This window comes from Gigantopelta aegis, chromosome 3, assembly GCF_016097555.1.
Source record: "Gigantopelta aegis isolate Gae_Host chromosome 3, Gae_host_genome, whole genome shotgun sequence".
Lineage (NCBI taxonomy): Eukaryota > Metazoa > Mollusca > Gastropoda > Neomphalida > Peltospiridae > Gigantopelta > Gigantopelta aegis.
This window is the reverse complement of record NC_054701.1, coordinates 75,738,579-75,998,379: the sequence shown is the minus strand read 5'-3', so window position 1 is coordinate 75,998,379 and position 259,801 is coordinate 75,738,579. Positions and strand designations below refer to the sequence as shown.

Below are 259,801 nucleotides of genomic sequence, written 5' to 3'. Positions count from 1 at the left end.
TGAATTTCGTTACATATATTTCAGAAAAATATCAAGGGATTTTAGAATTTAAAGCTATATATCCAGAAGATGCAGTTCCTTTTCTTGGAAATGAAGCAACCTTCTATGCTTGTGAATGTATAATATGTAGGTCAAAATTCAAAGAATATCATGACTTTCTCGAAATGGGTGCCGACTACAGATAACAATTCTGCAGAAAAAACAGTGATTGCATTTCACATAGATACTAAGACAGCTTACATAGTTAAACCAATGCCCTATTAAAAATATTGCAGAAAATGTAACTTTAAAACAAAGAATACAGTTTTAACAACTGCAGTACATGTATGAAGTAAATCACTAAAGAGGTAAACACCGACCTGTGTGTTAGGTGACGTATAACATTTGAAATTTTGTTTGGTATCCTCATATCAAAATAAATTTTAAAAATAGTAAAACATTCATTAGGCCCTAGCCAAATGACTTCCACCCACTCCTACCAAATAGTTTTACAAGCAACAAATATATATATATATGGGTACTTGTTTTTTGGCTAAAAACCCTCCCCTAAAATAAAACAAATTAAATCCCCATGTCCAAATAGCACGATCCTGTAGCGTAAAACATAAAATACATTGTATTTTCGCAAAAGGGAAAATTTCTGACATCCTACAAGATTGTGGAAAAACTACATTTCTTCTTTTTTTTTTATAGAAATACGATAATTTACTGCAACAAAATATACATGACATACATGGCCTTGTAGAAATAAGTAGTTAATTAGAACGGCATTAAAAAAAATAATAATAATAATTCCTACCAGTTTATGTTTCCAACACGGTTTTCCATACCGTCGTTGGTTTCGTGCTCGCTATCACTTTCATCTTGCAATGCAATCCTTTAAGGTATTGGTAACCGTTGCAAATGGAAACATTGTCTTGTATCAATGTAGTCAACTTTGCTCGCTGGGGGCTCAAGTCTGCTAGAATCTGGCTGTTGGTTAATTTGATCTCTGCAGTCTTGACGTCATCACAGGAAATTGAGTGACTCTCAATTTGGACCAGTAACTCTGGAACTATCGGCAGTCTGTCAAAATAACCTTTTAGCAAATTGATGTGACAATACCTACTTTTCCTAACCCTATTAGGAGTGTTTATCACATACCCTGTCTCATTAACCCGTTTGTGCACAACATAGGGCCCGAAATACCTGTTCTGCAATGAACCCCATTTAATGGGAAGGTACAGCAGCACCTTATCCCCTGGTTTAAATTCCCGACTCCTAGTCTTCCTATCAAACACTGATTTTATTTTGATTTGAGCATGGCTCAGTCGCTTCCTAGCTAGTCCTGACGCCTGCCACCTCCTATCTCTAACTCTCTTATTCATTAATACTCACTTGTCCATATCATAACCTGACCTCTGATCCTCCATCTCACCCTCAGTTAACAAGGTAGTGCGAGCTGCCAACAAATTTGGATCAGCCCCCTGCTCTAGAATTAACTCTCGTCTAATGCAAGGTAAGGCCCCTCTATCAAACACAACTGGTTCATTTCCCCTCTGCGGGAGATCAACAGGTTTCACCACATTTAGTTCCTCAGTTGACTTATCTACCATTTTACTGATAACCTCATCCACTCCAATTTCATGGCTCACACACGTATCAGACAAATCACAAATATCCTCTAGGTCTCGTGGTACCCTTCTGGCCATAGCCCTAGTCTTTACACACGCAGGATATCTAATCTCATCAACCTCACTCTCTTCTATTGGTAAAGGGCTGTCTTTAATTAACAATTGGTCACATTTCGGCTGACAACACTGACTAGTCAAATCAGTACCCATCAAAACTCCTATCTTTTCAATAGGCAAGTCCTTCACAACACCCATAATGACTGGTCCCGTCACAAACTTCGAACACAAGAAAACGTTATGTAACCGGACAACCATATTTTCTCCAGTAACTGAGGTTAACGCAAAACTACGTCCTGTATCTGAATTCTCTATACCAGCTAAACACTCTGACGTTATCAGAGACTGACTACACCCGGTATCTTGATAGATTGATATTGCCTTAGGACTCAATTCTTGTTTCACATCACAAACCATACTAGTGGACACATACGGGTTTACTTTCTCTGCCATGGGACTAACCATTAACTCTCTCGCTAACGGAGCTGACCTCACTAAACCGACCACTTGCGCATTATCGCGTTTCCTTTTAAAACAGTCCCCGACAAGATGGTTATCCTTTTTACAGTAACTGCAATGTGGACGAAAAGTTCGTGCATTGGCTGATAATGCAGGCTTATCCTTACTTTGCCCACCAGGTGTATTTCTTGCCTGACTAGCTGACCAACTAGATGACTCTCCCCGATAGTTACTTTCCCGGGAAAAACCTGGCTGAAATTTCTTCTTATCACCCTGTTGTATAGAGCTACCCTGTACTGCCTGAGCTTTGTGTATTAACACGTAATCATCTGCCACTATGTCTGCCTCCTCTATTTATTTGATATCACGATCCTCTAAATGAATACGTAAGCTAACTGGTAATCCATTTTTAATGTCCTGTAAGATCAACAACTCCCGTAACTCGGTATATGACTGACTTGCTCGCTCATCACTCATTGAATTATAAGCTACACTAGCCTTCCCCTTAAACTTAGACACGGCTAACAATGTCCACTTAAAAGGCGGGCAATTTAGCTGCTTGGCGGCCCGTTCAAAAAGTTAGAAGAACATATCTACCTCCTGGTCGTCAAATACAGGCACTGATCTATAAGCCTCCGACATGTTAAACCCATTTCCGGCCTCCCGTCTAACTTCTTCAGTATTCAACTTTAACTCATGTTCCACTTTTAATTTTGCTAACTGGAATTCTCTATCCCTATCTCTCTCTTCTCTACCCCTCTCTTCTCTTTCTCTCTCTCTCTGTCCCTCTTCTCTATCTCTATCTTCTTTTTCTCTCTCCCTCTCTCTATCTTCTGTCTCTATCTTCTCTATCCCTTTCTTCTCTCTCTCTCTCTCTCTCTCATGCACGTTCTTCTCTTTCGTACTCAAGCTTTTTAAAAGCTAATTGTTGTTCCACACTTAAAGTGCTGTGCCAGATGTATGATGTATTGAGCTATATCAATCAAGATATTATTTAATATGATTAGAAAATTTTTAAAAAAAATGTAAAAAAATTATATACCGGTATATTTTCCATTTAAAAATATTCCCCTGAAAAACAGAACCAGCTGAATTCGTTTCGGGAATTTCCGTAAGATTTGATCCGTGACGTCACGAATGGAACTCCTTTCGATAGTCAGCGCCATTGTTCATTGCTTCATTTGTGTTTATTATGGTTAAACGGCGTGTTGTTGGCGGCTGTAGCAATACAAAAGCCGATAAATTTAGTCTTCACGCATTTCCTAGTAATGTTGCTGTGAGAAAGCTGTGTGTGAATTTGATTAAAACAACGTGGAAATACTGGACTGGAAGAAAATGCCGGAGACCGTTGCGACAGCAAACACTTTAGTTTCGATTCGTCCAAACTGGCTTGTCGGCTTTAGCGAGATATGGGAATACCATGTGTTATGGCTTTTAAAAAAGATTCTGTACCAACAAATTTTCTGCGACACAAAACAAATGACAACAAGCCGACGCCATCCACACCGAAACGACCTTGAGGTGCATATCGTCAATGTCCCAAATTGCGTTATGCTTTCAACTCCGATCAGTTTGTTTTCTCATGCACGGTTCGTGCAATCATCGAAATCCAATTTGTTGTCGTTTGCATCTCGTTCATTTGTGAGATTTTTCTTTATAGTTCGAGAACATTAAAACAATAAAGTACAGACAAGTAAGTATCTATAGCCTAGTCCGTCCCAGCCTACAAAAATGTAGGGTTTTTTTGTAAAAAAGAAAAGAAAAAAAAGAAGCTAATTTTGTATGCATCTTAGAAAACAATCGGCTCAGAAATAAACGACTTGTAAATTCCATAGCATGAAAAAAGGCGTTCCGTGTAAAACAGACTATAAATACATTAAATTAATTTTACTATACCTCCCACAGAGAAAACATTTTTTCATACTATGGAATGTGCTATAAGTTATTTATTTCTGAGATGACTGTTTTCACAACTGCACACAAAAAGATAGTATTGTTTTGTTATTTCCAAAACACTTTTACTTTTTTTTTTACGTCAAACTAAACTGAAATTATTCACACAAAAAAACATCTTCCTAGATGGATGGGACGGACTAAAAGTCGTTTTTGTTTATTTTTTAAAATTAAAATAAGTTTTTTATTTCTGAGCAGATTGTTTTCACAACTGCACACGAAAAATAGTATTGTTTTGTTATTCCCAAAACACTTTTACTTCTCTGTTTTTTTACGTCAAACTAAACTGAAATTATTCACACAAAAAACCCCATCTTCATGCATGGGACGGACTAAAAGTCGTTTGTTTATTTCTTAAAATTACCGATATCGGGTCCACTTGACTCGTAGAATTCAAGAATTATTTATCGTCTTTTCTACTACATCACAAGTATTAGAACATACAGTGTAGCAAAATAATTCGCACGAAAAGCTAAAGAACAAAACAAGAATAAAAGTTGTAAATTAGTGGTAAGCTGTCTCCACGACCATTGTCATCATCATCTGTCAGGCCGGTGGTTCGTCGGAAGATGTTCCAGGTTCAAACTGATAAGGCATTATTTGTTGTGTTGCACAAATATTAGTCCAGTCGTCATTACTACACTATTCATCATCGAAAGAAGAATCGCATGATCAAGTTTGGCAGTCGCTGTCGGTCCCACTTTCGCTGGCGCTGAAAGTCATATCGTGGTAGGTTTCTGTGAAGCGCGTTCCCTTCGTGACGTCACGGCTATTTCCAGGCAAATGTTTTTACCGAGAATTTTACTCGGTCGTTTCCGGCAGTGTTCTACGGGAGTGATGTTTTAATACTTTTATGGGGCATTTTCGTAATTATTGATTTACATATCGGTGTAAAATATTATTGCAATGAATTAAGAAAGCATTTAATTGTGGAATTTGAAATTTTAGTGTATGGTCTGGCACAGCACTTTAACTCATTTATCTCTATCTCTGGAACAATCTCACTGTCTTCCATAACAGGACTATCACCAAAAACATCCTGGATAATAATTGCCTTATATCTCCTAATGTTTTAGCTGATGTTAAATCAATTTCCCGTTCACTCGCGATTTCAACTAACTCGGCCTTACGTGCTCGCTTAATCTCCATTACACTGAGCGTATGCCTATCCAGCACATTCTTATCCATGTTTAGATATGACGCACTTATATTAATTAATTTTCTAGTACAACGTTGCTACTTTTAGTCACAAGATACAATATTCTTCTGCGATAACCCATAGCTGATCTGACATGCATATTATTTACCAGATGTTATATGCGCGTTCTAGTGCGCTTTTCAATAACATCAAACAAAATTATTTTTTGATATTTTAATCAATCAGTTCCTGCTCCATTAGTAGGTATGAATATAATAGTAGTTATACGTTCATTTCAAACATTATTGGACAAAAACTTACACTGACCTGTTGTGGTTTTTACGTTCCCCGCTGTAAATGTCACGTGACAGATCACCAACAGAAGACTTCTTCGCGTACACATTACACCCAGTGGATACTGTATTCTAAGATTAAACTCAAAGCTGTATTCAAACATATACATGGCTATTGGTCCGATCATGCGGCATTATACTGCAGATGTACAGAAATGAGACCCGACAATCGGACGTAGTGTTCACATGTGTACGAGTATAAATGCAATACACGTATGGCAATAAGTGTTCTAAAGGAAGAAATAAACTTTATTCTGCATAACACCACCACTAGGGCACACTGGTTTATTAATCATCGATTGGATGTCAACCATTTGGTAATGTTGATATATAGTCTAAGACAGAACACCTGCTAAAGTGTTTCTATTAGTAGTATGGGCTCTTTTATAAGCACCATCCAACAGACAGGATGCACCCACCGCGGCCTTTCATACACCAGTCGTGGTGCACTGGCGACAACAGAAATAGTCCAATGGGCCCACCAATAAACTTTTTTCCCAACGAAACTAGCATGGGAAGTTATTTTTGTCAACTTTCGGCATGCCGATACGAGTTCAATCGCTACATGGAGCGATCGAAATTATTATACCGTATCGGGACATTTGTAAACACATGCAGTGCAAACAATAGTTAGCGATTTTTGCCGTGTATGTGTGAACACAGCTTTAGATATATTCTTACAATGACTTATCACAATCAGAAAAATATATTTGATATGTAATTACAATCGTTAAAAAGTCTCTGTTAGTCGATAACATCTTAAAAATTGCAGCAAACTCAGGAATGTCCCTTTAAGGGATATTCCTGATTTTTCTGCATAAACATATTACATATTAAATATATTTTCTGGTTTAGAATATCAGTGTCTGTATATTAAACGTGTTTTTGATCGTTCTAATATTTGTACTAGGTTAAATTTCATTTTATTTCCTAAAATATTACTTTTTCGTACGTACGAAATTATTTGAAGACAAAATCCAGTTTGGGCTTCTTACAAATATTAAGACGACCGGAAACACATTGAATATACAGACACTGATATTCTAAACCAGAAAATATATTTAATATGTAAGTTTAATCGTAGACATAGTTTATTAGTCGGAAACATCTTAGAATGCCGCAAACTCAGGAATGTCCCTTTAAACTTATTTTTTGCTGCTATAAAATCCAGTTTGGGCTTCTTACAGATATTAAGACGACCAGAAACACATTGAATATACAGACACTGATGTTGTAACAAGAAAATATATTTAATATGTAAGTTTAATCGTAGAAATATTTTATTAGTCGGAAACATATTACAATGCAGCAAAGTCAGGAATGTCCCTTTAAAAGATTCCAAAACATTTCTGTTGCCAAATATATCATTTCTCGCCGGCATGAGATGATCACACCACAATCAAAATGTGTCGCACAGTCAGTGTACACTGACAATGTTCACTTTGAGGAGGAGGGTTGTCCTTTAAAATAAATGAATGCGTCAAATATGTATGGCCGATGCGGACACGGCACAAGACTACTTCATCCTTCCTGCACCGCCTGTAGGATGACTGCCACTCTCCCAGGATGAAGCTTGTTTGCAACCGCACCGTCCCAAACATCTTGCCAAGTCGAAAAGATATATACTAGTAGGTTAATACGAAATTTAAAATCACTGTCGGGGACACCAACATGGACACGGGGCAAGTTCAAATCAGACTTGGCAGCAACATCTGCCTTTTTGTTGCCCTTAATGCCAACATGGCTGGGTACCCAACAAAATATAACATATTTATTGGCAATTGATAAAAGGACACATTTTTGTGTCGCCATTCCAACTAACAGGTGCTCCAATTTCATGTACTGTAGAACTTGGAGACACGAAAGTGAGTCTAAAAATTATATATTTGGATGTGCATGAATCCTTAATCTGTTCCAGGGCTTTAATGATTGCCCAGGTTTCAGAAGTAAAGATTGATGCTGAATCGGGCAATCTCATGGTAATTATTGCGTCTGATGGAAAAATTGTAGCACAAGCCACAGAATTCCCATCCTGTGATCCGTCTGTGTAAACAGGAATGTAATCACAGTACCTCTCTTGGATTTCCATGAAATGTTGTTTATAAATAACTGCATCTGTGCGATCCTTTTTTAGATGCACAAGATCGAATACAATTGTTGGTGGTTTGATACACCAAGGTGGCAAAATAAAATATGAAGGCGTTTCCAAAATGTCTGTTAAATCAATGTTGGAAACTGATAAAAACTGCTTAAAGGGACGTTCCCGAGTTTGCTGCCATTTTAAAGATGTTATCGATTAACGGAGACTTTTTAACGATTGTAGTTACATATCAAATATATTTTCCTGCATAATATATTAATGGCTGTATATTAAACGTGTTTCTGATCGTTCTAATATTTGTATTAGGTTAAATTTCATTTAAACATCTTACAATGCAGCAAAGTCAGGAATGTCCCTTTAATGTTATAGTAAAAAAAAAAGGATTATATTTAATTAGCTTATATTATGTGACAAAATCAAAATCTGTCTTGTATGTAGTTCGAACTCACACTAACGTGAGCGCTACGCGCCTATAAAAATAATTGAATTTTCCATTAATACAGGACTTATTCCAAAGGCCAGTTAATTGATTGTCGTTGTCGGTATCGTGCACGAACACACACATTCACACATACACACGCGTGCGCACACATACACTATTACATTTTACTAAGGCAGAAAATATAAATTTTAGGCCATTGTCCGTTTGCGTCAAAAGGGAACCGATAAATTGGCATGTAACTTCCAAGGGGGTGAGGGGGAGTTCAGGGTAAGTTAAAATATATATTTATAAATTACCATCAAACTGCATAGATTAAATGTTCTTTTCTGATATAGGTTTAAATCAATTCATGGAACATCCAAGGATACTGGACGACATAACCGTAATACATGATCAGGGCCATATTTCTACACAATGCAGTCGAATGGGTATTTGGCAAAATAGTGAATGATTTCTTTTTTTTATATGAATTTTAACTTTATTCATTATGAAGTTAAACGCCAATTCATCGGTATTCCTTTGTACGGTGAGCACATGGTTGTTATTAAAATAACACATTCTAGTTTTGATTTTGGCTCTTCATTTAAATTTCAATGTGATAATTGGAGGGCTAATTGAATTTGAGAAGGGCCAGTAAGATTTGTCTTCAATTGGCCCTGCTGGCGACCATGGTTTTCATGTTAGTTTTCAACCCTGCTATTATATAGTTCGTTTGAAGGAACCAGATACACATCATCAGGGTTATCTGCTGAGACTGCAACAATTAAAGAATACACTTAGAAGAAAGCTCAAGACGGCGATCCAGTGAACATAGAGCCACAAGGATTGTGTATTCATCCAATCCATTCCCCCCTAGCAGCAAGTACTGATGGTTCGGTGACAACCGGTTGATCAGTGACTATTGGAGGTGAAATACGTGTTGCAAAAGAAGTCAATTACTTTGAAGATAGTTGTGGAAAAGGACAGGAATTTCAGCATCCTTCTGCAAAACGGACCACAGCGCAGCGTACCAGGCCTTCAACCCAGCCCATTCCATCAACGTCGGCTACTACTGCCCAGCACACCAGGCCTTCAAACCGGCCCATTCCATCAATGTCGTTTACTCCCGCCTCGGTCCCATCAAGAAGACGAAGAAAGGTCCAATTCCTTGGTAGACGCATTAGTCATCGGTGGATTGTAAATGAAAACAAAGGTATGTTGAAGTTGTACATATTGTAAACAAATTTACAACTTACTATGTATATGTACGAGAAATATGTTGGCGTAACACAATATACAACAATGCATTATATGTGATCATGTTAATTGTTATTCATATTATTCGTATAGACAATTCTGTACTAATTTAATGAAAGAAAACAAACAAAGCCAGTTTGTTTTGTTTAACGACACCGCTAGAGCACATCGATTTATTAATCATCGACTATCGGATGTAAAACATTTGGTAATTTTTACATATAGTATCAGTACGGACACCCGCTAAATTTTTTTCCATTAGTAGCAAGGGCTCTTTTTTTTATGCATCATCCAAACAGGATAGCACTAATTTCATTAATTACATGCAACATATTAATGGTATCATGTCATTTCATTGTTATAGGTATTTCAAAATGGTATGATGGATTTGTTACTGACTTGATACGTGGAACAGATGGAGAGATGGATGCAGTGTATGAAACCACTTATGCCTCTGATGCTGATGATATTTATGAAGTGGGTCATTTTGGTAGAGGACTATCATCAGCAGTGTGAAGTTTACAAATATATAAGTGTGAGTTTGTTGTACATAATTGTTAGTGCAAAAGTATGTGTAGTTTAGCAATTATTTAGTTTTATTGCCCTTTCAGTACATTAAGTCTTATTGTGACTAATATATAAATTGTGAAAAAACATTATACAATGTTCAAATATGCATGTATTTCAGTAAACACATAATTCTATATACTAACGCTATTGATAAAGTTCTTCTCTGAAAATGTTTAAAATCGGAGGATTCCCGTGGACTGCTTCCATGGGAATCCATATGGATTCTCGTGAAAAAAGACGATTTTTTAGCTGAATTAGTCGACGTCAATTCAAAGCATGCGCACATCGCCTCAGGTAAGTGGGCTTTGCTCGACCCGGGTCGAAACCACCTCTTCCAACCGGGCTTGGCCCACCAAGAAAAAGAACCGGGCCAGGGCCCATATTTTAAAGCAAACTTAGCCTACGAAATCGTAAAACTATCGTAAGCTATGACGTCACTGTCGATACCATCATCAGTCGAAACTGTGTCTCCAGTAGCAACGATACCAACATTTGTTGAAACTGTGTCTCCAGTAGCAACGATACCATTATTAGTTGAAACTGTCTCTAGTAGCAACACCACCACCATGAGTTGAAACTGTGTCTCCAGTAGTAACAGTACTATTATGAGATGATACTATCTCCAGTAGCAACAGTACCATCATAAGTTGACACTATCTCCAGTAGCAACGGTACCATCATGAGTTGAAACTGTGTCTCCAGTAGCAACGGTACCTTCATGAGTTGAAGCTGTCTCCAGTAGCAACGGCACCATCATGAGTTGAAACTGTCTCCAGTAGCAACGGTACCATCATGAGTTAACACTGTCTCCAGTAGCAACGGTACCTTCGTGAGTTGAAGCTGTCTCCAGTAGCAACGGTACCATCATGAGTTAACACTGTGTCTCCAGTAGCAACAGTAGCATAATTAGTTGAAACTGTTACCATTGCAAACCTAACTATATCGTTTTTATACAAACAAAAAGGGCGCTTGAACATTTTGAGGGCACTGTTTAAAAATGGGGGTAGGGGGCGCTTCCGTGACGTACGGCTGGGTTTCCATAGAAATTCACTTTTCAAGTGTCATGATTAACGTTTCACAATTTACTTTCATGACGGTTTCCACCATGTTCACGTAGACGGAGTTCATTTGTTACATCACACCATACCATACCATATCATACCATAACAAATCATATCACATCACATCATGTGCACCCAGTTAGCAACCAAAAATCAATAAAACCCAGCCTAAGAGACGCTTTAGTTTAAATGATAAACCGTGCACAAAGAGAGTGTAAGTAAACACGACATGATCACATATATACGGATCCGATCATGTGGCATATGCTTACGGAAATGAGATCCAACAATATGGAGTAGTGTTCACAATAGTGTGTACGGTTATAAATGAAATACACCTACAGAAACAGCTGTTCGAAATGAAGACAATAATTACTTTTTTTTCTTCTTCTTTGTGTTCCATATCTAATTGAAACAAAACTTTTCCCTTAAAGGGACATACCCTAGAGTTTAAACACTACAGCATATTTCTCACTATTAGAGTCGTTTTTGATCGCTAAAATCAAACATTACTTACATTTTATTGTTTAAAAGGACATTCCTGAGTTAGCTACACTTTTTAAGATGTTATTGACTAAAAGAAACTTTTTTACCGATTGTAATAACATATCAAATATAAAATATTAGTGGCTGTATATTAAACGTCTTTCTGATCGTTCAAATATTTGTCACTAGGTTAAATTTCATTTTATTTCCTAAAATATAATGTTTTCGTACGTACGAAATTATTTGAAGACAAAATCCAGTTTGGGCTTCTTACAAATATTAAGACCGACCAGAAACACATTGAATATACAGACACTGATATTCTAAACCAGAAAATATATTTAATATGTAAGTTTAATCGTAGAAATATTTTATTAGTGGGAAACGTCTTACAATGCAGCAAACTGAGGGATGTCCCTTTAAATTATCCATTTCCGTAGAACCGAAGTGTTTCTGATCATCCTGCTGTATATCACAAAATGCATTTTTCATACTTTAAAACGCACGTGCGTCTGAGAAGTAGCGGTTATTGATTTGAGTTCTAGTCTGTTTTTTAAGGATATTTTCCGGTTTTAACATCACAGACTCTTGTTTCATTCTATTGTAAATTTATCCAAGTGTAGATTAACTAAAATTAGTGTCCATTTTTACGAGTTGAAACTGTTGTTTGCGCCTTTAATTAGTAAATAACGTATGGTCGTTTTTGTATAGCCTTTAAGTGACCAGATTACGATGCCTTTTTGTATTTTGATTGCGACAAATGTGGGAGGGGTAGAGTTGAAAATAGCAATTAGTAAAGAAGTTAATAGAATTTTATTTTTTTTAAAAGAAAAAAGAAATTTACAAGCCAAAAATAAAAAGAATTGACACACAGTAAGTTTTTTTTTAATTTAAGGCATTCGTAATTCACACGAAACATGTCGTATACCCTCAGGATAATTCGGAATGTTTTCAAATTATTTTTAAATCACTGGCATGATTCTGCAAGTAAGGTTTTGATTGGTGGACACGAGCTCCAACTGGCTGCTGTTAGATCCACATGTAATAGTGGATCAAATTTTAATTAGATTGAAAATAAATGTTTTCTCTTATAATCTGTTGCAATATTGTTTGTTTTTTTAGAAAATATTCGGGCAAGTGAAAATGCCCGGATGGCAACTCAAAAAAAGTTAAGCGCAGACACTGAGATTGACAGTCAATAGACGTTGAAGGTGTAGTGCTGTGCTGAAATACCGATCTTGAGAAGCCGGATCCGTTTGAATGAGAGAGAGAATCAGACTAGGGTGTAGTACAGTCGTCATAGGTTGGTATAGTGGTGCGGACGGGCCCGACTCCGGAGGATACGAGATGGTATCACAATAAAACAAAGTATAGTCTAGAAAAGAGTATCACTTCGCTGATAAAAACAACAAAAGTGAAGGATCCCCAAGTCGAGCCGCGAAAGCACGTGCAGTGTGCACAAACACTTGTTACTGCGACGAGCTCCAGACTGGGAATGAGTTGTGATGCACTGGTTGCAGCAAACCTGCTGTCAGATTATCGAACACGTGGAGAACGTCTATTACTACTTTTCTCTTCAGGCGCGTGTACAGGAGGTCGGGGAAGAGTACAAAGCTTCCTGCTCCAAAGACCTTTTTAAATGTTCAATGTCTGTTGTTTTTATATTGTAATAATTCCTTTCGAGGATTATAATTATAGAAAGTCTATATAAAGTTAGGAAGTTTCCACTAATTAAACAATTTCAAAGTGCAGATAAATCAAATTTTGTTTTTATATAAAAAAAAAAATAATAATAAACTAAATGAATTACTGTCTGCAGAGTGTTTATTTTTTTTAAATGTGGATCAGACACGTGCATGATTTTTTTTTGTAATCGTCTTACATTTGTGTTAGCATATTGAAATAGGATAATTATATCTTGCTTTTTTTCAAAAGTATATACAGATATAAAGTAGGCTATATGTTAATGGGTTATTAAACTCGAAGAAACATGAAACAAACCTCACACAGAGCCCTACAAACACACCATTTGGCGAATAGCAAAATCCAATTTCTAAATACACTAACATAAAAAATTTTTTATAATTAATATGTTTATAAATTTATGTTTTGACTGTTATTCACAATCCGAATAACTTGTGATTTTCGTAATCTTTGTGCGATTGGACTTCCATTTCTCGGAATCCTAGTCTGTGGGACGTGTATTCCTAGGAATTGTATGTACGTGGGACGTGTATTCCTAGGAATTGTACGTACGTGGGACGGGTATTCCTAGGAATTGTACGTACGTGGGACGTGTATTACCAGGAATTTAAGTTCGTGGGACTTTCATTCCTGGTACTTTTAGTTCACAGAACTTTCAATCATAGTATTTCTAGTCCGCTGGAATTTTATTCCCAATGTTTTACTTATTACATATATGATTCATGAAAATCCCTGAAATGAAACCTTGAAAACTGTACTTAGTGCTAAGGTACTAATCAAAATTATACCCAGATGATTTTACAGTCTTATAAATGTGTCAGTATTATCATGACCTGTTACGGTATTCAAACAACCGGTACAAAACACGACAATAAATGAACTGTTATAGATAGAAATGTGAGATTTATTTAAAATTTTACTGCAAAACGTATGCAATTTGAAATAGACTATAACATCCAGGTCGATATTGTTTACACTTGACAGGTGAAATCACAAGTACTAAGTGTAAGAATACATAGCAGTCCAGCATATTAAATCAAATAACTAAAATAATTATATAAATTTGCTAACAACAAAATTACTGATGTTGTATCCATAATCAATAAAAAAAATTAATCTTAAAGGGACATTCCTGAGTTTGCTGCATTGTAAGATGTTTCCGACTAATAAAATATTTCTACGATTAAACTTACATATTAAATATATTTTTTTGTTTAGAATATCAGTGTCTGTATATTCAATGTGTTTCTGGTCGTTTTAATATTTTATATATAGGAAATAAAATGAAAATTAACCTAGTACAAATATTAGAACGATCAGAAACACGTTTAATATACAGCCACTAATATTCTAAACAAGAATATATATTTAATATGTAAGTTTAATCGTAGACATATTTTATTAGTCGATAATATCTTAAAACATTGCAGCAAACTCGGGAATGTCCCTTTAATCTAACAAAGCAGTTTATTGAACTTCATTGTATTGGAAAGGACAGGTGTATTATTTCTGGTATCAATATGGTATGAGGACCTGTAGTCCTTAAACAAGCTTAGTACTTGTGATTTCACCTGTCAGGTTTAATCAATATCAACCTGGATGTTATAGTCTGTTTCAAATTACATACGTTTTGCAGTAAAGCTGTAAATACATCTCACATTTCTATCTATAACAGGTCATTTATTGTCGTTTTTTTGACCGGTTGTTTGAATACCATAACAGGTCATAATAATACTGACACATTTTTATGGTTTATATTCCAGAGATTTTCATAAATAATATATAAGACTGGAAAATCACCTGGGTATAATTTTGATTAGTACTTTAGTAACTAGTACTATGATGACCAGTAATTATAATACAAAAATAACAGGAATAATAAATATGATAAATTGTCCCTTTTTTTAACGACACCACTAGAGCACATTGATTTATTAATCATCGGCTGTTGGATGTCAAACACTTGGTAATTCTGACATATAGTCATGGAGAGGAAACCTGCTACATTTTTCCATTGCAGTTGCAAGGGATATTTTGTGTGCACCATCTCACAGACAGGATAGACATACCACGGCCTCGGACCAATCGCATATCAAGCGAACGCTTTACAATTGGGGTACGTCCCGCCGTTATAGATGAACCATGACAAATAGCATCTTGAAATTAATCATCACTGACAGTTTTGCCCCATCATAAACTTAAAGGGACATTCCTGAGTTTGCTGTAATTTTTAAAGATGTTATCGACTAATAAAATGTTTCTACGATTAAACATATATTAAATATATTTTCTTGTTTAGAATATTAGTGGCTGTGGCTGTATATTAAACATGTTTCTGGTCGTTCTAATATTTGTATTAGGTTAATTTTCATTTTATTTCCTAAAAAAAGATTTCCAGTTTGGGCTTCTTACACATATTAAGACGACCAGAAACACATTGAATATACAGACACTGATATTCTAAACAAGAAAATCTATTTAACATGTAAATTTAATCATCCTACAATGCAGAAAACACAGGAATGTCCCTTTAAGACACAAGGTGGGGGGAACACAATACACGTATGAGACGGGTGGGGTGGATGTTGGGGGGGGGGGGGTAATCCCCCCCCCCCCAGTGCTGGGAGGAGGGAAAACGATGGACACGTTCGGACAAAATAAACTGTTATAAAAACTTCGTGTAAAATCCATGTAAAATGCAGACTGATTTGTTTCCTATATAGCTTCTTGGTAGTTGTTATCCAGATTCGGACATTTTCGTTTCATTCAGGCAAAACAAATCGGCCTTATATGTATCACTACTCGAATTATATGCAATTATCAACCCCAAGTTCGTTTTGTATATACATAATCGTTCCAGCCAATGCACCACGATTAGTATATCAAATTCCATGGTATATGCTGTCCTATTTGTAGGATGGTGCATATAGAAGATCCCTTTCTACCAATGTAACAAGTAACATGTTTGACATCTAATAGCCGATTATTAATAAATCAATGTGCTCTTCAATAGAGGGCGGTTTAGCAACCAACTAGGCTTAGCAAGGTTTTATGAAATTGCACCCAGCTCTGTGTAGACCATGCACCTAACGGTGAATCATGGTTGGATACCCTCACGACTCGCACATTATTTTAAAGTCAGTCTCATGCAAAAATATGGTAATGAATGTGGTGGAGACAAAATGCCAGCTACCGAAATGTAAACGGACAAACATACCAATAATGTGGTATCTCGGTCAAGATGTCAACCGGTATAGTAATGCATACCTAGTAACCTAGGGAACTTTTGGCATGTTGTTCCTAATGACATTCTGCAACTATCTTTAAAAATTCAGCTATGTACTGTTTATTTCCTTGTTGGATCTTAGTTTGACACCCAATAGCCGATGTATTTTTCGTGCTGGGGTGTCGTTAAACATTCATTCATTCATTCATTGTTGGACTCTTTGTTTTATATATGATGCTCCTGGACAAGTGTTAAAAAGAATAACGCAAATAAGCATAGCCCGTCGTCAATAGCTCAGTCTATATGGACATTTTACGAACTCTTCGAATAGTCGCACTTGAATAAAAAGTCTACACAGGATGATGCAAAATGTTCATTCTTGTCAGCGGCTTAGAAACAAATAAACGTTATTATTGTAAGAATGGTTTGTTTAAAAGTTTGTTTTGTTTAACGACACTGCTAGAACACATTGAATTTATTAATCATCGGTTATTGGGTGTCAAAACATTTGGTAATTTCGACAGTCTTGGAGGAAACCCCCTTTATTTTGCCATTAGTAGCAAGGGATATTGTATTTATGCCATCTCACAAACAGGATAACACATACCACGACCTTTGATATACCAGTCGTACTGGCTGGAACGATAAATAGCGCAATGTGTCCACCGACGGAGATCAATCCCAAACCGCATCAAGCGAGCGCTTTACCACTGGGCCCGCCTTTTTACTGTAAGAAAGGAAATGTTTTATTTAACGACGCACTCAACACATTCTATTTATGGTTATATGGTTAAGGACCACACAGATATATAGAGAGGAAACCCGCTGTCGCCACTTCATGGGCTACTCTTTTTCCATTAGCAGCAAGGGATCTTTTATATGCACCATCCCACAGACGGGATAACACATACCACGGCCTTTGATATACCAGTCGTGGTGCACTGGCTGGAGCGAGAAGTAGCCCACTAACGGGGATCGATCCCAAACCGACCGCGGATCAAGCGAACGCTTTACCACTGGGCTACGCCCCCCCCCCCCCCCTCTTTACTGTAAATACTAATTGTAATGAATTCTTGTTCAAGTTGTTGGTTTGTTTTGTTTTGGGGGGGGGGGGTTGTGGGTAAAATACAAAACAAATTTTTTAGTGAAATTTTTTATTATTATTTTGTTGTTGTTTTTTTGGTTGGGGCTTTTTCTTTATTTACTTATTTTTATTTCTTCTCTGTTTTTTTCTCTTTTTTTTTTTATTTTTTTTTTTTTTTTTTTTTTTTTTTTTTTGCTTTTATTTTTTAAAAACTGTTGCCTAAATCAGTAATCGCCGAAGAATAATTGTCATCTAATTGTGGTCACGTATATATACAAACAAAAGAAATATCTTTTATTTTGACAATTAAAAACTCATGACGGTGACATCAGAGTCGTTTTCAGAAAACCCTTGTCATCCATTCAATATATTTACTGGTTTTAAAGTAGAAAGATCTAACGAAAACCTATTTAAAAAAAATTAAAGATGTTTTCAAATATCAGAGTAGTAGTTGCTTTGTTAATACAGACTTGTGATGAATATGAAACAGTGTCCTAAAGAGTATTTGAGTTTCAAGGTTCCCAACTAATTAACATATGATGCATTTGCAAATGACTATACAAATAACAAAGCTAATTACTTTTTATGAATGTACATATTCTTTTATGTCCTAAAAATCAAATATGCTATATAAAAGCCTTCTACACGAATATACGTTCTTCGGTTCATGCATGACTAAAATGTTCAATAAAAGCCTATTCGAGTTACAAACTGTTTTAGTTGGGATTTTATTGGCTAGGGAGGGGATACTCTGTTTAAAATGTCTGACCATGTTGCATTTTGCATTAGACGACATTTTGCATAATGGTCATGAATAAACTTTAAAACCTTTACGTGTTGCCAGATGAATTGTATACAAACTTCGTTTGTGTTAACCTTTACAGATATCGTATTAAACTCATACGTCTCTGGGTGAGTTTCAGAATGGAGGCAGAGACCATTGGCCCCTTTGTAATTAATACAGCATTCGTTACAAACAAACAGATTTAAAAGTAAACATCTATCCCAACACAACATACCAACAATAAAATCTTCGAAAAGATAAAAATAAACGCTGTGGTCAACAAACCAATTATCAACACAAAACAAAAAACATTTGAAACTATTTTCACAGATGCTTAATAGAACTCGTTTTAAAATGTCCCAGAAATACGGAATGTGTGCTGTATTCACCACTTTAAAGGGACATCCCTGAGTTTGTTGCAATGGTTAAGATGCCATCGACTAACATTCTGATATTTTTACTAGCGTAAATTTCATTTTATTTCCTAAAAAATATTTTTTACGAACGTACAAAATTATTTGAAGACAAAATCCAGTTTGGGCTTCTTACAAGTACAGTGTAAAAATCAAGGTAAGTATATTTTATAACTTTATATAATGGGATTTGCAAAACTGGTAAGGAGGTAAAAGTCCAAAGAATCATCTACTTTTCTCACATTAGCTACTAAACAAATATTTGTTCTGGACACGTGGTACAGATGGATAAGGTATGCGCCCAGCACCGTGTGCTTGAATGGACCTTAATTAGATAAATAGATTTAAATATATAACGCAAAGTATTTCTAAGTTATTTACAACCAGTGCACCACAACTGGTATATCAAAGGTCGTGGTATGTGTTATCCTGTCTGTGGGATGGTTCATATAAAAGATCCCTTGCAGCTAATCGAAAATAAAATGTTTTGAGTGTGTCATTAAATAAAACATTTCCTTCCTTCCTTCTAAGGTATTTAGCATTAATAGTAAGGAGCAGTAGTTATAGTATTTCAAATCACAGAACAAGCACAGTGACAAGGAAGCAAAAATAGACTACATGTACTACAAAACAGTGAGGGTTTCTTTTTTTCACAAGATGTGGTGGAATCAACGTAAAATCGAATTTAAAACTAAATGCAAGCCCTGCTAAATGCGGTGAACAGGATTGTCGATTCATGTGACGAAATGGTGGATCTTCAAGCTGGAAGACTAGGAGAAAATCAAAGAGAATTAACATTTGAATTCGGAGGACGGCGCGTTCTTCAATACAATTACCAACACCAACTCGTCGGCTTGGACGAAGACCGCCGTAAAAAGGTCAACTGAATAAATAGGGTAGACATTTGTAGCTGCTGTCAAATAAATAAAACATTAGGAAGTTGTAAAGTCATTGATCTACAAATAAGAGATAGTTGTTTCATATCTTTGCTGGTTATAGTTCGCTTTTCCAGTGTATGTTAGTTTCTGTAGTGTCCATTTGTGAAAGCAGAATTATACCAATGAAAACCTAGTTTTCTTTGTGAATAGGACAAAGTGTCAACGGTCAAAGCGGCGTCAAGCTTCCGATATCAAACTATATACACATCGGAAAAGGATCATACACAATGAACATGGATGTGTTGTAGATCTAACCACATGTCCAAATGACCTTTTAGTTGACCGATCAAAACACTGCTTGTATACATTTAACATCAAATATAGTGGATTTCCTCTCTAAAACTATATGTCAAAATTGTCAAATGTTCGACACCCAATAGTCGATGATTACTAAATCAATGTGCTCTAATGGTGTCGTTAAACAAAACAAACTGACATTTAATATTATTAAACCGTATATGGCCAAGTTATGGGTAATTCACACATTTCGACATTTCCAGATTTATGCACACTCCTACCTCAGTCAAAAACATACGTTTAAAGGGACATTCCTGGATTTGCTGCATTGTAAGATGTTTCCGACTAATATTTCTACGATTAAACTTACATATTGAATATATTTTCTGGTTTAGAATATCAGTGTCTGTATATTCAATGTGTTTCTGGTCGTCTTAATATTTGTAAGAAGCCCAAATTGGATTTTGTCTTCAAATAATTTCGTATTAAAAATTATTTTAGGAAATAAAATGAAATTTAACCTAGTGTAAATATTGGAACGATCAGAAAGACGTTTAATATACAGCCACTAATATTTTATGCAGAAAAATATATTTGATATGTAATTACATGTACAATCGTTAAAAAGTCTTTGTTAGTCGATAACATCTTAAATATTGCAGCAAACTCAGGTGTGTTTGTTTCTTGTTGTTGTTTTAATTTCAACTCTTGACATTTTCATGCTTAATATTTTGTTTGCACCCTGTCTACAGGGAAACCTGATTTTGACATCGATATATGAATGGTTCAACGAAGGAATGGTTCATTTAACGACGCACTCAACACATTTTATTTACTGTTATATCGTGTTGGAACCACACAAATAGTAGGAAACCCGCTGTAGCCACTTCATGGGCTACTCTTTTTGATTAGTAGCAAGGGATCTTTTATATGAACCATCCCATAGAAAGGATAGCACATACCACGACCTTTGATGTATCAGTCGTGGTGCACTGGCCTGAGCGACAAATTGAATGGTTCAAAGTCAGTCAGGGGAATTGCCATTTAATAGCGCGCCAAAAACGTATTCTACGTCTGTAAATGAAGTGACATCTAAATGCGCTCACGGAATGCATAGAGTACTGTTTCAAGCAGGCTATATTTATTTATTTTACAGTATTACTGCTCAAATTTATCTGAGGACGAAGTACAATAAAACTTTGAGGGAGAAGTATCTGTGGAATTAAGTACCCAAGTTTAATGCTATTCTTCTGTGTTGTAAATTGAGTACCTGAGGTTATTGCTATGTTTTAAATTGATTACCCAAGGTTATTGCTATTTTGCTGTGTTTTAAATTGATTACCCAAGGTTATTGCTATTTTGCTGTGTTTTAAATTGAGTACCCAAGGTTATTGCTATTCCGCTGTGTTTTAAATTGAGTACCCAAGGTTATTGCTATTTTGCAGTGTTCTAAATTGAGTACCCAAGGTTATTGTTATTCTGCTGTGTTTTAAATTGAACATTCAAGGTTGTTGCTATTCTGCTGTTTTAAATTGAGTACCCACGGTTACTGCATTTATGCTGTATTTTACATTGAGTACCCAAGTTTATTGCCATTATGCTGTGTTTTAAATTGAGTACCCAAGGTTATTGCAGTTATGCTATGTTTTAAATTGAGTACCCAAGGTTATTGCAATTATGCTGTGTTTTAAATTGAGTACCCAAGGTTATTGCTATCATGCTGTTTTAAATTGAGTACCCAATGTTATTGCTTTTATGCTGTATTTTAAATTGTGTACCTAATGTTAATGCTATTATGCTGTATTTTAAATTGAGTACTCAAGGTTTTTGCTATTCTGCTGTTTTAATCGGCGAATCCGAAAAACACCTCTGTATTCAAACTTGTATTTCAAGGGAACCTGAGATAAATATAAATCGGTATTAAAATCGTTATGGTACCATGTTGACCCATATAAATCGGTATTAAAATCGTTATGGTACCATGTTGACCCATATAAATCGGTATTAAAATCGTTATGGTACCATGTTGACCCATTCCTAATTCACCGTCGAGACGATATGCATTTTATACGGCATTCGTCTGACGTAATATGTGTGAAACGTGGGTACAGTTTGTTTGTTTGTTTAACGACACAACTAGAGCACATTTATTTATTAATCGGCTATTGGGTGTCAAACATTTGGTAATTTCGACATATAGACTTAGAGAGGAAACGCGCTTTTTACCATTAGTAACGAGCGATCTTTTATATCAACGATCCCACAGCGTTTGATATACCAGTCCTGGTGCACTGGCGGGAATGAGATATAGCCCACTGAGCGGGTACAGGAAGGAAATGTTTTATTTAACGACGCACTCAACACATTTTTTATACAGTTACATGGCGTAAGACATATGGTTAAAGACCACACAAATATTGAGATAGGAAACCCGCTGTCGCCACTTCATGGGCTACTCTTTTTCGATTAGCGGCAAGTTTTATATGCACCATCCCACAGACAGGATAGTACATACCACGACATTGTTACACCAGTTGTGGAGTACTGGCTGGAACGAGAAATAGCCCAATGGGGCCACCGACGGGGATCGAACCTAGACTGACCGCGCATGACGCGAACGCTTTACAACTGGGCGACGTCCCGCCCCACCCACCGACGGGAGTACATATACCGTGTGCCATATCATCACTTGTAATGGTAGACATTACTATATACGAGAAAAATTCCGAGAAAATCTTTTCTTGTCTTAGTCTAGATTAACGGCAGCGCCGCCTCCCTTGGGGCTTTTGGATTGGCAAAAGTGGCAAAGTTCAAATAACGCATTCTTATCGTCGACCAAATCTTAACTGAAAGCTTTTCTGGTATTAACCCCGCCGTTGTTGATACAGCGTCGCATCCGATAGCGGGTCGACGTTTTCCTGTACGTCTGCTTTTCTTTTCATCAATCGTTTCCTCACAAACACCATATTGGCTTTCAGCTGCCTGCCGTGACGTCACACAGATCTACGAAGTGGAATATTGAGTGATTAGTTACACGAAGTCAAATGTGTTCAGCAAGACTTCAACTTCAATCCATTTTAGTAGCCGAGCGTCTGGATTGCAGCCTGTTCCATTTATCACAACAGGGAAGGAAAAGTTTAAACATTAAAGTTTGTTTTGTTTAACGACACCACTAGAGCACGTTGATTTATTAATCATCGGCTACTGGATGTCAAACTGTGTGTAAGTTTGACATATAGTCTTAGAGAGGAAAGCCAGAGTTTGTTTTGTTTAACGACACCACTAGAGCACGTTGATTTATTAATCATCGGCTATTGGATGTCAAACAGTGTGTAAGTTTGACATATAGTCTTAGAGAGGAAAGCCAGTGTTTGTTTTGTTTAACGACACCACTAGAGCACGTTGATTTATTAATCATCGGCTATTGGATGTCAAACAGTGTGTAAGTTTCACATATAGTCTTAGAGAGGAAAGCTAAAGTTTGTTTTGTTTAACGACACCACTAGAGCGCGTTGATTTATTAATCATCGGCTATTGGATGTCAAACAGTGTGTAAGTTTGACATATAGTCTTAGAGAGGAAAGCCAAAGTTTGTTTTGTGTAACGACACCACTAGAGCACGTTGATTTATTAATCATCGGCTATTGGATGTCAAACAGTGTAAGTTTCACATATAGTCTTAGAGAGGAAAGCGAAATTTTGTTTTGTTTAACGACACCACTAGAGCACGTTGATTTATTAATCATCGGCTATTGGATGTCAAACTGTGTGTAAGTTTGACATATAGTCTTAAAGAGGAAAGCCAAAGTTTGTTTTGTTTAATGACACCACTAGAGCACGTTGATTTATTAATCATTGGATGTCAAACAGTGTGTAAGTTTGACATATACATGTAGTCTTAGAGAGGAAAGCCAAAGTTTGTTTTGTTTAACGACACCACTAGAGCACGTTGATTTATTAATCATCGGCTATTGGATGTCAAACAGTGTGTAATTTTGACATATAGTCTTAGAGAGGAAAGCCAAAGTTTGTTTTGTTTAACGACACCACTAGAGCACGTTGATTTATTAATCATCGGCTACTGGATGTCAAACTGTGTGTAAGTTTTACATATAGTCTTAGAGAGGAAAGCCAAAGTTTGTTTTGTTTAACGACACCACTAGAGCACGTTGATTTATTAATCACCGGCTATTGGATGTCAAACAGTGTGTAAGTTTGACATATAGTCTTAGAGAGGAAAGCCAAAGTTTGTTTTGTTTAACGACACCACTAGAGCACGTTGATTTATTAATCATCGGCTACTGGATGTCAAACTGTGTGTAAGTTTTACATATAGTCTTAGAGAGGAAAGCCAAAGTTTGTTTTGTTTAACGACACCACTAGAGCACGTTGATTTATTAATCACCGGCTATTGGATGTCAAACAGTGTGTAAGTTTGACATATAGTCTTAGAGAGGAAAGCCAAAGTTTGTTTTGTTTAACGACACCACTAGATCTTATTGATTTATTAATCATCGACTACTTGATATCAAACAATATGTAAGTTTGACATATAGTCTTAGAGTTAAAAGTTAAAGTTTGTTTTGTTTAACGACACCACTAGATAACATTGATTTATTAACCATTGGCTATTGGATGTCAAACATTCGGTAATGTTGACCAAGTCGAAGGGAGAAAACTCTCTACATTTTTCCATTAGGAAAGGGATCTTTTACATGCACCATCCCAGACAGAATAGCACATACCACGGCCTTTGATATACCAGTCGTGATCTACTAGCTGGAACGAGAAATAGCCCAATGTGCACACCAGCGGTGATCGATCCCAAATCGACCGCGCGTCAGGAGAGCGCTTTACCACTGGGCTACGTCCCGCCCCCTCGACTACTGGGTATCAAACAATACGTAGGTTTGACAGAGAGAAAAGCCGCTACATTTGTTTTATTAGTAACAAGGGATCTTCTATATACACTATCCCACATACAGGGCGAGACATAGCCCAGTGGTAAAGTGCTCGCTTGGTGCGCGGTCGGTTTGAGATCGATCCCCGTCGGTGGGCCCATTGGGCTATTTCTCGCTCCAGCCAGTGCACCTCGAATTGTACATTAAAGGCCGTGGTATGTGCTATCCTGTCTATGGGATGGTGCATATAAAAGATCCCTTGCTGCTAATCGAAAAGAGTAGCCCATAAAGTGGCGACAGCGGGTTTCCTACCTCAATATCTGTGTGGTCCTTAACCATATGTCCGACGCCATATAACCGTAAATAAAATGTGTTGAGTACGTCATTAAATAAACAGTTTCCTTCCTTCCATCTCACATACACGTTGTTTCATCGTCCAGGGTCGTACCTATCATGAACTAAATGGGGAGTGGGGTGGGTGATCGGCGTACACTACTACCATGGGGTTTTCTTCCGCTAGACTAATGTGTACCATTTCGTATCCGCTATGTGAAGACCGAGTGTTGCCTAGACTCGTTATATTACAGAGAAGGCCTAAAATGTCCGGTAAAGTTCTATTTTTGGCAAGTAATTGGTAGAAAGGACCTGACGGGACTAAAACTGGTGTCAAATTACCAGTCTATCCATCTCAGCCAATCACATACTTGCAGTTTGTGCGTCTTTGACACAAATTCCATTTCTCCGTAATCCGTAACAATAACATTCTATACAAAATGTTGAGTAGATTCCATATCAGTGGCGGATCCAGAAAATCCATTTTGAGGGGCCCCAGTGACATGAGGTGGAATGTCAAGGGAACTTTGTGGAGGTTTGGAGGGGGATCGTAAACAAAAAGAAAATTAATATATAATAAAATTATAACTATCGCAAAATTTAGGGGTCGGGCCCCTGCCCCCTCCTAGATCCGCCTCTACATATATATTCGTTTTCGTGCGCGTGTGCATATTCGTTTGCGTATCGATCACTCTACCCATTATGAATTACGTATTTACGCATACAGATTGCGGACAAATAAAACGTGCGCCTTAACCATAAAGAACACATTGAAAAGCCGTCTTAATGGTGACAAAATATTCTACAGCGGATTACCCTGTCAAATATGCAAATGTTATGTAAATGTAACTTGCGCCATTAAAACGACTTTTAAGTTGTTAAATCATTTTAGTTAACAATAGCACGGACATAGCTATAAAAGTAACCGGGTGATGTACAAATGCATTAAAAAAAATTGTGTCTACGATTTAAGGTTGTAGTTTCATTCTCAGGCATTAAATAATGAAGCAATAAAATTCGAAATGGAATAGGTTATTTACTTCGTTTCACATACACCAAATAGTTTCAATGACCCATATATAAAACCCACCATGATATCGCCATCAAATAGCGGGTGTCATCAGGTTTTGTGTTTGGGTGTTGTTAAAGGAACAGACCCTAGTTTCAACCCGTAAAACTAAACACTAAGTTTAATTAATCTACAAACCTGTAACACATTTGGATAAAGTTACAGTTGAGTAAAACATGAGTCTTGTGACTTTGAAATGGTGAAATACCCACTTAAAATAGACTAAAACTCGACTCCATAACTCATACTTCTCAGACGCACGTGCGTTTTTAGAAATACGAGAAATGCATTTTGTAATATTAAAAACACCAGGAAGACCAAAAACACTGATAATCTAAACCATAACATCTAAGTAAAGTATAATTTCAGTTATCAAAAACGGCTATATTAGTAAAAAAAAAATATATATATACCTTAGTGTTTAAAAACTAGGGTATGACCCTTTAAATAGTCACCTATTTGTCAGATGCAATGAAGGGAACGCTCATTTTAGAGCAAAAGTCAATTATTTGGTTTATTGAACTGCATCACCTTGATTGAGATTGACCCACGTTTATCAACGTCAAATAAAACCAGAGACTGTATTGTCGATCGATTCCAGATCATTCTGCCGACATTATTGGAAAGCAAAATCGTTTGATCCGATACAGATTTATCACTTGTGAACGAGTAGCTAACGAAGCGATGCACATTAGGCTGCGGTTCTGTACGAATATTAGCCCATTCCAGACTAAATATGACAATCGATATATGCAAACAAATAAAAAACACACTTACAAACAAAACCTGTCAGACCAGACGACCATCTTGCCTTATTTGTATTTTCAAAAGCTGTCATTGTAAAGCCGATGGCTGCATTATTTATATTTTCAAAAGCCGTCATCGCGAAACTGATGGCTGCCTGTATTTTCAAAAGCTGTCATTGCTAACCCAATAGCTGCATTATTTGTATTTTCAAAAGCTGTCATTGCGAAACCGATGTCTGCCTTATTTGTATTTTCAAAAGCCGTCATTGCGAAACCGATGGCTGCCTTATTTGTATTTTCAAAAGCCGCCATTGTAAAACCGATGGCGTGTCAACGGATTAAACTAAAATTGGCAAAAGCTACTCGGCGTTCAGGAAAGACCTTTCGTGAAATGTCCAACACATCCTTTGCATTTGTCACGTTACATTGCTAATCGATGAATCGTATCGAAACCCTGGCAGGACTTATATTTAGTCGCAAAATCGCTGATCACGTCTCCAGTATACATCAATCTAGTGAGTTTTATAGAGAAACGTCATGTATGAGGGTGTACGATTGGATTGATGTCACACGTGATTAATATAACCATACGAGATGGGGGTCAGCTGTACCCTCACCCTCCCCCTCACCGTGCTGGAGAAAATCTTCGTATTCTGGAAAAAAAGATAAAAAGTTTCTTTTGTCTAACGACACCACTAGAGCACATTGATTTATTCATCATCGGCTATTGGATGTCAAACATTTGGTAATTTTGACATAGTCTTAGAGAGGAAACCCGCTACATTTTTCCATTTGTAGCAAGGGATCTTTTATATGCACATCCCACAGACAGGATAGCACATACTACGGCCTTCGATATACTAGTCGCGGTGCACTGGCTGGGGCGAGAAATAACTCAATGGGCCCACAGACGTGGATTGACCCTAAACCGACCGCGCATCAGGTGAGCACATTACCACTGGGCTATGTCCCGCCCCTGAAAACATCGATGAAGACACCCGGATGAAACGAACCTGAAAACTGTTAATCATGTATTTTACCATCATTTTACTCACCATATTAGGTATTCCGTGTAACAAAAACAAATGCCTAGTGATTCGTTTGGAACCTTTTTGTGGGGGAGAAAGGAAATTGTTTATTTAACGACGCACTCATTTTCATTTATGGTTATATGGTGTCGGACATATGGTTAAGGACCACACATATATTGAGGGAGGAAACCCGCTGTCGCCTCTCATTTTTATTAGCAGCAAGGGATCTTTTATATGCACCATCCCATAGACAGAATAGCACATACATGTACGGCCTTTGATGTATCAGTCGGTGTGCATTGGCTGGCGGAGAAATAGCCAACTGACGAGGATCGATCCCAAACCGACCGCGCATCAAGTGATCGCTTTACCACTGGACTACGTCTCAGTTTCATCGCTAAAAACGTCAAGTCACCAGTTAGTATGATCTACCAACTGAAAGCATTACAGTAAGATAAAAAAAAAGAATGTTTCTTTCGTTTATGCCTGAACCTTGAAAGGATGTGGGCTGGTAAAACGATGTTTAAAAGTTCAAGATCGTTTCTTTAATGACGAGATTGACTGATTAATAAATTATTGGTTCCTGGATATCAAACTTTTGATAACTCGGATACGTGTCTTCGACACGTTACACTAAACAAATAACATCCGGCTGTGTCAAAGTTCGAGGTGCACATTTGATAGCAGTTAATACCACTAGTCCTGTCATTGGGGATAAATGTGTGTGTGTTTTTATTTGCAAAAACAAAATACACTTTCATCTGGGCAAATAATGTATGCAATTGTATTTCATCTAGTACCACTGTGTCAAGTAGCCTTTTGCTTAAAACATGTATGGGCTACCTGTAAAAATTTTGTGCGGAACTAGCGCAGTCATACACGCTATCCGTTATCTCTAAAATGATCAGCTCAACCCAATATTTTCTGATTCACTTTAAGGGTGAGGCGTGGTAGTATTTATATCCGTGGCGTTTATGTCGATTGATACGCTGCAGGTAGGACTTTTAGCCACATATGTTACTATTGTTGTCTATGGGATTTGATTTGGTGGTATACACCTATTAACAAGGGGTCGTCTTTTTGCATTTTCGTCCTTAACCATATGTCTGACACCATATAGCCGTAAATAAAATGTGTTGAGTGTGTCGTTAAATAAAACATTTCTTTCTTTCTTTTTTGCATTTTCGCATAGGCAGGACAATACACCATGATCTTTGATATACCAGTCCTACGACACTGACTGGGACGGGGAAAATTCTATCTGATAATGGGTCAGCCCCTTATGAGATTCGATCATTCGACCAAGTGCCTCAGGCGAGCGCTCTGCCGATTAAGCTAGATGGTGCCGCCGCACTCCCATGCATTATACATAAAAAACGAAGTGTAGTTCTTTCAGAAACCTCGCACCTCTTCCATTACTGAGGACAGCGCTAACTCATAACCAGCACTGGTATGACCCATACTGATAATTGACAAATAACATAATAAATTAATATTTCATGGCATTCTACAGTTGGAACAAAAAGCAGCTGCTGCTGCGTAATAAATGAATTAAAATCATAATGGGCTAAGCCAATATGGTTAAATATTACAGTGTGTTGGGGCGGAGTTTATGTATGCACGGTCCACAATTCATTATTCCCTGGCTATTCAGCGCCACTTTCTGTCTCTGTTTACAAAAATTCAAATCGATGACAATGTGTGCATTAATATATTTTTTGTTCCTCTCACTCACTCTCTCTTTCACTCTCTATATATATGTGAATACGTCAAATATTCCATGGTGTATACATCTCTCTCTCTCTCTCTCTCTCTCTCTCTCTCTCTCTCTCTCTCTCTCTCTCTCTCTCTCTCTCTCTCTCTCTCTCTCTCTCTCTCTCTCTCTCTCTCTCTGTCTCTCTCTCTCGCTCTCTCTCTCTCTCTCTCTCTCTCTCTCTCTCTCTCTCTCTCTCTCTCTCTCTCTCTCTCTCTCTCTCTCTCTCTCTCTCTCTCTCTCTATATATATATATATATATATATATATGTATATGCGTGTGTGTTTCTATATATATATATATATATATATATGTGTGTGTCTCTCTCTCTCTCTCTCTCTCTCTCTCTCTCTCTCTCTCTCTCTCTCTCTCTCTCTCTCTCTGCGCACGCGCGCGCGCGCGCGCGCGCGTGTGTGTGTGTGTGTGTGTGTGTGTGTGTGTGTGTGTGTGTGTGTGTTTCTCTCCCTCTCTCTCTATCTCTCTACATGTGACAGGAGTAATACAAAGCATATAATTTGAATGTTAGAATAATTTTGTTTTCCGGAGGGTTTTTCCCCCTGAATTTTGTGAACGTTAACATTGTTTTTTCTTCCGAAAACCATAACTTTTGGACAAAGATAGTGGTCAGTCCTCGATATGGAATTGATGGAACACTTGTTTCCAATTTTAATGATAATGTTATATTTTCATTTAACACTGGTCCAGACGTTGTATTTTTAGCGTTTAACTGCAAAATTTGCTCACACGTCTTTCGTACACTCTAACCATTTTACTTTGTGACAATCTCTCCCGCCATTGCACCACGACTGGTATATCAAAGGCCGTGGTATGTGATATCCTGTCTATGGGATGGTGCACTTAAAATATCCTTTGCTACTAATGGAAAAATGTAGCGGGTTTCCTCTCTGAGACTATGTCAAAATTACGAAATGTTTGACATCCAGTAGTAAATGATTGATATGCCAATGTTCTCTAGTGGTGTTTAAAACGTTTGTTTCGTTTAACGACACCAGTCGGTGGAAAAATACAGAGCTGCATGTCATAGCCTAGTAGTATATTTAGCGCTAGCGGTCGGTCTAAGATCGATCACCGTTGGTGGGCCCATTGGGTTATTTCTCGTTTCAGCTGGTGCAACAAGACTGGTATTTTAAAGTCCGTGATATGTGCTATCCTATCTGTAGGATGTTTCTTATAAAAGATCCTTTGCTACTAATGGAAATATGTAGCTGTTTCCTCTCTAAGACTATATGTCAAAATTACAATATGTTTGACATCCAATAGCCGATTATTAATATACCAATGTGCTCTAGTGGTGTTGTTAAACAAAACAAAACTTTTTTACTTCACCGATACATATCCCTGAAGTTCACACCGAAAAAAACCTGTGACGAAATTGCTGCTAACATTGTAAATCGATACATCACGCATTATGATTAGGTTAGTGCAACTATATTATCTCGATGCAGTCGAAAAGTTGCCCAGAGTTGTCTTTCTTATGCTAGAGAAAGAGAAGATGCGACTATAACAGGCCTTGGTGGCGCAGTGGTTAAGCCATCGGTCTACAGGCTGGTAGGTACAGGGTTCGCAACCCGATACCGGCTCCCACCCAGAGCGAGTTTTAACAGCTCAGTGGGTAGGTATAAGCTCACTAACCACTAACAACTAACCTAAACTCAAGATAGCTGAGGTGTGTGCTCAGGACACCGTGCCTGAACCTTAATTGGATATAAGCACGAACATAAGTTGAAATGAAATGAAATGAAATTAACGAATCACCAGCACGAAAAATACATCGATTATTAGGTGTCAAACTGAGGTAAACGCGTAAACAAAGTAATGATCAACATCAATACAAAAATCGAAAAGTTGAATTTGAACACAGTGTAAACAGCTGTGCAACAGAATATATAAATAACACAGGTGAGTACATTTAAAATTTGAAACAAAATTCCCTTTTCCCTTAAGAAATTTTCGCAAAAAACGTTAAGAATGATCCCATCACATTTCTTCTACCAAATAATTATATCATCCCTCGTCTGCTTAAGACAATTAATTGATTTAAATGTACTTGCATGACTTGAATTTAAATATGATTCCTCTCTCTCAAATAACATTGATTCATTAAATGTCAAAATTGCGATTTTGCGAAATGTATATTCGCCTACATCTTCACCCAAAGGAAGGAAGAAAACCTTTTATATTTAACGGCGCACTCAGCACATTTTATTTACGGTTATATGGAAGGAAATGTTTTATTTAACGACGCACTCAACACATTTCATTATGGTTATTGGCGTCAGACATAGGGTTAAGCGAGAGAGGAAACCCGCTGTCGCCATTTCATGGGCTACTCTTTTCGATTAGCAGCAAGGGATCTTTTATATGCACCATCCTACAAGGCAGGATAGTACATACTACGGCCTTTGTTACACCAGTCGTGGTGCACTGGGTGAAACGAGAAATAGCCCAAATGGATCCACCGACCGGGATCGATCCCAGACCGACAGCGCATCAAGCGAACGCTTTACCACTGAACTACGTCCCGCCCCCTTACCCAAAAGTTGACAACTCATAAAAGGATTATTCTGATTTTGCTACATTGTAAGATCCTTTCGACTAATAACATTGTGTGACAACTAGTATTACATATTAAATTCATTCTCTTTGTTCAGAATATCAGTGTCTGTATATTCAATATGTTTCTGGTCGTCCTAAAATTTGTAAGTAGCCCAATCTGGATTTGGTGTCCCAATAATTTCGTACGTAAAAAAAACAAAAAACAAAATTTGAGAAATAAAATTAAGTTTGATCTAAAACTAGGACGATCAGAAACACTTTTAATATACAACCACAAATATTTTATTTATGCAAATAAATTATATTTAATATGTAATTACAGCCGTTAAAAAGTCTGTTGGTCGACATCATCTTAACAATCGCCAAAAACTCGGGATAGTCTCTTTAACCATAAAATGTACTAGTTCATTATCATGAACATATTATGTTATGATGAAAAGGGCCCAATGTGACTATGGCCAATGACCTTCAATATACCCGTTTATTTTGCATTTGACAAAATCTATATTGCATTCACTCTTTCTATTTAACTACTAGTGACTTAGTTTTCATGAGCCATTTAGTTGATGTATATATATATATATATATATATATATATATATACATAGGTGGTTGATTTTCTTTTCTTTTTTTCTTTCTTTTTTTGTGAGGGTGGGGTTGGTGTTCGTGCGAATTCCTTTTCTCTCAGAAAATTGTGTATCCCCTTTTGTATATGGCAACATCTTAACATTATAAGTACTCTATTGCTAAAAACAAAAAATGTTGCCGAGGTGATAAAATAATACGTCACTCTTTGATTAATGACGTTTACCTCTGACGCAAAACAAACAATAAAAACCCCTGGTCAAGTTAAACATGGGGCACACGGTTTGGAATGCTAACAAGTGGCGGAAAATGGTCCGGTCTGGGATCTATTTCTGATAGGAAATGATCTATTACCGAAGCAGCGATTCCTTGCCTCATCTAATATTTTGTTGACGCTTTGAGTCGAGCTGGATTTATTGGAAAATCAAAGAAACGGAATGCCAATTTATTATGGGCAATGGAAAGAGAACATACTAAATGCCGAGCAAAATACGCGTATGCAAGTATCCGTAACGATTGCAGGAGTATGTCCAATACAATATCGATAGAGCAAATATGATATTAAAAGATTTTCAATTTATAGCTGATACAAAAGCAATTTATTCTTATTTACTCAAATGCTGTTTATGATAAACGAACTTCCGTGTGTTTGCTTACCTTTTTAACCATCGGTAATATGTACTCACCGGTAGATTTTGTCGTTAAATAAACAGTATTGGGATTCTTTTAGAACATGTTAGAAAAAAAGAAAGAACAAAAACAACAAACACTAAAGGGTGAGGCGATATTATATTAATTTAGGACATTTTTTTTTTAATGAGTGTAGAAGACGCCCAAAATTAGTATGCTACGTTAAAATGGTCTAGGATTTCGTCAAACACACGTCCCCCTACTTAAATGAACATAACTGTTTTGTTAACTGCCATAACCAGGTAAAATAGGTTACACTGGCACAAGTCTATAGTCCGTCCCATCCTCCTACAAACATGTTTTTTTATAAATAATTTCAGTTTGGTTTGACTTAAGAAGAAAAAGTAAAAGTGTTTTGGAAATTAAAAAAAAAATATATATATATATATTTTTGTGTGCTGTGTAGAAATCAATCGGCTGAGAAATAAATAACTTGTAGTAAATTCCATAGTATGAAAAAAAGCGTTCCCTGTGGGAAGGACTATAGACATAATTCAGTGTTATAGATGTAACCAGTTACGATGAAATATACTGATATATCATTATTACTCTATAACAACAGCAGAAATTTGAAAAGGAAATGCAACACATGGTCGGCATTGACAAGAATTCTGTGTTATCGCATAGGCTGCTCATATTGAACAGCAGGCATTGCACTACGAACTTTAATATATCACAACGTACCGGTTATAGTGCACTGATTGGGAAGAGGCATAGTTTTTTACACTGTGTTTTTATTTACCTGTCGAATTTTTATGTTGATGTTGCTCATCACTTTGGTTTTGCATTTACCATAGTTTGACACCCAATAGCCGATGTATTTTTCGTGCTGGGGTGTCGTTAAACATTCATTCATTCATTTGATTGGGAAGAGAAAAGCTATGGCAAGTGCATGTACAATATCCATTGATGTTACTGGTTCTGTCTGTCTGTCTGTCTGTATGTATGTGTGTCTGAATCGCGTTATGACATCTACTCTTCAGCGAGCAGACTACAAACAGAAGCCTATTTAAGAAACCAAATATCGCGAAGTATTTACTTATGATTACTGTCTATGAATATAAACGATCAATGTAAATAGTATTTACACACCGGCAAACGTTCCGGTTTCGTATGAGCGTTAATGCGCAGTGAAACTCGAGTCGCTGTATTGATGCGTGCATCAAGCAGTGCAATTCCATTCACGTAACCACAGAATCCATATTAAATATTAGCGTGAGGGCGAATGGCGATGTTGGTGGGTTTTTCGGTCGGTGGTGGCAGACGAAAAGAAAAACAAACTAGAACACGTTGATTTATTGGATGTCAAACATTTGGTAATTTTGACATATAGTCTTAGAGAGGAAACTCGCTACATGTTTCCATTAGCAGCAAGGGATCTTTTATCAAACATCACGGTCTTTGATATACCAGTCGTGGTGCACTGGCTGTAACAAGAAATGGGTCACCGATGGGGATCGATCTCAGACCGACCGCGCATCAAGCAGACTAAGCAAAGTGATATGTATGAAACATGTATAGTAAAGTAAAGTTTGTTTTATTTAACGACGCCAGTAGAGCACATTGATTTTTTTTATCTTATCATCGGCTATTGGACGTCAAACATATGGTCATTCTGACACTGTTTTTTTAGAGGTTGAATGAGGCTTATCGGCATTGCGAGCTGGACGAAGGCTAGAGGTAAAAAGAAAGAAAGAAATGTTTTATTTAACGACGCACTCAACACATTTTATTTACGGTTATATGGCGTCAGACATATGGTTAAGGACCACACAGATTTTGAGAGGAAACCCGCTGTCGCCACTACATGGGCTACTCTTCCGATTAGCAGCAAGGGATCTATTATTTGCGCTTCCCACAGGCAGGATAGCAAACCATGGCATTTGTTAAACCAGTTATGGATCACTGGTCGGTGCAAATGGTTTACACCTACCCACTGAGCCTTGCGGAACACTCACTCAGGGTTTGGAATCGGTATCTGGACCCAGTACCTACCAGCCTGTAGACCGATGGCCTGCCACGACGCCACCGAGGCCGGTCGCTAGAGGTAAAGTGCGGTCGATTTATTCCCGTCGGCGGGCCCGTTGTGCTATTTCTCGTTCTAGCCAATGTTCTACTACTGGTGTAGCAAAGGTCGTGGTATATGCTATCTCGTCTGTGGGCTGGTGCATATTATAAAAGATCATTTGTTGCTAATCGTAAATAGTAGGAGTGGCGGCAGAGGGTTTCCTCTTTAATTATACCTGTGGTCCTTAACCATATATATATATATATATATATATATATATATATATATATATAACCGTAAATAAAGATGTGAGCATATTTATTAATTAATCACCATCTGTTGGATGTCAAACATTTGATAATTCCGACACGTAGTCTTCGGGGGATATCCGCAACATTTCCCCCACAACATTCGATACACCGGTAAAAAAACAACCCAAAACATTAGATCTGCCCAGGAGGTTTGATCCCCTATCCCAAGTACCTCTATTTTTATATAACCACTAGGATTCACTAGAATACTTAATACACACTACAGGGGTTAAATGTATAAATTTACATTCCTATAATCAAATTGTTAAAGGGACATTCCTGAGTTAGCTGCATTGTAAGATTTGTCTGACTAATAAAATAGTTCTACGATTAAACTTAGAAATTAAATATATTATCTTGTTTAGAATATCAGTGTCTGTATATTCAATGTGTTTCTGGTCGTCTTAATATTTGTAAGAATCCCAAACTGGATTTTGTCTTCAAATAATGTTGTACGTACGAAATTTTTTTATTTTAGGAAATAAAATGAAATTTAACGCAGTACAAATATTAGAAGATCAGAAACATGTTTAATTTACAGCCACTAATATTTTATGCAGAAAAATATATTTGATATGTAATTACAAATGTTAACAAGTCTCTGTTAGTCGATAACATCTTTAAAAATGCAGCAAACTCAGTAATGTCCCTTTAAAGGTAGCACACTAGCATTCACTTCTGCGTGCATTTCAATTCAATTTCTATTTCGGAGTAAACTAGTATTCTGTCAAATGCATCATGATATCAAGAGGGACACGTGACTGCTTGTTGTATGGAGTACCCTCCGTTAATAACTACTTTGCAAACATCAACACAGGATTACCACGGAATTTTTCAGTTATCCATCCTTTTGCCAGAACACCGAAACATTTAGATTGTATACAAGTAGCAGCATGCCACTTAACAGATAATCAATATAATTACCTTTTAATTACGTTTTCAAAGTGCAGTATGTTTGGGCAAATATGATATTTTTTAAAATGTTAGGGATTTTTTTTTTTCAACAAATAAAGCATAAGAAGCCACTCCTGGACCAAGAAGTACAAATGTCTTTGATGTTCTTATAAATGTTCAAAAAAAAGAGTACAACATACTTTCACAGCCAAGGATTGTGTTATGCTTTTATTATAACATTTTCCCGACTAGTAGAGTATTTTTAACTACTATATATTATATATGTATATAGGTTTAAATACCAGTAACATTTATTTCTCGTTTACCTTTTAAAAATATTATAGGTCGAAATTCGTTGTTGCAGGGGCGCTGCAATTAATGGGTTCTTGGGATCGAGAGAGTACAGCGGCAATTTTAAGGAAACACCAGCAGCACAACTATGGCACATTTTCCATGTTTGCGTTAAATTAAATTAACTCTTGTTGTTATGTTAACATAATGTGCTTGGCTCCAGACTCACGTAGAACTTGCATGTGTATAGGAGGGGTAACGGTGACTGCAGCGTCTCCTGGTCAGGTTATAGGGCTTACTGTGCACAAGCAGAGCAAGCTGGTGTAGCGCACGCACGTCTTGCGGTTGTAGACTCCTTTATTTCAGATACCCACACACCCGAGTCGACCAGTTGACGTGCTATTGGCATTCTCAATGCTTTCTCCCGTCCTACATCTTTATAAAACTCCCAGTCTCTTTTGCGGACAAATACCCAAAAACTAAATACTTGTCATTCTTTTTTTTTCTTTTTTTTTTTCTTTTTGTTGTTGTTGTTTAGTTGTTTGTTTGTTTGTTTGGTGGGTTTTTTTTTTTTTTTTTTTTTTTTTTTTTTTTTTTTTTGGGGGGGGGGGTTGTTGTTTTTTATGTAAAAAAAAAATGTTTGGTTTGCGGGTTATATAAACTTGTTGACGTAATTCTTTTGTGACATTAAGTTACCTCCCTTTATGATTTTGGAAAGTTCTGTTAGGCTGCGTCCGGTTCCTCAATTCATTTAATTACAGTAAATAACAAACAGCATGGCAGAAAAAAATACAGCAAATAATTCACTTAATTTATATCAAACCGTTTTACAGAAATATATTATACAAAAATATGCCGTTATACGTGTATATTGACACCAGCTTAAGGTCATCATTACTATCAGCCTAAAATGATATACCTTATATAATGTCATTGTGTTAACTGCGAATCTTATCTCGAGAAAGAGATAAAACCTGCAATCACCACAGTGGTTGTAAATTGTGTTATTAAGAGTGGTCAAAGTGTTTTTTGTTTTTGTTTAAATATCTGACAACACGTAACTCGGACTGGCATGTATACAAATCTTATACCACTGGTTGGATGACGAGAAAGCAAGGGCACCACTAAAAGGGATCGACCCTGATACTCCAGGCTTATAAAGAGACTACAACTGAGCTATTCATTTACGAAAGATAGATGTTGCTGTTTTGAGGGACGGCGGTTTGGTGGGTTTTTTTAGCTATTCATTTACGAAAGGGTTGATTTTCGTGGTGTTTTTGTTTTGGGTATTTTAGGGGGGGGGGGGGGGGGGGTAGTGAGTGGGGGGTCTTTTTTCTTTATGTGTTTTGGGGGGTTGTTCTTTGTTTTTTATATATTGTTTGTTTTTGTTTGGGGTTTTTTGTTTGGTTTTTGGGGGGAGGTTGGGTTTTGTTTTTTGGGGGTGGGGGTTACTACTACAAACATACTTAGCATTTTTACTATTTCGTACTATTCGGTGAAACCTGGGCTCCTTTAGAACTGAACATTCTATATAAAGCTTTTAGCGTACTTTCCGTATTTCTTTGAATGCTCATCTGTCATGCTGCCTCCTTTGGGGAAATAAGCCAAACAAAAATGCATGCCGGCCATTATACTCAAGACAGATTAAAGGAGCTTTATCATTAATGTCTTCTAAAAATTTGAATAAACTTTTATAGCTGGAATTGGAAGTGCTGTCATAATGCCCTAGGGTTGCCCATTTATACGGCGTGCCATCTTAATGTTTGACTAGGCATCAGAGACTCCGGCAGACATCAAAGTTGTGTCATAAATCTGCATTCCATCTATAAAAAAAAATTCAAAAAAAAAGAGTACGCATGTTGAGAATCGATGTTTCTTCTTAGCGCAAACCTGAATCAAATGTGCCTTGCTCTGAGACAGCCGTAGAACAGGCAGACATATTAATTGATCGACGTTACTGGATACGGAAACACTGCAAGAAGAACCTGATGAACAGATGCGAGAGAATCTGCCAACTGCGTCTATTTGCCAACAGCTATTGACATCACCTGCAAATAACCTCAAATGATCTGGTCATATTTAGAATCTGCACTCGGGTTGTCTCAAGTCTGCAGCTGGCTGTGCTTCCAAGCGGTAGACCTCCGTGCTGAGATGCGAAAGACCGCGAGCTCGGTCCTGGCGCCATTTTCCAGTGCTCCACTATTAGTGTATTAAAATATATTGGGATGTGTTTTATTGTCTGTGGTAAATCGTTGTTGTTTCCACGTTTGTTCATAATAGTTACTCATCAGCTGCCAAATCTACCTTTGGATTTTACCGCCATCTTTCTTTCTTTTGTCGGGTGATAACGTTAGTTTGATACACCACCAGGGCTGAGTTCAACCAGACAGGGCAGAAAACGTCCGCTAGACTGATTTATGCGCATGACGGTAAAACAAATGGCCACGTAGGGTACCAACTAAATAGTTCGCGAAACGTTTGTTGCCTGAACTTGGGGCAGATAAAATCATAACCCTAGTGTGGTTCTCCAAGGCCCGAGCTCGCTCGTTGTGGCTAAACAATTAAACATTTAAAAAACGGATAAGAGTGCTGATCGATGGTCTTGTGGTTAAGCCATCGGAAATAAGGTATGTACTGGGTTCACAGCCCGGTACCGACTCCCACTTAGAGCTAGTTTTAACGACTCAATGGCATATACTACACTGACTCTCTCTCTCTCTCTCTCTCTCTCTCTCTCTCTCTCTCTCTCTCTCTCTCTCTCTCTCTCTCTCTCTCTCTCTCTCTCTCTCTCAAAATTGCACACACAATAACCGTTTGTGATTGTGTTATTACAAATAATATTTCTTCTCAAACATTAAACAGTGAGTCATAATACTCGTGTGATCGAGCCCTAATGGCCGACTGTAAAGCTCGGTGCCCTGGCCACACAACTCAGCTATCTGGGGTGTCTGTCCAGGACAGTTGGTTAGTGGTTAGTGAGAGAAGACCTACCTACTAGCGTTATGTCCGAATTCTTAACAACTACATCACCGAGGACGGTATTTTTAGCACTATTTGGTACAACAGAAGTGCGTACTACTTCTATGCTCAAGGATATACCCTGCCTTTTCATATCAATTTCCGTCTGCAATTGAATCATCTGTTACAAAACTGTAAATAAAGATTGGAAATATAACCGCGTTAGGTTTCTTCATTGTCAAAGGTTAAAGCTGCCAGTCTCGATAATAAGAGTGGCACATCTCCTAATAGATAATAGAGATACGCATAGACCGACGAGATGCAACTCCACGTGAGGCCTAAGAAGCCTGCCGTGTACACAGCAGACGCCGTTTCGTATCGAGATAAACCACTTGCCGACTTGATCTGCATAAATCCAGAATTTTATTACATTTTCGATGCAAATATCTAGTAAGATTAGCAATTATATCTGCAGGCCTCGCTGCACCAGAAGAGAAGGACAACCGGCGATGTATCAGTGAGGCAGGGTACTGAACTCTTGGGGTACTGAACTCTCGGGGTACTGAACTCTCGGGATACTGAACTCTCGGGGTACTGAACTCTCGGGGTACTGAACTTTCGGGGTACTGAACTCTCAGGGTGCTGAACTCTCAGGGTACTGAACTCTTGGGGGTACTGAACTCTCGGAGTACTGAACTCTCAGGGTACTGAACTCTTGGGGTACTGAACTCTCAGGGTACTGAACTCTTGGGGTACTGAACTCTCAGGGTACTGAACTCTTATGTTGAGCACTGGTTCAGATTCCGCCAAATATGTATAAAAATATAATTATTATATTAAAATTATGTAATTGTTGACATTATCTTATATCTTGTGTATATAGGAAAGGACATGGTAAGTTGGCAAATATTTTTGTTGTATATGCAATAAAATAATATGTTTTCAATCAATCACTTCAAATCCTAGTCTGAAGGGACGTAGAAAGTGTGGTTCTTTCTACGTCCGGATATTGTTACATACCCTATATATAGCTGGTATTCAAAACTTGTTGCACCATGTTTCAACTGTTTCTCAACCGAAATAGCGCAATAAATGGACACACAAGCCAAAAATGTATAACCTACCGTACTCACTAAATCCCGATGAAGCATCATTATTAACAAAATAAATCTTCCAACAACATAAAAAATGTCCCCGACATTTTAAATTTAAATAGAGGGAAGCAACTCGCCCTGTACATTAAGGAAAGTATTGACTTTATGTGCGCCCTGCACTATTCAAATCCCTCTTAACTCTAATGACTCGACTACCTTTGAGTCTGATACTCTTAATACTTACTTAAATAATTGCTTATAATTATAAAGAGTAGAATGTGTATGAATTAATAATGATATATTTATTTTTTTGCGTTTTTAGTCTGTACATGTATATATTTGTCATGGTATGTTTTGTATTTGTTACTAAGTTGATATCTGGTGAAACTCACAATAGTTGTTTATCAGATAGTCTCTATAGATTCTGTTCTGTAGGAAAGTTGATCAATGAAATGTCTTCCTGATAATTAATGGGCGGGACGTAGCCCAACGGTAAAGCGTTAACCTTGATGCGCGGTCGGTCTGTGATCGATCCTCTTCGGTGGGCCCATTGGGCTATTTCTCGCCCCTGCCAATGCACCACGACTGGTATATCAAAGGTCATGGTATGTAGTATCCTGTCTGTGGGATAGTGCAAATAAAAGATCCCTTGCTGCTAATCTAAAAAAAGTAGCACATGAAGTTGTGACAGCGGGTTTCCTCTCTCAATATATGTGTGGTCATTAGCTATATGTCCGACGCCATATAACCGTAAATAAAATGTGTTGAGTGCGTCGTTAAATAAAAACATTTCCTTCCTTCCTTCCTGATAATTAATAACGATAATAGGGATTTTTTTTCTTACGTTAACAAGGAAAATGTCCTTTTGAAAAGTTATGATTGATAAATTGCTCTGATTCGCAATCGATATAAACTGACATATTTCTTATAAAGCGCTGTTAAATCGATATAACAAAACGACACAGCATTTTAAAGGGACTGTCCTGCATTGTAAGATGTTTCCGAATAATAAAATCATTTAACGTCTAAAAATACGCATTAAATATATTTTTCTTGTATAGAATATCAGTGTCTGTATATTCAATGTGTTTCTTGTCGTCTTAATATTTGTAAGAAGCCCAAATTGGAAATTGTCTTCAAAATATTTCGTACGTACGAAACAAAATATATATTTTAGGAAATGAAATGAAATTTAACCTAGTGAAAATATTAGAACGATCTGAAACACGTTTAATATACAGCCACTAATATTTTATGCAGAAAAAAATATATTTGATATGTAATTACAATAGTTAAAAAGGCTCTGTTAGTCGATAACATCTTAAAAATGTCCATCTAAAGGAACTATCCTCAGTTTGGTGCAAAGTAAGATATTGCCGACTAATAAATATATACATAAATAAATAAATAAATAATACATGAGTGGCCGTTAGATATCATTTATCTCAAAACGAGTTGTTTTAATACGTATCTAACGAGCGAAAGCGAGATTGATACGTTTTTAAACAACAAGTTGTGAGATAAATAGTATCTAACGGACACGCATGTATTATTTTATTTCTTACATATCATCAAAAACCAAGTTTTAAGCAAATTTTAATATCTTTATTGACTAAAAGATATTTAAAACACTTTGCTGCGTTACGTGTCACAGACACATGATTGCCAGGTTAACTATACGTCACAGTGTAATCGATTTCCACCGTGCTGTTTTTTTATTGCACGTATGGCATTGGTGATCTGGTCATCACCTAGAAGCAGCCAGTCGTATGTCTTGAAATCGTTAACACACGTACGTGTGTAAACAACTATGTGTTATTAAAATTAACGCATGGTGTTCTCATCATTGGGCTATTTCTTGTTTCAGCTAATGCATCAAGAAAGAAAGAAATGTTTTATTTAACGACGCACTCAACACATTTTATTTACGGTTATATGGCGTTAGACATATGGTTAAGGACTGGGATCCGAACCCAGTACCTACCAGCCTGTAGACCGATGGCCTAACCACGACGCCACCGAGGCCGGTGCCAATGCATCACGACTGGTATATCAAATGCCGTGGTATGTGCTATCCTGTCTGTGGGATGGTGCATATAAAAGATCGCCTGCTACTAATGGGAAAATGTAGCGGTTTTCCTCTCTAAGACTATATGTCAGAATTACCAAAAGCTTGGCATCCAATTGCGTATGCTTAATAAATCAATTTGCTCTAGTGGTGTCGTTAAATAAAACAAAATTTTCCTAAAATCATGTCATGGGGTATACGAGATTTTACTTCTGCCGGAAGTTCCGGTATTGTTTTCTATTAAGTCACCTTGGAAAGATTCTCTCGCTTCGTAATTCTCTAAAACACTAAGTTTACTTACTTTTGTAGACTCGTTTAATGAAAAACTATTATTTTTGTTCATTTTCCATAGCACAGAGTATGTACATATTTATGTAGACTATCATGGATTAACACATCTAAACTATATGTCAACTAAACCTTAGTATGTGGTTAGGGGACAGTTAACGGCGCTACGTCTCAGCCATTTATTAGTCAAATGGTCATTTAGCTAGTTACGTCCAGTCGCTTGGGAAATACAAACACCTAGAACGACAATTTTCACGGCGGCTCGGAAATAAGCTCCGAAATTAATACTTTATTACATACGAATGGAGAAAGTAAATTAAAGAGAAACCACCACTGGATGAACCGTTGATAATTACATTCACTGTTATAATGTCAAAGACATAAAGACATACTTGTCTAGATGTTAAACGATAACGCACTCACCGCCTGTTCTCTTAACAATTACCTTGACACGTAATAGTAGTTGATTGTAGTCCGTTTGCGTCAAATAATAATAATATAATAATTTATGTTAAACCTCGTTTAAAAAATAAATTATGACGTTTTTAACCCATACCAACTCCCACCATTTGTTTTTAGTTTTGTTTGTTGTTTTTTTTCACAAAAATATTTCTGTCAATAAAATGTTTCTTAACAAATTATCTTCAAATTGTATAGATTAAATTTAATTTTTAATACAGAGGTGACGACGAAATGCTGGAACAACCGAGGTAGATATTTGCACCTTAATTGTGTTTAGTAACTGAAAATGTAGTACACAAAAACCAATGGTAGAACTGCACACTTTATGGGGGCACCCATATTAGGTTGGGGCCAACCCACACTATGTATGTACATGTATCAACTACGTTAGACAAAAATAGAAGGACCGTTAGTCGACCATATTCGTACCGATCCAACAACCACGCGGTTCTAAGGCCCCGTGGCTTGGCAACGTTTGACTTACATGCAGATGTGGACAGTCCTGGCACTGGCTATATATGTATTTTCATATTTTTATATGTATGTATGTGTGTGTATGTATGTATGTATGTGTGTATGTATGTGTGTGTATGTATGTGTGTATGTGTGTATGTATGTATGTGTGTATGTATGTGTGTGTATATGTGTGTGTATGTATGTATGTATGTATGTATGTATGTATGTGTTTGTATGCATGCATGCATGTATGTATGTATGTATGTGTATGTATGTGTGACGGTACATGCTCTTAATTTCTTTTCGCCTGTGGCGATATTAATTGTTTTAGAAGGCCGTGTGCAGTTCCAAATGCACTTAGCCCAGGTGGGCAACTTGTTACGTGATACCTTTGCGCGATGGTCATCGAGCTTTTCTAATACACACCCAGCGCAAGTGTGGAGGCCATGTGGCTAGTAGTTACATAATATCTCCGGTAGTGCTGTTTATGGCCAGGGGATTGCTCGCGGAATGACGACAGCCAGTCTGACGATCAGAGAAAAATATGCCGGCGTGGTGGTTGTGGAAAATCCACATGATACGTGAGGTACCGCCTTGTACCCCCAGGCGATATTCGGAGTTTTGAATAAATAGCTAGGATTTTAGATATATCGAGGAGAAACATTTGGAAGTATCCAGGGGCACGGTCGTCGTCCACTGAACGATCTATATTAGTTCAGACGGGACTTGGGTAAATATATATTTTCTGCTCTGTGTATAACCTTGATGTGATTGATGTGACTTTAAATATTTTAATACTGTATTATACCAATATTATTTAGACGGTGCTGCCGGTCATCTGACGCAGTAATCTGTAGGCTCACTGTCCTAAATAATTATAAAAAGCTTAACCAGTCATCCTAGAGGACCTAGGTAAACTGTAGGTTATTGTCTTTATTGTGATAGGTACCAGTATTAATTCTGTGTTACAAGGTTATTGAATGAGTAGTTAGGGTTAATTAAAAATTAACCAGTTAGGAATAGAGTTGAAATTCCTTTATTAATTAAGTTCTCCTGGAAGCGTTTCTCCATTATCACACGTGTGTGTGTTAGCGTTTCTCAATTATCACACGTTATTGAACGAGTAGTTAGGGTTAATTAAAAATTAACCAGTTAGGAATAGAGTTGAAATTCCTTTATTAATTAAGTTCTCCTGGAAGCGTTTCTCCATTATCACATGTGTGTGTGTTAGCGTTTCTCAATTATCACACGTTATTGAACGAGTAGTAAGGGTTAATTAAAAATTAACCAGTTAGGAATAGAGTGTAATTCCTTTATTAATTAAGTTCTCCTGGAAGCGTTTCTCAATATCACACGTGTGGGTGTTGTGTTACGGTGAAGTGATTAGCATACTGTGTAAACTAGACACCTAGAGATTAACTAATTGAGTGATCAGTTCTGGGTTGTTATTATTTGCTGTTGTTAATTAACTACTGCGGCAGTACATTTGTCAGCGTAGGTTAATACAGATTCCAAAGTGTAATGTGTTTTTGTTGTGTTTTCTAGTGAACTAAACGTGCTATATTATATATGCTTTATATAAGATCGTATCTCTGATCATACCTAGAGACGAGCCACAGCGGGTATAACTGCCTGTTACAGAGAGATCTAATAGATATACAGTTAGGAGAGATATTTGGACAATCGTGTTTCATTCAGTTATGGGTATTATAGAATCCCCGTGACAGTATATGTATGTATGTATGTATGTATGTATGTATGTATGTAAGTATATATGTATATATGTATGTATATATGTATGTATGTATGTATGTATGCATTGTATGTATGTATGTATGTATGTATGTATGTATGTATGTATGTGTGATTTTATATAATTTAATACAGTAAAAACAAAACAACAAATTTAATTGGGGGGATTTGCCTTGGCTGTTGCATCAGCCTTCATCGCAATATCAACAAGGGAGGTTTAAGCAATGTACTTTGGTGGCAATTTGTTGAGAAACTATTTACACAGATATATATATATATATTGTTTTAATGAAAAATGACGGTTAGTATGGCTGGTGTTTTTAAGTTACTTTTAACGTTATTCGTTATAGTGTTATATACCAGTTCGTCAGTTCCCCCTTGAAGCACAAGCCCTGTGGTAAAACATTCGCTTGATACGCGGTCGGTTTGGAATCGATCCCCGTCTGTAGTCCCATTGGTTTATTTCTCGTTCCAGCCAGTGCACCACGACTGACATATCAAAGGCCGTGGTATGCTTTCCTGTCTGTGGGATGGAGCAAATAAAAGATCCCTTGATACTAATAGACAAAATGTAGCGGGTTTCCTCTCTAAGACTACATGTAAAAATCACCAGTTGTTTGACAATAGCCGATGATTAATAAATCAACGTGCTCTAGTGGTGTCGTTAAAGAAAACAAACTGTTTTGAAATAGATTATAAACAAAGCCATGCCCCCCTCCCCCCAATCCCGGGAAATTAGGGGTGATCAGTGGCAGGGACATTTGTAAGTAGCACGATTACACTTTAAATCTGCGTTGTTTATTGTTTGGAGAACATTTCGCTTATTAATAACATTAAAAAAGGTTCCTGTGTCATATCCCACTACTCGATATCATTGTTTGCTTCTATGTCAGGTGCCCCCTCCCCCAATACAAAATCCTGCCTACGCCACTGCCCATAGAAAGAAGACTTCCTTTTCCGCTATATTGGTTACTTCTGCCGAAAAACAGAGCAGCTAATTGTTTTTATATGTATTTTCCTATAGGCAGAACAGTGCATACCATGGCAGTTTGGTGTGTCAGTCGTGGGACACTGGTTGAGACAGGAAAAATACCCGAATCCACCAAGAGTGATAGGTCCTGCGACCCATCGCATCTCAAACGAGCGACCTACTGCATCTCAAATGAGCGACCTACTGCATCTCAAACGAGCGACCCATTGCATCTCAAACGAGCGACCCATCGCATCTCAAACGAGCGACCTATCGCATCTCAAACGAGCGACCGACCCATCGCATCTCAAACGAGCGACCCATCGCATCTCAAACGAGCGACCTATCTGATCTCAAACGAGCGACCCATTGCATCTCAAACGAGCGTCGACTGCCAACAGAGAATCTCAAGGTTGCATAGTACCAAAGAAGAGAGTTCCGTGTCAAAGTTCAAATATTTACGGAGTAAAAGCAGCTGTAGGTGTGATTGGTAGTAATATGTGACATTGATTATTTGTGCAAATAATCCATCGATAATAAATAAATACACTTTTATTTGTTATACAGTTGTTATGCAGTATATACCAGAGGTTGAAATGACGGTTGCTATTAAAAACATTAATTAAATCTCTTGAATGGTATGTGACCCCCACCCCACCCACCCCACCCCATTTTCTTGCAGGTAGATTAGATGTGAGGTGCCACACTTTTTATTGCTGTACTTCCTGTGTGTGTTGATACGCTGCTTATATCAATTTTATTAGTATACGTTAACATTATCGGCAATAGGAATTGATTTGGTCTATTAGAACCTATAACGACCTTGCGACTGTTGGGTCAGGCTGAACCCCGTACACGACCGCAATCTAGCGATAATCGGCGTCCATTAACCACCGAGTACACGTATTACACAAATTATAAGTATTTGAAAACAAAATTATTGTTCTTCGCTGATGATGGGGAAAACGTCTGCTCCATCGATCTAGAACGATGCTGCTGAAGCTCCGGGTGCACTTTGCATTTCTGTCTAATGTAACCTTACTTATATTTTTGCCGTCTAATCAGAACTCAGCGTCGCTTAAATAACGTGTATTGACGCAGAGTTCACCCAGTGTGCACGTAATCCAAAGTCATTTTTCAATAACACCACAAAGGATTCTCTCCACGACACGATAATGCATTTTATTTGTCGTCATAGTTTGTCGTTTGTTTAATCACGAACAGATAATTAATGGATGGGAGGGAGGGAGAGGGAGAGGGGGAGAGAGAGAGGGAGAGAGAGAGAGAGAGAGAGAGAGAGAGAGAGAGAGAGAGAGAGAGAGAGAGAGAGAGAGAGAGAGAGAGAGAGAGAGAGAGAGAGAGAGAGAGAGAGAGAGAGAGAGAGACGAACCCCGTTTTGCCACACATGCTAATGCTACTGAGAGAAATGTATACGCTTTGGAATATTTGACGTAGTCACAGCTTACGTAGGTGGTGTAATTTGTGTACTATTTTATGGTCATGCGTTTATTACATCTTGTGAATATTGTTTGTAATTACATCACTGTGTCATACGTTTTAAGATTTTATTTCATAAACGACTTTGTCATTGGCTGTTCTTGAAGTTTTGTACACGTCTTATCTTTACACATTAATTCTACGCGCCACAGCAAGTAAACAAGCCGGATATAACTTGAAACCGCGGACGTTGGTGAATAATTTGGAACTGTGGAATGATTTTGCACGTACAGCATCAAACATGCTGAGACCGAACAAGCCTCAAATGGTCAATCTCAATGTATATAGACGAAATCAGGAGTCAACATGGAATTAAAGGCCATTGAACACTAAAACCTCTCTTTCTTTAACCGGTAAATCCAAAATAAGGTCACAATCGTTGTGTTATCCTTTGAAATCCACACCTCTGCCCTTTACCCGTAAAGCAGTTGGCAGCATTACTTTCTTTTCAGTTAAAGGGGCATTCCTGTGTTTGTTGCATTGTAAGCTGTTTCCGACTAATAAACTATTTCTACGATTAAACTTACATATTAAATATGTTTTCTTGTTTAGAATATCAGTGTCTGTATATTCAATGTGTTTCTCGTCGTCTTAATATTTGTAAGGAGCCAAAACTTGATTCTGTTTTCAAATTATTTCGTAAAAATAATATTTTAGGAAATAAAATGAAATTTAACCTAGTAAAAATATTAGAACGATCACAAACACGTTTAATATACAGCCACTAATATTTTATGCAGAAAACAATATATTTGATATGTAATTACAATCGTTAAAAAGGCTCTGTTAGTCGATAACACCTTAAAAGTTGCAGCAAACCCAGGAATGTCCCTTTAATTGTATGCTACACCCAGACCAACGAAGGAACTGGACCCCCCCCCCCCCCCCCAGTCAGTATCTGAAGTCGATAAGAAAACATATATTTGGAAGACGAAATGTGATAGACACTTTTAAATGCCACCCACGTTTAATTTTAAAGGATTTTGAAACATCCTGGTTTATCTCATGTACGTATTTTTCACACCTCTTTAAACTGTATTTATTTTGAAACATTCTGGTTAATCTCATGTACGTATTTTTTCACACCTCTTTAAACTGTATTTACTTTGAAACATTCTGGTTAATCTCGTGTACGTATTTTCACATCTCTGTAGACTGTATTTACATAATTGTCACGGGGATCCTATAATACCCGTAACTGAATGAAACACGATTATCAAAATATCTCTTCTAACTGTATATCTATTAGATCTCTCTGTAACGGGCGGTTATACCATAGTGTGGCTCGTCTAGGTATGATCAGAGATACGATCTATATAAAGTATATGTAATATAGCACGTTTAGTTCACTAGAAAACACAACAAAAACACAATACACTTTGAAATCTGTATTAACCTACGCTGACAAATGTACTGGCGCAGTAGTTAATTAACAACAACAAATAATAACACAGAACTGATCACTTAATTAGTTAATCTCTAGGTGTCTAGTTTACACAATATGCTAGTCACTTCACCGTGACACAACACCCACACGTGTGATAATTAAGAAACGCTTCCAGGGGAACTTAATTAATAAAGGAATTATAACTCTACTCCTAACTGGTTAATTTTTAATTAACCCTTAACTACTCATTCAGTAACCTTGTAACACAGAATTAATACTGGTACCTATCACAATAAAGACAATAACCTACAGTGTACCTAGGTCCTCTAGGATGACTGGCTAAGCTTTAATAATTATTTAGACAGTGAGCCTACAGTTTACTGCGTCAGATGACCGGCAGCACCGTCTAAATAATATTGGTTGTCACGGGGATTCTATAATACCCGTAACTGAATATAACATGATTGTCCAAATATCTCTCCTAACTGTATATCTATTAGATCTCTCTGTAACGGGCAGTTCAAAACCGCTTTGGCTCGTCTAGGTATGATCAGAGATACGATCTTATATAAAGTATATATTATTATAGCACGTTTAGTTCACTAGAAAACACAACAAAAACACAATACACTTTGGAATCTGTATTAACCTACGCTGACAAATATACAGCCGCAGTAGTTAATTAATAACAACAATAATAACAACCCAGAACTGATCACTTAATTGTTAATCTCTAGGTGTCTAGTTTACACAATATGCTAATCACTTCACCGTGACACAACACCCACACGTGTGATAATTGAGAAACGCTTCTAGGGGAACTTAATTAATAAAGGAATTACAACACTATTCCTAACTGGTTAATTTTTAATTAACCCTTACTACTCATTCAGTAACCTTGTAACGCAGAATTAATACTGGTACCTATCACAATAAAGACAATAACCTACAGTTTACCTAGGTCTTCTAGGATAACTGGCTAAGCTTTATATTACCAAATACTCGTATAATGTTAGAACAAAAAGTCTACGATTTACTTCGTTAGATGACCGAAGACACTGTCTAAAGAATATTGGTATAATACAGTATTAAATATTAAAAGTCACATCAATCACATCAAGGTTATACAACAGAGCAGAAATAATATATTTACGTCCGGACGGACAACGTTCCCCCGGGATACCTTCCTTTTTGGTTCTCCCCGATATCTCTAAAAAAAAAAAGCTATTTATTATAAATCAGAATATCGCCTGGGGGTACAAGGCGGCACCGAATCTTATCATCTGATATTCCACCTCTCCCAGAGTCGGTAAAATTTTCTCTGATCGTCAGACTGGCTGTCGCCAATCCGCGACCAATCCCCTGGCCATAAACAGCACTACCGGAGATATTACGTAACTACTAGCCACATGGCCTCTACATCTGCTCTGGGTGTGTATTAGGCGTACCGATCGAGGACCGTCGCGCAGAAGTATTACGTAACAAGTTGCCCACCTGGCTAAGTGCAATGAACTGCACACGGCCCTCTAACACAATTAATATCGCCACAGGCGAAAACAAAATTAAGAGCATGTTCCGTCACATTGGTATAATACAGTATTAAAATATTTAAAGTCACATCAATCACATCAAGGTTATACACAGAGCAGAAAATATATAATTACCAGTCCGGACGGACAGCGATCCCTGGAAGCCTTCCTATGTTTCTCCCCGATATCTCTAAAACCCTAGCTATTTATCATAAAACCGAATATCGCCTGGGGGCACAACGCGGTACCTCACGTATCATGAGATATTTTCTCAACTCCCAGAGACGCATTTTTGTCTTAGAAGACCAGAGTGGCTGTCGCCATTCCGCGAGCAATCCCCTGGTCATAAACAGCACTACCGGAGTTATTACGTAACTACTGGCCACATGGCCTCCACACCTGAACTGGGTGTGTATTAGAAAAAGCTCGACGACCGTCGCGCGGAGGTATTACGTAAAAAGGTGCCCATCTGGGCTTAAGTGCATATTGGAACTGCACACGGCCCTCTAAAACAATTAATATCGCCACAGGCGAAAACAAAATTAAGAGCATGTTCCGTCACAATAATTATATACTGTTTTTAAATTGAAATAATTGTTTTCGTTTACTAGTATACTTATATTTATGTTAATTGGTTTTTGTTTGTTTGTTTTGTTGTTGTTTACGTTCCTGAGGTGTTGTTAGACATTCATTCATCCATCCCATTAAAGGAATATATTTACAGTAGATACAGAGGAAAATTGTCGTTTATTCATCCCGCCCTATCATGGCGTTCAGCAAGGAATGTACCTACCGCCGTGCCTAATTATCTAAGACATTATAGTGTCATGATTTACGCCGCTACACTCGGTGATACAGACATTAACTGTCAATGTTTTCCGTGCTCTCCAATTCGAGGATCACTGGCATGGAGTTCAATTGGGTCAACAGATACAATCCGACTGTGTCGGAAATAAGATGAACTTGCCTGATTCAGTTCATTCATTGTCTTTTGTAGACCCCTACACTGTTGCACTTTATGACGTTGTGCATGGACGAATCAGGTGTATTGTGTTTAAGTTTGGTCTACACGATTCTATAAGTAGGGACACATTTCCCCCACTTGCACATATTTGTATATATTTCTGGCCACACGATGCAACATTCCTGGACTTTTGTAAATATAATGATGGAAAGAAATAAAGGATCACACAGATAGCAACACGAAATAATGACTGCATCAAAAATCAATAGTGGGTTCTTTTTCAAGACTATATGTCAGAATTACCAAATGTTTTAACATCCAATAGGCAATGATTAATAAATCAATGTTATCTAGTGGTGTCGTTAAATAAAACGAAACTTTTGATTCTTTCTGTGTATGTTTGTGGCTAGTTCCGCTAATCGATGCGCCCCACTGCACCGACTAGAAGTCTCAGTGCGCACAGGGCTTGGCTATTCCGTTAATTGTCTTACTACATAGGACGCACCTAAATCAATGTCGCCAGTCGATTAGTAATGACCATTTTGAAATGGTATTGCGATACAACAGGACGCAAAAATATATTATTAATATTCCTTTTAGTTCCAGCATAAGCCGCGAATTAGCTTGCGTTTTCAGATCGATGGAAAATAATTTAATCACAGAAGTAATTAGCTCGAGTGTCCTCTAGTCTTATTCTGTTTATATGCGAGTACGTCTAGTGTTAAAAACGATCTGTTTTCGATATTTCCCACGACCAAATGGCTGTTAAATCTGATGCCGCAGACCTTTTGTTTGATTATGTTAGATTCCACTAATAACATTAACCTAATGTTACCGCCTAGTCATATTCAAATTTAAACTCCACCATAATTTTCTTCTTTACATAAGATTCATGAAAACAGGAAGTTGTACTAGCATTATAATGTCCTAATATTGTACACTAAAAGTGCGCCACATTTTGGTGGAGTGTAACCACCTAAAGTTGACAAGAAAAGATATATTTGGTGACAGAAATATATTAGAATCTTTTAAATTTCCTTCATTCAAACTGCGCACCTTTTTCCCTTTGGCATTAATCCTACGGGACATTCCATAATTTCATGCACCTGTCAGTGCAGACGATCCCTTCTCCCACTCACCCCAACCCTCTCCTGTGGAGTCCGGCACCTGTGACCATGACAAGTGTGCGCTAAAACAGCTTGCTCTGAATGTGCACGTTAAGCCCTATGACCTGACCTGACCTGATCTATCCGAAGCACACAGAGTCAACCGGTTTCAAATAGGGTGTCGGGTTTCGTCTTGTAGCGTCTGTGCCAGTTATTAACGTAACATTTAATGACATCATTAAACTCGATAAAAAAAAAAAAAAGAGATGTTTTGTTTAACAACGCACTCAACACATTTTATTTACGATTATATTGCGTCAAACATATGGTTAAGGACCACACAGATATTGAAAGAGGAAACCCGCTGTCGCCACTTCGTGGCCTACTCTTTTTTCGATTAGCAGCAAGGGATCTTTTATATGCACCATCCCACATACAGGGTAGTACATACCACGGCCTTTGATATACCAGTCGTGGTGCACTGGTTGGAACGATAAACTCGATAAGGACCGAACTAAAGAGTTATGATGTTAAGATTTAGGAAAATGTATATATGTTAGACACAGTACTTGGCAACCGTTTGGTTGCTTAATACTGACGGTCTGTGTGCTCTCTAGACGTATTATCTCCTGTTAATGGAAAGAAAGAAAGAAAGAAAGAAAGAAAGAAATGTTTTATTTAACGACGCAGTCAACACATTTTATTTACGGTTGTATGGCGTCAGACATATGGTTAAGGACCACACAGATGTTGCCATCTACATGGGCTACTCTTTCCGATTAGCAGCAAGGGATCTTTTATTTGCGCTTCCCACAGGCAGGATAGCACAAACCATGGCCTTTGTTGAACCAGTTATGGATCACTGGTCGGTGCAAGTGGTTTACACCTACCCACTGAGCCTTGCGGAGCACTCACTCATGGTTTGGAGTCGGTATCTGGATTAAAAATCCCATGCCTTGACTGGGATCTGAACCCAGTACCTACCAGGCTGTAGACCGATGGCCTAACCACGATGCCACCGAGACCGGTCCCTGTTAATGGAAGACGGCACTATAGGACAATAGAACTAAAAAGTCACGAAAAGCAGAAATGCATGAACTGTACAGCACATTAATAATATACACTCGAACCTCTTTATAAGGTCATCCGTGTATCAACACAATTTAATGTCCTTCATCAGAATGAAATTTTTATGGAAACGTAATTAACGTGCTGAGCCGGTGAGCAACCGTTATTTTCCTTATTCAAAAGTAAATAGACCTACATGGATTTGAAAATGAAAGAAATATTTGTTTAATGAAACATGTTCGGCTGTTTGGCTTTTTTGACATATCGTTGAAACTTAGTGAGGAAATCCGCTGCTGCCACAGAGGCTATCCCTGCCAAAAAAGAAACAAGACACACACACGCACAGCACACACACACACACACACACACACAGACACACACACACGCATACACACACACACACACAAACACACAAGCACACACAAACACACACACACACAGTACACACAAACACACACACACAAACACGATACATAGATTGTATATATTTAAATAAAAAAAAACAAAAAAAACTTCATAGAATGGCCTTACCTGTTTAACACAGTATAGCTGATTATTATTTGCGCTTGGGTGTCATTAAACATTCATTAATGTTTATATATAACAATATCCTGCGGCATACTTTCCTATTATTTCGCGGTTTGAGAGACTGGGATATGGAGGTGGACAGCGAAAGAAGTTGAAAGATAGGTGCTGTTAGACTGGGAAGAAATTAGATGGAATTCAAAGGAGAGAAAGGAATGGGGGCAGCGGGGCGGTTGGTGGGGTTGAGACAGAAAGTTATGTTGAATGCCTTTTTCGTGATTAGAGAAATTATCTCTTTAATTTATATATATGTTTATACATATGGGTTAATGTAACAGAATGAGTACATGTTTCGGCTAATATCCCTATAAACGTATATGGTTTATTACAAGTAATAAACAGTAGGATTTGTCAGTGACATCCATTGATATTCGCCGGTCTTGCGAAATCGAAACCAGCTTACTTACGTCAAATATAATTAAATCGTACGCTAGAACGCAACATTACTTTCAATGTGTAAAGTATATTCACCAGAGAAGATGGGCAGTGAAATTAAAGGGACAGACCCTAGTTTTTTAAACACTAAGACATATATTCCACTATTAGAGCCGTTTTCTGATCATTGAAATCAAAACAAAATTCATATTTTTAAAAATGCACGTGCGTCTGAGAAGTGATGATTATGGAGTCGCGGTTTAGTCTATTTTTAAGAGTATTTCAACAACACAGACTCTTGTTTCACTCTGTTATACCCAAATTTGTTTCAGGTTTGTAAATTAACTAAACTTAGTGTCTATTTTACGGGTTGGGTCTAGGTGGAAAATATGCCTTAGTGTTTAAAAACTAGGGTTTGTCCCTTTAAGCATGATCATTTAAGAGGAATTGCATCTTAAAGGGACACACCCTAGTTACGGCTAGTTGTTAACCATTACGGCGTTGTTTTTCGCTATTAAACCCATTTTTTCACAAATAAAATTGCACTTTACTTACCGTTTATTATTTAGAATATACATTTCCATTCACCTGAAGTGTTTTTTGGTAATCCTGGTTTTTGTAATACCACAAAATGCATTTTTCGTATTTCATAAATCGCACGCACGTCTGAGAAAAAACCGTTGAGCAGACAAGGTCTAATCTATTTTAAGAGGGGATATTTCCATTTCAATGTCACAGACGTTGGTATATCACGTGACCGTTATCATTTTGGTTCGGTTTGTTTTCTCGTGCACGGTTCGCGCAATCAACATCCGATTTGTTGTTGTTCATTTGTGAGATTTTTCTTCACAGTTCGTGAACATTTTCAGTAACAATAAAGTTCAGACAAGTAAGTGTCTCAATACAAAACGTTACAAACCCTTAAAACCAATAATTTTGCTAAGTCTTACGATATCTGGAGAGGGGATACAACCAGGACAGAACAGTTGGAACATGTCCAGGAGAGGTGAAAGAAACGCACCCCAAGTCTGTGAAATTTGTCGTGACGTAGGCATTGTTGTGCTTCGAGCGACATCTACCGGTGACATCAGAATACTAACTTTCAAAATTATTTCAAGCAATTGGGACATGGCGATTCCCATGGTATTTATCGATATAAAACCTGCTTTTTCACTCCATTTGATAAAAACGTGATCTAAGTGTGTTACAGGTTTGTAGATTAACCAAATTATAATTTATTTTCGCTGGATGGAACTAGGGTGTGCGGCTTTAATGAGTTTGGATTACAGGTATTATTACAAATAAGAAATCACCTATATAATCTAATGGAAACAATTTTACAAGATAAGTAGAGTATACTTCATTTCAAATTAGAACAATTATTGACTGAAACAAGAAAAAAAAAATATGTGCACGAGGTATACTATTCCCGCTCAATGCAATTAAAAAATTAAGCCCTTGTTAAGAACGAGAATCGCGTGATGATGTCCGTGCAGTGTATGTCCAGCCCAACAAAAACAGTCTAGACTTTAAGGTTTATAAGCACGGGGCTTGAGGTTCATATCTCGTTGTTAAAATACAATCCACTTATTAATATTTTTAACTGTATAATTTTGTTTTGAAGATATTTAATATAATATATAATATATTCAATGTAGTTTTTATGTAGCACATAAATGATATTAAGTATCACAATAAAGATAAGCTGGAATAGTAATTGGATTGGATAACATATTAACGTGCCTATATCTAATTAAGGTTCAAGCAGGTTTCTCCCGGGCACAATCTCTGACTTAGTGACTGCGTCCAGGACAGAAGGGGGGGGGGGGGGGGCGTAAATTGGAAATGGACAGAATTGTGGAATAGCAATTAGTAAAAAAGATATATATATATATATATATATATATATATATATATATATATATATATATATATATATATATATTCACTAAAACGTTTACTAGCCAAAAATAAAATGGAATTGACTGCTCGGCCGAATATTTCAATAATTTGGAGCATTTTAGAAGGACAGTCCAAAAATAAATGAGAGAAAGAAGAAAGCATCGGACTATTTAATAACATAAAAAGGTAATTTTGACATAAAATTGTGAACGAAGGTCTAAAAGTTTAAAGTCCGATCTATATGTCCACGTGTATGGCCTCATTAACGCCGTTAGGATGCACAGCTTGTAGGAACGAGATGGGTTGCGTCCCGTCACGAAAATCCCTAGAGTGACGGTCATTAGATGTGGAAGGTGTAGTGCTGTGCGGAAATACAGTTCTTGAAAAGCGGATCCATCTGAACGAAACAGTATCAGTCTAGGGTGTAGTCCAGTCGTTATGGTTGGTATAGTGGTGCGGACGGGCCCGGCTACGGGGATTACCAATATGAAACAAAGTAAAGTCCAGAAAAAGTAGTAGGGGGTCGACCCCACTCCCTATTTCTTCTTAGAGTGGTGCGGTCAATCTTCCAGTGCTGCTTGGACAGGCTTGGGCATGTAGAGGCGAAACGCGAAGAATCGTGGCGTTCTAGAATGGCCGTCATATGAGTCACGAAAACACTTGTTGACAAAAGTCATCCGAAAAAAATTACGTGGACGCAAGGAATCCAACATTTTGGTGCAGGCTGTCAAAGCAAGAAGCATTCTAGCTTTCAATCGGTTCCAGTGGCCGCATTCACCCCAGTAGAAAACTCCATTTCGCTTTGAGGGCGGGACGTAGTCAAGTCGTGAAGCGCTCACACGATGCTCGGTCGGTCTGGGATAGATCCCCACGGGTGGGACATTGGGCTATTTCTCGTTCCAGCCAGTGCACCACGACTGGTATATCAAAGGCCGTGGTATGTACTATCCTGGCTGTGGGATGGTGCATATAAAAGATCCTTTGCTGCTAATCGAAAAGAGTAGCCCATGAAGTGTCGACAGCATCTGTGTGGTCCCTAACCATAGTCTGACGCCATATAACCTTAAATAAAAATGTGATGAGTGCGTCGCTAAATAAAACATTTCTTTCCATTTCGCTGACTAAAACAACACCAATGGAGGATTCCCAAGTCGAGCAAGCAGTGTGCACAGGCGAAACAAACACGTCTTACCGCGGCGAACTAGATTGTGAATCGTAATTAACATACAATTCGTTTATTAATTTCTTTAACTGTATAATTTTGTTTTGAATATATTTCAAAGCGAGTAAAAGAGAGTTATAATATCTTTAATGTAGTTTCTATGTAGCATATAAATGCTTTTAAGCAACACAATAAAGATAGCTGAAATAGTAATTAACATACAATTCGTTTATTAATTGTTTTAACTGTATAATTTTGTTTTGAACATGTTTAAAAGCGAATAAAACGGTGATCTTTAATATCTTTAACTATAGTTTCTATATAAGTGATTTTAAGCAACACAATAAAGGTAAGCTGGAATAGAAAATACAATAATAAACGTCATATCAGACATTGTCAGACGTATTTCTCGTAAACATTTCGACTTTTGTTACAATTTCTTCTCTTACGCTTACTCTTAATCCTCTTCGTGTGCGGTCACACATAAGGCTGATACCAACGAACGCCAATGTTGTATATCCGTTGCAAGTTTCGTCACCTGGCCCTTCATCTCCCGCTTGGGGCGGTACAGCGTTCGCTCGATGCGCGGTCGGTGTGGAATCGATCCCCGTCGGTGGGCCCATTTGGCTATTTCTCGTTCCAGCCAGTGCACCACGACTGGTATAGCAAAGGCCGTGGTATGTACTACCCTGTCTGTGGGATAGTGCATATAAAAGATCCCTTGCTGTTAATCCGAAAGAGTAGCCTATGAAGTGGCGACAGCGGGTTTCCTCTCTAATATCTGTGTGGTCCTTAACCATATGTCTGACGCCATATAACCGTATATAAAATGTGTTGAGTGCGTCGTTAAATAAAACAACTTTCTTTCTTTCATCTCCCGCTCCACCGATCTTCTCCAGGTCTCCTTGGGTCTCTCCCTCACTCTCTTGCGACCAGGGGTCCAGCGCATGGCCACTCTTGGGATGGATGTTAGTGACATTCTGCAGACATGGCTATTTCTTCGTGATACTGAATTTTATTCTAAATTTTAATTTTACCAATCTGTGATACATGTATTTGTATTTTTGGCACAGTTCTTTACACTGTGTTTTCAGTTAACTCTTGATTTTTTACATTGATGTTGATCATCACTTAATTTTTGCATTAGCCTTAGTTTGACACCCAGTAGCCGATGTATGAAATCTTCGTGCTGTGATGTCGTTAAACATTCATTAATTCATTCATCCATTCATTCATCATTCATTCATAAACACTTCGACATATTATATAAATAATTTCACTAGGTACACAAATTTAATAGCATCACATAGTTCGGTAATTATCCTCTGTATTTTGCACACATTCGAACACGGTAGTTGTGCTAAAACATACATTTACGAGAAAGCTGCAATTTTGCCGTGTTAATCTAGGAGTCCGCTTGGGTCAGACAGAACGGCCAAGTTGTCTTCTGTCTAATGGTGATGGAAATGTGATAACTATTTACGTTGATGTTCACTGATAGCCTGCGGCAATTTCGATAGACAGTCTAATGGATGCCGAGACATATCGACACTGGGAACACCATTAAAGAAATTGGGTTGAACTGCCCGCAATATTTCAGGAACAAGGATGTAATACAGTATTACGTATTTCCCACAATTACAACGCAAGATGTCAAATTGGCTTACATTGTGGGCTGTCAAAAATCAGGTTTTGTATTTGGTGGCGGCAGCGGGTTCTCTCTCTGATTAACTCTCTGGGCTTTAACCATATAAGGGTAATTACAATGTACTGGGTGCGTCGTTAAATAAAACACCGGCCTCGGTGGTGTCGTGATTAAGCCATCGGACATAAGGCTGATAGGTGCAAAGTTCGCAGCTCGGCACCCGCGCCCACCCAGAGCGAGTTTTAACGACTCAGTGGGTAGGTGTAAGGTCACTACACCCTGTTCTCTCTCGCTAACCACTAACCAATTAACAACTAACACACTGTCCTGGAAAGACAGCCCAGATAGCTGAGGCATGTTTCCAGGACAGCGTGCTTGAACCTTAATTGGATATAAGCACAAAAATAAGTTGAAATGAAATGAAATAAACAAAAATGAAACACTTCTTTCTTTCCATCTTTGTGTTTGGTGAGAGTAGAAGCCGATGGTTCTATGCCTTTCGATTTAAGCAGTAAATATCATAATATGCACCCTTTCTGGTACACTAAAAACCCCCAGCATTTATCTAAATTGTAAAACGTCGTTAAATCAATCAATTTCGTTGGACCAGTTGTTTTAGTTGACTGGAGGTTACGTTCTGCGTTCGTGTCAACTGTTCCATGTCAAACGTATACAAGGCTGTATTTTGCACTATAATTTTTTTTCGTGAGAGAGTGTAAGACAAACTGACACCAAATTAAAATGATAGCATATTGGATATACTTGACGACCGCTCATGGTAATCTAAAATGATAGCATATTGGATATACTTGACGACCGCTCATAGCAATGTAAAATGATAGCATATTGGATATACTTGACGACCGCTCATGGCAATCTAAAATGATAGCATATTGGATATACTTGACGACCGGTCATAGCAATCTAAAATGATAGCATATTGGATATACTTGATGACCGCTCATGGCAATCTAAAATGATAGCATATTGGATATACTTAGACGACCACTCATGACAATCTACCATAACTAATCCCAAACAGAAAAATATTAAACAATATATTTGCATGTTAACTATTCCTCAACTTACCTTGGATGACTGCTTTAACGTCTGCCCAAAATTCAGTAGGGCGCCCTGTCATATTTGACGTATCTTTAAGAATTAATTTGTTACAACATACGCTATTTTAGCGTCTATTAATTTAAAGGGACATTCCTGAGTTTGCTGCATTGTAAAATATTTTTAGGATTAAACTTGTATATTATTTATATTTTCTTGTTTAGAGTATCAGTGTCTGTATATTCAATGTGTTTCTGGTCGTCTTAATATTTGTAAGAAGCCCAAACTGGATTTTGTCTTCAAATAATTTCGTACGTACGAAAAAACTATATTTTAGGAAATAAGATGAAATTTAAGCTAGTACAAATATTAATTAGAACGATCCGAAACACGTTTAATACACAGCCACTAATATTTTATGCAGAAAAATATATTTGATATGTAATTACAATCGTTAAAAAGTCTCTGTTAGTCGATAACATAAAGTGCAGCAAACTCGAGAATGTCCCTTTAAACAAATAAAGGCAACGGATCCACTAACTTATTCTTCATTTCAACCAGTACTCTACGGCTGGTATCTTAAAGGGACATTCCTGAGTTTGCTCCATTGTAAGATGTTTCCGACTAATAAAATATGTCTACGATTAAACTTACATAATAAGTATATTTTCTTGTTTAGAATATCAGTGTCTGTATATTCAATATGTTTCTGGTCGTCTTAATATTTGTAAGAAGCCCAAACTGGATTCTGTCTTCAAATAATTTCGTACGTACGAAAAACATAACATATTTTAGGAAATAAAATGAAATTTAACCCAGTACAAGTATTAAAACTATCGGAAACACATTTAATATACAGCCACTAATATTTTATGCAGAAAAAAATATATTTGATATGTAATTACAATCTTTAAAAAGTCTCTGTTAGTCGATAACATCTTAAACATTGCAGCAAACTCAGAAATGTCCCTTTAAAGGTCTTGGTCATCATTTGCGTTGTAGCCTATTCTGGAAAGAACCACCGCTGCTGCTAGACGATATTATTAGTGTGCTGCTTCTTCTGCTGCTGCTGTTGCTGTTGTTGTTGTTGTTGTTGTTTTAGCACACGCAACCACGTGTCACAATCATCATAACGTATCTGAGTAACCAAAAAGCTGAGTATCGTTAATCAATCATTTATTTCCTTTAATAGATTACAAGGGTCACCAATATGAGTGCATCGTTGTCATATTGGCGGAGATCAGTGACTAGAAAATTGAAATCCATTTTAGATTAGCATTTTAAAATTGCTGTGTTATTAGTACAAGCTTCTATCAGTAGACGTATTTCGTTCAGTAAGAAATGATAAATAATAATTTGTCTAAATGGCATGACATATCTGACATTTCGCATAAACATTCAAATCAGAAGAGATACATTCTGCAATATACAAATAAAATGCTTAAGAACAGACATATTATACAGTCTCTGGAACTATATCACCAAGCAGAGGTACGAATACGTAACGATTAAATCGTGAGTTACTTGTAACTTAATACACATTAACGTATTCATGGCATATTCGTAAAGTTTTAATTTAAAAACGTCGACAATTGTACGCTAATGGATTATAGTCGTTTCGCAGTCTGTAATGTCTTCTTTGTCGTCAGACATAACGAAAAAGCAAGCCCAGGCATATTCGTAAAGTTTTCATTTAAAAACGTCGACAATACGCTAATGGATTATAGTCGTTTCACAGACTATAATGTCTTCTTTGTCGTCGAACACAACGGAAACGCAAGCCCAGGCAGTGTTATTCCCTGGTTCATGTCTTGCTGAAGACGTATCTCGAAGGCGGACCCAGTGGGAGTTCAGGGGTGAACGGCTTTGATCGGAAAACGTAGGCATCTGACAAGTCAAAACCATGTACGCATCCGTTAAAAATCCGATATCCGCCCTTTTGCATTAGATATTAAACCATCACTTGGCCCATTTAACCCTTCAACGGTACATCATTCTGGACAGTTACAGTTCTATAATATAATATTCACGATTTGTTACTGGTAGGTTTTGACAACTGGTTTTTCTGCGTTCTGCGTCAATAACGTAACATTAGAAACAGTATCAGCTATTATATAGCATATTACATTATTCAAATTTAAAGCAAGGATCTCACAACATTTGATGTACAAAATGAGCCAACAAAAATATTTCCTAATAAACTAACCATTATCCAGTGTTCCCGGACAGACATCCCAGATAGTTGAGTTGAATAACCAGGACCGTGTACTTGAATCATAATTGGATATAAGCATGAAAATATGTTTTACAAAAACAAAATTTCCTGGAACTATGTTCATTTATTTTGTCCCTAAACAGTATTTATACCAGCTATATATTCAGATTCGATTTCTTGGTATAGATTTGTTGGTATATTTTGGTATAGAGTTGAATTGTGGCTACGTACACATAAATCGAAAAGCAACGCCAGCTGTTTAAAATATAATCTGCGTGAGTGTGCCTTTAAATGAGCAGCTGCCGAGCGGCCCTCCTGACTTGGACATCATCCACCGGGGAATCTCTGATGATGTGCCCAAGACAGTTGTGCTTGAGCCTGCAGCGGATGTAAGCACTAGTCAAATGTTTGGTTGATCGATTGATCGAGCGGTCCTGCCTTTGAGACTAAATCAAGCTAGAGTTCGGCCAGACTGAGCAGAACTGAACTGAGCAGAGTGAACTATGCACTTCACTATAAACCAAAGGACCACATTCCGGAACAGTCAAATGGTCCGCGAACGTTGGCGTTGATAGCTGTCGCTGAATACGTACCAGATCTAGGCGGGAAGGTTATACGTAGCGTGAAACAAAAGTTGAATATGTGGAATGCAATACAATGGCATGATTTGGCATACATGTTCAGCGCTGGAAATAAGATGCATAACGCTATTTTACTTTATTTCTTAGTCTCATTATTATCTAGTGTAAGTGTCGGATACTCGGGTTCGTGTCGAATTTGACCCTCGAGTACTAGAGTGCAATATTTTGGTCTTATGGAGGCCCTAGTTGTAAAGTAAAGTAAAGTTTGTTTTATTTAACGACGCCGCTAGAGCACATTGATTTTTTATCTTATCATCGGCTATTGGACGTCAAACATATGGTCATTCTGACACTGTTTTTAGAGGAAACCCGCTGTCGCCACATAGGCTACTCTTTTTACGACAGGCAGCAAGGGATCTTTTATTTGCGCTTCCCGCCCTAGTTGTACGTCATGCTATGTTTGTTTCATGAACCTCACAAGGGTCACCTCATTTAATACTATAATAAGTGTCCAGTTCATTCATGTACATATTTGCTATGGTCGAACCAGTTGCCAGGGGAACCTTATATAACAACCACCTGTCTATAAAGATCACTTCTATGAAATTCTGCCTGCATGTTTTGTAAAAGCCAGCAGCTGGTCATGCCTGCTATGACTTTGACAGGCGATTCCTATATAGCAGGGCAGTCTCTCTATAGTATTCAGAAGGACTGCCATATTCATAGACACATGGTTGCCCTCTCCCTGATGTAGGTGCATCCAATATAAAATCTATCTAAGTTAATTGTGTTCGCATAAGATGAGCGTTTTCCTATCTCAACTGACGCACCCGTCATGAGCACAGCTTATATTTTTTTAGGTCCTTTGTAAAAGTCTAAATGATGAAAATTATGTACAAGAATGTCAGCGAAAAGGTGTATGTATATTATGCACTATATTAGATGGGTTTCGGAAAACCGTGAGACGATATCTTAAAGACTGGTGGTTGCTTAACCGAAGTGACCACTGATAATTCTTCCAAGGCACTGTCGTGAGTTTCCTGCCATTGTAAGCATGTTTCCAACTAATAAGGGCCTTTTAACGACAAAAATTAACTTTTAAATAAATTGTCCGAATTATAACACCAATCTCTATATCCAAATTGATTCTGATTGTTCTAATGTGTTTGTAGAAACGTAAACTTCTTAGTACTTCATAATATTTGTTTTTTGTTCTAATATATGTACGAAATATTATTGAGTGATAAACATTTTGTTTGGATTACTGAGGCCTTTAAAAATTGCGAGAACGATCGTTTCATTCGCGCGTTGCTCGTGCGAATCTAATTTTGCATACTTTTTGTGCAAAAAAGAAAATTGAGTTACCTGGATTTTTTTCTGCGTAACCAACAAATCGGTCACGCTGATTTTCAATTTTTCAGAGGCCTGATTACTACAAAAACTGACATATACTACAGATACTGATAACCTGAACAACAAAATGCACAGCATAATTATGTATTGGTAGTCGTTAGATCGATCCCCGTCGTGGGCCATTTGGGCAGTTTCTCATTCTAGCCAGTCCACTACGACTGATATATCAAAGGCATTCGTATAGATGGACTATCCTGTCTTTAGGGTGGAATATATAAAAGATCCCTTGCTACTAATGAGAAACAAAATGTAGCGCAGGGCCGTACCCTCCGGGGGGAAGGCAGTTGCCCTCCTGAGAATCGCAAATTTTTTTACTCCAGAAAATAGCATACACATCTCAGGGTTTAATTTGTATAGTGTTTCATTTGTTTATAAAAAGGGTGACACCACCCTCCCCCCCCCCCCCCCACCCCCCATCCCCAGTAGGATTTTGATCAGGGTACGGCCCTGTAGCGGGCTTCCTCTCTAAGCCTCCCTATACTATAATATTATGTTAAAATTACGAAATGTTTGATATCCATTAGTCGATGATAAATAAACCAATGTGCTCTAGTGGTGTTGTTAAACAAAACAAACTACAACTTCCTCTCTAAGACTATACTATATGTCAAAATTATCAAATGTTTGATATCCATTAGCCGATGATAAATAAACCAATGTGCTCTAGTGGTGTTATTAAACAAAACAATCTTTAACTTTTAGTAGTCGTTAAAAAGGCTCTCCACCAGTCGGGAACATGTTAGAATAGCATCAAACTCATGACAGCCTCTTCAAGGACCAGGTCTCAGAATAAGGTCTCATTTCAGACATTACATTAACATAAAACAGTTCCTGAAATGTTTCTTCTCACAACACATACGATCAGAGTTTACACAATTTTTGGTGTGTTTCATACGCATATAATTTTATATAGTTGGAACCAGTTATAATACATCAATAACTCTATTTAAAGCAAAAATAAATGTGTAGCGATGTTCCCCTTTTCCTTATTATCCCAAGGAGCATGTTCTCTCGTTGTTTTCTGTTCCGAAGTGCATTGGAATAAATTAGGATCGATCAATGAAATATGATTGGTCAATTTCACAGCGAGGCTAGACTGTCTCGATCAGTCTCGGTTTCCGTGGTGGTTCCGGCCCCCACTCTGTGCTGTACGTTGAGTCTGATGTGTTCCGATGGTACTGAAATGAAAGAAAAACAGACAAAATGAATCGCAAACAAAGCGTCTAGTTCCTATGATGACACAGGCAAATCGCAATCGGAAGCTTTCCAGTGCAATTGCCTTGGTGCAGAGCGGAATATTTTATCATAAATACAGTGCTGAATTTTTTTTCACCATTATAGCAGTGGGTTTTCCGTAAGAAGCAGTGCTTCGTGACTGGTAAAAGGTTTACTAACACTCCCGTCGGAATTAGAGAGGCTTAAATTTTAAGTGTCTGCACTTAATAGAAAAGGTCCTAGAATTTTTCTTTTTTAATCGGCCCAGAATAAAAATAAACATTATGAAAAGTTGGGAGCAGATACATTTGCGGATCCAGAAAATCCTCAATTTTTTTTAGGGGGGGGGGGGGGGAAGAGAGGATGACATGAGGTCAAAGGCCACAAATATTCCTGATTTCATTTCATTTCAACTTATTTTCTTAAGGTTCAAGCACGCTGTCCTGGGCACACATCTCAGCTATATTGGCTGTCTGTCCAGGACAGTAGATTAGTTGTTAGTTGGTTAATGGTTAGTGGGAGAGAAGAGGGTGTAGTGGCCTTACACGTACCCATTGATCCCTTAAGAACTCGCTCTGGGTTGGAACCAGTACCGGGCTGCGAACCCTGTACCCAAAAGCCTGTAGTCTGATGGCTTAACCACTGCGCCACCGATGCCGGTTGTTATTGTTATTGTTATCGCATGTTTAAGGTTACTATAAAAGATACAAGAAACCGTAACCCTTGCATACAAGTTTCGGGTTATTCATTGAATATATTCAGTTATACAAAATCAGTTAAATGTATTATTATTTCTTATCGTATCATTTGTTTTACAGCTACAAATCTGATTGGTGCGTTTTCAATGGTGCAAGTGTATTCCCCAGGTACTCCCGAAAGCATACACTTTCTCCTTGGATCTGCCTAGTTTGAAGATATCACTGTGTACACGAAAATAGTTTAATGGTTTTGATAATAATGTATAACTCTTGACCCGGAAGCTCTAACGAGCCGATGGGAAGCATGCGTACAAAGCACTGGAAACGTTTACCACATACGTGCAATTTGGCGCTGCTTTTCGGGAAGGCAAGATGCAATCTCTGCCAATTTAAATTCTTTATATGCTATCAGGGACTGGCAAGCTAAATTGGACGGCAGATTACTGACTTTCTCATCTTGTATTTATACGCTGAATTAAACAAACTAGCAATTGTCACAAGGGAACGGGCATGCAATTTATGACCGTAATAGACGGGGCAAGAGCGATTCCATGTTCCAGTAAACTACTGCAACCATAAAGAGCCTGGACGCCTGCTGGAAACTACTGGTTATCGAACAATGGGACCAGAAGATCAATGGTGGATGTTTGGAATAGGAGCTGGAATGCCCAAGAGACGAGGGATTCTGTGTGTAGCACAGACCCAATGGCTGCACAGCGTCGCATCATTGCCTATTATTGCAATTTCCACTTCTTAAACTTTACTAAACGGGGTTCGACCCTCGGACTAATTTAGTTTCAGCATATGTCCACAGGAAATTGATTATGCGATATTTGATAATAAATAGCTTGCCTCCCGAGACCGCTTACAGAATGTGTTGATGTTTGGGACGGACAATTTGGAAGAGAAATAAATGTTGTTCTTCAATCTTCGTGGGGATGAGCTGCCATTACAAATTGTGAAGTGGCGGTTATTAATCAGAATGGCCGCTATACTCCGAATCTGGATTTTAGGTGTTATCCAAATATGACCTGTGCTGAGTGGGCCGTAGGATCAAAACCCCTTGGTGAACCCATTCTCTGATCCTCCCCACCCTTCCCATCCGAACCAGAAACACATGACTGGCATATCAAGGAAAGTGGTATTTGCTGTATGTGGGGAAAGTGCATTTTAAAAATCTCTTGCTGTTAATGAAATTTGTTTCCTCTCAAGACTAAGGCCGAATTTACTAAGTCTTTTTTTTTCTTAAACGCAGCTGCTTAATATTTGTTAAATGTATGTAGTTTACACGCGCGTAAGACCAGAAAAAATTATTTTTTAAAGTTTGTTTTGCTTAACGATACCACTAGAGCACATTGATTTATTAACCATCCCGTAGTAGATGTCAAGCATTTGATAATTTTGACATATAGTCTTAGAGAGGAAACTTGCTACATTTGTCCATTAGTAGCAAGGGATCTTTTATATGCACCATCCCACAGACAGGATGGCACATACCACGGCCGTTGATGTACCACCGGCTGGAACGGAAAATTGCCCAATGGCCTACCGACGGGGATCGATCCGAAACCGACAGCGCATCAAGCGAGCGCTTTACCACTGGGCTATGTTCCGTCCGCAGAAAACTATGAAAACAAGTGTCTATTTGACTTGAAACGTATCTTTTGTCTACTTTGATTACTGTATAGTGATTCTTCCCCTTTTAATTATAGATTTCAGGATAGGTAGACCCGTGGGTGTAATTCCTTGATAGCTTCTTTACAGATGCATTATTTTAGATTTAAGTGCTGTATTTCGCTGTAACAGTGTAATCCCTTAAGGAAGGAAGGATTTATTTAACGACGCACGCACTCAACACATTTTAATTCCGGTTATAGGATGTCGGACACATGGTTAAGGACCACACTTATAATAAGAGAGGAAACCCGATGGCGTCTCGCAGTGGACTATTCTTTCCGATTAGCAGCAAGGGACCTTCTATATGCTGCATCCCACAGACAGGATAGTACATACCAAGGCCTTTGTTACACCAATTGTGGAGTACTAACTGGAACGAGAAATAGCCCAATGCGCCCATTGACGGGAATCTATCTTAAACAGACAGTGATCGTTTTACCACTGGGCTACGTTCCGCCCTACTACTTATAAGCTAATCAGCAAGAGTGCCTGTAAGGTGCATGGTACGTCAATCAAAAGTAGGCATCGGTGACCTAGTTATGGTACGTAACACACCGCCATCCCAAGTTGTACATGCATACAAGGCTTGATAGTCCTATATGAGTTGATATGCTCCGGAAACGAAACGTTTCAGGACAGACGGATAACGTCCAATCTGATTAAAATTAGCTCTACTGGTCTACCAGTACATCTAACAGCATTGCGTGTACTCCCATGTCCGGGTGACATTTCATCTATAAATAGCAATTTAAATATCGACCAATTACACTTCGCCTTTTATAGCGTTAATTGGGAGCATACATATTCTAAAAATATCGAGCGAGACTATTTATGCAATAGGCGAACTTGTTGGTCTATTTGAACATTAAAAAAACAGTAATAAATTCTGGAATGTATACTAGTATAAACAGATTTTATGGCTATACCATCACGGTGTTGTTGTTTTTTTCGTCTTGAAACGCATTTTATATAAAATTTTATATTGGAATTAGTTTTTGGCATACTTCGTAATTCATCCGAATCATTTCGTATACCCTCGGCATAATCCCGAATGTTTTCAAATTCTTTTCAAATCACTGGCATGATTTTGCAAGTAAGGTTTCGATTGGTCGAATGAATGGTCAACTGGACATGAGCTTCAACGGGTTGCTGTTAGATCCACAGGTAATAGTAATTAACCAATTGAGCTAATTTTAATTAGATTGGATAACGTTATACCATAATACGACCCGTCAAAGAGTGCTGGGGTTTCATCAAATAAACACTATTTTTCTCTCCACTGTTTTGCTTTACACTGTACAACCAACGTTATCCAAGCAAAATTCAGCTACCGTGACACAAAATATAAATATATTTGGCATTATATATTAATTAATTCCTATGATGTTGATTATAATCGTTTTTGCTTCAAAAGGGAACCAATGAATTAGGCATGTTAATAAACACTGAATAAAGCTGAAATGCATATAACAACATTAGTTTGAAACCAATATCGACTCTAGTAACCTTTTATTTTCAAAACATGTCTAGGTACATAAATGACAAGTTTCTTTACGTCAGATTTAAGGCTGATAGGTACTGAGTTCGCATCCTGGTACCGTCTCCCACCCAGAGCGAGTTTAACGACTTAATGAGTAGATGTAAGGCCACCATACCGACTTCTCTCAATAATAATTAACCACTAACACCCTGTCCTGTACAGACAGCCCAGATAGCTGGGGTGTGTGTGCCCAGGACAGCGTGCGTGAACCGTAATTAGATATGAGAAAGAAGAACATGTATAAATGAATGAATGGAATTACGTCAAATTGTATTCATTAAATCTCCTTTTAGTACAGGGGTGAAGACAAAATGCTGGAACACGCAAGGTAGGCAGTTGCACCTGACTTATTACCAGTAATCCATTTGTAATATGTACCAGCCTCGGTGGCGTCGTGGTTAGGCCATCGGTCTACAGGCTGGTAGGTACTGGGTTCGGATCCCAGTCGAGGCATGGGATTTTTAATCCAGATACCGACTCCAAACCCTGAGTGCTCCGCAAGGCTCAATGGGTAGGTGTAAACCACTTGCACCGACCAGTGATCCATAACTTGTTCAACAAAGGCCATGGTTTGTGCTATGCTGCCTGTGGGAAGCGCAAATAAAAGATCCCTTGCTGCTAATCGGAAAGAGTAGCCCATGTAGTGGCGACAGTGGGTTTCCCCTCAAAATCTGTGTGGTCCTGAACCATATGTCTGACGCAATATAACCGTAAATAAAATGTGTTGAGTGCGTCGTTAAATAAAACATTTCTTTCTTTGTAATATGTAGACTGAAAACATAACTGCAGTGCAGTTGTGCGCTTTATCTCGGCAGTTCCGGCAGTTCCGGCAGTTACCATTATCCCTGTATTAAAAAGGAGATTTAAACCAGACGTTTTAATGGTAATTTATAAAACTTGTTTATTAACATCGAAGTCTGCAACAAAAAAATCAAATAATACTAATAATAATCTTCAGATGTTATGGGAGTTTGTATCGCTTTAACCATTAATAATAATGTTTTTATGCGAGTTTTAGCATAATTCATTAAAGAGTTGCAAGACAATTTATCAGACCCCTTTGACACAACGGGATCGTTGACACAGTGGTCGAATGCAATTAGATCTAAAATGCATTACGTTAACACACATTCGTTTTTTGCTTTCTTTTTGTTTTTTGCTTTCTTTTTGTTTTGTTTTGTTTTTTTTTTTGTTTTGTTTTGTTTTTGTTGTTGTTTTTTTGTTTTTTTTAAACGAGCAGGTAATGTCAAGACTGGGATACAATCCCATAACATGTCATCGTGTACCGTTACTTGTTAGAATGAAACGCTATAGACCAATAGCTCATAGATGATGGATTATCGTCAACTGGGGACGGGGTACATAGCTCAGTGGCAGAACGCTCTCTCGCAGTGCGATCGACCGCATAATCAATCGTTCTCCGTGGACTTGCTATCTACATTTGTCTTGCCAGTGCCTCAAAACTGATGCATCAACGGTCGTACATGTAGTGTGTACAATCCTATCTTATTTAAAAGTGCATCGAGACAATCGGATTATATCGTTACGAAATCAAACTAACGTAGTTTATTACCCTGTCGTAGGTAGTACAAATGTTGACAAAATAAAACATAAATAATTAATTAATTTTCCAATAAGAGCCTGTTATTAATATATCCATAATGCTTGCGATTGTGACTGTAACCAATTATTTATTTACATCCTTCTGTTGTTCAATGTTAGGAATTGGATTGAGATATTTGGAACATAAGTGTGGTGCAAAACTGTCGTATTTCGTCCTTACATAAATCAGCTAAATTTTAATAAAATATTGGTCTATAAAACACATCCCAACTGAGAATAGCAAAACAACTGCGTAATATTTTGGCCACCAACTCTTGTTTATCAATGCCGAACAAGCCGGAACTAAAACGAAATTGAGAGTTACACACAAAGCATATATCGACACACTGACACAATGTGTCAATATTGTTGGAAAATATTCTTTACGTTTGTTCTTGTCTTTTTATTTGTCAGCTGTCAATAAAATAATCCATGATGTCTTCAAAGGATGTGATACATAGCAGTTATAGCACAAAGCCTTTGTGTATGTGTATTCATCAGAGGTAAAAAATACGAAATATCGTCATTGGCCTTGAGTACTAAAAACCTGCGAAAATTGCCCCACACTCCAATCGTTGGCTGGATTCAAGTGACTGATAGACATGCAGATGTTTTGGCTTCATCCTAAATAAAACAAATCTTAGTATGACCTAATTATAATTACATTTGGACATACTAGTAGTCTTAACACCATCCCTTAACAGCAAGGCGACGGGAAAGTATAACAGAGCAGGATGTACTAACTAGGTAAACGCTAGGGAAATGCATTGGCAGGCAACTGTGTGTGTCACGGGGATCCTATAACACCCGTAACTGAATGAAACACGATCATCAAAATATCTCTCCTAACTGTATATCTATTAGATCTCGCTGTAACAGGCGGTTATACCCTAGTGGCTCGTCTCTAGGTATGATCAGAGATACGATCTTATATAAAGTATATATTATTATAGCACGTTTAGTTCACTAGAAAACACAACAAAAACACAATACACTTTGGAATCTGTATTAACCTACGCTGACAAATGTACTGCCGCAGTAGTTAATTAACAACAACAACTAATAACAACCCAGAACTGATCACTTATTTAGTTAATCTCTAGGTGTCTAGTTTACACAATATGCTAATCACTTCACCGTGACACAACACCCACACGTGTGATAACTGAGAAACGCCTCCAGGGGAACTTAATTAGTAAAGGAATTACAACTCTATTCCTAACTGGTTAATTTTTAATTAACCCTTAACTACTCATTCCTTGTAATACAGAATTAATACTGGTACCTATCACAATAAAGACAATAACCTACAGTTTACCTAGGTCCTCTAGGATGACTGGTTAAGCTTTATATATATATTAGAACAGTGAGCCTACAGTTTACTGCGTCTGATTACCGGCAGCACCGTCTAAATAATATTGGTATAATACAGTATTAAAATATTTAAAGTCACATCAAACACATCAAGGTTATACAACAAAGCAGAAATAATATATAATTACCACTACCGGAGTTATTACGTAACTACTGGCCACATGGCCTCCACACCTGGGCTGGGTGTGTATTAGAAAGAGCTCGACGACCGTCGCGCAGAGGTATTACGTAACAAGTTGCCCACCTGGGCTTAAGTGCATATTGGAACTGCACACGGCCCTCTAAAACAATTAATATCGCCACAGGCGAAAACAAAATTAAGAGCATGTTCCGTCATAGTGTGTACAGACGTTTTGAAAAATATTTTATAATGAAAAATTGAAGATGAATGTTATGTTTTGTTTCGTTTGGTTGGTTGTGAGGGGCGTTGTTTTGTTTGTTTGTTTGTTTGTTTGTGTTAATTCTTGCTGCATGTGTACAGCATTTGTACATCATCTCAGTTTACTAGAAATTTGTCTACATGTTGTCACATCATTCAAACAGAATAAAACAAAACAAACGCTATGTTGTCATTTCCTGCTTATATTTGCTTGCCTCGAGAACATATATAAGCATTCATCTATACGTACCAGGGGCCTAATTCACAAAGCTCTCTCAGGCTCTGCTAGACAACAAAGCGAGAGTTTAGTAAATTAGGTCCCAGGTCCTTAACCATATGTCTGACGTCATATAACCGTAAATAAAATGTGTTGAGTGCGTCATTAAACAAAACATTTCCTTCCTTCCTTCCTTCTTTCCTTCTATACGTACTAGATGAAGGTTATATATGTTTTTTATGTGTTTTTATATGAGTTTTATCCTATATGAGTTGATTATATATATATATATATATATATATATATATATATATATATATATATATATATATATATTCAAAATCGAATAAATCGATCCTATGTGCATGTAGCTTAACACTGAGAATGTAAGCGCCTTAAATGGATCGCGAATCTTGGTCTACAACTAATTTCTTAACGTTTTTATAAACAGTTTCAACTTGCGTTTGTTATACGAGATGAGGGAACGCCATGAACTAACAACATATTGATGGGTACTCCAATATGTCCATTATACAACCTAATTGGTATTCCAGGGCGAAACATGTTTTTATATTTTTTTTTAAAATAAAAAAAATTCATCGTTAATTTGAGTGCATACCGCTCCTTGCGTTGAGTGATACGCACTCGACATTAGTAGTTACATCGGGTCACAATGTGGTGTTAAATTGCAAATTCCTTTCTCGGCGGCGAGTCGTACGGACGGCGTTGGCAAGCTATAAATAATAGAGTTTTTAGGGGTTACTTGTATCCACGCCACCGCGATATCAACACAGGAGTCTAATTACTGTGTTCCTGAGCCCGTGATCAATACACGGCATGGACATACATATAGCCTTCGGATGATTTCACCACTGCTTAGCATCAGTTCCCTCGCGGGACAATACAGTGTCAAGAAGACACGAGAATAAGAGGTTTCCAATGAAACTGGACCGCGGCCTCGGTGCTGTAGTGGTTTAAGCTATCGACAGGGCGGGATCAAGTTCAGTTCGTAGAGCGCTAGGATGAGGTAGTTTTGGTCGTAGGATCGAATCCCCAAGGTGGACCAATTCTGTGATTGTTTTTCCTCCGTCTCTAACCAGTGCCCAATTACTGATATATGAAATGTCGTAGTATGTGAAGCAGGAAAGTGCATATAACAGACCCTCCCTGTGGGAAGTGCATATAAAAGACCCTCCCTGTGGGAAGTGCATATAAAAGACCCTCTCTGTGGGAAAGTGCATATAAAAGACCCTCCCTGTGGGAAAGTGCATATAAAAGACCCACTCTTTGGGAAAGTGCATATAACAGACCCTCCCTGTGGGAAGTGCATATAAAAGACCATCTCTTTGGGAAAGTGCATATAAAAGACCCTCTCTGTGGGAAAGTGCATATAAAAGACCCTCTCTGTGGGAAAGTCAATATAAAAGACCCTCTCTGTGGGAAAGTGCATATAAAAGACCCACTCTTTGGGAAAGTGCATATAAAAGACCCTCTCTGTGGGAAAGTGCATATAAAAGACCCTCTCTGTGGGAAAGTGCATATAAAAGACCCACTCTTTGGGAAAGTGCATATAAAAGACCCACTCTTTGGGAAAGTGCATATAAAAGACCCTCTCTGTGGGAAAGTGCATATAAAAGACCCTCTCTGTGGGAAAGTGCATATAAAAGACCCACTCTTTGGGAAAGTGCATATAACAGACCCTCCCTGTGGGAAGTGCATATAAAAGACCCTCTCTTTGGGAAAGTGCATATAAAAGACCCTCTCTGTGGGAACGTGCATATAAAAGACCCACTCTTTGGGTGCAAAAAAGACCCTCTATAAAAGACCCTCCCTGTGGGAAGTGCATATAAAAGACCCTCTCTTTGGGAAAGTGCATATAAAAGACCCTCTCTGTGGGAAAGTGCATATAAAAGACCCTCTCTGTGGGAAAGTGCATATAAAAGACCCTCTCCAATATAAAAGACCCTCTCTGTGGGAAAGTGCATATAAAAGACCCTGGGGAATATAAAAGACCCTCTCTGTGGGAAAGTGCATATAAAAGACCCACTCTTTGGGAAAGTGCATATAAAAGACCCTCTCTGTGGGAAAGTGCATATAAAAGACCCTCTTTGTGGGAAAGTGCATATAAAAGACCCACTCTTTGGGAAAGTGCATATAACAGACCCTCCCTGTGGGAAGTGCATATAAAAGACCCTCTCTTTGGGAAAGTGCATATAAAAGACCCTCTCTGTGGGAAAGTGCATATAAAAGACCCACTCTTTGGGAAAGTGCATATAAAAGACCCTCTCTGTGGGAACGTGCATATAAAAGACCCACTCTTTGGGAAAGTGCATATAACAGACCCTCCCTGTGGGAAGTGCATATAAAAGACCCTCTCTTTGGGAAAGTGCATATAAAAGACCCACGCTGTGGAAAAGTGCATATAAAAGACCCTCTCTGTGGGAAAGTGCATATAAAAGACCTTCTCTGTGGGAAAGTCAATATAAAAGATCCTCTCTGTGGGAAAGTGCATATAAAAGACCCTCTCTGTGGGAAAGTGCATATAAAAGACCCTCTCTGTGGGAAAGTGCATATAAAAGACACCTTTCTGATAATAACAAAATGTAGCGGGTTTTGTCTGAGGCTATATGTCAGAATTACGAACTATTTGATAACCAGTAGTTGGTAATTAATAAATTACTGTGATCTAGTGGTGTCCGTAAACAAACATCAATGGGACGGTGTAAGACAACTAACTATACCACTAAACTCCCATGCTCGACAAGGGCGGGATTTAGCTCAGTCGGCTGATAGCTCGCCTGAGGTTCTTGCGTCGCAGGATCGAACCATCTCGGTGGATCCATTGAACTGATTGGTTTTTTCCTCGCTCCAACCAGTGTACCACAACTGGTCAAAGGTCGTGGTATGTGTTTTCCTGTCTGTGGGATGGTGCATATGAAAGATCCTTTGCTACTAATGGAAAAATGTAGCAGGTTTCCTCTTTAAGACTATGTCACAATTACTAAACGGTTGACATCCAATAGCCGATTATTAATAAATCAATGTGTTCTAGTGGTGTCGACAAGCACAACAAACTTTATAAAATATTCCGTGCTACTAATGGACAAATGTAGCGGCTTTCCTCTGATGACTACGAGTCATAATTGCCAAATGTTTTACATCCAATAGTTGATGATTGAGTAATCAATATGCTCTAGTAGTGTCGTTATACACACACAAAACCAAGATGATGTGCGTGACCAGAACAGCTTACTTGAAACTTAATTCAAAATAAGCAAGACAATAAATTAAAGTGACGACATGTATCATATGTATGACAGACACAAGGCCTATACATCATACTGAACAGACCCAAAAGACTTCGTTTTCAGCATAGCATTATTTATAGAAGCAAGCCGCCATGTGCAAACACACAGACAGTGTTACATGGCACAAGGCATTCATCTTACTCTTGACCTATATTTTAGTATCAAAAAGATAAAACAAGACACGTTTTATTCTGATAATAAGACACACACCTTGATATTAGTGACATATATCAAGCCTATCCAAGAAGACGTGAGTGGGTCATGTGTCGTTTATCATGAAAGCGCCACGATTCGCGAATGACTGCTAAACGTTATCTGCCAAACTGATGACCAACGCTATCCAGAACGATAACCGTATTATGTTTAGTTACGTCTTAAATGTGTCTTAGTTGCGAGCTCCTGGCATCTGACAATGCGCTATTCAAATCGTTGAGTGGACGAATCAAACTAGTTCTATTCGTTGAAATCTTGACACCGTACGTGCATCTGGCCTCATATTGAGATTTTCAAGTCAAAGAGGATAATTCGATGGCTTTAGTATCCAAATTAAGGGATCTCCCACGCATTTAAACTAAATAAATGTGGTGGAACAATCCAGAAATAGGTTCTTAGTGGTATATTCGTTTAAGAAAAAAAGAAAGAAAGAAATCTACTTTCTCACCTACATATAAAAGTGGATCAGGACGTACCCTAGTGGTAAAGCGCTCGCCTGATGCGCGGTTGGTCTAGGATCGGTCCCCGTCGGTGGGCTCATTGGGCTATACCTCTTTATTAAACAAAGGTCGGGACGTAGCCTAGTGGTAAAGCGCTAACCTGAAGCACAGTTCGTCTAGGATCGATCCCCGTCGGTGGGCCCTTTGGGTTATTCTTCGTTCCAGCCAGTGCACCAAGACTGGTATATCAATGACATTGGTATGTGCTATCCTGTATGTGGGATGGTGCATATAAAAGATATCTTGCTATTAATGAAAACATTTAGCGGGTTTCCTCTATAAGACTAGGGGCGGGACGTAGCCCAGTGGTACAGCGCTCGCTCGATACGCGGTCGGTGTGGAATCGATCCCCGTCGGTGGACCCATTGGGCTAGTTCTCGTTCCAGCCAGTGCACCACGACTGGTATATCAAAGGCCGTGGTATGTACCACCCTGTCAGTGGGATGGTGCATATAAAAGATCCCATGCTGCTAATCGAAAAGAGTAGCCCATGAAGTGGCGACAGCGGGTTTCCTCTCTCAATATCTATGTGGTCCTTAACCATATGTCTGACGTCATATAACCGTAAATAAAATGTGTTGAGCGCGTCGTTAAATAAAACATTTCTTTCTGTAAGACTGTTAAAATTGCCAAATGTTTGAAATCCAATAGCCGATGATAAATAAAATGAATGTGATCTAGTGGTGTTGTTAAACAAAACAAAATGTAATTTTAACATATATACTACTCAAAAGAATTTAAGGGTCAGACGATATTTTCGACATTATTTTCTGAATGTCAATTATATTAGCTAGACCATAATGTCAGGCATGGTATTGTTCCATTTTGACGAAAGTGGGTCTAAGCAACCCATAAATGAATTAAAATCCACTGTCATTGACACTGTCGACTAGTTCTAATGGCGAAAACATGCTTACATTTGCACGTAAATTAGGGCGAAAGCGAAAGCTCTGCTAAGTGCCCGTAACTTGCTTTTTCACAAAGCGCTTCATTTGCACGCTTTGCATGTGTATTCCATGTTCCTAACGCTGAATTTCTGTATAATTGGAGCTTGCGTTCGTGTACGGTGCACACTCCAAATTCGACAATGGTACGACGTCAACTGACTATCGAAGATCAAGGAAGGGCTATTGCTTGGCTTCAGGATGGCAATACGCAAAGAAATGTTGCTCTGAGACTTGGTGTCAGTCAGAGTGTCGTTGGCCGACTGTGGCAACGGTACCAAGCAACGAATTCTGTTCGAAATCGTCCACGTTCGGGAAGACCCCGAAGCACTACAAATGGAGAGGACCGCTACATCACCAATATGGCTCTACGTCAACGCACAACCACTGTACGTGACAATCTGCGGACTGCGACTGGAACTCGAGTGTCTGATCAAACCATACGCAATCGTCTGAGAGCCAAAAGTCTACGCTGCCGTCGCCAGGCTGTTCGACCACCACTCCTACCACGTCACAGAACGGCCAGACGTCACTGGTGCACACTTCATCTGCGGTGGCAACATGTTCAGTGAGGTCGAGTGATGTTCACTGATGAGTCCAGGTTTAGTCTCCAGTTCAACGACGGTTGGGTTCGTGTTTACAGACGTCCTGGGGAGCGCTTCGCTGACGTTAACGTTAGACAACGTCACCGGTTCGGTGGTGGCAGCATCATGGTGTGGGGCGGCATCTCTATCCACCACAGGACCCCCCTCTATGTGGTGGATGGCAATCTGAATGGAATCCGCTATCTGAATGAGATTATCCGGCCGTTGGTTCTCCCAGGCCTTCAGCAGATTGGCGGCGGGGCAGTTCTGCAGGATGACAATGCCAGACCCCAACGCGCCAGGGTGGTAACGGACTTTCTCAGACAACAAGGTATCGCCAGGATGGATTGGCCAGCATATTCGTGTGACTTGGCCCCAATAGAGTACGCCTGGGACGAATTAGGCAGGAGAGTTCGGGATAACCATGCCCCTCCGGCCAACCTTCATGATCTGGGTCAACTTCTTATGGCACAGTGGCAGGCCATTCCCCAAGAGTTCTTCAGACGTCTGATCAACAGCATGAGGCAACGATGTGTCGAGTGTATTCGCGCCAGGGGTGGATTCACATACTATTAAACGAATGTTCTAATATGTAAAATCCATGTTTGACAACCTTCAACTTTGACAGCATGTCATGTGACTTTCTTGTATACAGTGACGTTTATTTGTGGGGGTTTTGTAAATATGGAACAATAAATTACATTTTTGGTGTAGTTTACATCATCAATCTAATACACTCTGTAACTTATTTGGTTATAAATTTTTGACCCTAAATTCTTTTGAGTAGTATATGTTTTAGGATATTGAACATTCCTCTCATTGAAAAAAAAAAAAAAAAATCAATAAAAATAAAATACAATACAATACAATACAATACAATAAAATAAAAATAATTTTGAAAAACGAGGGCGGGCGTTTATCCTCGGGGCGGGCGGTGATAAAGATCTGGGATGTATTTTATAATGGTCTTCCGTTACAGCCTACCTGTATTGATACACTCGGTAATTTCCGAAATTCAGGTTCGTTGTGTTAAAAAGAAAGGCACGACATTATTAAACAGCAGTGGTAAAGCGCTCGCTTGATACGTGGTCGGTCTAGGATCGACCACCGTCGGTGAGCCCATTAGGCTATGTCTCGCTATAGCCTATACACCATGACTGGTACATCAAAGGCCGTGGTATGTGCTGTCCTATCTATGGGATGGTGCATATAAAAGATCCCTTGCTACTAATAGAAAAATGTAGCGGGTTTCCTCTCTAAGACTATATGTCAAAATGACCATATGACTGACATCCAATAGCCGATGATCAATAAATCAATGTACTCTAGTGGCCCTAGCCTGTGCACCACGACTGGTATATCAAAGGTAAAATATGCTTTTTCTACTAATGGAAAAATGTAGGGTTTTTTTTCTCTAATGCTATATGTCAAAATTACCAAATGTTTGACATCCAATATCCGATGATCAATAAATCAATGTGTCGTTAAACAAAACATTGTTTTATATATTAAATAGCTGTGGTACACGGAAATTATTCAAATATTTCTTGTTCTAGCTAATAAACCTAAACATGTTATCATGTGTTTTCTTTATTTTGTTACAAGGCTTCCTTAAAATGGGTTAACAGTGCTGTAAATAATATACAGGAAACGTATATTCTCATAATACCCGTCCCTATTGTTAGACGAGCATCCATGTTCTTGGTTTCCCTTTAATAAATCTGTGAGTCATCTGTATTGCAACTGCCTTAGCAATTTTATTACCCGCCACCATCACAGTCACAATCACAATTACCATCACCCAACTCACCCCCCAACGATGAATATATCATCTGCGACCGTATTATCTTGGTCATCTGGAACGCTATCCTCTGCCGAACCTGCAATGTATAATGGTGCATGATCCACCAGTATAACAAGCGAAGGTCACGACCCCTTCCGGGCGGCTGACGTCAGATAGAAGATCCGAACTCACAGCATGGTCCCCTTTTAAATAATGTCTCTGGGGAGTGATGCCTGTCAACAGCGCGGAAACTGCGACATTATTGCCGGCACTCAATCTCTAAGTGGTTTATTCCCATTATATGAACCTTTGGCAGGGTCTTCCCGTTCGCTGCTATATTCAGACAATTCTTGTGTCTTTTCCGCCCCAGTGGAAGATTTACACATCCACTTAGCCCGTGATCAATATTGAAAATCCCTCGGATAAAAACTGGTGCACGGGGAAGCAAAACTAAGTCTTTTGTTCATTGGCTAGTTGCGGAGAGCTCAACAGAACTCGCCCCTGTTTACAACATCCGGTTTGCTGAGCTGTGGCCGACACCGAAGCCTTACAACGTATAAGCTGATTAGCCAGGATGTGTTATTACTGATATGAGCTTGTCACAATGTATGGGTTAATGTAGGAAAAAAATAGTGTTTTTTTCTAATACTAGATGTTTGTTAATTACATATAAGAACCAGATAACAATCTAAGGGGCGAGGGTATCACTGCACCAGAAAACATGACGGGTAACTTGCAATAGATGGAGGTCCTTTCATTTTTCTTTCAGTACTATTCTAGAAAGGTTTGTGGGAAAATGTGAAGCAGTCAATTATGGAGGGTAATATGTTCAATAATATGACTTACAATAATATGACTTATATCATTGTAGTTTTGAAAACAAATTCGAGAGATAATTTAATTAATATTTGTAGTAATGTAGGTCTCCGTGTGGTATTTTGTGCAGGGTCTTCTCGAAAACACATTTTCTATTAAAGTTGAAACTCGATGATTGGAACCATAACCTTTGGCCAGTCAGTCCATAGGTTTGACAAGATTATCAAAAACAGTATTTGCCCTGCCCAAAAGACCTGGGACGATGCTGACAATATAAACTAAACTAAACTTAAGAGAAATGCGAATGTCTGAAACAAAATTGTATCATCTATTCAAAACTCCTAAACTGGGAAAAGTTAAATAAGTTATCGCTTTTGTTACAATGTGTACCCAACGTTTCTGTAACACCACGCTGTTTCCATCAGGGGAACGCAAGTCTATTCACTGTCTATGTAATGCCCATCTTTACTTAGGATTTTGACAATTTAGGACAATTGAACATTATTTTAATAGGGACATAAATATGATGCGAATTAGAAGCTTTTTAATAAACCAATAATGATATCACTCAAAACTGTGTTGACATCTGGCTAAAATACACTTATAACATTATTTGATTTTGACCAGTACATAACATTGGTATTGGCTTGGCTTTTAAACATGGGCAACCCAATTCTCTAAGGTACAATTATTCCAGATTCTGTGCATTAGCCGAGGATGTCACACTTGAGCTCAAGGTCATAGTAATACCAAAATGAATTGCTGTGTTGTGTTTATGTTCTCATCAGTGTAAAACTGCATTAAAATACAACCCATTACAAAACGCGTTATTCGCATGGCCTCGTAAAACTACTTCCTTTGATGTATAGCAGATATGTATTCTATATGCTAATGATCTAGGGAAGTAATTACATTTAAGATCTGTTCTGTTAAGTATTCTGGAGTTATTATGATGGTATTAATAATGTGTACTATGGAAGATTGGAAGAGTCTGAGAAGTAACGAAAGTGGATGTTAAGTTTGTAGTTGACCTTCATAAGATACTTAGTAACAGGTCAACACTTTTGTTGTCATATCCTCGACAACACATCGTTTTGTACCGTATCAAGTAGTCCTGCCAACGAGATTACAAATGCATCTCTAAACGGCTCAAGATCATCTGCATTTTTATGAGCATACGAAGAGGACGTGGGGTGGAGGAAAGGGCTCTTTATCAAATTCTATTCATTGAATTCATGTAATGGGCCAACCTATATAGTAAATATCGTGTGCCATGGCCAGTTGCTCGTACTATACTTCACAACAAAAATATGCGTTCATTAACAACTTGTTTTCATTTATTCATTTGCTGTATTTAATGGATAAGAAATATATATTTTAGTATTTTCAACAAAGGGACGGGGTCATAGGATCAAACCCTCTTGGCGGAGCCACTTTTGTTTGTTGCTATCCGAACCAGTGGTATACGAAAGGCTGTGGTATGTGCTGTCCTGTTTGAAAGTGCTCATAAATGATCCCTTATTGCTAATGAAATGAAGACAAATTGTCAGAATTACCAAATGTTTGAAATTCACTATAGCCGATGATTAATAAAACAACGTGCTCTGGTGGTGTTGTTAATATATAAATATAAACTTTATCCTATTGCTCACCTAAAGTCGATTATGGAGATCATTTAAAATATTACCATATTAATACTAATTGTTTTTCACGTTTATATGGGGGTTAAATATTCTTCTCGTCGAACTAGTCTCAGGGAAGTGATGAGGCGCGAGAGTCATGGCTCCCTTTAAACTATTAGGTATAGACTACTGAGCATGATTATTTTTTAAAAACACGCTGGGTAATATAACAGTTATATTAAAACAGAAATACATACCATAATTGTTCGATGTTCCCGTAGAACCAGTGGGCGCCATTTTATAACTAGCAGAATTCATGGTGAGTTTCCTAACATTCTTCTGTGGCTGGAAGACGATAATGTAAACCTTTGGCAAAAACAAACAGAGCAAGGCAACTGTAGCGCTCAGGGAGATGGACACACACAACGTAGTGATCTGTATCTGAAACACAAGGATTAGTGTCAGTAAGGAAGGAAATAGGTTTTTAAACATTATTATTATAATTAACGATGCACCACATTTTAGTTACGGTGCTAAGAACGAGTGCCTGTATCATAGTAGCAATCACACCTTTGACTAACGTTCTTTCTACGATACGCTTTTAATAATGGAATACAGTTTTCTCATTCGGACTATATGGTGTTGGATATGTGGTTAAGGACAATGCAGATAACGAGACAGGAAATCCGCTGCCAACACACAATGGGCTATTCTTTCAGTAAACGCGGTCTTTTATGTGCAACATTCCACTGACAGGATAATGCATACCACGGCCTTTGTTAGTCTAATTGTGGAGCATTGGCTGGAACGACAAACAGCCCAATGACTGTGAAATAGTGTGTTAGTTGGAACACAACAGTTTTGGAGGATAAAACATATAGTACAAAGAAACTGGTACATAGAAATGAGTACAGAGCTGCAACATTTGTAGAAACTGTGAATTGTAATACGTGCATCCACATGAATGACTATGCAGATATATTAGTACATAAACACACACGAGCAAAAAGATACATGCATACTGCATACATGTACATATAAGCACATAAACACGCATACGTACGCATTCACCTTCATAGCAACGTGGTTTAAATGGCAGTTCCCTGGCGATCGTTTTTGCATTGTTATGTAATTGATTCGAAATGTTATGTAACTGATACGAAATGTTATGTAATTGATTCGAAATGTTATGTAATTGATACGAAATGTGACGACAAATCAACAATTGTACGATAATAAATCTTTATCACCTTCATTCTATCATTCTCAATAACTATGCATAATTTTATCATGTGATTGCAGTCTGTTTTTACCTCTACTGGTGTGTCCATGCTATCTTCTGCTTAAGGTCAAGTTCCTCTACGGAAAAAGAAAAGAAAAGCAATTGCCACTACGGACGAAATCTGCGCACCAATAGTCTTTGCATATCCCCTGTCGCTAATAAAATTGGTCTTACCCACGGCACTAACGGTGACCGTCAGTAGCGTATAGTAGGTGGTTGCGTCTACTAAACATTCTGTGAAGTGTTAAAAAAACCTCCACAATAAATGCTTATGAAAAATGGCAACCGGCCTCGGTGGCGCAGTAGTTAAGCCATCGGACTACAGGCTGGTAGTAAGCCATCGGACTACAGGCTGGTAGGTACAGGTTTCGCAGCCCGGTACCGGCTCCAACCCAGAGCGAGTTCTGGGTAGGTATAAGGCCACTACACCCTCTTCTCTCTCACTAACCCACTGTCCTGGACAGACAGCCCAGATAGCTGAGGTATGTGCCCAGGACAGCGTGCTTGAAACGTAATTGGATATAAGCACGAAAACAAGTTGAAATGAAAAATAGCAAGAAAAGACAACCGCATGTCGCGGATGGTAGGTCCTATGATGTGGAGGTATATGGACAGGTGTTGGTGTTGAATGGTAAGGTAGCTGTCAAATTATCACTAATAAGATGGGAGTAACAAAACTATACCTCTTGATCATCTTAAACGACTAACGCTGGGCTAGGCTTAATTTGCGAACGTGTGGTCTGTTGGAAGTATCATTACATAGATATATATTTGTGTATTTAAGATACATTTTTGGATATGCTTCTGGTTTATATTTTGGATATGCTTCTTTCTACGGAGAAAATGGTTTGCGTGTGATTAGTGATTCTGTGGTCCAGCCAAATATTTGCTCAACTGATATGACTTTCGCTGCGATAATCGGATTATAACTTTTAGTTGCAACCTTGTGTAAAACAAAAATAAATAAAATTAATTATTTTAATTAATTACGGCATCGAACGTTCCCAAGGACTCTCTTTTGTGCACCGATAAAATTTATAATGCAATAATGGTTTATCTAAATAAAATACGAATACGCTTTACAAAGATCGCCAGTTTGCTGAGTCATCCGAATAAAGTCATATTGACACGTCGAAACATAAACTGTCTGGCCGTCATGCGTGGATGATATGTTGTTGTATGACATTACAGAATTGTAAGAGAAGCCTCCATCATTCATACACCGTCTTCCCTTCAAAAACCCCGCTGCAGGTTCATTTTGAAAACAGGTATTCCATAAGCGGGATATGATCATGTCCAAATGAGTGCATTCCATTATCTTCATTACTCAAAGTGGAACACTATTATTGTAAGTACGTTCGATACGAAAATCGCCCATTATTGCGTCATTTCTGAATCACTGAGCTACGCCTTCCCGGTAAATTGGGTTTAATAGACGTGCGGTGCCAGTGTACGCGTCCATGAGCACGCATGCGTGTGTTTACGTCAGATTTCTAACTGTCCAAGTGCGCGTGTTTTTTCCCTGACTTAACCACCCTCGTAGCGCTTGATTCTCGCTTAATGACTCGCGGCGCCATCTATCACTGTTTATGACTTCATTGTGAAGACCACTTAACATGGACAAAGTGCCGCACTCTGGGATGTTTTTCGCAAATACGGAAAAATTCCATTATATATTAGCAAATAGCGTGGTAGGCATCAAAGCCGTTCATGGAACACTGGACTGAACGCACCAGGAGCTTAATGAACTACGGGTATCTTTGAAGAAAAAAAACAAAACTGTTAGCTTTATCTTAACTCTGATTTTTAACCATTAACCTCTGTCCTAGTATAGAATTGTCCAGTTTGCCGAGACGTATGTCCAAGGCCTCGTTTTACGAAGCAGAAGGTTGCCATGGAATTAAGGTGATCTTAGCGCCAAGATCGCTACGTAAACGGGACCCAGGACGGCCTGCTTGAATCTTAATTAGATATAAGTATGAAAATAGGACAACATGTTTGAATCTTAATTAGATATAAGTATGAAAATAGGACAACATGCTTGAATCTTACTTAGATATAAGCATAAAAATGGGACAACATGCTTGAATCTTACTTAGATATAAGTACGACAATGGGACAACATGCTTGAATCTTACTTAGATATAAGTATGACAATGGGACAACATGCTTGAATCTTACTTAGATATAAGCATAAAAATGGGACAACATGCTTGAATCTTACTTAGATATAAGTATGACAATGGGACAACATGCTTGAATCTTACTTAGATATAAGCATAAAAATGGGACAACATGCTTGAATCTTAATTAGATATAAGCATAAAAATGGGACAACATGCTTGAATCTTACTTAGATATAAGTATGACAATGGGACAACATGCTTGAATATTACTTAGATATAAGCATAAAAATGGGACAACATGCTTGATCCATAATCAGATGTACATACGAAAATGGTACAGAAATAAATGAATAGTGATGGGTAAGTTGGTACACTAAGGTCTTTGTTATGAATTTTAACGTGGGTGGTCAAATTTACTGAATAAAACTTAGTCCACATAGAGCTCGTGGTAGTTATAATTTAACTATTTTGAGATGAAGGGTAGGGATATATGATTAGCAACATCTTAGTACATTTTAAACTCTATGTGGCTGTTGGTTTCGAGCATAAGGTTATTTCAACACGCAGTTCAGATTCAGAAGACACCTTCCTTCATGGGCTATTCCTGCCCAATAGCAAGGGATCTTTTATATGCGCTTTCCCTAATACATGACCTATATTATAACAGTCCCCACCCATGGGTTGGAACGATAAAAAGGCTCGACAGGTCCATCGGTGGCCATTGCACCTCAATCGTGCGCTCTACACACCACTAAACCGCATCCAAATACTGAATAGCAAGGGATCTTTTATATACGCTTTGCCAAATATATGACAGACCCAATAATACACCTATTGGTTGGAACGAGAAAAAGTCTTGACAGGTCCATCGATCCTATGGCACATTGTACCTCAATCGAGCACTCTACATACCACTAAACCGCATTCAAATCCGTTTAGGGTGGTTGGTCTAATATAGGAGAACGATCGAACCCCAGTGCTTTGCCAAAGAGAAGCCGTTCACCACACATTTTTAGTTGAGATGTTTTTTAGGGGGTATTAACTAGCGTATCGTTTTTATATTCTAGTAAGTTTCAAGCACCCTCATCTGGACATATATGTCAGCTAGGGCAGGGGGTTAGTGGTCGGTGAAAAACAAATTCGATATAATGGCCTTACACCTACTCACTCAGTCATTAAAACTCGCTCTGGACGGGACCTGTGTGCGAACCCAACGCCCACCAATCTTAAGTCCGATGGCTTAACCACTCCACCACCGAAACCTATCTGGGAATTAAGAAAAGCAGAACCAGCAGTAGGGTATTTTAATATTCAGCTGTGTTCTGCGCTGTGGGTGTATTAAGACACAATTATCGGCAAAAAATAATCCCTTAATATTGCATCGTGTGTTTACACAAATTGAACTGTGGCTTATTACACTCACCTTCACGAGGTTTCCTAGTATCGATTTTAATAACTGGTTCCAATAATAGAATACGCATAATGCAACGGCGATTGTACCTAATATCGGTTGACCCTAATCCTGACTTTCTGCGACCCTTAGAAACACTGTAGAAAAAGGATCCACGAAAAATAATATGATAAAGATTCTGTTTTATAATTAAAAGAAAATATGGCGTGGATATGTCTTAAATAGTGTCAGTAATGGCTGATTCAGCGAAGGGTGTATTGTGACATTAGGGGTGGTAGGAAAGACTTTTATGGTCAGTTGAAATTTGTGTAACCTTTAATTCCATGTTAAATGGACAGACCCTAGTTTTTAAACACAAAGGCATATTTTTCACCTAAACCCTAGTTTCAACCAATAACAATGGACACTAAGCTTGGTTAATTTACAAACCTGTAACAAATATGGATACAATAGAGTCTGTGACATTGAAATACCCTTAAAATAGATTAAAATGCGATTCAATAATCATTACTTCTCAGACGCACGTGCGTTTTTAAAAATGTGAAAAATGCATTATGTGGTATTATAAACACCAGGATGACCAGAACCACTTGTACGGAAATGGATAATCTAAAGAATAAAACATAAGTAATATTTGATTTCAGTGATCATAAACGGCTCTAATAGTGACAAATATGTCTTAGTGTTTAAAAACCAGGGTCTGTCCCTTTAAAGCTGCCACATCGCCTACACATCTCAAAATGGTTAAATTATAGAAGTATACTCGAGACTGTATCTGTTTTGAAACTGTTGTAATCATCGACTATTGGATGTCAAACATTTGGTAACTCTGACATAGAGTATTAGAGAGGAAACCCGCTACCTTTTTTTCCATTAGTGGCAAGGGATCTTTTACACGCACTTTCCCATAGTCAGGAAAGCACATACCACGGCCTTTGACCAGTTGTGATGTACGGTTGGAACGAACAAAAATCCATTCAGCTGAATGGATCCACCGAGGTGGTTCGATCCTGCGACATAAGCACCTCAGCCGAGCACACAACCGACTGAGCTAACCCCCTTCCCCTAAAACTGTTGTATAACTGTTTTAAATTTAGACACCAGAAATCTTAATCTAAGGCATATTTTGCAGTCGCTGGGCTGTGTGCCTAATTTATATTTATAACCCACGCATTAAAATAATCTTGTAAATTTAAATACACAAACACCCTTAAAATAAAAATTCTTAACAGTTACACTCATTAGTAAAATGGAGACAAACATATCCGACAGTGTTCTGACGAATACTTTTACAAATGACACATCAAGGCGCTTTGTAACCAAATCACGAACTGAATAAATAAAGGTCACTTACACATGTCACATTCCCGTCGAATTATAGCTTTTATTGTTGGCGCATTGTCAGCGAATATTTGAATTGTTTTAGATGATGCATATCAACACGATATAATTGGGAAAAACAACGAAGATACACAATGGGCGACACCAGTAGGGTTGTAAACTCGGCCTTTTATGCGTTGGCTTGCGAAGGAGAACATACACAAGCAGATTTATACATATAGTATATGATATACACACCAGTTTTCGGCCAGGTCAGGCGAGTGATCACTCCCGCTCGCCTCAACACTCGCCTAGAAAGTTTTAGGAGAAAGGTAAATTGATCGCCTTGCAATAAAGCGTTTATTACATTATATCTGAAACTGCATCTGATTGCTCGCCTAGCACCATATCCTCCGACAGCCTTGACTTTTCTCATGGCGACGAAGAAGCTTGTTTTGTTTAAAAACACCACTAGAGCACATTGATTGATTAATCATCGGCTACTGGATGCCAAACATTGGTAATTCTGACTCGTAGTCATCAGAGGAAACCTGCTACATATTTTTCTAATGCAACAAGGGATATTTTATATGCACTACCCCACAGACAAGATAGTACATACCACGGCCTTTGATATGCCACTCGTGGAACACTGGCTGGAACAAGAAAGAAATAGCTCAGTGGGCTCACCGACTCATGGGGACGAATGCACACCACCATGATGGCATCATCATCTCAACCACCCACACTAACTCACACAGTCCTACATACATGCACGAAAAGGTCGTTCGACATAAGAGAGTTATAGAATGATTAGGAAGGATAGACAAACAACGTGCAGACCCTAGAGGCGCTAAAAGTTCAAGCCCATGACATAACACATATTTATAGAAATTTGTTAATCATAAAAAGGTTCACCTTTTGAAGTTCAATAGCGGGAACGGTGTACACCACAGAACATTCAAATCCTGCACATAAGCTAATTTTGGTAGAAATATCACTTCGATACATATTAACTTTAAAATGGCCCATGATATAAAATGCAGTGTCAACAAATGCTATTTCATTGAGAAGCTACTACTTAACGTATTTAACGCATTGAAAACAACTGTTGATTGACGCACAATCTTTGTCTACGATTGTCCGTAGCCTATTGTTATGATAACATTAAGTTCCGTAAAGTTAAAGTGTTTTTTTAATTAACGACACAACCAGAGCAAATTGATTTATTAATGCACCAGCACACACCAAGGCCTTTGATACACTAATCGTGATGCACTGGCTGGAACGGGAAATAGCCCAGTGGGCCCACCGATAGGGATCGGTGCTAAACTGAACGCGCACCAGGCAACCGCTTTACCACTGGGCTACGTACCACAATATAGTAAACTGATTTTGTGCCAAATTTTAATGTTCTGTGATGCATACCATTCCCGATATTCAGCTTTAAAATGTGGAATCTTTTTATGAATCACTCCATATAAGGGTTAACACGTTTTTCGTTTCATATGCTCATAAAGTGGGAATCTGATGGCAGAGATGCAGTGATTTGTTAATCGCAGCAGTGTTGCCATCAATGTGCGGATATTTGACATCCAATAGCCGGTGATAAATAAATCAATGTGCTCAAGTGGTTTCGTTCACTATGGCTCAGTGTAGAGCTCTCGGCGGAGGTGCAATGGATCACAGGATCGATAACCCTCAGTGGACTTGGGATCTTCTTTTTCTTTTTATTTTTTTATTTGTGTGTGTGTGTGTGTGTGTGTGTGTGTGTGTGTGTGTGTGTGTGTGTGTGTGTTTATCCCCCTTTCCAACTAGTGCCCCACGACTGGCATATGAGAAAGCGCATCTATAAAGGTTGCCTTGCTACTTTTGCAAATTCAATAGCACCAAAACCATCCCTCTCCCCCTACCGATCCTGGTCAGGATGCTTGTGCTCCCTTGCACATGCCAGCTCGAGCGACCCCCTCTCCCACCCACCCTAAACCTGTTCCAGTCCTGGACGGAGGAGTCTGCGAAAGTCGATACCTGCGCCCATGAAAAGTGTGTGCTACAACAACTTGTTCTGAATGTGAATGTTAAACCTATGACCTGGCCTGACCTGACCTGACCTGACTTTATCGTTAGGAGCAGTCTATGTGGCGGCGGCTACAGCTGGTTTCTCCTTTCTCTGTAACGACCAAATGTTTAAATAACCATAATATTAGGTATCAAAGTAGCCGTGGGTTAACATTTGCCGAGTCGTCGATAAGAAAATTATCCCTTTTCTTTACTTTTCTATATACAGTACTATCCTGCTTTCAGTTCTGACTGGAGCCGCTATATCATACCACTGACAACGGGCTCATTATATCTAAACCACGGCATATTAATCTTCGTTCCATTTCAGCCCTTATGACACGGCGATTTATCAAGCAATATGCCGGCCTTATGGGGAATCAAACATGACACGCGCGACATTGAGTTATCTCCCTTCAATACGTGACTCTTTTTAAAGGCTTGTTGCTCAGGGATCATTCGTCGAGTTTTAGCTTGTCTTCGGGCAAATCAAATAATCTGACAGATTTGATTATGACCTCCTTGTTAAGGAGTACCGAGGTACGATGTCCCAGTAAGTCGACATAAATCAAGAGGTGCCTCTCGCCTCTCAGTCGTTCTGCCGCTGATGATGACCGCCGCAGCCGAGATAGAATCAGAGCAATCTGCAAGACCCTGATCCTCCGGAGGAACGAGCAATGGAGACGCCTCGTTTATCGTCTGCTACTGATGGGAGTCAGGACGATGCCAGTGTCCTAATGATACACATGAATAATAAAAAGGACGTCTGGAAGTTAAGTTTATAAATCAGTATTATCGGCAGCTCAACGAAGAACAGGGCCGTAGCTGATTTATATACTGGGGATGAGAGTTACAGAAATCATAAACATACATCTCCGTTAACACTGTCGAAGGAAGCTCGGGGGGGGGGGGGGGGGGGGGGGGGGGCACCAGCAGCGATGGTTTTTATATATTTATACCAGTGTGTGGGGTGTAAAAGAAAGAAAGAAATGTTTTATTTAACGACGCACTCAACACATCTGTTTACGGTATGGCGTCAGACGTATGGTTAAGGACCATACAGATAATTAGCGAGGAAACCCGCTGTCGCCAATTCATTGGCTACTCTTTTCGATTAGCAGCAAGGGATCTTTTATATGCACCATCCCACAGACAGGGTAGTACATACCACGGCCTTTGATATACCAGTCGTGGTGCACTGGAACGAGAAATAGTCCAATGGGCCCACCGACGGGGATCGATCCCAGATCGACCGCGCATCAAGCAAGCGCTTTACCAGTGGGCTACGTCCCGCCCCCGTGTGGGAGTGTATGTTTATATATAAATATTTTGAAAGTCTGACAATTAAGCGTCTGCCCTATAATACCTATAATATATTATTTGAATAAAGCAGGCTCCGTCCGTGTGTTAAAGGTTTTTTGCTTCAAAGTGTGTGATATAATTGTAGTACTCACTGACTATCTCGTAATATTTTACAAGTCTGGCAAATTAGGTGTCTACCCAATAGTACCTATAATATATTATTATTTCAATAAAAGAGGATCCGTGTGTTAAATGCTTTTTGTTTCAAGTTGCGTGCTATAGTCGTGGAACTGACTGCCTGGTATCATGCACAAGTTAGTTACACACTGGGCGGGGTGGGTTGTTTCAATGTTGTTTACCAGCCGTTAGCCTACATGTCGCAACTGGACATTAAGAGTCATGGCTAGTCTATGGCCTGTACGGGTTTCATGAATACAGACAGTGTGACGCCAATCCAATATCTGGCGGGATCAAGTGGAGCTGAAAAGATGGTCCTTACAGTCATTATTTACTTAGAGAAAGCGTAAGGGAATTTTTTAGACAATCACCAAATCAAGAGCGTCAAATACTTTGTGAGGTGGTTTCTTGTATGTGTGTTGAGGGGTGGGGTGGGGTGTATCGGTATGTACTGAGAGACGCTCACACGATCACACGCACACACAGGCATACATTACATGCTCTCTCTCTCTCTCTCTCTCTCTCTCTCTCTCTCTCTCTCTCTCTCTCTCTCTCTCTCTCTCTCTCTCTCTCTCTCTCTCTCTCTCTCTCTCTCTCTCGCAGTCCATACCACAGCTCATATACATACTCGTCATCAAACAAAACAAAAACAAAAACAAACAAAAAAACAAAACTTGGAACTTACCTTAAAGGAATTGAGTGTTCCAAAGTATATAGGAACGAAGGCCAGCCATATAATGCATGTTGTGTACATGGCGAATCCGATAAACTTGGATTCATTGAAGTTTTCGGGTATTTTCCTTGTTTTTATCGCGTACACAGTACATATAATAATCAAAAGCATGTTATATACTAAAGATACTAGAAACGACAGGTCATCACTTTTACACTTTAGAATCACTTGCGCCTTCCGCTCGTCGGGAAAATGTAACCTCATGCCCGGGGGTTCCAACAGGAGCCACACCCCCGTGAACAGTACTTGAATGAACACCAGTATTCCTGCTATGAGAAGCTGGGACTTGGGGCTGATAAAAGGAGGTCTCTTGGCGGACCTCCTAGCACTTTCGAATATCCTTGAGATTCGGTTGGTCTTGGTCAATATGGCAGAATATACAACCGAGAACCCAAAGCCCACCCCAAATCTCTGGACAGCACAGATGATGGGAGACGGTTTGGCCAACAACAAGAAGGTATTCACGTAACAAAACAGACTCCCACTCAGTAGCATGTAGCTGAGCTCGCGGCCAGACGCCCTCACCACCGGAGTGTCGTTGTGGAAGAGGAATATCACAATCGTGAAGCCCGTGCACATGATGCCAACCCCGCTCAGGCACATCGGGATGATGGCGTAGATGCTTCCCCAGGTCATGTACTCGATCTCCAGGCCGAAGCAGCCGCTCTTGTTGGCGTACGGCCATTTCCCCTTGGGACATGGCTCGCAAGTCTTTTCGTCCATGACGAACTCCCAGGGCATGCACTTGGTACAGAGCCAGCAGCAAGGGTCGCCGTCCCGCATGTTCTTGATCTCTCCTTTCTGGCACGGCTCGCTACAGCGCGACTTGGGGATGTCCATGGTTCCGCCGGACCAGATGATCTTCTGCAGGTCAATGTCGAGGGTCGTGGCCCAGCGCCCCACCTCGCGGTACTCGTATTGTCTCGTCGATCGGTTCAGTTGGTAGTTCATGATGGTGTAGCGGCCAGGACCGTCACCAAACTTGTCAAATTCGATGTGAGCACCAAAACCATCTGTGGAAAAGTAAAACGAGAATAGTTATGACTTATTTTTATTCTTCTTCTTATCATCATCATCATCATCATCATCATCATCATCATCATCATCATCACCATCATCATCATCATCATCACCATTGTCATCATTGTTCTCAAAATCAATAACATCATCAATGCCATATGTCGACAGTAAAATGAGAATAGTTATTCTTATTTTTATTATTCGTATCAGTATCATCATCATCATCATCATCATCATCATCATCACCACCATCATTATCATCATCATTGTCATAATAATTGTCCTCAAAATCAATAACATCATCATCAATAACATCATCAATGTCATCTATAAAAAAGCAAAACGAGAATAGTTTTTTCTATTATTCTTATCATCAGCATCGTCAACATCATCAACACCATCATAAAATATACCCATACTAATCATTAACGTCATCGGGAATATAATATGACCATCATCAGTAACATATTAATCGTCGGCAACATTATCATCATTAACTTTATCGTCACGAGTTAATAAATAACTTTACACATGTACGCATATCAGTACATACCACGGTCTTTGATATACCAGTCGTGGTGCGTTGTCTGGAATGGGAAATAGCCTAATGTGTCCACCGACGGTGATCGATCACAGACCGACCGCGCATCAGACAAGCGCTTTACCACTGAGCTACGAATTATTTTATTAAACGATTCAGACAACACATTTTTATTTACGGTCATATTATATGACTTCAGACATATCGTTAAATACCACACAGATAATGAGAGAGGGAACCCGCTGTCACGATTCCACGTAATATTCTTTTCGATCAGCACCAAGGTATCTTTTATAGGCACCATCATACAGATGGGATAGTATATACCACGGTCTTTGTAATGCTAGTTTTGGGACAGTGGCTGGAACGAGAAATAGCACAATGGTTTCACTGACAGTATTCGATCGTAGATCGATCGCGCATCAAGCGAACGCCTTATCATTGGACTACGTCCCGCCTTCTTAGCTGAAGAGGAAAATACATAGTAATATAAATTGTTTGTCCTTGATGAGCAATTTGCCCCGCGACCTTGTATTTAAAATTATAATTGGTCTTACTACCTAAATTATATCTGATTTAATTACATATTTCGATATAATTCATATACTTCACTGATAGCAGAAAAACAGTGGGGGAAAAAAGGAAAAGACAAAACACTCGTGATAGCAAAGCAAGGGAATGTTTAGGTAATGAAACATTTGCATTCTGTTTTATAGAAATATTAAATGTCAAATACACAGGTCATTGAGACACCTGATCAAGTTACACGCTTTTTGTACTCATATAATATCATACCCACTACTCCCATCAAGGAATATTTTAAATTCCTCACGAACAAGAAGTTTGTTTTGTTTAACGACACCACTAGAGCAAATTGATTTATTAATCATCGGCTATTAGATGTCAAACATTTGGTTGTTATGACTCGTAGTCATCAGAGGAAACCTGCTACATTTTTCCATTAGCATCAAGGGATCTTTTATATGCACTTTCCCAGACATGAAAGCACACACCACGGCTTTTCACCTGTTGTGGTGCACTGGTTGGAACAAGAAAAAACTCATCAGTTGAATTTTTCCACCGAGGTGGTTCGATCCTGCAACGCAAGTACCTCAAGTGAGCACCTAACCAACTGAGCTAAATGCCGCCCCTCCTCACATACAAAGACTTATTGTCGTGAAGGATTTGTTGGAATGGCAAAGAAACCCATTTTTGGTCTATCGAAGTGATTCCATAATTACGGCTAATCCACACCCCCCCCCCCCCCCCACCCCCCATTTCATTGATTTTATTTATATTTATTTTCGTCCTTATATTCAATTAAGGTTCAAGCAAGATGTTTTGGGCACACACCTAAGCAATCTGGGCTGTCTGTCTGTGGGTTAGTGGAGAGAGAGAGAGAGAGAGAGAGAGAGAGAGAGAGAGAGAGAGAGAGAGAGAGAGAGAGAGAGAGAGAGAGAGAGAGAGAGAGAGAGAGAGAGAGAGACATTGATCATTTTGACCTAATACATTGACATTTTTTAGATTTGGCCATGTGTAGAAATTCGATAGATCTCTCTACTCTTTTTTAATGCCCTTGTTATGATATTGTTCGTTTTAATCCAATACATCACCAGCAGGATAAAAGCAAAACAAAAAACAATGATTTTTTTTTAGATTCGGTATTGTGTAGAAATTCGATTTTTATACACTTTGTAATCCTCTAGTTAATATATTACCAAAAGAATAATAATAATAAAACAAAAATTCGTAGATTCGGCCATATGTAGAAATTCGATCTCTATATTCTTTTTTATGCCCTGGTTATGATATTGGTCGTTTTTACCTCATACATCACCACAGCAGGATAATAACAAAACAAAATACCCACAGAGATTTCTTAGATTCAGCTATGTGTAGAAATTCGATCTCTGTACTTATCTTAATGCCCTGGTTATGATATTGGTCGTTTTGACCTCATACATCATCACAGCAGGATAATAACGCAAAAAAACCCACCACCATGGGCGTACGACCCGGGGGGGGGGGGCAGGGGGGGGGGGGGGCAAATTCGGGCAAAACAGTGGGAAAACAGTGGGGAAAATTCGAGCAGTTTTTATCTGGGTAAAATTTCGGGCAAATCACAGATTTCTTAGATTCGGCCATGTGTAGAAATTCGATTTCTGTACTCTTCTTAATGCCCTGGTTATGATATTGGTCGTTTAGATATGATACATCACCAGCAGGATCTGGAGTGTTTCTCCTTATGAAAGGAAGCCCATGTATTGGTGGCGGTGGGCTTCACGATATTCAATCCTTAGCCCATTTGGCAAAGGACGCTACACAGGATCAATCTGGAACGTTTATGGGGGAGAAGTATGCTCGGCAGCTGTTCTCGGGGCTGGGCAACTCTCCCTAACTTTATTATACTATGCGCTTCAGATGGGAGCGGAATATTATATAGTAACGTGATGGGCCGCTGTTCTCGGGGCCTTTCAACTCTTGATTATATAGGCAAGGGGCCTCTGTCCGCAGGGCCCCTTGATTCGATTATATAGGCAAGGGGCCGCTGTCCGCAGGGCCCCTTGATTGGATTATTATAGGCAAGGGGCCGCTGTCCGCAGGGCCCCTTGATTTGATTATATAGGCAAGGGGCCGCTGTCCGCAGGGCCCCTTGATTTGATTATATAGGCAAGGGGCCGCTGTTCACAGGACCCCTTGATTTTTTCATTGATGTTGATTTAATTGTGTAATGTCTATTTTTTTTTATTGATATTGAATTGTTTGATGTGTCCTTGATTGATATTGTTGAATTTGATTGTTGGAATTGATTGTTTGTTTTTGCGTGCCATTTTGCCTTTTGTGGTCGGCAGCAAATTAAAAATCTAGCCGTGGCCAATCTTAAGCCAATACCGGGAGGGGGGGGGGGGATAAATGTGTAAATTATGATCAGTGTTAGTTATTATATTTAGTGTAGTCTATTTAGTTATTCTGGGGTTTCGGTGGTGTCTAGAATAATAGGATTTATTCATTCAGGAATAAATCTGGTTATTATAGCAACTGCCGTAATATTGGTCTGGTGTAACCAGTCGCTTAGAATGCAGTATAGCAGTTTTGTCAATTAAAAAAAACAGTCTTATCTTTCAGCTATCTGGTTTGGAGAGACCAGTCTATCTTTTTCGGAAACGAGCCATCGAACAAAGACATCGGGGAATTGACAGGAGACAGATAACTAATTTAATCCTTTTTTCAGAATTTTTATTGACACCCGCCCACCCTGACCCAAGAACATATGGATGGAAACTTGGTTCTGATACTGACGTCTTCGATTTTTGTCTTTATATATAGTGTTTCACATTGTTGTGTCCCGATACTGCTGGTTCCATTTGTCCGTTTCAGATAAGAACTACAAAGGAATGCTCCTACACACTCCAGAAATGTCGCAGGGAGAGTAGCTGTTACTACCGACGAGCGGCCAAATATGGACAGTTTCCGGAACAATATTTGTGTAAATAATACCAACAAATATTTTAGTAATCTATTGCTTTTTCCAGAGACTTTCATCCCAGAAATTACTGAGGTTTCTCTGGGTTTTTTAGAGCGAGATTATATAGTCACGGCTAGTGACATGGTGATCGATATTGAACATTGGTGAGGCATAGGACGCTACACAGGCTCAATCTGGAACGTTTATGGGGGAGAAATATGCTCGGCAGCTGTTCTCAGGGCTGGGCAACTCTCCCTAACTTTATTATACTATGCGCTTCAGATGGGAGCGGAATATTATATAGTAACGTGATGGGCCGCTGTTCTCGGGGCCTTTCAACTCTTGATTATATAGGCAAGGGGCCGCTGTCCGCAGGGCCCCTTGATTTGATTATATAGGCAAGGGGCCGCTCTTCGCAGGGCCCCTTGATTGGATTATTATAGGCAAGGGGCCGCTGTTTACAGGGCCCCTTGATTTTTTCATTGATGTTGATTTAATTGTGTAATGTCTATTTTTTGTTATTGATATTGAATTGTTTGATGTGTCCTTGATTGATATTGTTGAATTTAATTGTTGGAATTGATTGTTTGTTTTTGCGTGCCTTTTTGCCTTTTGTGGTCGGCAGCAAATTAAAAATCTAGCCGTGGCCAATCTTAAGCCAATACCGGGAGGGGGGGGGGGGGGGATAAATGTGTAAATTATGATCAGTGTTAGTTATTATATTTAGTGTAGTCTATTTAGTTATTTTGGGGTTTCGGTGGTGTCTAGAATAATGCCCTGGTTATGATATTTGTCGTTTAGATATGATGCATCACCAGCAGGATCTGGAGTGTTTCTCCTTATGAAAGGAAGCCCGTGTATTGGCCACGGTTCTTAACTCGGTGCGACTACACGATATTCAGCAATAAAACATAGCCACGTTAACGCGCTATCGGACAGACTGAATACCGGGATTATAATAGTCAATTTGCCGATAAGCGACTCTTCTACCGAAGTTACCCATATATATATGCAGCGTATCAACACACCCATGTAGTACACGAATAAAAAGTGTGATACCTCACATTTAATCTACCTGTAAGAAAATGGGGGGTCACATATTATTTAACATATTTAATTAATGTTTCGAATTAGCAACCCTAATTTTTACTGAAAATCGCAGACTCACTTTTGGGGGTACGCTGCACTAGTTTCGACCTCTGGTGTATACCGTATAACAACTTAATAACAAATAAAAGCGTATTTATTGATTGCCAATAGATAATAGTATTTGCACACAATCAATGTAACATATTACTACCAATCAAAGCCGCAGCTGTTTTTACTCCGTAAATATTTGACACAGAACTCTCTTCTTTTGGTACCTTATAACGACAGACAACATGATTATCGTGTCTAGGTCGAATTCCCCCCCCCCCCCCCCACCCCTTTTCAACGCCACCCATCCTGAAGGCAAAACGTGTTAGGAAGATAAAATCACAATTGTCAGCCTGTGGGTTATTTTTATATTGGCTGATAGTAATTCAACAGAGATTTATTAATATCCCGCTGATTTTTACATTGGTTTTCAGATAACGTTTCCGTGAAGTAACATATGTTGTTATGTTTCTTGTCTAACACGAATTTGCATAGATAGTATGATAGTATTCATGAATACCGTGTCCTGTTAAAGTAGATACACGTACATACAGCTATACATATCAGATAGGGTAGTTTCAGAAATTATTCCATGTGGGGGTTGTGTGCCATTTAAATTAAAAACAAATCTTCGTGTGACGTCTAATTGATCATATGGGATAAGAGGAAGGAACCATAATTATTATTAATGTTTTACTTCATTTTATTTTTATTTCATTTCATTTGTTCGGGGCTGGGATCTGACAGATCTACTACATTTTTTTCTCCATGCATATTTAGTTTAATTAAACGTATAAATTTTAGTTCTTACATGATAAAAGTTAAAAGTGGGAGTTAATGTTTTTTTAGAAGGTTGTGTTTTTTAAACTTTGAAACAGCAAACTAAAACCTATGGTTATTGTTAATTTGTGGATGATGCGTATTATTTTCGATACACTTTCCCACTGGGCTATTTCTCGTTTCAACCAGTGTTCCACAACTGGTGTAAAACAGGCCGTGGTATGTACTATCCTGGGTATGGAATGGTTAATATAAAATATCGCTTGCTACTAATTAAGTGTGAGTGGTGATAGCGGATTTCCTCTCTCAAATGTCCCACACCAATAACCGGAATTGAAATGTGAAGTGTGCGTCATTAAATAAAACATTTTTTCCTTCTTCTTCCATTGTGCTAGGTTCTGACTATCAACTGCCAGCAGAAAGTTGGCCAACGTTCTACTGTCAAGACTTCTACGACTGTCCAGTTGCTAGTCTGAACGCTCTTACAACTCAAATCTCGTCGTATAACCCATTAGTTGTTAATCTAAGTGCACCCGTTGTAGTTAGCAGTTGGGGAAAGTTACAATTCAACCATCGAGTTGGCCAACTTTCTGCTGGCAGTTGACAGTCTGACACTAGCATTCATATTTCTATCTTGTTGTCAGTATATAAATAAGAACCAAATGCTTCAGTATCATATGAAAATCGACTATCGAAAATGTGTGTTTTTTATTATTGTTTGTGGGATTTCTTTTTGGGGTGTGTGTGTGTGTGTGTGTTTGTGGTTTTTTTTCTTTCTTTTTTTTCAAATAATTATTAATCGTAATACCGTGCAGGTAACTAGTATGTTGGTTGTGGTTAGCTTAGGTAAATAATTCGTCATTGATATCCATTCTTACCTTAAATCTTAGTTCCAATACTGGAACGGCTAAAGAATGAAGTCAAATATTGTTTCAAATAAGGTAACATTTCGTTACAAGTAAATCGGTCAAGTAGTATCATAGCTAAATGGTTAATACTGAAAGAGTATAGGTTGTCGATACAGTTAAAGCTGCAATCTAGTGTAAGTGTTTTAATAGTTAAGTATTTAGAATGGATCATCGACTTTTCCTTCGATTTTCTTTAGAACGTGATGTACAATTTAGGTGACATTCCAACGCATATTTGGTCAAATCGACTCGTTGTGGGAAGCCGTTGCGGAAATCCCATGCAAGAGGTTAGGAGGTCCGCGCGCAAACTCCAAAATCTCAATCTCTCTCTCTCTCTCTCTCTCTCTCTCTCTCTCTCTCTCTCTCTCTCTCTCTCTCTCTCTCTCTCTCTCTCTCTCACTTTGTCTCTGCCTTTCTCTTCCTCCCTCTCTTCCCCTTCTCTCACGCCCCCACCCCTCTCTCTCTCTCTCTCTCTCTCTCTCTCTCTCTCTTCTCACTTTGTCTCTGAATTTCTCTTTCTCTCTTCCCCCCCTCTCTCTCTCTCTCTCTCTCTCTCTCTCTCTCTCTCTCTCTCTCTCTCTCTCTCTCTCTCTGTGTGTGTGTGTGTGTGTATTAGTATATATTAAAGCTATTTAACCCTCCAATGAATCGAGTTAGCATGGGCTAAAGCATGCCAACTGCGTATCTCTCACATGTTAGTTACATTGTTTATTTGTAATAATTCTCCATGTTGCTATGTTTATTTGTTTGTGTCTCCATAGTTCTATATACATAATATGTACATGACTATAATAAAGCTGAACTATATAAGCCTTCGGGCGACAGACTACTGTAGAAATGGTATACCATCAAGGCAAATGACTTAACGAAACATTCTAACAAAGTCATTGATTTATTTTAACCATTATTCTGCATGTATTATTCAGATCTTCACTCTCTCTCTCTCTCTCTCTCACACACACACACACACACACACATATATATATATATATATATATATATATATATATATATATATATATATATGTATATGTATATATGTGTGTGTGTGTGTATATATGTTTTAGTATGCATATGTGCGTGCGTGTGTGTGTGTATTTGAAGATTTAATAACAATATTTGACATTCGGGCCTACAATTCACAGAATGTAGCAAATATCCATATAGTAACGAGTATGAAATACAAATACAAGTTACAGTCCCCATACTTTTTAGCCAATTCCATATTCAGTAGGGTTGAATACACACACAAACACACACACACACACACACACACACACAGAGTGGGAGAGAATGAATGTATGTATGTACGTACGTGTGTGTGTGTGTGTGTGTGTGTGTGTGTGTGTGTGTGTGTGTGTGTGTGTGTGTGTGTGTGTGTATGTGTGTGCATGCATGCGTGTGTGTGTGTTTGTGTGTATAATATATTGATATATGACACACAACAGGTACAGTTAAGGTACCAGAAACCTCGAATCATCAATGTCGTGGTGTAACAAACTTGCATTGAATGAGTTAATAATAATTGATGATATACTTGATGCTATTTAGCCAAGCAGCTTCGATGTTATTTAACATTCCTGTCTGGCTGTGCGATTGAAAATTAACAATTAAAGAGTTCGTCGAATCAAACTAGGTCGGTACCGTAAATCGTGGAATATTGGACGGATCTAGAGTACGTGCAGAGTATAAAATGCTGACAGTGTCTAGAATATAGTCTGACCTGGAATATTGGCTGGGTCTACATTATAGTATAGCGTGATACATACACAGGGTCTGAAGTATAGGCATTGTCTAGAATATAGGCTGTCTGGCATATAGGTAGGGTCTAGAATATAGGCTGTCTGGCATATAGGTAGGGTCTAGAATATAGGCTGTCTGGCATATAGGCAGGGTCTAGAATATAGGCTGTGTCTAGCATATAGGCAGGGTCTAGAATATAGGCTGTGTCTGGCATATAGGCAGGGTCTAGAATATAGGCTGTGTCTGGCATATAGGCAGGGTCTAGAAAATAGGCTGTCTGGCATATAGGCAGGGTCTAGAATATAGGCTGTCTGACATATAGGCAGGGTCTAGAATATAGGCAGGGTCTCAGGAAACTAAGGTTCTAGGTTCTCAGGCGAACAACGATTCTGGGTTCTCGGGGAACTACGATTCTGGGTTCTCAGGGAACTACGATTCTGGGTTCTCAGACGAACTACGATTCTGGGTTCTCAAGGAACTACGATTCTGGGTTTTCAGACGAAATAGAATATTGAGTTCTCAGGAGAAATAGGATTAGGTGAACTAGCATTCTAGATTCTCGAGCGAACTAAGATCCTGGCCTCCCTGAACAGTAATTTGTTTTGGTTGTTTGAGGACCCCAAGAATGCTAGACCCCAAAAAGTAATTTCAGTTTTTCTCCAGTGTTCAGTTTGTCCGGTTTCTATTCAAGACACGAAAAGGCCCGATTTCTTTTTAATGGTTTACGGTATGTTGCTTTCCTTATACTTACAGTCTTAAAGCTGAGGCAAGCTAAATTATTTAGAATATCATTTGCTCTGTTAGTTATGGTTCGATACTTCATAAAGCAGCGATCTCGGAAGACCTCCACGCGACCAGCTGGTGTTCTGCAGCCTCAATATGATTGATTATAATACCATGCCGTGTGCATGTCCGCCATCGCTTCGTGTCTCGGTCAACGCCAAGATCATAGTCTTCCTATAGAACATGTCCAATTAATGGATTCCTGTACAGGAGTTCATGTTTACGTATCAGCATCAAGACAAAAAAACGTTTAATGAACCGTTAGAGGCTCATAGCGATATTGAGTATCTGCTGTATTGACTTCTCAAGATGGTCAACAACTGGATATGGTAATGACAGAAATGACCCGCGATCCTGGGTGTAGGTGGTGGGATTTTTGGTGTTTTTTTGGATTGTGGGGGTTTGGTGAGTGGGGGTGGTGTGTGGGTATTGCATCGAAATAGTTATACTAAGCCCATAGTAAAATCTTATGAGAAATAGTAGGTGTGTGACACTGATGGCCACAAAAAGGCAAACACCTGTCGCGGTTGAGACCCAAGAGGACTTGGATGTGGATCTATAGACATCGGAAGGAATTCAACGACAGGAGATACTGCCAGAGAAGGACCAAATAAAATAGAAAGGAAAATTAATTAAAATCAACCCACTTATTTGACTTATAGAGCGTTTTAGTTATGTACCAAACATATTCAGATATACTTTTAGCACGATTTACTGATGCCATTGTACAAATGGTGACTAAATAAGGATTCTATTTAACAGTAATGAAAAAAAAAAAACGAAAAAAAACCCGCACATGGTACGGAGTATTTTATTTTTCAAACAGTTCATTTTGTGTGTGACTTGCGTATTGGCCGTCTGGGAATGTATATCAGCTAGTAGGGGGAGGGGTCTAACTCAGTCGGTAGAGCGCTCTTCTCAGGTGTTTTGGGCAATGGATCAATTATTTTATCAGGTTTATCCCTGTCTCAACCAGTGCCGTGGTACGTGCTGTCCTGTCTGCGAGAAAGTGCATATAAAAGATGTCTTTCTGCCAATGGAAAAAATAATGAAAGTGGGTTTCCTACAAGAGTATTATGTCAAAATTATTAAATGTTTGAAACCCTATAGTCGATTACTGATAAATTAATGTGAAGTGTTATCGTTAAACAAAACAAATTATTTTGAAAAAATCGTGTTAAATTGCCAGTATGTTTGATCACTTATGTATTTGGTAAACTAATGTGGAGGAATCTTTTTAAATTCCACCCAAACTTAATTTTAAAGTTTTTTGAACATTTTGATTTCTATACAGAATTTAAAAATACTCTTACCAAGGTAATATTTGTATTGTTCATAATATTCATATGCTAACCTTTGTTTGACACCCAATAACCGATGTATGCATTTGTACTGTGGTATCGTTTAAGCAATTCTCCACAACTGGTGTAACAAAGGCCGTGGTATGTCCTATCCTGCATGTGGGATGGTACATATAAAAGATCCCTTTCTGCTAATCGAAAGAGTAGCCCATGAAGTGGCGACAGCGGGTTTCTTCTCTCAATATATGTGTGGTCCTTAACCATATGTCTGACGCCATATAACCGTAAATAAAATGTGTTGAGTGCGTCGACAAATAAAACATTTCCTTCGTTTAATCAATTAGTTATGTTTAATACTATTCAAGAAATCGCGAACATAACAAGATTTGCAAATATTTGGATTCGATAAGCGACTATACACTATAAAATTGTCATATGGCCGAAAGAAAGCAACTTAGGGAGACACCACAGCATCGTAAAGGTCTAAAATTAACGAGCTACTTTCGATTCACTAATATCAAAACCTATATTAGCTCGGCCATTTACCTTTCGACCGACCGTTCAAAATTGCGCCAAATTCCCTCAATCAAAATTGCGCACCCTTTTCTCTTTGGCATTTAACTGCTCCATTCAAATTCCATAGCACCACCACCACCCCCACCCGCCTGCTACCGATTTGATCGGGCTGCTGGTGCTCCCTTGCACCTGCCAGTGCAGGCGGTCCCTCCTCTCCCTCCCCCACCTTTCCTGTCATGGACTTATGCCCACAACAGGCGTGCGCTACAACAGCTTGTTCTGAATGTGCACGTAAAACCCTATGACATGACATGACATGAAAGAAAGCATCATTTTAAACACGACGCCAGAGCTGAGGTCAACTAGATCGAGCAGAGAAAAACGTCAACTAAACTAGTTTATGCGCTTCGCGGTAAAACAACTGCCCACGTCGGGAACCAATCAAATAGTTAGCGAACATTAGCGAAACGTTTGCTGACTGAACTTGGGGTAGGTTTCAGTCATAAAAAGCATCCTGAGTGTACTGCTAAAGCAATACATGTCCTGTACGTGTCCCAACGAACGTTCGTATCGCCTTATTCAAAGAACATACGTCTGTGATAAATGAGTAAATCGCCATGAACGTCAAACATGATCTGTAACAGAACATGATAAAGCTGTATAAAAATATAAGTCGGGAAAACAAAACTTTTCGTATCTCCTAAATTCAAGGGCTATAACTATGTCAGAAATGGGTAAATCGCCGTGAAAGTCACACTTGATCTGTAACCATAATAAAATATGATCTGCTTGATAAAGCTATACACAATATATCAGCTTAATATCTCGAGGGGTTGCGAAACAAACCATCCGGAAAACTATGTATGGGACAGACAGGCAGACAGACAGACAGACTGAAGGGCGGATATAAAAAATATAGCCCCTCACCCTTCCCACCTCCCCGTTGGACCGGATGGGGACTAATAATATACTAGAGGTGTACGTCAAGCGAGTATCTTTAAGTGAAAGCGGTCCGTTAATGTTACAATTCTAAGAAACTACAATGCTCGTTTGTACATAAATAAGACTTTAACAGCATTAGCTCCGCGTATTGGAGCAAGCGATAACGAAATCTGCGGAAGCTTTGGTCGTGTTGACTTTCAATATGAAATAGCTCTGCAAGAAATCCTTTTCACACAAGCGAACGAAATGAAATGTTCGCCTTAAATTGATGCTTTATTTCCCAGGGGAGGATTATTTCAAGATACTACTAACATAGATTCCGACAGAAGAAAACCCCCACTACAATTACCAAGTCAGCCGACGGAATTTGAATCAGATGCTAAAACAAAAAAGAATAAAGCTTCCTCGCTGTCTGTCTACCCTCTCTCTCTGTTTTTCTCTCGCTCGCTCACTCTCTCCCCTCTGTGTGTCTCTCTGTCTCTCTCTCTCTCTCTCTCTCTCTCTCTCTCTCTCTCTCTCTCTCTCTCTCTCTCTCTCTCTCTCTCTCTCTCACATAACACACTACTAGGCCGTAGGATCGAACCTCCTCGGTGGACCATTTAGGATTTCCCGTTGTGTTTCGTAGGACTAGTAATAACAAAAAACCTTAAAAAAACCCCGATAATGATAATAATGAATATAATAATACTACTACTACTACTACTACTACTACTACTACTACTACTACTACTACTACTACTACTAATAATAATAATAATAATATAAAATAATGATGATGCTGATGATGATGATCATCATAAAGGAATACCTATATTTAGATCAACCCAATAACGCAAGTTTACATGCATTTTTTTTTTCTTATTTATAATTTCTCAATTCAGGATCTGTTTGTAAAAGTCTGAATGTGTTTCTATCTTAAAGTATATTCGTTTTACCTTAACCCTTTGCTTGAGTTTCAACAAAACGTGATTTCATGAGACATAAAAAAAAATCTATATATTTTCCCACAAGAAAACCCCACAAATTGTCTACGACCAACAATACGTAATGATTTTACAACTCTGTTACATACTTACTGGCGATAGAACAGTTATTCAGCATTACAATTCAAGACAAGATGTTTTTACTTCCGACTATACGTGTTTCCGTTGTCGTAATATCTCGTAGGAGACTGAGCAGATTACGTTGGATTTCTACCCTACTTACAGTCCTTAAACCGCATACCCCGCGTCTTATGTGTACTAAAATAACACGTCTATTGGACATCTGACATTTACGTCAAGTGCAAAAAAAGACTATTACTGTCAGTGTGTTCTGAATAGCGATTAATTTCATTTGTTGTAAACATCAATACCGAGACTCGACACAAAAAGACGTTTTGTTCTGCCTGGCCTATCGAGACCGAACTTAATGAAAGACTTCTTTGTAAAGTGTTTTCAAAGTCGCAGTTTAGTTTTTGCGTCATCCGTTGTCGTCATACTATTGTGGTGTTTCAGGGATTAATTATATCGCCGTCTGTCGATTTGCGTATATCTCAGGTTTGTTTTAAATCACAAATTCAAATTAAAAAACACACAAAAACAGAAGAGATCCATATGACCTAGTTTCGGATGTAAAGGAAAATATTCTACTCCGTATCTGGAAAATCTAGGGCATTGTTTTGTGTTGATGTTTGTTAATGGGTGGGTGGGTTTTGTGTTGTTGTTTTGTATATATATATATATATATATATATTTTTTTTTTTTTTTTTTTTTTTTTTGGGGGGGGGTGGTTGGGGGAGGGGGGGTTTTGGTATATCTTAATTTTTGTTTTTGTTTATCCTACTAAACTTTATATAATGTATGGAATGTTTGGTTATTCCTTATTAATCTGTCACTACATAGTATATAACAGATTTATCTTTTGTGAACTAGTAGGATATACTAATCGATAAAATACAATTCCATTACCATAGACGGAGCAGACGGCATTTCCACACTATGGATAAGTATTGATATTTTATTTATATCCTCAACAATGTTTTAGAAAAGTGAACATAAAATTAGAACATTTTTGTTATTTCAAAACACACTTTTATTTTTCGCCTTACGTCATGCCAAAGAGACATTGTTGGCATTTTAGTGATGTTAGTAATAGGGAAATATATGTTTAAACACTAAAAGTAACAACCAAGATAGAAAAAATCAAAGTTTTTTTTTGTATAAAAACCCCCAGATGGAACGCTGGTTTAACAAGCATGCAACTGACATAAATAATTATTTTCAGCTAATTTATCTATAAATAAGACACTGATTGTGGGTTTTTTTACAAACTAATAGCTTAGGCAGAAGAAAACCTGCAAATCAAATAACATGTTTAAAATTAACTTAATAATGGTTCAAGTGAAAATAACATCATTTAGTAGGTTTTTAAAGACTTTCGTTCTATATTAAACGCAGTATTATCGATCTTTTTGTATGTGTATACTCGCACGTAAAGATTGTAAATAGAGAAAATTAAGCTTACATTCTATTTCCGGACTCTCAGGCCAAATCCATATATTTATGTAAAAGGTTTCTATTAAAAAGTGACGAATCCATAAAAGTTAACAACTAACCCTTAATCCTTGTTCGAGACTTAAGGCTGGTGGGTACTGGGTTCGCACCCCATTTCCGGATTCCACGCAGATAGATTTTTAATTAAGTTAATTACTGCAGAGGTGTACGGCCACAACACTGACCGCGCTCTCTCTCAGTAACCACTAACAACCATCAAATATCCTGCACAGACAGTCCAGATTACTGAGGTGCGTGCCCAGGACAGCGCGCTTGGACATTGGACGCTTCGATATAAGTACAAAAACTACCTGGAAAAGTAAAACAATAAAATCGAAAACGATGTTTTGTTTTCTCGAACTGATATGACTATAATCGTTTTGACTTAAATTAAACTAAAAACCTGTATTGTATTTATAACACAAGACCAATACATCACATTGAGTAAGTGACGGGATTTAGATCAGTCGGTTTCGTGCTCGATCGCTTGAGGTGCTTGCGTCGCAGGATCAAACCACCTCGATGGATCATTTCAGCTGATTGGGGTTTTCTCATTCCAACCAGTGCACCACAACTGGTCAAAGGTCATGGTATGTGCTTTCCTGTCTGTATGAAAGTCTATATAAAAGATCCCTTGCTGCTAATGGAAAAATGTAGCGGTTTTTTCTGATGACTACGCGTCAGAATTACCAAATGTTTCACATCCAATAGCCGATGTGCTCTAGTGGTGTCATTAAACAAAACAAGATGAGGTGTGTAACCAGAACAGCCAAATTCAAACTTGAAATAAGCAAAAAAATTAATTAAAGGGACAGACCCTAGTTTTTAAACACTGCATAATATTTTTACTATTAAAGCCGTTTATGATTACTGAAATAAAACATTACTTATATTTTATTGTTTAAATAATCCATTTCCGTAAATCGAATTGTTTCTGATCATCCTGGAGTTACTAATACCACAAAATGCATTTTCATATTTTTAAAAACGCACGTGCGTCTGAGAAGTAGTGGTTATTGATTCGAGTTCTGGTCTATTTTTAAGGATATTTCCAAGTTTTAACGCCACAGACTCCTCTTTCACGGTATTGTAACTTTATACAAATGAGTTACATGTTTGTAAATTAACTAAACTTAGTGCCCACTTTTTACAGGCTAAAACTGTGGTCTGCGCCTTTGAACACAAGACCTATACATTATACTGGACAGACCCAAAACAGTTATTTTTCTACATATGCTCGTTTGTAATAATTTTAATTTTTACTAATTTTCATATTAATACACATTCGAGGGCGGGATCTAGCTCAGTCCGTAGGATCGAACCTCATCAGTGTACCCATTCCCCCACCCGAACCAGTGCACCACGACTGGTATGTCAAAGGTCATGGTATGTGCGATCATGTATGTGGGAAAATGCATAAAACAAAATCCCTTGCTTCTGATGGGAAAATGTTGCGGGTTTCCTCTAAGATTACGATTCCAAAATAACCAAATGTTTGACACCTAATAGCCGGTGATTAATAAACCAATGTGCTCTAGAGGTGTAGTTAAACAAATCAAACTTTAACTTTTAATACTCACTCGGTTTTTTTTTTTTTTTTTTTTTTTTTTTTTTTTTTTTTTTTTTTTTTTTTTTTTTTTTTTTTTTTACATACGCGTTAACACAAAAGCAACCTCTTTCGATTTCATATATAAATCATCATCCAACATACATATTCGAATTAAAAACGATTTTAACAGCTATGTGATAAAACATATAGTTAATTGTAAGTTTAACCTGGTAATAGCGAATGCTGAGCGAATCCCCTTGGTAATGGCAGACGTAATCAATATATTTATCTTGCATAAAAGAATAATCCTCAAACGCACATTTCGTTCCATTAGTTATTTAGAACACATATGACGGCAAATGCCGTTGGTATATGACGCTGAGTTGGGTTTCTAATGAAGGTCGTCAGTATAAACTGGTATATAATGGAATGTTTAGCTTGTACATGAGTCAAACCACGTAGACGTGAATAATGTTATTTTTGAGACAAATGAACAGAGTGAGTGATTGATTGAGTGAGAGAGAGAGAGAGAGAGAGAGAGAGAGAGAGAGAGAGAGAGAGAGAGAGAGAGAGAGAGAGAGAGAGAGAGAGAGAGACAGAGAGAGAGAGAGAGAAAGACAGACAGACATGTATGTCCCTATGAAGATCCTCTAAGTTTAATAAAACAAATAGAAGACCATAAAAATTCACTAGGTGTCATTGTCCACGCATGTTACTTCTTTGATATTTCGAACTTATTGGAATGAGCTGTCATGTTTGTTGACAGCAGTATGATTTTATCTCTCAGTGTATAAACCTATTTCACTTGGTGTTGTGTTAGAGAAGACACCAGCTCCTACCGCGTGTGCTACTCCTTTCTAATATCAATATCAGATCTTTTATATTTACTTTTCTCACAGACTGGTTAGGGTTATTTCGACATTTGTTTTATTTAACGACTCCACTTGAGCTCATTGATTTATTAATCATCGGCTATTGGATTTTAAACATTTGGTAATTCTGACACGTAGTTAACAGAGGAAACCCGTAACATTTGTCGTAATGCAGCAAGGGATCTTTTATATGCACTTTGCCACAGACAGGAAAGCATATACCACGGCTTTTGACCAGTTGTGGTTCACTGGTTTGGAACGAGCAAAAACCAAATCAGTTGAATGGATCCACTAAGGTGGTTCGATCCCACGACGCAAGCACCTCAAGCGAGCACTCCACCGACTGAGCTATATCACGCTCCTTGGTAGTAAAAGGGAGATCCGGTGCCGCCACATATGCTACTGCTGCCATAAAACCAGCAAGAGATACTCTATGTGAACGTTCGCACAGACTGACAATCCACTGTCTTTGATGTAACACTCGCACAACTGGCTATCCAGAGACCTGGCCTGTGACAGACATGCCCGAAACCTTAGTGGTATAGGGGTATGTTAAAGGCTCTCTCTCAGTCTGTCTGTGTGTGTGTGTGTGTGTGTGTGTGTGTGTGTGTGTGTGTGTGTGTATGTGTGTGTGTGTGTCTCTCTCTCTCTCTCTCTCTCTCTCTCTCTCTCTCTCTCTCTCTCTCTCTCTCTCTCTCTCTCTCTCTCTGGCACAACAGGTGCGGGACGTAGCCCAGCGGCACAGCACTCGCTTGATGCGCGGGCGGTCTAGGATCGATCCACGTCGGTGGGCCAATTGGGATATTTCTCGTTCCAGCCTGTGCACCACCACTGGTCTATCAAAGGCCGTGGTATGTGCTGTCCTGTATGTGGGAATTGTGCATGTAAAATATGCCTTGCTACTAATAAAACAAATATAGCGGGTTTCCTCTCTAAGACTATATGTCAAAATTACCAATTGTTTGACATGCAATAGCCGATGATTAATAAATCAATGTGCTCTGGTGGTGTCGTTAAACAAAACAAACTTTACATTTCATACTGACTGGAATGGGAAAAAATTATTGATTTAAGGAGATATTGATTCTACGGCCCGAGATATGTATAAAAATTGACAGGCAACCACAAACCAAATTAGCGTGACACCTGGTTTCCCTCTGGTCCTTAGTCCAACATAATATTTCATAATATGAGACATGGCTAACTCCTTGATGCTGTGACGAGACGGAGTCTTTTCCGTGGCTGACATTTATCGGAGATTGAACGGTCGGGAGCAGGTAGTACGGACAGAATTGATCGCATTAGGCGTAACGTTGTGCGTTCGCGTCTGAGTCAAATAGCGCTGGATGCGGTGGAGTGTTCTTCAACTGTCTAATCATTATCCTGACAAGCCAATATTACCAAGGAACAAGCTTTACTCACAAGCTCCATAGTCACTCTTCTGGCAGACGACGAAGACCAACCGAACATTCCTATAGACGGATTCAAAAGTAGTCGAGAGAGTGGCTGTCGGAAAACTGAATTATACCCAGCTGTAATTATCGCGAGGGATTTTTGCTTCCCCATCTTCCGATAGTCGATGGAAATGAGGATGTACGTGTCTAAATGGGAGCATATCTGTTTGAAAGCCGGTTCGAACATGTTTGTTTTATTGAAACCAAGGATGACAATTGCATCTTGTCTTTTGTTATTGACTCGATATCTAGATTTCTATGGCTGCTTCTGCTTGGTAAACAAAACCGTTTTAATAGTGGAGATATTGAGCAAATTAACGGATTCACTCAAGGACGATAATAAAGAACAAGGTGAAGTTATCGCCCTTAGCAGCACAAATGTAATATTATCTTGAATCCTGCGCATGTGAATGTGTCTTTACCTGCCCTGTGGGGCTCACACTATACAGTGCCAAATTAACCAATTGCTAATTCGTATGCAAAGTGTCCACATCATTTTATCTTTGGCTAATAAAACTGAACCACATTGTATTCATTTTCAAGGAAATGCTCTACAAATCTAAAAATTGGCTGAACCAAAATGTGTTCCAGTGTACATTGCCAAATTAACCAATTGCTAATTTTTATACAAAATGACTACAGAATTTTGTCTTTGGCTAATATAATACTCCTTAATTGAAGCACATTTTAATAATTTTCAGAGAAATTCTGTACAAATCTGTTAATTTGCTGAACCAAAGTTTGTTCCAGTGTGAACCCTGCCTTGCTGGCGTGGAGTATAAGTTAAAAGTGCTTTCTCGAGAATACAATTATTATTTTATTATTTAGAGTAGATCATGCACTTTATTTTCTCCGTACGACACACTATTTGTCGATATTATTTTGATGCAGTCGTTAATGTAGGTCACGCAAAAATGTATTACCTCGGCATGAGCTACAGAAAGACGGGACACGCTTTTTTTTTTAATGATTGCAATGTAAGAGCCTCAGAAATCAATAAGTGTATTGAGTAAGTAACAAAAGAAAAGATGCAATTGTCATCCCTGGTTTCAATTAAACAAACATGTTCAAACCGGCATTCAGTGAATAGCAAAAGACGTTAGTCTTATCAAAGCAATTGACTATATACGCTGATAGCAAAAACACACGTGTTTGGTATTAGCTTTTTTTTTCGTATACTTACCTTTTGTGACACTCAATTGCCGATGTGTACCTTTGTGCTGGGGTGTCGTTAAACATTCATTAAATAAATAAATAATAAATAAATTGAAACGAAGGAAATGTTTTATTTAATGACACACTCAGCACATTTTGTTTACGGTTATATGGTGTCAGATATATGGTTAAGGACCACACAGATATTGAGGGAGGAAACCCGCTATCGCCACTTCATGGGCTACTCTTTCTGATTAGCAGCAAGGGATATTTTATATGCACCATCCTACAGACAGGAAAGTACATCCCACGGCCTTTGTTAACCCAGTTGTGGGGCACTGGCTGGAACGAGAAATAACCCAGTGGGTCCACCGACGGGGATCGATCCTAGACCGACTGCGCATCAAGCGCGCGCTTTACCATTGGGCTACGTACCGGCCCTGAACATGAAATGGACATGAGCAGAAAAACAAATTGAAGTGAATTACTATGATTGAAATTGTCATACTGGGATGCAAGCATACACACAGACCGCCAAACAAAATGTCATACAAGAAAGAATGGAAAAGAACTGTATGTTTGATGAAGATTGTATCATATGATTTACTTTTGAGCGAATGGTTGTCATTAGAAGTGTTGGGTATTTTAGGCAATGCCGGATTTATATGGGGGCAAAAGGGGCCCCCCTATCAGAGCTATTCCCCCACCCCCCACCCCGGACTAAGGACTTCATTTATACAAAATGTAATAATTATAAAATTAGGTTTTATTAATTTCTATGTTGAGGGACCCATGAAACTGAAGTGTCCCAGGCCCCCCCCCCCCCCCTCCCCGTCTAAATTCGGCCCTGATTTTAGGTGCCATAAATATAGAAGATAATTTTCCATTAATTGCATTATTTTCCCCCCAACAGATCCCACACAAAAGAAAAGAATTTATGTCTTGTATTTGATACGTCCTCCCCTAATTTTTATTGTATACAAACATTAGCGAGTGTAGCAATTAAACCACAAAAACGATGTTTACCTTTTTTACCTAAGATAGAAGGAAAGAATAATCATTAACCTTTGTGACGTCATTCTATGAAACACAGTAAAACAATTCTGCTACCTTCATGGTGTATACCACCAGATCAAATCCCAAAGACGACGATAGCAACATATGTGGCTAAAACTTCTGCATGCAGCTCATCAATCGACATATACACCGCGGATATAATATTATATACTAACACTCCTCAGCCTTAAAATGAATAAGACAAAAATTGGAGTTCAAGCTGCTCCTTTAAGAGATAACGGGAAGCGCCTATGACTACCCTAGTTCCGCACACAATTTTAGTATTTTTCTTCAGATATCTCATGTATGTTTAAAGCACAAGACTACTTGACATACTGGTACTAGATGAAATACAATTGTACACATGTTTTGCCTAGATGAAACTTCTTTTTTAAACCAACACACTTATATTTATCACGAATCACAGGACTTGTGGTATTAACTGCTCTTACAAAAGTTGGGTGCACCTCGGAAGTTATTTGGTTTAGTACTACATACAGTTTGAAATATTACCACTCTTTACTTCAGAAATTTCCTCTGAATATTGTGTGTCAGAATTATACACCCAAATGCCAATGATTAATTTATCAACTTACACAAGTAGTGTGATTAAACAAAATAAACTCTTGACTTTACTTCATATGCATTACAGTACACACAACAAAATAACTGAAATGCCAGTATTTCTGCGTGTATGGCAACATTTAAAAAAAAGTGTCTTTTGGGTGGGTTCGATTCTATATGTCGACATATTTAACTAACGTCCAACCATGTTAAAGGATAGCTTTCACGTGTTTTGTTTATAAACATCAATAAATGTCTTGCTTTCGACACGTTTATCGCCAAGAAGTCCAACAAAATACCCGACTTGTGTTCATAAACAAAACGAAAAATCCCGCCGCTAACAATATATCTATTGATATGATCAATACGCTTTTCTGTGGCTCCATTTGTAAACGCTAATAGAGGCCGTCGTGAGACGGTGTAAACTGCACGTTTGGGACGAATGTTGTATTTCATGTTTAGGACTTAACGCATTGTCTCTTGGGAAACGGGGTCGACAAACGACACGTGCTCGAAGGCTCCTCGAGGCGGTGCGAGACACGTTCCGAACCAGCTGATCGATCTAATTCTTTCATAAGGAAAATCTTATTTAATACTTGCTTGTCCATCGCCACCGGAGCTTTCCGTTATTAGCAATCCGTGTCGCCGCATCACTGAAAGAATCGGACGACCAAGAGAACTTGCGGGTCGAGCGGGGTCTAAGCTCAAACGGGTAAAATGGGTTCTATCTGAGGTTCGATGGGGGTCGCGGGGTCGATCCCCGTCGGTTGATCGCCTGGGTTATGTTATGTTTGTTTGTTTGTTTGTTTGTTTTATTTAACGACACCACTAGAGCACTATGATTTTTTTAATCATCGGCTATTGGATGTTAAATATTTGGTCATTTAGTCTCAGAGAGGAAACCCGCTACATTTTATCATTAGTAGCAAGGAATCTTTTATATGCACCATTCCACAAGCAGGATAGCACATTCCACGGCCTTTGACATATCACTCATGGTACACTGACTGAAACGAGAAATAGCCCAGTGGGCCCACCGACGGGGCTCGATCCTAGACCGACCACGCATCATTTCATTTCATTTCAACTTATTTTCGTGCTTACATCAAATTAAGGTTCAAGCACGCTGTCTTGGGCACACACCTCAGCTATCTGGGCCGTCTTCTAGGAGAGTGAGTTAGTGGTTAATGAGAGAGAAGAGGGTGTAGTGGTCTTACACCTACCCATTGAGTCGTGGATGGGAGCCGGTTCCGGACTGCGAACCCTGTACCTACCAGTCTTATGTCCGATGGCTTAACCTCGACACCACCGGGTCCGGTGACAGCGCATCAAGCGAGCGCTTTACCATTCGGCTGAGTCCCGTCCCTACCTGGGTTATGTCACATTGCATCATTTTGTATAACGACACCAATAATGATCATTGATTAATTAACCATCGGCTATCGGATGTCAAATAGTTTGTCATTCTGACATGTAGTCCTTAGAGGAAACTCTATACATATATCCATTAGATGTTTTAAGCGGCTGAGGTCGCGGGCTGTCAAACAGAGCAGTACGTTCCAATTCTGCCAACTAACACTTTGTTTTTTAATATTATATTTACTTTCTCATAATATGATGGCTTGTATCATGGCCTTTGATATACCAGTTGTATGGCACCGGTCGAGATTGGGAAAACAATTCAATGGGTCCGCCGAGGAGGTTCGATCCTACATCCCAAGAACTTCAGGCTAGCGCTCTACCGACTGAGATAAACCCCGCCCCACCCACGCCCTCTTTACAGCGAAGAGGACTGACGAATCGGTGATAGCTCATTACATGACTGTGACGGTACATGCTCTTAATTTCTTTTTGCCTGTGGCGATATTAATTGTTTTAGAGGGCCGTGTGCAGTCCCAATATGCACTTAGCTCAGGTGGGCACTTTGTTACGTAATACCTTCGCGCGACCGTGCATCCCAATATGCACTTAGCCCGGATGCGGAGGTCATGTGGCCAGTAGTTACGTAATACCTCCGCGCGACCATGGAATCTCTAGCGAACTGGCGACAGTAAGTCTTGCCATCTAAGAAAAATATGCCGGCGTGGTCGCTGTGGAAATATCACTTGATAGGGGGAGGTGCCGCGATGTACCCCCAGGCAATATTCGGATTTTTATGATAAATAGCTAGGGTTTTAGAGATATCGGGGAGAAACATATTGGAAGGCGTCCAGGGGGAACGTTGTCCGTTTGGACTTGGTAATTATATATTTTCTGCTCTGTGTATAACCTTGATGCCTTGATGTGATTGATGTGACTTGAAATATTTTAATACTGTATTATACCAATATTATTTAGACGGTGCTGCCGGTCATCTGACGCAGTAAACTGTAGGCTCACTGATCTAATATATATAAAAAGCTTAACCAGTCATTCTAGAGGACCTAGGTAAACTGTAGGTTATTGTCTTTATTGTGATAGGTACCAGTATTAATTCTGTGTTACAAGGTTACTGAATGAGTAGTTAAGGGTTAATTAAAAATTAACCAGTTAGGAATAGAGTTGTAATTCCTTTATTAATTACGTTCCCCTGGCAGCGTTTCTCAATTATCACACGTTACTGAACGAGTAGTAAGGGTTAATTAAAACTTAACCAGTTAGGAATAGAGTTGTAATTCCTTTATTAATTAAGTTCTCTTGGAAGCGTTTCTCAATTATCACACGTGTGGGTGTTGTGTCACGGTGAAGTGATTAGCATATTGTGTAAACTAGACACCTAGAGATTAACTAATTAAGTGATCAGTTATGGGTTGTTATTATTTGTTGTTGTTAATTAACTACTGCGGCAGTACATTTGTCAGCGTAGGTTAATACAGATTCCAAAGTGTATTGTGTTTTTGTTGTTTTCTAGTGAACTAAACGTGCTATAATAATATATACTTTATATAAGATCTTATCTCTGATCATACCTAGACGAGCCAGCGGGTATAACTGCCCGTTACAGAGAGATCTAATAGATATACAGTTAGGGGAGATATTTGGACAATCGTGTTTCATTCAGTTACGGGTATTATAGGATCCCCGTGACAATGACATTTTCTGTAAAAAGATGTCAGACTGGCATGGAAAAACAGTGTATGTGATCAATATTCAGGACTTCTAGAATGTTTATAAAATCCACTAGCCATGGGATCAGTGATTTCAAAAACTGACTAGCCACGATTAAAAATTGGTTAATACAATTTTACTAATAGTAATAATCAGATTTGTCACCCAAAGGACTTAAAACACTAACATTGGGGGTAGGGTGGGGGTGAGGGTGAGGGCAGGATATTCATATTTACAAAATAGCCGTCGGGCATGGCAATAGTGGTTATTTACAAGCCCAACATTGAATGCCATTAGCCATGGGAATGGGGATACCATAATCTAGAAGCCCTGTAAATATGTATGCGAAATACAATTTATTTTTAATCAATGCGTTGATTTATGTTTGATAACAGAAAAGGGTTCCATTATGATCAACGACACTATAATATCATGTGGTTCCGAACGTGGCTCTGAGTTACAAAATAAATAATATACAAAATATACTATTAAAAGAAAAATACTAAAAACAAATGCGTTTTTCAACTAACATCTTTAAAGATGGCATCATTTCAGATAAAATCATTCATGGATTTATTTAGTGTTCATATCCGTTGGAGTGTGTTTAAGCATTTAATATAATTGTATTATTAAAAAAAAATACTGTAGTTTGTTGCAGTTTATCAGCAAGCATTGTAGTGGTTGGAAAGAACGTTATCAACTTCTGAAATCCGTATAGATTATTCAGTACATCTAGAACATGAAACGGAAGTATTTGATTTGGTGCGTAGTAACCTACATATTATATGTTTAACAGTAATGTCTGCGGGAAACTGTTTTTACCTGATTCTGAAAATCACTTCCTACGCTGTAGTAACAGTGCTTAATTAACTGTTTGCTGCTACTGTATTGATTATCATAAAGTCGCGCTGATTACAAATCGTCCATGAATTTACATACAACATGAGTATCAGATGTGGAACTTGATTATCATGATTAAATATGACCATTATGTCAACATGTTGTGGAGCAGGGTGTAATTCCGTGCTCTCTCTCTCTCTCTCTCTCTCTCTCTCTCTCTCTCTCTCTCTCTCTCTCTCTCTCTCTCTCTCTCTGTGTGTGTGTGTGTGTCTCTCTCTGTCTGTGTGTATCTCTCTCTGTCTGTCTCTCTCTCTCTCTCTCTCTCTCTCTCTCTCTCTCTCTCTCTCTCTCTCTCTCTCTCTCTGTGTGTGTGTGTGTCTCTCTGTATGTCTGTCTGTCTGTCTCTGTCTCTCTCTCTCTCTCTCTCTCTCTCTCTCTCTCTCTCTCTCTCTCTCTCTGCCTGCCTGCCTGCCTGCCTGCCTGCCTGCCTGCCTGTCTCTCTCTCTCTCTCTCTCTCTCTCTCTCTCTCTCTCTCTCTCTCTCTCTCTCTCTCTGTGTCTGTCTGTCTGTCTCTCTCTGTGTCTGTCTGTCTGTCTGTCTGTCTCTCTCTCTCTCTCTCTCTCTCTCTCTCTCTCTCTCTCTCTCTCTCTCTCTCTCTCTCTCTCTCTCCCTCTCTCTCTCTCTCACTGACAACCTAAAGCATCATTAAAAATAAAAATCCCTTTTCTAGATAAATATATGTATCTAGTTCTAAGTCCCAAGTGCATCAATAACTCACCAACCATGACCGAATAGCAGCACTGTTATTTGAACATTTTTGTTTATCCCACTATAATTACTTTTTTTCACTTTCGTCAGTTAGTTTCATTGATGTGTTATTGAATTTCACAGCCTTCGATATTAAAATAATGGCGGGGTGGTATTTATATTGCCAATACAAGACCGCTTATGGTTTAACAAGACAAGACCGGTAAACACCGCATCGACCATTGTTCTGCCAGCCTTGGCCACCTGTCGTAACAGGAATATTTAACTACTAATCGATATTGTCGTTAAACTGTCTTTCCTATTTTTTTTGGCATGCAGTTCAAAATACTGAATGTATTGATTGAAATCATTCGAAGCATAAATTGTTCATGTGCATGTATGTGTGTGCTTTTTCAAAAAAAAATGACAGTACATACCAGAACTTGAAGTGCTGGATAGAACAGCAAAGTGGGTAATTAAGTTTTCATACGCAAATCAATTTACTAGTGTCTGTCTGTGGGTATGTGTGCGCGTGCGCGTGTGTGTAGGTTGTGTGTATGTGTGGGTTTTTTTTATTTTTTTTATTGAACTCTTGATTTTGTTTTATCTCGGTGTGGTTCGTCATTTAATGTTTACATTTGCCATAGTTTAACACCCAATAGCCGATGTATTTTTCGTCAAATATCTTTTTAGTCTAGTCTAGTCTAGTCTAGTCTTGTCCATTCTATTCTCTTTGGGAGCTCGGCTCATGCGCCTTCGTCAAACTAAGACTCATCCTCTTTAGAATTAGCAACATCCTGGATCCGCCCCTGCTGATAGCAGCACGGGCGGTTATTCTAACCACTAAACGTACGTGAGACCAGTGGTCTATGGACCATATGGACAGTATGAAAAGGGCAATGCGCCCAACCAACAGCGTCATTACTGTCATTTGATCAGAAGACAAGATTGTATTTCTGTACAGACTATCGAAGGTGGCGAGATCGTATCTCGTGTACAGATAATTAATTTATCATTCATTTCACAGAACGAACAATATCACTAGCCGCCATTTACATTTTTCACACAGTGCTGTAGATATCCAATAGCATTCAGGTCAACATTGTAATTTAAAGTTAGAGTTTGTTTTGTTGAACGACACCACTAGAGCACATTGATTAATTAATCACCGGCTATTGGATGTCAAACATTTGGTAATTTTGACTTATAGTCTTAGGGAGAAAACGTGTTACATTTTCTATTAGTAGAAAGGGATCTTTTATATGCACTATCCCACAGACAGAATGGCACATACCATAGCCTTTGGTATATCAGTCGTGGTGCACTGGCTGGACCGAACGCTATAATTTAACCAACACTAGACTTTTTAAACAGTTATAACTACTTTTAACGACACTCAACAAAATTAATTAATGCCCATGACTGTTTCATAAGTTTTTGCTCGTGTTTTAATATGTAAGCAAGTTTGGATCACAGATGAAATGAACAAAACTCTAAATTTTGTATGTCTTGTAAAACCAAAAACAAATGTGTTTTGTACCATAAAAAATGCCCAAAATATTTGCTGATCCATAATTAATTTTGTTGACTCAGGGGTTGATATTGAAATTGCATAGGTATTAGGTCAGGTAAGTTATACATTTTGCCGTTCCAACCAGACGACAAGCAAAAAAACATCTCCCGGTTCGTTGTGATGTTAGTACGGTCGTGTTTCGACCCCTGCTGAATGTACATGTATGTTATATGTTGGTATGCTTATTGCTGCTATCTACTGGTAAAGTCAAGTGACTAACATTTTCGTCAAAGTTGAAATATGTTGGTGTGTGTGTCTGTGTGTGTGTGTGTGGGGGGGGGGGGGGGGGGTTCTAGTCACTACATTGAGCCTATCACCGTGTAATCTTGTTATTGCAATGAACCTGTTTTCAATCAAACATAACTCGAACATTTATTTCTCAAAAATAATAAAAGGCGAGTTTTTAGGTTTTGCTATTGGGCAGGTGACTGTCTGCACTTCATGAACTATCGCATGGGATGGTGCATATAAAAGATCCCTTGCTGCTAATCGAAAAGAGAAGCCCACGAAGTAGCGACAGCGTGTTTCCTCCCTCAATATCTGTGTGGTCCTTAACCATATGTCCGACGCCATATAATCGTAAATAAAATGTGTTGAGTGCGTCGTTAAATAAAACATTTCTTTCTTTCATGAACTAAAGCATTATTTTACTTTTTTTCTATCAGGTATACCGTAATATACTTTTTAAAAAGAACACTGTGATAATCCTTTCATTTAACTACACGTAAATACAAATTCTAGGACATATGTTGTTTACATTGGAAACGTGAGTGCGGTCATTGTCCCGCATAAACGATATTATTACTTGCCATTTACATTCCGGGTGTGTGAGAAACACACCGTATTACATATGGTAAGAACACGCATTGCAAATTAATTGAGTTTTACGGTAGAAACATGCGATGCGATGTCACAGAAGTATTAATTAATCGGGAAACATGCAGGTCACTGTCCTTGGTGTGCATCTGGTTGAAATCAGAGATCAGCGCTCGCGATTGCTCTTTCTCTCTCTCGTTTGTTTCACTGGATTTTGTTTCTGACATAAAATACTGTGAAATCCTTTATTTTCGTGGGCGTATATTTTCGTGGTTTAGCCAACAATCACATTTCGATGGTACCATTTAAATTGGTGGATTACCAAATGTTTGACATCCAGTAGCCATTGATTAATAAACCAATGTTCTCTGGTGGTGTTGTTAAACAATATAAACTTTATCTTAAAATAACTCCGTTGTCGCACAAAGGTTCTTTAAATGTTCTTTCAAAATAATTTTAACACTATTTCTGTCAAATACTTTCAAATCCTTGCTTGACCTATTTTCCTACACACACCTATATGCGCATTCAGACATCAAAAGGGAGTTGTAAAAAGGTTTTTATATTCTTTAGCTGTATCACTTACTTCCTCTTAAAGGGACATTCCTGAGTTTGCTGCCATTTTTAAGATGTTATCGACTTACTTATCAAATATATTGGTTCTGCATAAAGTATTAGTACTGTATATTAAATGTGTTTCTGATCGTTCTAATGTTTATACTAGGTTACATTTCATTTTATTTCCTGAAATATTGTTTTTCGTACGTACGAAATTATGTGAAGACAAAATCGAGTTTGAGTTTCTTACAAATATTAAGACGACCAGAAACACATTGAATATGCTGACACTGATAATCTAAACACGAACATATATTTAAGTCGGAAACACCTTACAATGCATTTCTCGCTCCAGCCAGTGCACCACGACTAATACATCAAAGGCCGTGGTATGTGCTATCCTGTCTATGGTATGGTGCATATAAAAGATCCCTTGCTGCTAATTGAAAAGAGTAGCCCATGAAGTGGTGACAGCGGGTTTCCTCCCTCAATATCTGTGTGGTTTTTAACCATATGTCCGACGCCATATAACCGTAAATAAAATGTGTTGAGTGCGTTGTTAAATAAAACATTTTCTTCCTTCCTTACAATGCCGCAAACTCAGGAATGTCCCTTTAAGGGCGAAATACCTTTCCAAAATTTATATCCGCGAGCATTAGCTTTGTTACTCACGACACGTGAATTTGGATTCTTCGGCTGACTCAAAGGCGAGTTAAACATGATACAATTGTTATGCAATTTCTAATTCTTTTCATCAAGGTATTCTTTGAAACGGAAATCCACGTACCGGAAAAGCATTTCTGGAAACAAATGTACGTGATTATATATTTTATTCCTTTTGAACAGAATAAATCATCTTTCCGCACCATCATTGATTGCTTGGTAAAGGAGGGAATTGATCTTTAAAACTGCATTAGAACTTTCTTCTTCCCTGGCCTTTACTAGAGTAGAGACAAAGACAGGAAAAGGAGAGAACGTAGCTCTCTATTGTTGAAAACATATGAATTTGTAATGCGCCACGGAATTGCTTAGCTGTTTCAAATGACATCTTTTGTGACAGGCACAATTTGGAAATTCGATGTAATACAACACATATAACGCAAGTTAAATCGGTTGGATGTTCGTGCATGTTCGTGCATATCCTGTGACGCTACAACACAGCCAATGAAGCAAATATCTACACATGCTGAACGCTTGCTGTTGCCCTTCTGTACAGTTCTGCAAATGATTATTCCCAGCACAAACGTTACTCAATACAAGTATTTAATTAATAATATCGTGTCTGTACATTAGACAAAAGAATAAACATTTGTATTAGCACTAGGGGACCTGCTATATGCAATTTCCAGTAAATATGATAACAAAAACATGAAAAGAAAAAAGTGGAAAAAGTGAAGAACTATCATATACCAGTCGTGGATGACTGGCTGGACAAGTTAAAACTAAAATGAGTTTACGCAGATCCGACAATCGACATCGGTGGTGACTGTAATAGTTAAAGGGACAGTTTCCTGCATTATAAGATGTTTCCGACTAATAAAATATTTTAACGTTTAAAAATACGCATAAAATATATTTTCTTGTTTAGAATATCAGTGTCTGTATAGTCAATGTGTTTCTGGTCGTCTTAATATTTGTAAGAAGTCCAAACTGGATTTTGTCTTCAAATAATTTCGTACGAAAAAATATATATATTTTAGGAAATAAAATGAAATTGAATCTAGTACAAATACTAGAACGATCAGAAACACGTTTAATATACAGCCACTAATATTTTATGCAGAAAAATATATTTGATATGTAATTACAGTCGTTAAAAAGTATGTTAGTCGATAACATCTTTAAAATTGTAGCAAACTCAGGACTATCCCTTTAAGCTATCACACCTAAGGCTCACAGGTACTGTACTCGTGTATCTCTGTTCGGCTCCTGCCAATAATGAGTTCACACGTCCAACGAGGAATTTCGGAGGATGTGCCCACGACAGTCGTGCTTGAACCTTCAGTGGATGTAAGCACGGGTCAATTGGTTGATTGATTGAATGAGTTGTAGTGACTCAGTCGGGAGATGTATAGCCACTACACCTCACTAAGCTCTCTCACGTCTCTCTCACTAACCAACCCGAACACCAAACCAATAATTTGCTGTCCCGTGCCCCATCCGACGAAGTGCTCATAGCCCTACGATCAGCTTAATTGTATTCCTACCTTATGAACTTAAGGTGATCTTAAGCAAGCGCCCTGCCGACTTAGCGAAATCCCTGTCCGTAGCAATAGTATCAATGTAAATAGTTACATCACTGATCAAACTCTCAATCTGTTCTCTCTCGCTCAATCTCTCTCGCTCAATCTCTCTCTCTCTCTCTCTCTCTCTCTCTCTCTCTCTCTCTCTCTCTCTCTCTCTCTCTCTCTCTCACTATGTGCAATCAAACTTTGAAATAATGTAGCTCTCCAAAACACAATATTTAAACTATAAAACAAAGCTGTTTTCCTTTCTTTAACTTATTTTGTTAATTAAGCATAATGTTATAACCGCGTCTTTCATTCAAGTTTTAAGCACGTTATCCCAGGAAGAAACCTGCGCTATCTGGACTTTCTGTCCAGGTAAATACTTAATGGTGAGTGATCAGCTTTCCGGATTTATACTCTAGGATATCTTAATTGAATGTCAGCACGCTAATATTGTTCTAACAGGAGTGCTATAATAATTATACTATCAAAGGGAGCGAACAGTTCAAACAGCTTTGAAAAACAAAATTTCGTACAAAATATCCTAACTCCAATCCAGCGTAAAAGGGTTATGGAGAACATTTAAGGTATAATACAGGCTTATTTAATAGAATTATTGGACGTTTAAGTGAGGTACGTTTATGCGCATACGTCAGAGGTAAAATCTTAAATATTTTTACATATTCATGTATATTTTGAATATATTTATGTAATTTGTGAATTGTAAGTAATTTTTGTGCTCAGTCTTTTAAAGCCTGATTGGATCCAATCTTTTATTGTTCTAATTATAAATTATTTCATTTTATTTCAACTTATTTTCGTGCTTATATCTAATTAAGGTTCAAGCACGCTGTCCTGGGCACACAACTATGTCTGTCTGTCCAGAACAGTGGGTTAGTTATTAGTTGTTAGCTGTTAATGATAAAACAGAGGGTGTAGTGGTCTTACACCTACCCATTGAGTCATTAAAACTCGCTGTGGGTGGGAGCCGATACCGGACTGCGAACCCTGTACCTACCAGCCTTATGTCCGATGACTTAACCACGACACCACCGAGACCAGTTTCGACTTTTATGAAACAAAATATTCTTAGATGAGTCAATTACTTCAAGATCGCTTCCAGCAGTAGAATATCGGCAAAGCGTTCTAGAGCATATTAAAATCCGAAATAGGTTTCTATATAACAACCCTGCTCTTCAAATGTCAAAAACCTAACTCCATTTTCAAAACCATAAATAACCGTTCTCTTATCTTAAATGCATCAAAGAAGACAATCAAAGCGATCTTTTGAATGTTTAATACATAAAATGAGTTTATAAACTACGATTAGAGAAAGATGAAAAATGAATGCTTCAGTTAGTGTTTAATTGCCGTCTTTGAATCGATTCTGCATTGGGCAGAGATACAGTTGTGATTAAAGATAACGGTTTTGTCATTCCGATTTGATGGAATGTAGGTTATTGAGGACAAGTACAGGGTGCATATGGTTTATTTTGAGCGTAACAACTACTGGTGCAGTAAAAAATACCCACGTATAATAGTAGTCTAACTTGTCATTGTAATCTTTTTATTCGTTTTTTTTTTTCTTTTTTTTTTTTTCGTTTTCCAATAATATTTTTTAATCCATCGAATGTTTATCGATTTACCAACAAACATGTACTTTAGTATTATTCTTTTTTATATTTCTAAGGAGAAAATTACCACGAAACTGTGGACATGTTGTCGCTGGTTGACGTCAAAAGTTCATTGATTTTGGGGTTTTTAAAATGCATTTTAATTTTAATGTTTTTAAAGAACATGTCACAGTTCCAAACTGGAATTGTCGTAGCTGACAGCTATAAAAGGTCCATTGATTTAATAAAAAATATATTCATTTTAATTTTAAATTTATTGTCTTTTTTAGACTTTTTTTTAACTTTTTCAAATATAAAGTCAAAATACGAAACAGATCCTGTTGTCTTTGGCTGCCATCAAACGTTGACTGGTTTATTAAAAAATATGCATTTTAGTATTTATCTCTTTTCATCTTAATTTTTCTAGCTTTGATTTAAAGAAAAAATTACGATACTAAACTGTGGTCATATAGTTTCTGGCTTCTATCAAAGTTCATTAATTTCTAACAAAGTATGTATTTTAATTTTAATTTATTTTTTCGTTTTATTATTTCTTCTTCTCTCGCCGTCTCTCTCTTCTCTCTCTCTCTCTCTCTCTCTCTCTCTCTCTCTCTCTCTCTCTCTCTCTCTCTCTCTCTCTCTCTCTCTCTCTCTCTCTCTCTCTCTCTCTCTCTCTCTCTCTCTCTCTCTCTCTTATTATCCTTCTAACTTTTTATAGTGAAAGTCGCGATACGAAACTGTGTTCACGTTCTCGCTGACTGCTTGAATTGTGATGATTTGCTGTGACGTGTCATCGATTTATTCTTAGTTCCAATTCTGTTTGTCCCTTCGTCTGTGTAGAATTTGATTTATTCAAGTTCTAACGAACAGATATTCAGTAACCTAATATTTACCATGTGATGAGTGACAAAGGTCAAAGTTACAGTTTGGAATGAGTTCCCTAAAACTGATTTCCTGTTGCTAATTTAACTTCTCTGAAGAGTTCAAACCCCAGTCATCAGAGGTGCTGTTATAAACTTAGATTGCTTGTTCTCTTTGTTTTCGTTTTATGTTACCTAGACATCCACCTATCTCGCTCTTTATATATTAAGGGGGCGGAACGTAGCTCAGTGGTACAGCGCTCGCCGTTCCAACCAGTGCTCCATAACTGGTGTAACAAAGGCCGTCGTATGTGCTGCTAATCGACAAGAGCAGCCAATGAAGGAGCGACAGCGGGTTTCCTCTCTCAATATCAGTGTGGTCCTTAACCATATGTCCGACGCCATACTGGCCTCGGTGGCGTCGTGGCAGGCCATCGGTCTACAGGCTGGTAGGTACTGGGTTCGGATCCCAGTCGAGGCATGGGATTTTTAATCTAGATACCGACTCCAAACCTTGAGTGAGTGCTCCGCAAGGCTCAATGGGTAGGTGTAAACCACTTGCACCGACCAGTGATCCATAACTGGTTCAAGAAAGGCCATGGTTTGTGCTATCCTGCCTGTGAGAAGCGCAAATAAAAGATCCCTTGCTGCCTATCGGAAGAGTAGCCCATGTAGTGGCGACAGCGGGTTTCCTCTCAAAACCTGTGTGGTCCTGAACCATATGTTTGACGCCATATAACCGTAAATAAAATGTGTTGAGTGCGTCGTTAAATAAAACACTTCTTTCTTTTGTCCGACGCCATATAACAGTAAATAAAATGTGTTGACTGCATCGTTAAATAAAACATTTCCTTCCTTCCTTCTTTGTATATTAAATCTTTCATTTTTGAGTGGCAAGGTGACATATAACATTATATACGGGTGGGTTTTTTTTTTATTGAAACTTAACTCCGCTGCCATTCAGCTGATTGGGTTTTTTCTCGTTCCAACCGGTGCACCACAAGTTAACTGGTCAAAGGCCATGGCATGTGCTCTCCTGTCTTTGGGAAAGTGCATATAAAGGATCCCTTGCTGGTAATGGAAAAATGTAGCGGGTTTCCTCTATTGACTACGAATCATAGTTACAAATGTATGACATTCAATAGCCGATGATAAATTAATCAATGAGCTCTACTGGCGTCATTAAACAAAACAAACTTGTTTTAAACTCCGCTGGCCCAAGTTTTCGGGGGGGGGGGGGGGGGGGGGTTACCATTTTCGTTTCGCATGAAATACATTTTGAGACAAATACCAATATGATCAGAAACCCATTTTGCCAATATTGATAATTTATGGAAACAACTGTAATTAATGTGCAAAGTAACTGTAAAAATCTGTAATTGCCGCAAATATTTTTAACTGTTTAATAACTAGGGTAACATTCGTTTTTCGCCTGTCGACCAAATGTCTAAACTGGACGGTGTTCCTGTACCAGGTCAATGCGCCCAATCAAATTCTTTCTTACAATATAACAACGATGCGCAGTCGCAGGTGTGTACGATTATTAGATGTATGTTATGATTTAAACAATATTATTTATTACCAAATCGGAATCGTAATGGGTCTATCTACAGGCAATTTCTTTATTAAGACCTACCGGCCTCGGTGGCGTCGTGGTTAGGCCATCGGTCTACAGGCTGGTAGGTACTGGGTTCAGATCCCAGTCGAGGCATGGGATTTTTAATTCAGATACCGACTCCAAACCCTGAGTGAGTGCTCCGCAAAGCTCAGTGGGTAGGTGTAAACCACTTGCACCGACCAGTGATCCATAACTGGTTCAACAAAGGCCATGTTTGTGCTATCCTGCCTGTCTGAAGCGCAAATAAAAGATACCTTGCTGCCTGTCGTAAAAGAGTAGCCTATGTGGCGACAGCGGGTTTCCTCTAAAAATAGTGTCAGAATGACTATATGTTTGACGTCCAATAGCCGATGATAAGATAAAAAATCAAAGTGCTCTAGTGGCGTCGTTAAATAAAACAAACTTTACTTTACTATTAAGACCTCTTCAAACATAATAAAATACAGATGCAGCAAATAAAGAATATAATAAAATAATGATATCTTAATATTTGCAAGTCAAACATTTCATATAAACGTAACGCATAGAGAGAGAGAGAGAGAGAGAGAGAGAGAGAGAGAGAGAGAGAGAGAGAGAGAGAGAGAGAGAGAGAGAGAGAGAGAGAGAGAGAGAGAGAGAGAGAGAGAGAGAGAGAGAGAGAGAGAGAGAGAGAGAGAGAGAGAGCGAGCGCGCGAATCGTATGTTTTCAGTACCACATTACTGAGTAGCTTTAAATATAACTTCATTCTCATGTGTAGAGTAATTTTCATTTGCTAACAGAATGGTATTGGAATCAATATGTTTTGCATTGTAACTAGATGCTGTTAAGCAGTTACGTTATGAATATTTACGAAATATTTATAATGTATTACACAATTATACAAAACGTGATTGAACTTATTTAATATAGCACTGGTTCATTTATCAAAGCGATATACTGCACCGAATGTAAATTTGTTTATGGTTTTATATAATATTATTCGCATATATATAATATACAGGATGTGATCAGCAAAACGAAGTCAATAGTCGTCAAATATACGTAATCTGAACGACTAAACTGTTATCCGTGATCCATATCGTATCTCTACACACAACAGAGTCGGATGGAAGTTTAGCAAATTATTGGTTGCTTGCATGAACACTATTTAAAGGAGGACAGCCATTTCCGAAGATATATTTTTGGACAATGCATTCTTTTGACCACCATAAAGAGGACTGCCATTCCTAGACTAGTTCAATAGATCAAAACAGGACAGAGTTCATTGGAATCAATACAGCTGTGATAACATGCACTCAGTAATTAATAATAATAATAATAATAAACAGTGATGATACCAAGTGTTCGCGAAAGGCGAGCATATCCTGTCTCACCCGTGGCACCCGTCATGAGTACTGCCACCACAGCTGTCACGTCCATCACTTCATCTTAAACGATGAACACATAAATGTGCAAGAGTTAAACCAAAGAAATGAACAATCTGCACACAAGTTTAAGATATACGTAACCGTGGCTGTAAATTGGCATAAACGTGTACAGTTACCGTTATAAACGTTGCTTGCTAGCTGTGCATTCATGTCACGTGCTCCACAAACATGGCTGTTGTTTGGAACACTAAAAAAAATATTGATTAGAAAGAGTCACTTGAAGGTCATGGGCGAATCTTCTGAAAGTTAATTTTCTCAAGAGTCACTAATATAGTTTCCGACAGATAATCAGTTTTCGGTTGAACAGATTTTTCAACAAGCCTGGCCCGTGGCGCTACCACTGAATATGAAGATTAGGGTGCCGATCTTTCTAAGATCTTAAAAAAGTCCATGGAGGTACTAAGGCCTTACAACATTGTCAGTTTCAGAGAAGTCGATCCTACCTAGGAAAAAGGATCGACCCCAATCCGTTTTCTTTGTATTTGGTTTTTTTTATTTGTAATTATTAATATGTAGATGAAACGACTATACGCGTAACATTTTATCTGAACCTGTAGGGTGAATGTAGGAAAGAAAAATGTTAAAACATTACCTACACTACCTAAAAAAACCTTACATATTTAGCACCTTCTCTGATACATATGTTTACGCTTTAATACACGTTAAATAGTAGGAAGTGTTGACATCAGTGTCGTATCCACAGGGGACTCTGGAGTGTACATCCTCCATCAAAGTTAAAGTTTGTTTTGTTTAACGATACCACTAGAGCACAATGATTTATTAAGGACCAGCTATTGTATGTCAAACATTTGGTAATTTTGACATAGTCTTAGCGAGAAAACCCGCTACATGTTTACATTGGTAGCAAGGCATCTTTTATATGCACAATCTCACAGACAGGATAGCACATACCATGGCCTTTGATATACCAGTCGTGGTGCGCTGGATGGAACGAGAAATAGCCCAATGAGCGCACCGACGAGGATCGATCCTAGACCAACCGCGCATCAGGAGAGCGCTTTACCAGCGGAATACGTCCCGCTCTCCCCTTATCACTCCTCAAAGACAAACGAAAAGGAAAGGAATGTATGTTTGATGACACCTCAGCTGAGCACATTTTAAACTACAGCTATTTGGTGTCGATTATATGATTATGTTCACATTTGGCCGAGAGGACAGAAAACCCGCTGTCGCCACATATGCTACTCCTACCTACAAAGCAGCAATGGATAGTTTACGTACGTATACAGAACAGTACATACCACGTCGTTTGATGTACGCGTCGTGAGGCATTGGTTGAAATGAGGCAGGAAAATCTCGAGTTCATAGAGGACGATTGATCTTCTTATCTATCACCTCTCAGGTGAGCTACGCACACACGCACGCACAAACATTCACACGCACTCACGCACGCATCACTCTCAAGCAATACAAGTGTAGTGATGTGATAAAGAGACAACGTCCAATGAATGAATGATCAGTTTACCATAACAACAAAATTAATGTAAACGGCATACCAAGTTTGAAAGAAAAATGTTGTATTAATATCATGAGAAAACAACTTCTGTTTAATTAAACGACACCACTAGAGCACATTGGGTTTTTTTTAATCATCTATTGAACGTCAAGCATTTGGTAATTTTGTGTATATTTTATATGCACCATTCCACAGACAGGATAGCACACACCACGGTTTTTTATAAACCAGTGGTGGTGTACTGACTGAAATGAGAAATAGCCCAATGGGTCCACCGACGGGGATCGATACTAGACAAAACCAAGGCAACCAATGAAATGAGACGGAACGGCGTTCGTACAATACTTTAATTATTTATCCTTGGGCAAAGAGTGTGTCTTCAAATATGTTATAGGGACACTTTTTGTGAGATGTAACCATCCAAAGTAAATTCCTGGTTCCGCCTCTGAACAATCCAACTATTGCTAGCAGTCCTAAATCCGTAAATTGAAAAACAAAAGCTGGAGTTACTGTCTGTTGGACGTTTGTTTCTGTTGAAAATATAAATGTTATAATCTTGCGTCTGGTAAATCTTATTTTGTGAAAGCTGAACTGATGTGTGTGTAGTGTGTAGTATGTATGTATGTGTGTGTGTGGTGTGTGTGCGTGTGTGTATGTGTGTGTTTTGTGTATGTATGTATGTACTGATGTATGAATATCGAGGTTGACTATTACATACATATATATTAACGCACTGGCACAGGGGATAATTAAATCCTTTCTGGCCTCAAAAATTGTCCCATGCCGTTGCTGGGACTCGAACCTGTGACACCGATTCGCCCGCAAATTGCAAGACTAACCACGATACGCTCTGAGCTATTGAAGCTTCCATGTATGTGTGTGTATGTATGTATGTATGTATGTATGTATGTATGTGAGTGTATGTATGTATGTATGTATGTATATATGAATGAATGAATGAATGTATGTATGAATGAATGTATATATGCATGTGTATGTTTGCAGTGTGTATGTATGTATGTGTGTTTGTATGTATGTGTTTGTGGTTGTGTATGTTTGTATCTATATATGTATGTATGTGTGTATGTATGCATGTATGAATGTATGTGTGCGTATATGTATGAATGTATGTGTGTGCGTGTTTGTGTGTGTGTATGCGCGCGCGTGTGTGTATGTGTGTACCTGTGTCTGTGTATGCACTACACTACAATATAATACAACACAATACACATACAAAGTCTGGTTATAGTTTGTAGTAAAATCGCTTTTTGCCAGCAATCCAACAATCCTTGTGTGGTTGTGATAATACAAGCCGGCAGCTAGGACGGACGCCGGCTACATGCATTGCCCCTGTGTGTCGCACGGCGAATCATTACACCGATTCCGAACGGTGGAATTAGTGGAACATCATTTGCCTGATAACCTAAGTGGGCGCGTTCGTGTGGCCGTATTTTGCAATCAAATCATGTCAAATTATAGTAGTATAGAACGTGTCCGTGCTGTATTATACTGCAAGATTCAATCAGCTCTCATTATGTGGGATAGAGAGAGAAAAAACCCCAGGACACTGCACTCGACTCGACGAGATAGAGGAAATGATGACTCCTCCAGCCAGGAACAAGGAAAGTCTCATTATTAACACTAGGATGAGATTGTAACCACTGAAGATGCCAAAGAACGCAGCCCATGTATCTAGTTTTCATATACCATATATACATCATTGTGGAGTGTATTTAAAAGTGGGGGCGGTGGGGGTGGGGGATAACTGTCTGTGAATTGGTTCAGAGGATGCACATTTTAACCCGTTTGAATTTGGTTTGGTGTATGCTTGCCCAAGAAAATTTAGATTTCCAGTGTTCTAAATACGGCATTACTGTGTACAATAACAGGGGAAAATGGTAGCATGATTTCTCCTTTTACTATCCACCAGTGATGAAAATCGATTGGAATTCCATTATCAATCATCGGTTGCAATCGGTTTGCACTAAACGACCAACTCTCGATGATACAATCGGTTCGAATTAAATGGACTTAAAATCATTTCAATTATTAGGACTATGCACTATGCGGTCGGGATCATGGTACATTCTTCGAATCGCAATAGTTTCTCTTTAACACCTATTCAATATCCAGTTTTTTTCTACTATCATTTGAAAACAAACCTAAACCTCAAAATATTTACATTAATTTCATCATCATTTAAACTGTAAGAACAACCAAAGTTAATATTTTCCACGATAATCGATTATCGATTTTTAAAATCGGTCATCATGTCGGTAGAGCCCAATTTGATCATCACTGCTAACCCCTGTTCAAAGATACTCACTACGCCCAAACAACAGACAGAGGATTAATGCAATTGTACTTCGAATATCATATTTTATCTTCTGTAAAGGGCAAATATACCTCCAAAATATATTGTCCAACGTTTAAAAAAAACGTACAATGTTGAACACTAATTCTCCCATTAGTTTCGCCAGTCACGTGGTGATTTCAATATAAACATGTGTTGTCAAACACGGCCATCGCTATCTACACATTCCCGGAACGATAACCATAGACACAGATGACACAAAAACCAATGGTCGTAATAATCGAGAGCTTTTTTATGTATTCTTGGAAAAGTTTGCTCTTTATTAAATGCGCTCAACATGGACATTGTTACCAAGGGCACGCATTTTTCCAATAAAGGACCTTATATTTTCCAAGGGTCTACTACATTAAGTGCTTTTCCATGAGGTTTATCTGTACATATCTGGAAATCGATTGCTACGTCTTTCGTTAATTTTGACTAATACGTACATCTAATGTAGATCACGTACATTAGCCGCATATTAAGTATAGGCATGTGTTATACAGTCTAATCAATATTTCAGTTACCAGTATTCCGAACTTAGCATTGATTAACTAAGTACGTACGTCACACTAATCTTTGGACAATGGGTTGTTTGTTCGTGTTTGGGATTTTTTTATTGTTTTTTTTTTTTCAAATAATATTAATGGCTTTTTTTATCATTAGTTGATGTACTAATATTACAATGTTTAAATGTTAACGTTACTGTTAATATCAAACATTTGGTAATTCAGACATATTGTATTAAAGAGGACATCACAATACATTTTTCACTTAGTAGCAAGGGATCTTTTACATCCACCATCACACAGACAGGATAGCACATACCACGGCCTTTGATAAACCAGTCGTGGTGCACTCGATGGGATGAGACAATTTAATAGCCCAATGAGCCCACCGATGGGGATCGATCCCAGACCGACCGTGTATCAGGTGAGCGCCTTACCACTGGGCTAAGCCCGTCCCTCGTTTAAAGAGGTATAGCCCAATGGGCCCACATATGGGAATCGATCCTAGACTGACCGCGCATTAGGAGAGCGCTTTACCACTGGGCTACGCCCCGCTCCAGGCCAGTGACTGAATCTGGGACAGATGTTTTGGAAATAAAATGACATGTTAAAATAATAGCAAACTCAGAAGAGTGTTTAATCGGCCTGGCAGGTTTATTTCGCAGATAATACGTGTAACATTATATTTTTTTACAAAGTAAAAACAGAACAATATCATTCTCGCCAAAGGGCCGGTATGCTCGCTATTTTTAGTGTTGCTGCGGTATTAAAAATATCTTATAATAAAACGACATCCTGTTTCTTAAAATGATGTTCTTGTAAAGTACCAACTTGAACGCACTGTCTACTGGTATTACCTCTTGTGATATTCAGGGAGTGGTTTTAGCGTGGACTAACTCGTTCTCATTCTCGACTGAGTCCACATTGTTGAAACCATCTAGACAGTTTAACGTAAAACCATTTAAAAGAACAAGGCTGGTGTTTCTGTGGGATGAAGGTAGGGCTGGACGAGTTTACCTTTGCTTTTTTGGAGAGAGAGAGAGAGAGAGAGAGAGAGAGAGAGAGAGAGAGAGAGAGAGAGAGAGAGAGAGAGAGAGAGAGAGAGAGAGAGAGAGATGAGAAAAGATAGATGAGAGAGAGAGAGAGAGAGAGAGAGAGAGAGAGAGAGAGAGAGAGAGAGAGAGAGAGAGAGAGAGATGATAGAGAAGAGAGAGAGAGAGAGAGAGAGAGAGAGAGAGAGAGAGAGAGAGAGAGAGAGAGAGAGAGAGAGAGAGAGAGAGAGAGAGAGAACACTTTTTACATGCCCCTATACCACTAGGATTTCAGGCATGTCAATCCTGGGTCCGGTCTCTGGCTTATACTGATTAAAAGAAATAAGGGATCACACCAACACTAACTGGAACGTGTGACTGCAACCAAAACCCTCATCCAAAGTGCCAGGAAGTGACCTCGTTACTAAGACCCAGTCTTACATTACATCCTGCTTACTTTATACACAGATTACAATGGTAATAGTAACTGAAATGTGGTCTACAATACACAGTGTTTCCTTTATTTCAGCATACACCCCGATCTGTTACTTTATCAACCTACCAATATTTGATTAAGTTTCAGGTACGCTATAAGGTTGTCCAAACAAGACGACCGGGACATGTTTAACAGTGCGAATATTTCACTCTGGACTGAACTGGCTAGTTCATGGGTATCTGACAATACACGACTGGACTGACTAGATTATTGGTATTTGACCGACACGTATCAATTTTAATTATGCGAACGATACTCATTCAGATTTGACAAATGGGTTATTCAAGAGAAGTTTAATTATGCGAAGGATAATCCTTCAGATTTTCACCAATGGGATAATGATAGTGTAAATTGTTATTCAAGATAATTTTAATTATGCGAAGGATACTCCTTCAGAATTGAGAAATGGGATAATGATAGTGTAAATTGTTATTCAATAGAATTTTAATTATGCAAAGGATACTCAATCAGATTCTACAAATGGGATAATAATAGTGTAAATTGTAATCCTAGAGGAGAGAAGCATGCCAAAACTTACCTTCAAAAGATACGTTCGATAAGAAATCCTTAAAAAGTTTATCACCGTCAATTTTGGACATTTTGCGGCAGAGACGAGTCGTGCCTGGGCATAAGGTTCGCTGCATTTTGTCCAGAGCCAGTGCCATGGCATACACCGCGTCGTAAATAAACTGAACTTTGCCTTCCTGCTGGGAGATCTTTCGATTCAATATTTCATATCCAGTGCATAACTTGGCGCTGTTTAATTCATGGATGGGAACGTCTTCGGGCCATTTGCATTTATGAACTGCAGTCCAATATTCTTTGAACCACGGGTTTCTAATATTGGTGTGTGGTTTTAAGTTCACAAAATATTTTTCAAATGGAACCACCTGGGTGGACTGTAGTTCTAAAGTTATCGCCCCTTGGGCAGCTAAATGGTTGTTTTTAACAGGGTTGTGGTTCCTACCCCAGGCATCACTGGCTATCCACACAAATCTGCCGCTTATATTCCTACGGGTGGCGGCGTCCAGTAATCCTTTAGCATGTTCTACCCTCACGAAAACTATTACCACACTGGCCTTTGTCTTCAGGAGCAACTCGTTAACGACGTAATCAAAAGTTTTATTATTAGAATTGCCAGGAATTTTGACAGTCGCTGCGAGGCAGATATTCCTCGCTCTGGCCTCCTGCCGAAACTGATCTATCCCAGACTCTCCGTACTCCCCTTCGGACGCCACGGTAGACACATACGTCCAGTTAAACTCCTGCACGATGTCCACCAAGGCCTTGGCCTGTAGCGTGTCCGGGGGTACCGTCCGTACGAAGTAATCAAACCTGGTTTTGTCACTCAAAGCGGCACTGGTGGACGCGTAACTGACTTGTGGCAGCTTAAAGAGTCTAAGCAAATTAGCCACCTGGATGGACACGGTACTGTAGGATCCTCCTATGACCCCCGCCACGGCCGTGGGTTCGTGCTTGGCCCTGGCCGTCGAGCCGTCCATGCACACGAACTCGGAGGCGTCGAGAGACGTGAAAGAGGCTCGGATGAACTCCAAGGACTGTTCTAAGGCATACGTGGCCCTGGCGCAAGTGTCGTAGACAGACGCACCAAGTTTGATTCCTGGAAGAATCGTATTGTTCCGATTGATTTGGTCTATTGTGAACAGCATGGCCTCGAGCCGCTCTATCCCCCTGTCAGAGTTCACGCTCCCGCACGGTTTCTCCCCTTCTCCCTTTTGGTGGACGGGGAACAGACCGCCAAGAATAATCTCCCCGGGAATCACAGCGTTCACGATCTTAGCGGAAGTGCTATTCCGCACAGAAGACACATTCTGCAGTAGGATTAAGACCATTAAGGTTAATGCGAAAACCATCCCTTGGTCACGGAGAAGAGATTCGCCTCTCATCGCTCGCTGATCGTGTTTAAACACCTGCTTTAAATGCTATCAGAAGGTTAATTATCCCACGTCCGGTTGAAGATATCTATCGGATTTTTGTCATCTTTGCTAACAAGACGCTTTAATTACGAAAACCACGTAACCGGTTTGCTCCGAATCACACTGCGATGCAATTTAAACCTGCTTAAATGACACACACTGCGTCGAAAACGGATATCCATGTTCTTTGTGAATGTGCTGTGTTTTCTTCTAAAACAAATCTGTCTCTCTTTCTCCCTTTATTTCTTAGTCAGGTAACTGTGTGTATTTTCCAGTCCGCAGCAGACGACGTATATCTCTGCAACACCTTTAGATTCTTACTAATCACGAGTCTTTGAGTCATTGTTGAAATTACGCTGTTTGTGTTCACCCATCATCTGAAAACTTGTGCTCCACACAAACCGTGCTTCTGTCTCTGGAGCAGATTTGGGAATATCGTCTGCTTCTGAGCCGCGGGGTGACAGTCAACATCGATGCAGGGATAGAGTCTCGGTGAGTTCTTTACAAGCCGTCCCGATCAATCCTGCGAAGAGAAAATAGACTCCGAATAAAGGCTCACACGACGGAAAACAAATCGGCAAAGTTCGATAATGATTCAAAGAGGAAAACCCGGCTGAATATAATTCATTAAAGCTAATGAAGCAACAACCATATGTTCATGCTTTTAAGACTGGTATAATAAAATAGATCATTAATTAGACGGGACTGATTTTTTTTTAAACTCTATCGAAGAAGAACAAAGACACAAAACAGACTGTAGAAAAAAAATGAAAGTCATTAAAGGTAATTGCACAGATCAAAAACATGTACACCCTTATGTGTAAACACAATATCAAAAATGATGTCCTTCAACTTCAGAGAGGTGGAAAAAATAAGACAAAATAGAATGATCCACCAATCGCTACAATTAAACGTCAGTTGGTGTTTCCCCTGTAGAACATAATTCACCTAAATACCTTTGACCATCCTGTCTTGTTAAGTCTCCGTGGGAACACTGTTGTCTTTCCTTTTACTGGATACCATGCTAAAACTGTTTAGAATATGAGACCACATACATACACACTCTCTCTTTCGTTGGCATGATATCTTTTTTAAGTACGAAGCTGGACGTATTCTGTTTTGAACCATATTGATCTACGGCCAGACTCGTTCGTATTGATTGGTCGTGGTACCTGCATTGCAGAACTTCGAGAGCCGCCTGCAAATGAGGCTTTCCAAGACGCTACAATCCTACAACGCACCACTATAGTAGATTAAGTCATCGTATCTTCCATGCTAGAGAACGTCATAAGAGGACAGGCGAAGGAGCAGGAAAATTATTTTATTTTATTTTACGACATCTCAGTACATTTTAAAACACGGCTATTTCGGTGTCTAACAAATTTCTATTTTGACACAGTTTAACACCCAATGGCCGATGTATTTTTCGTGCTGGGGTGTCGTTAAACATTAATTCATTCATTTATTTCGATACTTGATCTAGAGCTATGGCCAATGCCACTACGTAGGTTACTCCCACAAAAAAAAGCAGTAAGGGATATTTTATAAGCAGACAGACGCGCGTTGTCATATACATCGAGGTGATACATCACCATCCATTCATTCATTCATTCATTCATTCATACATTCATTCATTGTAAAGTATTTAGCTAGCTAGCTATCCATCTACTACTGTGTGTATATACATGTATGTATGCATACATACATACATGCATACATATATATACATACATACACACACACACACACACATACACACACACACACACACATACATATATATATATATATATATATATATATATATATATATATATGTTATTACCAGAGTGTTTTTCGGTATCGTCAATATCATATATTAGGAATAAAAATTGTATTATGCGAGCCTCTGACTCTGATGATACCGAAATACACGAGGGTAATAATCTCTTTATCATATAAACTCAAGCTTAATACACCGTGTTTTTGTAAATTATACACGCAACTTTAATTCCAGTCCGCCATTACTAGATATTCAAATGACGTAAGATTATGTGGCGCGGTGTATTTTTAGAATGGAAATGACGTCAAACTCGAATGACGTCATTTTGGATGTCCTTACATCAAAATAAAGTTATGCCTAACGTTTTTTGTTTTCTGAACGCTGGACAGCTTTCAGTGTCAAATTGCCATTGAAATGTTTTTATTTGATGACTATGAATGCATACGTCAATCATGAAGTGTCACCCAAGTACGTTTGCTTAAATGTCAATAAACCTAGTGCCGAGACCTCGACTAATTTACATCTAATTTGCAAAGTTATCAGATTCTTAAAGTATGTGATCTGAAAAATATCACATACTTTGATTGCACTGAAAATGTAAGATATTATATGATATGATAATATATATATATATATAATATATATATATATATATATATATATATATATATATATATATATATATATATATATATTAAAATTTACAATTACAAACAGCACAACTTATTTAGTTAAAACTACACATAATTCATAAATCAATTTCTAACGTTCTTATCTCATGATTTGCTTTACGTAATGACGTCCCATTTGACGTAATGACGTCATTTTCTGAGGCGTTTAGTTTAAAATCCTTCACTACGCTACGCAATTTTATGCAGTTTCTGACAGTTATACATCGATAAATTCATTTTAAAAATGACAAACAGATTGTATATAATTACAAAGACAGGAGCCTGTGCAAAGGGTGGGTTACGGCAGTCGAACTCTCCCCTTCATCAAGCACATTTTCTCTTTTTTTCCAATACTTTTCCAGAGAAGCATGTCTTAACCACTCATAAATTTTGCTAGTCAGAGTTTAGCCCCTCCCCCTCTTTCTGAAATGTATGCACAAGCGCCTGGACACACCATATTTAGTTAAAATACACATAAATCAGCTTCTAACGTCCTTTCCATGACCTGTTCTGCGTAATAACGTCCAAGCTGGCGTAATGACGTAATTTTGTGAGGTTTATTGAAGGATAACGTTCAGGTTTTCTTCAACCTCGTCCAATCAGAAATGAGGAAGTCGTATAAAAGCGGAAAATTTGTAATTATATATATATATATATATATATATATATATATATATCCATTCACCTATCTACTAATCTTTTTATTTTAATATGTATGTCTATCTATCTATCTATATGTGTACCTGTTTATTATATTTATTTATTCTTTCATTTATATATATATGTATATATAAAATATAACCCGAGGTCATACAGGTTTTTTTTGCTGCCTGTTGCACTTATTCGGTATCCTGGACTTTTGTATCAATGTGTTGTCAATAACGAATATTGAATTCGCCGCGGGGAGATACTGAAAGCCGGACCTAATTACGAGAATTAAACAGGTGGGCAGTCATTTAGCAACATATTGTAGATGTGTCCCACCATTTTCGATAAACAGCCGCCCGTGTACGGGTCAAACTCGGGCAGTCAATAGTACTAACACGTTTCATTGTAAAACCATTTCCCGGTCGTATCTTGGATCTCATAGACGCTTGCAAAATTAGCATGAGCCGGATCCTTGCGTTTACTGCTGAGAAAATAGCTAAGAGCATGTTTTTGTGTAAAGAGCAATTTGTCCATTTGTGTCAGTCGGATATAATTCTTGCCACTGAAAGACTATAGAATATATCGCGTTTCCATTTGGCGATGTCTGTAAGAGAAAAACAAACGAGAGAAAGCCTAAGGGCACCAGGTCGGTTAGCTGTCAATATTTTGCGTTCATTTAATCTAGAGTGTTTCAAATATTTGTTTCTTACAAATATATACCAGGGCAGTAACTAGCCTGAAATAACTGGAGGGATGGGGGGGGGGGGGGGGGGGGGGGGGGTAATAAGCTGTTAGCCTTGGTACAGCGACAGTCCTCTGCACACAAACAAAAAAGGAACTCTAGTATGTGTATATGTTTAAAACGAAGTTAAAGCTTGTTTTGTTTAACGACACCACTAAACCACATTGATTTATTGATCATAGGTTATTGGATGTCACAAAATGTGATAATTCCGATTCATAGTCTCTTTTTTTTTTTTAAAGCCTTTGCATTTCTCTATTAGTAGCAAAGGATCTTTTATTTTCATTTCCCACAGACAGGATAGTACATACCACGGCCTTTAGTATATTTGTCGTTGAGCACTGGCTGGGACGGGGAGATTAGATAATGGGTCCATCAAGGTGGTTCGATCCTACGACCAAAGAACCTCAGGCGAGCGCTCTCCCAAATGAGGTAGATCCCGCCATCATGTGTGTATACTGAACAACAAAAGTAACGCGACTGTAAATTTAGTTCTATTTTAATTTGTATAAAATCATTCGATTTGAATCCCAATAATCTTTGTTTCTATTAAAATTATCAAAGTCTTGTGAACACTTAGGGTCACTATTGACAGTCTACTTACTGAATTAGCTGTCATAAAATGACATATACATGTGTATATTAAAATATTCGAGGTTTTAATTGTTGGACAGTATATGTGGCCCAACAGTATAAGCAGGACAGAACCAGGGGACACTCGAGCTATTTTGAAATTAAAATTTAAAAAATTCGTACTGTGCTGTCGCCAAATGATACGGCCCTATATATTAAAGTCGCAAATACCACCGTTTTTTTTTTTTATAGAATATTTGAAATCCGAAATATTGTTTATTTTTTTATCGACTCTGTTATACAATTATTGCAAAAATGTATACGAAAGTTCATCGATAACTGTAACATCACATAATTTTAAAAAATATATAAAAGCAATTTAATTTTTACACGAATTTAAAAATAAGTGTATTTTGAGGCTTGGCGGTAATCGGGGAAACAAAATGCGCTAGGATTTAATTATTTTGTCCAGTAATGCTTACTTATCTACTTCAATCTCTGATCTACCCAAGCCGCTCCCTTGACTTATTTAATGGCATCGGTTTTTTCCCATAGAGACATGTAGGTAAAATTACCTGATGTGTTCTTTTATGCTGTTTTAGTGTGCTTGTTTCTTTGCTTGCTTGTTTGATGGGTTATATACCGGCATCAGTGGTGTCGTGGTTAAGCCATCAGACATAAGGCTGGTAGGTACAGAGTTCGCAGTCCGGTACCGGCTCCCACCCACAGCGAGTTTTAACGACTCAGTGGGTAGGTGTAAGGCCACTGCACCCTCTTCTCTCTCAGAGGGAGGGAGGGAGAGAGAGATAAAGAGAAAGAGATATGGTGCATATAGGAAGATTGAGAGAAGGAGGAGAGACAGAGATAGATAGAAAGAGTGTGCGAGAGAGGAGGTGGAGACGAACTGCAATGTGAACGTAGCCATGGGTAGCGGATTACACAATTGGTTAGAAACACACGAATTTAAAATACAATTAAATTATAATTGTCATACAGCTTTTTTCGTATTCACCGGGATAGTTCCCAGAAATCGCTAATTTTACTTTGAATAATTTTACTTTTACATTTAATATAAATACCTTTAATACTTTTACCGTTAATGTACTTTTTTGTTTTAATATATATATACACATACTCGTGTGAGTATGTGTTCGTGTTATTTTGCCCCCACCCTCTATATTGTGAGTTCGTCCCTATACCTCACATATCGTTAAATCAGGACTTTTATTCATTGTATGTCATATATTAATAGTAGTATGGTAACTGAAGTATCAAACGATGCATCTGCAGTTTTATCCACACGTTATTACCATTATCATCTATGGGATTTGATTTGGTGATATGCACCCTATAGAATAATTTCCAGCCGATTGGTAATTACCGTCACAAATCCCTAGATTGGCTGTACTTACCGTCGTCGCTGTTGCGTACACTTCAACCGTACAGGCGTCGCAGCAGATGACACTAATAACGCTGATAATTGTTCGCGCTACTGAGAGTTACGACCCCTTACGGGATTCCCCGAAATAGAGTGCATCACAGTGCAACGTCTTGATTTGGATATATCGGGAACCAAACGGCTGTTGCACTGTTATGTCGCAATAATAATTTTTATTTCCTGAAAATACTCACGGGTTTCCTTAAGCCCAGTTCTCACTTGAACGATTTTTCGTACAACTGCGGTGCGACTAAAAGATTGTACAGCCGTGCGATTCCCGTACGAATTACCTAGGTCCCCCCCCCCCCACCCCACCCCCGCGCAGTCTCACTTGTGCAACTTCCATGCGACTGCTTTTCTGCACCGAGCTCGCATACGCTAGCATGAGATTTGCACAGGTTGCACGACAGTTGCACGACAGTTGCACGGAAGTTTGATGGGAGTCGCACATCTCGGCTCCCTTAAGACTCACGTACGACTCCCGTGCAACCTATCATACTGCCGTGCGACTGCTGTGCAACCTCTATGCGACCAATGCGAACTGTGCGAACCTAGAGACAGCCGTACGATAATTTTAAACATTTGAAAAATGTCGCACCGGCATGCGACATGTCCGAAATACACACGACACCCTAACAACGTGTGCGAATCATCAACATACTGCCGTGCGACTCCCGCACGCGCTGTACGATTTGGTGGTCGCACGGAATTCGCGTAGAAAATCGTTCAAGTGAGAACGGGGTTTTATGGAGCGCTGCCGCGGTGCAACTTGCAGTAAAAATCTGTAGGATGCAATTTTCTTACGACCGATTTTATAGGTGGGTCATCATGACGCGATAGATAATTACAGTATGATGCATCGCCCTAACATGATACGACTTGCATCCGATTTGTCGAATGGTGTGTTGATGTAATAATAACAATCAGTATTACGAGATTTTGACAGCTTATACTATACAAAGATATTTTGTTTTTGTTTGTTTGTTTGTTCGCTTTGGGGGGGGGGGGTCTTTTCTTTTCTTTTTTGCCGGAACCGATATTGTTATTCCCGGGTCATCATCTCTAAGTTAAAAACATTTACATTGTACATTTTGTTTTGATTAACTACACTACTAAAGCACATTGATTACCTAATCTATTGGATTTCAAACATTTGATAATTATGATACACTGTCTTTGAACGAAACCCGCTGTCTAATTTCATTAACAGAGGCTTTCTTACAATATAGCTTTATCATATCATACAAAACTCTCATGAAGTCGTACCGTTAGAACGCGCCTTTAGTTTTCATTGGGTAATTTAGCCTGTGGTGAGAAGCATTAAGCATCTTTCATTTCGTGTGTGTGTTCACACATCTCACGCTTGATGACCTGTAGTGTTAATATACCCATTATCTACCTGTTGACGTGGCTCATAGGTCATTCCTCTGGTTACAGAAATCTGTACCAGATGTAGCCAGTGCAACAGAGCGCCTACCTGGACGAATTAAATAACTGTTTTGCTGCCCAAGTTCTTCAAGATTATTTGGATACAAGTCGAAGCAAAGCAATAAATCTCGGCCAACTCCGACACACACACACTCTCTCTCTCTCTCTCTCTCTCTCTCTCTCCTCTCTCTCTCTCTCTCTCTCTCTCTCTCTCTCTCTCTCTCTCTCTCTCTCTCTCTATATATATATATATAATATATATATATATATATATATATATATATATATATATATATATATATATATATATATACATATCAGTTTCTGAAACTAAACTATAGAACTACAGAAAACTACGTTTTGCCATCCTCAGTAACTTTTATTGAAGGAATATTCTGGATCGCCATCTATAGTCCATCTCATCATTCTATTAAAATGTTTTTTGTAAATAATTTCAGTTTGGTTTGACGTAAGAAGAAAAGTAAAAGTGGTTTGGAAATAACAAAGACATATAATTTGTGTGTGCAATTTACAAATCAATCGGCTCGGAAATAAATAACTTGTAGTAAATTACATAGTGTGAAAAAAAATGCGGTTCCTGTGGGACGGACTATAGGTTTTTGATCATTTATTGCAATCTAATAGACACATGTGGAGCTTTTAATTAAGCGATATATTTAAAGGACGCCATTCTATTTTTGTTTCGTAACTCTTCAGTACCGAGGATCTTCAGTTATCATGTTACGATCTTTTCAGATAGGAGAGAACTCGTTTAAACTCAACTCTTCTTTATGCTCAGAATACTACTAACGGTGGTGCTTGAGTGTGATTGACTGTGATTTGACCGCCTGTCCGGCCTCGGTAGTATATTGGTTAAGCCATCTATCTCAAGTGAGGCTGGTAGGAATAATTTCACATCCCAACATCCCATTTCAAAACTTCAAACTAGAAGTGTTTGTAGAGATAAATATATAGATAGATAGATAGATAGATAGATAGATACATAGATAGATCAGACAGACAGACAGATAGATAGAGAGAGATATACAGATAGAGGGAAGAAGATAGAAAAGAGAGAGTGAGGGCAGGGACAGACAGACATAGAAAAAGAGAGACAGACAGACAGACATACAGACACACATACAGAGATGGAGGAACAAGAGAGAGACAGACAGACATACAGACAGATACACATACAGAGATGGAGGAACAAGAGAGAGACAGACAGACAGACAGACATACAGACAGATACACATACAGAGATGGAGGAACAAGAGAGAGACAGTCAGACATACAGACAGATACACAAACAGAGATGGAGGAACAAGAGAGAGACAGACAGACATACAGACAGATACACATACAGAGATGGAGGAACAAGAGAGAGACAGTCAGACAGACAAAAAACAAAGGGATTGAGATAGAGAGAAAGACAGTCGAAGAAAAAACAAAGGGATTGAGATAGAGAGAAAGACAGTCGAACAGAGAGAGAGAGAGAGAGAGAGAGAGAGAGAGAGAGAGAGAGAGAGAGAGAGAGAGAGAGAGAGAGAGAGAGAGAGAGAGAGAGAGCGAGAGAGAGAGAGAGAGAGAGAGAAAAGAAGGACGGAAAGAAATATTTTATCTGACGACGCACTCAACACATTTTATTTACGATTATATGGCGTCAGACATATTGTTAAGGACCACACATATATTGAGAGAGGAAACCCGCTGTCGCCACTTCATGGGCTACTGTTTTTCGATTAGCAGCAAGGGGTCTTTTATATGCACCATCCCACAGACAGTATAGTACATACCACGGCCTTTGTTACACCAGTTGTGGAGCACTGGCTGGAACAAGAAATAGCCCAATGTGTCCACCGACGGGGATTGATCCTAGACCGACCGCGCATCAAGCGAACTCTTTACCACTAGGTTACCTCCCGCCCGAGAGAGAGAGAGAGAGAGAGAGAGAGAGAGAGAGAGAGAGAGAGAGAGAGAGAGAGAGAGAGAGAGAGACAGACAGACAGACAGACAGACAGACAGACAGAGACAGACACAGCGAGAAAGAGAGAGAGAGAGAGAGAGAGAGAGAGAGAGAGAGAGAGAGAGAGAGAGAGAGAGAGAGATATGCGGACTGCAATGTGGAGATTATTGGTAGAATCACGTAAGACATGTAATGTGCTGCTAAGCTATAAGACGATTCGCGGACCCCAAGGACTAGCAAGGAAGTTGGAAGTGGACGTTGGAATTAGAGAAGAAACAAGTAATACTCAAGTACATTTCTGCAAAGACCCCTTCACCATTCTTATCAATAGTGGTTCAGGTCCTTACCCGTATCGCCCCTCATCAAAATCCTTTTCTCTGTATACATTCAGTAGCCACCTGCGTTAAACCCGAAGGTGTAAGTATCGAAATTCCACTTAAAAGTCCAGACACTATTTTGTTTTCAGTCTGTCGCTTTACGATACAGTTTGTTACTGTGAAAACGCAGTTCTTGTTCTTGTAACAATTTGTCACTTCCATTACAATCGTACTGCTAATCATTCATTGCCAGTAGAACGAGGACGATGGAGTAGCATCCTTACCATGAGACATATTGTACACTATGCCAGCATCAGTGTGTAGGAGATGAATACCGTGCCCTGTTTGAATGCCCTGCAGTTTGATGGAAAGACAATTATATATTAAAAAAGAATTTATTACGATACCAAATTTTTATAAGTTTACTTGAGTTATTTAAACAGAAACAGCTGTCGAAATTGAGGAAACTTGTAAGTATTATAATGACAAAATATAGAGACCAATAGTAATATATTTGTATGGATGTAAGCTTGCCAACATTCACTGTCACACATGTACCACCGTTGGTGGTCTTTATGTGAATAAAGTTGTTGTTGTAATGTCTGCGTGCTATTCAAATTGTCTTTTGTTTAGTAAGTTTTGCATATAGAAAGACCCTATTGTTATTTAATAAGATAGAAGCGGATTTTTTTTTAGAATTCTATAGAAGGCCAATGACAGTGAATTGTTTAAAATGCTTACAAAGAATACGAATATTCATTACTAGCTGTAACCGAGTAATGATCTGTAACTACAGTTTTGCATCTATATGAATCGACCCGATCGCCACTTAGGTTTTTAACAAGAAATTTCTATCTGGATGTATAAAATATATTTGGTAAATAAAACAAGGTTAAGCAATTGGAGTTGGTGAATAATTTGAACAGGAAATATTTTATGTTTCAGCTACCTTTTTTATTATCACGGCAAACACACAGAGTATGAACAACATTAATAAATTGTTTATTATCACGGCAAACACACAGAGTATGAACAACATTAATAAATTGTTTATTGAATAAAATGATTTTGAGGGGTGGGACGTAGCCCAGTGGTAAAGCGTTCGCCTGATGCGCGGTCGGTCTGGGATCGATCCCCGTCGGTAGGCCCATTTCTCGCTCTAGCCAGTGCACCACGACTGGTATAACAAAGGCCGTGGTATGTGTTATTCTGTCTGTGGGATGGTGCATATAAAAGATCCCTTGCTGGTAATCGAAAAACAGTAGCCCATGAAGTGGCGACAGCGGGTTTCCTCTCTCAATATCGGTGTGGTCCTTAACCATATGTCTGACGTCATATAACCGTAAATAAAATGTGTTGAGTGCGTCGTTAAATAAAACATTTCCTTCCTTCATATGATTTTGAAACTTGCTGAATCCATTATAGCTTGTGCTATTAAAAACCAACCCTGCATAAACTGTCAACTTGTGGCAAAAGGCTATTGTGGAGTTCACACCCAACGCCCTAATAAATTTTATTATTTCATTTCATTTCAACTTAGTTTCGTGCTTATATCCAAATAAGGTTCAGACACGCTGTCCTGGGCACACACCTCGGCTATCTGTCCAGGAAAGTTGGCTAGTTGTTTGTTGTTAGTGGTTAGCGAAAAGGAAGAGGGTGTAGTGGTCTTACACCTACCCACTGAGTCGTTAAAACTCGCTCTGGATGGGGCCTTTGATATACCAGTCGTGGTACATCAGCTGGAACGATAAACAGCTCATTGTCTCTTTGTATAGAAACAGTTGATTTTTTTTTTAATTACATATATAACTGGTATTTTTATTCTATATAAGGAATCAGGTAGTGCTTATAGGTGTCTGTGTATCTGATATATTATGTATTCTTTACAAGGAATCGAGTAGCATTTTAAAAGTTTCATTTGTTTAACGACACCAAGAGAGCACATTGATTGGACACTGGATGCCAAACTTAAATAATTTTGATTTTTTTTTCAGAAGAAACCTCATACATTTTTCCATTAGTAGCAAGAGACGATAGTAAATGTACATATTTAAAGGCACATGTATAGTTGGCATATATATTACCTTTAGAGAACCAAGTGATACTTAAAATCCATGCATACCTGTCATGTATTTTCTATTAAAAATCAAGTCGTAACTGAAAGTTCATGCTTTCATGGCTTTTGTTTAATTCATAAAGAATCAAGTCGTACTTAACTGTCAAATACATAATTATTATGTATATATAATATATTATGTATAAGACGTTTTTGAAGAGTATATATTGTCAGTCATGTCATGTCATGTATATATGACATGACATGACTGACAATACATTCGTCTTTAAAATACAATCGGCAACGACAGTTTGATCAATCCGCACGCGTCGAGTTTTAGAAGTGCATATTCTATTAAATCTTTATGCTGGAACCAAAGAATTAGGTCGAGAGATCGAGTTTATCGAGTTTTCGAAGGCAGTTATTACTACTTTGTATAGCAACTCGGCCGGGACCATCGCGTCAGTTCGAGAGATCAAAGTTTTCGAAAGATCGAAGGTGGAGTTATCGACGTTTGACTGTATATATATATATATATATATATATATATATATATATATATATATATATATATTCTTCAAAACAAGTAGGGGAACTCTAATAAGAATTTACAATTGCCAACATTGTAAGTTATATTAGCTGTGGGGAATGGTTATATGACAATATTGAATTAATCAGGAAAACATTACAACCAGTAATTCAGTATTACAGTACGTTTTATGACCACCAAAGATCTTGAAGGACGATTGGGGTCAGAAGTGAAATTTGAAAGTTGACGGTTTTTATCAGTAAATCGCAAATTCAAACAATAAAAATGACTAAAAACAAAACAATAACAACTGTATGATCAACAGAATGAAAAAGATTGACAGAAATAATGTTCAACAGTGATTAATGGACCTTCCTGGAAATTGTCAAAATTGAGAATGACACCCCACGCACGTGTACGAGGCAACTGCGTGATGCACGTGCAAACTATGGAATGTGTTTCGGTGTGTTGATAAACAGACCTGAACGTTCTTTACTAAGATGTCTGTGGTCTAAACGTATGTCTAAACGTATACATACACATACACACACACACACACGCACACACGCACACACACACATATATATACATACATACATACATACATATATATATATAAACAAAATTACATTAAAAAAATAATAATAATAAAACTACTACCGACAGTTCAGTTATTTAATAATGGCATGTTTCGGCATATTGCCTTTTTCAAATTAACAATAAGATGACGTAACGTCATCATGACGTCATCCTCATCATGACGTCATTGAGACAAACAGATTATTTTTTATTTTTTATACACTCCATTATTTCCATTATTGTAATATTGTTTTATCAATTTGTACAGGATCTGCGTAGATACAACAGTAGTCTAAAAACAGCAGGCTAATGCATTGAAAAGTAGCCGTCAAAACAAACATTAGACCACTAACTGAACATATTGAAATTTTAAAGAACAATGTCACATTTTAAATAGAAAAAGGTAATAATAAGTGTATAAATGCATTTTATAGCAATTTTGTTAAATTACTATAAAGACAAGATTATTTAATTAATTATGAAACATGGAAACATAAAGTAATGTCATTGTACTGCATTGGATATTTATAACGTTACTGAAACCCTAAGATGAATACATTTGTTCTTAAAGGTACCCGCATAAGTCGTGATAAAAGGTTAAACGCATATCAGGCATATATAATATTCATAACGAATCAGCATACGTCCAGTCATCAAAAGCATTCTCTAGAAAGAAGCCATTATTTGCGTGTTATACATTTAAAACAATGGTATGAGTGCGTGTAAACAGGTTCTCCGCACAACCACAGCACTACATCATTAAAAGAAGAAAAACTCTGTATTTATTTTCTTTGCAGCATCGCAATACATTTAGCTGAAGGTAAATTGATTTTCTATGGTAATGAAACTTTAATGCAGTCAATTCGTAATCCAAGTTTGGAGTACACTGGCTGTCTACCATTGTGGAATCATTACAGAAGACTTCAAAGCATAAAACATGATTATTGGTTTTGTACTGCCTGGCAAATCAAGTCCAGTGCTCACTGCAGCAACACTATTAACTTAGAAGACAAAGTGCATAAAGAACACTGTGAGGCAAATGAAATTATACTCCTTTTTTACCTATACTTTATGACACGACAAATGGCACACACGTTTATAGCTATAATATAACAATGTATTCAGAAATGCAATGGGATTTAAAATAGCAGATACATATGCAAGGAATGAATGGCAAATTAATTTGCAACATATATTTGGTGAATATATATTTTATATTAATTATTTACCTATACTTCATCACACGACAAATGGTGCACATGTTTATAGCTATAACAGTTTGTTGTAAACATGTAATCAGAAATGCAATGGAATTTAAAATAACAGATAAATATGCAATGAAATGAATGAATAAATGAATGAATGAATGATTAATTGAACGAATGAACGAATGAACGAACGAACGAACGAACGAACGAATGAATGAATGAATGAATGGCAGATAAATTTGCTACATAAAGTTGGTGAACATATTTGTTGTATTAATTATTGTCAAAATTAAAATATGCCTATTTTAATGGGCGCTTGTGTTAATAGTTTCAGTTGATATGTTAATATTGTCATTTACAAGTAAGACATGTTGTGAATTAAAATATCAGATCCGTGCTGTTTTAACACACATTGTACAGATCCGTATGTTGTGTGCTTCAGAACCTCGACCTATCAGCATTCTGTCCGACTGGCATAGTGCATTTCATTATGTCGCTGGAAAGACACCGTGTCATTAGATGGAAGAGCTTAATGGAGGGCGTTTTCCCCACGGTACGCCTTGGTATTTTCAAACACTTCCATCCCAAGTTCTTACAGCTGTCGTATAGGTTACAGTCACCTAGTTTTACCGAAGTGAACCATGACAATAATATAAACACAACAGTGTATTTTATCAGAATTCGAACCTGCTGTACCGATTGGCATGCCATTTGACATTTTGTGACGTTAACCCCAGGATCAAACGGTAAATCTACAAATATGAAAGGCTAGTTAATAGCAGATAATATCAATATTGTTTAACGATACTATTAGATGACACTAATTACTAATCACACTGACTTCTATTGATCGGCGACTGGAGGTCAACTATTTGATAATTCTGACATATTTTATCCGAGGAAATCCTCTATATTTTTCCGTTAGCAGCAAAGGATCTTTTGTATCCACTTTTTCCACAGACAGGACCGCACATACCACGGTCTTTGTTAACGTTTTTGTTTAACAACATCACTAGAGCAAACTGATTTATTAATCATCGCCTATAATTGGATGTCAAACATTTGTTAATTAGAGAGGAAACCCATAATTTTTTTCCATTAGTAGCAAGTAATCTTTTATATGCACTATCCCATAGACAGGATAGCACATACCATGGCCTTTAATATGTCAGTCGTGGTGCACTGGCTGGAACGAGAAGTAGCCCAATGGGCCTACCGACGGAGATCGATCGCAGACCGATTGCGCAAGAGGTGAGCGCTTTACCACTGGGCTACATCCCGGTCCTTGACAGCTCGTGACATTAACCTCAGGACCTGTCGGATCATACATCCCGGTCCTTGACAGCCCGTGGCATTAACCTCAGGACCTGTCGGATCATACATCCCGGTCCTTGACAGCCCGTGGCATTAACCTCAGGACCTGTCGGATCATACATCCCGGTCCTTGACAGCCCGTGGCATTAACCTCAGGACCTGTCGGATCATACATCCCGGTCCTTGACAGCCTGTGACATTAACCTCAGGACCTGTCGGATCATACATCCCGGTCCTTGACAGCCCGTGACATTAACCTCAGGACCTGTCGGAACATACATCCCGGTCCTTGACAGCCTGTGACATTAACCTCAGGACCTGTCGGATCATACATCCCGGTCCTTGACAGCCCGTGACATTAACCTCAGGACCTGTCGGATCATCCACCAAAAATAGGAATGGCCAGTTAATCGCATTTAATGCTAGTACAGTCGAACAGTCGGTTTGAAGCCAATGTGTGTTTTGTTTAAAGGGACATTCCCGTGTTTGCTGCATTGTAAGATGTTTCCGACTAAAACAATATTTCTACAATTAAACTTACATTTTAAATATATTTTCTTGTTTAGAATATCAGTGTCTGTATATTCAATGTGTTTCTGGTCGTCTTTATATTTGTAAGAAGCCCAAACTGGACTTTGTCTTCAAATAATTTCGTACGTACGAACAAATCTTTTTTAGGAAATAAAATGAAATTTAACCTAGTACAAATATTAGAACGATCAGAAACACGTTTAATATACAGCCACTAATATTTTATGCAAAAAAATATATTTGATATGTTAGTCGATAACATCTTAAAAATTGCAGCAAATTCAGGAATGTCCCTCTAACAAATGAATGAATGAATGAATGAATGAATGCTTAAAGACACCCCTGCACGAAATATACATCGGCTATTGGGTGTCAAACTATGGTTCGGTTTAACAAGACCACTAGAAGACACTGACTTCTTAATATCGGCTATTGGATGTCAAACATTTGATAATTGAGACATACTGTATTAGAGAAAACCCGTTACATTGTTTCCGTTATGAGCAATGGATCTTTTATATGTACATTTATACACACAAGACAGCATCTATCACGGTCGTAGATATAGTGTGGGGTTGTGGGGCACTGGTAGGAACTGGAACACAAATTCAGAGAATGGTTCCGTCGAGGAATTCAGTCGTACGACCCAAGCACCTCAGGCGAGCGCTCTGACGACCCAGCTAGATCCATCAATGTAATACTTAGTATTGATAAATTAAAGGGACATTCCTGACACTGATTTTTCTAAAACTAATTATTAACCTCTGTATTGGACAGATGGTCCAAATAGTTGATAACTCGCCGAATCGTCGTTGAATACAAACACAAAAACAAACAATGGCTATCGAAGTAACCGAGTTACACGAACTGAGGTTCAGACCCTCACCTGGAATATACCTGTCGCTTGCAAACAAAATGGACTAATAGAAATACTGTTTCTCGATCATCGTTTGCCGCAGGGTAGGACATACCACTTCAGTTGTCTGCCACAGTAGACCTTGATCAACCATTTGATCGATCTGGACTCTCTTCTTCCTCTCCGAGTCTCTTTTCATCACAAGAAACAGTTCCTGTCGGCCTTCTTTGATCTTTGATATCTCGGTTTTTTCCAATCAATACGGTACAGAAATAAAAATGTAATCAGAGTTTTTAAAGATATGTCATTTATTTATAGCTACGTATTTGATTTTATTGGAATTTCAAGGCCGTATCTAATATGAAATAACTCGGGAGGGGGTGGGATATAAAACGGATATTAACGTATTAACTATTTAACATAATTGCATTACGGTTTTGTTCATCTACACATAGTAGCATATAATAGGGTATTTTCCAGTAAACCAAAAATAACCTTGTTTAAAACAGGCACTTTTTTTCCTATTCCTCTAGGGGCATGTGCCCCCTGACGCACATACCTACTCACACCACAACGCAAGTTACGACTTGAATATGTAAATCTACAATTAAAATACCAACTAAAAGTTGTATTTCACTCTTCCCGAGTGTGGTATTATGGGTAGGTTTATGTGATTGTAAAAGCGGATTTGCACTGTTATACCATTCAGTGTTTGTAACAATACTGTTACTAAGATGCTGAATGTCCATTCGAAACCAAAGGTCTTGTAACATAAGTTCTATTCTTTACGCTTCGTTAATATGGTAACAGCTCCGATATAGAATCGAAACCCCTCACACACGGTGGAATAAGTCTCTGCTTTTAAAATGCAATAATCAAATTAGCTGTTAGACCATCTTAACAACAATATACAAATAAAAAGGCCGCTTAAGATTTTCTTAACATTTGACAAAGAAAGAAAAAAATGTTTTATTTAACGACGCACTCAACACATTTTATTTACGGTTATATGGCGTCAGACATATGGTTAAGGACCACACAGATTTTGAGAGGAAACCCGCTGTCGCAACTTCATGGGCTACTCTTTCCGATTACAGCAAGGGATCTTTTATTTGCGCTTCCCACAGGCAGGATAGCACAAACCATGTTGAAACAGTTATGGATCACTGGTCGGCGCAAGTGGTTTACACCTACCAATTGAGCTTTGCGGAGCACTCAGTCAGGGTTTGGAGTCGGTATCTGGATTAAACATTCCATGCCTCGACTGGGATCCGAACCCAGTACCTACCAGCCTGTTGACCTATGGCCTAACCACGACGCCACCGAGGCCGGTAAACAACATTTGACAAATACAGATCGCAGAGTTTCTTGCGCGATCTTCAACACTCGTCTTGTAGATAATTGTGTGTATATAATAAATATACTGGTACATTTTCATTATGTTAAACAGCCCTCATACTGTATCAGTAAACCATTGGAATTAAGTCTGATAGGTACTAAGTTCGCCTCCTAGGACCGGCTCCGACCCAGGGTGAGTCTTAACGGCTCAGAAGGAAGGTGTAACTCCACAATACCGACGTCTCTCTCACTAATCCATGTCATTGACAGTCAGATAGTTGAGGCGTATGCCCAGGATAGCAGGCTTAAACCATGATTTATAAATAAATATCATGTTGTTTTATCCAATGAGTTTTATCTCAATTTGTAACGTGAGAAATTTGTTTTTAAATGTTTGTTTTAAAATTCGTGAATTAAGATTTCCATGCATGCCCTGCAATCTCCACACATGTACGCTGAAACCTCTCAAACCGGACCCTCTGTAAACCGGTATTCCTTCAAAACCAGACATTTTCCATGGTTATTTTTTAAATACCTGTGCAGAAGAGAACCTCTCTAAGCTGGATACCTCTTAAAACCGGACTATTTACTTGGTCCCGAGGGGACCGGCGTCGGTGGAGTCGTGGTTAGGCCATCGGTCTACAGACTGGTAGGTACTGGGTTCGGAACCCAGTTGAGGCATGGGATTTTTAATCCAGATACAGACTCCAAATCCCGAGTGAGTGTTCCGCAAGGCTCAATGGGTAGGTGTAAACCACTTGCACCGACCAGTGATCCATAACTGATTCAACAAAGGCCAGGGTTTGTGCTATCCTGCCGGTGGAAAGCGCAAATGAAAGATTCCTTGCTGCTAATCGGAAAGAGTAGTCCATGTAGTGGCGACAGCGGGTTTCCTCTCAAAACTCTGTGTGGTCCTTAATCATATGTCTGACGCCATATAACCGTAAATAAAATGTGTTGAGTGCGTCGTTAAATAAAACATTTCTTTCTTTGGTCCCGAGGGTGTCCGGTTTAGAGGACGTTCTGTATGTATTTAGATGTTCAGTTCACCTTCGTGCAGTGGCGAGCTCCGTTAGGAACTAAAACAATTTATAACCAGATTAAACATTACAACATCGTTTTCGAAATGTACGTACCTGCCATCCATTCCTGGAGAAATTAAGTCAGCACTGATTGAATTAATGCATATTCACCACCACTTCATCACGAGAAAAAACTACGTATATATATCGGCATCACAGGACAGTTTTAAAGTTTTGCGAAGGGTAGATTTATAACAGACACTTGTGGCCGATTGCGTGATGCAATTGCCAGTATTTGAAACTAAGTAGGTTTTCTGATTATTTCGTTTGGTTTGCTATTGATGGCATAATTTTGCTTTTGTACATGAATTGTATTTTTGTACGCTTGGTACAGTCGTACTACTGTGTCACAGCTGTTATGATAATCGCGGCTATTAGCTATTCTGTATGACTTATACGTATAAAATCAGTATATTTAAAGATACTATCCTGCTAAATTGTAGTAATATGTTCCTGACTTGCATAGCCGTTTTAAACAACATCTGTTACACGTTTAAGGCACTCTCTTGTTTAAAATACAATATGCTTCTTGTTGTTGGATTTTTTATCCCAATAATTTCGTACGTACGAACAATTATATAATTACTTGGAAATAAAAAGATGTTTTAGCTATTACAAACATTAGGCCGATTAGAAACACACTGGATATAGAGCCGCTGATGTTATAAACAACAACTGAATGTTAAAGTTCGTTTTGTTTATCGACACCACTGAAGGACATAGGTTATTGGATGTCAAACATTTGGTCATTTTGACATTTACATGTAGTCTTAGAGTGGAAACCCGCTAAATTTTTTCATTAGTAGCAAGGGATCTTGCTTATATGCACCATCCCACAGACAGGATAGCACATACCACGGCCTTGGAAATATTATTCGTGGCGCACTAGTTGGAACGAGAGATCCCAATGGGCATACAGACAGGGATCGATCCTAGACCGACAGCGCATCAGGAATGAATGAATGAATGTTTAACGACACCCCAGCATCAAATAGCCGATGATTAATAAATATCAATGTGTTCTAGCGGTGTCCTTAAACAAAACAAACTTTAAACTTCAACACCCCAGCACAAATAATACATCGGCTATTGGGCGTCAAACTACGGTAAATGCAAAAATGAAGCGATGAACAACATCAGTATAAAAATTTAAGAGGTAAATTAATACATAGTCTAAAGAACTGTGAAAACAAAAATATAAGTATGCGCATCAGGAAAGCGCTGCCATTTGTTCTAAACAAGAACATTTATTTAAAGTACAATTTTAGTTATTAAAAAGGACTTATTAGTCGGAAACATCTTATATTGGCAGCAGTCTCAGGACAGTCGATCTAAATATTAAAAACAATATACTAGTAACACCTGGTATTGTATTTTCGCACAAAATGGCGAATCATCAAATGTAAACTAGTTTTTTTAATTCGTACACAATAGGAATGACTTCAGCACCAGTTAGTATTCATTCATTTCAACTTAGTTTCGTGCTTATATCCAATTATGGTTCAAGCACGCTGTCTTGGACACACATCGCAGCTATCTGGGCCGTCTGTCCAGGACGGTGGGTTAGTTGTTAGTTGGTCAGTGGTTAGTGAGAGAGAAGAGGGTGTAGTGGCGTTAAACCTACCTATTGAGCCCTTAAGAACTCTCTCTGGGTTGAAGCCGGTACCGGGCTGCGAACCCTGTACCTACCAGCCTGTATTACGATGGCTTAATCACTGCGCCACAGAGGCCGGTACTAGTTAGTAAAGAAGTAATCTGGGAGTTATACGTTACAGAAATAAGAGACGAAATCCGATTATTAGCGGGCAGACGACAGAATAATTGACGTATATGCTCAACAAGAACGATAATTCAAAATTAAGACTCGCAATTTGCTTTTTGTGCATGTATCGTATTTATTCTGTCAATGTCTAACGTTTGGTAATATAATTGTGATTTACAACACGTAGTGTCAAGGGTTCGAGACACTGAATAATTTTGAAATTAGGACTCCTGAACTAAGGGAGGTGCCCGTCTCTATGTAGCAGCAAGAAATGAGTTTAAAATGCTAACAATAAAAGTCATTGATAGCCAAAGAGTTTGTAGAATGTTGAAAAGAGAAACAATTGTGTACAATATGATGGAATATTAGCTGTATATTATTAGTTTGAATCTGACAGACAAAACCGTTAATCTATAATCCAAACCGTATCTGTGCACAAGGCAGGATCGAATTAGGCAAAATCGTGGTTGTGGGTGTGGGTAATTTTTGGCATGTTTTCATCAGAGAACTGTTCAAGCACGCCTGTCGTGGGCACAACTTCTGACTTCGCTTGAGAGTTCTGTGCATAACAGTGGGGAAAATAGTGGTTGATTCCATGATCTTTAGTGTCTCGTTATAAGATGCAACTCCCAAGAACCTTTACTGGGCAATACATCCTTCCTGCACCGCACAAAGGACTGCCACTCCCAGACTAGTTTAGTAAATCCAAACCATCACAGACACTTGATGAATTGAAATTACTGTAACAAAGACAGAGTAACCACTGTACCTATAACACCTAAGTCAAAAATCCATTCACAAATATCCTACATTAATAGAGAATACAAATAGCACAACTTGGTTATTTCGAATTAACCCATTCGGTAAAGCGTAAAGATGGCCGATTTCCCTAGAGCATTGTTTCAAAATGAAATGTGCTGGTTGTCAAAATTGTCTTCTCTGTCGTAGCGGTACTTTGTACAATATAACGTGCGGGACTTTAAAGTTTGTAGCAGCCCAAAATGCCCCAATTGTCATGGATGGCCCCTTTTCGAAAACTATTTGACAGTGTTTATTATCCCTCTTTTAAAACAAAATGAAAAGAAAATGTGTCAAGCATCCCGGTATGTTTGAATTGATGAAACGTGTGTTGTGGAACTATTTGCTGTATAAACTTTTTAAAACTTTAATTTGAATTAAGTACTTACATCCAGTTAAGGTTCAAGCACGCTGCCCTGGGTACACACACCTCAGCAGCTATCTTGCCCGTCTTTTCAGGATGAGAGCACAGTGACCCTATTATTTCAAATGTAATCTAAGAAATATTCTTAAATGAATACTAAAAAAAGAATTCGCTTTTATTGTGTAGTGGTTATGTGTCAGCTATTATTGTTATTTGTTAAATAGGGGGCGGGATTTAGCTCAGTCAGTTGAGTGTTCGCCTGAGGTGCTTGCGTCGCAGGACCGAACCATCTCGGTGGGTCCATTTAACCGATTTTTTTTTTTTTGTCGTTCTAACCAGTGCAAGACAACTGGTCAAAGGCCGTGGTATGTGCTATCCTGTCTGTGGGAAAGTTCATATAAAAGATCCCTTGTTGCTAAAGGAAAAATGTAGTGAGTTTCTTCTGATGACTACGAATCAGAACTACTAAATGTTTGACATTTAATAGCCGATGATTAATTAATAAATGTGCTCTAATGGTGTCGTTAAATAAAACAAACTTTAACATTAACTTTTTGTTAAACATATTTAATAAAATATTATCGCATATTAGTATTTACTATCAGTAATTTAGATAGTACTCAAAACTGTATAAAAATATGACTTGGGTCAAGATACCCCAGTCGGCAATTGAGATAGTTTGGGCTTGTTCCTGTTAGAATTGTGTGGCGGGACGTAGCCCAGTGGGCCCATTGGACTATTTCACCACGACTGGCATATCAAAGGCCGCGGTATGTGCTATTATGTCTGTGGGAAAGTGCATATAAAAGATCCCTTGCTGTATTAGGAAAGATGTAGCGGGTTTCCTCTAATGTATACGAGTCAGAATTACCAAATATTTGACATCAAATAGTCAATGATTGATTAATCAATGTGCTCCAGTGGTGTCATTAAACAAAGCAAATTCTTTTTTTTTTCTTTTTTTTTTTTTTTTTTAAATGTTGTTGAACAAAACAAACGTAGTTCTTCAGAATGTACTTTAAAAGTGTAAAGGTATTTCGAACGAACGCTAATGGCTGTTTTAATTTACCGGTTTGTGATGTAAAAATAAAACAGAAACTTACAGGCGATTAGATACATCTATTTTATTATGTGATTTATATTGATATAAATGATCTATCTTTGTCTATTTTTATGTATAGAAGGCCCTGGGTTGTTTATGTTAAAATATCGTTGTTTACTTTTCAAATGAGATCTCTAAGACATAGTGTATGCTAGGTGGGACATAGCCCAGAGGTAAAGCGTTCGCTTGATGCGCGGTCGGTCTAGGATCGATCCCCGTCGGTGGACCCATTGGGCTATTTCTCGTTCCAGCAAGTACTCCACAACTGGTGTAACAAAGCCGTGTTATGTACTATTTTGTCTTTGGGATGGTGCATATAAAAGATCCCTTGCTGCTAATCGAAAAGAGTAGCCCCTCTCAATATATGTGTGGTCCTTAACCATAAGACTGACGCCATATAACCGTAAATAAAGTGTTTTGAGTGCGTCGTTGTATAAAACATTTCCTTCCTTCTTTCACAGTGTATGCGGGGAAATGATAACGGACACTATTAGGTTATCAACCATGCTCAGAGAGAGCAAATAAACTGACAATTAGAACATATAAATGTATTGCAAACGTTGCCACTGCACATCAAATGCGTTTATAAAAATGGATTAAGAATAGATAAATAAACTGGGCAAGCTCGTGTATCTGCTTTTAACACAATAATATTCCTATAATCCTGTATATGCATGGCTGCATATTTATCTCTTAAAGCGAAATGGGGCTTTTTCGAATCATTAGAGGTTTCCAGAGAGGTATATAGGAGGTTAGCCCTGTGATTTACATTACTTTTACAGCAAGCTTAACTTCGCATTATTTTGAAATCAACCTGCATTTCGTCATAAAATATAATCGTAGATTTAGATGTTACAATAGCTTCAGTATGCATTATTGTAAATTTTATTATCACGTTTATTTATTTATTTTTTATTTCAATGTTCCATAAAGCTAAAGTTCTCTGACTGCATTTCAAATTACCAAAACAGTCTGTTTCTAATGGCATTTATTCATTTATAGTTTGTGGTTTGTTTTTGTTGGGGTTTTTCGTGGTTATTTTCAATTAAGGTTCGCGCATACCTCAGCCATCTGGGTATAGTGGATCAGTGGTTACTTATTAGTGGTTAATGAGAGAGAAGTCGGTATAGTTGCCTTACACCTACCGACCGAGTCGTTAAACTCAATTTAGGTGGGATTCGGTACCGACAGACGAACCCAGTACCTACCAGCCTTAAGTCCGAATGTTTAACCACTATACCACCAATTCCGGTATCTCAACTGACTAATATACCCGCTAATTTTATAACATCCAACACAATTACATCCACTAACATAAGGGTTGCGTTCAGCCAGTGACGTTAACTCGAATGACCGCAATCAAATCGTTTGAGAACGTTAGTTTTACTCCTCGTCGTTACACGCATTACAGATATGATACTCAGTTTGAAGTCAACATGAAAATAAAGAAGATTAATGTACCTTTAACATTAACTGCACAATGTTGATAATTGGGAATGTCAAATAGCATACAGTTTTATTGACAGGTAGCACATACCATTGGTTTGATACATTCATTAGAATGTGTAATTTTGTTTTTAATTTTCCCCAAATGGATATTAACTTAAGAGCTCAAACTAGCGCTATTTCACTGTTGTTGGTCGATCCTTCTACCCATTGCACAACGGGTAAGCGCTCTACCACCAGGCTACTTTCCACGTCACAGATTCAAGACGATATCTGTTATCCGAGTAGATAAGACAGAACCAGACCACTCGTTCTGTTTATAGCATATCTGATCACATTTCGCCGACCTACCGTTGTTTCAATCAGAGGTAATAATGCTTTTGCGATCCGCTAATAGCCTTTGGATATCCTCAAATTGCTGTCCGTCGTAGCTAACTAGACTTGGAATTGTCGACAGTAATCTTAAGTATATTAGAGTCGAAGCCAGTGATTGGCTTATAATTTGTCATGAATCGCCCAATATTTTATTACTCAAATTTTGGCTTCCATAGACGCTAGTTTAAAGGAGATACGACAAATGGGCGAAGGCATGGAATCAATCAAATTAGGTGACCAACCATCAAATTACTTCATTTACTGTCCTATTTGGCCATCCAGGAAATTAATGCCGTCTCCATTATCACCATGTTAGATGTATCAGAAAAGAGCTTGGCACCCATAGAGAGCAAATGAAAAGATTGCATTAACAAAGTTGAGAAATAGTAATTGAAGTCATCCCCATTGCGACAGACTGAATTGGTCATTAACCAGCTCCATTCGACCTTTTATTTTCAAGGAAAATTCGAAGTGGGATCGCTAAATGGCAACAGAAGAGATCAGGAAAATAAACGGGAAAATATTCCTTTATGAGAGAATAATTTCCCGCAAGGTGTATTATTTGTTTTTAATATATGGGAATCTTACTGCAGTATCCTTCACCTTGTATGGACTTTTGAAGAAATTCCAAATTCAGTGCAATCTTAGTTGGAGGGTTTTCTAAATATTGGATAGAAATTTGTCATTAATAGATTACATGAATTATTGAATGAATGTTTAACGACACCCTAGCACAAAAATTGGGTGTCGAACACAGATAAGTGTATGGATAAGACGAAACTAAAAATAAAACTTGAATAATTATGTAAAACAAAAATAGAGTGTAAAATATGAAAAACATGTGGTAATTAAAACAAAGTATAGTTTTCATACCTTAATCATTCCAGAGATATTTCAAACGTCTTTGGCATTTCTGTTGTCAATTTTTCTTTCATGTAAATTAATAATTGAAAGTGTTTTCAAATAATACACACATGTCGCATAGTCAAAACTATTTTAACACAGGTGACTGAATGGGACTAGATATAAAAAAGGTTATTGGAGTAGTTGAGAATCGGCAGGTGGTTAATATTGATAAAAACATGAGAACTGGCCTTTAGAAATAGTCGTATTATGAACGACCCTTTGTTGCAGGTGACGAGAAATAGTGATCGGAATGTCAAACGCCAATAGTTTCTCTCCCTTCCACCCATGTACATAAGGATGTCAAACACTTGCACAATGCCGATACGTAATGTGCATACTAATATGTCACGGGGGACATGCAAATTGTCTGAGTGATTACCTGATTGGAATAATACTGCATACTTTACGAATGTTACCCAACATACATTGTACAGGCACCTTTTTGTATTAAATCCAGATTCAATATCCAATTTTCTTCCTCAAATAAGTTCTGGAATTTTCGGGAAATTCCTTCATGCAGAACAATGATTTTGCTTTGGAAATGAGATTGCAAAGGGTCCAAAGAGCGGCGGATAACGGCGCATATAACGCACGTGTTGTCTCGGGAGAAATCTACATACTGACGTGACGTATTAGAACATTGATTAACCTTTGTCTCGGCCCTTTCCGTTTGGCTAAGTCAACTTTATGGGACGCGGTGATTGACATTTGCTCAAAGTCTATTTAATCTGTAAGACAAACCGGCCAGATTGTCTTGTACGTTCGATTTCATGTCAAAGTGTAACCCGTGTCACCTTATCTGGCAGAGGTACCGTCGTACCACGGGTCAGGTGGTCGATCCCTAATTCGTATCGGTGTTTTCTATTTGTTCTCATCAAGGATTACGGTGTCTTGTTTCCTTTAATCAAGGATTAAGCAATATCTACTTAAACCAAATATATCAGTGTAGTAACTAATTTCCGGTGGATTGTATGTATTTTGTTTTTCATTATTTTATTTTTTTTATTATTATTATTTTTTCTTTCTTTCTTTTTTGAGATTTATCTTAAGTAAGCTCATCATTTTAATATTCTAATATAATATTAGTCACGTATTTTTCAATTAAATTTATTTTCAGTTAAAAAAATAGACAAAATCATTGCAAGAGTTAAGTTGTATGTTTGTACAAGACAGAATCAATAAGAATATAGTATAAATATGTGTAATGATTACAGTAGCAATACAGTTTGTATGGCCAAACAGTTACTATATTCACCACTGCAAGTACGTGGGTAGGTACAGTTTACTACAACAGAGTATCCTAGATATTCATCAAGACATTGTTGTTGACCACGCCCACTGTTTTGAAAAATATTCCGTGTAGATTTTGATTTGTAATCTTGAGTTTGAGCCTTTAGTCAACACGCTAAATGTGTTGCTGTAGTTCACCTAACCGTAACTAGTCTTATACTACGGACATTCCTTTAATTTTTGGGGCTCAATGTGGGTCTATATTTTTACAATTACGATTCTTTATCTCTCAAAGAAACACCGACTGCTCAAGGTGTGTATAAACTTGAATTTGAGTTTGAGTAGATTTAGAAGATGTACATGCAGGGGCTCATATCGTTGAACGATAAACATCATCTTATGCAAGAATCCGTTACTGGCCCTAATGGGAAGGGACACTTGATGTTCATGCTTTCAATAGACTTCAGTTTGAGTCTACTATTTCAGTTTGGGCTTTCAGTATGAACTCTTAGTACTGGATGCTTGTGTTTTCAATAGACAAGGTTTGAGTCTACTATTTTAGTTTGGGTTTCAAGTATGAACTCTTAATACTGGATATTCGTGTTTTCTATAGACTTGAATTGTCGACTATTTGAGTGTGGGCTTTTAAGTAGATTCTGTAGCTGTATAACAACGGATCTATACTGTCAAAAATGAGGAAACACCGGGTCTTGCGAGAACCACATTCTGGCACTGATAATACAGAGGAACTATCGAACCTTTCCTTAATACCATTGACAAACCGTTAATGAGCCTTCGGCAGAATCATTTTACCTATATTCGTTTTGGTGGTCTGTAAGGAAGTACTTATTTAAAAGTGGAAACATGTCTCAGAAGTTCTATAATCGTGTTCTATTGGTTCCTGTTATTTAATCCCGCCATAGATTAAGATGTCCAATTTCCTCATAATCAAGGATTAAGGAATTTAAGGCTGCGCAAAACATGTCCGTGCTATAATTAATTTCCGGCAGCATCACATTTTCTTCTCTCGCCTGTTTTTTTTTTTTTTTTTTGTTAACTTTTTTTTCTTCTTTTGGTTCTTTTCTTATGTGGCAGACATGTTTCAAGATTTTAGTAAGAATCGAATGAACGCATAAACACGCACCGCGCACGTGGTGTCACGCATTAGTCAATAGATGACCCTTTGTTGCATGTCTAACTGCGTAGATACAAAACACTGTTATATAGCATTTCATATCATGCATATTGATATATACTCTGACAAAAAAGAAACGCATAGGTGATAGGGAAAGAAGGAAAGTGTTTGGGTTTTTTTGTACAATGTTGCTGAATGACCATGTTTGTTAATGTTCCTGGAATGAGACACCATCCCCAAATGCACCCTAAAACAAATTTAACGCACGTTGTGCGACACTTGCAGGAAATTGGCGTGAAATGGTCAGATTTTGGCGAAAGCACATGAAACTCGGGAAAATGATTGGGGTAGTGATGGGTATTTAAAGCTGCAATGCTCGCAATGATGCCTCATTTCCATTTCGACGTAGGCTTGTTACAAGATGCCAAGACTAAGCCTGCCGAATCGAAACATTGCAATAGACCGCCTCCAGTTAGGTGAATCGCAGTCAGCAGTCGCACGCCACATGAACGTCCATCAGAGCACCGTTTCACATCTCTGGGACAGGTACCAGCAGTTTCAATCAGCTGAAGACCAGCCCAAAAGTGGAAGACCTCGCATAGCAACTGCAGCACAAGATCGCTACATCCGGGTTCTGCACCTGCGTCACCGAACTGCTACAGCAACGAACACTGCTGGACGCATACCTGATTTGAGAAGGGTGTCTGCAGAAACCATTCGGAACCGACTTCGAGAAGCTGGTTTACGGGCTAGGAGACCGTATGTTGGGGAGCCATCTCATACACCGGCAGAAGTGAATGTGTGTTAGTACAAGGCAACCCGACAGCTGTACGCTACTGGGATGAAATTCTTCACCGTCACATGCTTCCCATTTTGGATCGACAGAGACATCTCTTTCAGCAGGACAAAGCCAGGCCGCATATGGCACGTGTAATAATGGTTTTCCTACAGAATGAGAACATTAATGTGCTGCCATGGCCATCAAGATCGCCTCATCTCAACCCCATTGAACATCTATGCGACGAACTGGACAGACGTGTACGCCAGTGTGACCCGGAGCCTCAGACGCTTCCGCAACTGTCACATGCACTGCAGGAAGAATGGGCTAGGATTCCACGTGCCCGGATTCAGAGAGTCATTCAGTCTATGCTAAGGAGATGTCGCGCAGTGATTACTGCTGCTGGTGGCCACACAAGGTACTGCCGTCAGTCCATAGCAAGAACATTGTCACATACTCATGTCAAATTTGACTGTGTGTATTAAAGAGATAATTCCATGAATATTTCGCCTATGCGTTTCTTTTTTTGACAGAGTATATTATAAAACGAAATGTAATTTTTACATTTTAAATTATACATTTTGAGGCTAAAGCAAAATCCATTTCAACGTCCTTTTGTTAATTTTGCATTGTTTTATTGGTGACACGTACATGTATATCACTTATGCATCTTTTTGGTGTATAATCTTGTATCGTTAGTCTCGTCTTGTCATCTTGTATCTTGTTTTTGTCTCATCTAAATATCTAAATACGATTGTTCACTGACAATATTTTGAACTTGTGCATATTTTTTTCATCTCTTTGATAAAACTTGGACATTTATTACTTTTTCATCGTTTTAGATGAAGTGGCACACTTGACAGCTGTTGACGGTTGCCACCGGTGGGGCAGGATATGCTCAACTTTCACGAACACCTGATATCATCACTGTTATGACAGGGGTTCATGAGTGCATCACAGCTGTACCTATTCTAATGAGTTCTATCCAGTGTTAGTTTTGATTTAGTAGACTAGGATGGTAGTAGCAGTCCTCTTTAGGCGGTGCAAGAGCGATGAAATCCCCAGTGGCTGTCTTCCTGTAGACAAGACACTAGATGGAGATACATAGAATCGCCCACTATTTTGACAAATGCCCATTCGACTCTTCATTTTGCGGATATACTGCCCTGATCATATATTACGGTTTTGTCGATCAGATTTATCTTGTCATGTTTTGTCTTGTCATTTCTATTGTATCGTTTTATGTTATCGTTTGTCTTTTAATTTTTGCTTGTCTTTTATTTCTGTAGGGTTCTGATGTTGTTGTTGGGGATTTTGTGATTTTATTTTGTTTTTTGTTTATTTTGTTGTTGCTTTTTTTTTTGCGGGGCGTGGGATGGATATTTTTTGTTTTGTCTTGTTTTGTTTCTTTCTTTTCGATGCGCGGTTGTTCTCGGATCGATCCCCGTCGATGGGCCCATTGGGCTATTTCGCGTTCCAGCCAGTGCACCACGACTGCTATATCAAAGGCCGTGGTATGTACGACCCTGTCTGTGGGATGGTGCATATAAAAGAGCCCTTGCTGCTAATCGAAAAAGAGTAGCCCATGATGTGGCGACAGCGGGTTTCCTCTCTCCATATCTGTGTGGTCATTTTAAACCATATGTTTGACGCCACATAACCGTAAATAAAATATGTTGAGTGCGTCATTAAATAAAACATTTCCTTCTTCTTTTGTTTCGTATCGTCTTATTGGTTTACTTCTCATCAGTTGTTGTTTTTGGGGTTTATTTGTGTGTTTGTTTTGTCCCTATTTCCTTGTCTCATCTTGTATTGTCGTTGCCTTATACTATCTTGTCATATCCTGTTTGTCGATTTGCACTGTTTCCAGTCAGACACATCATGTTTTTCATTCCGTGCTGCTAGTTCAAGTAGCTTTAATTTGGTAATAGTTCATTGGGTAATACTTCATTCTTGTTGATGCCATAGAATGTTAATGTCATAGAGTGTTGTTGTCACAGAATGTTGTTGCCATAGTTGTTGTTTGTCATGATTGTTGTTATGGTTGTTCTTGGTATGTTATTGGTCCTGCTGCTATCGTTATTGTACTCTGTTCTGCTGGCTGTGTCTTTGTTAATTGTATTGGCGCTGTGGTTTGTGTTGTGGCTGTGTGTCTTTGTTAATTGTATTGGCGCTGTGGTTTGTGTTGCTGTTTGTGGGTCTTTGTTAATTGTAGTGGCGCTGTGGTTTGTCTTGCTGGCTGTGTGTGTCTATTAATTGTAGTGGGCTGTGGTTTGTCTTGCTGGCTGTGTGTTTCTGTTAATTGTAGTGGCGCTGTGGTTTGTCTTGCTGGCTGTGTCTTTGGCGCTGTGATGTGTGTTGTGGCTGTGTGTCTTTGTTAATTGTAGTAATGCTGTGGTTTATCTTCATGGCTGTGTATCTTTGGCGCTGTGGTGTGTGTGTTGTGGCTGTGTGTCTTTGTTAATTGTAGTGACGCTGTGGTTTGTGTTGTGGCTGTGTGTCTTAGTTAATTGTATTGGCGCTGTGGTTTGTGTTGCTGGTTGTGTGTCTTTGTTAATTGTAGTGGCGCTGTGGTTTGTGTTGTGGCTGTGTGTCTTAGTTAATTGTAGTGGCGCTGTGGTTTGTCTTGCTGGCTGTGTGTGTCTGTTAATTGTAGTGGCGCTGTGGTTTGTCTTGCTGGCTGTGTGTTTCTGTTAATTGTAGTGGCGCTGTGGTTTGTCTTGCTGGCTGTGTCTTTGGCGCTGTGATGTGTGTTGTGGCTGTTTGTCTTTGTTAATTGTAGTGACGCTGTGGTTTATCTTCATGGCTGTGTATCTTTGGCGCTGTGGTGTGTGTTGTGGCTGTGTGTCTTTGTTAACTGTAGTGACGCTGTGGTTTCTGTTGTGGCTGTGTGTCTTAGTTAATTGTATTGGCGTTGTGGTTTGTGTTGCTGGTTGTGTGTCTTTGTTATTTGTAGTGGCGCTGTGGTTTGTGTTGTGGCTGTGTGTCTTAGTTAATTGTAGTGGCGCTGTGGTTTGTCTTGCTGGCTGTGTGTGTCTGTTAATTGTAGTGGCGCTGTGGTTTGTCTTGCTGGCTGTGTGTGGCTGTTAATTGTAGTGGCGCTGTGGTTTGTCTTGCTGGCTGTGACTTTGGCGCTGTGATGTGTGTTGTGGCTGTGTGTCTTTGTTAATTGTAGTGGCGCTGTGGTTTATCTTCATGGCTGTGTATCTTTGGCGCTGGGGTGTGTGTTGTGGCCGTGTGTCGTTGTTAATTGTAGTGGCGCTGCGGTTTGTGTTGTGGCTGTGTGTCTTAGTTAATTGTAGTGGCGTTGTGGTTTGTGTTGTGGCTGTGTGTCTAAGTTAATTGTAGTGGCGTTGTGGTTTGCCTTGCTGGCTGTGTCTTTGGCGCTGTGATTTATCTTGCTGACTGTGTAGCTTTGGCGCTGTGGTGTGTGTTGCTGGCTGTGTGTCTGTGGTTTATCTTCATGGCTGTGTATATTTAGCACTGTGGTGAGTGTTGTGGCCGTGTGCCTTTGTTAATTGTCGTGGCGCTGTGGTTTTGTGTTGCTGCCTGTGTGTCTTTGTCAATTGTAGTGACGCTGTGGTTTGTGTTGTGGCTGTGTATCTTAGTTAATTGTAGTGGCGTTGTGGTTTGCCTTGCTGGCTGTGTCTTTGGCGCTGTGGTTTATCTTGCTGACTGTGTGGCTTTGGCGCTGTGGTGTGTGTTGCTGGCTGTGTGTCTGTGGTTTATCTTCATGGCTGTGTATATTTGGCACTGTGATGAGTGTTGTGGCCGTGTGCCTTTGTTAATTGTTGTGGCGCTGTGGTTTTGTGTTGCTGCCTGTGTGTCTTTGTCAATTGTAGTGACGCTGTGGTTTGTGTTGTGGCTGTGCGTCTTAGTTATTTGTAGTGGCGCTGTGGTTTGTGTTGCTGGCTGTGTGTCTTTGTTAATCGTAGTGGCGCTGTGGTTTGTGTTGTTGGCTGTGTGTGTGTGTTTGTTGACTGTAGTGGCGCTGTGGTTTGTATTGCTAGCTGTGTGCCTTTGTTAATTGTAGTGGCGCTGTGGTTTGTATTTGTTATTGTTTCTTATGTTACCTGCGTCACGGTCGATACCTGAATGTAGGTGAGATATAATTGTTGCAATCGTAACACACCGTTTTGTTTACTTTCCTTTCGCCTACTACCTGTTTATACTTCAGCCTTACATAAAAAGTCGAACGATTTTCCCAGTTTAGAATAATCGAATATCGAATCAGTATAGACAATCAGTAATAATAGTGTTGTATGTATGTATACAAGACGTTCGTTTTGTGTTTATTTTGTTATTTTTCACCATGTATAGGAATAGCCAGTGGCAAATTAGATTGACCGGATTTTTACAAAACAAAATGTGTTTATGAACTGAAACTGTCTATGGATGAACATGTGTATTATAAGTTATATGTGTGTGACTATGTGGGTGTGTGGAATTGGTGATTGGATGTGGATAGGCCGATGCATGCGTACGGACTAGATATTTGAGAACGATCGAACGAATCGATCTTGTTAACTATCGCATCTCGTGAATGTAGCTCATATTAGGTAGACGACCAACAAAACACACACGATTACAACATGCATGTAGATGTGTATCGGACCTATGTGGCGCTGTGGTTAAGCTAAATCATGATAGTATCATAACGCTAGTAATACGAGTAAAACAAGTTAAACATTTATTTTTGTCTAGTGATGCGACTAGAAAAAGTTTGCTTTGTTTAACGACATCACTAGAGCACATTGATTTATTAATCATCGGCTATTGGATGTCAAATATTTGGTGATTTTGATATATACTCTTAGAAACGAAACCCGCTACATTAGTAGCAAGGGATATTTTATATGCAGCATCCCACAGACAGGATAGCACATACCACGACTTTCGATATACCAGTTGTGGTGCACTGGCTGGAGCAAAAAAAAATAGCCCAATGGGCCCAACGACGAGGATCGATCCCAGACCGACCGCGCGTCAAGCGAGCGCTTTACCACTGGGCAACGTCCCGCCCGCACGTTGGAAGTAAGTTCGCATTTCAGCAGTGCATCCAATATGTTTCCTGTGACGTACGCAACTGCTTGTATCACTAACTGATGATGGTATCATGACACTGGTAACGAAAGTGAAACAAGTTTAACATTTATGTTTGTCTAATGACGCGACTAGAGCACACTGATTAATTCATCATCCACCAGTGGGAGTCAAACATTTGATAATTCTGACACAAACTTTCAGAGGAAAATCGCTATATGGTTTGTTTTCTATCAGCAGCAAGGGATCTTTTATAAGCAGATTCACGGAGATAGGACAGTACATACATTTCCCTTTGGTATGCCAGTCGTGAGGCAGACATTTGGACGTAAAACTCTGCAATGAATCAGTTGTAGGGGTTCGATCCTATGACGCAAGCACTTCAGATGAGAGTTTTACCGACTGAGCCAGATCCCGCTTCTTATACCAGTGAAGGAAGGAAGGAAGGAAATGGTTTATTTAACGACGCACTCAACACATTTTATTTACGGTTATATGGCGTCGGACATTGTTAAGGACCACACAGATATTGAGAAAGGAAACCTGCTGTCGCCACTCCATGGGCTACTTTTTTCGATTAGCAGCAAGGAATCTTTTATATGCACCATTCCAGAGACAGGATAGTATATACCAGTCGTGGTGCACTGGCTGGAAATAGCCCAATGGGCCTACCGACGGGGATCGATCCCAGACCGACCGCGCATCAAGTGAGCGCTTTACCACTGGGCTACGTCCCGCCCTTTTATACCAAATCTGCTACTTCAAAGTCCTAACCGGTGTATATGTAACAACTGATCTGTTAATGTTCAGTTATGGACCAAGCACGCAATTCTGGTCACATAATTCAGCCACCTAGATTATCTATTCAGAATAGATATGAATGAACTACCACCCAGCTAACTCCACTTAAGCTGCTTTCTCCAGTATAACATAAAACCATCTTGATCCAATGATTTAAACGTACGTTAGCTTAACAAGCGGTTAACAGACATTTCCAAAACCAACGATTGAAGCATACAAATAATAATAGAAAACATAATGTTGAATCTCGATTTAGAACAATAAATGGATACCATACATAATCATATCTAAAGGTGTTTTTTGTATTAGTGAGTTAGGCATTTTGGTTCTGATGGTGACGAAACACTTAGACGAACCCAGGATTAATTTAACTGTGCTTTGAATAACTTGTGTGTATATGTGTATACTTGCTGATTTTTACCTATGGATCAAACACGCTATCCTGGTCATGCCAATCAGACATCTAATTTGTCTGTTTGTGGAAAATGGTAATGGGTTAGTGTTGAAGGAAACCCAGCCTCTTCTTCCACTTATCTGTTTGTAAACATTATATTTAAAACCATCTTGTATGTATGTATGTTACTGATTTGCTGATGATTTGCTATGGATCAAACACGCTGTCCTGGTTACGAAATATAGATATCTGTGTTTTCTGGTCAAGGGAAATGGTAATGGATTAATGCTAAATGAAAAACGAGCCTCTGCCTCCACTTAATCTGTTTGTTAACATTATATTCCAAACCATCTTGTGCGGGATCCAGTTAAACTTTGACAAGTTCCATTACACGTAACATAACAGCTGACAAGAATTTACGACTTCGCTCGCGTGTGTGGAAGGGCAAAGACATCATCGGGCTATTTGTTATTCAGCGAAGAGTACCAGATTTAAGCGAAGAAACTCGCAACACGTGGATCATCTTCAAAAATCATTCCGCGAAAAGTCGAAGCGCTCATCAAAAAGGTTATTCCAGTGTCATCACTCATTGGTCTGAAAAGCGGGGGATATCATTAATCAGGCGCACACATCGCTAATCGGTCATGGTTCTATTTTCATCGAAATGGAGCCTAATTTTATTTGATTTTTCACCCATTAATGATTGAAGAGTTTTCTGCCACTGTGTTCAAACAGCACCTGTCAACTGGGCTTTTTTTCTTCGTAAGTATTGACAGTTCTTTTCTAATTTCGGTTCTTTTTTGTGTCTTCTTAAGACAGTTTGAAGAGGGATGGATCTTGATTATAGCGTTGCGCCCGCCTGAGGAGCCGTGGTTCAAGGGATCGATTCTCTTGAGTAGACCAACCAACTGGAATGCATTCAATCCTGAATTAAAGCAGCGATTCAAAAGGATAGTAAATGATGTCCTTGTAAGACAGGTGTCTTGTTATCACATTTTGAGAGGGGTTTTGTTTTTAGATAGGGATGTTTTTGTTGTTTCTTTTGTTTTTGGGGGGTTGGGGGTTTGTGTGTGTAGTTTATATTGTAGATTGTATTTTAATTCAGATGATTGTTCAGTAGATATAATCGGATACACTGGTTTGGCAGTTTCAAAGATGATTGCATGTGTGTATAAAAGACCACTCGCTTCCAGCTCAGGCATCCTGTTTTGGGCGGAGGAAGTGGTCCATGTCAGAACTTGCGCCCAACACAGTTGTGTGCCACAATACACTGCTCTGAACGCGCATTATTTCCATTCCAAAACCAAGCTAAAAAAAAAGTTAGCTTCTGTTGCTGCTACTGGTTTCTTCTTTAAATCTAAAACACGTAACTCAAGTCTGTGAGATAACACAAAGGATCTTAGTCTACGAGAGCAAGATAGTATGTTTGACAGCTCTGTATGTTTTTGTGTCCACGACAGCGTGCTTCAACGGGTAGGAAATCAGAACCCAGCTTCTAATTGTTTGGTACCAAGTACAGCGTGCTTGAACAGAATCAAGATAGATGGGGAAGTAGCCCAGTGGTAAAGCGTTCGCTTCATGCGCGGTCGGTCTAGGGACGATACCCGTTGGTGGGCCGATTGGGCTATTTCTCGTTTCAGCCAGTACACCACGATCGGTATATCAAAGGGCGTTGTGTGTGTTATCTTGTATGTGGGATGGTGCATATAAAAGATCTATTTGTCAGAATTACCAAATGTTTGACATCCAATAGCCGATGATTGATAAATCAACGTGCTCTAGTGGTGTCATTAAACAAAACACACTTTAGAATCAAGGTACAGGATGCTTGTACAAAAAACCTGGATATTAAAATCGAATTTCTTGTTTGTGTGTCGAGTACTGCGTGCTTGAACAGATCTATCAAAATCAGGTTCCTAGGTTACATGTCTAGTACGGCGTGCTTGAACACTAACTGAATATCAGTGCCAAGCTCTTAGTTCAATACCTAGTACAGCATGCTTGAGCAGTCGCTGCTTTGATTCATCGAGAACACCGGTCTCCTGGGTAGCTGTTGGACAAGTAGGGACATGAGATCGAAGTTCGACGGCTGCGTGTCAAGTTTGAGCCTACTGGGGGGTTTGGGGGGGGGGGGGGGTTGCATGTTATATCCATACCAACCTCCACGGTGGCGTGCCTACTACAAACCGCTTGAACCGTTGCAGGTCCCGGAAAGCAAACTTGAACCGTAGTTTGCTGTTAGCACGCACATCTTGAAAAAATACCCAACCCCATAGTGTTTTCAAACATCACATGTCAGTTGGTGTTTGCGGTTTTTCCTTTCAACAATATTAACAGTTCTATCAGCCTTTTTAATTTTTCTTTTTCTTTTAATTTTTTCTCTTTTTTTTTTAGTTTTTTTTTCTTCAGCTGTCTACTGACGCCATCCCTAGATGGGTTTCCTATAATTATTCAATTCTTTTAGATTGCACACGCTAAGCCGTCACGCGAAAAAGTAAAAAAAAAAAAAAAAATGAAAATAAAAAGCTCATGTAATAATACCGCAGATGCATTCCAGCAGAACGGAAGGCCATTAATTCCAGGGGTGAATAATATATATCGGGTGCTCCCCTCTCTCCCCCAAAAAAACAAACAGGGAAAAAACAACTACTCTACACCACTACTGATTAATAACTTTGAAAGTATTTACATCAGGATAATATTATTTTTGCACCTGATATCATATGGGTATTAAGGCGCGAATCCATAATTTGTTTGTATTTTTGTAGGGAGTGATGGGGTTTACATGCAGATACTTAAATGGAAGCATGAGGGGGAGTCCAGACCTACACGACCCTCCCCCTGGATTCGAGCCTGGTATTGTCCATTTGTTGTAAATACATCAAGAATACAGGTCGAATGTTCTTTTTTAAGTTGTGATAAATTCAATGTTGTAATGCCGGAAAGCTGATCTTAGCATTTGATCTTTTTTACGCCAAATAACCTTAAATAAAATGTGTTGAGTGCGTCGTTAAATATCAATCAATAAAATATTTACATGCTCCTATACCACGAAGGTTTCGAGCATGTCTATCCCAGATTCGGCCACCGGATGCCAGTAGTCCAACCTGGGACAGAACAATTACTGGCGCAATTTTGATATTTAAACAAACAGGGAAAAAGGACTTTACAATAAATAATTTTGTGCGTTATTTTCCCAAACAATATTTAATATACAGCAAACAACTAACAATTTGTAACGCAAATTTAGATCGGGCAGTCCTAAATATAAATATATATATATATTTTTTTTTTAAATATATTAATTAGCCCTCAAAGTAGGGGTGGCAGGTGACTTAGGGGCACCCATCGTACTGGGGACTTCGGTGTGGCCGAAACCGGGGAAGGCTCCGGGGAGGGGGGGGGGGGGAGAGGGGCAGTCCCCCGGACAAACCTAACAACCCTTACGGCCAAAACCGCCTACGCCTACCGCCCTAACCATCTTCCGGTGGAGTATCCACCCCCCGGCCAACCCAACCGTCGTGCCCTCCAGTCTCGGTGCCCCATCCTTAGGGGCACCCATCGTATTGGGGACTTCGGTGTGGCCGAAACCGGGGAAGGTTCCGGGGGGGGGGGGTTAGTCCCCCGGACAAACCTAACAACTCTTACGGCCAAAACCGCCTACGCCTACCGCCCTAACCATCTTCCGGTGGGGTATCCCCCACCCACCCAGCACGCCCCCCCCCCGGCCAACCCAACCGCCGTGCCCTCCAGTCTCGGTGCTCCCATCAAAAATTAGGCCCAAGGGCCAACGATGCTACCAGAAAAAAAAAAAAAAAAAAAAAAAAAAAAAAGTATTTAAACAGGGAAAGTTAAGCGTCTGGTGAGTCTGGCAATGTGAAAACGTATCCTGGCGATTCCATGTCCAGGATCGCCTCTCTATAATCCTGGAGAAACAGAACGTTATGCCATTCATCAGACGCTGGCACCACTTTCATTTAGAAACCTAGCGCATACAAGTATGGTATAGAAATAAAACATTTTTTTTTTTTTTTTTTTTTTTTTTCCTTTTTTTTCTTTCTTTTTTTCTTCATCTTTTTTCTCTCTTTTTTTCAGTTTTTTTTTTTTTTTTTATTAAATGTCTATAATCTTGTTCATAAAATAGTTTACAGAACTAATCTAGAAAATTCCTTCAATATTCGTTTTGCTCCTCATCTATTTTTCACTAAAACAATTTCAAGCTTTGTCACTATCAACGAAAACCATTTCGAAAAATCTCGATCCAGTCTGTACTGTCACAGACTCAGATTGTAATGTCTTGAAAAACTATAATTTTACTATTAAAAAGGCAGGGTAGCACGCAGCTAACCTAATAGATGATTTAAAACAAATATTATTGCCTAAACATATATACATTTAATTTGCTCGGTAAAGTGTTTTATTCAACCTTCAGCTAGAAAAAAAAGATTTTTTTTTATTTAACGACGCACTCAACACATTTTATTTACGGTTATATGTCAGACATATGGTTAAGAACCACACAGATATTAAGAAAGGAAACCCGCTGCCGCCACTTCATGGGCTACTCTTTTTCGATTAGCAGCAAGGGATATTATACGCACAATCCCACAGACAGGGTAGTACATACCACAGCGTTTGATATACCAGTCGTGGTGCACTGGCTGGAACGAGAAATAGCTTAATGGGCCCACCGACGGGGATCGATCCCACACCGACCGCGCATCGAGCACTAGGCTACGTGTCGCTCCACCTTCAGCTATAATTATGATGGTATCCTTCTTATTTGTTTATATTCTGATATCTTAATGTTTTGCCTTTACCATAGTTTGACACCCAATGGCCGATGTATTTTTCGTGCTAGGGTCTCATTAAACATCTATTCTATTATATTATATTATAGATTCTGATATATATGTTACAGGAAATATGTATTATCAGGAAATATGTATAATTCTGAATATTTCAGAAAATATGTGTAATGTCTGATTCACTCAGGAAATATGTGTAATTCATGAAAATTCCAGGAATTACACAATGTCATATTTTTCATGATAATACATATTTTCTGTAACATATACATAAATAACTTAAATAAGCACAACCATCCCACCCTACCACAACCTCCATCCCCCCGTTTCACTGTTATGACTGTCTAACTAAGTGTTCTTACTCGTGCCCAGTCTAAAATATGATGGAACAATTTATGTTATTAAAAAGACGAGTCTTTTGACTGAGAAAAACATAATAATGATGGCAATGGTGACTACTGTGTTTGCGATAATAAGACAGTTTTGACACTTCTCTATTTTGGGTAATATGGGAGCTACAAGATATATGGCTCTGGAAAGTCTTACCATGCACAATAACTGACCATTTCTGTCAGACAACGTTCGTTGTAATCTCATAAAGACAACTCCAATCCAAAGAGGAAGTAATCAGTGGCACCCTTCACCCTCCTCACCCACCCACCCCCCACCCACCCCCCCCCCCCCCCCCCCCGGTCAGTCGTCTGATACGATATGGAGGGGGGGGGGGGGTGTAATGGCTGCCACTCCCAATGTAATGCAGCCTCCAAGACGCAAATTCCATTAATCCGTTGCGGGACGTAGCCCAGTGGTAAAGCACTTGCTTGAGATGCGGTTTGGGATCGATTCCCGTCAGTGTGCCCATTGGGCTATTTCTCGTCCGTTCCAGACAGTGCACCACGACTGGTATATCAAAGTCCGTGGTATGCCCTATCCTGTCTGTGGGATGGGGCTTATAAAAGGTCCATTGTTACTAATGGGACAATATAGTGGGTTTCCTCTCTAAGACTATTTTTTAAAATTGCCAAATGTTTGACATCCAATAGCCGATGATTAATAAATCAATATGCACTAGTTGTGTCGTTAAACAAAACATATTTTAACATTAACTCCAACCAGGGCTAAGTTCATCACGGCAGGTTTATGTTGACATCCAATAGCCTATGATTAATAAATCAATGTACTCTAGTCGTGTCGTTTAACAAAACAAACTCTATTGCAACTAGATTCGCCGAGGAGGGTCGATCCTGTGACCCAAGCATGATTATAACCAGCTGAAATTATTAGCAAATGTATTGTACTTCGTAACACAATGGGGAATTGAAGCAATCTTATTAAAATCAGCTCCACTAGTCTTCGTGATTATAACCTGACAGACCGGTAGAGCTGATTTAATCAGATTGGGAATTGACGCATCACTATTGTTTATTTTTCTGAGTTAATAGTGCCAGAGTAATAGGATTAAAAATGTAACCAATAACAATATAGGTCTAAGTTCAGTTTTTAAATTGTAAATTCCATTTCGAAACATCACTCGCTAGCGTAACCGTAATCGTCTAACGGCGGTGTGCCTAGCGGGAAGAAACGGTGCAGTTATCTGCCCTTGGAAACAAATACGCGGGAAAATGCCATTTTTGTTGGTGTACGTTTTGTGTAGCTGGTGAAGATATATTCTTATCTAATATCTTATCAACTCATTATTCGCCTTGCACGGGATAATCGAAATACTGTCGTCCTGACTGGTCAATATCGCCACAGGCCGAAATTGTTTTTATTATTATTATTTATTTATATATTTATTTATTTATTTGCCTGTCGTCTCGTCGGACCAGCAATTATTTTATGTTTATATTCACACATTAGTTTGAGTCTGGTAGGTTTTGATTCGGGTCGGAAGAATTCATAGTTTGCCGGACCTTATATCCGGCAGGAATTTCAGCCAATTTCAAACCATGAGTGGTTTAAACACTCATAGTTTAAACAAATGTATTCCTATATTTTGATACTGTTCGTATTTTAATATTCTTGAGCACAACCCTGTTGTTGTATGCCAGTTGGTCATTAAAAGGTCATCAAACACAAGTTTCAGAATGATTTTTTTAAAACCTAAAACCTTGGCCTCGTTCCACGAAGCGATCTTGGCGCAAAGTTCACCTGTACAAGTTATCATGTTAATTGTTTAATGTTAAATAATGTAGTGTTCTCTATATACTGTACTCTTGATTCTTTGAACTGCAATTCCCCATCCTCACTCGCATCCCTAGTTTGGTTAGGGTATCTACTATTATTATTCATTAAAGGCTTTGTAGGAGATATCGCTGGAACTATAATTTGCGATATCTCCTGCGATATTCTCCTAGGATATATCGCTTCTTATAATCATGATTGGTGAAATTTTATTCACAAGACATTATTTTGTCACGCCACCATCGTTCTGCTCATTAACGAGTATACCGCTGCCAAACATTGTGACATTCAACCCACATTACTGACATTGTTTCCAATAATTGTCGCAAATGAAAAGAATGATAATGGATGATAAAAAGAACACACACACACACACACACACACACACACACACACACACACACACACAAACACACGTGTCTTATGATATATTTTATCAGCACTTGTTGATAAAAGTATAAAAATCTTCGGCAAGCCTCGGATTTCATACTTTTATCAACTCGTGCTGATAAATTATGATATCACCAGACATTCGGGGAGTATCTTCTATATATAAAAGTACTTAAGCTGAATTATCAGAGATTAGCAGTTATAATATAAAAACAATTAACGTACATATTGTATAAAGAACACATAAAAGATACATATTAATATGACTAAACGTGTGTTTATTGTAAATGATTAAATTCGGTAAACAAACGTAATCATCAACGTAATCGTCATCGTAATCGTAATCGTATTCGTCGGGTTGAACATAGTATCAATTAGTACATGCAAAGTAAATATTTCAATTTGGCGTCAACATCAATTCCGAATTCAATGACCGACTCGAATCCAGTAACTGTGATAAGTATCTAATTGATTATAATGAATAAAGACCAAAATAACGACTCTCGGCTGGAAAAGTATTTTGTGCACAAAGTTAATATCGTAGAGACACGAGCACATTCGTCGGAAACGAGAATTTCCCCGATGGCTTCCGATTTATCGGCGCCAACGCCCGGCATTTGTCGTACGGCGGAATCGTAGAAATTTGCACCTGACAAAAATGACATTATTTATATTAAAACATAAATTTCAAATGATACACAAAGTGCTTTTTATAATTTAATTATTATGTTCTTAAAGTAATAAATTATAAAACTAATGGTATATAATCCATTTAATAGACGACCATGTTTTAAAAAAAGCCATATGGAGTAAAGCAGTTTTTAATGTATTGGGGCAATTTATTTAAATAACATTATGCATCTGTGCATTTGAAGATATTAATACATAATTAATGTTGTTTTTGCAGTCTATAATATTTCATGTTTTTAAAAATCCCTCTTTACGTATCCTAACATATCTCTGATTGATTAAAGTAAACTGCTTGTTATTTTCAATATTTATTTTTTGTATGAAATTACAAAAGCGCAGGCTTGTGTTGGAAAAGTAAATATTGATTCAAATGTAAGCAAACGTCAGATGACAATTCATTTTGCGAAAATATCAACATTTGATATCTACTGATTTTTCAACACTCGGTGACGTAGTTTGAAGAAGCGCGCGCTCCGCTCTGAAATGATTGACAGGCAGACGACAATCAGTATTCACAGTTATCGCGGGGGGCCGACATATGTTGTTTGTTTTGTTCTTCTAGGTTAGTGTAGATTTTTTTTTTAGAAAGTTGGCACTGAAATTTCCCGGGAAGTTAAAAATTCGGTATGGAGTGCGCACCCCACCCACCTCCTCTTGTATTCGCGCCTGTATCGTACACCAGGGCAGCGACAATGTCTGCCTAAAGAGTGTAAGAGTGTCAACTTTTCCAATAGAACTATTTATTTTCTCTCTCAAGACTACATGTATATGTCAAAATTACCAAATGTTTGACATCCAATAGCCGATGATTAATAAATCAATGTGTTCTAGTGGTGTCGTTAAACAAAACAAACTTGTTTTAATTCATTCATCTCTCTCTCTCTCTCTCTCTCTCTCTCTCTCTCTCTCTCTCTCTCTCTCTCTCTCTCTCTCTCTCTCTCTCTCTCTCTCTCTCTCCTTCCTTCCACAATCTTTTTAGTGCTATGAAAAAATATGCATAGTGCCATTAATACGACCACAACTAATACACTATATGAAAATTTAAATAATGCGATATAAATAATAATAAGCATACAAACTAAGACAAATGAATATACCTGGCATTGTCTTGTTAAGAAACTATTTTAGGATTTATTGTGCACTACAGGTATAGGTAAATGGTATTTGGGCATTCTAAAGATCTAAACACGGCATGCATGTTTGCATTCACGTAATTACGTTACACTTTTGTTCTACCTTAAACTCTTTATATAGAGGTGCAATTTAGGCTTTAATAATAATTTAATATTTATAATATTTATAAATTCAAACCAGTCACGGTCACATGGTGAAATATTAGACATTCTACAATAGGAATCACTGGAACGTACTGGAATTCATGTACAGTACTTTGTTTAATGTCTGTTATTCATTTCCTTTCATTTGATTTCAACTGATTTTCTTGCTTATATCCAATTAAAGTTCAAGCATGCTGTCCTGGGCACACACCTCAGCTATCTGGGCTGTCTGCCCAGGACAGTGGGTTAATTGTTAGTGGTTAGTGAGAGAGAAGAGGATGTAGTGGTCTTACACCTACCCATTGAGTCGTTAAATCTCGCTCTAGGTGGGATCCGGTACCTACCAGCCTTATGTTCGATGGCTTAACCACGATCGTTTAGCACCACGACTGATGTAACAAAGGCCGTGGTATGTATTGTATTGTCTGTGGGATTGTGTAAATAAAAGATCGATGATTCCTTCTTGTTAATCGAAAACGGTAGCCCTTAAAGTGGCGGCAGCGGGTTTCCTCTCTATCGCTGTGGTCCCTAACCATATGTCCGACGCTATTTAAGTTTGTTTTGTTTAACGATACCACTAGAGCACATTAAATGATTAATCATCAGCTACTGGATGTCAAGCATTTCGTTTTTATTTTTACATATAGTCTTAGAGAGGAAATCCGCTACATTTTTACATTAGTATCATGGGATCTTTTATATGCACTATCCCACAGACAGGATAGCACATACCACGGCCTATGATACAGGGGTCTGACGCTATATAACCAGTTACAGTATGTCGAGTGTGTTGCTAAATAAAACACTTCTTTCTTTATTTCTTTCTTTCTATCTTTTTTTATGATCATTTAAAGTTAATATCAATTTATAACCAGACCATTTTTTGTTGGAGCCTAGACCATTTCATGTTGGTACCTAGACCATTTCATGTTGGTACCTAGACCATTTCATGTTGGTTCCTAGGCCATTTTATGTTAGCACCTAGATCATTTCAATTTGGTACCTAGACCATTTCATGTTGGTACCTAGACCATTTCATGTTGGTTCCTAGGCCATTTTATGTTAGCACCTAGATCATTTCAATTTGGTACCTAGACCATTTCATGTTGGTACCTAGACCATTTCATGTTGGTTCCTAGGCCATTTTATGTTAGCACCTAGATCATTTCAATTTGGAACCTAGACCATTTCATGTTGGTACCTAGACAATTTCATGTTAATACCCAGACTATTTCAAGTTAGTAATTAGACCATTTTAAGTTGGCAGGTAGATCATTTGAAGTTGGTACCAAGACCATTCTGCGTTTGTCCCATTAATGTCGCATTTAATGTATGTTCTAGACATCTGATTCTCTTTCAGAGTAAGACAATATTGAATTATTAACTTATTTGTAATCAGTGTCTCAACTTTTAAAATATTTATCAATATTTTCCAGATCATTATCTTGGACAAAGTTATCAGTGTGTATGTGTGTGTGGGGGGGGGGGGGGGGGGGGGGTATATTTATTGCAATTCTGGTTTTAATTCAAGGCGCTATGATGCTCCACAAGCCAATCCGTCAAACTGACATTCTCCAAATTATGTAGAGAGTTATTAATAAAATGCATTCCAGTAATATCATTATTTTCTTCACTTGATTACATTTAATGGCAGGTAAGCACGTTCGATTGCCTTGCCTTAGTTTTATGTATTGGTATATTAAGCTGTTTACCAGAACAATTACTTGCTCGGCGGTTTCCAGTGTTAGAAAGTTCATCCTCCGTTTGGGGGAAATCTCTAACTTGAAAATAAAATGCTTTGCGCAACATTTACCTGCCCATGACAGAAAAAAAAAAAAAGGATAAACGTAAACCTATCAGAAACAATCAACGAATAATTGAATTAATTCGTATTTAGGAAGGAAATGTTTTATTTAACGACGCACCCAACACATTTTGTTTACGGTTATATGGCGTCAGACATATGGTTAAGGACCACACTTATATTAAGAGAGGAAACCCACTGTCGCCACTTCATGGGCTACTCTTTTCGATTAGCAGCAATGGATCTTTTATATGCGCACCATCCCACAGACAGGATAGTACATACCACGGCCTTTGTTACACCAGTTGTGGAGCACTGGCTGGAACGAGAAATAGCCCAACGGGTCCACCGACGGGGATCATCCTAGATCGACCGCGCATCAAGCGAACGCTTTACCACTGGACTACGTCCCGCCCCCTAATTTGTATTTAAGTGCCCCCGTCACTGTTTATTGGATGCTAGTCTAAAGATACTGTCAAACTGTTTAATTTAAAAGATACCATTTTATTGAAATGAGTATTTTTTATTGTTAAATTCGGAAATTTATTTTGTTCACTTTTAAAGTTTTTTTAAAAACGTTTTATTATACAATAGGAATACATTTTAAAAAACGAACTGTGTGTTCACTAAAGACCAGCCAATATGTTTCAATAAGTAACAAAACTGTTTGGTTAATTTATATAAACACGTAAAAATAAAAGACAAAATAAAAAAAGTTAGAACTTAAAAGCGTTATTGTCCCGTGTCACACAAAATATAAAAAGACAAGAAGGGCAAAATAAACGAATGATTAGCTATGTTAAAGGCGATGAATTAAAAACAGATGTTAAATTGTTTAATTTGAAGTCAGCCATTTACCTGTAAAATATTTGTCATTCATTGTAAGATAATGGAATTAATCATGTTTAACGACACCCCAGCGAAAAACGTCACAACGTATATTCGATGTTTGACGGAGGTAAGTATATAAACATTATTATATACATTCAGATTTTTTAAAAGTTGTAAATATGTTTATATATATATATATATATATAACCAGTGTAAACAGTTGTGAAATTGTTTTTAAAAATCACAAGAATATGAATTAATAGTAAATATATAATTATTGCAAATAATAACTGTTGACATTTCGAGAGGTATCGTGTTTCATAGCCATGTGAAACACAATTAAAGTCACATATTAAAAGCATCTAATTTGAAATCAAACCTTTACGTGTAATAAATATTATTTATCAGCCGTTATTTAAGTGAATGGATTGAAGTGTTTTATAAATCTCACCTCTTGGTGGCATCGCGTGGCAGAGACTGTCACTTTTAGCAGAACGTCTTGGGCCGGTCGACAAAGACTCGAAGACTTGCTTGAACAATGATTCACAAGTCGAGCGGGATTCCACGACGACCACCACCGCGAGACCTGCTACGCCTTGTCAATTATCACTCGTCTTGGGTTATTCCCAACCAAACCATATGTTTGTTTGCGAACTGAACCATTCCTCTGAAAATTGATCTTTCTACTCGACGGAATCTCATCACTCCATATGAATGTCAACGGCGGGATTGGCGGGAGAGAGTTTGTCCACGGGTTTGCCTTCGGCGAAATGCGGATCCCGTTAAATTAGGTTAGTCCGCGCAAAGATAGATTTTCATGCATCACTGTTTAAAAAAATCAATTGATCTCACTTCATTTGCAACATTAGAACACACTAGAACGTCTTTGGGCAAAGAGTAGAGTGTTTATAAATAGCTGGGACTAGTCGGTGGGTTAACTCGCTTTTGATTAAATATTACTTTGACATGAATGCGGTGCAACAGTTACCCAGATGTCATAATATAAATGATAGGGAAAATTGTATCGTGTTCGACAATACATTGTACAAAACAAAGGGATGTTTCGAAAAAAAAGGTGACACCTTTATGAGAACAGTTTTAAGTTAAAAAGTTTTCTTTTCTTTTGTTTTTCGTTTTTGATTCCAAATAACAAAAGAGAGTGTTTATATGTACATGTATATCTGTCCCACAACATGCAAGGTCAATTAATGCGGTGTAACAGGAGCTCACATATCATAACACAAATGATGTAAAAGCCGTATCGTGTTCATGTCAGTATCTTAAATTGTACAAAACATAGTCAAGGTTTAAAAAAAAAAAAAAGGGGAAACCTTTATAAGAACAATTTTAAGTTAAAAAGTTTGATTTTCTTTTGTTTATTGATTCCATAACAAAAGGGATACGTATAGATAGATACGGTCAATTAAAGTTCAGCTCTTTCTATATTTACCGCAAAGCGACATCCGTGAATTAGTCAAGTGGATCCTAATTCATTGGTAGAGGGCATCATGACATGCCATGATACAAATTAAAGTGTCAAAACCTAGTTTTCATATACTTAAACGTATGTTTTCATTATTAGAGCCGTTTTCGATCATTTAAGTTAGAAGTTATCGATTTTCGTATATCTGAAGTGTTTCTAGTCATCCGTGTGTATGTAATACCTTGACATATATGTAATATGTTCAAGAAACGCACGTATCTATCAGAATTAACGAATATAGAGCCAAGTTTTAGTCTATTTTTAGAGGGTATTTCCCCGTTGAACGTCACAGACTCTTGTTTTTTCTCTATTGTAACTGTATCCAGATGTGTTACAGGTTTGTAGATTATCCACTTAGAGTCCATTTTCACGATTACACACGAGGGCCTGCGACTTTAAGTATTGTGTTGACAAACAGTTTATGAGAAGAATTGCATTATTTTTCGAGGAATTATCTCTATACTAGGCACCGGTCTCGGTGGCGTCGTGGTTAGGTCATCGGTCTATAGGCTGGTAGGTACTGGGTTCGGATCCCAGTCGAGGCATGGGATTTTTAATCCAGATACCGATTCCAAACCCTGAGTGAGTGCTCCGCAAGGCTCAATGGGTAGGTGTAAACCACTTGCACCGACCAGTGATCCATAACAGGTTCAACAAAGGCCATGGTTTGTGCTATCCTGCCTGTGGGAAGCGCAAATAAAAGATCCCTTGCTGCTAATCGGAAGAGTAGCCCATGTAGTGGCGACAGCGGGTTTCCTCTCAAAATCTGTGTGGTCCTTAACCATATGTCTGACGCCATATAACCGTAAATAAAATGTGTTGAGTACGTCGTTAAATAAAACATTTCTTTCTTTCTTTCTATACTAGGCAGGCATCTTTATTGTACAAGTTTCTACGTAGGCTTATAGCCTAGTAACATGATAACAATCACCGAATTGTTTAATTACAAATTGTTTTCAAAGTACAGACTAGTCTTATAGAACTTTGAGTGAATAAACTGAAAACAATACAAATAGTATCTTTTTGTTTATCTATTTTATAAAGAGACCAGTTCGTGATTTCAAATAATATGAAACAGTTTAATTTTTTTTAAACTAAAACTCTTTTGGTATATCTAAAGTCGTATCTGAACTAGAACGAGTCCAAATGATAATTGTAGAGCGTATTGATATGCTTTCAAAAACAAAGCAACCACGTACATCGTTGTTTTTCTTTATAAAGCTTTGTTTTTAGCTCAGTATTGCTCTGCATGGAAAAGGGGTTTATCCATCATTGCTACATATCGTTTAAAATTTGAGAGAATAAACCCGCTTTTGCCCCACATGGATTGTAGCTGTGTAAAATGCATGGATGTTTGGTTTTAAAAAACTGGTGTTTTTAAATAATAGCGGCGGCAATTTATGTGGCTTTCCCAACAGCGCATACCATAATCTTTGATACAAAATACGTGGAGTAGGTTAAGGAACAAGGTTCTGGAGATCGTCTTCGTATCTATATTGTTCTTTTATTTCCAACACTTGAAGATAAATCAATAAAAGTTGATCTTAGTAAGCGCTGCTCTCGCAAAAAAGAGTAATAAATAACTACGCCGAATCCAAGGAAGTGCGTTAAAATGAAAGATTTTGTTGAAAAATTAATGAGTATACTCGACCAATGAAGTGTTTTAAAGTGTTCTTTAACATGTCTGCCAAGCCAATAATCTGCCAATTACTAAGTAGCTTTCTTTGACAATGGCGAGTAGACAGGACAGAGTATCGTATACGAACGGAATGTCCTAAAGCGCAGCTATTCCAGAAACCAGTGTTAACTGAAGGACAGTGTCCATCAATATCCACTTGAAGGGAAGCTGGCTATATCTAAATTAAAGTGCCAGAAAATTATTAACTAGCACTGAAATAAAAAAGGGAACAATTAAAACCACATTATATGTACAAGAGAAGTCCAGACGATAATTTGAGGGCGGACAAACAGAACTGGCCACAGTCCATACTCATGGATTTTAATTTTTTTTAAAGTCGGCAAATTCCAATAAGGAAACATTACAAATATATTCAAATTTTCATTACTCCTACTGGATGAGTGTAACACATCCCAATTTCATCACTCCTACTGGATGAGTGTAACACATCCCAATTTAAAAACAAAATACATTTGAATAAAAAAATATTTTTTTTAAATGCGAAATAGTGGACGAATTCATGTACATGACAGAGTCCAGGAGAGGTTTATACACAACCATGATGTGCGTAACAAATCAGTTTGAAAACGTACATTCGTCTACTTTCCCAGACACCACAACTAAATTATGTTGAGATTTTATTATCATCAAGCAATAATAAATACATTATGAAAATCATAATGTAGCTACAAAACTATATTATACTGAGATTTGTTACAATCAAATAATTATTAATACATTATGACAATCATTGTTTATCATAATGCAGCTCTAAAACTAAATTATATTGATATTTATTATCATCAAGAAATAATAAATACATTATGACAATCATTATGTATCACAATCCGGATTCAAAACTAAATTCTATTAAGATTTAATATTATCAATAAATGATAAATAAATTATGATAATGTATAATTTATTGTAATTCAGCTTGACCCAATTTCACTGGTCAAAACGTTTCATTATTAGACCTCAGTATAAAACAATTAACCAAAATTATACTACAAAGAACTCTTTCGTTATACAAAACAAACGTATAATGACTAAATCAATAAAATAAACAATCAGGGTGCACGAAGGTCCCAGAAGAGAAAAGAGAAAGTAGAAGGGAAAACATCTAGTCTAACATTCTACATGTCGTAAACGGAACACATTTTGTTTGTCATAAATATATTACAAGGTGATTAGCGCGGCGCTTTCCTTGTCCAGACGCCGTTTCTAGTCCCATTTTAGAATGACAAATTTTGCGTCGGTTAGAAATTCAAGTCACAAATACCCCATTCTAGAATTTCCGTTAGGTCTTGGCTATAATTTCCGTCTACCTCTCAGAGTTAATTATTGGAATTTAATAGCGAAGAAAAAACACAGTGCGACACCAAGCTTGTTCAACGGTAGTTGTGACATTTGTAGCAAGAAAGCTTCATCACGGAAATATATACATAGGCAGAGCGTGTGAGATTGAAAGAAAAAAGAAGAAACTTTTAAATGCTGTCCTTTGAAAAACTATTTTGATGACTGGGCTCAGTTAAAGATATACTCTTCAAAAGAAGAAACGCAAAACCACATGGTCGTAACATTTGGAGAATTGATTTAATTATTGAATGGTGAGTCCGATAATTACCAAATGTTGCAGGATTGTTCACAATTCACTCTAGTCCATTGTGAGTAAGTGATAGGACACACCACCAAGGTCAAGGTCATCTGGAGTCAATACCGGGTGTGGCCTCCGCGTGTGTTGACAACTGCCTGGCACCGCCTGCCCATTGAAGCAACCAGAGTACGGATGACGTCCCAGGGGATGGTGGCCCACTCGGCCTGCAAGGCTGCTGCCAGCTCGGGCAGGGTCTGGGGCTGTGGTTGTCGCTGTCGGAGGCATCGGTCCAACTCGTCCCATACATTCTCAATTGGGTTCAAATCCGGTGATATCGATGGCCAAGGAAGGACATTAATGTTGTTGTTCTGTAGGAAAGCCGTTGTGAGACGTGCTGTGTGAGGCCTGGCGTTGTCATGTTGGAACACTGCGTTGGCGTTGGCCATAACTGGAACGATGTGTGGCCGGAGGATCTGGTCAATGTAGCCCTGTGCATTCAGGTTGCCCTGCACGTGGACCAGGTCAGTTCTGCCAGTGTGTGAGATGGCTGCCCACACCATGACACTACCCCCGCCGAATCTGTCCACTTCCTGAACACAGTTTGCCGCATAACGTTCACCACGACGCCTATACACGCGACATCTTCCATCATGACGTCGGAGCAGAAATCGGGACTCGTCACTGAACCACACCTGTCTCCATCGCAGTTGAGGCCATTGTCGATGAATCTGGCACCACTGCAGTCGGAGTCGACGGTGTTGTGGTGTTAAGATGACACCTCGAACTGGACGTCTGGCACGAATTCCTACCTCACGTAGGCGGTTCCGTACGGTCTGGTCGGATATCCTGCGCAAACCTGGTATTGCTGCGGCTGTGGAGGTGGCAGTAGTCAATCGTTCCCGAAGGTGGCGTACCCGGAGGTAGCGGTCCTGCCCGGGGGTAGTGACCCGTGGTCAACCGGATCTAGGGAGGTCACGTGTTGATCCATGTTGCTGGTAACGGTCCCACAGTCTGGAGATGGTGCTTGGGGACACATGGAATGCCCTGGCAACGGCCGTTCTGGATTCGCCTGCGTCTAGTCGGCCGATGGCATTGTTTCTCTGCGGTTCACTGAGACGTGGCATGTCCTGGATTGTCAACTGTCGGCCAGATACAGAGGCCAGGTAAGCGAACACCCTGCACTTTTATACTGTCGGTGTTCATGTTGCACGTGCAGACAACGCACGTGCAGTGGTGACATGGTTTGCACGTGGCTGCGTTTTTGCGAATATTCACATTTTGGAACTTTATTGTACAGTAGCTGCGTTTTATCGAATGTAACCGTGGGAATGTGTTTGGGACATGCAATGACCTTATATTCACAAAGCATGAACCGGTAGGAAACATAAAATCGGAGTTATAACCCATTTGTACCCTTTTGCGTTTCTTTTTTTGAAGAGTATATATCTAAGGTACACCCAATGACGAAAGCTTTGAAGTACTCATTACAGTGTATACAATGTCTGTATAGTGATCTCACCAAGCTAAGTACAATTAATGCCAAATAATTATACCAGTTGCTTAAACTGTGGTCTATATATTTAAAAAATACACTATTTAGTTTTTGTTTATTCTATATAGGCCTGTTTGAGAGATGGTTTGAGATCATTTTGGACAGGGAAGATATAAATATAAATACATATATTATTTAGTGATGAAAACAGAAGGCAGTGAATTACTTACAGTACAACAGTTAACGAACAAAGCATACGCTAGTTGTTCTAATGTACTTTGTTATATGTAGAAAAAGAAATTATTGGTATGCAGCTATCGGTATTATGGAGCATCATGAAAATGTCCACCAATAGAGGACAAGGAGTTCGCTGTCATGCATGTTCTTACGTGCATTCTCAGACGTAATAAATATAGTTTCTGAGTCTGAAAGAAAGGCGCTGATTGAACAAGTCAACTTATTGTTAATTGGCCACTCCTCCCTCTGAAACCGGGGACTGTGGGGAAATACCCCACTGCCCTTGAATAGTAATATGAAATGTCGCCACCTGCAATAAAAAAAGCCGCTACCTGCATTAAAAAAAATTGACGCCATGTTGAATTAACTCAACGTCTATGATCTTTCCCAATAAGCAGCATGATGACATACGGAAGTAAGTTTGATTAAGTCCAATGCAGGCACAAGTAAATGACACTTAACTGACATAGGCTAGGAATATAATCGCCGCTACCTGTCCTTTGATCAATTTCAATGACATAATTGGAAGGAAGGATGAGGAGCAGGGTGAGAGTAAGACATTTTGAGACTTTTTAATAATCGGATCCGTCGATCAGCTTCAAAGACATCCGTCACGTGGTATCAATTTTACATCAGACCGCGGTTCGCCCAAAGAAAGCTAATGGTCTACTTCCTTCCTAATTCTGTTCTTTCCAATACGTCATTAATTTCTACTAATTGACTGGCTTATTGAACAAGAACATTTTTATGTTCAGAAATCTCCCAATTATTTTGTTGTGACGCCACGTTAAAACGATGTGTGCTAAAATATGGCTAACGTAATAGGTCTGTAGTTGATGTTCCGTAGAATTCTGAGAATGAAGAAGGAGAAAAGAATTACCATTCTTACTATCGCAATAGCTCTTGTAGTTGACGGTCCGAAGAGTTCTTACAATTTAAATCAAAAAGGAATAATCGCTTTTAGTATTGTAACACGTTTGTGGCTGATGGTCCATAGAAATGTTAGAATCAAAATGACAAAAAAAAGAAAAGAGAAAAACATTAGCCCCAATGTAAAAGACAGTAGCAAATGCACATTTGACTTGATATGCACAATTATTTTGATAGTTTTACTGAAGACATCCTCGACTCGTATAATAATCATATTCTGTAGCACTCCATTCTATAGACCATTCCACTGTTGCAGCACAAGACACATCTCCGAAACATACTTCAATATAATTTATGTTTTATTTGTAGTTTATCACAAGATATGATTATTGGGAGCAGTCTCGACTTTGCCAAAACGTCTCTTGTATGCAGAGATAAGCTTCTGAATGCAATAACTGTTTTTTGATGTTCTGGTTTAAATATTTATAAATTATGTTATTCCAAGCATTATTATATACATACATAAAACTGCCCATATTCATAAGATCCGTGGACGACGTTTCTGAATGTGATAAATGTCTTGTTCTGATTTAAGTATGTATAGTTTATTTTATTCTACGCATTATTTTTCACACCGAAAGCTGCCAGTATTCGTAAACTCTGTAGGTTTTTGTTGTACCGGTAATGTTAAAGAATAAACGTTTTATGTTGTATAATCTTTTATTAGTATACAATTTCTCTAGAATCACTGATCTAATGAATCGTCTTGAGCACAGTGGTATTATCAGGCGGCTTTTGGTGCATGTTGCAGATTCAGAAAAAGAATCTGGATATTTAGTTTTCGGTGAAATATGAAGCACGTATTCTACCACAGCAACGTTAACATCAATCATATGACGCGACTAATTGCTCCCGCTTGCATGAACTCGTGCCAAACTATTTCTGCGTGGGAGAAAAGTTGCTCGGCTACCCACACGCCGAAATTGTAAATTTGTACCCTGAGAACAATTGCTCTCCTACATAATTTTAGAAGAGTAGTATCTTGCTCACCGTGGATTTTCAAACAATAAGCACTGTAAATAGACAGGCAGACAGATAGATACAGATAGATGGACAGACGGACGGACGGACCGATAGTTAGATACATAATAGATAGACACAAGTTTCGTAAAATCAGTACGATTTACATGCGAGTGTAATAATTTCTTTATTATCCACATTATCCAAACTATTATTTTCATGAATAACAAGCTAGGACCATGTAAAAATGTTTCGAACGTAACTGAAAAGAGACGTTCAATTCAATTCTCTTCACACAATTACGTCATTCGTTATGCACGTGAAATCATTATGACACACGTGTGTCATACTGGTTATATTTCCCTGAATATCTTGAACTATGCGGATAATAAAAGAATATATTTCAAGGTTGTTTTCATATCCATTGTTTGTTTTGTTTTTTTCTTATCATAATAGACTTGTTTACTGCTTAGCTGCGTCATCATAGCTTGTGAAGCTTTAAGAAGTAATCTCCAACGTTGGCATACACCCGCAGATAAGAGCGCCATTTCTCATTATAATTCGTTGTAAAGAGGACGAAACAAATTACATTAAAAATCGAATAACTCATTAATGGTCTACAGAATGGTGCTTCACAAGAACCAAATATAGCTTAAACTTTATTAAGAAAAACACATTAAAAACCAATATCTACACTAATAAGAAGCTATAGCCGGTGTTATTTCCGTATAATCGGGGTAGCAATTATTTTACCCAGACAGGAATCCAATTTGTGCTGGTATTGCCACGAAACCTATTTGATGAGTAGCATGCAACTGATGTACACACATAAAAAAAGGTGGAAGGATCCACCGAGTAAATATCATGCGTTAATGCTACTGCAGGTTGTAATAAAAAGAAACATTACTTTTCTCCAAGAAAACATCAATTAGGGACGCTCTATATTTAGTGATTAAATTCTCTTTTAAACTCTTTGAGCTGGCTTGAAACGGAAATTTGCGTTTTCCGAACAGTTTGATGTACGAGTTGACTTGAAAACTATATTTTTGTAATCGTCTTCGTGCAGGCGCGTATGCAGGGGGAGGGTCTTGGAGACAGAAACTCCACCCTGTTCAAGCAAATTTGTTTTTATAATTTTTTCAGGGGAGCCTGATTGGACCCCCGTATAAACTTCGTTCACTACTGTCTAAACAAACACCCCTTCTAAATTGCCTGTACACTCGCCTGTGGTTCGGTGTATTCGAAACTAGTATGGTACAGGGGTATAGAATACTATATGAGTGGCCGTTGGATACCATTTATCTTACGAGGTGTAACGAGTTATAAGATAAATGTTATAGACAGACAGACAGGCAGACAGATAGTTTATTAAAGTCTCACCTCATTACAACAAATAAAAATACAACATATACATACAATCAATAAAAGTAATAAAATTGTAATGAGCCACTCTATACTGAGTTACGAGAGACTATTGAATAAAAACATCTAAAGAAGACAAAAAAAAGAAACAAATATACAGCTAAAACAATTGCAGCACAGATAAAACAATAAGATATATACACGAATCATTTCATAGTGTATAAAAGGGATTTTCTATGTTTAAGAATAAAATAGCAGGTTTTGGCAGATAAAATACATATATCGGGTTTTGGCAGATAAAATACATATATCGGGACAGGACAAGATAAAACACACTTTGGATGTCGGTGCAGTGATCAAAATTTAAAAGTAATTTCCTACAGTAAGCGAGTACTTCTAATCTAATATTTACATATAACGGACATTCAAGTAAAACGTGGCACTCGTCTTCAATGTGGTTGGGACAATTAAAACACGTTCTTTCTTCCAGTGGTGTATTATTGTATCGACCGGTTTCAACTTTCAGGGGGGGGGGGGGGGGGGGGGGACAACTCCACATCTAAACTTAACGAGAGCACTTCTGTGGTATCGAGGCAAGTAACTGGTTACATAGGGCTCTACTTTAAAAATATCTTTAAAACAAGAATAAATTCTTAATTTATTGCCCCCGACAGCTGTTCTGCCGTGTGGCTGTATTAACGCCCGTTTCCATTCTCTTAAGACTTCTTCGTTGACTCTGTCCTTCACCTTGTTGACTACATACTTTTTACCATATTTGCATTGTAAGTTAAGGAAGTGATTTAGCCCAAGTTTAATGAATTTAACGTTGAATTTAAAGGACCAGTTATTTTTCCTGCGTGTTGACCACCGGTGAGACCACAACCAGATGCGAGACGTGATTCGGTGTTGATTCAAATTTCTCAGTCTAATATAATGCCTTGATACAGTCCCCCACTGCCGAACTATTGGAGGAATCCAGCCCATGCCCCCGCCTGCAGCGTTATTTGGGGCGTATTTTCGTAATCCGAGAAAGAAACGTATGGTTCTGTTATGTATAGCATCAATACAAGAAAATTGTGAGGTTCCCCAAATAGCTGCTCCATAGTCAATAATGGACCATACCATAGTATCGTAGAGCTTGGTGTATGTACGATATTGCATTCCATCGAGTGCCCTACTGGCGGAACAGGCTACGGATTTGGCCATGCGGCCGTAGTTTAAATGCTCAGTTAAGATAAGTCCCAAATAATTATAGCATTCAACAATCTCCAATACATGATCACCACATATAAAGTTACAGTTTGTCTTTACAACTGATGGATTTCGGAAGTGTATCACTTTAGACTTTTCAACGTTGATGGTCATCTTATTTGTACGACACCAGGTATTCAAACAGTCAAGCATGATATTGAGGTCATCCTCTGATTCTGCTAAAAGAATAATGTCGTCAGCGTAAGCCAATATACCAACAGTAGAATCATCAATCATTATTCCTACTTCGAGCTCAGTTATTGCAACAATCAGGTCATTAACGAAAAGGTTAAACAATAAGGGAGACAGCAAACATCCTTGTTTAAGGTCACAACTAACATCGAACCAGGATGTACAGCATCGATTTAAGCGTACGCAACGTTTTACATTTTTATATAGTGAGACAATAGCATTAAACATTCGACCCTTGATGTTAGACTCGAGTAACTTCGTCCAAAGAATATTTCTATCTATACAGTCATACACTTTTTTAAAGTCGATAAACGCCACATAATAATGTAGATTTCTTCATACTTTTTCTGGTTTCTGTTATAGATGTTACACTTGAGACGTGTTCTGTTGTGGATCTTCCCCTTCTAAATCCATTTTGACAATCACTAATAATTGGATTGTCTTCGGTATATTTCATAAGCCTGGAGTTCAAAACAGTATAATTTACTGGTAGCACTGGCTAGTGTAATACCTCTATAAGACATGGGGTCTCTTTGATCATTAACAGTAGATTTGGGGATGGGGTTGATGATTCCTTTTCCCCACGCAGTGGGGGAAACACCTTTATCAAAACACAAATTAAAAAGTTTATGAAGGAAGTACACTGAATTATGATCCCAGAGTGCCTCGACTGGGATACCGTCGAAACCAGGGGACTTTCCATTCCATGTTATATGTCGGATACGAACCGTTTTGCATTTAGGGTAGGCTGTGCCCAGTGACAGCGAGTAACGCAGACAGTCCCGACCTATTCGGTTTGTTCTTAATGGGGTGTGTATTACCAAATCAAATCCCATACACGACAATAGTAATATATGTGGCTAAAATTCCTACCTGCATCGTATCAATCGACATAAACGCCAAGGATATAAATACTACCACCCCTCACCCTTAAAGTGAATCAGAAACAATTGGGGGTCAAGATGCTCATTTTTGAGATAAGGGGTAGCGTCTATGACTATTCTAGTTCTGCATAAAATTCGAGTACTTTTTTTCAGGTACCCCATACATGTTTCAAGCAAAAGGCTACTTGACACAGTGGTACTAGATGAAATAAAATTGCAAACATTTTTTCCCAGATGAAACTATTTTTGCCATTTATCACCAATCACAGGACTTATGGTGTTCACTTCTTTATCAAACGTTCTGTGCAACTCGAACTTTTACCCAGCCGGAAGTTATTTGGTTTAGTACTATCTAATATGGTTATTAGGTTTAACGTGAAGTGCAAAACCCAATATAGCGAAGTGTTTTTCCTGGGGGTTTTCTCCATGCTGACCTTAGCCCTGGTATGGATAACCTAGGTGGATGCAGCGGGTTTTTTCTCTTTCTCGCTCTTTTTCGCCAGACGTTTCTAACTATTGCGACTGGCTCCCGAAGAATATTTTGCATTTTCCATAATTTGACACCCAATAGCCGATGTATTTTTCGTGCTGGAGTCTCGTTAAACATTCATTCATTTATTCATTCATTTGGTTCACGAAGTGGTCATTTCGTTTATTGTGCAGCGTAAAAGTCAGTCTAGCAAGGGTGAGCGACAAACAGCCGGCTGTACCTACTCCACGTCAGACGTCAAATAACAGCCCAAAATAATATTCTTGAGATTTATTCAGCATTTCTTCTATTATCGCAATAAATGAATTATGTCATCACCAAACCATCGCAAGTAATATTTGTAGGAATATGGCGTTGTGAATATTGATATCATGGTGCATTTTATGTTCGTACTGACATTCATTCAAGGTCAAACACGTTGTCCTTGACACTGATTTCAGCTGCACAGACAGCTTGCCTAATCGGTGACTAGAGTGAAAAAAATACAAGTGCAACTGTGTCTTGTTAGAGGCATCAAGTACTTCGTTTATTTGGTGTCAAGCATATGGGGCCAGTCGCTACATCATTAGATAGCCTTACCAATGAACAAAAGAAATGTTCAAAATGAGATATTAAAGGGACTGTCTTGAGTTTTCGACGATTGGTAAGATGATCTCGACCAAAAGAGACTTTTTGTGTGTTTTTAATGACTGTAATTACATATTAAAGGGACATTCCTGAGTTTAATGACTGTAATTACATATTAAAGGGACATTCCTGAGTTTGCTGCAATTTTTAAGATCTTATCGACTAACAGAGACTTTTTGACGACTGTAATTACATATCAAATATATTTTTCTGCATAAAATATTAGTGGCTGTATATAAAACGTGTTTCTGATCGTTCTAATATTTGTACTAGGTTAAATTTCATTTTATTTCCTAAAATATCTCTCTTTTTTCGTACGTACGAAATTATTTCAAGACAAAATCTAGTTTGGGCTTGTTTCAAATATTAAGACGACCGGAAACATATTGAATATACAGACACTGATATTCTAAACAAAAAAAATATATTTAATATGTAAGTTTAATCGTAGAAATATTTTATTAGTCGGAAACATCTTACAATGCAGCAAACTCGGGAATGTTCCTTTAACTATATTTTTGTAAATAAAATTTTAGTGGTTGTACATGTATATTAAACGAGTTTCTTGTCTTCCTTGTGTTTCCACTAGATCAAACTTCATTGTATTTTATAATATATATTTCTTCGTACGTACGAAATTATTGGAATGCCAAATACAGTTCGGGCTACTTACAAATATTAGGACGATCACAAATACATTCAATACTACACACTGACATTCCAAATAAGAAAAAAATATTTAATATGTAATACTATTCGTTGCAAAGTTTTATTAGTAGAAAAAATCTTACAGTTAGTACTAAACCAAATATCTTCCGGCTGGGTCAAAGTTCGAGGTGCACCCAACTTTTAATACAGAAGTTAACACCACAAGTCCTGTGATTGGTGATAAATGTGAGTGTGCTGGTTGTCACAAAAAAATTAGTTTCTAGGCAAAAACAAATTATGCAATTTTATTTCATCTAGTACCACTGTGCCAAATACCTTTGTACTTGAAACATGTATGGAGTAACTGTAAAAAAGTACTTAAATTTTGTGCGGAACTAGGGTAGTCATATACGCTACCCTTTATCTCTAAAATGAGCATCGTGTCCCCCAATTTTTTCTGATCCACTTTAAGGGTGAGGGTTGTTTGTGTCGATTGATACGCTGCAGGTAGGAGTTTTAGCCACATATGTTACTATTGTCGTCTATGGGACTTGATTTGGTAATATAACCCTACAATGCAGCAAACATAGGAGAATCCCTTTAAATCAGTATAGACATCGGGTGACGTTATCGCTCGTAAACTATTTGATTGGTACCAGATGTAATTATTCGGTTTACACAAAGCAATGGACCATGCTAGCGGATGTTTATTTTTTCGCTCTGCCTGGCTTGTATTTATACAAAATTACCTCAAAAAGAAAACTCTTATGTTTGCCCAATATTAGCTTAACCATGCTTTGAACTACTAAGTCATGGTATTTTTATAAAGGTTAGAAACTATGGATCCCCTATGTGCACTTGTAACGTGTTGTAGCTCAATGGTAGAGCGCTTGCCTGGATTGATATATGTTTCAGGATCAATTGTCCTTGGTAGATTTAGAGTTTTTCCCCATCTAAAGAGTACACCAAGACGGGTAGATCAAAGGCAAAGTTAAAGTTTGTTTTATTTAACGACGCCACTAGAGCACATTCATTTTTTATCTTATCATCGGCTATTGGACGTCAAACATATGGTAATTCTGACACTGTTTTTTAGAGGAAACCGCTGTCGCCACATAGGCTACTCTTTTACGACAAGCAGCGCTTCCCACAGGCAGGATAGCACAAACCATGAGCAAAGGTATGTGCTATCCTATGGAAAAGTGTGTAATAATTATTACAGATTCCTTTTTAGTACGAATAAACTAGGTGGTCATACCGGGTTTCCTTTCTTTTTCTCTCGACAAAGTTTCCAAATAACCATAATATGCTAGACAACAAGTGACCAAACAGTTATAGTTTAAAATGTACTGAGGTGCGGTGACAAATACACAACTATATACACCCTCTCATAAACAGAATAGTGCACACCACGGCCTTTGACAAAAAATAAATAAACTAACAAAACGCAAAACAAACAAAAACACGGATCCTTGATTGGAATGGGGAATAACAAAACGTTCCACATAGTAGGGTCGATCCTACGCCCTACAGTTCATACGCTGGGAACAACTACGTCCCGGGTGACTTCGCTATTAATAAGTGTCTACGCGGAGAACTCCAGACTACATGACACCCATCCATAACGGTAAAGCCGGCGGATTATTTTGATTGGCACGTGCACATCATTTCGCGTGCAGGTCAGAACGCGGGGATCCGCCATTTTTATTACCCCTGTGATGGCGGTGGCTTTAAGTGAAGATACTAATATCTCCTCACGTAATAACGCAATGTTAAGATCATGGTGCCGGCAGAATGTGGAGAGGCTGTAGGTGTGTGGGGTGTCACGCCAGAACAAGCTGTAATTAATCGTAACATTTTATTTGCATTAATTAGGTGGAAGAGACGTTGTTCTAGCTCAGTCGGTATAGCCCTCGCCTGAGGTGCTAGCGTCATAGGATCGAATCATTGCAGTGGACACATTGTCTTCATTTTGTTGTTTTTTTGCGGGGGGGGGGGTGGGGGTACCTTCCCAATCAGTGCACCATGACAGGCATAAGCGTACAAGACGGCGGTAGGGAAGCAAAACAACCAATTCGGGAAAATATGATACAGATTTTCAGTCAAAATGTGCTAACCTGAAACCTTTTTACCATGTATTTTCATCATTCTACCCTCAAAATTAGTTGTAATCCATATCAAAATGCATTGTGATTCGCTTGCAGTGCTGTGTAGATGTTTGGTTGTAATGCTAATATGAATAAATGTTGTTCACTAGTAATCTGTATTAACCTACGCTGACAAATGTACTGCCGCAGTAGTTAATTAACAACAACAAATATAACAACCCAGAACTAAACACTTAATTAGTTAATCACTAGGTGTCTAGTTTACACAATATGCTAATCATTTCACCGTGACACAACACCCACACGTGTGATAATTGAGAAACGCTAACAGGGGAACTTAATTAATAAAGGAATTACAACTCTATTCCTAACTGGTTAATTTTTAATTAACCCTAACTACTCATTCAGTAACCTTGTAACACAGAATTAATACTGGTACCTATCACAATAAAGACAATAACCTACAGTTTACCTAGGTCCTCTAGGATGACTGGTTAAGCTTTTTATAATTATTTAGGACAGTGAGCCTACAGATTACTGCGTCAGATGACCGGCAGCACCGTCTAAATAATATTGGTATAATACAGCATTAAAATATTTAAAGTCACATCAATCACATCAAGGTTATTCACAGAGCAGAAATAAAATTATTTACCAGTCCGGACGGACAGCGATCCCTGGAAGCCTTCCTATGTTTCTCCCCGATATCTCTGAAAGCCTAGCTATTTATTCAAAAATCTCAGAGACAGCGAATATCGCCTGGGGGCACAAGGCGGTACCTCACGTATCATCTGAATTTCCACAGCGACCAAGACGGCATATCTTTCTCTTAGATCGCCAGACTCAATGACGCCAAGTCGCCAAATCACGGTTGTAAAAACCGAGGTATTACGTAACTACTGGCCACATGGCTCCGCACCTGGGCTGGGTGTGTATTAGAAGTACAGTTCGCCGACCGTCGCGCAAAGGTATCAAGTTGCCCACCTGCGCTAAGTGCATTTGGAACTGCATACGGCCTTCTAAAACAATTAATATCGCCACAGGCGAAAAGAAATTAAGTACATGTACCGTCACAGTCAGATTACCAAAATGTTTAACATCCTGTCACCGATGATTAAGTAGCCATTGTGCTGTAATGGTGTCGTTAAACAACACAAAGCTTTTAAGGATGGCAAGTTCGTAAGACTTGGTGGAAAGGCTAAGATTTTAGAGATATCGGGGAGAAACATAGGAAGGCTTCCAGGGATCGCTGTCCGTCCGGACTGGTAAATAATTTTATTTCTGTTCTGTGTATAACCTTGATGTGATTGATGTGACTTTAAATATTTTAATACTGTATTATACCAATATTATTTAGACGGTGCTGCCGGTCATCTGACGCAGTATACTGTAGGCTCACCGTTCTGATATATATATATATATATAAAGCTTATCCAGTCATCCTAGAGGATCTAGGTAAACTGTAGGTTATTGTCTTTATTGTGATAGGTACCAGTATTAATTCTGTGTTACAAGGTTACTGAATGAGTAGTAAGGGTTAATTAAAAATTAACCAGTTAGGAATAGAGTTGTAATTCCTTTATTAATTAAGTTCTCCTGGAAGCGTTTCTCAATTATCACACGTGTGGGTGTTGTGTCACGGTGAAGTGATTAGCATATTGTGTAAACTAGACACCTAGAGATTAACTAATTAAGTGATCACTTCTGGGTTGTTATTATTTATTGTTGTTAATTAACTACTGCGACAGTACATTTGTCAGCGTAGGTTAATACAGATTCCAAAGTGTATTGTGTTTTTGTTGTGTTTTCTAGTGAACTAAACTTGCTATAATAATATATACTTTATATAAGATCGTATCTCTGATCATACCTAGACGAGCCAGCGGGTATAACTGCCTGTTACAGAGAGATCTAATAGATATACAGTTAGGAGAGATATTTGGGACAATCGTGTTTCATTCAGTTACGGGTATTATAGGATCCCCGTGACAATTGACCTTCCTGGAAATTGTCAAAATCGAGAATGATACCCCAAGCACGTGTACGGGGCAACTGCTTGATGCATGTGCAAACTATGGAATGTGTTTGGGTGTGTTGATAAACAGACCTGAACGTTCTTTACTAGGACGTCTGTGGTCAAAACGTATGTTCTGTCTAACATTAATATTTCAGGTTCCCCTACTTTTTTGAAGAATATATATATATATATATATATATATATATATATATATATATATATATGTGTGCGTGTGCGTGTGCGTGTGCGTGTGCGTGTGCGTCAGTTATGGCGAGTCTTAAATGTTTTGTTACACAAGAACAACATTTTATCAGGGTGAGATCACATAATTTTGTAGCCTTGGAAAAGAGCTCCGAATTTCCCCCCTTATTAATATTCATTATGGTCATTAATATGCATCAATATAAAGAGGGATATTTTGGTGGGAATATATATATATATATAGAAAAGAGGGGCTATGTTGTTGTTTTGGGGGGTATAATTAAGAAAGAAGATGTTGTGTGTGTGTGTGTGTGTGTGTGTGTGTGTGTGTGTGTGTGTGTATGTGTGTGTGTGAATATAGAATATCAGGTTACTACGTTTTGATATCGTGGTTATTTGGCGAGATTTAGATAACGGTGTAACAGGAGAGCTTCAGCTTGCCTCTTACACCGTTATCGGACCGAGCCAAATAACAACGATATCAAAACGTAGTAACCTTATATTTTTTATCATGCAACTCCTTTCAAGTTATATTTTTGTAATATGTTTCAGTCATAAGCGGTATTAAAATGATTAGTTTTATCGTGTAGAAACTACTACCGGAAGTCGGACATGCTTCCTATTGACCTGATAACCCCTACCTGATAATGTGAAGTGTTATCATGTCAGTAGGAAATGAGTTCTGCGGATGACGAATGTTTGCTAAATTTTCAGGTAGATCGTTTTCACATTTTTTCAAACATCTATTTACAGCAATAATTGTTGAACTGCATAAATAAATATAATATTTACACTTCCTGTAACATCAAATTACCTCTTATTTTTCAATTCTCCATTATTCGCTCACATTCGGAACTAGCCAGCGTTTTGATCAAACATTTTGTAACAAAAACTCAAGTAGCTTCCAGCAAAGAATGTTTCCATTGCGAACAGCGTCTGACGCCAAAGTCACTGGCAGCCAGTGGTGTAGATCTTCTTCAGGTCACACATAAACTTGCCTTTATTTTCACAGAAAAGGGTACAAAAATTGTAATGTGACTTTGACTTTGAAATATAATCAAAGTATTGTATTTAAAATTTGAAAGCACATAACTTTTAGGCTGGCTGTGCTATTTCCAAGTTGCTTTTGGGCACCTGTTATTGTCCGACTTCCGGAAGTAGTTTCTACACGATAAAACTAATAGTTTCTATACCGCTTTTGACTGAAGCACATTACAAAAATATAACTTGAAATGCGTTGCATGATAAAAAACAAATAAATACCAGGTTACTACGTTTTCATATCGTGGTTATTTAGCTAGGTTCGATAACGGTGTAACAGGATCGCTGAAACTGATATTCTATATATAAATAATCACTTACCTTGAGGAAGATTCGATCTACAGTCGAACGCTTAGTATCCATCGACTTAATTGATTCAGCTAAGGAGGAAGTTACTTGAAGCGATCAATAATTTAAAATCATTACTGGCGTAACCAAAATACGAATTTATGTGAATTATTTCGGAAATATACGAACTTTAAAGGGATATTCCTGAGTTTGCTGCACTTTTTAAGATGTTATCGACTAACAGAGACTTTTTAACGATGGCAATTACATATCAAATATATTTTTCTGCATAAAATATTAGTGGCTGTATATTAAACGTGTTTGTGACGGTACATGCTCTTAATTTCTTTTCGCCTGTGGCGATATTAATTGTTTTAGAGGGCCGTGTGCAGTTCCAAATTGCACTTTAGCCCAGATGGGCAACTTGTTACGTAATACCTTTGCGCGACGGTCATCGAGCTTTTCTAATACACACCCAGCCCATGTGTGGAGGCCATGTGGCTAGTAGTTACGTAATATCTAGTAGTGCTGTTTATGGCCAGGGGATTGCTCGCGGAAGGGCGACAGCCAGTCTGACGATCAGAGAAAAATATGCCGGCGTGGTGGTTGTGGAAAATCCATATGATACGTGAGGTACCGCCTTGTACCCCCAGGCGATATTCGCTGTCTCAGAGAGTTTTGAATAAATAGCTAGGATTTTAGAGATATCGAGGAGAGACATTTTGGAGGTATCCAGGGGAACGGTCGGCATCCACTGAACGATCTATATTAGTTCAGACGAGACTTTGGTAAATATATATTTTCTGCTCTGTGTATAACCTTGATGTGATTGATGTGACTTTAAATATTTTAATACTGTATTATACCAATATTATATAGACGGTGCTGCTGGTCATCTGACGCAGTATTCAATGGCTCACCGTTCTGATATATATATATATATATATAAAGCTTAGCCAGTCATCCTAGAGGACCTAGGTAAACTGTAGGTTATTGTCTTTACTGTGATAGGTACCAGTATTAATTCTGTATTACAAGGTTATTGAATGAGTAGTTAGGGTTAATTAAAAATTAACCAGTTAGGAATAGTGTTGTAATTCCTTTATTAATTAAGTTCCCCTGGAAGCGTTTCTCCATTATCGCACGTGTGTGTGTTAGCGTTTCTCAATTATCACACGTGTGGGTGTTGTGTCACGGTGAAGTGATTAGCATATTGTGTAAACTAGACACCTAGAGATTAACTAATTAAGTGATCAGTTCTGGGTTGTTATTATTGTTGTTATTAATTAACTACTGCGGCAGTACATTTGTCAGCGTAGGTTAATACAGATTCCAAAGTGTATTGTGTTTTTGTTGTGTTTTATAGTGAACTAAACGTGCTATACTAATATATACTTTATATAAGATCTTATCTCTGATCATACCTAGACGAGCCAACGCGGGTATAACTGCCTGTTACAGAGAGATCTAATAGATATACAGTTAGGAGAGATATTTGGACAATCGTGTTTTATTCAGTTACGGGTATTATAGAATCCCCGTGACAGTGTTTCTAATCGTTTTAATATTTGTACTAAGTTAAATTTCATTTTATTTCCAAAAATATAATTTTTTCGAACGTACGAAATTATTTGAAGATAAAGTCCAGTTTGGGCATCTTACAAATATTAAAGTGATATTCCCCAGTTTGCTGCATTGTAAGATGTTTCCGACTAATAAAATATTTCTACGATTAAACTTACATATTAAATATAGGTTCTTGTTTAGAATATCAGTGTCTGTGTATTCAATGTGTTTCTGGTCGTCTTTATATTTGTAAAAAGCCTAAACTGGATTTTGTCTTAAATAATTTCGTACGTACGAAAACAATATATTTTAGGAAATAAAATGAAATTTAACCTAGTACAAATATTAGAACGATCAGAAACATGTTTAATATACGGCCACTAATATTTTAAGCAGAAAAATGTATTTGATATGTAATTAAAATCGTTAAAAAGTCTCTATTAGTCGATAACATCTTAAACATTACAGCAAACTCAGGAATGTCCCTTTAAGACGACCAGAAACACATTTCATATACAGAAACTGATATTCTAACCCAGAAAATATATTTAATATGTAAGCGTAATCGTAGAAATATTTTATTAATCGGAATCATCTTACAATGCAGCAAACTCAGGAATGTCCCTTTAATGAAAGGTGAGTAATATAATCTAAACAGATATTAACAATGTGAAGACGGTGCACAGTGTGTTCGGCGTGCACCATGATTTTCATATGTATCATGCATATATTGATTGTTAAATGACCTACCATCCCTATAAACACACCGACTTTTTACATTTAATTTGAACCACACATGGAAATGTCAGGAAAAAAAAGGAAAGTAGACGATGATAGTGAATCCAAGAAAAAACAAGAGGAAAACTTAAAAGTTTAAATCTGTACCGACTCTCCCAGAAATTGGACACACTTGATAATACTATACAGTTCTGCTGAGATTACAATTCACTTTCGAAAAGTGTTAAATGTCCCACCTGTCAAGAAGAGCTTACGAAATTGTATGAGATTAAAAGGAAAACAACAAAAACCATTGACTTCCGATACTAATGTAGTAAAATGGCCTTTAAAAAAAGCGGGAAAAAAATCAAGTGCAGCTACGAAATGGAACATGGTTTGCGGGTGCAAAAATATCGTTCCTTCTTACTTGCTGTTTTGTGAAGAAAAAAAACTCGACTACCACCAAGCGATAGGAGAGACGTCCATCTCCTGTACAAATGACAGTAGTGAGGAGCAACGTGTTTTGGAAACGTCAAAAGAAACCGTGAACGACTATTACAACTACTGCAGAGAGGTGTGTTCGTTCATAGTGGAGACTGAAGGTACTAAACAGATAGAGGGTCCGGGAACTGTAGTGGAAATCGATGAGGCCACATTTGGGAAGAGAAAGTTTCAAAAAGGGAGACTAGTAGACGGTCAATGGGAATTGGGGGGAAGCTGTAGACAAACCCGACAAGTGTTTTTAGTGCCTGTGGAGAAGAGAGATGGTGAAACTCTTCTACCTTTAATAGAAGAGTACGTGGCACCACATAATTACCGATTTATGGAAAGGATACAGTGGCATCAAAGACAGTGACAAACATTACACACACTCAACTGTAAATCATTCTCACAACTTTGTAGGTATGTACATTGAATTGAAATGAATAATAAATATTCCCCTAACCATAATTGTAACACTAATCCTAACATTAACCCCTAACCCCTAACCTTAATCCCTAGCCCTAACCCTAACCCTAGCCCTAACCCCTAACCTTAAAATTAATTGTTAGCGCACAATTGTCAATATCAATATATTTAATGAAATATAAAGATGTATATAAAAATGTTTTTAACTGAATTTACAGATCCTGTGCGTGGTGTGTGTACCAACTTAATCGAACATACCGGCGGTATATTAAGCGACATTCACTCGCAACACATACCAGAACGGCATCCTTTGACCTGCACCTGACAGAATGTATGTACCGAACCCTTCGACCAAACCTAGACTTAGAAACATTTTTACAAGACGTAAGCCGCCTAAATCCTCGTTAAGGTAAGTTACCTAGTTATTAGTATCAACTCAAAATGGCGGATATACTAAATCTTTAGGCCTTATATTGTGTTTTATAAAATGAAATTTTCAATTGTTTGTAAGTAACAAAATTATATTCATTCCATATTTGAATAATAGTTTAGTAAATTATGTTTTCCGCTTTTAATATAATGTTATTTAATGTAATATATTTAGTATAATAGATGGGGGGAACTAAGGAACTCTTGCCATCTGTTCTGTACATCAATAGCATATATAACAGTATTTTTACCCTGCTAATATCTTTATAGTTTATTCATATGTACATCACTTCATATGTACGTTATGTTGGTTTATTTGTGTGCACACATGTTAGTAAATCCAGTTTCTGCCGCAGAAATTTATTATTTATTGTAGGTTGTATCTTGATGATTGTTTCCTTAGACGACGTGAGCACCCTTAGGACGGGAGAGATTGGACTTCCGGTTTACACTGTGATGCCAGTGAGGACTTTAAAGACGTGAGGTATTCTGGACACAGTATTTGGGGACATTTAAAATTGTGTAATTTGAAATGGTGTTTTTATTCGGCTAGCATGCGTTGTTAATCCAATGGCGGAGTTGTGGCGACTTGGCACATTAATCTTATTCATAAGGGACCCTCGTTTGAGATTGGGAAGCCTTTGGTAGCTTGGGTATAGATGCGTCCAACCTTTTGTAGGGGACCCTCGACAGGCCATGCTTATAAAATACATTCACGTAGGTGACCCTCGCGGGTGGATAAGCTGCATGGGTATAGCTTTTATGCCCATGAGGGGTGCACCGAGTGGGCCTTTCCTTTGGAAACCCATGGAAGGGTACGGCTGCTGTTGCCAGGACACAACCCATCGGGGTAGGTGCGCAGTCGGTGCCTAGCCACCATGAATCCGTCATATGGATTCTTTCACGCAATCTATACATGTAAGTGTAATAAATGCTATGCCAGTGTAATTCCAATTGAAGGCTTTTTGTTTTTATTTGTATAGTAGTGATGCCTACATTTTGGTTTATATATAAACAAAACACATATGTAATCATGGATGCATGTATATATGTTTGTATGTATGTAATGTATGTAATCGTGTACAGACCCGCGTGTGTGTGTAATATGTGTGTTTTGTGTGCTGGTTGTGAGTATTCTTCTTGAACGTAGTATTTCCTTGGCACTGTTTCCAAACCAACATCTTTTTAATGATAATGTCGACTAAAGTCTTGTATTCGTTAATGCGCTTCTTTTCTTCTCCTTAAAGCATTATTGATCGAGCAAATTATGTTGACAAACTGTATATCTTTGATTAGCAGAACACAAAAAGGTTATTTTAAAGCACAAGGACGTTGAACACTCCCAAGTCTCTTTTAGATTGACTTTAAATCTCACTTACAATAGATATACTGGTGGATGGATGGATGGACGGATGGACGGGTGGATGGATGAATGGGTGGATGGGTGGATAGACGGACAGATGAACGGATGGATCTCACGAAATTCAAACGTTTTTGACTCGTCTTGACAAAAAAACAACAACAAAAAAACAGTTTTCCATTAGCAGCAAGGGATCTTTTAAAGGGACATTCCTGAGTTTGCTGCAAGTTTTAACATAGACTTTTTAACGAGTGTAATTACATATCAAATATATTTTTCTGCATATAAAATATTAGTGGCTGTATATTAAATGTGTTTCTGATCGTTCTAATATTTGTACTACGCTAAATTTCACTTTATTTCCTAAAACGTATTTTTTCGTACGTACGAAATTATTTAAAGACGAAATCCAGTTTGAGCTTTTTACCAATATTAAGACGATCAGAAACACATTGAATATACAGACACTGATATTCTAAACAAGAAAATATATTTAATATGAAAGTTTAATCGTAGAAATATTTTGTTAGAAACATCTTACAATGCAGCAAACTCGGGAATGTCCCTTTAAATATATTTTCCCACAGACAGGACACCGCATTACAGCCTTTGATACACCAGTCGTGGAGCTCTAGCTGGGACGGGAGAAACGCCATTCACAAACTGGGCCACCGAGTGAATTCGATCCTATGAACATTTATCGATGCAACAATAAGGCACACCGAATGTGATAGACAAGTTAAACATTTGCTCATCAATTTTTTTTTTTTTTTTTTTTTTTTAAGTAAAACCAAAATCTACTTACTAACACAGAATCTATAGAAATTGTAAAGGTCATTACACAAACTCGCTGTTCTGTATATTTGAAACAGCAAGGTATAAAAAGTAAAGTTTGTTTTATTTAACGACGCCTCTAAAGCACATTGGCTTTTTATCTTTATCATCGGCTACTGGACGTCAAACATATCGTCATTCGGACACTGTTTTTAGAGGAAACCCGCTGTCGCCACATAGGCTACTCTTTTACGACAGGCAGCAAGGGATCTTTTATTTGCGCTTCCCACTGGCAGGATAGCACAAACCATGGTCTTTGTTGAACCAGTTATGGATTACTGGTCGGTGCAAGTGGTTTACACCTACCCATTGAGCCTTGCGGAGCACTCACTCAGGGTTTGGAGTCGGTATCTGGATTAAAAATTCCATGCCTCGACTGGGATCCGAACCCAGTACCTACCAGCCTGTAGACTGATGGCCTAACCACGACGCCACCGAGGCCGGTAGAGCAAGGTATAAAAACCATAAGAACCTTTTTCACTTGTATTGCCATAGAGACACATTTGTGTGTTTTGAACCGATGACCTTGAAGATCAAGGTAGATAAAGAACAGACCTGATTTATCCAAGTGTTCTGCTAATTTATTTAGTTCAAATCATTTTCGTGCATATATCCAATTGAGGTTCACGCTTGCTGTCCTTGGCACACACCTCAGCTATCTGTGCTGTCTGTCCAGGACAGTGGGTTAGTTGTTAATAATTAGTGAGAGAGGAGAGGGTGTAGTGGTCTTACATCTACCCACTGAGTCGTTAAAACTCGCTCTGGGTGGAAGCCGGTACCGAGCTGCGAACCCACTAGTCCTATATATATGTCCGATGTCTTAACCACGACACCACCGAGGCCGGTGGGTCTGCTATAGAAGAATGGCTTATAATGGACCTAAATAACAATTCTGGGGCTCTCCCCGCACACGCACACTCATACCAAACCCTCCCCCATTCGAAGTGACGCAAGCACAGATAACATTGAAACTCAACTTAAATAAAGAACTGAGTGATTCACAGAAATTCACATCACAAGTCACGCAACATTTGTAGATCTGTAGGAGTGGTTCTTTCAATTGGCCATTTGACCTAAGAGAAGGAAGACTTCCCTGTCCTTGTAACCCCCTTTCCCCTGGATCTGTCATAATAGACTTGATGCATCTACAAGGAACGGAAAGGCCAGACGTGTACACCGTTGTCGTTGATGTATGGCACCACTGAAGTGGGCATAATGTCATCTCGTTAAGACAACCAAGCAGAAACCAGTCTAACGTCAATACCTTTTCACACGCGCACAGGTCGTTTGTTCTTCTGGCTTCACTAATTCGTTTAAGCTGTTTTGTTGACCTCGGCCGCATAGAGTAATATATGCTGTCATTATTATCATTAGTGCTGCCATAATGTCATCATCATTATCCTCTCAATATCATCATCATCACAATCATTATCATCATTATTATTTATGATCATCATCATCATTTATTATCATCATGATTAGTAGTAGTAGTAGTAGTAGTAGTAGTAGTAGTAGTGTCATTATTATTGGTGGTGGTAGATGTGGTGGTGGTGTTATATCATCATCATCATCATCATTATTATTATTGGTGGTGGTGGTGGTGTATATTATTATTATTATTATTATTATGATCATCATCATCATCATCATCATCATCATTATAATTATTATTATTATTATTGGTGGTGGTGGTGTTGGTGGCGGCGGCGGCGGTGGTGGTGCTGTTATATTATTATTATTATTATTATCATCATCATCATCATTAACATCATCGTCATCATCATCATCATAATTTTCATGTCACTGAATTACGGCTATATAGTTATAAATCAGAAGATGAAAAAACTAAATTCCTTGATATCTTGCTAATTCTAGATGTTTCAAAAGTTTCCAAAGCGAATTTTGTTTGTAGCGGCATTATCTGAAAACGGACATACAGTGTACTTTACTGTCACGTAATTCGCATGTGTCTACCTTTAGTAGCCCAAGTGTAGTGTATTCCCTGCCTTTAATGAGGAAATTATATATTTGCATAAGCACGTTTTTGTGGTTATGCAATAAATATTGCTGAAGCGAACATCTCCATATGTCTAATAACTGTGAGGCGGTTTTTCAGTTAGAAACATTTATTCTGTCGATATTTTGCATCATAATGATATAATAGTGCACTATTGGAGGGAGATTTGGTATTATTATAACTGCATTTTGAAAGCAAGATAGGTCATCGGGAATGTCGATGAACTTAAATATGCGCTACTAGCTTTTTCTTTTAAAAATCGTTTATGGTCACCGACCTAGTTTCTCGATATTGTAAAATGCGTTTGACTGTTACAGCTTCTTACCGTTATGGTGCACGTCTTGCTTAACGACACCACAAGAGCACATTGAGAGAAAACCCGCTACATTTTTCCATTAGTAGCAAGGGATTTTTATATGCACCATTTCACAGACAAGATAGCACATACCATGGTCTTTGATATATCAGTCACTGTGCACTGGCTAAAACGATAAACAGCCAAATGGGCCCACTGATGGGGATCGATCCTAGACTGACCGCGCATCAAGCGAGAGCTTTACCACTGTGCTACGTCCCTCCGCTTTGTGCGATAGACAAAAAGCACGTACCTTGACTTTATATTTCCATACATTTTATTTTTTGTATCATTAAAATGTATAAAAACCATTTACAGATTTGTTTTATTGCATTTATAAATAATAATAACAATAATTAGTGAAGTTATCAATGACAGTATTTAATGACAATGAATTAATATAACTATATGACTTTAATTCCATTTACTTACAACCTTAAAATTGGATTAGTAGCTGTTAAATACATTGAAAATATTGTCTTAAAGTTTTAATTTGGATGAGATATATTCATTGACAACCACGATGACATCAATTCATATTTCTGTATTTTTGTTTCATTCTTTATATATTTCTCTCATAACTAATTTCGGGGTTTTGCAGGACATTGGCATAGTGAATAGATGGATCCAATCAGAATTGAATTTGCATTACGTGGAAATGTCTAGGCCGGGATTCCAATACTTAACCTTTAGCATATTGTATCGTTACTCGTTAGACCACTAGACTATGCTTTCTTCATCAAACCAAGGTGTATATCTAATCTCATAAACCATGATCGGTATCTACTGGTAAGAAATGAAATGTAAATAATATATTACAATATAAAAATTAAATATTTAATATTGTTGGTATTAATGATACTTGTTATTGTGTCTGTTACGAATTGTTATTAATTTTTAGATCACGCCAATATGTATTGTAACAAACTACTAGTATTTTATTGGATCCAACTAATTAGTAATGATGAAGGTGTGTTTAGATCTCTTTGTTCGCATAGAAGACAACATATCCAACAGATGTCGTGCCTCAAACAAACAACACATAAATTAGATCGTGAATGTCACAACCATTAAATACTCTCTTTTTTATTCAGAAAAAGGCTTACTTTGCTTTTTCATCTGTCTCTATACGTATTTCTTTTAAACTTGTTTTTTTTATATTATTTCAAACAAAAACCATACAATAACATCGATATATTTCAAACAAAAACTTGGTAAATTCTTTGATTCCTAATGCAATAAGCAGATAGTGGGTTTTCTAATGGTCAATAGCCAACTACATACAATCTCATCCTTTTCCAGGCATGTTTGTCCATCCTTTTGGTTGTTTAACAGATAAATGCATTTAAAGCATACCTCATGCAATGTTCAAATTAAATTAGGTATTTTACGCGAGTTACGCATGCAAATGCTGCATACATTTAATTCTAAGTGTCGTGCGTTATGAAAAAAACACCATATAATTAAATCAGCCTGTAGAAGGGATGTGTTTTTGATGCATTTGCCTTGCTTGTTTATTCTCTCAGTATAATTACTGGCATTAATTACATGACCGCCGGATCACAGGGGTGATTGTTGCTATAAATCCACTCATGTCGGGATGTCGGCGGAATAATGGCGTGGTGTTGGTTTACATCACAGCGTCCTTTATTTCTTTATTGAAGCGATGCACGAAGTCACGGAATTTAAAAGTGCTTTGCCCTCAAATTACATTTGTGCAAAAAAGTTTGAGAAAAAAAAATGTGTTTACAGTCTCTTGCTTGAATAATTATTTTATGCATATCAGTATGTGTAATCAGACTTTTTTTAATTTACGGAAGCTGTATAAAGTTTTTTGGCGTCTGTACTGGCGCGAGTTATAAAGGTGGCAGTCCTCCTACAGACGGACTTGGAACCACTGAATATGCACATAACAGATTCGTATTCGTCATGTATCTTACGGTTTCTGTTGAACGTTTAAAATGTTATTTTGTTTTTGTTTATTACTGATGGGTAGATTAACGCTTATTACCGTCAATGTTCTAAGAAAAATGTATCATACCTTTTAAGGCGAAGTCTCTTAATTATTTGTTTGGGTTTTGTTTGGGGGGGGGTTGGGGGGGTTGGGGGGGGTTGGTTGGTTTTGTTTTGTTTCTTTGATTTTTTGTCTGGTTGGTTGGCTGATTGGTTCGGGGTTTTGGGTTTTTTTTATTGTATTATTGTGTGTGTGTGTGTGTGTGTGTGTGTGTGTGTGTGTGTGTGTGTGTGTGTTTGTTTGTTGTTTTTGTTGTTGGGGTTGTGTGTGTTTTTTGTTGCTTTATTTGTTGTCATTGTTGTGTTTTCAGTTATTAGGTAGTATGAAATCTATTTGGCTTTTACCGTTAAGATACACATCCCTTACAACTTTTTGCTTACATTATCAATTCTGACAAATCTGACAATAGTTTTCTGGTCGTCCTGATGTATGTAGTAGCTGCAAATATTGTGCAACACAACGTATGTGTTCCTTTGGAATTAAGACCAGTCTCTTTAAATTCATTCTGAATCAAGTACATTACCCTGACTTTAAAAACACAATGTCCTCAAAGATTTCAGTATAAAGACTAATTTTTTCTGAAATACTTTTGTGTATACTGTTCTTCAACACAATGCAGGATTGGCAACATGTGCTTTTCTATGACAGAGGCGAATACAGCACAAAGTCTCCGATGCCTCTTCGTCTTTTCAATATTGCTCCTACAAATGTGTTTTAATGGCTAAATCTTTTTTCTTTTTTAAAGATTGTTTCACTAGTGCTAAACTGTGTTGTGAGTTCGGGGTTTTGTTGTTGGGATTAATTTAATCATTTTTCTTTATCACAGCCAGCTCTATAACATTGCTGTGGTGGACTGGTCATAACATGGATAAGTGGCATATATATGCACATGTAGCCAAAATCCTTTATTAATACAGTATTTTGGCTGCATGTAGTATGTCAAAACGGTAAAATAGAATTGGCATACTCGTCTTTCATTTACGTTCATAGCGGATCTATTTGTTTTGTTTCTTTGTTTGGTTGCTGTTGTTGATTTTATGTTTGTTTGTTTTTAAATTTGATTTTATTTTGTTTGAATTTTTTGTTCTTGTTTTCTTTGTTTTGTTGTGTGTTTGTTTGGGTTTGGGGTTACTGGGGGTATTTGGGGTTTTTTTTTAGGTTTTCTTGGCGGAAATAAATTAATTTGTTTTCTTTTTCTTTCTTTTTTTTACATAGTATTCAAATTAAAACCATTGTTTTACAGCGAATCGATCTCAGAGTCGTATATTTTTATACTACATCCTGGTCACGCCCCTTCATTTCCCTGCGTATTTGTGCATATTATTTAAAATTAGGTTGCATGGGCTTATGTCAAAACGGTAAACACTGTACAAAGTGAAACAAAAGTAAAATACTTCAACATATTTTAGTAAAATCTGCGCCCGCTAATTAGCTTTGTTTTGTTGGGGGGGGGGGGGGGGGGTTGAGTGTCATTTCTTTTAATTTTAATATATTTTGTTGAAGTTTTGTTTTGTTTAGGTTTCTTGTTTGTTTCTTTCTTTATTGATGTTCGTCTTGGTTTGTTATGGGGGTTGGGGGGTTTTGGGTTTTGTGGGGTTTTTTTTTTTACATAATTTTCAAAATACAACCATTGTTTTTCAGCGAATCGATCTGTGTCATATACTTTTATACTACATCCTGGTCACGCCCCTTCATTTCAGTGCGTAGGTGTGCATATTAATTATAATCAGGCTAAGTTCGCTTGTCAAACCGTTGATTCTCTCGCCCGTATACAGCAGACAAATCCGATAACACCGGTCCATTAATAAGAAAGCAAATTGGACTAATTTAGCTGAGCAATGCGTCAGACGTATTGACTTTCGAATCGGCCGTGTAACAGTCATACTCGCTCACAGTAAATTGGCATACTATAATGTTGTTGTCATCTCGATCGAAACAAGAAACAAAGGTGGACATTATAAGGAGTCTTATGTCGTGTTGAAGACTGTTCTTTGATGAGGATGTGTAGAAATTAGCCAGCATCATACAATCCAACCCGTCTCCTGTTCATTCCATCCTTTAAAAAAAAACCTGTACCAGCTGTGTTCATCAAGGGTGAGGGGTTTTTTTTGTAACGTTTTGAGAGAAGAGTATGAAATTGGTGGTGTCACCTCTAATGACGATATATCCAACCTGATGGAGATCGGTTTAAGGACATATGATTAGTAGCTTTATGGTGGTGATCTATATATCCAAAATGTCTGCTTTATGGTGGTAATCTATATGTCTAAAATGTCTGCTTTATGTTGATGATCTATATATCCAAAATGGCTGCTTTATGTTGATGATGTATATGTCCAAAATATCTGCTTTATGTTGATGATCTATATGTCTAAAATGTCTGTTTTATGGTGATGATCTATATATCCAAAATGGCTGCTTTGTGGTGATGATCTATGTGTTCAAAATGTCTGCTTTATGTTGATGATGTACATGTCCAAAATGTCTGCTTTATACTGATGATCTATGTCCTAAATGTCTGCTTTGTGGTGATGATCTATATGTCCAAAATGTCTGTTTATGGTGATGATGTATATGTCCAAATTGGATGCTTTATGTTGATGATCTATATGTCTAAAATATCTGCTTTATGGTGATGATCTGTGTGTCTAAAATATCTGCTTTATGGTGGTGATCTATATGTCCAAAATGTCTGTTTATGGTGATGATCTATATGTCCAAATTGGATGCTTTATGGTGATGATGTATATGTCCAAAATGTCTGCTTTATGGTGATGATCTATATGACCAAAATGTCTGCTTTATGGTGATGATGTATATGTCCAAGTGAACCTATCCAATGAAGTTAACACACACGGAATCGACTTTTACCTACGAAATGTAGGTTAAATGTATAAGCACATTAGCCGAAAATAAATTGTAATTAGAAAAGACGTTTAGCTTTTTAATAAACCTGGGTTTTTTAATAGGTTGGAAACAGTATACTATATATGTCCATTAGATGTCATTTAAGTTTCAACTCGTTAAAAAATTTAAGGTTTAAGTTACTTTGTGTATGTGCTCATGTGTGTTAGTATATGTGCATGTGTATATGTGTGTATTTTTGTGCGTGTGTGTCCATGCATATGTGTTTTTTGTGTGAGTGTATGTGTGTTTTTGGAATTTGTAGTTTGTATTGTGTGAGGGAGACAGGGTGCGAAGACAACGAAAGAAAATAATATTTAATCACACATCAACACATTTTAAATTACGGGTATTTGACTTATATATTTTAAACATGTGGTTACTGTTCCACTTGTTCTAGATAATATGAGCAGAAACTACATTCTGACGCTACCTAGGCCTCTCGCAACTACATTCACTTCATCCGTAATTATGTCCGTGCTTATATCAAATTAAAGTTCAAGCTCGCAACCCTGGGCACACACGTCAGCTATCTGGACTGTCTTTCCTGCACAGAGGGTTCGTGTGATAGAAGTCAATGTACTGGCATTACAACTATTCACTTAGTTGTCAAACTGGCTCTAGGAGCCGGTACCGAGAGGCGAACTCGGTACCTATCAGTAAACCACCGATGCCGGTTCGCACCACATCCTAGCAATGCACTGTCCCATAGAGACAAAATAACAAATGTTATTACCCATAATATGGTTAAACATATCTTGGTACATATCAAAGTGATACGTAACACTTTGACGTCATAGATTGGCGCACTATAACCTTACAGGAACGTCAACCAAACGAGTTGAGTTATATAACTTAAGATCGATTATGGGTAATAAAGAGGATATTAAGCTTGTGATAATTGAAAATTATTTCACTCGATCTTTTTGACAGCTGCGTATTGCGGAACATTTTAAAATGATGTAATTTCGCTAAGAGTTTAATCCCCTCTTGCCCATATGTTGTAAGTGCTGCCGTCAGTGGAATCACGACACCAAATATCTCATCTTCAGCCATCGAGAGCTAGGCCTGTCCATCCAGAATCACGAACTGAGAAGCAGTCACGTATTCCGGAGTCTCAGAAGTAGGTGATGCCGAAGACCATCACGTCCAATTTCCAAATCTCACGTCTTGGTTACCTGGTCTTTGTTTGTCGGTCAACAAGACCATATGTCTCGTGAATTGCGTGCAGACCGGCCTCGGTGGCGAGGTGGTTAAACCATCGGACATAAGGCTGGTAGGAACTGGGTTCGCAGCCCGGTACCGGCTCCCACCCAGAGCCAATTTTATCGATTCATTGGGTAGGTGTAAGACCACTACACCGAGTTGACACTATCTAACCACTAACCCACTGTCCTAGACAGACAAGCCAGGTAGCTGGATTGTGTGTCCAGGAGGGCTAGTCAGTAGGGATCGATCCTAGACCGGCTACGCACCAGGCGAGCGGTTTTCCACTGGTCTATGTCCCGCCCTTCGTTTAAAGAGTTATAGCAATAGAGTTATTTCAATATCATTTACGGTTTTTTTAAATCCATATGCAGCATCCAACATTTAATAATGATTAATTATTTAAGGAAATAGTATTGATATGTTGGCTTTTATTTTGATATTGTTTTTGTTTGTTTTTTAATGTATGGCTTTCCGTTCATAACAATATTTTCAAATAGAACAGATAAAACAGTAATATTGATGTTACTGATAATACTATTATTTTTATAGATTAAATGTTTAGTTTGAATTAACTATACCATTGTGTCTAAAATGAACTAAATCGTATTGCCTTAATGCCCAATAATGATTTAAGAAATTGTTTAAAGCAGAAGTATCACTTGATTAATAATGCATACAACAGAGCACTAATGTTTCGTATAGTACATATAAACTGTTATAACAATTATTTAAATCAACATTGACGATTTTACGGTTTTTAACCTTTGAATCAATGCCGATTGGTGATTATTAAAACAAAAGTTAAAGAGCACTGGCCTGAACGTAAATTACTCTATGTGGAAGCATGGCCGTATAATGAGTAAAACAAGTAAGGTAATTAATTATCTGATAAAATGTAGAACAGAAAAGGATTATAGGTAGTACTAAATCAAACAACATACGGCTGGGTCAAAGTTCGAGGTGCACCTTACTTTTGATAGAGCAGTTAATACCACAAGTCCTGCCAAATACATGTGATAGTGTTTGTTGTGATAACATGTTTCACCTAGCCAGTACATTGCTGTAATTTAATTTCAACTAGTGTCAATGTACCAACTACCGTTGTGTTTAAAACATGTGCGGTTCTATTAAAAATAGCGTGACAATTTTTGTGCGGAACTAGGGTAGTCATAGACGCTACCTGTTATCTCTGAAATGAGCAGCTTAACTCCCAATTTGTTTCTGATTTACTTTAAGGGTGAGGAGTGGTGGTATTTATATCCGTGGTGTATATGCCGATTGATACGCTGCATGTAGGAGTTTTAACCATACACGTTATTATTGTCGTCTATGGGATTTTATTTGGTGCTATACACCCTATAATGATAATGTAGTGGTTTAGAATTGATGTTTTGTTATTTCGTGTGGTATTTTAATAATGTATCATAATTTGCAAAATATATAGCAATAATGTGTAATATGTTGATGGATGTCAATTATTTTAGTATCTGTAATTATTAAATTATACATTCAAAATCCCATAGCAATATCCATAATTAATTATGTATATGGGTACAAGTCCTAATCATGATCAAAAATGTAGTACATATTTCTTAAAGGCATACCCAAAGAAAGCATGTTTTGAAATGCGGAGCCAGAAGAGCATTATGAGTATGAAATTCCCAGAGAAGCAGTTCAAAACTTTGTGTAAAATGTGAATAATGTCTTAAAGTGACATACCCTAGTGTTTAAAAACTACCATGTATTTTTCACTATTAGAAGTACTTACATATTATTATTTATAATATTAATCTTCGTACACCTGAAGTGGTTCTGGTCATCCACGTTTTTGTGATACTCCTAAATAGCATTTTTTATATTTCTATAAACGCACGTTCGTCTGAGAAGTAACGTTTATTGAGACGAGCTCTAGTTGGTTTTAGACAGTATTTCCCTGTTTAAACATCACAGACTTTAGCTTCTCTTTGTTTTAACCTTATCCAAATGTGTGTTGCAGATTTGTACATTAACTAAACCTACGTGTCCATTTCCACGGACTGAAACTTGGGTCTGCGACTTTAATAAAATGACAGATCCTAGTTTTTAAACAGTACGGCGTATTTTTCACTATTAGAACCGTTTTTAGATCATTTAAATCAGACATTATTAAAATGTTGTTGTTTGCATTATCGATTTCCGTTCACCAGAAAGTGTTTCTCGTCATCCTGGTGTTTCTAATACTACAAAATGCATTTTGCATATTTTTAGAAACACACGTATGTCTCAGCAGTAACGGTTATGATGACGACTGCCAGTCTGATTTTAAGGGTATTTCCCCGTTTCAACGCCATAGACCCGTTTCATTATATTGTAACTTTATCCATAGTATATATGTGTTACAGGTTTGTAGATTAATTAAACTTAGTGTCCATTTTTACGGTTTGAAACTAGGGTCTGTGACTTAATAACTTTTGGTTAAAACAGGTCCACGTTTTAAAATAATGGGTTCCTTGATTGCAGTTTTAAAGGTTATTAACACAATAATAAAAATGGTGGTGGAAGAACCGTCTTGACCTTTCTGGCTTCTGTGGTCTGCCAAATCAGTATAAACCACTTTCTGATTGATAAAAGTTACTAATGTATTTATCTGGCTTAAGAAAGCATACTTAAACATGCGCCAACACGAGATAATACGCAAATACGACACAGATGCAATACGGACAGAAGCACTAGGTATCGAGTTTTCAACCAAACATACAAACTGACAATTATTAATGTAAATACCTTAAACACACGTCGTTCATCTACAAAATCAATCTCAAGTGGACAAGAGTGTTTCCGATAAATAGGAGAAAAAAAGAACTCGGCCATTTCATTATAGAAATATTTTCATTTACCTTCCTACAATGGAGCCCCAATGTCATCAAAGGTATATTCATCCCGCAGTAAAAAAAAAATCTTGGAAATTCTCGGATTTCTATGGCATGGACGAAGCATATCCATACGCTTTTGTTGTCCGTATTTACACTGTTTTATACGGTGGTAACACAGCCCTTCATTGATTATTGTAGAACTTAATACTGGAGAAACTATAACATTTTTGCAACCATCTTAGTTAATAAAGACAGGACTCTCCGGGCGCGGAGCCTGAGTTATGTTCAAATATTTGATGTACATCGAATTCAGAAGGATGTCGTGTAGCACCAATATAGTCTGTCGATTTTTCGACAATCTTTCCATTACTTTGTATTACTGGATCAATAAGTTCATGCCCTTTTGTATTCATATCTTTATTAATTTGAGTCCCATCTCTTAGATCGTGAAAAAAAGCTGATAAAGTTTAGTTTGTACATGCTGACATACACACTTCATGTCTTGTCGGAACAGGAAGAGAGATAAATGGCGAGTGGATAACGCCAGTTAGAACTTTTATCTGAATAGAAAAAAAGTTATAAAGCTGTTGGGATTTTTTGTGGGTTTTTTTAACTACTCCAGTAGACCACTTTGATTTATTAATCATCGGCTATCGGATGTCAAACATTTGGTAATTTTGACATTTAGTCTTACAGAGGAAATCCGCTAAATTTTCGCATTAGTAGCAAGGGATCTGTTATATACACCATCCCACAGACATGATAGCACATACCACGGCCTTTGATATACTTGTCTCGTGAGGCACTGGCTGGAACGAGAGATAGCTCAATGGGCCCACTGACGGGGACCAACCGAGAGCGCATGAGGCGAGCGCTTTGCCTCTGGGCTATGTCCTGCCAGTTGAAGCCCAAAATGCCCCAGTTGCCCAAGTTGTCCCATTTGGGATATTTTGGGCCGGTGTCCGCATAGAACGTCAGAGCGTACTAAAACTGAAAGTAGTCCGTCTAAATCAGTACACGATTATTTTTATAAAAAGTTTTTAAAAACACAAAGCACGGCTTTATTTCGTAATAAAAAATATCAAATACATTAAAGCCACTGAGATATCTGAATACTAGACAGATAAACCTACCTGTAGTCATCAACTAATTGAGAAGTCATTTCTGTACGAGAGTTGATTAAAAAGATCTCTGCATGTGTGTACAGCACATGTAGCTACAAGAGATAAGCACCTGTCGCGGTTGGAGAGTCAAGAAATGGGATGTGGAGGTGGACAGCGAACGAAGTTGAAAGATAGGGAGGAGCTAGTAGATCAGTAAGAAATGAGATGGAATTCAAAAGAAAAGAAAAGGAAGGGGGCAGTGGGATAAACAATAATAATAACAATAAGTTATTGGCCTACATCTAGTGTCAGACTACCAACTGACGTTAATCTGAGCGCTCCCGTCGTAAGTCGGCAGTTGGGGAAATTACAATGCAACCATCGAATTGGCCAACTTTCTACTGGCAATTGGTAGTCTGAGTCTATCATAACTAGGATTCACGGCATGTCTACCTGATAGTTTTCAAAGTAATGCTCTTGGCGGACTACACATTTAATCCAACAATGTTTCAAACAAACTTACCTATACCAAAACGTAGACAAAACCAAAATATATATCAACTACACGTACCTATTCTTCATTAAAAACGTAACCGAATCGAAACATATGTGACCAAAATGTACAAAACTTGGGTAAAAACGCAGACCGAAACGAATCCAGTCAAAACGTACAGATCTGTCTTTGTCAAAACGTATCCGAATCAAAACGTACAAATCTATTCTTTGTCAAAACGTATACGAATCAAAACGTACAAATCTAGTCTTGGTCAAAACGTATCCGAATCAAAACGTACAGATCTAGTCTTGGTCAAAACGTATCCGAATCAAGACGTAGATATTATTGGTCAACGAATACACACCAAAACGTACTATTCAAAACTTACTAATTTTGTTGACGGTTTGTGTACGTTTTGCCTTGCCTCCTGTTATATCATTGTCATATAACAACACGGTAAATAGAAGAACGAAGTGTTATAATTGTGTCATTGTAAGACGCTTTAAAGGGGCATTGCTGAGTTTGCTGCAATTTTTAAAGATGTTATCGACTAACAGAGACGTTTTAACTATTGCATAAAATATTAGTGGCTGTGTATTAAACGTGCTTCTGGTCGTTCTAATATTTCTACTAGGTTAAAATCATTTTATTTGCTAAAATATTGTTTGGTACGTAAGATAGTATTTGAAGACAAAATTCAGTTTGGGTTTCTTACAAATATTAAGACGATAAGAAACACATTGAATATACAGACACTGATATTCTGAACAAGAAAATATATTAAATATGCAAGTTTAATCGTAGAAATATTTTATTAGTCGGAAACATCTTACAGTGCAGCAAACTCAGGAATGTCCCTTTAAAGCGTTCAAACATTCAATAAAACAAGTAATTCAGTAGCTAAACCAAATTTACAAAATAAAATCACGATATAATTTATTTTCAAATTTAAATCAAAGGTTCATACTCGCTTCCCGAGTACGTAACGTATATACATGGACTGTCGCCACTCCGTACAACAGTCAGTATAAAGGTAATGGCTTAGTGTCACAGATGTGATCCATTGCCGCCATATGGGTATATAGCAAACGTGCACACACACACACACACACACACACACACACACACACACACACACACGCACACACAAACGATAACCTTAAAAATGCGACGCTAGACAGGAGGGCAATAACTGAAAATGAGCGTCGCATCATTTCACTTACAATTTTGAACCTGTTGCTATTTTAATAATATTTGACCCATGGGACTATAATTTTCACTCAAGGTGGCAAATATCCATATAGTAATGGATGTAAAGTATCAAAGTTATAGTCCTCATACGTTGTTTTCTTAAATACAATTGCATATTCAGTAGGAAATGAATGAATGAATGAATGAATGAATGAATGAATGAATGAATGAATGAATGAATGAATGAATGAATGAATGCATGCATGAATGAATGAATGTTTAACGACACCCCAGCATGAAAAATACATCGGCTATTGGGTTGCAGACTATGGTAATGATCAGTTTTGGGGTCACACGCTACACACACACACACACACACACACACACACACACAGAGAGAGAGAGAGAGAGAGAGAGAGAGAGAGAGAGAGAGAGAGAGAGAGAGAGAGAGAGAGAGAGAGAGACATAGACAGACAGAGAGACAGATAGAGACAGAGACAGACATATATATTACAGCGAGAGAGAAACAAAGATCGAAGACAAAAAACCAATGACCTAATCCCAATACCGAAATACGCCAGATTGACGTACGGCTATGGGCTTATTACCTAGACCACCTACCAGTCTGCTGTCGAGCACAATTACTGTTCATCTATTGATTTTAATTAGGCAGATGACTGGTAACGATGTGTTCTCGATACGTTACACCAGCATTAATGTTAACAGCATGGGCCTTTATAAATACCTTTTGTCAGATGACTTGACAGAAAAAAAGAAGTTTGTATTGTTTAACGAAACCACTAGAGCACATTGATTTATTAATTGTCGGCTATTGGATGTTAAAAACAATTGGTAATTTTGATATATAGTCATAGAGAGAACGTCCACAAACTTTTACCATCCCACAAACAGGATAGCACATACCACTACTTTTGATAGACCTCTCTAGGCGCACTGGCTGGAACGAGATATAACCCAATGGGCCCACTGACGAGGATCGATCCCAGACCGACCGCGCATCAGGTGAGCACTTTACCACTGGATTACGTAGCCCAGTGGTAAAGCGCTCGGTTGATGTGTGGTCGGTTGTGGATCGATCCCCGTCGGTGGGCCCATTGGTCTATTTCTCGTATCAGCCAGTGCACCACGGCTGGTATATCAAAGGCCGTGGTATGTGCTATCCTATTTATGGGATGGTGCATATAAACGATCCCTTGCTACTAATGGAAAAATGTAGCGGCGTTCCTTTGAGACTATATGTCAAAATTACCAAATGTTTGATATCCAATAGCCGATGATTAATAAATCAATTTGATCTACTGGAGTCGTTAAACAAAAAAACAAAAACCTTTATAACTTTTAACTTATAACTCTAGTGGTATCGTTAAACAAAACAAACTTTAATATAGCCCCTGTTAACAGCATAAGCTTTTTATTTATGTATACCGGTTGTTAGATTTTTATTAATGAAATTAGTCACCGTTATTTACATCCACCTTTATGTATTGTAGATGGTGAGTATTATAACAAACCTCCTTAATCCACACCTTATGGGGATTATACTTGGAATATCCGTACATGACTTATCCAAAATATGTAATATCTTTAAAGCAAATAAACTCACAGTTATATACGTCCGCCTGTATGTACTGTAGATCGCGAGAACCAGACAAAGCTCACAGCTTCCTAAATCCATGCCTTATGTGATTATACTTGGAATATCCGTACAAAAAAGCAGAACTAAATAAAGACCCAGTAGATTAATGTAATTAGTGTTGTATGATAAATGGTAATGTCACATTTGACGGCGTGATCTGATAAACTAGCAGGATATAATACAGTTCTACGTCTCGTGCAGTGTAAATCAGATGGTGACTCAAACGAAAACCACGATTCTGTAATCAGTTGGTTTTCCATTTAGGGGGGGGGGGGGGTTTGGGGGGGGGAGATGGGTCTTTGTTTGTTTGAGGGGTTGCTTTGTTTTTGTTTGGGGTTGGGGTTTTTTGTTTTTGTTTTTGTTTTGTTTTGTTTTTTATTTGAAGGGTGTGTTGTTTGTAGAGGGTGGATTTGCAGTACCCCTGTTTAAGAGTTTATCTATCTCAGATACAAGAAAGAAGAGAAAGGTGTATTACAAATATAACCCCAACCCCAAATATATAACTGTCATATTAACATTGCTATTGTTACATTGTAATACATGTAAACAAGCATTATAAGAGTTAAATGTTCTAACAGTAGATACATTGTACAACAAAGTTTCAAACTAGGTTGGAGTGTAGTGACCACAGTATGGGTTAGCGTATGTTAAGTTTTGGTTTGAAAATGCGAATAAAATGGGCTTCCTTTTGCTGTCGAAAATGTTTGTCAAATGGGACTATAGTAAATTTGCTGTTCCCACAGCTTTTGATGTGATGACTTACCCACAAAATACTGGTTGAAGAGTCCCTAATGTGCTGTTTATGCAAGGTGACCCTGTATCGAAGTTCCATACCGGTCTCTCCAATATAATTTTCTTTGCAACCTGTACATATTATAGCGTAAATAAAAATATTTTGCCTTACAATTCATGTTGGTATGTAGATAGAATGATTTGCCATCTCTTCGTGGTATGCATTTTTTATTGTTAGAATTGTCGTGACGTCATCGAAATCGCTGTAGATGACGTCATGTATATGGAACTGATGAACCCGTTACGGGTGAAAGGCGCTTATTCCATTATAATTACAAACTTTCCGAATTTATACGATTTACTGTATTCTGATTGGCTGACGTCACTAAAAAACCAAGCGTTATCCTTCCATAAACCTCATAAAAATACGTCATCACGGAAGACCAAGATCGACTGGAACTATTTTTAGCTGGATGGGCGAGAAGACCAATGACCCAGTTCGGTGATCGTTTTAAAAATAGAACAAGGAAGTGACCTGTTTTCTCGATTAAAAAAATAAGGGAAACTGGATGAGATATTCATGTTATAAATAAATAAAAATTACAATATATTTTTAATTTGTTTTTATTCTGTTAAAAAACAAAACCAAAACATCCAATAGTATGTATACATGTATTCCTACGCTTATTTACAGAACATGGTTGACGGTAAGAACGAAAGAAATTATTTTTGAGTGTTTTAAGGTGCACTTCTTGTACTTTTGTAATTATAAGAATTGTTTCTCATTTTTTAGGAATTTATCGATGTATAAAAGTCACAAATGTAGTATAAAATCGCGTAGCGTAGCGAAGCGATTTTATACCATTTGTGACTTTTATACATCGATAAATTCCTAAAAAATGAGAAAAAATTCTTATAAAACGTTGTGAAATTATATCTTTATATATATATATATATGATTTAAATTATGTATTAAAAATACAATAAAACAGTATAAAGAAATTTGTAAAAAACTAATTGGGAACTGAAAAGAAAACGAAGCGAAACTATTTGATTGCTTATTAACAATAGCAGCAACGGGTAGTTTTTAATAATATAAAAATGAAAAATGGAACACAGCATTAAAAGATAATTTTAATTAGCGCATCCTATAATTACCCAGCACAAGAGACAGAAGTAAAAGCGTTCACGAGCCTTTGAATTGCACAATGACCATCAAAGTTACGGTTAAATTATAAACAGATCAACTGGTAACGGGTAATTTCCGATAATGTCCATTAACCTATTACCAACCCTAATCCTGGTGCCTGTTAGATTACAAGCTGGTGATCATAAAATCGGTCCCATATCCGCAGTTGTCACGTGCAGAGAATACTATTATAAATAAAGTTAGTTTGGGTGTATTACAGGGTTGGTGATTTTGTTTGGTTTGTTTTGTTTTGGGTTTGTTTTGGGGGGGGTTTTGGGGGGAGGGTTGTCTGGGTGGGAGGAGGATGTTGGTTGTTTGTTGTGGGGTGGGTTTTTTTTGGGGGGTTGGGGTTTTATGTGTGTGTGTGGGTGTTGTGGGTGTTTTGTTTATGTTTTTTTATGGGGTTTTGTTTTGGTTGTTTGGCTTTGGTTTTGTTAATATTGTTGTTAATATTACTATTATTATTATTATTATTATTATTTTATTATTATTATTATAATCATCATTACTACTACTACTACTACTACTACTACACCACTACCACTACCACTACCACTACCACTACCACTACTACTACTATCACCACTCCTACCACCACTACCACTACCACCACCATCACCACTAATGTTTTTTCTTTCTTTCTCATTCTGTTTAAACTAATGTTATATTGTTCTAGTAAACTGTGTTTTATATGAAATACAATATTTTATATAAAAACATAAAATGTATCATTTTACCACTGATGGTGTTGGTGATGAATTTCTCTACTTAAATATATGTACAAAATTTAGAGAAAAAAGATATAAATATATTCATAAATATTATATTACCAGACGAAATATAAATCAGTGTAAGAAGCTTTTTAAAGGCAAAATGACTGGTACCCTTAGTAAGTTGTGTAGATTGTATCCACAAGGATTTCTGTTCCTGCCAAGACCTTCAGGGTGTATATTACCAAATCAAATCCCATAGACGACAATAGTAACATATGTGACTAAAACTCCTATCTGCAGTGTATCAATCCACATAAACACCACGAATGTAAATACTACCACCCCTCACCCTTAAAGTGAATGAGAAAAAAATGGGGGTCAAGCTGCTTATTTCTGAAATAACGGGTAGCGTCTATGAAATTCGGGTACTTATTTACAGGTACCCCATACATGTTTCAAGCACAAGGCTACTTGACACAGTGGTACCAGATGAAATAAAATTGAATACATTTTTTGCCCAGATGAAACTATTTTTTTGACAACCAAGACACCAATCACAGGACTTGTGGTGTTCACTTCTCTATCAAAAGTTTGGTGCACCTCGACCCATCCGGTCCAACCGTCTGTTATTTGGTTTAGTACTACCGTCATTATATAGTTTATGAATTGTTGTTCAAACCTGTCCTCTAGCTTAATGCTGTAATGTTATATTTGTATACAGCACATGTATAAGTATTCCTAACATGTCATGGAATGAATGCCCCAAATGTAATAAATTTGAAAGACAAAACCGTATTCCGTGATCAAAATCGAATATCTGCACAAGGAAGAGTCGAAAGGATGTTTTAGGCAAAGTCGTGATTGCTTTCATGATCCACTATTAGGTGTTCGTCCTTAGTGGCACCGCCACTCCCTTAGGAGATCGGTAACAGAATATTTCATCCCTCCTACACCGCCTGTAGGAAGACTGCCACTCCCAAAACTAGCTTAGAAAACCCAAACATGCACATGATAGATACCAATGAAAGTTTAAAGATATAATATTCAAGAACATAAGATACCCCCGAATGTTTCTCCTAGGTATTACGGTTACTTTATTAACGTGCCTATACCCAAAAGAGGTTCAGACAAATCTAAAACTAACCGAAACCCTTACTCTACCCTTAAATTTCGAATTCGAGAAAATGATCGTTTCGTCTGCAGTACAATTACATTATAGCCGGAATATTTTTTGACTTGAAACATATCATCGTGTATATAATAATTATGATAATGAAAATTATTAAGGATCTCTAAGTTTTTTCAAAGAATTTTTACCGTTAATTAATGCGTACTTCAAATTATGGTGCACCAGTCTACTAATTTTCCAACAGTTCCTGCTGTCTTCCTTCTTCCCTAACGAGAGAACCTGCCACGCATGCATTGACAATTACTGCCGACATACGCGTTCGTATTATTAAGATCTCTGTTGACGCTACTAATTGTGAGTCATATTATATTTCTTTCACCCTAGGTGATCCTTGTGCCATAATTGCGAGCCAACACCGTCAAATGTTAGCGACTTTAGGCAGACGTAGATTTAATAATGCCCCCAGACTTGGTCGGTCACAGATATATTATTGGTGTTGGGTCTTAATGAACTCGTTCTTCGATTAGTTGCATTGGGTCGCTTATTACTAGACTGCTAACGTATTGAAACTACCAGAGGTCTTATGTGGTAAATTGGAACGAGGGACAGCAGAAATAGGACGGAGGTTACCTCAGTAATTGTGTAAAAATAAAATAATGGTAATACCAGCAAAAAAATATATTCACGGATGGGAGGAATATACATAGAAAGAACTGGATGCCATAGAGAACAGGAAAAATAAATAAATGCAATTGCCCACGGCAATCGGCAATGCCGTGGCAATCGCATCGGCGTTTATAATTTTCCACGGCACTATATTCGATTTTTTCTCTCAATTGTGTTATAAACCCATCCTATTCCCCTACTTCAGAACTGCTGTAACATCCCGTATGTTCATTTAAAGGGACATTCCTGAGTTTGCTGCGATTTTAAAGATGTTATCGACTAACAAAGACGTTTTAACGATTGTAATTACATATCAAATATATTTTTCTGCATAAAATATTAGTGGCTGTACATTAAACGTGTTTCTAATCGTTATAATATTTGTACTAGATTAAATTTCATTTTATTTTCTAAAAAATATTTTTTTCGTACGTACGAAATTATTTGAAGACAAAATCCAGTTTGGGCTTCTTACAAATATTGAGATGACCAGAAACAAACTGAATATACAGACACTGATATTCTAAACAAGAAAATATATTTAATATATAAGTTTAAACGTAGAAATATTTTATTAGTAGGAAACATCTTACAATGCAGCAAACTCAGGAATGTCCCTTTAATTTTCTGTCTTTTTCGTTTTACTGAAATCAGTAATATTACTGTTGTTATAATTATTATCATCATCATCATCATCATCATTATCATCATCATAATCATAATCATTTATTATGATCATAATTTAGTAGTAGTAGTATTATACCTGTCCAACCGGAGGGGATCGTAGGTTTCGTCGTCGTCTTTCAGTCTGTCTGTCTGTCTGTCTGTCTATGTTAGAGGGCCCATGACTTTCATGGCGATTTACACTCTGTGACAGTTATTATTAGAGCTGCGCGGTATACCGTATATACCGTTCGGTATCGGTATTATGTCAATACCGATTTACCGTACCAAGCAAATTTCAAAATACTGGAATTTCGGTATTGAAAAATATTTCCCCGACATTTAGTAAATCACTAATAATATATCTGACGAACGCAAAATGGGTTGGTATAAATCAGACGAGGGCCTTGTGTATGGAATTTAATTTTATTTAGATGAAATCAGTGGGTGAGACTTAACTCGGGCATGCATTTAAAGCCGAGTATACCGAAAATAGCGCTCGATATCGGTATCGTGTCAGTACCGAATACCGTACCGATACCGACGTAAATCACCCCAAAAATACCGATATCGATATCGAAACTTAAATTTCAAACCACCCAGCTCTAGTTATGATGTTTCTTTAATATTATTATTATTATTATTATTATTATTATACAATTTTAAAAATGTACATATTAAATGATCCTGATTTTTGCCTATTTAACCTACAAAACTATCCACGCACCGATCAGTGAATGAGTATAAAGGAACGCTCGAGAAACGGTAAATGCTGTTTAATTGATTAATCATTTGCCCCGCAACTGTAATGCATTGCCGGATCTTAGCCGATTGAAACAACGGCGTGACGGAAACACTTCAAATTGCGAGTTTTCGGCAACATGCAATCTTTCAATTATGGCTGATGCTCCGATTTCGCCAGCAAATTAAGCCGGAGTATGTGACTGGCCTCCATAAACGATCCTCGCTGGTCTGGTTCATTGCAAATTGAACTTTATGGTAGTAAATATGTCTGTGGTGGTTTAATGTCTTTTGAATAATAACGTATGTTTTCCAGACAATGACAAAAGCTCGATAGTGTTTTGTTTTGTTTTGTGTTTGTTGTTGTTGTTGTTGTTGTTTTGTTGTTTTTTGGGGGAGGGTAGGGGAGGGGGGAGTTTGGGTATGTTTTGTTGTTGTTGTTTCTAAACGTTTTATAGGTCGGGAAGCTTACCGGGGTAGTAGCCCAGTGGTATTAAAGTGTTCGCTTGATGCGTCGGTCGGTCTAGGATCGATCTCCGTCGGTGGGCCCATTGGGCTATTTCTCGCTCCAACCAGTGCACCACGACTGGTATATCAAAGGTCGTGGTATGTGCTATCCTGTCTGTGGGATAGTGCATATGAAAGCTCTCTTGCTACTAATGGAAAATGTAGCGGGTTTCCTTTCTAAGACTATATGTTGAAATGACCTCCAGTGGTCGATGATTAACAATTCAATGTGCTCTAGTGATGTCGTTAAACAAAACAAGCTTAGTAGAGCGCTCCCTTGTGTTGCTGGCGCCTTGAGGTCGAACCACCTCAGTGAACTCTTTCTTTGACTGGCGTTTTTCCAGTCCCAACCAGTGCCCCACAACTGGTTTATTAAAGGCAGTGGTATATGCTGTCCTGTATGTAGGGAAAATTCCTTGCCGCTAATGGAGAAATGTCGCGAGTTTCTTTTAAGACTAGGAGAAAATTTACCACATGTTTGACATCCAATATCCGATTATTAATTAATCACGAAGGAATGAAATGGGGGGTTTTAACGACGCACTCAACACATTCTGTTTACGATTATATGGCATCGGACATATGGTTCAGGACCACACAGATATTGAGAGAGGAAACCCGCTGTCGCCACTTCATGGGCTACTCTTTTCGATTAGCAGCAATGGATATTTTATATGCATCATCCAGCAGACAGGATATCACATACCACGGCCTTTGTTACACCAGTTGTGGAACACTGGCGCGTACGAGAAATAGCCCAATGGGCCCACCGACAGGAATCGATCCTAGATCGATCGTGCATCAGGCGAGTGCTGTACTACTGAGCTACGTCCTGCCCCTAATTAATCAGTGTACAGTACTGGTGTTGTAAAACGAACCAAACTTTAACTGAATATTTTATCGTTCAAATTCCTAAGTTTAAAGGGACATTCCCGAGTTTGCTCCATTGTAAGATGTTTCCGACTAATAAAATATTTGTACGATTAAATTTACATATTAAATATATTTTCTTGTTTAGAATATCAGTATCTGTATATTCAATGTGTTTCTGGTCGTCTTAATATTTGTAAGAAGCCCAAACTGGATTTTGTCTTCAAATAATTTCGTACGTACGAAAAAATACTTTTTTGGAAATAAAATGAAATTTAACCTACTACAAATATTAGAACGATCATAAACACGTTTAATATACAACTTCTAATATTTTATGCAGAAAACTCAGGAATGTCCCTTTAACTGTTTTGTAAATTTAAGTACATTGGCGGGTTCAAGAAGAAGAGAGCTTGCGAACGAAAAGTTAGTTTTGTTTTACTTAACGAAACTACTAGAACACATTCCATGATTAATTAGTCATCGGCTATTGGATATGAAACATTTGGTAATTCTGACATGTAGTCATCAGAGGAAACCCGCTACATTTTTTCTATTAGCAGCTAGTAATCTTTTATATGCACTTTCCCCACAGACAGGGCAGCGAATACCACGGCCTTTGATACACCAAGTGTGGGTCACTGGTTGGGACGGGAGAATAATAATTAGAGAATGGGTCCACAGAGGAGGTTCGATCCACCGACTTAAGTACCCCAGGTAAGCGCTTTACCGACTGAGCTAATTTCCTCCGCTCGCCAATATTTGACTTGTTAATATTCTGACGTATCCTACCATTTGTTTTTTCGTTCAGGTTGGGTTTTTTCTTGATTTTCTCGATTTTTTTTTGATTTTTTTTTTTGCATCTGACGTCATATATACATAGAGAACTTAATTAAGCATCCCCCGTTTTTCTACCATCGCTGTCTAACAAAATGTTCATACTCACGTCCAGTCTGAAATATGACGAGGAAATTCATATCATTTGAAAGATGAGTCAATTTACTAACAAAAACGCAAATGCTAATAATGATGGCAATGTTCAATATTTTAATTCCGTTAATAACACAGTTTTGACAGTACTGTATTTGAGGCAAAATGAGAGCTAAAATAACCGGATCCGGAAAGTTCTACGATCAGGTAGGACTATAATTGGCCATTTCTGTCAGAAAACGTTCATTGTAAGGTCTCACTACACAGATCACTTCCGGGTGCGAGTTCATTGATCACGGTCCACTATAGTTCCTAATTGTGACACATGTTATGGTTCACATATTTACTTCTAGGAAATGGTGAAGAATTAAAACAATATGTATGTTTAATGGTAAGCCTTCTGGCTGTAGTTTACTCATGTCATTTTGTAATATTGTGCATCGACCTTTTGGGACATGGGTGTACAGCGCAAGAGACAGCCGGAGTGAATCGGTTAATGAACCACCTGTTCGGACCGGTACTACAGCCAGATGCGGTTATATAGCAGAAAACTGAGACGGAAATGTTCTCAATTTTGGAGTGAAAATAAATGCTTATATAATGTATGTTCGCAATGGTGTATGTTGTTAGTGCCAACGAGAACCCGTTCTATTGGCAATCTTCGTTTGAAGTTGGGGAATTTAACATGGGTTTCAGTGGCAGATGACATCTATGTAGTGAGACCTAATCTCATAAAGACAAGCCTTACTAATGTAAGGGAAATAACTCTGTTCAGCAGCTGCCGTTAATGTCAATATATGGACGTATTTACACAGAGGTTGGGCTACATTTATCATACAGTATTTATTTTAAGTCAATCTTAAATATTTAATAAATATGTGGTTATTGTGTTGTCGTAGTAGTAGTAGTTAGTAGTAGTAGTAGTAGTAGTAGTAGTAGTAGTAGTAGTAGTAGTAGTAGCAGTAGTGCAGTGGTAGCGTAGTAGTAACAGCAGTAGTAGTAATAGTAGTAGTTGTATTAGTAGTACAATGTAGTAACCATTCACTATGTGGGTTTTACCTTATTTTATGGTGATCGGCTCTTTTGTGTTAAACAACTTTGTTGGTGAAAAGTAATTTTCTCAGTTCTCTGATGAATGATCATGAAACTACAACCTCCATGAAATATTTACACTGTCTAAATGTCAACCAAACGTGACATCAGTTTACCAAAAAAAGTGAGGAAGTGTTAAAATTAGGTGTTGACGACATTTAAACAAATTTCTTCATTACTGGGCGGAGAGACGATGTTTCTGTCTGTGTTAATAACGTTCTAATTCCGTTCTTTAGTGAAAATAGGATGTAATGTCCTATAAAGGATGTATTGGGGAGTGACAGTCCTCTTATAGACGACAGTTTGTTTTGATTAACGACACCACTAGAACACATTAATTTATTAATCATCGGCTATTGGATTTCAAACATTTGGTAATTTTGACATATAGTTTGAGAGAGAAAACCCGCTACATTTTCCCAATAGTAGCAAGGCATGTTTAAAAGCACCATACCACAGACAAGATAACACATACCACGGCATTTAATACACCAGTTGTGGTGCACAAGTTGGATCGAGAAATAGTCCATTGGGTCCACCGACGGGGATCGATGCTAGACCTACCGCGCATCAAACGATTGCGAGCGCTTTACGACTGAGCTATGTCCTGCTCCCTCCTATAGACGAGCAACCTGAGAGAGATTTATGGAAGCAAACTTGATTTTGCTAACATACCATTTTCACTCTGCCTTAAAAAGTGATATGGTTTTAATTATGGAAAATTATTTTGTCGTTCATATTCTGTAAGGGCCGTTCATAATTGAAGAATCTTTTTTACAAAACTACTTCAATGATGAACAAAAAAAAGATAATCGAGTGTTAAAGTCTGCGTATATTTGTAAAATAAACTCAAAATGTTGCGGATGAGTGTAGCAAAAACAGTAGGCCTACGATTTATACATTCGTGAAAATCTTGATGTAACCAACCCTAACCCCAGCACCCTTCCTGAAGTTTTTTTTATTTAACATACATACAAATGTAAATAGTTTCGGCTATGTCAGGGTTAAACAAAAGTTTTTTGTCATATCTCAGATAAGTAGTTTACGAGTCAAACGTGTCACACGTTGTGGTATGTGCTGTCATGTATAATGAACAGAGCGACTAAAATGCTGCTTTTCTGCTAGTATTTAGACAGTAATTTCCCTCGTTTCAACTAATCCATTAAACACCTATCTTTGCAGATAACCAGACATTTGATAGATTTGTTTAGAGACACCTAAAAAACCTTAAAACGGATATTTTATTTGTAAATAAATTATGATTATTTTTGCGAGACGAGGAAAGCAGGAAGTGGGACAGATATGTAGAAACCCGCTGCCGCAATACATGCTACTCGAAAAGCACCACTGAATCATTTATATGCATTTTGTCAGACAGGACAGTACATACCATCGCGTCACCAGTTAGTTGAAACTGGTCGGGTAGGAGAAAACGAGTCTAGACAGAACGATGTATTATATGACCTATCGAACCTCAAGTGATAGTTACATTCCACCATATTATTTATAGATGATTGGGACACACGTGCATTCACCCTAGTCTGAAGGGATGTAGAAAGTGTGGTTCTTTCTACGTCCGAATATGGTACATACCTTATATATGGCTGGTATTCAAAACTTGTAGCACCTTGTTTTAATCGTTTCTCAACAGAAATAGTGCAACAAATGGACACACAAACCAAAAATGTATAACCTACCGTACTCACTAAATCTCGATTGAAGTACTTGTATCATTATTAACAAAATAAATCTTCCAACAACAACATAAACAATTTGCCCGCCATTTTAAATTTGCTAAATAGAGACAAGCAGCTCGCACTGCACATTAAGAAAAGTAATGACTTAATGTGCGCCCTGCACTAGCATTCACCCAAGATACATAAAGTTATATATAGTAATGACTTAATGTGCGCCCTGCACTAGCATTCACCCAAGATACATAAAGTTATATATATACATATCAGGTGCGGATCTAGGATCTTGAGAAAGGGGGTAGCATCTATGCGTGCTCACAGATATACATACTTCACTGCGTGATGTGTTTGAGTTTCTCCTACTAATCTGTTACACAAGTGTATCGGTCAGGGTATTGCACCACTTCCTCTGGATCCGCTCCTGAATCCACAGTTAGATGGTTGTGACATATTACGCCATAGCGTGCATTTGTCACACAAACACACGGATAGTTACTATGCATTTGCTATCTGTTCCTGATCAGTGGGTTCGCTATAATTGAATTAGTTGTCCGCAATAACACGGCAATTACCATATTGACTTCAAGTTGCCATGATTCCTGGCTATAAAAAGACCTAATTAATAAAAGACAAAATTACGAATGTCGTGCGTTACGAACGTAAAATGTTCCTTTTCGAGAAGTAAAGATGATACTTTTAGCAAAGCGGTATTTAATTATAAATATATTGAGAGCGAGAGAATGAGAGAGAGAGAGAGAGAGAGAGAGAGAGAGAGAGAGAGAGAGAGAGGGGGGGAGAGAGACAGAGAGAGAGAGGGATAGAGAGAGAGAGAGAGAGAGAGAGAGAGAGAGAGAGAGAGAGAGAGAGAGACAGACAGACAGACAGACAGACAGACAGACAGACAGAGAGAGAGAGAGAGAGACAGACAGACAGACAGAGAGAGAGAGAGAGAGAGACACACACACACACACACACAGAAGAGAGAGAGAGAGAGAGAGAGAGAGAGAGAGAGAGAGAGAGAGAGACAGAGAGAGAGAGAGAGAGAGAGAGAGAGAGAGAGAGAGAGAGAGAGAGAGAGAGAGAGAGAGAGAGAGAGACCGAGAGACCGATATTGAAGATCTTTTAATAGTTCTTAAAAGGTAGTATCGGTATATAAATGAGTTTGTATTATTATATCTGACGGGTCGTATTATGGTATGGCATTGTTCGTACGTACGCCCCTTAGGCCGTACAATTATGTTCGTTTCCGGGGCATATCGTTTTTATCAATTCATATAGGATAATCAAACATTGCACGGAAGTACAATATGGGATGGCGGTGTATCACGTACCATAACTAGGCTACCGCGACCTAATTTCCATGCATTACTGCACATGAAAGGAAATCCATATCCAGACCATATTTTCCTTATCATTATTTTGTTTTGTTTAACGACACCACTAGAGCACATTGATTTATTAATCATCGGCTATTAGATGTCAGACATTTGGTAATTTTGACATATAGTCTTAGAGAGGAAACCTGCTTTATTTTTCCATTAGTAGCACCATACCACAGACATGATAAAACATAACACGGCCTTTGATGGGTGTATACTACCAAATCAAATTCCATAGACGACAATAGTAATATATGTGACTAAAACTCATATCTGCAACCTATCAATCGATACAAACACCACGGATATAAATACTACCTCCCCCTACCCTTAAAGTGAATCAAAACAAATTGGGGGTCAAGCTGCTCATTTCACATAAAATTTTAGTACTTTTTTTACAGGTACCCCATACATGTTTCAAGCACACGGCTACTTAACACAGTGGAGTAAATAAAATTGCATACATTTTTACCCCAGATGAAACTAATTTTTTTACAACCAACACGCTCACATTCATCACTAATCACAGGACTTGTAATGTTAACTTCTCTATCAAAAGTTGGGTGCACCTCCAACATTGACTCATCCGGAAATTATTTGGTTTAGTACTACCTAATATACCAGTCGTGGTGCACTGGCTAGAGCGAGAAATAGCCCAATGGGCCCACCGACAGGGCAGTAGTTTAATATACATGGTTATAGGAACGATATGTAAAGTGGGGGACACATGCCCAAGCGAGGCGAGAAGGGAGAAGACACGCATTTAAAACATTTTATATATACTTTTCGGGGAACTAGTGGGGAACTACAGTAAATGTGTGTATGCATATATGTCCGTGTCCGTGTATGTATTTATGTTATTTATGTAATTAAAAAACAGAAAGAAATATTTTAAACAGGAATTTCTCCCTTTAAACTAAAAACAGCCACGACCTTTTCACTTGTGATTTGATAAATGGTCCTAAACGTCCATCAGTGTAGGAAGCGCGTTCCCCAGCGTTCGTTCTTATCGGCTATGTCGTTAGGAAGACTGCAATCGTTAGAACTCGGGGCGCGTTCGACCGCTCGTATTGGCATGTGTCTTTCAACATCTCCACGACACAACCAGCGCTATACACAAGTGCACTGGGGGCAAGTGTTGTTTTATCAGCAAAAAAACATACTAAATGTATTAAACATGTTTAACTGTTTTGGGTTAAAAGTTCCATTTTTTAAATTAAAATTATTATGTAAAGATTTATTTTAATTAAAATTAATTACATACATATGTATGTATGTATGTATGTATGTATGTATGTATGTATGTATGTATGTATGGAGGATTCTTCACGAATGTTTTTTAATGTGAAAAATATCAACTGAGTCTATGTTAATCGGTATTTGTTATTTGTCGAGGCTCCGCCAAGACAACTACCAATTAACTAAACGATGTTAATATTTTACATATTAAAAAACACGAGAAGCTAATTTTATTTATCCTGTAATACTTCTAAAATAACATTTTAATTCGATATTTTGTAAATCAAAGTTTTGAAGTCGCCTTACCGGCAATATGGCGTCACGCACCGTAACTAAATCTCATCGAAACGTTACGCTCAGGTATACATGTCTTGTTGGCTGTAAACAAATGACCCATTGACAGCAAAACATTATAAACCGAGTTAATAATGGTAAATATCAAATGGGTTTATGACATGGATATTATGGGTAAGTTATAGGATAAACACATTGATTAATTAATCATCGGCTATTAGATGTCAAACATTTGGTAATTATGCCACATAGTCATCAGACGAAACGTTCAAACCCGCTACAGGGATCTTTTATATGCACTTTCCCACAGACAGGAAATCACATAAGACGGCCTTTGACCAGTTGTGATGCATTGGTTGGAACGAGAAAACCCAATGAGTTGAATGGATCCACCGTGGTGGTTCGATCTTTCGACTGAAGCACCTCAAATGATCACTCAACAGACTGAGCTAAATCCTGCCGCTTTTTATTTATAACCCATCGGTGGACCCATTGGTCTATTTCTCGTTCCAGCCAGTGCTCCACAACTGGTGTAACAAAGGCCGTCATATGTACTATCCTGTCTGTGGAATTGTGCATATAAAAGATCCCTTGCTGCTAATCGAAAAGAGTAGCCCATGAAGTAGCAACAATGGGTTTCCTCTCTCAATATCTGTGTGATCCTTAACCATATGTCTGACGCCATATAACCGTAAATAAAATGTGTTGAGTGCGTCGTTAAATAAAACATTTCCTTCCTTTTTATTTATAATGCTTGCTCTGCATTGTACACGATCAACAATCAACAAAAAACAAACAATACACTATTCCACATAGTAGTACTTGTTGCAAACTTTCAGATATTTTTTCTACAATACTACATAATTTGCCGTAGTTTGATAATCATGGCCGTTGTGACGGTATGTGAAGTGGATGACACACGTACACACTTGGCAGGTAAACGTCACACTGAACCCAAAACGATCAACTATCAACAAAAAACAAACAATACACTATTCCACATAGTAGTAGTTGTTGCAAACTTTCAGACATTTTTTCTACAATACTACATAATTTGCCGTAGTTTGATAATCATGGCCGTTGTGGCGGTAGGTGAAGTGGATGACACACGTACACACCTGGCAGGTAAACGTCACACTGAAGCCCAATGAAATGCGAATATAACTTTCAGCGGTAACATTACATTTTGTGAGCGGGACGTAGCCCAGTGGGAAAACGCTCGCTTGATACACGGTCGGTCTAGGATCGATCCCCGTCGGTGGGCCTATTGGGCTATTTTTCACTCTAGCCAGTGCACCACGACTGGTATATCAAAGGCCGTGGTATGTGCTATCCTGTCTGTGGGACGGTGCATATAAAAAATCCCTTGCTACTAATGGAAAAAAATGTAGCGGGTTTCATCTCTGTGACTGTGTTAAAATGACCATATGTTTGACATCCAATAGCCGATGATTAATAAATCAATGTGCTCTTGTGGTGTTGTTAAAGAAAATAACCTTTTAACATTACATTTTGTGTTTTAAGAAGGGATTAGCACATACCGAGATTTTGAGAGTTTGAAATACCGTATATCTTTTGTTTACATAACTGGACGTACGTAATCAAGAAAACCTATTTCAAATTCAAACTAACCATAACCCTACTTTCTGTTTTGTGTGCTCGTCACTATAAATTCAAAATGTTTTAAAAGGAAGAAAATATTCAAGTTGAACCTTTTTAAGGTAGGTAGGTAACTAGTTTAACGTGTTCATATACCACTAGGGTTTTGAACACGCCCATCCCGAGTCCGACCTTCGATGTTTCCGGGGGCCTGACTCGGGATATGAATTGAACGTTTAAAATTATACCCTGTACTTTTATTCAAAACCTAGCGTATTTTAAATATTAAAATAAGCAAACTTATATCATTTAGCTGCTAGTAAATGTATAAACAAAAACAGCGATTGTCAAATATTCTTTCCAACTAGAACTGCAAATGCCTGTAATCCGTATGGATCCCTGGATTCGTCTCAAACCACGGAACTCGAATCAATCTGATTTGGTGTGATGCAACCTACATACGTCATTCCCTATGTTGATAACAAGTGCTATTTTCTGTACGACCGATTCCAGTAACCGTATAAAGAGTCGAGAAGATCTCTCATGAATCCAGCATGTATGAACAGATTTCAAACTCTTTTTGCTGAAGGGTGAGAACAATCGAAAACATTTCGATCTGATAACTGATACAGTGCTTAATTACAACAAGATCTTCAGTATTTGATCGGAAATACGTCATGGCCCGTTCGATAAAAATAGTCTTGGAAGTTGGGGAAACTATCTGTAAGCACTTTTGTCTTAGGGCGTATATCGACCAGCCCTCTGTATAATCGGATATTTTGAGAATTGATGCACTTTGCACCACATAAGGTCGTTTGGTGGAAGAACACGAAGGATCTGTAAAGTATTGATTTGGCTGTAAATGGAGGAATTTGAGTCCGATGAAAGGTGGATTAATTGAATAGGGGAGTAATTAATGAATGCTGATTGAAATAAATGCTTACTCCGTTGACAGAATGGCCGAATGTGGGAAAGGGCAAAAATGACGAGAAGCTATCAAAATCTGAATACAATACCATGAGACTATTAATTGTGTTGCACGTTACAGTAACAAACTATAGTCACATATGCTTCAAAATATAGCCTTAATAGAGTGCCGATAGAACGAATATGTATATATGCTTCAAAATATAGCCTCTATAGAGTGCCGATAGAACGAATATGTATATATGCTTCAAAATATAGTCTCTATAGAGTGCCGATAGAACGAATATGTATGCAAGATGGTAAAGAGTATGAAACTAAACATATGTATAACATTTTGCTATGTGACGGACTAATATTGCTTATTAACAGTGATGCAAAAGGGGGATTGAGCAACGGTCTCAGATCATTAGAGATCCGCACTTTAGGGAGTCCTAACATTCTACAAATGTCTTGAAGACGTGGTCTTGGGTGTTAATTCCGACGTAACGAACTTTTGGTTTCACTTGTTAATCTCTGCAACAGCTTTAAATCCCTCATGATCGCCCATCCCCCACCCCCAAGGACAACAGCGCCGTCCCTATCTATATTTAAATCATATAATGTTCACAAATAGTAATCCTGCAGACGGAAATATTTATTTAATGACGTACTCAACACATTGTATTTACGGTTATATGGCTACAGACATACCAGTTATACTAGTCAATTCCAAACAACCCTATGTGGTTTAATTTTTTATTTTTTTTTTTTGTCTTTTTTTTTTTTTTTTTTTTGGGGGGGGGGGGGAGTTGTTTTCGTCGGGGGTAATGTGTGTGTGCGTGTGTGCGTTCGTGTGTGCGTGCATGTGTTGTTTGTTTTTGTTTTCTTTTGGGGGAGGGTAAAGGAATACGCTTACGTATATGTGTATTTTTTATTGGTTGGTGTTGTTTATGGCGGGTTTGTGTGTGTGTGTGTGTGTGTGTGTGTGTGTGTGTGTGTGTGTGTGTGTTGTTTTGGGGGGGACACAAGGGAATGTATATACACACACACACACACACACACACACACAGACACACACACACACACACACACACACATATATATATATATATATATATATATATATATATACGATCATGATTATTTATTAACAAAGGTATCTTCCTGTTCAACTATACCATCATCTGCAGCCCTGATTGACAAAGACTATTTTTGCAAGTCGTAATCTCTAAATTAATGCTTTAACCAGTTAGACATGATGGTGCAGAGCTCAAGTAGTCTACTTCCGAACAGACAACCTTAACATGGGTTTCAAACTGCCAATGTGAACACATAACTAGCGGAACGTAAACACTACTGACAGATAAGGACGTTGCTCATCGCTTGTGATAGTACAGACATGAAACAAGTAACGCCTATAAAATTACAACAGGGGCGGTTTTAGAGAAGGGGTCCTGAGACCTACATGTATTTTGATGTCCTTTGAAGACAATTGTGAACCCGGGAAGAGAGAGGCAATGCAGGTCATTAATACACCACACAGCCATTTGTCGTGTCATTACTTGTAGTGTCTTAATATAGTCCGGTTTAATAATTAGTTCTTTATTTTTTATTTTTTTTTATAAACCCAAATAAGTAGGTAGTGCTCTGGCAATTTGAAAAATGAGTTAAAAGCATCGAGTGCATTGGCGTAGCCAGAATTGTTTATTGGTAGCTCCCACATTTTATGGGAGCCTCCCACACTGTCAACGAGTCATGTTATGAGGCAAAAGGAAAAAATAAAAAGTGAAAGACGTGTGACTGAAGTGTCATGGCCCTACGTCTCACACTGGTTAAACAAAACGTTCAAGCATTCTTATAAATAAATATTCATTTTCAAATACTGAAATCATTATTTCGACAGATCACTACCATGCATGCTCTCCACCCCTCCCAGGAACCGCACATCAAATCATCTTAGTTTTTACTTTAATAGTAGGTGTCAAATGCATAAACTGTCCTTTATTAAATATCATATACATTACATTTACGATATAAAAAAATATATTTCATTTTATATCATTGTTATGTTTTGATTTTCAAAAAACATGTCTTCCGCAAGATGACCATTATGTTGGAGGTTTTTTTTATCTTTCCAGAAGATGCATAGCTATTTTACAATATATTTCCTTTATAAAAATCGTTTGACCTTTCTGTCCTACAAGATAAAATAGAATGAAAGCATTTGCTCCGTTATGTCGTAACATTTAAGTGTTGACACTGACATCAATAGTTTAACACACAACCAGCATTACTGTCTGCTGCCTGCCTTTGGGTGATTTCTAGTGATTCTAAAGGCCCTCCATTGTGAGGCATCAATCTCCAAGCACCAAGTGCTTAGTAAAGACAATTTATTAAAGTGCATGCACTTTTCAGCAAGTTCTCGGGTCTTCGTGACATTCAACAGTGTTTCACTTCATTTGATGATTTCGTGTCTGGGTTTTTGTTTGGGTTTTTTTTTGTTACTAATAACAGTGTGATGTAATTATGGTGTTTCGTTCCACGTTCCTGAATGATGGACAGATATTTCATGTCAGGTCTACTGAACGCTGTTTGGAAAACGTTGTTTCGTGATTCTAAACAATATCATTGAGAGAACGATCAAATCAACCGTTATCAATGTCCCTCAGTTTATCGATGTTGTCGGTTGATGACATACGTTTCATTTCTTATTTATAGTCGTACTTTTATGTAAGCCGCGAACGCGTGTCAAACACATTTACGGTATATTAACAATAAAGGTAAGCTATATGAATGTATATAATTATGTAAATAGCTGTGAAAAAAATACCAATATAAGTTATATGAATAAAATTATTGACATTAAAATAAAATGTACATAGTTTAATGTAAAGAGCGGTGGAAAACCCCCACAAATATACAAATATAACAGTTAAGTAGATTTTAATATTCTGTATAAAAATTAAAATGATTTTTAACACTTTAAAAGTCTGGGTAGACTTTAAAAGTTTCCACTACATTTCGTTTACAAAATAACTTTACTCACCGGCATCATACGATTACACTCCACCAAAATGTGCATAAGATGACCATATATATACTAAAATATTTCTAGGACGGGAGTTGGGGGGGGGGGGGGGGGGGGGGGCGGGCAGACCTACACTTGTGCAGTGTTCACCTCTTTCCCCTGATATCTATGACCCTATATTTTACAAAAATACATTAATAGGTGGTGTAAAATTTCTGTCATCAGTAATTTTGAAGATTACAGGAAGTGTAGTTGAGATAATTATTATTTCAAATGTTAAAGAGAATCTGAAAAATCTATGTAATGACTGAAGATACCACTATTAACTACAAAATTAGAACTGGGCGTATGAAAATCCCTTTGAAGTACGCTATAAATGCTAGGTCACTGCGAGACGTTCTGTTTGTTGTTTTATTAAATTAGGTAATTATTTATTATGATTATTGTTGTTATTATCATCATCATCATCATCATCATCATCATTATTATTATTATTATTATTACTATTATTATTACTATCGTTGTTATTATCGTTGTTATTGTGTTTATATAGCCATTATAATTCATGTTGTTCCACGTGTGTGTGTGTGCGTGCGTGTGTGCGCGGGCACGTGCATGTATTATATCTGATAAGTAATGCAAAATCCCGTTTACTATTTCCGTGAATAAAGTGACACATAAAGAGTTGTTTCGTCTTCTTTGTATAAACCAAGAACAGTAATTTGCATGATTTTTAATATCGCGCGCAGTTTTATAACCGTACTTTTTTCGTTTGCAATAGTAATAATATTGTACTTTCTGTTGTAAATCTGTCCATACTATGCTAGCAAGGTATGTTACTCAAGTAAATTAACCTTTATTTTCGTCATAAAACCCTCAAGGTAGTGGCTTCACATAGAGGAACATGCACCTTTAATTCAGAAAAGTGGAATTTGAAAGAAAGAAAGAAAGAAATGTTTTATTTAACGACGCACTCAACACATTTTATTTACGGTTATATGGCGTCAGACATATGGTTAAGGACCACACAGATTTTGAGAGGAAACCCGCTGTCGCCACTACATGGGCTACTCTTCCGATTAGCAGCAAGGGATCTTTTATTTGCGCTTCCCACAGGCAGGATAGCACAAACCATGGCCTTTGTTGAACCAGTTATGGATCACTGGTCGGTGCAAGTGGTTTACACCTACCCATTGAGCCTTGCGGAGCACTCACTCAGGGTTTGGAGTCGGTATCTGGATTAAAAATCCCATGCCTCAACTGGGATCCGAACCCAGTACCTACCAGCCTGTAGACCGGTGGCCTGCCACGACGCCACCGAGGCCGGTCAAAAAAAAAAAAAAAAAAAAAAAAAAAAAAAAAAAAGTGGAATTTATTCACTAATATCGACCAATCGACCAATATTTTATGCTGTGTGTACTGTTCCAAGGAATCATTGCTATGTGTTTCCTCTTTAGGAATCTACCACCAGGCACGGATCAAGAGGGGGTCGAGGGGTGCTCTCGACCATGACGATAAAAAAAATGTCCTCTTATTTTAAAGTGCATTCAACACAAATATACAGCTCCCATTTAAGTAGTTGCATGTAGACACCCTCACACCACCCTCACCCCGCCCGCAAAAGAATCCTTGATCCCCACCTGACCACATCCTGGAACAATACATAAGTCTGTAGGACTGCCATTCTTAAGACTGATTTGATAAACGTGCAAAACCAAAATAATATTAAATTCTTAAGGTCTGAAAAAAAGGATGGAAGAAGCAGAGCAAAATGACATTATATTATTAAATATTTCTCATCCCTTATTCTCTAAGATTTCAGGTGCATGTGTAGGAAATTGTTGTGGGTGGGGGTGGCGGTGGCGGGAGAGGGCAGGGCGGATGCAGGATTTTGTAATTTGTCGAAGGCAAATGGGGATCAGCTCCATCTGGTGGCGAGATTGTAAAGAGGTTAGAGGACATGCTCCCAAGAAAAGAAAAACAGAAAGAAAAGTTTTTATTTAACGACGCAATCAACACATTTTTAATTACGGTTATATGACGTCAGACATATGGTTAAGGACCACACAGATATTGAGAGAGGAAACCCGCTGTCGCCACTTCATGGGCTACTCTTTCCGATTAGCAGCAAGGGATCTTTTATATGCACCATCCCACAGACAGGATAACACATACCACGGCCTTTGGTATACCAGTGCATTGGCTGGAACGAGAAATAGCCCAATGGGCCCACCGACGGGGATCGATCCCAGACCGACCACGCATCAAGCGAGCGCTGTACCACTGAGCTACGTCTCCTCCCCCCCCCCCCCCCCCCCCCCCCCCCAAAGAAAAGATGCACAGAGGCGCGTTTTCGGGGAAATTGTTGTATATTGTTGTATATTGTTGTTATTGTTGTTGTTGTTGTTTTTGTTCTTATTAAAAACGGCACTTCAAATGTGCGGATAAGCTGGGTAACTGGACTATTGACACCCTGTATCTGCAAATGGGATGTCGGTTTTTGGGTAGGGTCGAATCGTGCTTTCACCTTTAACAGAGGGGTATTTCGACCACCGACCCCACTCACACATATTCACACTGCACAGGCGCCTGGGTTTCGGAAGAGCAAACCTACCGCCTCCCCTTTCATATGCCTGGGTAATAAACTAGACATATTACATAAACGTAGAAACATACGAAGCACAATATTAATTATGAATTACTTACATGTTGAATAGCGCTACTCCTGCACCAGGATTCCTCTTCGTGTAAGTTGCTGAAGATAAAACATACATTTTTCTTGAAGTAAATATCCCGCACCATTAGTCAGATAGTGTTCGTTATATACATGTACATGCGTCCAGGATGCAGGGAGGTAAACCATCCAAGTGGTGTTCCTGTTACTAACGATTTGTATATCAGTGTGCAGTTTGAATTGGACACAGTATATATACACTTTTTCTTTTCTTTTCTTTTCTTTTCTTTTCTTTTCTTTTCTTTTCTTTTCTTTCTTTTTACTTCTTTTGTTTAAGAGTAAATAAAGAGTTTTAAAAGCGTGTAGAAAGCAGTGTCAGGAATGCAGGACTTCCAGATGTGGTTCAAGCAAAATCTTTGTAATTCCATCTGTATCCGCTACTGTCAGCCTACATTATGTAAGCTTTTCATATTTTAGTTGTTAGGGGCGTAGCGAGGTCTGAATTGGGAGGGGGGGGGGGTCGAATATGAACCTAGCGGATGCACTTATCAATATGATTCAATGAATGCACTAATATTGCACTGTAAATATATATATATATATATATATGTGTGTGTGTGTGTGTGTGTGTGTGTGTGTGTGTTTTAGCCCCTCCCCATCCTACATACATGGTTGCTCTAGATCCCCCACCCTCCCACACGCTTGTACGACAGGCTTGCACAATTGTTGATTCTATGATGGAGGTAGATAGTTTAGCTTCTTTCGGAACCGGTATATATGGGTGTAATAAAGTTCTGTTCTGTCGAAAATATGATTAAGAATCATAAAGGTAATTTAGAGAGGAAACCCGCTGCCGCTACTTAATGGGCTACACCTTTTGATCAGCAACAAGGGATCATCGGAGACAAGATAGTACATACCACGGCCTTTGTTGTACTAGTTGTGGAGCAGCACAGGCTGGAACGTGAAATAGCCCAATGGACCCTCCAACTGGAATCGATCCTAAATCTACCGCACATATGGGGAGCTATTTATCACTATTCTACGTCCCGTCCCGAAGTATCTGTGGAGATACATATAGTAGACGATAGTGGAAATTGTTTATACTTCCTTACCTCCTGCATGTATTTGTCCGTATCACACAGTCAAGCTTACATTATCAGATTGTTTTATGTTGTATATCGAATGTTATATTTAACGTGAATGTATATAAACATAGATCGCTGATGTCGGTTTCAGTTACCAGATGCTGTTTCAATATATCACCATGCAATCTGCAGGTGTTGACATGATACGCTTTACAACTGCAAATTGCATCTGCCAAAGCGATCGTTTTATATTTTACTGCTCAGTCGGTGATATGGTTCACTGGATCCTAGAACAAATGTGATGTATTCGATATCGGGAAAGATAGCTTTGTCGCAGCAACTGCTTTTAAATATGTGCGATGTAAATCTGTTGAAAGGGTTAATGTTGGAATGAATGAATGAATGAATGTTGAACGACACCCCAGCACGACAAATACATCGGATATTGGGTGTCAAACTATGGTAATGCAAACAAATACGGTGTTGATGAACATCAATATAAAAATTCAAGATTTAAATAAAAACAGTGTAAAGAATGTTGGAAAGCAAGAAAGGAAACAAAATTAATGTTTGTTTAATAGCACGATTTCGCCTTCCAGAATGTAACTTATTTTTGTCGTGTGTGAGTCGCCATTTGTCAAAGTTCCGGGAGTGTTATCCCGGACAATGATTCCCTTTGGATTCTTCTGTCTTCTGTAGATTTGCAGGGGCGGATCTAGGATTTTGAAAAGGGGGTAGTTAAATACGTTAGACTGTCAATCTGTATCAGCGGGTTATAATACCAGCAAAACTTACAAAGACAGAATATCAAGCACACCTGAGGATGGGTCATATGTTGGTGCCGTGTGAGAGTAGACGTTTTTACTTGGCAAGTTACTTAAACCCCATAACCAACCTCCCTCTCCGTCCACCCCCCCACCCACCCACCCCCACCCCCACCCCACCCCCACCCCCACCCCCCAATTACATACATACCACGGCCTTTGCACTGGCTGGAACGAGAAATAGCTCAATGGACACATCGAGGGGGGTCTACCCTAGATTAACTGCGCATCAGGAGAGCACTATATCACTGGGCTATGCCCCCCCCCCCCCCCCCCCCCCCCGGCGTGTGCTACAACAGCTTGTTTTGAGTGTGCACGTTAAAACCTATGACATGACATGACATCTTAAAAGTAACTCCTCACAAGCTGTCAAAGTTTTTTTCAAAAACAGCCATTAACATAATTTAAAACGCAATTTCTATAATTTAAAAAAATGCTACATAAAAGCATAAAAGGAGCAAAAACAGCCATTAACAACATTTAAAACGCAATTTCTATACTTTAAAAAAATGCCACATAAAAGCATAAAACGAGAGAAAAGTAGTTTCATAAAAAAAAAAAAAAATTCAAAGTAATCTAGTCCAAAGGCAAATTACTGCGCTTTGAAAATACTAAAGTGCAGATAAATTTTTCTATAAGTTCCTCATCATTAATCACTTTTACATATATTTCCTTAATCACTTTCAGGTAGGTACGATAGTGGAAATGATGCTCTGGCGCCTAAATGTAAAAAATTAGGAAAGATGTATATAATAAATAGACCATTTCATGATGTTTTATTCAAATATGATTTTTATGTCAAGTCGTGATGTCTGAAAACTATATTTGCACTTCATATCCCTTTTTATAGGTACAGTTGTTTAAATTACATTTTGTATTTTTTAAATACGATCAGATGCATTGGTAATCATCAAACATAAATACGAAGAAACGAGACAAAGGGAGATAATTTAATCATGCACTTTTACAAAAAAAAGTAAATACGATTTCTATATTTTCACTATAGCTAAAAACAGTGAAAATATGACTTTTCAGCGGATACCACTTTTATGGTGTCCGTATCCATATAATAAAGTTCTGTTATGTTCTGTTCAGTTCTGTTCTGGCTTTCGTTGGATTTGATTAGCGACAAAAGATAAAACAGCAAGACCTAAGATATAGGAATCGCAAATATTATATAAAAGGAATGCTTGATTAACGATGCCTCATTTGCAATGTTTAGTCGGCCGCAATCAGGTGTCTAACAGATGGTATTGGGTCCAAAGGTTCTCCGGTTTTTCAAAATGTGATGGCTCGATGCCCAGGGCCAATCTGCCTTGGGGATGTAGTTTAACAATTTAGTGGGTAGGTGTAAGGCCGATGATTAATACATCAATGTGGTCCGATGATTAATAAATCAGTGTGCTCTAGTTGTGTCGTTAAACAAATCAAACTTTTTTCTTTTTTTTTAAATTCGGTCACAAAATTCGTTCCGTGCTGTTACGAGGCACAAATTGTTAAAATGTAATTATCAAAATGAAAAATATGGTACTACAATAGGACTGGTGTAATAGGACTGTTTTGAGTAATGGTGACCTTGAGACCTTACCTAGCCTATAAGAAATTAAATTGTAGTGGAATTTGTTTTCTTTACACTGCATTTAATGAGCATCTCACTCTAGAACAATTAAGCACTGTCTGTTATTTCTTTTACGTTCATCGGGGTATGAACACAAAAAAAAAGCATCCGCAAACAGTGTGAATCGGCGAAGCCGTTCTCACATAAGATTGCGGATGATTTTTTTTTTCATACCCAGATGAATGTAAAAGAAATAACAGACAATACTTATAATTAAATTTTAATCATATAGGCTAATAATAACACAAAAACGTCATACTTTATTTTGAATTATTTTTTATCCATAAACAATAAAGCTCAATAAGACAACTTGCCCATATAAAATGACGTCATCAGATATGCATCAATCTATTTATATATCTACCTATCTACTTATGCATAAATGTATGTATTTATGAATGTGTCTATCTATCTATCTCTGTGTGTGTAGGGTTATGCATGTATGATATATATATATATATATATATATATATATATATATATATATATATACACATTGTATATAATGCATGTATATATATATAGATATATATACTCTGTCAAAAAAGAAACGCATAGGTGATCGGGAAAGAAGAAAAGTGTTTGATTTTACAAAATATCGGGGTTTTTTGTACAATGTTGCTGAATGACCATGTTTGTTAATATTCCTGGAATGGGAAATGCCCAAATGCACCCTAAAACAAATTTAACGCACGTTGTGCGACAATTGCAGGAAATCGGGGTGAAATGGTCAGATTTTGGCGAATGCACGTAAAACTCGGGGGAAAGATTGGGGTAGTGATGGGTATTTAAAGCTGCAATGCTCGCAATGACGCCTCATTTCCATTTCGACGTAGACGAGTTACAAGATGCCAAGACTAAGTCTGCCAAATCGAAACATTGCAATAGGCCGCCTCCAGTTAGGTGAACCGCAGTCAGCAGTCGCGCATCACATGAACGTCCATCACAGCACCATTTCACGTCTCTGAGAAGGGTGTCTGCACAAACCATTCGGAACCGACTTTGAGAAGCTGGTTTACGGGCTAGGAGACCGTAAGTTGGCCCTGTCCTGCGACGTCAACATCGACATTTACGTGTTTGCTGGTGTACGAATGTACAGTGGTGGAACTGGGGAAACAGCCGCGAGCATGGTTCAGCGACGAGTCACGTTTCCTTCTACAGCGACGTGATGGACGACAAAGTGTTTACAGACGCCGCAATGAACGTTTTGCCAACAACTGCGTCTCCCAAGCTGACAGATTCGGTGGAGGGAGTGTCATGGTGTGGGGTGCCATCTCATACACCGGCCGAAGTGAACTTGTGTTCGTACAAGGCAACCTGACAGCTGTACGCTACCGGGATGAAATTCTTCGCCGTCACATGCTTCCCATTTTGGATCGACAGAGAGACCTTTTTCAGCAGGACAATGCCAGGCCGCATACGGCACGTGTAACAATGGATTTCCTACAGAATGAGAACATTAATGTGCTGCCATGGCCATCAAGATCGCCAGATCTCAACGCCATTGAACATCTATGTAACGAACTGGACAGACGTGTACGCCAGCGTAACCCGGAGCCTCAGATGTTTCCGCAACTGTCACATGCACTGCAGGAAGAATGGGCTAGGATTCCACGTGCCTTGATTCAGAGACTCATTCAGTCTATGCCAAGGAGATGTCGCGCAATGATTGCTGCTGGTGGTGGCCACACAAGGTACTGATTTTAGCGCCCTTGTGCGACGCTGTTTGGTGACGAAAACGCCTCCACTGCCGTCAGTCCATAGCACGAACATTGTCACATACGCATGTCAAATTTGACCGTGATACGATCATAAATAACGAAAGTATGCCACTTTCTATTAAAGAGATAATTCCATGAATATTTCGTCTATTGCGTTTCTTTTTTGACAGAGTATATATATATATATATATATATATGTTTATGTGTGTGTGTGTGTGTGTGTATTGATATACATATATATATATATATATATATATATATATATATATATATATATGTGTGTGTGTGTGTGTGTGCGCGCACGTGTGTGCGTGCGTGCGTGCGTGCGTGTGTGTGTATTGATATGTGTGTGTGTGTGTATGTATGTGTGTGTCAGCTGTGGTTAGATATGTAGTTCAAAATATGATCTTGTTTTTCTCATTAAATTTGTTACGCATATGCCTGTATTCATTGATCAGTTTGCAATATTAAAGTTTTTACTCACGGGGCTGACGAAATAGCTTTGAACATTCTCGCTGAATGAGAGCCAGTGAGTAAAACAATCTGCTTCCATTGTCAGAACACAGTTGGAACCAACAAAGCATAGCGTGTGACAAAATGTACATGTGGATCACTGATTTTGTAATAAGGTTTGTTATGACAGCAGCTGCTACACAATGGAAAATAATCTATCGTATTTATAGTTGGGAGCTCGTGTCACAATGACCCCCGCTCCGCCCCCCCCCCCACCCCCTTTCGCTTCTGACGTATTTGTTGTAGTAGTTAAACCACCGTACTATCATCGGCTATTGGATTTCAAACATTTGGTAATTTTGACATATAGTCTTAGAGAGGAAACCCGCTACATTTTTCCATTAGTAGCATGGGGTATTTTATGTGCACCATCTCACAGACAAGGTAGCACATACCACGGCCTTTGAAATACCAGTCGTGGTGCACTGGCTGGAACGAGAAATCGCTCAATGGGCCCACCGACGGGGGTCGATGCTAGACCGACTGCGCATCAGGCGAGCGCTTTACCACTGGCGCGCGTCCCGCCCTTGCACATGTGCTAAACCAAATAATATCCGACCAATATAGTTTTGAGTAATATAGCACAGTGCAGTATATATTATGTATGTATGAGATCACGAAAACGTGCAACAAACTGAGGTTTAATAAAATTGAATAAAGTTAAAAAAAAAAAATATGTTTAACGACACCACTAGAGCACATTGATTAAGTAATCATCGGTTATTGGATGTCAAACATTTGGTAAAGCTGGATTTATACTTTTGACGCCGTCACACGCTGTAATACGCTACATACGGCCGCAGCCGGTGACTGCCAGTGTTCCGTAGCGCATAGGTTTATACTTTAAATGTCAGCGAGCACTCGCCGTAAACCGGCGCATGTCGGCATAAAAATGTCCAGAGTTCAATTATGTTGAATTTTTAAGTTGTGCGCTTGCAAACGCCGGCAATTCAGCCAATCAGAAGTAGCCACATTATTCTACAACACCTACTCGTATAATAGGGAGTTTTACTCATTTATTTGGTTTAGGCCTACTCATTTTCTGATTGGGTTTTTCCCCATCCCAACCATTGCTCCACAACTGGACAAAGGCCGTGTTATGTTTTATCCTGTCTGTGGGATGATGCATATAAAATATCCTTTGCTACTAATGGAAAAATGCAGCGGGTTTCCCCTGAAACTGTGTCAGAATGACCATTATCTTTGACGTCCAATAGCCGATGATCAAACAGCCAATGTACTATAGTGGCGTCGTTAAATAAGAACAAACTTTACTTTCAATGACGCTAAACGCGCGGTCGCCAGCTGACGCTGCCAACCGGCGTAGCATATGCTAGCGTATTACGGCGGACGACGGCGTCAAAAGTATAAACCCAGGTTCATTCTGGCACGTAGTTATCAGAGGAAACCCGCTACATTTTTCCATTAGGAGCAAGGGATCTTTTATATCACTTTCCCACAGACAGGAAAGCACATACCACGGAAAGAGAAAAAAACGCAATCAGTTGACTGGATCCATCGAGGTGGTTCGATACTGCGACACTTCAGGTGAGACTTCAACCGACTATTTAGGTATTTCCCACCCAAAACAATCGGATAAGGGCTAGTAACAATTTATTATAACTGGCCCAAGTGGCCACCGTGAACTTCACGTTTCAACCATGATTTCTTTAAACAGGTAATGTCGTCTGTGAATAAGTTAATTAGTTCATATTACTGTAATACCAAATGCTGTCTTTTTATCTACTGCCAACACTTTTATTCTTTTATGTTGGGTGCCCAACCATGTTGGTATCAATGGAAGTAAAACTGTAGATGTAGATACCAAATTTGTTAATACGCTAACATACGGCCGCAGCCGGTGACTGCCAGTTTTCCGTAGCGCATAGGTTTATACTTTAAATGTCAGCGAGCACTCGCCGTAAACCGGCGCATGTCGGCATAAAAATGTCCAGAGTTCAATTGTGTTGAATTTTTAAGATGTGCGCTTGCAAACGCCGGCAATTCAGCCAATCAGAAGTAGCCAAATTATTCTACAACACCTACTGGTATAATAGGGAGTTTTACTCATTTACTTGGTTTAGGCCTACTCATTTTCTGATTGGTTTTTTCCCCATCCCAACCATTGCTCCACAACTGGACAAAGGCCGTGTTATGTTTTATCCTGTCTGTGGGATGATGCATATAAAATATCCTTTGCTACTAATGGAAAAATGCAGCGGGTTTCCCCTGAAACTGTGTCAGAATGACCATTATCTTTGACGTCCAATAGCCGATGATTAAACAGCCAATGTACTATAGTGGCGTCGTTAAATAAGAACAAACTTTACTTTCAATGACGCTAAACGCGCGGTCGCCAGCTGACGCTGCCAACCGGCGTAGCATATGCTAGCGTATTACGGCGGATGACATCGTCAAAAGTATAAACCCAGGTTCATTCTGGCACGTAGTCATCAGAGGAAACCCGCTACATTTTTCCATTAGGAGCAAGGGATCTTTTATATCACTTTCCCACTTTCCCAAAATCGATATCTCATAGTGTTTGTTATATCGTTTACATATACAAACAAAAATCATCCGCAAATAAATTCTGGATCCACAGGGATAAATATTGTAAATAAATTTTAAAAGCTACCTATATATATACCTAAAAAATGTGTTTTAGGAAATATGCACACACACCCTCTAAAAGAATGCGTATAATAGGAAGCTTTTAAACATTATTTACAATATTCATCCCTACGGATCCAGAATTTGTTTGTGTATATACTTTGTTCACCTACATATTGACATGTAGTTAAGGACTGTCTGTTATTTCTTTTACGTTCATCGAGGGTACGAAAAAAAAAATCATCCGCAAACTGTGTGGATTTTTGGCTAAGCTGTTGTCACATACGTTTGCGAATGATTTTTGTTTGTTTGTTTGTTCATGCCACGATGAACGTAAAAGAAATAACAGATAATCCTTATAATTAAATTTAAATCAAACTTGCTAATAGTAACACTAAACGTTCATGCTTTATTTTGAATTATATTTTAGTCCATAAACAATAACGCTCAATAAGACAACTTGCCCATATAAAATGACGTCATCAGCTATGACGTTCCCCGAAGACGTAATGTTTACGTTCATCGAAAAATGAACAAACTCCCGTTGCTACGTCTGGACCAATGGGATGACGTTATATTGTAAAGAATGTAACGGGAATTTAATTATATGATATCAGTGTCCATAGCTATTCAGGTTATCCCAACCGGATATATGTAGATATTTGGAAATAAAAGTGAAATGTGAGCCACTATAATCATTAAAACAACCAAAAACATATTACATATACACACTGCAAGGGCGGACCCAGGAAATAGTTTAGGTATGGGACCAAGGGCAATATTTTAGGGAGAGGTCTAAGGGCAACAGGGCACGTAAACTAACTCCTGAAAAGGACATTTCAATAGAAGTTTGACATTCAAGAAAAGAAAATTGTAAACGAATTGTTCCAAGAATTGTCACTTGAAATTTTCAATCCCCTTCTTTGGATCCGCCCTAGCACTGAAACTCTAAACATTGTTTGAAAGTTATCTAATATTTAACTATGGCAGCAAACTCAGGACTGCAGTCCTCCCTAAGGAAAGTGGGAAGGTAAGACGTTATGTTAAAATCATTTCTCTTATATTAGGGGTATCTGACTATTATTTAGTAGCAGGATCGAATCACCTAGATGGATCCGTTCAACTGATTGGGTTTTTTCTCGTTCCAACCAGTGCACCACAATAGTATATATACGAAATGCAGTGTGCTATACG

General features: G+C 38.2%; 1 protein-coding gene across 2 annotated transcripts; it reads right to left on the bottom strand.

Annotated features, from left to right (window-relative positions):
- Positions 1–66,190: 66,190 nt before the first annotated feature.
- LOC121369091 (metabotropic glutamate receptor 3-like) lies at positions 66,191–250,653 on the bottom strand. 2 transcript variants are annotated; one of them, XM_041493940.1, is made up of 6 exons: positions 250,266–250,653; positions 138,535–140,456; positions 94,415–95,475; positions 84,311–84,494; positions 81,643–81,712; positions 66,191–66,759 (listed from the first exon to the last, which is right to left on the bottom strand). In XM_041493940.1, exons 2-6 carry the CDS (start codon positions 139,901–139,903, stop codon positions 66,687–66,689), a joined length of 2,757 nt encoding a protein of 918 aa, XP_041349874.1. In that variant the 5' UTR covers positions 139,904–140,456; positions 250,266–250,653; the 3' UTR covers positions 66,191–66,686. The 2 variants fall into 2 exon arrangements, with proteins under 2 accessions (XP_041349874.1, XP_041349875.1); XM_041493941.1 differs by lacking the exon at positions 81,643–81,712.
- Between the last annotated feature and the right edge of the window lie 9,148 nt (positions 250,654–259,801).

Coding starts and splice junctions, on each gene's coding strand:
- LOC121369091 (XM_041493940.1), bottom strand. CDS start 139,903: ATGAGAGGCGAATCTCTTCTCCGTGACCAAGGGATGGTTTTCGCATTA. Junction 84,495..94,414: donor GAACACTCAATTCCTTTAAG/GTAAGTTCCAAG, acceptor CTTGTGTTTCAG/ATACAGATCACTACGTTGTG. Junction 66,760..81,642: donor GATATATTCATCGTTGGGGG/GTGAGTTGGGTG, acceptor CTTTCATTTCAG/TACCATCGGAACACATCAGA.